This window comes from Sander vitreus, chromosome 12, assembly GCF_031162955.1.
Source record: "Sander vitreus isolate 19-12246 chromosome 12, sanVit1, whole genome shotgun sequence".
NCBI lineage: Eukaryota > Metazoa > Chordata > Actinopteri > Perciformes > Percidae > Sander > Sander vitreus.
The window spans coordinates 11,041,390-11,328,779 of record NC_135866.1 but is presented as its reverse complement, the minus strand read 5'-3'; the positions used below and the strand labels follow the sequence as shown (position 1 = coordinate 11,328,779).

Here is a 287,390-nt window from a genome sequence, read left to right as displayed (position 1 = left end):
AGGTTAACCATAGTCCTCATAAATCGACCAGAGTTTAAAATGCCAACACAAAGAAAGCCCAAGGCAATGGATATCCAGCCTAAATGAGTAAAATCTGGCGGATTTTCTGGTGGGAACAAAGCAATCCCAGAAGTGTAACGTCAAGGATATAGACTAGGCTTCAACTAATGCATTTGTGTCTGATCTACCAGCTCCCTGAACCAATCAGTGTCTGGTGAGGAGCTATCAGCCACAGCGGGCGTGGTTTAGGTGTGTGTGACTTGATAGACAAATGGTTCATCCAATCACTTGCCAGTTATATTGCTCCATATAGTGTCAGCTAATCCTTTGTAAATCACAAGTCTTTACTGATACAGTATGACACACACACACACACACACACACACACACACACACACACACACACACACACACACACACACACACACACACACACTGTCTGCTTTTGCAACAGCTGTGCCTGAGAACAAGACAGAGATCACATTGACAAACACATATTGCACAGTGCAAACATCAGTGCACAAGCATTGGATGCACAATCTTGCAACAAACAAACACACACACACACACACACACACACACACACACACACACACACACACACACACACACACACACACACACACACACACACACACAGCTGTGAAAAATATTTGTAAGTCAGATACAAAAACTTTTAAAGTGACATATTTCTTTGACCAATGTGAAATGTTAACGGCTCGTGGCATCCACGTTTTTCATTACTGAACATAAACACAGGGTGAAACAAAATGGAAGTCCAGTGTGACTGTAACCCCAGAGCTGCACGTTTGCATGTCTACATATTTATGCCCATATTCAAATATGAATACATGTTTTCACCAGAAAACTTTGACAGTCAGTATCAACTAACAAAACTAGTAACACACTGTAGCCCACATGTACTTTATTCTTTCCAATGAACCTCTCACATTGCAGCCCCCGTGTCACATTGAAAATATCTGTGCTGTTTGACTCTGCAATTAATGGCAAGTGTGGCATAACTGTCACCTTCCACCCACTAACACACAAACAGACATACACACACACTCACAGAAATGAGGCATTACTGGATGTGTTGCCATGGTAGTGCGACAACCCATAATCACACTGTGTGTCTTGGTGAGTCACCCAGTCTTAATCCATATTCATGTCCTCTGAGTGCTTATTTGCCTTACATGTGCCTATATGTGTGCAGTCCTGTGGATTTGTGTGTTAACATATATTGTCAATGATCATATTTGTATTGAAGCATTTTCTGAATTGAATCATTGAAGTTTATTTGTCAGTATTTGGACAACAGATGACTGCGTTTCTTCCATTTAGCTCATGGATTAATGTGTCAGTGATTTATGTGTGTGTGTGTGTGTGTGTGTGTGTGTGTGTGTGTGTGTGTGTGTGTGTGTGTGTGTGTGTGTGTGTGTGTGTGTGTGTGTGTGCGTTTGTGTGTGTGAGAAAGAGAGAGACAGGATGGAATATGGGATAGTTACTTTGCTGAGAAGTGTATCTAATGTTTTTTTTCTCCAGTGAGCACCTGCTCCTCTCTCTCTCTTCATCATTCTTGTTATAACTCTCTCTCTCTCTCTCTCTCTCTCTCTCTCTCTGTTGTATTTTCCAGAAACAAGGTCCTCAATTTTTCATCCAGGATCCTCCCCCTTGCTGAGTCTTGTATAGTCCCAGGTGCAAAGCTAAACAGTTTTTGGTTCAACAGTGCAATCAAACCCCCCTGCCCCCCCTTCAAACATGCACTTTGTTACGTAAATATGTTGGTAATTTTACATAACTGTCTCACATTTGAATGGTAAGGCAATATAACTGTGCGGACCTTTAACATTTTTGTAGTACTTTAACCACAGCTCAACTCTGAATAGAATGCTGTCTAATTAATGTACAGGTTACTACAGCACACGGTTGTACTGTATAAACAGAGAGATAAAAAATGTGTGTCTTGTTTCACCTTTTAAGAGTTATAGAAAACATGGTACCACAATGTAACACAATGTATTTAGACAATTTAAGTATTTAAAATTAAAACATCTAAATCTTTAGAAGTAAATTTGTGCTGAAAGCATAATATGGCAAACTCAAGCCCATCACGCAACAGGTTGGCATATTGACCTGAATGTAACATAATTAAGCAGCTCGACACAAAAACAATGGAGCTCGTGCATTACAGCAACAGACACATTATACAAGTACACTGGTCAACTAAACGTAACAATGTAATGTAACAATGTAATTGTTTTAGCCTTTAAAATAAAGGCTCACAGTCTAGAAAACAATTCATTTTGTTGTTGCATTGTATTGTTGCAATTTAGCATTCAATTATTTAAATAGCACAATAGCAGTGCAATACTCAAAGACCAGACCCCTGCAGCACATCACACGTCACAGTTCACTGTACCCCATACTGTTTTATTATTGAAGGAGGGGGATATGTGTGTGTGTGTGTGTGTGTTGCTGGGATTTGTGTTATCTGTGTGTTTGTGTTTAACACTTCCTGGGTGAATCATGGGCCTCATGCAAGGCTGGTGATCTATGATGGGCTGGTGTGAACTCTTCCCAGCGACTCTCTCAGGCAACTCTAAACATGTGATGCTGGGGGGTCTGTGGCGGAAATTACATTTACATGTTAAAGTTATGTCTATAAATGACATTTCTGGCTCAGCTCCACATTTCAGATAATGTCAAAGGCCATTCAGCACAGTGGGGAAAACGGTCGGCAAACGGTTACATTGAATTCCTCAGTCAGGTTTGGGAGTGGGGATTTTGGACTCCAGCTGTGACAGCTGCTGCAGTTGTCTTGTGACTAACTGTCTCTGGAAAATGTCGCTGCAAGTGCCTGTTTTTCTATGGCGCAGTGAATGGGCTTTCCCACTAAAGAAACAAAGTGGTGAATGACTGACATGTAATTTATGTAGTGTCCACCAACATTAGAAATTAGAAATTAGAAAATGATCTTGTTGGCTAATTTGAGCAAAGCCCCTTACTAAACTATGAAAACTTCTTTTTAACTACCAATGGAATGGTACAAGTATTATTTAACTTAATGTTACCCATGCTTGCGCAGGTTTGATGTTGTTTTGATAAGCTGCTAGTTCAGTCTCTCTTGGCAAACACAGCTTACACTGCATAATAAAGCTGTTGCCTTTCTTGCACTTGAAGCTGAAGTGGTCGCTCAAATATGGCCAGGGGTTCACTTCATTTCCTTTGAGTTCAACTTTAGCAGAATTTAACAGGGTTTCACTTTTAGCTTGGTCTGCCCCACTGGTGTTTGACTTGGCCGTCTTTATCCTTCTTGTTATTTTAGCTGGCCATCCTGCATTTAAATCACAAGACATGTGCGTATCATGTGACTGGCAAAGACAAACATAAAGTAACTGAATTTATGAAATTTCATTGACAAATTGAGTCCTCCGCACTACAATATCACACTAGCTGTGGTGGATGTCCGTGTAAATAACACCACTCCTGTATCTCTTGTATCTCAAAACTTAACCATAAATGAGGAAAAGAGGCTGAACGACAGAACTGATTAAAGTACATTACTTAATTTTAAGTAGACAGAAACCCTTGTATGAAAACAGGAAGACATGCCAAACAAAATACTGAATGTACTGTAGAAACTCAATGGAAGGCAGATGTGAAAGTTAGGAAAATGTATCTGAACAATTGCTGCTTTAGTTCTTAGAACCCACCGCTCATTCATAGAAAAAGTCAACAAGAAAAAGAGGATTATGATACCGTTGCCATAGCAGCTGTAACTTGGTCAATAGGATGCGAGTGTGTGTGCAGCATGACTCTACATAATGCATCCAGACCCAACTTACGTATAGGCACTGTATGTAAACGTTGCCATGCACTGTTAATCATCACATATATACTGTATATAGCTTGGACATCAGTATAGGCCAGTGAACTGAAGTGCATTACCTTTGTGCCTTGAGGTACTTTGTAGATGAAACCTGACTCACATTGATCAATCATTTAGTTATTTTAGCATCAAATGAAAAGAGAGGGAAAACACTTCTGAAGTATGTGATGCAGGATGCAATGATTAACATATTGGTCATATGTTTGCATGTTCATCAGTGACATATTTTCATCATCATCATGTTCCTTAAATAAAAACTGACATGAACAGAGCACAGGAGAGTGAGTCAGCATGCACATATTTTAGATTTAGAGAACAAAAGAGGTAGCCACTGAACAATCAAGTTCAGCTGATTTCATTGCATTTAAGGAATGTTTAATTAATCTCCAACCTGGCGTGCCATTTAGGTTAATTTGTTATGAATCACCAATTGTTTTATAGTCTATACCTCTGTTAGCTTTGCTTGAGTGATCAAACCATTCCTCACATTTTGACCCCAATGAAGCACAGAGCTACATTTTTAATCCTTAATCTTACTTCACACGTCGTGACTGTATTTAGAAATCCACTGCAAGAAATTAATTTTAGCTTCAATTCAGAAAGCACAGAAGAATTCCAGACTTCTACCATTTACTTTGTGTCTTACATTTGACAATGTATGGTAGTTTGTCATCGATAATGTCTTAGGCTACTATATATATTTTATTTTATATATATTTTATATTATTTTATATATATATATATATATAATAAACCCGGCCACAAGCTACTATATTGTTTGCAATAATCCCTGTATTGTCATTACCCTCTTTATTGTTGTGTTAAACCTGCAGTAACTGATTTGTCGGATGATAATTCTCTGTGATTTCCTAACTCCTTAAAATAATGTAATCCATTGTCATGATTTTTTTTTATTATAGTTGCTTTAAGTAACTTGCATTCCAAATGTTAATCGAATAAAACATTTTGAGTTTAATTACCAAAAATACATGTTAATTTAGCGAGGCCATGAGGTTCCCCACCCAGATCAATAGTCTGGGAGACCAGTGTCATCAATACATGCTCCAGAGGGAGTACGTCATGCATCTGTTATCAGAGCGAATCTACGCAGGAGGGAAATTAGGTAGGAATGAATCATGACTGCCAATATGCATTCATTCACTGAAAACAGCACAGCAGTGTTTCTCTCCACTCTGAAAGGAAAAGGTATAATAGTGTCTTTGCATTTCTGAACGAACACATATTTAGGCAGAGTGGCCTCTCATTGCTGAATGAATAGATATTGCCACAGATTATCCTTGCTTTTGTGAATGCATGCACATTTCCTTGCCCTGGGTTTGCAATCAAACAAATATGCTATGCATTTTGTGCCTTGAAGTGAACTGAGATCGGCATTTTTTCACTCTGAGGTCAATTAAATCTAATTGAATAGTGGAGGGGCTTTTGCGAGCCTGCGTTTGGTCTACAGGGCTGAAACAGACTGGTTTAGAAGGGGAGAGACCAAAAAGGAGTGCATCAATGATGGAGTAGGACAGTATGACAGTGTGCATCATGCCTCTCTCAGCACATAGGATCTGCCTTGCCAACGAGTGAGAGCAAGAGAGAGGAAGACACCAGTATAATAGCTTCCTCTACACAGAGCCAGCCGACAATCCATGCATTTAGACAGACAGGTGGTTCCCAGAGGTACTCCTTTGGTGAATAAAAATGGGAGGCCAGGATGCACAATTTTCTGTCTCTCATCCTCAGCCCTCCCTTGTCTCGCTCATCTCCTCTTTTTCTGTCTTTGCATTCCCTTGTCCACCTCTCTCTGCCTGTCTCCTTCCTTCATCTTCATCATTTATCTACTTCTTTTCTCCCTCTTTAATTTCTTGCTTTGACCTTTATTCCACCCCCAAATTCTTTATTTATGCACTTCCACTCTTTGTCTCTCTCTTTCTTCATCCCCTCCCTTGCTTGTACTTCCAACCAAGCTGCAGCAGAATACCAAATAGAGAGCAAGACATGGAGACAGAAAAAGAGAGTAAGAGAGAGAGAGAGAGAGAGAGAGAGAGAGAGAGAGAGAGAGAGAGAGAGAGAGAGAGAGAGCACAGAGCGCAATGATGTCACGGCTCAGACATGATCTGCCTACACAACCGGGTTACCACCTCACCTGTCATCCTTACTCATCCTCTGGTTAATGAATCAGTGCATTTTTAACGTGTTCAATTCATTTATGCTTTAGATAAAGTAATACCTTGTAGAAAATAATCATGAATGGGAACATAATCATTATATTATAGCTTTCTGCCTAAATATTTTGTGCATGCTTTTGTATATACGAGGATGACTGACAGCCACAGAAGTAGCTTTCCCTGCTATCCATATTAACGCATTGCATCGTCATCTTTGTCTTCTTCTCTTTGTGTAAGCCAAGCTCTGACACGATAACACAGGGAGTCTAAATATTTCATATCTATAAAATAAACTCTACTACGTGAGACCTCTGCTGACGTGTTTCATCCCTTTCGTCACTTCCTGCAACAACAGTGACTCATCCAAGTCTGTGTGAGATGCTGTGAATTCTTGTGCTCAAATTAGGTTTAGAAATGTGATTTAGTTAGTTGGCCTGGAGCATAACTGGTGATTAGATGGCCTTATGTATGTGTGAATGTGTATGTGTGATACATCAAACTATATCAGCTAACATTCCCCAAAGTCTCACCTTTAGATTAGGTCTTTCTCTCATTACACATCTCTCTGGTATTGCAATAAGATGCTAACTCATTATAAAACTAAATGCATGGGGCATTTTAACATTAGGAAATGCTCATCATTAGACGGCAAGTCAAGTAAAGTCTTTTTTTTTTTTATATACCCCCAATCTCAAATCACAAATTTGCCTGAATGCTTTACATCTGCACAGAATATGACACCCTTAGACCCTCTGTTCAGGTAAAGTAAAAACTAGAAATAGAAAAATAGAAAATGAATACACTTCAAGAAGAACAGGAGGAGGGATCCCTCTCCAGGATGAACTGACATGCAGTAGATGACATGTTTACAGAGTAGACAGACATATAGTGAAATTACAATATGGAGAAACAGAGACTATCAAAGAAGCTGGCATGGGTCGAAAACCGGTTTGCAGTCGGGAGGGGTGATTGCAGACTTGGCCACTCAACCAGTTTCTTGCTCATCTGCCGAAGAAGCTATGCTAGGGCTTCTGCTAACAGCCCTGCCATCAAGCCTTGGGTTAAAGTTTGCTTGAGCGCAAGCTAGTAGTACAATAGATAGTCTTGCATTGCCAGACCTTCCTCTACAGCGCTGCGAAGGAGGGTCTGGCTAGTCCACACAGCATTCCGGGATGGGAGAAAAACGTGCTCTGGTTTATTGACATTTCTTTGAACTAATCACAATTGTCTTGGGTGGCGCTTAGCGCCGGACAGAGTAATGGTGCCTCTGCAAAATAGCCTTGGGAAGGAAATTGTTTTGGTGGAACGTGTACGTTCAAAGGTTGTTTTAGTCGTGCAACAAAGAACTCTGATTAAACAGATAGTCTAGCTAGCTGTCTGGATTTACCCTGCAGACATCTGAGGAGCAGTTAACCATAGTCCTCATAAATTGACCAGAGTTTAAAATGTCAACACAAAGAAAGCGGAAGGTGAGGAACATCCGGCTGAAAATTAGGGACATCTGGCGGAATTTCCGGTGGTACCTGAATAATCCCAGAAATGAAACGTCGTTGATATAGACTAGATAAAAGATCCAACAAAACTGTTCCAACGTATGGCCATGTCTCTCAGGGGGTTTTGTGGAACAAAACCCAGTTATTTACCACATTCCGCTAAGACCCGCCCTACTCTACCTCTTCTTGGCTAGTACTCATTTACTTCTTCACAGAATGGGGTGCGAAGAAAAATAAATAACACTGCCTGAGCGGGCTACGTAGATAATGGCAGGCTTACTGTAAAGCTGATATGGCACACTGATTAACAAGAACATTGTAAAATGGCACTTCATATTAAAAAGGTTGCTGACCCCTGCGTTAAACTAACAAAGGCTACCTTCTAACACTAGCATTGTTTCTAGGTAACTAATTTAATAGTAGGTAATGCTAGACTAAGCACAGAAAGAATAGCAGAGTAAAAAAAAGAGATGAGTGAAGATTTAAAAACAATATTGATTGCAATGTGCGTCACAGGGACACGCGTGCTAGATTAGAGAGGACATGTGAGATTAGGCCAGCATAAGAGACATTTTATAGGTTGTCAATATATGATAAAAATGTCTAGCTGGCATTGTATGCATGCGTAGCGACATTAGCTCATTTAACATTCTCTTAGAAAGCACTGGCGACTACAAGGGCTGTTGTGATTTCAATAGTCTGACCTTTTAACTAGATAGGTGGCTGTGCTTCAAGCTGTAAAGGATTTGGAAAACCAGACTAAGCTTTGTAAAGGGGGATGCATTGGAGCAGCTCAAGCTGCAGCAGTTGCGTGTGCCATGCATTAATATTCATATGACCCCTGGCAGACTGGATGTAGAGATCCTTTTAGAGAAGTGTTTATCATGGTCGCAGCAGATAGACTGAAAGAAAAAAAGATCCTTGGAGAGCAGGCGGCAAGGCAGCAGCAGGGGCAGCAGCAGCAGGGGCATTGTGGCAAGTCGACACTGCAAAGCTTTGTATGGACCTCAGCAGGTGGGATCAGCCAGAGCCACCCAACTACCCCCACCCCCACCCCTGCCCTGCACAAAAACAGACACTGGTACACATATACATTTGCATGGATGCCAGCAAAAAAACTTATTTTAAACAGGCTCACAGTATGTACATGGGAACAGTAAAGATGTACAGTATTAACAGTACAGTGGGTGCACAGCAGAAACAGATAATAAATAGAAAAAAACGGAGGCACCCAAAAACTCCATCTGCTATGACGAAAGCAGCGAACACTGAGTTGACACATGACCTTAAGGCTCGACGGCTGCCACTATTTCAGCCCTACGAAACCGTAACCGCCACTGCTCCTTCTCTTTTCCCTCCTCCTCCTGCTCCTCCTGTCTTCACTAAGTGACTACAGACTCCGTTGATTGCCATTGCTAAAACCCCCATAAACCCACCAACCGTTTCCTCCTCCACCTCCTCCTTTCTGCTGAGTGATCCGGGGCCCCTCGGCTCAGCACAAAGACACGGCTGCTCGTCTGTCAACCAGAGGCGCAGGACAGAGCGGGGCCCCTACTGACTCCTATTCAGCTCCAGTGAATGACATTATTGAAATCCCAATCCCAGCTGCATGCATGTGTGCAGGCAATAGGCTCACACCTGTTCTCTTATGTCTGCCCGAGAAGACAAGATAGGGGGGGTCAGAGGAATGCGTTGGTGCACTACCAAACCAGCTGTTTTCGCTGAGCAGTTTACAAAATACCTCTTGTGCCAAGTGCGGTGCTTATTCTATTTATAATGTTTAATGAATAAAAAACACACACATACCAAATTTTGTTCTAATATAGTTGCGGTAAAAATGGATGTTAATCTAAAACGAGTCTAAATGTACAGCCAATCTCAATATTCTTGCTCAGTTTGCTCACATCCCGGGGAAAAAAAAACAAAACACTTTCACCCAGGAAACGCGTGTTCATTCCTTGGGAGTGTTTTAATCCAAAACTAGTTGTTTTGGTGCCTAAACGTAGCTGTCGTTGTCGCATGACGCTCACTTTTTCTCGGCTAAACTCATCTACCATGGCCGTCTGAACAGACCGTCATCTGGCAGTGCCTGTGGACGGCTCATGGTCACCTATTGGCGGCTAAACACATCTACCAACAGCTGCTGAATCGACGGAGCTCTGTAGCGGCGAAACACATCTACCAACTGCCGCTGATAGGACGGAGCTCTGACTGAGCTCTGTAAACACAACTACCAACTGCCACTCAGATTTTATCGTTCTATCGCACTACAGACTGTTCACGCTCTACTTAGTTTAAAATACTGCTATTTTAGGTATGTAACATATGGTCTATTGGTGAAGTAGCATTGATCACTTTGATGAGTTGATACATTTTTTCTCCACCAGGGATAAAATAATTCAGCAGAGGCATGGATATGTAGACCAGAAAAGGGGAAATCCCATGCACCCCCCCGCCCGGCAAATCGCACCCTGAATGTACAGATAAAAAAAAAATGGAGTGTTCTGCAGAACTGCTGGATCACGGATCTAGGCAATAGCATATGTTGCCTGTGCAGACTAAAGCAGTGTTTGTTGTGGCTCTGTGTGTATATACATTGTCACTTTCATCTGTGCCTTTAGAGAAAGGTCTTTAGCTTCCCATCTGTTGCTCTGCTCTTCCATGCCCAGAGATTCATGTGTGATTATTGTCTCTCTATGTTGTGTGCTTATGTGAATCCCCGTGGAACCTACCAGACTCTCGAAGAGTGAATTTGCTCAACACTGTGGAAAACCATACTGTTAAAATAAAAAATAAAAAAATCCAGAGGGAAGCTTTTCTTTTTTTGTTTTCAATATTAACAGATTCTTCAAAGGGCACACTAATCACGACACACATCCCATTATCTCTGTGTGCTCCACTGTTGGTACACTGGGATTGATATTGATTAACAGGTTGGGACAAGCCTCAAGGGGTTCACACAGGATCAAGGCCAATCAATACATAGTGCTTGTCTGATAAATCGGTGACACGCATCAGACAAAGGAATTGACAAAAACAAGTCGGCTTGCCAAACTTATGTGAAGTGAAAGTAACATGTTACCTTTACAATGTGACCTTTAAGTTGTCATCGTCTCTCTCCCGAGGCGTTATCAATTTTACCTTGTCAGTGTTCCAGTATCAACCTTGTGTTAAAATAATTTCAAGTCCAAACTTGTTTGACCTTCTCTGTCAGTTCTGTCTCTGGCATATTTTTTATTATTATGTGCCCTTGATTAAAAATCCAGATCTGTGGGAAACCGTCACACTTTCACTCACACCCACAAAACACACACACACACACACACACACACACACACACACACACACACACACACACACACACACACACACACACACACACACACACACACACACACACACACACACACACACACACCTAAAATACACATACTGTACAGGCAAATACATGATAAACATTTGTATTATTAAGTCCAAAACTTACATGAGACACTACTCAAACCACCTCAGGTGTTTTCATGTGAAACTCCTGTTCCTAATTGTTGAGTAGTACACAAAGTGTGTCTATTAAAAAATAAATACAGTACATATTTGATTTAAATGTGTTTTATTTTAATACCTAAGAAGCAGTGTTGAAAACACTGCTGTATATCGAGCATCTGGGTCACCAAAGGCACCATATCGACAACGTGTCATCTACGGGATAGTTCCGGTGCCGTCTGCTTTCTTTGTGTTGGCATCCTAAACTCCGGATGATTCAGGAAACATCAAAAAAAATTGTTGGTGGTTTTAATGCCAATAAACCAGAGCACTTTATTCTCCTATTCAGGAATGTTGTGTGGACTAGCCAGACCTTCCTCCGCAGCGCTGAGGAGATAGGTCTGGCAATGCGAGACTAGCTAGTGGCACACACTATGGACTCCACAAATAACTTCTTCAAAATAACTTGATAAAAAAGTGTACAGAAATACTTAAAATTCTGTTTTGGGGAGGGTGTAAGAAGATTGAGTTCAGCTATATTCAGGTCCAACCACTAATCTAACTATAAAACAAGGAATCTGTGTGTGTGTGTTTGTCCTTGGCATATCTCGAGAACTCGAGAACAACTAAGGCCATTTTTTATTTTTACGTCACTGTCTGTGTCTAACCTCCTTAAAATGCAAGGTCAGTGTGCCGCCCCTGTAGCTGTAAGGATAGAGTGCGTACCATTAAGGCAGAGTCCTTGTCACAGTGGCCCAGGTTTGAGTCCGGCCCTGGTTACCCTTTGCTTAAGGTCTTCTCTATCTCCACTTTCCTCCACTTTCCTCCCTATCAACAAAATGCCTAAAAAAATCTTTTAAAAGAAAATGCTAAGTCGGCTGAACAGAAGATGCCTACTACTCAGTAGCTCATTCAAAAGACTTACAAATCCACAGAAGAAAGTGTGAAAACTGCTGCTGACAGCAAAGCACTGAATGGTCCGAAAGCAACTTAACTATAATAACTAAAGTTTGGCTGCGGTCTGATGCCAAAAAAGGCTTACATTCCTCCCTCTTTGATCTTTTTCTCCCTCTCTCCCTCTCTATCGCTTTCAAACATGCACAGACATGTCCAGTCTGGAGAAGGGAAACCCCTGCACATGGTGGGGAAGTGCTGTGCATCCTGAATTACAAGACTGACCTATATGTTGAAGAAACACAATACATTGGATTTGTGTATTGGAGTTGCAAGGTTTAAATGTGATCATCAGCACAGCTTTTTCTGATTTGATGGGGGGAAGGCCAGACTAATCAGGTCAAAACAATAGGCTGATCAGACACAGACAAAGAAATGATTGGTCAGAAGCAGGCAGATGGACAGACAAACAGAGAGCAGCATTTATGAATATGGATTTATCTACTTGAATGCGAGATTAGGCCTGCCTGCACGTGTGTGCTTTGTGCACGTCCATATAAATTAGCTTATGTTTCAACTCTTTCTTTCAGTGAATGTTTGACCTTTGACCGTTTCCCTGCACCCCCAACAACACACACACACACACACACACACACACACACACACACACACACACACACACACACACACACACACACACACACCTCCCTATGTCCTGGACAGCTGTCAGCAGGGACCTGGCCAAAGAAAAAGACCCATCTGTCGCCTTCCTTCAAAGGTCAGGGCTCAGGGTGTTTGTGTGTGTGTGTGTGTGTGTGTGTGTGTGTGTGTGTGTGTGTGTGTGTGTGAGGGAGGAGGGAGGCTTCTTTTCACTCGATTAATCTCTGCTATTGTTCTTTCTTGCGCTCTCTGGCACACTTCTGAGAAATAGGGCTGCTTTAAATGCAGATGCCCCTCGTGTCCATGGCTGGTGTGTTTAGTGTGTGTATGTATATCCTCGCCACTTGTTTGAAGGTGAGAGTTCCCTTGTTTGTGTTTCTGTCAAGAGCCCTACATGTTTGTTGTGCATCTTTGATCAAACTAATCAGATGCATCCCAGTTAAAAGCGTCACTGTTTTTGTTTTATTTGAGGTTAAATCAATAATTCATTATGACAATAACTCTAAATATATGATGTAAGAAGAGATCTATTAAAAACGTATAGGTTTCATGCCATTTAAGTCAATTTTAGGTTACCCCAGTTAATGTAAACAATGTAACATATTGAAAAAATACTGACAGCTTTGAATCTTTATGTTTATTTTTAGGCAGCAACGTAAAATACTTTTTTGTTTTTTCTTGTTTTTTTCAAAAGCTCTACTACACAGTTGCCAGAGTAAGAAAGGTGCTCGTACTCAGTTTCCCTGCTTAAAATCAACAGAGGCCTCACCGGAACACTGAGCTTCAGTTTTTGATTTGCTCCCCCTGTTGGTCCATATTGAAACGGCAATCAAAACCACTTTATATCATTCAGTCAATAATATTGTTTTTATTTATACTCTTTATTGATCTCCAATGGGGAAATTACAATTTACAATTTACACTATGTTGTCATTACACACTACACATAGGCCTGAAATACACACACACACACACACACACACACACACACACCCACACCCATCCATGCTCAGGTCATTTTACATGCACTAATGGAGATATGTCAGAGTGAGTGGGCTGTGACTGCTGAACAGGTGCCCTGAGCAGCTTGGGGGGGTTCGGTGACTTGCTTGGCAGTGCCCAGGAGGTGAACTGGCACCTCTCCAGCTACCAGTCCACCTCTGTATTTAGGTCCTTACGGGGACTTGAAACAGCAACCCTCCGGTTCCCAACCCAACTCCCTACTGCCAAACACAACTGGGCTCTTTTGAATGAACAAAGTCAGGTAATTTCACATTCCATTATGTTAGCATAATATTTGATTTTCAAGAATGTCTTAAGATGAAAGCTATGATTGTGTGCCACAATGGCTAATAAATTAGTTTAATTGAAGGGTTGTGTTCATAGCCCATCTCACAAGGGATTATAGGGGCTGTATTTCTTGTCCTTACAACCTAAAGTCTGCAGTTCATAATCAGAATAATCTTGAGATGTTGTCATACACAAGATAAACACACTCTCTGCAGAAGAGGAGCTCCTAGTTTAAATCAGCATGAAAACCCTCACGCATCATTGATCTCCAGAAAAGCTGAACAGAATCATGTCATGAATTCCCTTTTTTATATCCTAATCTCTGTTCCTTTTAAGAGAGGATATTAAATTGGAAACCCCCTCCTTGATCAGGCTATTATACAGCATAAATGTCCAAACATCCACTGGCAGGCTGCCTCTGGAATTGCAATATGTGCAACAATATAGCGGCTGATTTGTAGGCTTCAGATCTTATCAAGGAAGCAGATTACACTTTGAATTACTTCCAAGTAGTGCAGTACACAGCAGTCGGCAGGCCAATAAGACATTTCTACAGGAAGGAACTAGTTTACAGTGTGATTAAAGAAAGGAGTGTGTGTGAGAGATAGATAGAGAGAGAGAGAGAGAGAGAGAGAGAGAGAGAGAGAGAGAGAGATTTAGACCAATGCATTCATGTTATATAAAGGGATTTAGAGAGAAAACAAAGGCATTCTCTGTGTGATTACTGAGAATCATACGCAAAGACATAATCTACTGTGTCTAGCCTGTTAGAATGCACTGTTGGAAATAAAGACAAGATATTAGAGGCATGGGGGCAACAGGTAAGCAGTAGGTCAGCACACACCAATCATTATTATTTAATCGTAAGTGCTGCGTCCAGGGCTTAGCATCGCCCAGGACGGTTGTGATTGGTTGAAAGAAATACAAACAAGCCAGAGAGTTTTTCCCCCTATCCCAGAATAGATAAGCGTTGTAGCCAGACCATATTCCAGCACTGACACAGCGCTGTGGAGAAAGGTCTGGCAATGTGAGAGTACCATGTTACTCAAATTCCATACTTAGGTCATGTAATGACAACTGGGCTATCTCCATGACAACTGAGTTTACTCAAATGAAGCTAACTGTATGCTAGCTAAAGCAGCTTTGGTGTATCTATGCTATCCCTTTAACTCTGTTTTCAATTGTTTCCTTCTGATTAGGTGTCATTACACACAGTTTTGAACAGTGCTTTGTATGCAGTATGCACTTACTGTGTGTGTGTGTGTGTGTGTGTGTGTGTGTGTGTGTGTGTGTGTGTGATGTTTACTGAAGGTCACTGTAATCACAAACCCCGAATGGACTATTCGACGATTCAATCTAAAGAGTCTGATTCAACTTCCAATCTCACAGTTGAATCATCGCAGTGTCTGAAAATGTGGTTATGAGACAAAGGATCATTCCATTCAGCCTATATGGAGGTGCTGAATGTCTGATTTTACATAAAAATGCTTTGTTTTTCCCAAAAAAATGATCACATATAGCCTATTTTGGTATAAATATCAGCCTATTAATAATACTGTTAATGACAATTAGAAGTAAGGGTAGTCTTGTGGACAAAATTCAGAAGTGCCGGTACTCAGTACTGGTGCGTACTGGCCCATTTCAATGACTGTAATGGAAACCTCATATTTGTATTGCACACTCAAAGAAGGGCTTTATAATTAAGAGAATTGTACCATAGTATGTCATCTTGGCGTGATCGCCTCATCTTATCAGCTGGGTAACAGTAAATGTCATGAGCAAGAATATGAGGCATACCACAAAAACGATTCATCACTGACACACCCAAAACAGCAACAGGGAACGCAGTGTGTGTTAGTCTATGTACACAGTCTATGTTGCAACATTACTAACATACTGAAGAGATCTTAAAAAGCATCTTTGCCATTACACAACCACAGCCTACACTGTTATCCCGAATTAGTTGACTTTACTATGTAATTTGCGTGGAAACCCGTTGCCTTACAGGTTTTGCCGATTGCTTACACACTGAAATCAAAAGTATTACAAAATTATCAAAACTCAAGGAGCAAAACACTGGCCCAGATGTGTACCACTATAGGCACAATGTCAGCCTCACACTTTTTGCAAAACAATACACACAGTGATTTGCAAAACACTAAACACACTTGTATACATTAGACACAGAAGTATATCATGATGTCACTTCCTTGCATTTCCAAAGCACTGACTGTCAAATTACCACTACGAGCCAATCTGTGAAACACAGCCATCAAGTGTGCATGAACATATGATTGCTTACAGTAAACCAAAGTTTTTTCACAAGGTGAAACTTAACAGGTCAAGTTGTATTACAGTAACACAGAGCGGTACGTTGATGCAGTAGACAAATAAAGTTTACATTAGTAGTCATTACTAAAAATCATTAGTAAACATAAATTATTTTTTTTCTAGAGTCGTGTTGTCTAAAATAAGCATTATAAGCACACTGCTGTCAAAACTGTTAACCACCCATTCAAAACAGTACAGATTTCAGCCTGGTGCATTTCAAACACTGCTGATTGCAATGCTTTCTTGTTTTAGACTTGTTAGTGAACACATACTGTTTACGGTATATAGGGAAAGCTCATAACGCCTTTGTTGGAAATAAAGAAACACCAAGTAAGAATGAAACAGTTACTGTATACATTGTACCATTTGAGAGAAACAGTGAACAGGTAAAAGAGCAAAGATACCAATATGTTTGAAAAACACTATCTTTACTATAGTAAAACTGCGCACTTAATGTTTTTCACAAAGTAATGGAGGTGGAAGCAATGAGAAGATATCCAATTTGTTGATAAAAAACTTATATGTATATATATATATATACACATACTGTAGGTAAGAAAACTTCTTTAAGAAATCTTGTTTACCTTAAAACTGGTTTAAAATAAAAAAGAAAAGAAAATAATGTCACTCTTTTCTTATAGCAAATATTGATTAGTGTAAAGTCACTTAATCTATACAAACTGTAAAGATGAAAACTTATGAAAACTTAAGTATGTTCTGTATTGGTGTTTGATGCTAGTGTTTTTACTCAGTGTGTTCTGAGTGACAGTGTGTGTTATCTAGATGAGGATTGTTCATAGTGTTTGGCTGCACTGAGCCTGTTTTGAGTGTGTTAAGAGTTGTGTTGCTTGGAATGAGTTTTATAGGTAATGTGAACTGTTTTGCTCAGGTGACTGTTGGTAGTGCAGACTGTAGTTAGAGTTTTGCACATGTGGCTTCAGTTGTGACCAGTGTCGTTTAGCGATAAAAAAAAAACTGTAAGACTATCAGGTCCACACAACTCTCTCTGTATTTATCAGTATGGCTATGTTCAGAAACTGGTGTCGTCTGGCGACTTTCGCACACAGAAAATCGAGTGAAGAAAATGAGCTCTTCTAAAGAGTCCATCATGTTTTTTTTTAACCCTCTGTGTCATCCTTGGCTACTAGCAACTGCGTGGAGGAGGGGTGGTGTCTGTGTGTGATCACGGAAGGCTTGTATTATGTGGATGCACCGTTATTACTTACAATTCCTCATTGGGGAGACAGACTATAGCTTTAAACATGCAAGGAAACATAACAAATATAAAACATTAATTAATTAATTCATTCATATTAATCATGTTTATTTTCCTTTATTACAGTATGACTTTAAGAACAACACATTAAATACATTTGTTCCATAACAACAGGAAGATAATACACATAAAACATTTTAAATTTCCAACTTATTGTACTGGATAGAAGGTTTCAGCCAGAAATAGTTTCCAATCAGCATATAAGCAACTACATGCTTTCCTGCTGCCCAGATGCCATCAGTCCCCACCCGGGTCTTAGTCATGGTACAACAATAAATGTAGATGTACCACAGACTGCTAATATTTGCAGTCAATGAGATGTACATGAACACTAAATCAACCATACAAAACTAGATAACATAAATGCACACCCAAATCATTAACAGATCATATTAAAACACACTTTAACAAGGACAGAAACCGTTCAAAACATATATTTTCTCCCATGAGCCTTTGCATTGCTTCAGCGTAAAACAGTTCAAATGACCCCGCCCCTCCCATACAGAAACTTAACATCTTTAGTTATCTCTGCTTAATATGATCTGTGCACTTCATACTTTAGCCGATTATTACAAACAACTAATGTAATTTAGTAATGAATATGGTTTTTAACAAAACATGAAAGAATAAGTGGTGACCACTAAAAAGTTCAATTACAACTAAATCTGGGTTTACAGTGTAATAAATATTGTATGGGAGAAGACATCTAGCCCACATGACCTGTCTGCCACCTCAAAATGTCCCACCTTTGGAAACCAGACGCTGTTTGGTTTCCATGTGTCATTCAAACCAATCAAACAATCTTACACCATCTCCCAAAACACAGATAGGCATGCAAATCAGTTCAAACCCTGTATGTCAACAAAGTCAAAGCCCGTCTACGGAAAGCCGTTCCACTCCCTATTCAGCCCCATTGTACCGAATTTGGTTGCAGTTCCACCAGAGTTCCACTGGGAGTTATCGCGGTCCAGTACTAAATGAATGGGACTCTATGGAGCTAGACGGCTAAATTTGTCTCTTTCGCCTGATTGAAATCTCAGTGTGTGTGAGGCTGAAATCTCAGATTTGATTGTAGTTTTTGCAAATTCAACATAGATTATAGGTCGAAAGTTTAATGAACGAGTACTTGTGTCCTTTCAATTTCTTACAGGTTGAGTCGTTGTTGCCCATAACACGCTAGCATTCTGCTAATGAATGCTGAAATCTACTGAAATGGCCACCACACCATAACAGAGGAGTGTGATCGTATCGTATGTCATAGCTGTAAAAAACAAACAAACAATGGAAATCTGTATATATTTGCCAAATGCAAACCAGTACAGAATGTATTTATAAATCGTTGGGGGAGGGTCATGCCTTTTTTTTCCAAATCGTTTTGGAGGGTCATAGACATTTTTTTACTGGCGAGGGGAGGGCCATGTCTTTTTTGGCTGAAGGTCCCAAAACTTCTCCGGTGGCCCCTTAAATAAACAACGAACAGTCCCTAAATCCAGACAGCTATTTTTATTTTATTTATTTAAACTGTCTGTCCAATCTGAGTTTTCTGTTGCATGACTAAAACAACTTTTAAACGTGGACATGTTCCACCCAAACAAGTTCCTTCCGAGCCTATTTTTCTTCGGTGCTTAGCACCGCCCAACACAATTGTGATTGGTTTAAAGAAATGCCAATAAACCAGAGCATGTTTTCCTCCAATCCCCGAATGCTATGTGGAGTAGCCAAACTCTCCTCCAGCGTGCTTTGGAGGAGGCTCTGGCAAAGCAAGACTAGTCAACATACAACCACAAATACCTGCTCAGCTAAATAAGTACATGTGTTTACATGGACAGAGGATGAATTATTAATATCTGCTCAATGTAAATCCTTTCATCACCCAGGATGTCAAACAAAGAAAAAAAATGTATCCATTAAATGGTGTTTTGTTTTTACAATAGCCTCTGCTAATTAAGCTAATGTCAGTGGCGCAAAAAGTGGGTATGCGCTATATTCGGCGCATAGGGGCGCAGCACCATGGGGGGTGCCAAAGCGATGGTTAAAAAAAACACCGTGAGCGCTGAGTGAGCAGGTACGAGCGTACGAGTAGTAAGTTGCCGTCTATGGAAAAAGAGCAAAGCAAAACAGCTGTTGGGGCTAAAAATAGAAAAAGAAAGAGGGAAAAGGAGATAACATGTCCAGGGATGCGACAGCAGTTAAATAAGTGGATGGTGAGAGGCAACAGGTAGGATTTAAAGTGTGACGTCTGTGCTTAGAGGCTTGCAAATATTAATGTTAACAGACTAGCTAACGTTTGCTAACACTGGGAATAAAGCAGCCAAATGAGGGTTTACCATGGAATCATGCATAGATTTGCTACCAAACTTGGAGGCTTGCAAATATTCATGTTAACAGACTGTTGACTAGCTAGTGTTTGCTAACACTAGCAGCTAAAGTGGGGTTTACAACTAGCTTACAATATGCAAAACCAAGGTTGCTGAGCTGAAAACTGATAAATATAAGGTAGCATGTACAATAAATGACAAGAATCTGGAATACATAACTAATGCTATAACTCTGGTTTATCATTGAATCATGCATAGATTTGCCAAACTTGGAGGCTTGCAAATATTCATGTTAACAGACTGTTCTCAGACTAGCTAGTGTTTGCTAACACTAGCAGCTAAAGTGGGGTTTACGGCTAGCTTAATGCAAACCAATGTTGCTGATAGCTACATTTAGATTTTGGTTAAACCCTATGGTACCAATCCCATGCATGACATATCTTAATTTTATTAAGGTAAAATAACAACTGGTAAATATAAGGTAGCATGCACAATAAATGACAAGAAGAAAATTTAAAATACAAAATGTGAATGTAATTTCAACAGCAGCACAACCTTACTACATAATAGTTGTCTTATCTGATGCCATCAATAGGCTGATTTAAGAATTGAATTTGCTGCTATATTGGCTGCTATATTTAACAGTGAGTTCATTTCATTCAGGTGTGAGGATGGTGGATCAGGAAAGACATGGGAAGGCAGCAGGTAGGTCTAACATTAGGTAAAAGTGTAGGTGGAGCCACTTGATACCAACAGATTCATTTCTTAATATTATTGATATGGAAAAACTAATGAAATATCTAATACATAATGTTTGTTTGACATTATGTCTTAGTGGAGAAGAACACAGGCAAGGAGTGAATGAGACAGACATGAGGTCGGCGATAGCATCAGGTAGAGATGAGCTGCATACCCCTCTGACACTGGGTTGTTGCGCCCATGGCTAACGTTACCTCCATTAGTTGGTTGAAAGTTTGTCTACTGCTGACTTTTTAAAGTTGTAAAGTAGAAACTAGGGAACAATGTTCCTGTTAGTGCCTTGAGGTCAAGATGTAGTGAAGGATGGTTGAGGTGTACAGGTCTGCAAATATGGCATGTTGGCACACACATGCTTTCAAGAATTGTAGATGATTCATCTGCAATGAATATCTTTCATCTCAGAACAAAAGGAATTTATAAGGATTAAGTAAGTAAACACACACACACACACACGCACGCACGCATGCACACACACACACAATCCATTTACCGGAAGTGGTTTTATAAAGGGCTGAGCTCATAAAAAATAAATGAATGCAGTAATGGAGGAGAAGAGAAGGAAGGAATAAAAGAGGCGGCAGATTGGGAGAAAGAGGTAGAGAGAACAAAAGAAAAAAAAGAGAAAGAATGAGACCCAGACATATGTGAGGGAACTTGCCCTGAGAGAAGGAGAAAGCAGGGGAGAGAGTGATGCAGCCGAGCAGCCGTGGGCGGTTTGCGAAATGCTGTGTGACCGTTTGGGGCAATTGCATTGCATTGCTGTGTGTGTGTGTGTGTGTGTGTGTGTGTGTGTGTGTGTGTGTGTGTGTGTGTGTGTGTGTGTGTGTGTGTGTGAGAGAGAGAGAGAGAGTGGTTGTGTACTGTATGCATATGTGTGTAGTATTATCTCCTGTGCCTGCGTCATTACCTTGATTAGATTGCAGAAAGGAGAGGCAAGGAAACCCCAGCCCTTTCTTTCCCCTCCCTCTCTTCCTCTCCCTCCTTCGCTTTATCTTTTTGTCTGTCTCTTTTTTCTCTTTCTGTCTTCCTCTCAGTCTGACTCTCTCCGTCTCACACTCACATTTCACATCATTGTAAGTGATTCTTGTAAATAGGTGCAAATATGTTTTTGCCTTGAGTGTCTGCTCGCCCTCTTTTTCTGTCATTCTTCTTCCTCTATCCTTCTCACTTTCTCTTTAAAAAAATGTCATGTTAGCAAAAAATAAATAAAATAAAGTGCAAAAACATGAACACCTTGTTCGACTGCAGGGAGTTTGCAGTCTGTTGTAAACAGCACAAAGGATGTCACTAACTATGTCCCATGTGACGCTCCTGTGGTCGGATTTAGTAACTGTGAGACGGTGCATGTGTGTGTGTGTGTGTGTGTGTGTGTGTGTGTGTGTGTGTGTGTGTGTGTGTGTGTGTGTGTGTGTGTGTGTGTGTGTGTATTTGTGTAAGTCGGTGTGTCTGTTGTCTTGAACCTGTCACTATAAAACATGTTATTCAAATATTGCCCTGTAAAAACTACCCTGAAGATTGACCTTTGAAAGCATTTCTAGCAATTATTGCCAGATAAAATAGTCAGTCTACTTGTCATTTAGATGCCTCAGATAAGCCAATCTATTACAGTGTGTAAATGGATGTTTACTAAAACTTTAGCAAATTACTGAATGATGCTTTTGTCATTGTCACTCATTAGAACACTAAAATTAGGGTCCAATATTAGGTAGTTTTGATACAGTAGGCTACATGTCTTTTAAAATGGTTAAATATTTAATATAAAATACAGAACTTCAATTTATTTTGATTTCTTGGTTACGTGGTAGTAGTTCAATAGCTGTAAACACAACATTTACGTTATTATCACCTCATAAAGTTTTTATGGCAAACACATTCACCTTGCCAAACTATTTAAACATTCAGTAGTCAATGAGCAACATTAGCATTCATTGAAAATCCTAGTTCTGGTAGTAACTCCTTAGAGAAATATCTATAACTAAATGTTCCACTATCTTCATTAGCTAGTTGCCAACTTTGTCTGTCTGCTGTTTGGTGCCGAGCATGTGGTGTCTATCGGTTCAAAGAGACATTTCTCTAAAAACAACTGCCTGCTATGGTTGGAATTTAAAAATAGGTTGATGAGAGTGAGAGGCAACCAGAAGATTAAAGTTGTGGGCTAGAACGCTCCGCAGATCTGAGGTGAACTGAGTTTGGTAGTTACTCCTGTATTCACTATAATCCAACTTTTTCACATTGCACATAGTCATTTGATGATTTGTTGATGTAAAAACATTGATTAGTGCAGCTTTAAAGGGCAGCCTTGCTCCAGATCTCTGCCCACATTTCACAATTTCAGCATTTCAGAATGTACTGTACATGATAATGTTGAAAAGAAACAAAATGGTTTTCAGTCTGATTATCACGCTATTTTTAAAATCCTCTTCATGAGCTGGCTCAGGTGGTCATAACAAAGAGGGAGACAACACCATGTTAAATGTTTAAACAATACTTTATCAAACCAAATTGAAGCAAACCAAATTAACTATAAACAGAATAAGATGTTGAAATCAGTGGAGGAAGTGGTGTAGGGTGTGCATGAGTGAGTGTACTGTTGGTGTTAGAAAGTGTAAACTCAGCAAAAGGCAAACTAGGATAACATAACCAAACATAACCTAACCAAACCGTATGCTACATTTACACGTGGTCGGTTATTTTCATAAACGGACATTTCAACCTCTCCGTTTTCAAAAATAACATTGTGCACAGCTGTCAGTTTTCAGAAAAGTGTTTGTTTACAGGTACCCATGTATATATGCAGTCAATGTCGTCAAGAGCATGCCAAACCTGTAGGTGGCAGTGTAACGAGAAGCTCAAGCCCACGTTAGCCAATCACAATCTCGAAAATAGCAACAACAGCAACGAATCACTTCCTCTCTCTTCTCTTCCTCACTTCCTCGGCTGCCTAAACCTCCGTTTGTCTCAGTTTACATGCAAACGTGCAAACAAAGTTTTCCAAAATCTCCACTCTGGCTGGAGTTTTTAGAAAGAATTGTTTTCAGAGGCAAATTCACCGTTTCCGTGTAAACGAAGGGCACAAACCGTTTTTCAAAATAACCATGTACGTGTAAACAGGGTATCAGAGGATACTGCAGCTTAAGAGGCCTCAGCACACCAGACCCAGATGAGCTGAGTTACTCTAATTAGTAACCTGCAAACAGGAGGCACAAGTTAAGACACACCTCCCCAATGTATACAGCAAAAACACTCAAATGACACCGAAGGGGCATCGCAGTCCCATTGTAGCTTTCTTGTTTATATTTATTTATATCAAAATGAACTCTCCTCAAAAAACTGATGTGCTGTTCTCTGACCTGGAAAAAAAAAAGTGAAAAGAAATGAAAGAAAGTGAGAGAAAACATAATAGCAAACATGGGGAGAGATTGTGAAAGTGATAGAACCACTGTATGACCTTTCTAACATCCTGCCTTTTAAACCACAGCATTGCATTCCACTTTTAACAAACCAGAGAGGAAACAAACATAACCTTTCTCAATGGAAAATGTCTGACGTTACAGCTGCGTTTCATTGCTCATCACTCCTTTTTGTAATGTTCATTTGTGTAGTGGTGACCCATGAAAAGTAATATTCAACTATTGCGTTGCCCCCTTCAGCATCGAAACACCCCCCTCCCCTCCCTGACACACACACACTTTCAGATTGATATGGTGTTAAGGAAAACAATGATGTCTGTGGCAGTGAAACAGGTGGTTCAAAACAGGCAAAATAAATCTCCAGTTTGACATGTCATCGTGCCATCCGCACGATTGTTCATCACTATCTGTGGTTCTCACAGCACGTAATGGAATGTGTTGATGAAACTGTCTTTTTTGTTAAAGCTATCATACTGGGAGTGGGTTTCAACAATAACTTTCTTTCTTTCTTTCATTTCTTTCTTTATTTTTCTTTCTGACTGAGGAGAGACAGACAGCCAGAGAAATAAAAGCTGAGGTTGCAAGCAGTCTGTTTAGTTTAGTGCTGCTGGGGTGCTGCCAGGCAAATGAGAGACCAGCAGATGGCTGGAATGTTGAAAATGCCAAAGATCAGAGGCCAGCAGAGACACAATGAGATTAGAAGGGAAACAGAGAGCAACCGCCCAAAACTAAGCTATAAACATCCTTGTGAGCTTTGAGGTGTGTTTGTTAGAAAAGGAGATTTTAAGAGATGTTGCGTGCAGAGATACTTTGTTTTGTTGATTTGTTGCTTTGATTGTCCCAACACAATCATTTAGTTGAGGAGGCAAACATTTTTTGTTGAGGGGGTTTTCATAGTAAGTCAAAGTGGGATTAGAATTTACTGTATGGTTGATATAGTCAACATTTATTAGATGAGTGTCAGATAAGTATTTTAATTGTTTCAAAACAGTCTAGGACCATAGACTTTATTAAATGCACCATTGAAAATTATGATTATTTGAACTATTGTTAAATGTATTTGATTATTTAAGGAATAACGTAAAACATTTATTGACAAAAAGGGTCAACTCACCAATTGTCAGAATGTGCTTAAGGGTAATATTTATATCAAAGGTGTTGCAAAGACAGACGTGGTACCAACATCTTAGACATTTAAAGGGGAAATGCTCTGATTTTGCACATCAAAGTGTGTTTACAGGCATCGGGGAGTACTGCTGCATATGTAAAAAAAAACCTTAACGATGGCTCAATTGCATTAAGTGTCCCAGTAAGCTATTTCAGTGAGTCAGTATGCACAATACCAGGGCCTCTCCTAAGTGGAATGTAGCCATCATTAATGGTTTTGAATACACCTGCGCTTTTCCTACTATGACATGCCAACATGTCTGCCGTGATAAAGGTCTGTTGCCTCAAGTGATGTCATGTGGGTCAGCAGCGATTGGGACTACAAATTTGAAAATGAAAAAAATCTGGGGGTTTGGAGTTAGGCCCCGATAACACTGAGAGACATCGCTAAGAACGCATTACCAGCAAAACTGTTGTTTTCTACCATTTATCAGACGACAATTAAAGTTAAAATATTCTCAGCTCAAGGCACAGAGTCGCACCGCTACCGCCTACAAGTAACCTATTGTTGGCTAAACTCAACTACCAACTGCTGATACAGCTCACAGAGCTCTGTAGCCGGCGTAACATAACCAACCGGGTGGTCGCCTTATTTCTTAGGATATCATACAAATTGCATACAATTTCGTACGAACCCATTCATGAGAATGCGGGGTCCCTGTCTCTTGTTATTACACAATCTCAATAGACTGGAGAAGTTTTCAAGAGAGCAAAACAATTGCCCTCTCAGTCTCTCCTTTATGGTCTTCTGTGTCTCAGAAATCTTTTTCAAATGGCACTGGACACACTCAAAAATACCTGGTGGCTGCTGATCAAAATAAAAACTCTGTCTTACAAGTATTTCATCTGCCAGTAACATACACACATAATTACACACCCTCGAAGACTTCATCCAAAACAAGAGTTCTGCACAGCCTATAAATCCACTTCAAGTTTATTTCAGTGAATTGGTACAATTACACTCACGGATGCACTGAATAATTACTGTAACTTAAGGGCTGAATCTGTAATCAAGAAAGAGCAGAAAGAGTTTGTTTCCCTGCGCTTTTGAAGAAATGATATGCAAGGCACATGATACCCCAAATAGATGTCAGTACAAGTGTGTGTGTGTGTGTGTGTGTGTGTGTGTGTGTGTGTGTGTGTGTGTGTGTGTGTGTGTGTGTGTGTGTGTGTGTGTGTGTGTGTGTACAAAGGCCAGTAACACAGGTGCATTTTTGAGTTCGTACATCAAATGTCACTCTTTCTCTTTGCTCAAAGTATGGTCACTTTTCTTTTATTGTTGAGACAATGGCAGCAGAAAGAGAAGGAAGGATAATGGAGTTTTACTGTGAATAGGACAACAACTTATCCATTATGTGGCAACAGAGGCTCAAACATCTGAAAATGAGTATTACTTTGCTTGCTGAAAGCAGATTTTACAATAGTTTGCTGAGTATGTTTGAACACCAGATGCATGTCTGCATATTGGTGGATACATGCACTGTATCGGCACACTGTGTTTGTGCACTTGGTGTAGCTGTGTGTTTGAGATAAATAGGGAGGGTAGCGTTAGAGCTGCTGTGTGAGTGTGCACTAAAGTGACAACACTGTGCTTTCATTACAGAACTGATGGTGAGGCTTTTACTGTGCCCATTATTTCACCTTGCATTACCTATCAGCAGAGCACAAAAGACACATGTCTTACATAACAGTCACAAAAAAAGTGGATTTGTATATCGTCATAATGCAGTATTTTCTATTCATAATGCTTTATTATAGAGGTCTGGGATTTGAAAACCACCCTGGATTTTTTTTTTTTATGATTATTTTTTTGGGGCATTTAAGGCCTTTATTTTTTTAGGACAGCTGAAGACATGAAAGGGGAGAGAGGGGGAATGACATACAGCAAAGGGCTGCAGGTCGTGCAAAGGGGTGCATCGAGGAGAGAACCTCTATATGTGGGTGCGCACTCTATCAACTGAGCAACCCAGGCGCCCAACCACCCCAGATATTTGACCATGCAGCTTACACAATACACAAAAGGAAAGTGTTGGCTGTAATGCATAATCTTTTGTGTAGAATCTTCAAAATAAAATGATCATTTTAGGCAGACATATAATACGTTTCTTTACAACAAAGTTTCAAACACATCTTACGAACTTGGAGATCACACTTATCAGTCATCTTGTTATGATATTATTCTTAGCAGCGGCCCACAGGGAGGCCAGTCCTCTCCTGATGAAGCTCAAGAAGAGATGGAAGATTGAAGAGAGTGAAAAATAAACTGAGAAGTGGAATGTTTCTGTGTGGCTCATTGGTTCAGGCTATGTGCTAGCGCTGTAAGGATTCATTTACCTATACAGTAACACCATTTTCAGTGCATAGAATTACAGTAACATGACCAAGATAAGGTCCGTGCCACGTTGAAGTAGCCATAGTAAAGATTTCAATATCCAACATATCTGTGATGTGTGCCAAACAATGGTTTCTCCATTGTGACATTATTTTCTGGTTATATCTTCAGTTTTGTTGGGACCATGAGTCAATCATAACAAGTGAACTTGGGGTGGCACCTGTCACATCTCACAGTCACCTCCGTCCACCCATTATGTGCTACACTGAATTAAATAGTTAAAAAATGTAAATGTTTAAAATATGAACTAAGTGGATATAACCAAAAACAGACAAACAGATGATGCATTGTGAAAGCAGTACTTAGTTGTAACACAATTCTGGCACATTGGCAGACTAAATCATCCCCAGAGCATTGTAAAAAGGCCTTTAATACAATTATATAATGGCATACAACAAAATTACTGCATGCTGTATTATATAATCACAGTTTAGAGAAAAAAATGAGTCAACATCAAGTGGATGTAGGCTAAGATAAGCATGAGAGCACTGTAGCCTCTTTTTTACTTCCTCTACTACAAACCCTATTGTCACCGTTTGGCGGGGATGTATTCAAGCACTATATTTGAGATGTCGTAATCTCACAATAAGTGATTAACAAGCAACAACTCTTATGTAGTGGGACCAAATCTGCAGCTTTTGTAAAGCACCCTGTATGGTGGCACTTTACAATGGGAGTGAAGGGGGACATCACAACATTACACTGTTCACAATATAAACAGTTTCTATCCCTATCACACTGCTGCAGTCACGGGATAATAGAAAAGAGAGTGTGTTGGAGGTCAGCCAGCTGAGTGATCAATCTATCACAACTGCGGCTATATTGCAGTGTTTGTGTCCGGTGTGTGTGTGTGTGTGTGTGTGTGTGTGTGTGTGTGTGTGTGTGTGTGTGTGTGTGTGTGTGTGTGTGTGTGTGTGTGTGTGTGTGTGCGTGTGTGTGTTTTACAGAGAGAGTGAGATAGAGAGTGTATGTGTGCGAAGATGTTTAATGTGGCAAGCATCACTACAGGTATGTTATGCTGTGTTGTGTTGTATAAAAGAGATCAATCAATCGATCTAACATGTCCAAAACAGTAATAATAGCCAATAACCAATATGAAGAAAGGGAAACTAATTACTAATCAGTGAGAATAAATCGGGGAAAGTTAAAAGAAATTAGGAATGCATGAATGCAAATGAGGATTCTACTACTGTAACTGACAAATGACAGCAGAAGACTCTGTGGTGAATACCAGTGAAATTCTCTGAAATTTCCAGACAGCACAGCACAGCACAGCACTGACTTCCTGTTTGCTTTTGTGCCCTTTACTGCAGCAGCATCCCCTGCATCCTGTTGATACAGACTAAACAGAGATTGATATTGCTTTAATGGTATTTCTTAAATTAGTATTCATCAATATGTACACAGTATAGCGGTTATTCATTTGTGCTTGTTTCTTGGTTGTCCTACAATATGTTGTAGAACAGTGAGACCATAGGGTAAAAAAAGGAAAGGTAAGGGAAAAAAAAGAATTAAGATACCTTTGTACAGAAGTTAGCTAACCAAGCTAACTGTAATCTAGAAGAATAAAGCTTTTATTGTTGTCAAGCACAACTCTTCCTGCTAATATCACACACATGCATCTGTCTGGACCAACTGAATGAGCAGTGATCCACTCACACTGTAAAGAAGCAACTCTACATGTTTGAACGGTGGAAATAATCTTTATTTGTCTAACATAAATGTAAACTGGATTTGCTTAAATGTTTGTCATTTTGCCATTATGGCATTGATCTACATTGTTACTTTGAATTGTTTGACTTTGGTCTGGATTCTTTTCTGAAGATTTCATGTATCGTGGTCAACATTGTTTCTCTGCAGTAGATAAAAGAAGATATTAGAAGATTTATTTGAGCTATTAGTTGTTATGAGTGACTCACTGTATGTCACTGTCTTTTTATAGGCACATCCAGTCTTAGGCAGTTACTCACTCTGCCTGTTCACCTTCTGTACCCACATATGTTCTTTAATCTGTCTTTCTTTCCTCCTCTCTAACAAAAACATGGTCCTCTATCCTTCTGTCACTTATATTTCACTTATATGTCCTCACTTCATGAGTTCACCTCTCTCAGGCTATCTGTGTACTGCACTCAACTCTGCAAATGGGAAAAAAAAACATTGCAGGCCAGTTTTGATGCAAGCCTACTGTACACACAAGTAAACTGTACAGTTCTGTGAGCACCTGTAAAGAAAAAAAAATCAAATGTGTTCCTTTCTCCCACTTACTATGTATGCCTGCAACATTTGCAGCACTTATAGTCTCTGCAAGTATTGAGACACTCTCTGTGATTGTCTATTATAGCTTGCCTCTGTGTGGATCCCTCACCTGCTGTGTATCTTACTAGAATAGAACAATGCATAACTAAAAGTAGGACGTTGACGTTGGATATGAAAAGATTAAAGGCAGAGGAAAAAGTGAATTTGACATACAAAAGTCCACATTTAAAGGGTAACAGAGTAACGCATCACGATTGCATCACCACAAGGCACAGTAAGTCTGCAGATTAAACTGCAGGCGTGAACGCATCTGGATTTACCAAACTGCTAATTTACCATAAATAGAACTGCTGCCATTTCTAACTTCAGTCACTTTCAATCTGCCAACACAACAAAATCCAGTTTTTGATATAATAGTATGTTGATGCTTAGATGGATATGTTTAAAGAGTGAGACAGATGATTCATTCTGCATACAATATATTGCTGAGAAAGAGAGTGTTAGTGTGTCCCTGTTCACTCCACGTCTGCCTTGTCCTGCATGGCAACAGTCAGATAATCTCCGGAGTGGGTGACTGGAAGCTGCTATTTTAGCTTCCCACTGTCTGCGTCTGTGAATCCCTCTACAAGGTCAGAGCAGAGGAAGGAGAGGGGTTATTACAGTGACACAAGTGCACAAGGACAAAAGTTAAATGGCTCCGCTTTTGCTCTTTTTGAGTCCAAATAGGCTAATACACTAGTGTGTAACTCTTCAAAGCGGAATAGGGAGAGAACATGCAGTTGACTTAAGAGAAGCAAGAGGAGACCCTGATATTAACTGTGATAATCTTTTCTCACACAACCATGAGCATTATGGACATATGCAGTAAATTCTGCACTTAGTATTTGTACTGTATATCCCTCTCCACCATTGCATTTATTATTGTTTGTCTGGTCAGCCAGTGAAAACAGTGAACTGGAATTTGGAGAGTGATTAAGTATGCAAACTGTGTACGTAGGCCAGTTACAACAGCAACGTTTATGAGACTCTCATTACAGTAAAACACATGAAGAGAACGAACAGAATAAATAATGATATAGTAGCCTACCTGGTGATGTGATGATATATCTTTCAGTGCTGGTTGTTTCAGGCGGATCAACAACATCTTACAGTAGATGGTCACAGCTGGTCACAGCTGTCACTGTTTGGCCCTTTCGGGTTCTGGATCACTGGAGCGAATAAAACATTTTTGGAACAAGAGCTGCAGAGGAGCAGAGGATGTAAACCAGCCAAAAGAGTCCGGTTTTGCACACAGGAGTATTGTTGGTCACAAATCCAACACTGTATGTGTGTATGTATTGTCTTCACATCAGATCACCTCACTTTCACTTCACTATTCTCATTTGGAAAGCTAATAAACAGATCAATTTATAGTTCAATAGAGGAGGTAGTGAGACAGAGAGAAGGGGATGTATGCACTCACAAAATACTCTTGGGCAGACAGGTATTGCTTGCACAATGCTTCCCCCTGATGGATAAAAACAACATGTTATTCTAAAGACCATAGGAAGTCAACATTACATGATGAATAGAAAAAAAAAGCCTGAAGCAGTTCCTTTGAAAATAAATCAAACACAACTTGTATGTATGTGTGTGTGTATATGTGTGTGTCTGTGTGTGTATATATATGTATATATGTGTGTGTGTGTGTGTGTGTGTGTGTGTGTGTGTGTGTGTGTGTGTGTGTGCGCGCGCGTGTGTTAGTTTCCTCTGTGCCTTCGTGCTGTGCAGCATTTTGCAGCTGGTCCATAATAACCACTATAAAGTCATGGCCAGAATACAAAACACTATGTGTAGCTCAGATTTTAATGATATGTCCCATTAGTTATCATTAAATTAATATTTGGAAGAGAACCGCAGCTTGAGCTGAAACAAGCTGCTGTTGTCTGAGACAATACAGCTATGACTTGATTCTTGTCGATAAACTGGAACGGACGTGTGAAAACTTATTTACACTAATAATATTTCAAGACAAGTGCTTTTTAAAGACAATCTTACACCACATTCACCACGGTTTTGGGATATAATAATGTGGCAGTAAGATTCCAGTTAGAGGTGAAACACATTAGGCTTACAGTTTGCAGGTGTAGACTGAGATTCACTGTTGGAGACTTCACACTGCAGAAAATGTCTTTATCAAGCTTGAACAGGAACTAGTATAAAGCTTTTAAATGATGTTCATGAAAATACCACCATTTTGTAATATAACAACCCACTGTAACTGTGACAATAAGTAATACATTATCATTAATCCCAGTCAATAGTCAATCATGTTCAGCATCTGCTGTGGGGCACATGGCTTCCTCTCTGATGTGAGACATTTCTTTAGTGGTGTTTTGCTGACATCTACTGGACATAATTGAAATATTATGTATAAAATAATTCAAGGTCCAAAAGGTCATTTGTAAATAATAAGGCATGTGCTGTAATGGCAACCCTCCCACATATTAACTTATAAAGGGAAGTGCTCAATAGATTTATGATGCATGACTATTTGCACTATTATGAAATGACTCAACCCTGCCAAACAAACCAACCTCCTGGCAACCGGATACAAAATGATTCACAGAAATCATGAAGGGGTGACCGGTCCTTTTTAGTCCATGACCCTCTGCGTGCCTGAGGATTTCAGGTTAACCAATTCAGTATCATCTCACTTTTATTAACTTTTATCTGAAGAATTTCTTCTGATTGACCAAGATGTAAACTTCATGGCACCCTGCTCAAACGTCACATTTGGAAGTTCATCAATCTTATAGTATTACTAATAATAAAAGGAGGTATCAAACCTGAATTCTATCTGAAAACAGTATATATCTGAACAAAACCCTGAGAAAAAACGTTTCTATACAGAATGACACTAGGAGGAAATAATGACTGCAGACGTGGAAGTCTTTTTACAGTAATGCTAAGATAGTAAAGCCACTGTGTAGGTTTGAAAGTTTGGTGCCCCTGAGTGATAGTTTCAATATAAGGCACTGTGGCAGACAGCAAGGCACACTTTGACATGTAAACTAACAAAGAAAGAGTTACAGTTAGTCACCAAAATTGTATTCTATGTCATGCATTAATCATCTTAATATGTAATAAACAGAAAACCGATTGTTATCAGTTCCACAAATGTAGATGAACCCAATTTAGTTTCAGGAAGTAAATAATAGAAAATACAGCCAAAACGTCATCTCATTTCAGTTACAGAGATATGTTCTACGGACATTTATTCATTTTAAATAAATAAATGAATAAATAAATAAATAACCTTAAATAATAATTTATGAAAGTTGCATGTTTCAATGTTGACATGAGAAACAAGTAACAATGTATTTGCACTCCATTACAAAAAAACTATTTCAGGGAAGTAAACCATAATGATTAACCCTTCCTTTAAATGATCTTTCATACAGCAACTTTAGTTCGATAAATTGAATTTCAGATATCAGATTCATTTTCAGATTCAAATGTAATTCATACTTGTCAATTTAAGATTTGATCAATCCATTAATCCATCCATTAAGCTTCTACTGTATATTTTGTCATAAATCTATTACAGCAACACCTTGGAAATGTCACCTATTTATCAATCACAGGTCCTCAAAGCTTGATGTGTGCCTACACACACACACACACACACACACACACACACACACACACACACACACACACACACACACACACACACACACACACACACACACACACACACACACACGGCCAATAAAACAGCCGTTGGGGTCTTTTGCAGCTGAATGGCATGTCCTTTACAGAAGGCAAGTGCTTCACATGCTGCCTCAAAGAGTATTGTGCCACCAACAAAACGTTTGTATGGTCTATTCAAACAAGAGCTCCCACACACGCATGCACAAACTCACACAACTTCATAAGCAGACACACAGACACACATGCACAGACAGACACACATAATACACCTCCCTCAAACTTAGTCCATGGCTTCTCTCCTTAGAGGGGCAGTAAATACTTTGTAGTTGTGCCAACAGACAGCCCTTCTTTCAGAGGGTCAGCCAGGCTCTGAAAGAAACCAGTAAACAATGACTTAAATATAAGAAAACATCATCTTATCAAGTGGAGATGTAAAACAAAATGTACATATTTTATTTACAGCACTGAATATTAACTTAGATGTTAGCCTTGCTTGCCTCAGTGATATTAAAGATTAATATCAATGAGGCAACAAGTGAACAATTGTCAAGAACAGTTTGATATAAAAACAAATGTAGTTCATGTTATGGTACAGTAACACACTCAAAACTAGACGTCAAAAGTTGTACAATAGCATACCGTGTATGATTTGCAATATGGATTGGCAGTTCCTTCATATGATTAGCAGTAAGGGGTATCAGTTGGAAAAATGTATTGTTATGGCCATTTATTGTTATGGTCAAACACATACTTGGTGTTCTTTTTACTGCTCATCTTATTTGTCACTAAACATTACAATGCGCGTACACACACACACACACACACACACACACACACACACACACACACATACAAAGAGGGAAGTGAACGCTTGCTGAAAGCTAAATTGAAACATCTTGCAGTCATGATGCCATGACTCACCATTGTTTCCGGGCCCAAAGACTTGTAGCAGGAGAATAGGAGAATAGAGAGGAGATGAAGAAACAAGGGAAGAAAGGAGGAGGACCTTGCCACCCATTGGCAGGAGAAAGCGAGAGGAGACTGATATTAGGCGGTCTGTTTTGAAAACTGGTGGACACCCTTTTGCATACACACTCTCTCTCTCTTTCTCTGCCTCATTCTCTCTTGCTCGCTCACCCTCTTTCCACCCCCAGCCTCTCTCTCCCCACTCCTCCTTCCTCCTGCATCCCCCCTCCCTGGGAAAACAGGGACAACAAATTAGCCTTCTTTTCTCGGCAAGGCCTGGGGAGGAGGACACTTGGACAACCCTCAGAGTGTCCGCCTGGAGTTCCCATGGACCCCTCTTGCCCCTTCCCCTTTCAGCCGGCGAGGAAGCAGTCATTGTGCCAGCACCTGTCTCTGAGGAAATTGGTAAAAGTGATGGCTTTGTTAGCCATCTCCATGACAACCAGGAGAAAAGAGCGGGGCCAGCTAGCAGGCATTGGGGTAGAGATTCGGGGGAGTGAGGACAGAAAGAGGGGGAGAGGGAGGGAGTTAAGGGGTCCGACAATGGAGAAGCAGTTGCATCGCTTTGGCTTTGCCAAAGATCTATACGTGAGGATGCTGCGATTTGCTGTGCGTGTGTGTGTGTGTGTGTGTGTGTGTGTGTGTGTGTGTGTGTGTGTGTGTGTGTGTGTGTGTGTGTGTGTGTGTTTTTTTGGGGGGGTATTGTGTGTGTGTAAATGCAGAAGTTGTAAGTAGCAACCAGTGTAGGAATGTGTACCAACCACCTCTCTCTTTCTCCCTCTCCCTCATCCGTGTGGGTGACACTGTGACATCCACCAGTGAAGCAAGGCGGGAGTGTGAATGGGTTGAAAGCAACAAGGTCAGTCACATCATGTCCAGAGAATATCTCCCCCTCGGAGCAGACAGCACACACTTTTAATAATTAAGCAGCAAGTTTCCTCGCTGCAGCCCAGCTCAAACATTTACGTCAGAAGTAAATGGGACATATGGAGGGACTTTGTCTGATTCATGACATTTCTGGGCAGTCCAATTGGAGCTAAGGAATTATGGTAACATTTTGTGTTCTGCAGAATGATTCCTACAACGTCAACAGAAAGATTTTTGTTCTATATTCAAAAAGCAAAGCGCCTGTCTCTGTGCACTATGCATGCTGGAAATGTAAAAGAGAGATTGATGCAGCCATCATCATTTTCAAATCATCTTATGGTGGAGCTGCATCATTGCTTCAACTAAGGAAAAGTTCTTTGAAACGTGTATATTACAGCATTAAAAAAATACTGTACTGTAATGCTTGCAAGATGGCTGAAATGCCCTGATTGAAAGTATTTGATATAAAAGGTCTGGTGAGAACAGAAACATTATTATTTTTTAGTTATTTTGGCCATTCAAACACGAAAGTTGTGTAAGGATGGAGTTTAACATCACTTTGCCGGAGACTCGCATGTCCATCTGTTTTTAGTCACACATCTCCAAGTCAAAGGCAATACTTCCACCAGACCAGCAGATGGTGCTCATTCACTGGCTCTTGCACAAGCAGAGTGTCTTCAGAGGCCAACAGCAGAGTTTTATATCCAAATTTTTTGGACTTACCTATTACCTAATTATTTATGAATTGTGTTGCACAAAAAGATTTATATGATTAAAGGCCTCCTAAACAAATGGTGGGTGGAATGAGAAAGAAAGAAAGCTCAGCCTTCAGTCTAAGTCAAATGCACACAAAATGTATACGCAGATCTGTGGAGACCAGAACACACATCAGACCGGCAGAGACCAGAACACACATCAGACCGGCGGAGACCAGAACACACATCAGACCGGCGGAGACCAGAACACATATCAAACCTGTGGAAACCAGAACACACATCAGACCTGTGGAGACCAGAACACACATCAAACCTGTGGAGTCCAGAACACACATCAGACCGGCGGAGACCAGAACACACACCAGACCTGTGGAAACCAGAACACACATCAGACCTGTGGAGACCAGAACACACATCAGACCTGTGGAGACCAGAACACACATCTTACCTGTGGAGACCAGAACACACATTTTACCTGTGGAGACCAGAACACACATCAGACCTGTGGAGACCATATAATGTAATACTCTAATTGATAATTGATATGTTGAGTTTCTTAATAGTGGATGACCCTTCCATCTTTATTAAACACTTTAATCAGACGTACTATACAGAGTGCTTACTATACAGAGTCTTACTTATTCTTATTATTCTAAAGTATAGCTTATTTCTTTAAAACACACTGAAATGGCCATATACATTTCTTTAATTGTTTCATTTCATTTCACTTTTTAGACCACATAGAAGATTTTTGCATATGTGTGTGTGTGTGTGTGTGTGTGTGTGTGTGTGTGTGTGTGTGTGTGTGTGTGTGTGTGTGTGTGTGTGTGTGTGTGTGTGTGTGTGTGAGAGTGACCACATTTGAAGACATGATTGATGACACCTCTCTGTTCAAAAAGGCTCCATATCAAGATGAGAGGAGAAACAACTACATTAGTGGTCAAGGCCAGGAAAGTGCTGCCATTCACATAACCACAAATGGTGATTTTGAATCCCCCACATGAATAAAGGTTTCATACAGGCTAATATCCAATAGAGGCGGTAATATTTTTGGATCTCCATGATGTTGGCCAGAAGAGAAGAACAAGAACACAGTCAGACGAGTGCCAATTTCTTTTGATCATGTCAGTGATAAAATTCTACTTCGTGGCCATGAATGACCCAGTGTGATTTTATGGAGATAAGTAAATTTGTGTCTGGCTTGTTGATCTTTACTATCCTTTGATATGACTTCACAGTTTGTTTGTTTTTTTACATTTTTTTTGTTATTCTCTATCCCTCCAAACGCCCCTGTCATTTTGTAAAATAACAATATCAATATCAATGTAAAATAACTTACTATGATCATAATTATTGTAAGGCACCTAATTGAAAACAGCCCTACAGTACGATCAAGTTTTGTCTTAATAAATGACGTCATCATTTACTGTAGAATACTACTGAATTTCCTGCTGGTTAAGTTGGAGAACTGCAGGTTTGCAAACCTGCATACATGTGTGGAAATGCATGGGGTTGAGTGCCAGGTATTTTATAAAAACCTTAACTGTCATATACAGTATTATCAAGTAGAGCCCAATGTTAAACGTCCACACTGAAACCATATATCTTTTCATTTATATGGGATGTTGTGAGGGGTAACAAGAGAATAACAAGGATAAGAAAAACATATTCTACACATAATAATCATTATCTTCTTGGGAAGTATTAGATACATTCACCTCACAGGCCCTCTAAAAAACCTTGAGTTACTAATAAAACAGGCCATAACCTGGGATAGGGGTCACAGTTAGAAGTTACTTCATCTTTTGATAAAAAGATAAGGTAGGATAAGATAAGAATAAGGTTGGGGACCACTGTAGGCTATACAGTGTTGTGTGGAATTTTAAAAACAGTAACTCAGTTGAGCCCTTGCATAAGTGGAAAATGTAGAGGGTGACAAGCAAACCCAACATCACCCTACTGTACCTGTAAAGTGTCCTGAGATAACTTCTGTTATGAGTTGACACTATAAATACAACTGAATTGAATTGAATTCAACTTTTAGAGGCAGCACAAGCATCTCGTCTTTTAAGTGGTACAACATTTCCATTTAATTTTCTCCAGAGCAGAAAATGAAATTTGATGAGTAGCATTGGAAATAAGTGGCCCTGTCTACTACCTGTCCTTCTGCTCTCTGTATATGAGTCATTCCAAACAGCATCTGTGAATATTTCCATATGTGAACAAAGTGAACGCGGTGGGTGAACAAATGCCTCTAAAAGTGTCTTCACTTCTGTCCAGGGGCTGTGATTTATCCCCTCTCCGATGTGAGGCTGCACTACCTTCACTGAAACAAAATACTCTCAACATCTGGAGCAGATGCATCTGTCTGTGTCTGTGTGTGTGTGTGTGTGTGTGTGTGTGTGTGTGTGTGTGTGTGTGTGTGTGTGTGTGTGTGTGTGTGTGTGTGTATAGGGGGGTATAGTGTGAACAGTTCTTCATTTAATATTGTATGTGGCGTTTTCTTTTTCGGGGTGCAAATGTTCCACCAAAACAAGTTCCTTCCCAAGACCATTGCGGCTACTGAGACTACTGCTTAGCGCCACCCAAGATGATTGTGATTGGTTTAAAGAAATGCAAACAACCCAGAGCGTTTTTTTTTCCTATCCTAGAATGTATGTGTGGTGTAGCCAGACCTTACTCCACAGCACTGTGGAGATAGGTCGGGTCTACTTTGGCACAGTGGTGCTTGAAGTTAAATGTTAATGTTAGCATGCTAACATGCTCACAGTGATAATGCTTATATGTTGATGTAGAGCAGGTCTAATGTTTACCATGTTCACTGTCTTAGTTTAGGGTGTTAGTATTCTAACATTTGCTATTTGCATATATAAATATAATTAGTTATAAAAGGTCATTGGTTATTACAAAGTTTGGACCCGATGACAGTGGATCATTTGGGGACCATGAATGTCTGTACAAAGTTTCATGGCAAACCACCCAATAGTAATAAATTCGAGGTGAAAAAGGCATTCACAGTTCTGTATTGGCGTCGACAGTGAATGATGCTGAAAAACAACAAAAAACTCTTATGTAAGCCAAAGCATAGCATAAAACATAACACACATACAAATGTATCATAATTTTAGTGTCCTCAGCATTTGTGTGTGTGGTCATGTGTATGTGTGAATATGCCCGCATACTTTACTTTACATACTAGATTCTGTCCTCCTATTGTGTCTGTGGCCTTGGAGGATCTCTTGTGGCATATGTGTGTGTGTGTGTGTGTGTGTGTGTGTGTGTGTGTGTGTGTGTGTGTGTGTGTGTGTGTGTGTGTGTGTGTGTGTGTTTGTGTGTGTGTGTTGTTCTATTTACTTGTGTAATGGTCTCTAAATGCATGCATTTTATAGTCCCTGGCATAACAGTTCTTTGGGGAAACAACACAGAGATTTGTAAAATGCTGGAAAGTCATTGTGTGCTATTTGTTACTGAATGGCTTTACTGTTATTAAGGCTGGGTGTTGTTTTTACAGCATGAGTCTGCTTTATGTGCCAAAAAAAAGATGGCCAGTGTCTAATTCTTTTGGATTATACATGGTGTAGACATATTTAACACATGTATTTCTTTAGTATATTTCAGCATGTTAGATAATAATTGATGTGGAGAGCATCATCCAGCCATTGTGCTACACTGCAAAATCAGCAGTGTTTGTTATTGTAAGTTCTGACACTTTCAGATATTTAGCTCTGAACATCTACAGTTCCATGACAACCAAGCAACCTTCACCTGCTGATGAAGACATTTGATGAGGTCAAAGGCTGCATAGCAAGCGAGTAAGAGTTTTTAAATGTTCAAGGTTAAAAATTACCGGTCAAATTCTAATTTCACTATAGTAATTGCATTTGTTCTAAGTGTCACTGCAATATTAACAATGGCAACTGGCTGGGTAGGCGTGTAATAAATATTATGTGTGTGTGTGTGTGTGTGTGTGTGTGTGTGTGTGTGTGTGTGTGTGTGTGTGTGTGTGTGTGTGTGTGTGTGTGTGTGTGTGTGTCCATTAGTGGCCCCAATGGGGCCTTCGTCATTGCTGCAGCTGTACTGTATGTTTTAATGTTGTTAGAGTTGACGTGCTCTAGCATATAATTGTCCAAATCTCATCACACTCATTTCATGACAAATGTGAATAAGGGGAACTTATAATGGCCAACCAGTCAGACATTTGATCCAATCTTCTACTAATTTGGCACACCATCTTTGGACTCCCATAAGAGACAACTAAATAAAGCTGCCGAAGGCCAACCAGTTTTTGGGCATGGCACATATGTAACAAAATACTAAAATGCTTATTGCTACTGTAAACATTTAACCTGTTGCAATTTGTTATGTTTTATCCTAAGAGCAAAGATTACACCACAAATAAAAATAAAATGTTCCTTTAATATTGTTTTGCATACAACTAATGTTAGTCCTTTTGGAAATTGGCACTTACAATATGTGCCAGCACTTCAAATATTTGTAATACTTGCTCTCTTCTCTTTTTATGCAGAATTAAAGCAATCCATTTCACATATAGTGAACAGTAGCTTTTCAACCGCTTAATTTATAATACAAATATCTTCTTTTTATAATTCATGGAAGCACATCACAGTAGCAAGTCTTTTTTGTTGTAGTTTTGTGTGTGTTTCCTACACATTTTCTTCTTTGCTGAATCTTCTTTTTTACTCTCAAAATATTCATCACAAATTATTTTACTGTATTCTTTAAACACTGCTCCATGAAACTTCATCAACCTACTGCATTACCTATGTCACACTGTTACCAAACAACTTGGATCCAATATTATATATAATATCTATATATCTATATAATATCTAATCTCTTCTAACTCTTTTATCTTAAAAGTCAACATGGGTGTGGCAGTTGTTGTGGCAGTTGGTAGAGCAGGCGCACATATATAGAGGTTTATTCCTTGACGCAGTGGCCGCGGGTTCGACTCCGACCTGCGGCCCTTTGCTGCATGTCATTCCCCCTCTCTCTCCCCTTTCATGTCTTCATCCTATGGAAATAAAGGCCTAAAATGCCCGAAAAAAAACAAAAAAAAAACTTTAAAAGTCAGCATGGGTGTTCGCCTCTGTCTCTCTCTCTCTCTCACTCACTCACTCACTCACACCTACACGAACATGCACACCGTGCACACACACACACACACACACTCACGCCAGCAGACAAACACCTTAACCTCAAACCTCATGCTAGGTGCAGACAGGACCACACATACTGTTTCACATACAAAATGTTTGGAATGCCATAAACATTTATTTCGGTTGAAAAAAAGATTTTTTTTTCGGTGTGTGTGTGTGTGTGTGTGTGTGTGTGTGTGTGTGTGTGTGTGTGTGTGTGTGTGCACTCTCTCTGTTATTGCTGAAAGTTTAACTACACATGTAGGCCACCAGCTAGAAAGAGATCAAACATGACCAAATATTTTGGGTGTGTTGTCCATAAAACGGGACAGGTTTATACATAAAAAGAGCTAAATCCATTGCTGAGTCATTGCTTACCCATGAATCATTTCAGAAGGAGAGAGAAGTGATTTTAAAAATCCTCCTGAACTGGTGCATTTAGTCCCTTTAGGACTTTGTGATTACAGAAGAGAAGTTGGGATTCTTTCTGAACGTACTAAGATGTTTAAATGCTGATCCTAACAGCCCTTAATTTGTTGTGTTTTTTAATTATTACGTATTACGATGATGTCCTAATTGTTATTTAAATGTATCGTGTTTTTGCACAAAATATCCTTGTGATCAAGTTGCAAGAAAATGTTTACCCATTCCAAATACATTTTTGTTGTTTTGTTCATTCATACTTTCATTTAAACTAATCAAACTACTACCACTTCCTGTGTGCAGTAAGATTGATCTGATAAATCCACTGAACTAAAACGCTAATTACAGTAACACAGAATAATATGAACTACTATTGTGTCACATCATATTGTGAAAGACAGTAAACCAGACTTGATATCCCAAGTCATTCTTGTAAGGTAATTCATTTGGAGGTCCTGAACAGTGCTGAACTGTTCAGGGCCTTTTTAATTCAATTTTTAATTTGAACATAACGCAAAGACATGTTTAATATAACATAACTGTATCTATGTGTGTGTCTGTCTGGGGCCACATTCTGTCTTACGCACTGTCCACTGACTGGGAGGTCCCTCAACCACACAGGGCAAACATGTAGACACACACACACACACACACACACACACACACACACACACTGAAGACAGGGAAGCTGTTTGAAAAAGTGTGGTCAAACCACGATGGGATTCCTTTCTCTGACTTAAATATTTTCTTCCTTTCTTCCTTCTATCCATCATCTTATATTGTTCCTTATGTTCCTTATTCATTATATTTGTCTTGCTCTCGGGCACCCAGATAGCTCAGTTGGTAGAGCGGGCGCCCATATATAGAGGTTTCCGACCTGCGGTCCTTTGCTGCATGTCATTCCCCCTCTCTCTCCCCTTTCATTTCTTCAGCTGTCCTGTCAATAAAGGCCTAAAAATGCCCAAAAAATAATCTTTAAAAAACAAAAACAAAAACATTTGTCTCACTCTACTATTAACTTTTCACATGCAACATCTATATTTGGAGAAAGAAAAAGCACAGATATACTATTTAATTACTCGCTCCATTCAAAACACCTGTCCTCGAATAGAAGATCAGCCAGACAAAAAGCATCAGATCATATTTGGGCCAATACGAAATAGACAGGTAACAGAAATAAATCTCAGTGAGACAGACAAGACTGGCACCTAATGCAATTAACAGAGAGGAATTAAAAGACACCACACTTAGTTAGAAAGTCAGTTGGACACACAGTTAGACAGTTAAACAGCATACAGAGAAAAGTGCCAGTGCCTTAGGGCAGGGAGTTGCCCAACTTTTCCCACTCTGGCTAGTCAAAACCCAGCCCAGATATTTCCTGGTTCTGACACCAGCTTGGCTCTCAGATCCCTCCTGCATGCGGTGAGAAACAAGAGAAGAATTACTCTAACTGTGTTCAAGTGAAAAAGAATGAATTTCAAGGTCTGGTGACACAGACTGGTGAACTTTTGGAAGAAAAAGAATGTATTTATTTGGAAAACATGCTTCATATCACAGTTGTTTGGGTCGATGACACTTAACAATTTGCAGCTGGTTTCAAGAGGTGACGGTGACCAAATCTATTCGGTTTTGGGTTATTTGCTCCAAAAAGACCCATATGACCCGTATCTTGTTGAAAACTTGCATAACAAAAGGCTGAGTCTTTGTAAACAATGAAGGAAAAGACATTCACTGTAATTAAAAGCATGTACATGTACCAGCCAATCAGCTGACTACTTATGGTAATCGGTGAAAGAAAAAAAAAAAAATGAATCAATGTCTGAATCTCTTTTTACAGAACAAAAATATCTGCAGCATTGTTAAGCAGCAGTGCAGTGAGACATCTTTATCTGTGGCTTGTGTGTGTTTGTGTTAATCTCTGACATTGGGTGAACGAGCCTGTTTTTGTTTCCACGGCAGCGGTCAGGGTCCCACAGTGCACTGGCCCTGGAAGTGGCGCAAACACAAACCACAGTATATCTGTGTGTGTGTGTGTGTGTGTGTGTGTGTGCTCGCATGTGAGACCACATTTGAATGTGTATGTGCTGCATTGCCCATCTCTAAACTTGGAGGGAGGCTTCACACACACACACACACACACACACACACACACACACACACACACACACACACACACACACACACACACACACACACACACACACACACACACACACACACACACACACACACTCGTCTTGGCTGTGCTCTCTCCCTGGGTGGTCTGTGCTGCAAATGTTTATGATCTAAACCAAGCTAATCCAACTGGCTTGTTTCAGTGATTTGAGAATGATTTACAAGACGCAGCAACAGGGCCAAGGAGGGAGGAAGAAATCAGAGGAAATCTTCGGGCCCCATTTCAAGTCACTCTGTGACTATTCCTGCACACGTGTCTCTGTGTCTGCTCTCATGCCTATCTCCATCTGTTTCTATCCCAGAGCTGGGGTGTGTTGGCTTTTTTCATTTGTCCCCCCCACTCATCGCTTATTTGACAAATTAGCAGAGCTTTGACGATATGCAAAATACAAGGGATCAGTGAATTTTCAATTGCCTGTGAAGGCTCTCACCCTCATTCTCAGCTTTTTATTCTCCTTTTCTAATTTCCCACAGAAAAGGGAGAAAAGAAAAATCCTGATAACAATCTGTCCCTGTGCTTCACACGCACTTCTCTTTTTATGATGAACATGCCATATGCAGAACAAGATGACGCAATAGCATTGTCTTTCCAAGGAAAAAAGGATATGCCTATACTGTAGCAGCATTTGCCGGGCACGGCCTCTTCTTTTCTTGTGAAGAGACAAAAGACACTATCATCCACCTTTTGTATCATTCATGTTTGCCTCTTGTCATGTGAGCTTTCAGTGACACCAGTAAACTGCAGCCCAGTTCTCCAGTTTAGTTATGTGGAATGTCTTGTGCCCATCAGTGCTCTGTGGTAAACCAGTCAAGCAGTAACCTCTGTGAGTCTCAGTGGTTTGGGTTGACTTTTATTGGAGCTCTGCTTTTTTTTTTTAATGAGAAGGAGGCACCTGCCCACTGACAACACCTTATAAACTGAGGAGAAACAGGAAAACATAAAGGACCTTTTGTAGCTTGCAATATTTGTCAGACAAATGATTTCATCTGGTTTTTGGTTATAAGTGTACATTTTTCACAAATTCTGTCTAAAATGCTATCAGTAGTACCTTTTTACAGTGCTGTTGCATTGGGAGTTGACTTTTCCTCAGTATCTCCTAATATGGTAAACAGCTTCATAATTTTTCATTAGATGACTTGATTTACATTTTACTGTAATTTAGCGTGTTTAGTAATCCTACCTGAGTCAAGTTTATGTCTATTAGCTTGTGACAAAAGGCTCCACGGTCACTACAAATCACACATGAATAAACAAGTTAATAAATAATTTTTTTGGAAAGGATATCAATCCAAAGTACCCAAACAATGTCACTGAGTGTGCAAATGATGAGTTTTTAGAGATGTTTGATGTTTCAAACAAAAAGCAGGAAATCGAATCTACTGATTCAACAAATAAAGGTCAATTTACTAGACAGCCATTTGTATATGTCTTCAGTAGACATGAAAGCGCTTCAAGTGTAAGAAAGTAATGAGGTTATTTCAGCTTGGGCTCAGCTTTTCTGTTGTTTTTTTTTAACAGAAAACCTTCATTACAACCTGGAAATGTGGGTTTTGAAAAATTGAAAGAATTGGGTATTTACCAGGCAGGAAGCATTTAATGAAAACTGAAACACTGTTATTGGTCACATTGTGGGAGTTTGACCCAGGATATCTTGGCCTCCGCTGCTTTGATTTTGACCATTCTTTTAATCCCCCCCAAAACTTATAATTATTTGTTATGGAAAATGCAACACTAAACTGCTGGACTACCTATTTAAATGTAACACCAGCACTTTTAATTGAAGATTGCTTAATCATGCAACCATTAATGCTTGGTGTGGTATTTGCAAACTGGTTTCACTATCTGTCTGGTCCTCCCCTCCTCCTTTGGTGTATGTTGTTGTATAGATGACAGTCTATGATTTGCTGCTGAAAAGTGGATGTATCACTAACTCGGTGCTAATGGCGCTGACTTTACACCCCCGTTTTGACATAATGAGCTATACGCTCCCTTAATGTTTAACTCCTGAAGGAACTCAAGCTGAGCATGCGGCTATTCAATGTATGACTGCACTCTTACTACAAGATAACATCATCAGCTGTTCACACCGAAATGTGAAGGAAATGTGAAGCCTCCCCACTGTGTGTGACATCTTAGAAAACCACTCTCTCTTTGTCTGTATCTCTGTGTACATGTCTGTTTTTTTCCCCCTTCTTTCTTTTCTCTACCCTTCGTTCACTCCTCTCCCAGCTGTTTCCTTTCTCCAACTCCTTTCTCCTCATTACTTAAAGACCCCTTTTCAAGGAACCTGTCTTTTGAACCGATTTTTACTTCCTCTCTCTTCTTCCTCCAACATTTCAAGCGGCCAGGCTTGCTTCTTTAAATTATTATCTTATTTCATTATTCTGGCATTCAGGCAACAACAGACAGACAACCTTGTTTGTCTCCTCCTCTTTTTTTCTGTCTCCTTCTTGAGTCGTTTCTCTCACTCTTCTGGTTGCGCGCAAGCAGCAATGAGCAGTCAAGCTCATCTCCTGGCCAGAGCAAACAAAACCAAAGCCACATTCCCCGAGCTCAATTTGCTGTTACGTCTCAGCTCTGTGAATTGGGAGTTTTCAAGCTTGAAGTCTGGAGGAGTAGCTGGGTGGCTTCTGGCTGCTAATCGGCTCACACCATTTTGTGTGTGTGTGTGTGTGTGTGTGTGTGTGTGTGTGTGTGTGTGTGTGTGTGTGTGTGTGTGTGTGTGTGTGTGTAAACCCAAGAAATTACTTCTACTATGGTCAAGAGGGAAAAAAAGTCTGTGCATTTCTCTATATTTGTTCCATAGTAGTCATAGCAACTGAAAAAGAATTGACATATAAAATGAATGTGAAAATGTAAAAACATCATCAATAACAACAACAACAACCCATTGAACTCTTTCATAACTCCATTCAGAGTCTGATATCACATTGTCTATTATTACTAGGGTTACTTTGGTTGGCTGGTAGTGATACTGATGATGAGTCTTCCACATAACTGGTGTTGGGTGATGGTGATGATGTTTTTAATTTTAATATTTAATTAGTGATGGCTGGTTGTCGATAAACCGTATTGTACCAGATGTGATGCTACATTGTATTTTATGTAAGATTATGGTTTTTAGCATTTCTAGCATCAAGAAACAGTTTTGTATCTTTATTATGATTTTGTGTCCTTTGTTCATGTCTGCTGTTTGAAACATCAACTAATGATAATAATAACCATCATCCCCAAAATCTTCTTGGTCATTAGCGTTACATTTATGAGATTCCTTTAACGTGTTAGTGATTCTTGAGTCAATATAAGACAAATATTAACACTATTTCATCAGCATTTTTCTGGCTTATATATATATATATATATATATATATGGTAACCTATAACCTCATGTCAGTGATTATTAAAACTCTGAGGTGTTATGGCAAGAAACAATTTTTACTATTCATTTATTTTTGCTCTGATAGAATAAACAGATATTAGAGAACACTCCATGATCTACAAATAACACTTGTTGCACTGTTTCTGTGTTATAGCTGCATTGTAGGCAATAGTGGAAAGTGACTATGCACATTTACTTTTACAATTTTGAGGTAGGCATACTGAGTATTTCTTTTAGGGTGTTTTATACTTCTACTCCACTACATTTCAGGGGCAAATATTGCTCTTTTTACTCTACTACATGTATTTAACAGTTATAGTTATAGTTTCAGATTAAGCTTTTACCTACAAAACGTACATTGACTTGTTGTAGCCTACCAGTTTATAAAATATGATACATTGGATTAAACTAAGAATACGCTCCATCTCGACCAACTACAAAATTGAAGTAGTGCTTATTTACACATGATTAATAATGATCCAATAATATAACACTGACCGAGGCTATTCTGCCTAATGAGTACTTTTACTTTTGTTACTTTACATTGTGTTGCAACTACTTTTACTTAGGTAAAATGTTGAATGCAGGAATTTTACTTGTAATGGATTTTAAAAGTGTGGTATTGCTACTTTTAGTTAAATAGCCTACATGATTTGAAAACGTCTTCCACTACTGGGTAAAAGACACATGTTCAATCAATAAAGTTGTAGCCTATTGTATTGTAAACATAATCTGTAAAGTCAAGCGTGTCCTACACTCCACCCTTCGCTCGTCTCCTCTCCGTAGGAACCACTTTACGGAGTAGTTTCCTACACGGACGCATTTCACTGAAAGCACCCAGGTGTCATCATACTATGCTAGCCGTTAGCTTCTAAAACGTAACCTTTTGTCAAAATATTAAACGAGTAATTATTTTTTTTCCACAGACACTTATCCGAGTGGGTGTTTGTTTTTCAAAAAACGTGCCCAGCTGCTCGTGAGCTGTCTTTGAAGCAGCGGTGTCGTTTGTTGCTCTGTGCTTATCGTTAGCTAGCTAAGTGCTAACAACAGTGACAGCAACTAACTTTGCATGTGTCTACCGTTGCTGTCATTTCAAGTGGCAGCGGATCAACAGGGATCACTGACAGGTACATTTAGACTAATTTTTCAAACATTGAGCGAGTCAGCATGACAATTTCACCTCCTTGTTAATGCCATGTTGTAGATTCCATTGGCAGTGCACTGCTTACGTTGGCTAGCTAGCTAGCTAGTTGTATCAGATAAGTGTCATCCCTGGTTGCTCAGTGCTGTGTTGCTAACCTGTCTAATTTGGACATAATGTAGAAAGAAATGCTGGTTGCCTCGTGATTTGTGTGCCATATTATGCAAAAATGACTATGCCTGCACACATTACATTTGGTGTCACTTTGTTAGTGCAGTACTGTGTTACAGTGTGGTGTAATGACCACATGCTGTGTTTAAAACTGACACGTGCTTGTTTCACTACACACACACACACACACACACACACACACACACACACAAACAAACAAACAAACAGAGTGTATCTTGTTAGTATTTGGATCCTCCATGTGGTAGAGAAGAAAGAAAACATGTCACCTTCTTGAGTGTGCAATAGTCATTTAGCTTTAGTGTTGAGTCACCACAAATGAGTTATTCAATTCATTACCAACAGGTGTATCAAGTGTTTCTACCTTTGGTAAGATAGACGTTAACCTAAGTATACACACATTCACAAACTATACACAAATTATGCAACCTTATGTTTCTATACAACACCTGTCCACATAGAAGCGTCTACATACACATAAAAAAAAGATTTGAATCTGTGTTGTGGTAAATTTTTAGTTTATATGAATCTGTTAATCTATGTTTGTCCCTCCCTCTTAGCCATCCCCAGCAGACATCATGGAGCTCCAGGCGGTGTTGATGGCGGCTGGTGGGGGTTCTCGTATGACTGATCTGACATACAACACCCCCAAACCAATGCTGCCTGTCGGCAACAAGCCCCTCATGTGGTACCCGCTTAACTTGCTGGAGAGGGTGGGCTTTGAAGGTGAGAGCTCAAAGTACTTCTCACTACTACTACTACTACTACTACTACTACAACAACAACTAGGCCTACATCTAAAACCCATATTACTGCTACACCTGCATCAATTACTGCTACCACTACTACTGAATACTATTATTATTCATGTTTTCAGCATATCTAAGGACGCAGTCTTAAAAATGTCACTAGGCAAAAAGTGCTACTTCAGAAATTCTGCTGCCTAATTAGTCCTCTTCTCAGGACTGTGTGGGCGTGTAGAGTCTATGCTTGATTGACACCCCCCTCACTCTCCTTTTAAAAACATTAACGTTCTCTAAGATGTGAACATAGCACAGCTGCTGTCAGACAGACAGCTTCATTTGTAAGTGCGTCCAGAGAGACGCTCGAGAAACAGCCGCTTAACTTCATCGTTATTATTAGTTCAGAAGCTAAAGGTGAGTTCTGTTTCCTCTGTCAAGTTTATAACTACAGTGTTTAGTTTAGCTGCTTAAATATCCCACGATATTAGCTGCAATGACATTACTGCATGTATGGAAACATTTACAAAGCAGCCTCTCTAATCATTAAAGTAAATGGTTAAAACAAAAACTCATACATTAATACAATAAATAATTTAGAAAGCAACTGAGCCTACAGAGATAGAGAGGTAGTAAAGCGTTCACTCGGGTCCACTCGCGGGTCTCTAAATTGGATAAAATAATTCATTCAGGTGGGTGGAGCGTGGATGATTTTAAGACTACACACGGATTTGGAGGAACAGCTGATCCATGCATCACTAATAGTGTGATTATGATATACTCTATATATTTGTTTAGTTCTTTTACACTAAAATAGCCTATAAAGGCTATGCCTATTGCCTCGACTCCTTTCTCCTCGTGTCTCTTCCGCGACTCCTCGGTTTGAATCTCCTGTGGGCGGGACTAAGACTGGGAATTGGGGAAGGCCCAACGAGTATAACTGTCTTTCTTTTCAAACATTGTATTCTATAGGTACAAATACTGGTTTTTAAAAGCCAAGTAAAAATTGATCTTTCTTTATTTATTTACGTTTTTTTAGAGAGCAAATGTTACTGAGATACTTAAAACGGATATTGTTGTACTTTATCATTTCCCTATGCGATAACACGAGCAAGTTGACAGACAAGATCATACAAACTGTTGTGTTTTTATCATAATTACCAAGAAATTCAAATCAACTGTGATTGAAAAATAAATATAAATCGCAGTTGACATTTATTGTGGCTAAAGTCAGAGAGTAATCGAGGAACTACAAACTGTAGTTCTACATTATCTAATCTATTGTGATGGTTAGATGGTTAAATTGCAAAATTCAATGTTGCAGGTAGATAACATCTCCTCTATTTGCCTGTGCAAGTTTAAAACACAAGCAGTTGTATGTCAGCTGAGAGAGAAACAAAATATTGACTCTAATAGTTGGGAATTAAAATGAGTTAAGTTTATCACTGGTAGTTGAAATGTACTGAAATAGAAAAAGAAACAGTTACTTTAAAAATGTGGTACACCTTCTTTGAAGCTGTTACATTTTTAATAACAAGACCAAATTGTAATTCTTTATTCCATTCCTGGTCAGTGGTAGCTATGCTGTTTGGTTACTTTTTCACATTGCCCCCAGCAACGTTGCTCCTTTCACCTAAAACAAGTTTACAACTGTGCTGCTTTTTCTAGTCATACTTTCACCAGCTTGTCATCACATTATCAGCCATTATCAGGTCAGGTGTGCATTTCCTGTCTAGATTTACAGTCCAGGTTTTTGCCTCTTGTGCTGCAGCATGCATTAGGTCCAGAAACTATGGACTTATAAAGGGTTTTGTTGCAGTATGCTGTTCTTGCCAGTAAACAGGGCCATTTTTTATAAAAGCCTGTGGGTCCTCACTAGCCTAAATAAAACTAGCTTTCTATACATAATCATCCTGTGTGGCCAATGGTTTACTGTGTGCAGCCAGCTAGCCAAAGCCCTATAATTTGGTTTTACTAGGCTGACATAGAACAAATGCCCGGTAGAAAACATTTTATGCAGACAAGGCTAATTAAGTCACACAGACTCTGCACTGCACTAGATTCATAAAGTGGTCTGTTAATGTTATTACCAACTTTCTAAAAAAAAAAAAGGGGAGCAGTGATCCTAGTCTGATTTAAAGTTCAAGATGTATCATAGTCAAATAGACATCTTATGTGGTTTTCCTGGTCATCTTGGTAATGATCAAGGTATTGTTCTTAGCGCTATGTGAGCAATATTTCACATTTAGGTAAACGTAATTCAGTCAAGGATCAGAGAGAAAGAAAACCTTTACTTTTACAATTCTTTTTTTCCTGTGAAAATGCAGGTCTAGGGAGGTTTTTAAGAAATGTCATACCATCATAAAAAGTTTTAGGAGGTCTTTGTTTTAGGAGCTAAATGTAGTTTACATAAGGCTTTCGTGAGCTACCTGATGTGTTTTATTGCTTTCTGAAGATGTAGACATTTTGTATGTATTTCATTGAAAAAATTATGATTTTAGAAGAAATGATGCATAGCTTATTGGCAAGAAAGGAACACTTAACTTAAAAGAAACACATGGAGCACTGCAGCTATGAGTTATCCTGACATTTTGCAGCGGTCTGCTGCATATGATGCCTGGCACTTATTTGCTGTGAACTGTCTTTCCAGAGGTGATAGTGATCACCACCAAAGAGGTCCAGAAGATGATGGTAACAGACCCTAAAATGAAGATAGATGTGAAGATGAAACTGGATGTGGTTTGCATCCAGGAAGACGGAGACATGGGCACTGCAGACGCTCTCAGACACATCCAGCAGAAGATCAAGGTGTGTGTGTCCAGATTTGCAGTGTACATTTTGAATATTACATTTTACTTATTACATCTACAGTTAGCAATAATTTGAGCAAATTACAAAAGCTAAGTTATGCAAACTATGGTATGTTGTTTTCACTTTAAATGGCAAAAAGCAGCATTCAAAAATGAGTTCAATTTCTCATTGGCCCACTGATACACAAGATATTCTTTCTCTCCTTATTGCTTCACTATAAATAGAGTAATGTTTTATCAATCTGTATTATTTGATGAACTAAATTGGACAGGGATATACTACAGTGAACAGAAAACGATCTGTTATGAGTTAATGAAAAGAAGGCCAGTTCCTCAAAAGGTTGAAGTGTTCCAGTGTTGTTAATTGATTATTGTTGACTCATTACAGCCTTAGTTTGAGCAAGATAACTTGGTTAGGTTGTTTATAATGAACAAAAACTGAACATGTTATATTATGTGGTGGAAGGGGAGAGTCCAACAATCATTATACACTCGCCAATACCAAATGTTCTGTGAGCCAGTGTTTTGTAATGAAAGAGATTTTTTCTTGTGTAATGTGAACCCTTAGAAAAATTGAGAGAGAGGTCAGAGGTAGAGAAGCAAAATGACAAAGACTGAGGGGGAGGTTTAGGTGGGCGTTGTGTGTACTGCTGGGTGACCACTGATCCGTGCCTTTCCCTCCCCCAAATGGTCAAGGCTGCTGAAGTGCCTCATTTCACCTTTTTTTTAAAAAAACACACAAACATGCACAGGCACGCGCATTTACACATGCCGACATGGCATCCATGACCCCCAACCCCAATTTCCAGACACCCCTCTGTATGCTGCCTGATGATCCCTCCATCCGATTCTCTCTAAACAGATGAGGTCATGGTTAAGACTCAAACTCCCTGTGCTGCCAGTTTACCCAGTGCACCATTTATTTTCATCCTGTAGTCATGCACATCTGTGCAACATTTGTGTTTGGGTATGTTTGGCTATATATCCTTCAGTATATGCCATGGTTCTGACTGACCTCCTGAGACCATGCAGACATGTTTGTATGAGGTTTTGTGTAGTTTAAAAATGTTGATGTATTTCAAAAGCAGTTGCTCTTGTTTATTGTTTGACCATCACTTCGCTTAGGGTTAGGCAACATGGCTTAGTAATGTTGAGTTTATAGACATCTGTACTTTATAGTATAAGTACTGCTTCCTGTTTGGTTTCTCTACACTATCCAGGGTTGGGGGGGGGGATATTGATTTACCTAAGGATCATAGTTATTATCCTCTATCTCTAATACCCCCAAACAATAGTGTACGTTAAAAATGCCATATTACATAACGCACAATGTGTACTAGTGATGCTATGGAGATTATTATTATTCAACCTGTCCAATCTTTAATGAAGTCAAGCTTTTGGATGTTTAAAAAATGAGGGGGGAATGAGCTTGACATGACTCATTCAATATGCAAGCTTTTAGGGATATTTTCTTACTTAGTGCAGTGCAATGTGCACTAAAATAGTAGGCATAAGACATAAGCTAAATAATGTTGATCAATGTCTGAAACATTGAAAATAAAGCAGAGAATAGCATGCGGTGAAATGTAAACACCACATTTCACCACATGCTATTCTCTGCTTTCTTGTCAATTTTTTAATTAAGTTAAGGTAACTGCAGGCATTTGCCATTTTACTGGCAGTTCTCTCTAGTAACATTACCAAAAAACATTTAGAATTTTGGCTTAAAGATTGATTATGAATATTATTGTGATCCCAAAAATAAAAAAATAAATGATTCATAACAATCCCAAGAATTCCCACTCCCAACAGTCTTAGTTGAAAAAAGCTGAAATGTGCTTCTGGATACCTTTTTCTATTTAAAGCGTACCACATCAAACATACATTTGAAGACACAAGTGTCCTGCCACAGCAGCTCATTACATTCTTCACAGCAAAATCAGTCGGCTTTGCTTTTGAGAACGGATTTATCAGCGACTTAAATTGCTGAATTTGTTGTGACAAGTGGGTTTAATGTTTTTCCTTTGGCATTTGAATAAGTCTGTACTGTACAGATTCTTATTTTTGTCTTTGCTCAAGAGTTTTTTGATAGATGTATAGTACACACACGCACGCACACACGCACACGCACGCACACACACACACACACACACACACACACACACACACACACACACACACACCCCACACAGGACTAGCTCCAGCATGCTCCCATTGAGAATAGTCGAGTCCCTAATCCTTTGAGCAGCCAGCTAGATTAGAGGCATTGAGTTACACACACTCACACACTGGAGGGTGATGAGTGAAGAACTGTAACCATTGCCTGCCAAATCCTAGCACAGAGATCACTCAAACTGTCAAACTGATGCATGAGTACAGTATAGACACACACTCACTCATCTCTTTACACAAACACCCTCCCATGAGGGGATTTTGTGTAACCTATCAAACAAAATACTTACAGGAATCAGTGTACACTGTGGGTGAGCAGAGTAGGTCATTCCTCTTGATTATTGAAAAGAGAGATTAAAAGCAGCATATTTTATTTTGTTCACTCTTCAAACAGCGAAATTACACAAAAGTGGAGGGATGTTCCTGATTATTACTTGGGTCTTTCACAATAAGCCAAACTAGTGAAAGGAGTAATTTACAGGCACTTTTTGCTTTGTATGCTTAAAGCCTCTTTGACATTTGTATTATCATTCAGGCTTAATCATCTAGCAGAATACGTGTATGCAGGCTAAAAGAACAATATATACATTGCTGTTGCTGATTCAAAGCTTCACCTTTGGTCTCCATCTGTTAGTCAGCTTGTAAGGCTCAATACAAAAGGTGAAGAGAGAAGGAGCTGAGGCTTTTCATTTGAGCGGGTCACCTTGCTCTTCACCTCTAACCCTATACACCCTTTTCGTACTTCCTGTAGCACACAATAGTTCAAATAATCGAAAGAACGTTATTTTCAGCCAAGTTTTGGGCACAGTTCATGTTAAAAGATGGTGTTGGAAATGCACTAGTTTGGTATTTGCTACGGACATGAAAAATAGAGAAATATGAGAAGATTGTATAAATTGTATGGGTGCCGTCTTGGAACACGGTATTCAGTTATCATGATACATCCATGAGTACATCCTGGAAAGACACATTCACTCTCAATACAAAAAGAGAATTGAGAGTTGTTTTGTCCACACTTCAAAACCTTTTAGTGACAAAGGAGTGACCGTGTAGACATTATTTGATGATGTCTTCTTAATGCAAACTCAAAAACAACAGGACACAATCACCATACATACAAAGTTTCCAAGTACTGATAAAGTGGGTCGAGATTGTGTAACCAGTAGTTTTGGACCACTGGGACAAGTGTGTGTCCATGTGTTTGTGTGCATCAGTGTGTGTGGTCCTGACCTGTCCAGTGATCCTGGCTGTTGAAAGGCCAAAGTGTCTCTGTCTCTCCAGCTGACTCCACTCTGCTGTCGCGTGTGTGTGTGCCTGTGTGTGTGTGCCTGTGTGTGTGTGTGTGTGTGTGTGTGTGTGTGTGTGCGTGTGTGCCTGTGTGCCTGTGTGTGTGTGGGGATTTTGCAGGCGCATGTTTTTGTGCGTGCATACTTTAGTGCTCTGTTTCTGAACATGTGTGCTAGCTTGCCTGTGTGTGTTAGAGGGAGGAGAGCGTTGAAAGGTCTGTGAGTTTCAGTGTCAGTAGATTTCATGCAGACACCTCCAGCTTTGCCGTGGCAGCTTCCTGTCGCCAGGTCCAGACCAGGTTATGCTGGGAGTTACCTCTAGGTCAACTACACAACCCGTGACCCCACTGATACTGGCCCTCTACACGCACGGACGCACACACACGCAGGCACGCACGCAGGCACGCACGCAGGCAGGCAGGCGCGCACACACACACACACACACACACACACACACACACACACACACACACACACACACACAGAACTCTACTCAGCTTGTCAACATTCAACCTCAGTGCTCATTACTTACAAAATCAAGTGAATTTCTTAATCCTTTTTAGTTTCCACAACCCTTAATCCTCATTTTCAAGTGTTTCAAATCAACTGGCAATTGCAATGTGAAAGGTTGAAGTGTGCTACAGGTTAACTTCTGCTTCCTCTCCACTTTCATTGTGAGCAATTAAGAATGTAGAAGACAGAAAAAGATGTGTACTGCTGCAGTTTCTTTGTTTTTTTTTCATTTATTGTTCATCAGGCTAAACGCTTAAAGCGTAACTCTCGCCAAAATGCAACCTAGGGTCTTTTTGTGAATGTACCCGAGTCAAACCTTCGTTTAAAAGCATATTTAGGACGGAATCGCCACTTTTAAGATTTACCCTATTTTCGTTTTTTGGTCAAATGGCCTTTTGAATGGGAGTGCTAGGGGCACTTTTATGCTAGCCTCAAAATAGCTATTTTTAAAACACTAAGAAGGCTCGACACAACATGAAACTTTGCTCGAAGTATCACCAGGGGCTCTACATCTTAACGAAAGCATTGACAACATTGTTTGTGTACCCAGAGTTTACTAAAAAAGGTTTTGAACAACTCACTGTAGGTCTTGTTGTTTCCGGCCGCAGCCATTTTGTCGGTCAAAAACAGTAGATTTCCGAATGCAACATAACAGGGAGGAGCGTAAAGATGAAAAGCTCCTAAAGCTTAGTTCCATATAAATGCACAGATTATTTCTTGTTTTGTTGTTATTGAAAACAATATTGACCTCGTAGTTGAAAAAGGAGCCACATATGGAGTCCGTTCATTCGGATATCGACTCGTTTTGACTGCCGACATATAGGTGTAGTGCACTACACCTATATGTTGATGTGTTTCAGTGAATGCACTACATATCGTTTTGCCAGTATTTTGTTGTTGTATACTTCTAATGTTCCTATCTTTTTCTTTCTTTGTTGAGTGGTTGTTGTTTTTGCCCCCCTCCTCTCTCACTCTTTCTTTTCGTCCTTCTTTCCGTCACAGACAGAGTAAAGATGTCTCTGTCATTAAGGCGGCTGGTGCTAATGGTGGGATTAGTTCTTATGCTGACAGCCTTCATCACTGGACAGACAGATGGATACCGCACACAGACACACAAATGTGGTTGCACCCACATGCAAACACAAATGCAGACATGTTGCGTCCATGGAGGCCAGTTGATGTCTGTTTTGTGCTCACTGTTTGTGGTAGAGCAAGTGATATGTCTATGGAATTCACAAGCTGTGTATTGATATACAGTTTTAAAACCTAGATTGGTTTACATATTATTACATAGCTGGAATGCTGAAAATAGTTTGAGTTTATGATGGAAAATTAATCTCTGGAGAGTCAAACACATGTTATTTCTCTTTCAATGATGGAGGGTTTCCAAAACTCAAATGATTTTGTCATTTCAGTTTTGGAAATCAAGATCCTTGTTTCCTTTGTGTCATAGAGCAGTGCTGTTTTTGGATCAGTTCATAGGAAGGTGCTTAAAGCCAGCCAGCCTGGTTAGTTGTACTGGGTGAAAGAGGGAGGTAGGAAGTTATTTATGTAATATTTTGTCAGTCTCTGCCAGGAGAATGATAGAAAAATGAGTCAGACCTGGATACAAACATATTTTGATATTTGCTCAGTTAGAGGTGGCCTTGATTTATTTTACCCACTTATTTTTGCCAGAGATATGAGCGCTGACACAGGCTGAAAAGTAAACGCGTCATATATGTCATCTGTCAAGCACTTAAACGGTCCTTAAAACAAAAAATGGAAAAATACAACTAGTACAAAATTTCAAATGCATTTAGCAAACAGCAGAAAGGCTAGCTAGTGTTTGTTCTTCATAGTATCCTATAAGGCGTTTTTCTGTTGTTGGGAACTTAATATATTAATTATATTAATATATGTATTCAAACCTTTTATAATAGTCTAACATTTAGGCTATTATAAAAGGTTTTGAATATGAGTATGAAAGTGTCATTTTGGCCATAAAATGCAACACACAAAAGAATTGGATCAGCTGAGGAGAAAACGGACACATTCTTAAACATGAAACAAAGCAGGATTTATTACTTACTGTCTTCAGAGTTTAAGTCACTTTAGCTCAGGCCCTACACGTGTGTTTGTGGCGTTTGCCTGTATACAAACAATGCTAAACTTGGAAGAGCTCACTTTTGACCAAACAGTTATTTAAAACCTCCCTTTATAAACATCACTCGCCCTTCAAACTATATTTCATACATTTCTGTGTTTTTATGGGGTTTTGTGTGCGTGGGCGTGCGCAGGGGTGACATAGGAAATGTTTTTAAAATCACAACAGGTGGAAAACAAGATAGAAACCTCTATTTGAAAGCCTGAATGATCCGATATATGGTAATTTTCAGACGGACGTCCTGGTGGTGAGCTGTGACCTGATAACAGATGTGGCGCTTCACGAGGTGGTTGACCTTTTCAGAGCCCACAATGCAACACTGGCCATGCTAATGAGCAATGCCCATGAATTCACAGAGACAGTCCCAGGCCAGAAGGGCAAGAAAAAGACAGGTAACAGGACAAACTAATCACAGGAAATGAGACATTACATGTATGACATGATTCTGATACAATGTATGATTGGTCTAGATATATGCATTTTCAATGAATTAATTTCATTTAAGCTTTAAATGCGTATTATTGTGTAATGCAATGTTTACTGCCTAAATATTAAAGAAAGGAAATGGGCTTCCTCGCAAATTTAAACAAAGCAAAAGTGTTGTGGAATTGCTAAATGTGTCACTTACTGTTACCCTTCATTGTTTTGTGTTAATATTAAATATTGTCTATTTTTTCCCCCAGCTGAACAGAGAGACTTTGTTGGAGTGGATCAATCAGGGAAGAGGCTGCTGTTTATGGCCAATGAGGCAGATCTGGAAGACGGGCTATCAATTAGGAAGTCTATCATGAGGAAGTAAGTCATTTTAAAAACCTGGAGAGTGGGTTCACCCAAATTATAAAAACACACACACACATACGTATATATATATATATATATATATATATATATATATATATATATATATATATATATATATATATATATTCAGCAAAAAAAGAAACGTCCTCCTCACTTTCAACTGCTTTTATATTTTAAGCAAACTTAACATATGCAAATATTTGCATGAACATTAAAATATTTAACAACTAAGACATAAACTGAACAATTTTCACAGACATGTGATAACACAAATGGAATAATGTGTCCCTGAACAAAGGGGGGGGGGGGGTCAAAATCAATAGTAGCTCTCAGTATCTGGTGTGGCCACCAGCTGCATTAAGTACTGCAGTGCATCTCCTCCTCATGTACTGCACCAGACTGGCCAGTTCTTGCAGTTGTTTTTGCCATCCTGTATCTGTCTATTGACACATAGTGTCATATTCGGATGTACTGATCCTATGCAGGTGTTGTTACACGTGGTCTGCCACTGCGAGGACGATCAGCTGTGCTTCCTGTCTCCCTGTAGCGCTGTCTTAGGCGTCTCACAGTAGGGACATTGCAATGTATTGCCCTGGCCACATCTGCTGTCCTCATGCCTCCTTGCACCATGTCTAAGGCACGTTCACGCAGATTAGCATTGACCCTGGTAGGGCTGAACGATTTTTGAAAATAATCTAATTGCGATTTTTTTTCAAAAATATTGCGATTGCGATTCAATATGTGATTGTTTTTTAAGCTCTTTGTCTTCTGTATTATTCAACAAAGACAAGCAATAAATCATTGTATAGTATGAACAACACAATATTATTTAGATTAAACAAACTGTTCTTTCCTGGAGGCCAGGCCTGTATGTGATAATGAAATTAGGTGATGCATGAATTTATATGAATGACATCTTTTATTTAACTACTTCAGTCACAGTAGTATATTGAGCACTGACCACCTGGTGTAAACATTCATATGAAAGTCAGAAACAAATCACACTGAAGTGCAGATTGCAGAAATATAAAAACAAATATGTGGCTTTACCACACTTAGTAGTATTTAGATTATTTAGTTGATTGCACATTTTAAATACTGTCTTTGAACTAGACAGTTAAATAAGTAAAAAATATATATGAAACAGTGTATTTTTTTACAGCGCACACAGAGGAGCTGCCTCCAGCCCGTTCCTCCCCTCATGAAGTTGCGTGCCGTGTGCATGACAGCGTCACAACGTTGCACTTGCTCAGAGTGGCTATCGTTACGTTAGTCGTAAGTTAGTAGACTTGAGCCCGAATAAAACCCTTAATTTTATTAAAATGGCTGTAAAAGTTTTAAACTACAACTAAAAGTTGTTTGAATGACAAATCTGCTCAAGGTACGGCGTAGCGTTAGCGTGCTAAGTTGATGCTTTCTTTGCGGAGTGCAGATTCAGACTGATTTGCTCTCGCGAGTCACGTGACCAAATCCTTTGCGATTAGGAAATCGTATTTTAACATATCGCGATATAATTGCAAATGCAATTAATCGTTCAGCCCTAGACCCTGGGCGTCTTTCTTTTGGTGTTTTTCAGAGTCAGTAGAAGTGTCTCTTTACTTCCTGATTTTCTTTTAAGTGTGACCTTAATTGCCTACCGCCTGCAAGCTGTTATTGTCTTTTCGACCGTTCAACCAGTGCATGTTCATTCATTGTTTATGGTTCATTGAACAAACGTGGAAAACATTGTTTAAATCCTTTACAATGAAGATCTCTAAAGTTATTTAGATTTTTACAAAAGTATCTTAAAATACAGTGTCCTGAAAAAGGGGTTTTTCTTTTTTTGCTGAGTTTTTTATATATATATATATATTCATATAAATATATGAATGTATGTATATTACAGTTTTTATAGGGAATTTTCTCTTTAGTAGAAAGTGGTACAAGTAAAAACCGCATAACAATAACCTCTAGTGCAACATTGTGTTATATTCTGGATAAATAGTATACATATTTAATTAGAAATAATATAGGGATGTCAAAATGTACGCGGTAATAACGAGTTAACACAAATTCCTTTTAATGCCACTAATTTCTTGACAAGTGATTAACGCACACGCGGTCTGTGATTTGGGCCTTGTGCCACTTCGTAGTTTGGGAAGCGATTCAGCACCGCTGCACTCAACGGAGACTAATCAAAGTTACCTCGGGGTCACAGCACATTATTTTGACCCACAGTAGTAACTTCTGTTGCAAACTTTGACTGTTATGATGGAGAGGAGCTGCTGTCAAGTATAGTGTTAACTAGCGTCACGTGCAGCGATGTTTCTGTTGTGTGTAATGTCTGTTTTCAGACCATCAGAGAGCAGCGCAGACATATCAGTGGCGCCGAAATGAGGAGCCGAAATTTGCGTTGCTATTCGGTCCGGTAGATACTGGTCGTTAAGGCACCGGTGCCGTATTAGCACTGGATTTCGGTACCCAACCCTATTAAGGAAGAAGATTTTTTATAAGTAAATGTTCCAATTAATGATCCAGGCAGTGCTTTCTTGTCTCCCTCCTTCATTTTACAGTCGAATGGTGGCTAGAACGGCTCCGGGTCAAAGTTCAATATGGAATGGATTAATCTGCGTTATTTTTTTCTTACACGTTATTTTTTTCTCAGATTAATTCATCGAAATTAACGCGTTATTTTGACAGCGCTAGTTAAAATGTAGAAATAGTGTATCTTTGTATTTTGTCTCAGTTGTAAATCTTTGTCATTTTTCCTCTTAATTTTTTCAGCAATCTCTCCCTTATTCTGTGCATACCTTCAATACCATACGTCCATTCATTCATTCTTTCATCCTTGTTCAACCTCTATATCTCTACGGTTTCCACATGGTTGAAGTGTGTTAGCTCAAAACATTCTGCACATGTTTTGAGAATGTTTGACCTGGCCATCACTTAAATGGTGTGAAAGGAATCCAGCAGAGCTTCCCCTCGTACATTACTGCTCCACCTGTCAGGGTCTCTTGGACGCAGGCCTGGAGGAATGGTTGACTGCGTGTCAATTGATCATTTAGCCAAGACCATTACCAATATTACAGTAAGCCTGCATCCTGTTCTCTTGAGATCTTTCCCACCTGCTTCCTTAAAGAAGTCCTGCAGCTAATTTGTCCTTGTATTTTAATCATAATCAATTCCTCTCTCATATCTGGCACTGTCCCCTTTGGCTGCACAATATATCATTTTTTTAATCGTTATTGCAATATCAACTTGCACAATAAACACATCACGAAAAACTGTGACATATCGCCAAAGACACTGTTAGTTGAAAGAAGATATCAGTAGAAAACTGCACTTTATGATGTAATTTTTTTAATGGTGCCTTTTTATGTTCAATTCAGTGTTCAATAAAATTATGGAATTTTTTTTTCTTAATTTTTTTAAATTCAACAATTTGTTGTATTTTAGCAGAATACTGAAAGTAGCAGAGTACCCTTTAATATCTGTTTATTTATCGCAAGTTATATCGTTATTGCGATATTCAACCACATTATTGTATATCGCATATTTTACTCATATCGTGCAGCCCTACTGTCCCCTGATCATTTTTAGTCTGCAATATATCAATAGTCCAACTGCTTCTCAAAAATCCTCACTAGACCCCACTATCCTGAACAGCTTTATTCACATCTCCAAATGTCCATTCCTGACCAAGGTTCTAAAAATAAATAGTCGCAGAACAGGTCATTTTGTTCATGACCGGAAATGGTATCTTTGAAAAATTTCAGTCAGGGTTAAGGGTGGGGCCATAGCACAGACTGCACTCCTCAAAGTACTCAATGATCTTCCTTTAGCAGATAACTCTGGCCACTCATCTATTTTAATCCTTTTAGGTCTCACTGCTGCCTTTGATACTTTAGGTCATTCAGTTTTAATTGAGCATCTTAACAATGGGTTGGCATCTCTTTTAATGCAGATGACACAGCTTTATTAATCTTACGACCCCACCAGTAACAAACTAACATGGTAGCGTAGTTGCTCGTGATTTTTTTGTTTGTTTTGACGTTCAAATTATTATAAAAACAACCAAGCAGGCAAGCTAAAAAAGGTTGCATCACATGTTTGAAAGGCATATCTTAATTGCACTGACCTTTTAAGCTATTGGACCAGTTTGTTTGCATCTGTTAGCAATGATGGCACAAGACAGAGGGGCTAAAACCCACCCAATCAACACAAATACCACATGCTGTACCTTCCAAAAAATAAATAACTTCCATTGCAGTTCAACAAAAGAGCAGGATTACATTAATTCAATTACACATTTAAGAACTATGATTGTGCAGTACTAAATGTAACAAGGACCATCAATATGCTACTAATGTCTATATAGACTGGAAACCATAAAGGGATAGTATTATTATTATTATTATTATTATTTTTTATTTATACACTCATATATGAGTTATTTTGTGCATCTCTTTTATTTGTTTTATGGATATTTGTTTACTTGCTGGCTCGTTATAGTATTTTGGAAAATGTCAGAACCTCTGAATCATTTGACAGGCTTAAAAGCTAAAATCAAAAAAAAAAAAAAAAGTGCTGGCAATATATGTCACTCTGGTTTTAATTTTCTTCTTTCTTTAGCTTGTCTTCAACATTTTTGATATTTCAAAACATTACCCTAATGCCCGAAACGATTACACAATTAGTCAGTTGGCAGAAAATAAATGAAACCATTTTGATGATTGATTAATTGTCATTTATCAAACAAAAATGGCAAACATATGCGTGTTACTGCTTCTAAAATGTGAGGATTTGCTACTTTTCTCTGTTTTATATTATATTAAATTGAATATCTTTGTGCTTCTGATTGTTTGTTCGACCAAAATGCAATTTTAAGACCTGACCTTGTGCTCTGAAAAAATATTTTCTGACATTTTATAGACTAAATAAGATGTGTCTATGATCTCACAGTTTAGGCTTATAACACAGGTTCAGATATGTGAGTCAGCTCAATTAAGGAAGTGTCTATTAGACTAGCATTGTATTAAGTAAATCATATACATTTTATTTTGGAAGCAACAGTTGCATGCCCTGAATATGTCGTAAGCCCTTCAGCTCTGTTGGCTCTGTACTGGAAACCTGACTAATGAGGGTATTAACAGTCATTCTGCTGTGTTTGAGTCATCGTCCGCTGTGGGGTTTTAGTTGTAACTAAATAAGACATTATGCTGTGTGTGTTTGAGAGTGTGAGATATGTGACTCCTCTCTCCCACTGAGGACTTTAGTGGTCCTTTAGTAGTCCATGATTAATCCAAGGGTTGAGTCATCCTTGCCTACAGAGGCACTAAATTCCTGCTCCTCTAGACATTGAGCTCTACAGCACTCGCAGCAACCAGAAATCACATGATGCTGCTGGAAAAATAAGATGCAAGATTTGAAGGGGATACAAATAATACACAATTATACTTGTAGAGGATATGTGTACACAGAGGAAAGCCTTAATACTATAATTAGTGTAGCATGGAGACTGTACAATTATCCTTCTTTTCAGTGTTTCTCTTGATTCAATGAAAGAGATGACTAAATTGACCAAAATATTCTTCTGTAAAACCATTTATTTATTTTTAAGTTTACATCAAGCCACAAAAATACCTTAAAACATAATGACTTATTTTAAAAAGTGTCCCCATATAAAAGAAATACAATGCTTTGGTACACTTGTTAAATTAGCTGATCATAATGTAAATTAGTGAGCCACTGGTAAAGCTCATCTGCTAACTCTGACAGCCACACACCTCCAAAAATATGAACTAAGCTCAACACACTTACCTGAGACTCTCCACCTGACTGTCCCTGGTCTCCCTGTTCCTCAGTTCTTTCTGTCTACTTTGCCTGTAAAATAGTGGCATTAGTATTTCCAGGCACCCATTCTTATAAAAATGTTACCAAATTGTCTTGCTATGAGGACTTATTGTACTTACTTGGCATTTTGGTGTACTGAAAAAGGATCTTATGTCTTTTTTCTTTTCTCTGTCATTTTCTCTGGGCAACAACAACACAAATCTTTAACGTCAGATGTCTATGAGTTAGGTTCATAGGTTCACCACGCGGTCATATTATAATTATAAAATGATCTTGCATCCTCCACATAAATATTAGGTTTCGTCTGGGACAGAGGATATATTTAACTGCAACAAACCTACTGATCTGCCACTTAACATCATATTGAGCAAAACACAACTGTAGATCTTCAATATTAACCCTAATGTGAGTTCACACATAACGTTAGGCTTATCGCTGTGTTAACGTTAGTTGTAGTGGGTGCATTTCTATCCAACAAGTTATTAAACAAGCTAGGTAACGTTACATTATATTACACAAACATAGCAAACTTTTTTGTCATGACTAATTTATTAATTACTCAGCATCATTTCTATTTGAGAAAAGAACAACTTCATCTGATGTTAATGTGAATAAAATAGCCTTGAACTGCCTACTTACTACATTCCACAACTAACGTTACTACCAGTATGTTCTCTCATTCTCTCCCGTGGTCCGCCGGACTTGTTGTTTGTCAAAAAGCAGGCAGTGGACCAAACCACTGTGAGGCAAGGGAGGGGGGACTAAAAATGTTTCTAAACTTAAAAAGCATTTTTTGGGGGTTTGTATTGTTTTACTACTTACACAGATATTTTAGGTATACATCATTATGTTATAGGGGTCATTAGGTACAGACAATTTAGTTTAGATTGAAGATGAGAAGGGTCTGGATTTTGGTGGTTTAAAGACAATCAATATCTTATAGGGATGTAACGGTAAGAAAATGTAACCTTGCGGTTATAGTGACCAAAATTATCACGGTTTTCGGTATTATCGCGGTATTTTAAAAAGTGTCTTCAATATGTTCAGAAAGCACTGATAGGCCTACACAAGCTGAAATAGTTTCAAATAGTGTAACAGCGTTTATTATATTACAAGAATATAGGCAAAAACGTAACTTTTAACATCAAATGTCCTGAGCGCTGTCATCTCCTCCTTCCGCCATGATTCCAACTTCAAGAAACACACGTAGGCTAAGCAGTGCGCCTGCGTGGCAACTTCAGGAGACTTGGATGAAGCTGGAAGGATTAAACACACGGTTTCTACACTGTGGTAATCCACCGTGGTAATAATGATATTTTAAATGAAAACGGTAATTGTTATCAACATTTTTATCGTGGTTTACCGTTACACCGGTAATCGTTACATCCCTAATATGTTAATATCAATAAATACAAAGATTTTAGAAAAAGTGACTCTGCATTTTAGGTTGTGTTCCATTTCTAATGTTTTAGCCTAATACAACAATTCAGATTTGTGTGCTGTTTTTTTCTGATTTCACTTATGAAGACGTATGTGCTAATATGATATTTCAGTGAAATAAAAGGTCATAGATTAACTAAAGATTAGATTAAATTAACCTTTAATGCTCAAATTTTGTGTGTTTTTTTTAGGACTTGTGCAAGTAAGGCCAGTGTTGGCGTTTTCCTGACCTTGAATTGTGTGTTTCGATGTGGAGTTCATAGTATTTTGATTAAAAAAATTGGCTTTTTTAGGCACATCTGTTATATTTAACTATTGAATGAGTAATTTTACTGACACCCTCTAAGGTGCCTTCCACTTTACCCAAACCATTTCCTACGTAGGGTGCAGCACCTATACTTTGAGACTCCCTCATTGTCCCCATGCATGTGACCCAGCAATTTTCACTCTGCTATAATGGAGTCCTTTGACATCATAAAAACAGCCTGTGGCATAGTGTCAGATCAAATTTTTACTATTGGTTTGGATTTTGTTTTCTGTCTAAAAAAAAAAAAAACTTTCTCGCATGAAATAAAGTGTACTTCTGCTGACATCAAAATTAATTAATACAATGGCTGGATTAATACAATCAATGGCTGTCGTCAGACGGGCTCCAGTGGGCAGAACTTGATTGCGAGACCCGCTCTGCTGTGAAATGTGTTTTTGTGATAAAAGAAAAAGCCTGCACATCAGTTATACCTGTTCTTCACCCTGCTGCCCTAAACTTTTAAGGGCACCTGTTCCTACTTTTGCTCTCTCTCTCGCTCTCTCTCTCCCCCCCCCCTGCACTCTCTCCTGCCCACCCGCAGGTGGCAAACCGTGATGTCACATGCTGGGTGTTCCCATAAATTCCATTTTAAGCCCACAATACACAGACACAGGCACACACCTGGAAAATGTATGAATAAATACATTTGACAAACACCCACAGAGCGTGTCTGTGTGTGCATGCACATGTGTTTTTATGCTTTTTAATAAAATGGCTTAACGCAGACGGACACACACAGTTTAATTTATGGCTTTCAGCATCTGGTTGTAAAATATGTGTGACCAAGCAATCCTCCTGAGTCACTCTAGTTATATTACAAGCCTGGTGAAGAGCGGGACAGAGAGTTGAGAAAGCTGGACAATTGTAGCAAGGAGTTTTTGATGAAAGAGACGGGAAGGAAACAAGCGGAGGAGAGGTAGAGAAAGAGAAATGTTGGTGTGCCATAATTAGGGTTGGGCATCGAGAACCGATTCCTACTTGGAATCGTTTCAAAAATTACGATTCCATCGGAATCGTTTCTTTATTGGAATCGTTTAGAGGATTTGGTTTCAAATCCGATCATCACTTCCCAATTTAACATGCGTAAGTTTTGGTTTACGTAGCGGCCAGGCGCTTGTTGTGTTGCAGCCATGGATCATAGTAAGCAGCGCTCTAGTGTGGCTTTATTTTACGTTGAAAAAGCTGTAAAACTGGAAACCACCATTGACTCAAAATTAGAGATGCACCGATTACAATTTTCTAGGCCGATTCAGATTTTCTTTGAGTTAGGCCAGCCAATACCGATTTTAGCCGATTCCGATTTCATTTTTTCTAACCTCTTTACAGCACACACAAATATTTATTTTCTATCTTTTCTTTAATAGAACATTTTGCACAGAACACAGAACATTTTTTGAACAGATAATGGATCACTATAAAATAGAACTGTATAACGTACTCCTGGTGTGGGAAATTCACACACATCTAAAGTGCAATGTTAGAACCATTTCCTTCTTTTCACATCCAATATCCAACTAAAAAAATGTGATTTTGGTTTTTGGTGTCGTCCCTCCACGCCCTACTTTTTCCTTGCAGGTGTTGCATATTGCAAACTCGTTATCTTCTGCACACACGCTGAAGAATTTCCAAACAGCTGACATGTTGCAGGTTAATTCACGAGGTTCCCTACATGTGCGAGAATAGCGCGGACACGCGCTTCACACCGCGAGTGGGTACGCACGACACACGGAGGAAAAGTTGAGAGAAAGGAAAAAGAGACTGTTCTGTCGCGTCCTTGTGTGCGTGCGTCCTTGAGAACTGTAACTTATATAACTTATGTTGTCAGTTAATTGTAGCGTCGACCGGCATAAAATCGGCATATGTCAGACTGACCTGCCGGTCGCCGGTCATGGCCGAGCACGTGAAAACCGGCCAATTCTGGTCACCGGCCGGTCTATCAGTGCATCTCTACTCAAAATAAAACTTTCCTCTTATTTGTGAAAATAGGCATGTGACCCGTTTCATCTCCACCCCTCAAAGAATCGGAATCGAGAACCGGAATCGAAAGGAAGAATCGGAATTGGTATCAGAATTGTTAAAATCTAAACGATGCCCAACCCTAGCCATAATTCTCTTTTCAGCCATATCCTATCCTGTATCATTGAAGATATTTTATTTGACATTTATTTATTATTACGAATTTCTATGTACATGTTAAAGACTAAAGAGGAATTTTAAGCCTTAATTGTGTAAAATCAATCTTTTTGTGTTTTAAGAAATGTTCCACTACTTTTATGGTGGATTTTTTAAATCGTTTTAAAAATCGTTTGTACAGAAGCCGAATATCATTTAAATATACCAAATGTTGTCACTTAATCCTGTTTATGTAAGCATTTTCTATATGCTTTTGGCACGACAGCTACTGTATTGATGACTAGCTTCTTAGGGAAACCAACGCTGGTGGCTCTGGCTAAAAGCAAAAGAAAGAAACACCAACAACAAGAGGAATATTAGAGGAACCAATCAGTCACCAGATATATACCCAGTTAAAGACCTAAGAGATTTTGACCAACACTTTAGACAATGCTCTATACCATCATCAAAAACACAAAATAAGGGAATGTCGTTGGGAAAAACTACGTTAATTTCTCCTATTGAGTTCCACACACTAGAGGATGGATACCCGAACCGAGCCTCGGCGTTGGGCCAAGTTTGGACAGATATTTAGAAATTATGTTTGGGTTTGGGTCGGGCTCGGTCACATCAGCGCGATAAGGCATTGAACAATTTAAATTAAAAAAAACGTATTATGTAGCTGCGCGCCTGTGTTAACGTGGCCCCGTGTGCGCTGATGCGCTCATCTGTTGACATTTCCGAATGCCTTCCTACAGTTGCTTAATAAAAGCTTTCCACACAAACAAACGTATGTTTCATTAGTGAGAAAAAAAACTGATTTTAACTGTGTCGGGCTCCGGTCGGGCTTGGACATAAATATCTTAATGCCTGTCGGGCTCGGGCCGGGTTCGGTTACTGCTCTGTCGGACGCGGGCCAGGCTCGGACAGAAAAATGCGGCCCGATCCGCACTCTACCACACACGTGTACAATAAACACCAAGAAGCACTGAAGCCATTCTGCCTGCTTGCAGTGGTTCACCACTTACAAAGACATGTTTTGTAGATGTTTCTATTAATTCATCAGACATTTGTATTTTATTCTGTGTTTGTCAGGCAAATGCACAACTTTGACTCGCACCTTACCATGCTAAGGTATTAACCACGGTTGTTGTATTACTTCTTTGTGGGCACAAATACTTTGGTGACACCCGCAATGGCCACCCGCTGTTTGTTTTTGGCTACCACCCATATTATCTGTAACATAACGTAGAATCGAAGATTTAGTTTCTATTGATTTCAGAATTAAATTATAAATTGGCATGCTCAAACCTGAACATCATGGTAAACCATAAACACCATGTCTGCTTTTAATTTTGTCAAAGTTATGTTATTGTTTGTGTGTGGTAATGAGACACCGACTTTTCAAATCAATCTGCTTGTACAACTTTAAAAATCGAAATCACTGCAGCATACTTTGAAAGATGGTTAGCAGTAATGGAAGGAACAGTATATGTGATTTATAGTAAATGGACTAAAACATGTAAAAGCCCTGGTATGATCCTTTAACGATCAATGCACCCTGCAGTTTTTATTATGTAATGATTGGAAGGGCAGAGGAAGAGGAGGACAGGGATAGGTAGTCAGAGAGGATAAAGGGGTAAGTGTGGATTTGTTTATTGAAACCTGGAGGATGAAATGGTTTTCTTTGGCTACCGCTTCATAAATGTCACATGTTCAAACTGGGTGTCCGTGTGTGAATGAGTGAATGCATGAGTGGGTGATGGTGTGTCTCTGTGCATGTGGCCCCCCAGTCAACATAAACCTGTCTCACTGGTAGCTGTCTCATGACAGCAGCTCTGTTGCGCGACATCTACGGTAGCTGACGGAGGACAATAGACAGATGTCACTATTCTCTGACTTTTATGTGAGCCCATGGCTGTGTCTGGTTTTCATCAAATGTTCCTGTCCTATGTGCAAAGCGGAGGTAAATTAAAAGGGTTTTCAGTAAATGAGAAGCAAACGTAAAACATAAAAACAGCAGGCGATGAGAAGAATCAAAGCAAATTGTCCTCAAAGTAGCAGTCAGGGTTACACGGTTTGTCATGAAATTGGTGCATATATGCAGTGTGGTGGGACTCCACAAATCCATATAAAAAGTCAAATTTGATATTATTTTCCTCTCCTGACTCTGTCTGTCTATCTTTTACCTGCAGACATCCCAGGATGCACATCAAAACAGGCCTCGTGGACGCTCACCTCTACTGTCTGAAAAAAGCAGTGGTGGACTTTCTCGCTGACAACAAGTGAGTTCCTCATTTATTTCTGATTATGAATATAGCAATGAACATATAATAAGACAATTGGCTATCCAACCTTGAATTTTAACCATCATTTCAAAATAGTTTGAAAATGACCAGTTTATATCTGGATGCATACACTTGGACATGAATCCACACAGAGACATTCACATTCGCTGCTTAATCTGTAGCAAGTGTTAAACATGGTTACATGGTGTGTAAGGCTTTGAAAGGTCCTGTTAGCAGGGTATTTCAGCGAGGTGTTAATTTGTTTTACTATGTGCCACTGAGGCAGGCTGTTAGGCCTTTAGCCTCTGAGGTAAGGCAGTGTCACAGGGAGCCTTCTGTAGCCGCCCTGGCATACATGCATGCATTATTAGAAAAATCAAAGGATCTATGCATGAGCTGTTTTTGCACTTAAAAACGTTAGGCCAACTGATAAGATTTAACTGATATTGCAAAACATATTTAAGGACCACACTGTGTATTGATACATTTGTGTATCGCAAAATATTGTGCCACCCACAACCAGGCAGACCAGGTCTTCCCTGCTAAGGAACAGCGTGACCCCAAGCTTCTCAAAGCAGGGTGGTAATGAGATTTTGCCACTGTGTGTATTTTGATAATTTTTTGGAAACGGTCCCATTGAAAAGTGGGAACTTGGCTAAAGACTGTGGAAATCTGTCATTGTCCAGTTTTAAATTTAAACAATTGTAAACGGAGTGTCTAGTTTTAGTTGACACATAAATAAATCCAAGGCCAAGCCAACACACACAAATTCCCTAACTGCACTCCATCTCTGCACCCCTGCTGAATATTTTGGATTAAGGCGAGAGGTGCACTTGAACATTATAGTAATTTGCCAGATATAAATCTTACGTCATTACATTACAAATGCATCCTCTGACGCTGCCATACATCATCTTTCTTGTTAGATAACTAATTTTTTTCTTCAGCTTGTTTCTTGGACTTTCTTCTAACAGCTTCTCTCTCTCTCTCTCTCTCTCTCTCTCTCTCTCTCTCTCTCTCTCTCTCTCCTCTCTTCTCTCTCTCTCTCTCTCTCTCTCCTCCATGCTCTTTCTCTGTCTCTTGCTCTGGGAGAGAAATGGACAGAGTAACTGTTGTTTTTCTCCTGTCATTCAGATGGTAATTCTAATCCTTCTTTAAAAGAAAGTAAGAGAGGACAAGTGAAGGGGTGGGGGGCACTGAACACAGCACAGTTCAAAAAGGGGGAAAAAGAAATTAGGACGGGGAAGTTACCTCCTGGTTTACACAAAGAGAGACATGAAGTCATCATAAGGAGCTGAGGTGGTCATTGTCATTATCTGCTTTTTATAAAATGTATGTTAAGCAATAATAACTGCATTATACATCATTCACTGCTTTTTTTTGTTTTCTTTTGCTTGTATTACAGTAATGACACAAGCATTTGACTTCCTTTTTGCAATTACTAAGTCATATATATATATATATATTCTAATGTAGTTACAGTATGTCACCCTCTTAATTATTACCTCACCAAGACATAGTGTCCTGTGGATTTCACATGTAGTGCGTGAACTTGAACTGCAGTAGCTAAAGGGGAGATTTATTTGTTTTAGGATTTCTGTTTTTTTTCAAAGTAGTGTCAGTTTCTGACACAACCTTGGCCTTTTCCTCTATGTTCATACAAAATCAGATGGGGAGCACAAAAGGCAGCAAAGCAAGAGGAAGTGAATACGGGAAAAAACGAGAGTCAAATAATTGCAAAGTCACGGCAAATATGTTAACCATCTTTTCTATGTTTTTGATGCACAGCAGCAACAGTTACGCTTTCTTTACCAAGTGACGATTAGGAAGCGTACCATTATCCAACGACAGCACAATAAACCAGGATCACTGGCTTTCCGCTTATGTGTGATACGGATGACTTTGCGGGATGCTTAGCATATGCAGTATATTGAAATCTTGTTTTATCTTACCTCTTGTATCGTAGGTCTATCTCTTCAATCCGTGGTGAGTTGGTACCGTATTTGGTGCGGAAGCAGTTTTCCAAAACAACCAACAGTCCGAAAATCAAAGACGATGCAGAGAATCAGAACCAGAAAACAAATGACGGCTCTACAAACCACGGTCAGTGTTTGCAGTGACACATCATAGACTTCACATATTCCAATCAGAGGGACAACACCATTTTACAGCCACAGCAGTGTAACCTATTTGGAATAGCTCTGGGTCTTATTCATGAGCCATCAGCATAGAGAATATCTATGTTTGCCTTTTGCTTTAAATGAACACTGACAGAACTCATAACAAGTTGACTACAAAGGACAACTTTGCCTAAACCCAAGGCACGCTAAATCCCCCAAAACAGTGTGTATGTGTCATTATTCTAACTCCGTACTCTGCTCTTTCTGCCATTCTTCCTGTCTGTTTTTATTGTCCAGAGCTCCTCATCTCATCACGAGACGAGCCTCTCCTCCAGCTGGCCCAGGAGCGCTCGTGTTGGAACGACCATCGCGGTGACATGAGCGAGGCTTACCATGGAGGAAAGCTGCGCTGCTATGTTCACATTATTGACCAGGGCCTTTGCTGTCGCGTCAACACTTTAGCTGCATACATAGAAGCAAACCGACTGGTGAGTCAGATATAAGCCTGCTCCTTCGAGGGGTTTTGTGAAAGATGCATTTTCGAATGTGCATGTTCTGTACATACTACGTATGCATGTGTAATTGAGTATGATTGGATGGAATTCAGTTTTTTTTGTATAGCTATATACATGTGTACATAGCTATAATTTTACTACATGCAGTATTAGAACTGTAAAGCTTAGTCGATTACTCTATTTTGATAATCAATGAATCATTTCAAGCAAAAATACAACAACAAAAAAAAACATTTTCTGGTTCCAGCCTCATAATTTTCTGTGTCATGTATCATTAAGTATCTTCAAGTTTTGGACTGTTAGTCGTGTAAAAATAAGCAAATTGCAGACATCACCCTGGGCTCTGCAAAATTGTGAATGCCATTTCCCCCCTAGACTAAACCATTTTAATTGAGAAAATAATCTGCAGATAATTCGATCGTGGAAATAATATTCTCTCTTCTGCATTTCTTATCCCTCTCATTCTTGTGAATGTCACTGTTGTCCATATTGCAGCTAATGTTGCTTCTATTTTGCCACTTTTAATACAGAATTGCTTATTTGAATCCTTTGTACTTAGCCTAATAACCCAATTCCTCTATATGGATCATTACAGTTATTAAATCATCTTTCAATTATTTTAATCTCATGTCTCACTGTCTTCTGTCTTCTCCCTGTTAGGCCCCGAAGCTGTTTGAGGAGCCAGCAGTTCACCCATCAGCTGTCATTTCTGAGAGATGTCAGGTATGTATAATGTAGTTGAAGTACTATTAGTCAGTGTACAAGTCAGAATCATATTTGTTCGTATTGCTGTTATCTTACAATTTCCCTTTCAATTAGCTTTTTTACTCCTATATCACAGCTCACCTGCTATTATCTCTCCCAGAGTCTAATTTGCGCTTGATCGTCATTGGAGTAGCCCGTGTATTTATTTATGTCTGAGTAATGTTACCATTTGTGTGTGTTGGCTCTGCCCTCAGATGGGATCAGACAGTATCATCGGAGCACTGTGCCAGGTAGCAGATAAGACTTCCATAAAGAGGTCCACCCTCGGAAACTCCACCACTGTAAAAGAGAAGGTCAAAGTCACCAACTCTATCATCATGCATGGTGTTACCATCGAGGAGGGGTGAGAACACACACATCTGTGCACACACACACATGCACATACTCGTTGATAACATGTACTTTGAAGTGCTTTTGCGAACACATTAATTTAGGCTGAAAGAGAATTTCACCTTCGAGGCATGTTTATGTTTAAAAGTTTTAATCCTCACGTCAGCTTTTGTTAGGTGTTCAGTTAGTACATGCATACATACAGTGTGTGACAAAGCAGTGGAATTTTGTAAACAAACATTTCAAAGCAAGTTGAGTGACCTGATGTTTCCAGAAAAAAAACTGTCTTTACACTCTCTTCTGAAACTACTAACCCGTTTTCCCTTCATCTGTAAACGCTGTTTGGCTTTCACATGTAGAAGCAGTGGTATGACTAGTTATTCATTCACTACATATCTTTTCATTTAGTTTTCTAGGTGCTCATATGTGCAAATGTGTGTGTGTGTGTGTGTGTGTGTGTGTGTGTGTGTGTGTGTGTGTTTTTTAGGACAGATGCATGTGAATGTCCGTTGATGGGAGGTGTAACAGGTTTTGTTTTCTGTGCTCTGTGGGGTCAAACAGGCAGCGCTGAGTTAACAATGCATCTATTGGTGTGCAACCAGCCAGAGACCAGTTCCAAACAAACACAAAGCTGTTGAACTGAAACGCACAACATCTATATATTTCATTTAGCCGCTAATTTACTTGCTTATACCAAAGTTCCTACCGGTTACAGAATTTGTGAAACACGCTGGGGGTTTGAAAGGTGTATTCCAACAGTCTGGGCTATTTGATAATTGTCATGGAAAGTATCATTGAAATGATTAATTGATCAGTTTTATCAATACAAGTTGATCCAATGCCAGAAATGTGTCAATCATTTCGATGATTTATAAAGTAATTTATTAGGTTAACATACAGTTTAGTTTTTTTCCCCTTTTTCATTAGCTTTAAGGTTGGCAATATGATATTTACAGCGACATATTCAAACCCAATGTTTTTTATGGCTGCACCAATCCATCAATCATCATCTTTTCTTAAGGTCTTGTAGATCATTTTGTACACATTTCTCCAGAAGTAAGCCCAGCATTTTTGGTATGCTACGAAACTTGAAACTTGGAAATAAGGTTTTGTGCATTTGAAGAAATGTTGGCTGTGCAGCATGAGTTTGTAAAGATTGGCTCACCAGTGGGTTGGTGCGCTTTGAAGGGATATCTAGCATTTTCTGATTTAATAATTTTTTTATTGGCTATTTGTTATGGTGGCTAGACACAAGCACCTTTCACACATGCACTGCAAACCGGAAATCATCTATACATTACTAGGCGGAGCTGTATGTAATACGGCAAATGTCCAAATCAGTTCGATTGGACTTCAAACGGTCTTTACCCTGCCAGCTCCCTAGTCTTGTAATCCAAAGTGTTAGAATTCACAGCAAGTGAGTGGGCGTGTTGATGACGTTTCTATCAGCTTTCGCCAAACCGGAAGAAATCAAACATCCGAGGGTAAAGAAGAAGGGGGATTTACACAAAGACGGCAACGAAAATGTCTAACTGGAGAGACTGCAAGATTCGGGAACTTCTGTCGATAAGGGCCAACGCTGAAATCATTAGACAATATCAAGGAACGGCCGTGACGCGGTTTAATCCGCATCTAAACCAAACCAAACAAAGTTTTTCCAGTAAGTGAGAACAGTGAGAGTGACAATCTCTTGTTGTGTGTGGCATGTGTGAACTCCTGACAATGTCAGGACTTGATTTGTCAGACATTTTCCGGCTATAATTTCCAACAACAACAAAAAAAAACTGCCAAAAGATGTGCTAAAAATCCTACCAATGTGCTGCTTCTCTTCTTAGAAATTCTAGAAAATTCTGGGGGAACATGCAGGACATGGCAGATATTGTATTTGCCACATTATGATTTCACTTAGGGAGGGCAAAAAGCCCCAAACTGAATAGTGATGCATCATGATCAGCCACGTTATTGCTCATCACAATTGTCAAATGTAGCAAGTAGTTAAAGTGGTCAAAATTAACTGCTTTGTTGCAACAAAAGAGGACTTGTACCAAGAGTGCCAGTAGCCACTGTAGAATTAGCATGTAGATTGATCTGCTTAGTCTCTTAGCCAGAAACTCTGGTGGAAAGAGACTCATCTTGGCCTCAAGTCCGGATTTTAATGCACTCATTCACAGTCTCCTTTTCTTTTATGTCAATTTATTACTCCTCCCTCTCTTTTCTCTCCATCAAGGCCTCGGCGCCATCTCTCTCCTCTCTCTCTTTCTGTCTCCATCTCATCTTAAGCCTTTCAGGGACCCCAGCCAGCCCGCATGGGGACCCTCATCATGCCCATGTAGGTGCACGCACAAAGGCATGAAAGAACGAGAGAGACAGGAGAAGGGAAGAAAGAAGCGAGGGGAAAGCAAGCTAGCACGCAAGAGAAATTGCAATTCTTTCTTTTCTTTTTTTGAGGACATAAGAAGGAAGGAGAAAGAAGGAAAGAAAGAGCCAGTGTGAGAGGATTAGCAGACCCCGGCCATGTCGCAAAAACCCCTCACATTTCTGCTTTCTTTGTTTGGAGCTGACCAGAACTTGTTGACAAAGCGCTGCGTGTTTGGGAAGGGGGATAGTAAGGGTCAACTTTACAGGGGGGGTTGGCACAGGAGGTGGGGGTTGACGTGTGTGTGTGTGTCTGTGTGTGTGTGTGTGTGTGTGTGTGTGTGTGTGTGTGTGTGTGTGGGAGGGGGGGGGGTCATGGCAAGGAGGAGCCCTGGTGTTAGTAATTAGTGGTGTTTCAGCTCTGAAGCTTCTTTGGTGGTCTCTCTCACCCTCTCTCTCTCTAATGTTACAAAACTCTGAGTCTTGTAATCTCCCATCACCAACTACCACCACTACCTCCTAGGTAGTCACTTACACACACATACACATCCACACACTCCTTTCTCCCTCTCCCTCCAGGCCTAACCACCTGAATAGAATCGGCCAATACAAACCTGTCTGTGTGTGAGGTGCAGAGGGCCAAGTGTGTGTGCGTCACTGCCTGGGCAAGACCAACATGTGTTCTCCACCGGGCTCCCCAAGCTACTGAAGCACACATTCTCTAACCCACGCATTTACACATACACACCCTCCACGGTTAGCAGAAACAGGACACACAAGACTGTCTGTGTCTCCCCTCCAAGAATTTTATGGTGATGATTTGGCTGAATGTGAGCGTGCACGGTGGGTTGGCACTGCCAGCTCAGGTGGGACTGAAGCACAGGGCCAACAATTTCTTAACACACACAGACACATGCACAAATCATGGACTGCTGTTCTTCTTTAATAAAGATGCTAATTTAATGTTTAATTAAGTTTAGTTGATTGGAAGTGTTTGAGTGTTGGGAGCAGGTGGGAGGATCCCTAATGAGGAAACGAGCTGAATGTTCCTACTGTTACTTTGACCACCAGTATGGCACTCCCTCCACAACTGTGCAAGTGGAGAACAGTGGTAGGCTGTGGCTCTACTGGGCAGCTCCCAGTATGGATGTTCTTAGTCTCGCTTAGCCAGACCATCCACATGCTGCGGAGTAGAGGAGGGTCTGGCTAGTCCACGTAGCATGAAGCAAGAAAGCGGAAGGAAACGGAAAATACATGCATCCGGCGGAATTTCCTGCAGCACCGGAGCAATCCCGGAAGGGGAACGTCAAGGATATAGACTAGGATGTTCTTAACTATGTGTACGTGCCCGTGTGTGTGTGTACATACAGTACATTACAGAATTACTGGGGTAATTCTGTAAAGTGTCCTTGGGTTTCGTGAAAGGCGCTATATAAATAAAAGTTTAAAACGGAAGAAAACAGAATGTGACCCATAAACATGATTGAATCTCCAGCGGACCCAAAGAGTCGGACAATCATGTTTTAGCACTACCAAACGTACCCCAGCAAAATATGAATCTTTAATTACTCAAGAGTAGCTCACCACTTTCAGGCCTGTTTGTAATAATTCAAGGTTTGGAGATATTGTTGAGTGGCTGTGTTTCATTATTGATTCACCTGATTGAATATTGATTTTCTTTTTTTTTTTTTTGCCATAAAGTGAAACAAATACTAAACATTAAACCTTTATGAAGGACAGGTTTATTGCAGATCTGTTGTATTAGATTAAATAATTCTTTTTCTTTCTATTCCCTTTTATTATTTTGTGTAATAAAATGGAAACGAGCTTCCATGGGGAGTCCCAACATCCAGTTAGGTACCAGTGCTATAGAAAATATAAGAATAATATGATTAATGTATATTGTGTGTGTGGTTTCCAGGTGTAATATCCAGGGCAGTGTGATCTGCAGTAATGCTGTCATATGCCGAGGAGCAGACCTCAAATACTGCCTGGTCGGAAACGGACAACGGATCGAACCAGAGGGTGAGGTCCACTCGCATGAACACACAAAATAACGGCCCCCCAAAAACAAATCTCACAGTAATTGTCACCACATGATGCCTTGCTCAACAACCTCTCTTATCTCATTACCCAGGGACGCTCAAAGTGCATTTTAGCATTTTAAGCATTTCAATGTAGTAAAACAAACAGTAGTTGACCATTTTGCATCCCCAAATGAAATCAACTGTACACTGAAAGAAGATGCACATTAAAACACCATTCAGTACAACGACTTAACAAATACACGCTATCTCTAAAGCCCCTTGCACTTCTCCTCGGTTGACTCAGATAGGGTGTTAATGTATGTGTGTGGTATCTGTTTGTAAGTGTTCAAGCCAACTAGGAACGTTTCTTAATTCTGAAGTCTGTGTGATAGAGAGATTTGTCAGGAAAACATTTTTATTTCCGTAATCCTCTTGTCCTCAAAGGTGTGTGTGTGTGTGTGTGTGTGTGTGTGTGTGTGTGTGTGTGTGTGTGTGTGTGTGTGTGTGTGTGTGTGTGTGTGTGTGTGTGTGTGTGTGTGTGTGTGTGTGCGCCACATTGATGAAGAGGTTAGAGAGCAGGGCCAGAACAGGACCACCCGGAATTCAACAGCAGCAGCCTCCAGCCACATCCAACACACACGCGCACGCACATATAGAGAAAGAGAGAGCAAGCTCAGCTACCATACTGAGCAGCCTAATTGAGTGAACAACAGGGTGCTCTACGTAACAACAGTGTGAATTTGAGCTAAACTCAAAATGTTTGTGCCGTTTTGGAGCATCCAGTCAGCGGTCACTGGATGCTGGAGGGTGAACTGCTAACTTTATGTTATTGAACCCTGAAAACTTGGACCCCTAATTGCATAATTGTTTTGCATACGCTGTATAGACAAAGTTCCAACCTCTTTGTCCCTGATGGACAGAAAGTCTCTTTTTGTCTCACATAAAAATGTCCTCCTCACACATGCAGACACATTGTTGTTCATATTGTATTGTTTTCTCTCTTTTATTATTATTTTATAAAATAAATTTTTTGTCTCTTCAATAGGCATTTTATAAGGGATCTGCTGTATATAGTCAAGTGAAGATGATTTAAATAGCCCACAACGCAAGAGGGCTTTACAGTATGTCCAACATACAGCAGTCACTTATTCCTATTCTCAATCTGGATATAGGAAGCTATTAGCTAGCTAGTTATTTTGTATATATTTGTCTCTGTTTCTGTCTTTGTTGTTCATTCTTATTAATGTTTAATGTTTGTTTGTATGTATGCACAAATCACCAAGGCAAATTCCACGTAGGGTAACCACTGTGGCAATAAACTCATTCTGATTCTGAAATAAAAGAGGAGAAATGTCAGAGAGCAATAGATGACCCTTCATCCATGCCTGAAGATGGGATATAACCATATAGGTTCTTGAAGCACTAAGTTGTTCATAATTATAGACATTTGAAGCATTAACTTTCTGGCACACAGACAAGTGGTGGATACCAAAATCAATTTCACCCTGAGCAGAGAAGGAAGGAAGGAAGTAAAAACAAACCTGAAATGTAAGAATTTGAATCTTTTATTATAATCTTGGATCATAGACACACCTGTATGGCTAGTGACATCTGTCTGTAGAATACACTAATACTCAACTAGTTGTCCTCAGCAAATAAGTAACGAGGGTAGTAATGCATTCCACTGCAGTCCACTGTAATCCATTTGAAAACATGCCTCAACAGTTTTTGGTAGAATCATCTGCCAGTTTATCGATCAGGTAACCGACATCTGGTCAGATTAGATCTAAACCTGCTCTCCAGTTTACTTTATATTGAATTGTAAGAAAGTACAGGATTGTCTCTCGCCACTTATCTAGCTGACTGACCGTAGGCTGCGAAAGACATTACAAACCCACTCTACTGCTGAAGCTGTTAGCAGTGAAGGACCACCCTGCTAGTTAGCCGCACACACACGTGCACACACACAGATACATGTCTGTCAGGTGTTGATATTTAAAAGATACATACCTCTCCTCTGGGTGCTTTGATAAATACACACATATGCATGCATTAAAACAGTGGCCATATGTTGTAGATAAATACGCACGGTCTCTCCTCTTCTTCCCAGTGTCTTTTGGAGATGACACAATGTTCTTATCTAATGCTGCATCCTGATTACATTTAACTGTTTACCTGACAATCAACTATACTTAGAGTATGGACTTGCAACATATGGCTTGTTTCTCTTATTTATTTGTTGATTTGGGGCAGAGTTGGAGCTGTGTACTATCATTGACCCAGCAGCAGAAATATGTAAATATATAGGCTCAATACATTTACAACACTGTATAAGTTACTGATGAATCAACAGAGCCAAATTGAGTAACCCTTCCTCCCTTTCTCTCCAGTCGCTCCCTCTCCTTTCCTCTCCTGCTGTCCTATGCTCCATTTGTCCTCCCCTCCACACAGCAGAGGATAAACTCGCTCTGAGAAGCAGATTCCTTCACACTAAAACCTGTCTGTGTGGATGGAACATTATTCTCTGCCACCGTTTGCTTTGGATCAGTACCGATGCTCGAAGATGGAGAGAGGAGTAGCGGCTGCTCTCCTCATGCTGAAATGGCTTTGGGTTGAGAGAGATAGTGAGAAAATGCTGGCAGACTCAGTTTCAAGCATCATCTATTTCTTTTTGTAAGGTTCAGGTAGCAGTCAGGGTGACCTAACCCCACTGAAGCTTCTGGGACTGATTTCAAATAAATTATAGCACCATCCAGTGGGTTTGCATGCTGTAGCCCGTTAATTACAAATTGCATTTATGTTTATTTCCTATCGACAGACAACTATTGGTTTCCATTCATTTCGGTATGGTATAAAAATGATTATGCAGGAATTAATTAATTAACCACTTTAGTGCTTTTAAATCTTTCGTAAAAGTTAGGTTATCTGCATCATGTAATAGAGTTGTGAGCAAAGGACTTTTTAGAAAAAGTCTTGATGAAACTCTGACATCCAAGAGTTGACAGTCACCTGCCAAACAACATTTTTTTAAATTCCTTAACCACATTTTTCAAGATAAAAGTTCAAAACGATACCAAATACCTGCCTTATTATAATATTTTGTGTGTAAATGTATACATTTCTCTCTCATTTCAGCTGAGAGGACTAACGAGGTCATTGTTGGAACGGACCAGCTGATGGAGATCTAGCACCCACAGGGGATAGAGTGGCATCATTAACCAATCAGGAGCAGCAAAACACAGAGGACAGCTTAGTCATTGGCTGACTGACCAAGCCGAAGCCTGGATGCTGCTTGACTGTTCTACACTCTCTTCTCAAAGGCTCTTTTGTACATTGTGTCCAAATAAAGACAAGTGCTTAAACCCATGCATCAGTATGTTGGTGGTTTTATTTGTTTTTATTTGTTTGTTCATCTTTTAGGAATTTTTGGGATGTGTCTTCATCGCTTTGAGAAAATAACGGTATGTTGAGTCACACACTGAAAGAAATCAATGATGTCAACTGTTTGACAGAGACAACTTGATTGTCAGTTCGAGGTAGATCTTTGTAATTGTTTTGCCACACTAGTTATTATGAGACTGTTGCTGTCTCCTATAATGGCAGGGCTCAATTACTCAATCTACCCTATTTGAGAGGGAGGAGAGTCGTACACGTTTGAGTGTGCATGGGTGTTACCGTGCACGCTGCAGCTGTGAAGACCAGAGATGGAGGGGAAAAAAAGATGTGGGAGGGATGACCACAATGGCGTGGGGGGTTAAGTTTATTTGTACACAAAAATGGTGTATGTGTAGGACCCGGACCACCCAGCTTGATCCTGTATCAGTTAACACAGACACTCCACCCTCACACACACAAACACAGCAGAGGAGGAAGCTGATTCGCGCCTGACACTTTTTTCTTTTTTCTTCTCTTCTTTCCCTCTCTTCTCCTTTGCTGTCACAAGATTTATTGCATTCCTTCGGCAGAGCATTTCTTAAATTACAGGTTTGAAGTTCCTTAGTCACGAAGAAGGAAGATGAGGACAGGGATGTCTGTAGGGGTGCTTGTGTGTGATTCTGTCCTGTTTCCTATTGTGTCTGTGGCCTTGGAGGAGTCATTTAGACTGTCTCTTGTGGCCTGTGTGTGTGTGTGTGTGTGTGTGTGTGTGTGTGTGTGTGTGTGTGTGTGTGTGTGTGAGAGAGAGAGAGAGAGAGATTATGATGTCTCGTCTTCCATCTCTACTGTCTATTAGAAGAGCTTGTTAGCCTGTCGGATGGGCAGGTTTTCATGATTATTCCTTTAGAATGACAATTACTAATGTGGCTTTCATCTGTACCATATACCATGTATATTCATGCACAGTATACTGCATTAAAATTGTGATAATGCCAGGTATAGGATAAAGAATAGACATAAACTCGTGAAATAGTTTTTGTTACAAAGTACAACTTTGTGAATGATTCTTGAAGTACACTGGATTTGCTAAACACCTTTTACTTTTTGTTTATAAAGTTAATTCACACTATTTTCCTTCTTTCAAGGGACATTTGATTGATTTTACACATCAGGATCAGTTTACTCATGTAGGGTACTACTCAGTCCTTAAAACACTTGTATAAGGTCTTCTGCTGCTGATAGGGTGCATCTAGATTTCTAGGCTAGTCTTCTGTGGCTCGGGAGGAGCTTTCTGAAGTCAGAGAATATAACCCTGATGATAATGTCATCAGGGTTGACTTGGGATCCCAGACTGAAATGCTTTTATTGAAAATTCTTTGTTAAAGTTATATTATTGGAAATGTAGGATGCAACATTTTTCAACCCGTCGTCTACAAAGTAAATTCATCAATCGATTTTTGTGTAGTCTGCACGATGGAATGCAAAACAAGGAGTCACACTTTAATTTGATTATTTTTCGTGCAAGAATACGTTCCATAAATGTGGGTCTAAGACTAAAAATATGAACTGCTAAATAAACAAGATAGTCTTAATGTGTCCCCACCACTGAATTGTCTTCTCGCTGTGTTTACATGTGGCTTCAGCTCACAGACTGAAATACTTCATTGTTCAGTACTTTTCCATGCCCCTTGTCTTACCTGTGTTCATCCTCCTTTTCCATTGTTCCCTTTTTTATTCACATTGTGCACTTCTACATTTTGAGTTTTCATGCTTGCATTGTCAATTATTTCCTTCTACATTGTAAATTTGGATCACGAAACGCTAGTGATTTTCCTCACACGACAAGATAGAGTAGATGAGAAGGTGAAAGACTACATTTGTCACCCGAGTTTTGAGCTACAAATCGTGAAAACTACAGTTAAGGTTCACTTTGTCCGTGCTTTTTGTCTTGGCTGTGTTAACCTTTTTAGCGGTCTCACACTCTGAACTCTCTCTTCAACCACATGATGAGATCTGGCAGCCGGGTGTGTTTGGGTAGAGGTTTGTATATTTACTCAAAGACCCCGGAGCCCCCTCAATGCAACGCCACCAAGGCTGAGCCCACATACATATGTTTGCTGGTGTATGTGCACACATGTGTGCAGGCTTACCTGTGTGTGACCATTGTTAATCCTCTGTCACACAAACCAATCAATGCTGTCTCACACCCCTTTGAGTGAATGCACACATACGTACACAAATGTGCATGTTTGCTTTGCAGATCTAGCGATCAGATGTCGAGCAGCAGATCATGTATCAGGCTGTCTGTCGGTCTTTGGTTTTGTAGCCTTGTGGAATTCTCTGACATCTCTACAGAAGATTTTCTTCTAATTATGCATCCCAAACAAATCCGTCTCAAAACTGGAGAGAAGACAAGTGAATTGTAAAATAAAACATTTTTATGCACAGATTATCATCAGTTAACCAATTTTCTGGCAACACATTTGCCCACAAGATTCTCTTGATATCTCTAAAGGATGAAATAACATATTAATAAATGAAGATGCTCTTGCACATCTGCAGTGACATTTAAAAGTTGGCTTCTTTAATTTTCTGTCAAAGAATTTGAGCTTTAAGATCTGTTTTTGTTGCATCTAGTGTCTAAGCGCAATGTGTAGTTGTCTTGCGTCTGTGTGCAGAGTGAATCATGAAGACCACTTTTTTTAGGACATTAATGTGATAGAAGTTGACAGAAGTCTGGAGATTGAAAGGCTTGTTCACAGCAGAGTTTTAAAGTCTGGGAAGGGACCCAAAGCGGGTTGGGGAAAATTACAATGGGTGTTAACATTTGGTGCTTATAGTGAAGATAAATGTGTTATATGACACTTGTGGACATGTTATCCTGATGCTGTCTCAGGTCTCACATGCACCTCTAAAAACACAGTTTTCTAAATAAAATCCAGCTGGTTGGTTCGTAGTTTAAAGGGTCAGTTTTCCCAAATCACATTAAGCATTAGCATAAGCATTTCTCCACTTATCACAAGTGGTTTCTGGCCATGACGTATTTCGTTATACGGGCCACCGTTCTGAGATATTGGCCTCTAGGCCCAACCTCAATACAATGGAGGTGAATGGAATTTTGTTTGTGGTGCACAATGTGTTGAAAAATGATGTGCAAAAATGGGTTTTTCAAAAGTTCAAGTTTATCGTGTAAATATTTTGTGAAAGCACCAATAGTCAACACTACAATATCGTTGCGGTATCGATATCGAGGTATTTGGTCAAACATATCGTGATATTTGATTTTCTCCATATCGCCCAGCCCTAATTCTTGATAATCCAAAGATCCAAATGTCTGGCAATAGTTTTTATTGGAACTACTTTCTACTGAGGAAGAAGCTACTATGAAGACTGTCCAAAGTAAAGTCTGTGAAAGTTAGATAAAGAAAGTTGATAAAGTTGGGGAGTTGATTTATGAAGTGAGATGTGAACTAAGAAACGACCAAATAACACCATTTAGGAACAGAAAATGTGCAACCAAATAGTTTGGTTTCTTTTACTTTTTCCAGTTGAAGATAATCCCCCTAAAGCAACTGGTCATTACAAACTCAAACCTTTGCATCCAAACATTTTAATGGGGATCCCATAAATGTCAAAGATACCAGATGTTTCATGTTGGAATTTAGGGGACTTGTATATGAATATGAGATAGTCATCTGCGTGGAATTAGATGGTTTTAACATTCAAAGATAAATAAGGGGAAACAAAAGGGGAAAAACGTGTGTTCAGGGCTAAAATGTGAACATGTTGAGCGCCTTCACACATGCTGGTCTCTGAGACATCCTCTGCGAACACATGATGTCTTGCTTTTGCTTCCGTGGAACCCTAAGGGTGGGAAATAGAAATAGATCTATACCCCTAGACGGATTGGATGGATTGTGGAGAAAAAATGTGCGATACATAGTCATACCCAGATGCACAGAGAGGTGGGGTGGAGTCTGAGCTCCGGGTTGGGGGGTTGGCTGAGTAGCTGGGTGGCTTCATGGCTTGAGGGCTGATCGTGGGTGAGCGAGAGACAGACAGAGAGAGACAGAGAGAGTGAGAGAGAGAGACAGAGAGAGAAAGAGAGAGAGAGAGAGAGGAGCGAGAGCAGGCCACCCAAGTGGCAGTCAGTCAGAAACCTGTGTGTGTTTGCTGCTGACCCCTACACATTAGCACAACACTTCCTCAATTTGTCTTCTGTGTTCTCCGGCCACAAATGAATTTCCTCCCTCCTTTTTTTTTCTCCGCACATTACCTTTCAAGATGCTACCCCCCCCCACCCCCCACCCCCCATCACACACACATGCAGACAGAACCAACAACACCCCATCTCTAACTTAAACATCTGAATACTTGCACACAAACACTCTTTTTACAAGCTTTTGAGATACAACAGTTGCTGTTATTGCTCAGCCAACAAAGAGTGTGTGTGTGGAGACACAGAACCCATGTATGGGAAAACAACCTCAGTGACATGCCTTACACACACACACATATGCACGTACACACACACACACAAGCACACACGCACACTAAGCCAGATATCCCTGTCTGTCACTGTGGAGGCCCCCAGCTAATTAACTAAACATTGACTGGGTGGTTGATTGCGATCATATCTTAAATTGCTTTTGCCATAGAATCACAGGACAAAGCAAAAGACTGACCTGTTTTACACCCTCAGGTGACCATTTTCTTTTAATCTCATTAGTTAGAATGTTTATAACATCTACAGCTGTAACTGCAAACAGATTGGCTTTTCCAAATCATTAAAAATAAACTTTTTTTTTCTATCTCAAACATCCAATTATGGTTTTTGCACTTTAAACTGCTCAATTTCACACCAAGGCTACTAGTCATGAGCTAAATGGATACAAGAGATGTTTAGAATTGAGTGATTCCTGAATTGCAAGCTATTAGATATGTCATATTATTAATGTAAGAGATATGAAGAAAAAAAATGGTTAAAGAAAGTTCCTGTGTTATAAAAACAAAAGGCAAATTTTCCTAGTTTCCTACTGCAGTTCTTCAAAAATGTATTTCTGTGCATAAAAAGACAGCCGTATTTTGTCTCAAAGCATTTGGGTTGGAGCTTTTCCGATAGGCCTGCTCATCGTTTGTAACTAATCACAATATTGCAAGGCTTTTTTGAAAAGCTATATTGTTTCATCGTTTGCTCACATATACTTACGTATACACACACACACACACGCACACACACATACAATAGCGAGGTTCTGTGCTTTCTTTTAAAACTACAGGTCTGAGTTTGCATTACCACCTGCTAGCTGCGTCTGACAATACCTCTGTTACAACCGCACCAACAAAGACTTAAAGAAAAGTGTGTTTCTCTGTCTCTCTCTGTGTTTTGTGTGTTTTTCCCCCAGAAAGGCAACCATTCATTACGATGACAAAGGGGTAAAGAAATGCATTATCATAATTAATCTTGTGTGAGACTGTGGGTGGCAGCTCCGACTCTGCTCTGAGACTGACAGAAGTGCTCAATGCAGAAAGTGTCTTTCTGCTACCGGACAACTTTTTGCCTTTTCATTGATATCTGAGGAACATATAATATATATATATATATATATATATATATATATATATATATATATATATATATATATATATATATATATACAGTCATGTGAACAAATTAGGACACCCATGCTAAAGTTGACTAAAAAGAGGAATAAAAAAATCATCTTTAGGAAATTGATCATAATGCCTTAATTAAAGAAATGAGGAAAAATCCAATCTTTAAGGACACCAATTTTCTTTGTGAATGAATAATGTATCGTAAATAAATAAATGTTCTTCCTTAAAATACAGGGGGCATAAGTAAGTACACCCCTATGTTAAATTCCCATAGAGGCAGGCAGCTTTTTATTTTTAAAGGCCAGTTATTTCATGGATCCAGGATACTATGAATCCTGATAAAGTTCCCTTGGCCTTTGCAATTAAAACAGGTCCACATCATCACATACCCTTCACCATACCTAGAGATTGGCATGGTTTCATTTCAGTTAGCCTAATAGCTGGTTTGATTTGCATTGAGAGATGATTTTATGGAAAGTACCCCATGCCAATCTCTAGGTATGGTGAAGGGGATGTGATGATGTGGGCCTGTTTTAATTCCAAAGGCCAAGGGAACTTTATCAGGATGCATAGTGGGGCATAAATCTTTCCAAAAGATGATTTTTTTTATTCCTCTTTTTAGTCAACTTTAGCATGGGTGTCCTAATTTTTTCACATTACTGTGTATATATATATATATATATATATATAATAGACTAGTAAAGTCGTAAAAACCTCTTATGGGATTTCCCAACAATATGCAAGATGACTTTGTGAACTTTAAATCAAACAACCAAAATGAAAATGTTTTATGACTTTGAGGTTCATCGGAAACATGGCGTGTATTTTTTTCCCATCATCAAATCACAGAAACTCTTTGTGTGTTTTTTGAACAGCTTTGTTTGTCTAGTCTGCCGGCCCATAGTCAAATATTTTGTTTGGTTATCATGAAAATGATTTGTTGATTTGGATTAGCCTTGACCCGAAATGTGTTTGGGATTTGTTCCCTTTTTGTTATATTTCAGTCTTTTTTTAAGAGCTAGATGTGATGCTCTTTAGTTATATGCTTTAAAGATGTTTACAGCATAATGAAATTGCTGTAAATTGCCCTCACACATAGATAAGTATACACAGGGTGTAATGAGAGGGTAGAAAAATTATTATTATATGCCTTCAATTGCCTTCAGAATGCTCAGTGATTGTATAATGTTAATAGGGTCTTTATCTTTGATCCAGACCTGCATCAAACATCTTTTCTTTCTTTTTTTGATTTTTGGGGCCAGATTAGTTTTCTATATATTGTAAGTCTAGATCAGCCTTATATTTAGGATGTAAAAGCTTTATAACCGTGTGTAGATCTCATTCCTCCTGTCTGACTTTCTTGTATGTGTAGACACATACAAGAAAGCACAAAAAGTCATTTTTTTTTGTCATTTAGACAATTAATGGGCGAGTGTATAAAGGTTCTTTTAAAATATCTTTGACTATGTGTTCTCAACATGTTTCTATAATTATGTACGATAGCTGTTTGTGCCAGGGACTATCTATGAGGACACAATGATATCACACTACAGCTCATTAAGACAGAAAGGACTAACATTAAAAGGGTGCTTTCCCCTTTAGGCTTTAAAAGATAATACTTCCGATATAACGTTTTAAAGTAAAAGTTGGATTTTCACCACTCTACTTTTTTATGCCACCAGGAACATGGAACAATAGTACAAATATATATAACATACAACAAACAGTTGCCACGTGGGTACTCAGACATGTATTATATACAATATATTTCCAATTTTTCCATATTTAATCAGTTAAGTTACTTGTTTGGCATCTTGTTTCAAATTTCTGTCAAAGATAATTCCTTTCTTGGAAATATCTGCCTCCTCCTTGTAGAACCTCCTCAATGTTCCCCAGATACACAGCACTGTTGTTTGAAATGTCATATCCCATAATATCTTTTATGGTTGCATTTTTAATCTCACTTCTACTGTGACTATCACTGTTGCTCCAGTAAAAAACAACAGTATTCATATATTTGATCCCTCTTTTATTCTACTCACTCATCCATCTTTACTTACTTCTCATGAGAAAAAAAAGAAGAAATGCAGTCATGAGCACTCACTGCCTCTCTCTTCGATAAATAAACACTCTCTGGGCCTGAACCCTGGGCGTCTCGGCTGTTGTGAGACGGCTGAGTGCCAGAGCGGTTCCGTAGCTCTGCCTATAGCACATACAGAACCCCGGACGGACAGCCAGCCATGCATGCATGGATGAACGGATGGATGGATGGAGTCACTGGGGAGACATGAAAAAGAGGAATGGAGATAGGGGGGGAGGAAGGAGGAAGAGCAGGAGTAGAGAAGCAGATGAAACAGAGGGGAAAGATGAAGGTGTTAAGAATAAATCAGAAATAAAAGGCAGAGGTAGCTGAGCGGTTATATTGCATGCCATAGCCACAACGTCCTGGGTTCGATTCCAGCCTCTGGGCCTTCATTGCATGTCTTACCCTTCTCTCTCCCCCATTTCATCTGTCAAATAAAGGCAAAAATGCCCTAAAAAACTAATCTTAAAAAATGGACAAGTAGAGGAGATAAAAATGGAGAGGATAAAGAGAGGGAAGGAGGGAGGGAGGGATGGAGGGAGAGGGACCATGTGGGACACAGGACATGGAGAAGGGAATGAGGGAGAGAAGGCTTGGGCGGTTTGTGTTTGGAGGCCGGGGCAGTGTGATGGCAGATATCTGCACAGCGCATGGTCATCTCAGATGGTTTATTTATCCAAGGCCTCCAGACCAGGCCTCGGACCTCCCTGAGTTTGTTAGGCTTGAAGGGGCCCCCTACTACACAACCCAATTCCTCACATTCCACATTAGCTCCCATTTCCAGCTGCCTGTTTCCCTCTACCACTCAACCCGACCCAACCCAGTCCAGGCAAACTATACCCAGTTCCAGCAAAGCAGAAACAGTGGCCTAACCAGTGCCACTACAGAAACGTGAGCGGGTTACAAGAATGTATGGTCGCCTTCATTTGGACAGATGGGTGAGGAGGTACGTTTGTATAGATATTTAGACCTGTGTATCATTTAACTGCCACAGAGAGCTGTGGTGTGGTGGTAAATGACAAGTTTACAACAGTATCTGTGATATACGTTCCAAGTCAATAGATAGACTGATGCAGTCAGTGGATACATCCTGTTTATCCAAGATAAACCAAGAGATTTGAGGAGACCAGTAGAAAAGCTTGACTCCACTATTATTTCTTTTAGACATGTATGGCTTTAAAATTGCATCTTTAGCTGCATCTGTGTTGCTTTTTTTCTAACTAAAGACTTAGTGTTAAAATGTAATATTGCCTATTTCTGCCCACATTTATTTATTTGGAGTATAGGAACGCCGAATAAAATGAAGATCTGAAATAAAAAGTTAAAAGAGGTAGTGATAGATAATGAGATAATGAATGAGTTGATGATAATGATAGTGAATGAGTTGCACAGCCTTTTAATCTATTTAATAGCCCAATTTCTAAGAAATGTTTGATTATTTAGCCAGACTGGTGACTTGTGGTCTTTACTCTGACATATTTCAGTGAACAAAATCCCACTTTTGAAGTAAACGCAAACAAAACAATTTAGAGCTTTATCATAATTTATTTTATAATGATTGTTAACAGTGGTTGAAGAAGTATTCGGACCCCTCACTTATATAAAAGTACCAATACAACAAAAGAAAAAAAATCATTAGCCTACAAGTAAAAGTCCTGCATTCACAACCTTATTTAAAGGTCCAATGTGTAGGAATTTCTCTCATCTAGCATTGAGATCATATATCGCAATCAACTCTTTCGCGCCACGCAGTTCAAAGTACGTATTACAGCTACGGTAGCCTTCACACTTCAAAAAGCCGGTCTCTTGCTCTTTTCAATTTCCGTTTTCTTTTTCTGGGTGAAGAAGAAGACTCCTGTTCCTGAAATTTGGATTTTGAATATGTGTGGTCCTCCATGTTTCCTTCTTCAAACTTGCCAGGGCCGGGAAGCTACGACACCCATTAGCAGCATTAGCAGCAGCTGTGAGTTTATCATGTGACAGCAAAAACACGAAAGGTGGCGCAGCATGTCCTGTATGTCCCTTACCGGCTAACGTATTTCAAGATGGCGCATGAATATGGAGCATCTACCCCTGTTGTTTAACTCTTTATGGATGTCAATTTAAAAATGTACAATATGTTCAGTTCATGAACATCATCATTTTCATCCTGACAGTCACTTTCATACAACTTTCACAACATGTTGGATATACAGTAGCTTGGTATGTAATACTTTAAGTATTCAAGTACTAGACAAACATGTCAAATAAAGTAGATATGGTGTACTATACAACAATATAAAAAACATGTTATGTAAGTATAACATTGTATAAAATCTGTGAAGGTAAGACAAAATACAAACATATAAAGCTTGTGCATTTTATTTTTAACCAATAGACTTTCTGTTTCTTGTTTTGTCATTGTAAATTGCATATCTTTGGATTTTGGAGGCGTTATAGATATTTTCCACTTTGCTCTGATATTTTATAGAGTAAATGTTATTAATTAAATCAATCGGAAAAAAAAATATTGACAGATTATTCACTAATAAAAAATAATCATTATGTGCAGACCCAGATATGATCTCAAAATCATTTCAATTCATCTTAGACACTGAGTGTAAAAAAACAAACAATTTTGGGTGAATGGGAGCTGACTTCATTTGTTATTTCACGACTACAGTATTTATAAATATTTAATTATTATCTACTTCCTTACTTCTTTTCCTGATGAAGCACTACATTAAATAGACACAATGCTGATCCCCAGTACTTATAACAGTAACATTAGCGCACATCCACAATCTGTTTCCCGTGTCCTTTGTCTCCATGCATGTAAACAGTCATGATGGACATAATGGATTCGAGTGAACATACACCTACTGTAGCTGTCACAAACAGAATGAGCTTAGAGCACCGACACCTACATTCAAATTGCTTTACTTCAGCTTCGAATTGTTTTACAATCGCCCAAAGGTCCTCAAATTAGCACCGGCTACCTGACACATGTTCTACACAGCAGCACAGGTTGGTGTTTAGGCAGAGAATGTAAGTTGGTTAAGTGTTTCTTCTTCACCCCCATACTGTCATGAGTGGGGCCAATGGGTGCTTACATTAGCAAACCACCAAGACACTTCTTAACCTATTTTCTTTTCCTCCGAGAGATTAGAAACAATCAGGTCTGTCTAGTTCTTTCATTTTCAAATGTTGTTCTTAGGTGAACTGCTCTCAGAACTCATGAAATCATGCATTGCAATACATGGAAACTTTCCAGAAGTCTCCATAGAGATAAGGGTGTCACACTGAACCAGGCAGCTCCAAGGTGTGGTTCTATTTTCTAGGGTGTAAGAAGGCCTATCAACCTGCTTTTAGAAGCTTTAGGCCATAAGAGTTGAGGTTACAGCTGTTCGTGCTAAAAACCTACATGCACACTTCTTCTCACAGCTGCCTATAACACACTCCACTGGCAGCAAAGACGAGAGGGTAAAACAAATCTTTTGGGGTGTTCTGTAACAAATGTGAGGCTCCAAAAGATGGCCTTAAGTGATATGAAAAGTGCTGAAAGACGTGTAATTCTCCCATACAAAAATAAGTGAATCACATGTTTACATTCTTGTCTAAAAAGCTGAATTAAATTCTTTTTTTCTTTTTCTTTCACTGATTGTCCTTTGCTGATGAAACAGAAACACCGTGTGCGTGCGTGCGTGCGTGCGTGGCTGTGATATCAATAGATGGCATGTGCGATTGCTTCTTACAAACTGGAGGGCCCGGCCACTGGAAATAATGTTCACAGAGCAAGTGAGGCGGGCAGGCAGCAAGCTGTGTGCGTGAGTGCGCGCACGCGCGCGTGTGCGTACGTGCGTAGGTGCGTGCGCGGCTGTGCAGAGTTTATTGAAAGAGTTCCTCTCTCCCTCCCCCGTCCTCCTCCCCCGTCCTCCTCCCCTCCCTCCAGCCCAGGCAGCAGCAGCCTGGGTGGTCCCCCTCTCTCTCCACTTTGGTGAGCTGTTGCTTAGCAGCTAATAATAGGCGATGTTTGCAAAGTAATTTGCCTCTTCCTTGGCCAATGGGAGCCGGAGCACTTTTCCATCAAACCTCCCTTTTCAGGATTTGCCGAGAGGCGAACTTCTCCAAATGTTACCGCTACGGGATCGGAGTTAGACTTGACACGGACGGCTCAGACATAGGCTACTACTACTACTACTACTACTCCTAGCTACTACAACTACTACTCCTCTCTGAGACGTCGTTTCATAAACTACCGGGACGAATGAAGACTGAAGGATTTATACGGATTTCGGCGCATAATGTTGGGATGGAGTTTCGAGACTTGTTTGGCTCCAAGGAAGACTAGAAAACGTCTCTCTAATTTGTCGCCGGCGGTGCTGGATGCGCTCCTCTTCTATGTTGGATTATTGTCGTTTTTTCTGAACTCGCACCGATTCTCTGTCGCTTCGCTCTGCGCCCTGTTCACCCTCTTTGGACTATGGCCTCGGATCGCGGGGTCCCAGGGGCCGGCGTCTATGGAGATTTACCCCCGAGTTATACGCGCTCCCAGCAGCCTGCGAATCCAGACGTACTCCGGAGACCCAGCTACTGCCACGCTGCTTTCGCACTTAAACAGATCTCAAAGGTGATACAATGCTCGCAGTATAGTGTGGATTTACTATGAAGGCAGCTTTCATTCAGTCGGCAAATATGAATGAAAAGTCTTCAAAGGCAGCTTTTGATTTAGCCCTGATCTAATCGTGAGTTGAGGGCGCATGTGGGAATGTAGGGTAGGCTGAAGCAGCAGCTCCCAAACCGGGGTCCGGAGGACCAGCAGAGCTCCTCCGAGGGAGACGACAGTGCAATCAGGAGTCTTTCACTTTAACTGTTTATCATTTAGCGAAAGAAAAAAAGTATAGAAATTGTCATCAGAGGGTAAAATATAGGCTAGACAACAGAAATGTTATGCTTAATGCAACAAAACCTGTTTGAAGTCCGAGCTCGCATGACACATTGGGAACCCTCTTGAATAAATTTGTGTTTTATATTTGGCAGCTTGTTAACTTTGCTGTTTGTTTGAATGGACACCAGGCTCCCATTCATTTATGTTGCTAAAGCCAACGGGAGGGAGTGAGTGAGGGTTTGTTCCCATATCCCAGTCGTGTTGTGCGTGTTTTTGGCTTTGTGCAGGCAGCGGAGAGCGCACTGGCCCGGGGTCTGTTTGGAAATGTGGTGGGTCCTGTAAAGGAATTCACTGATTGAGTTTGATCTGACAAAGCATCTTTGGACCGCCCGGATGCTTGGACGTGTTTCAGCACTGCTGAGAGAAACCACAACACCAGTGCAATGTCGTCTGCAGCAGTGACATTTGTAGCACAGGAACTGAATGGTTCGCCCTAAAGTCGAGATTCTAACAGATATTTTACAAATTAGAGGGAAAAAACTGTAGCTTACGGGGAAATAGATGTCAGCTGAAACTTTATTTATCACCAGCTCATTTTGTTAGTATTAGTTTAGACTCATGCAACAAGTGATTGAACAAGGCTTCCACTTACCCAAATAGTTGGAGAATAAAAACAGTTAACCACCAATATGCTGTTCAACAGCAGTACACATACTGTATGGTGATAGCTTTAAGTATTGCATTCTCACTAAAGACCAGATTCATATAAGGTGTCTCATATAGAGTGACACCTTTTCGATAAGGTTGATAAGGCTTCGACTGCAACTATATTCTGAGTTTTTACAATTACAGTAGCTTCCATTAAGTCCTGGGTTTGTTCTGTATTGATGAAAATTGTGTTTTTTTAAGCTCTTTTTCAACGCTGTTTCTCTTGAATCTGTACATTTAAACTGTTAGAAACTAGTTTCCCCCGAAGACTTAACATTAGTACAAATCATTGCCACAGCTGTGCAGATTAAATCATCTCAGATGTGGGGTGTCATGGGAGATCCTGTCCCGGGTATGAGGTTTTAGCAGCTCACACACTGTTGGTAGGACAGCACTGGCATCAAATCTGTGGTTAGCTAGTTAGCACCTTGACACCATGTTATACAAAGTGTCACCTTAAATTCCACAGAAAGACTCTCTGAATACAGATGCATGTGTTATCCAGTGTCTTGGATGTAAGTTGTCATTATGCTTCAGACATTCTTCACACTTGATACACATATAGAGATACAAACTACGAAACCTGCCTTTGTGGAGAGTTGTGCAATGATGCATTATTTATGTGTGGTAACATAGTGATATTAACTCTGTCCTTTTCTCGCCCTCCCTCCTGCTTCGAACTAGGGGAAGGCGGTAGGTCAGAAAGCTCCTCTGTGGATCCGGGCGAGGTTCCAGGCCCTCCTGTTCTCTCTGGGCTGCCACATCCAGAGGCACTGTGGGAAGGTCCTCTTTATTGGACTCTTAGTATTCGGGGCTCTGTCTGTGGGACTCAGAGTCGCAGCCATCGAAACGGACATCGAACAGCTATGGGTGGAAGGTGAGTTTGAGAGATTTCCATTGATCCTTTAAGCGATGTTCTTATGAAGCAGCAGACTCTGGTGTTGTTACTGTTTCGCACACAAATACTACATCACATATCCTTCAGGTGGCATCATTCTGTGAGTTTCGGTCTTAGGTCCATGGTTGGATATATATTGGATACTTTTTGTTCAGAAGAGTCAGCTGAGGGTAGGTTGTACATTTTGACAAGCTTGTTTTTCCCACTGGATTTAAGTGGAGGTTGAATGACAACAGTGGCTGGTGGGAAGATGCAGGGTGGCCATGATTAGTCATCTCGCTGTCATGGGAGGGCACTAGTTGTTCAGTGACTGATAGACTTACTGCTTTACTGGCCAAAATCAAGGAATAAGATAAGGAGGAGCTGGTTTCAAGTTGTTTTTATGTTTGTCTGTTAGAATTAGAATTGTCAACACCGCCATCACTGTATAGAAGGAATACTTGAACCAAATAGCTTGTAGATGAAGTATTAACTTCCTTTTGCATAGTAGTTCATGTCTCTGTTTCCTGTGTGTTGTGGATGGGGAATATAGTGTATGTTGTATTCTACAGTGTTCTCAGTGTTGTTCGCTTATGTCTGTTCATGTCTTAAAAAGTCACACTGTAACTAAGAAACCCAAACACACGACTGCATTACAATAGTCTATCTCCCTCTTCTGTCATACAGACGCTGACTATCTGTCGCTTGTCCTTTAGACATAACTGTGTTTGTGATTCTATGCTGACTCACAAAACTTTAGATTGGACAGTGCTCTCTTCTCCAATCTTTCTGTGCATTTTTAGATTCAGGTTATCTGTACATTTACAGGGGTAGATGCAGCTTTATTTGGTTTTTCACACTGGCCAAATTCCTTTTAAACCCCCAGGCTTTCAGTGCCGGGGCTGATCCCCGCAGCAGATGGACTGTGTGAATGGTTAGCCATCTTTGAGGGCTCTGACCCCTCCCCCCTCGGCTCCCTGTGTGGTCTCTAACTATTCTTGGATTCCATTCAACAAGAGGCAAGCAGGCAGGCAGGCAAGCAGGCACCACCTCCCTAAAACCCCCTCCCTCCTCCTCGCAAGAAGAAAAAATATAAGTGAATGCAGCTGAAGTTTACCCACCTGTTTTGCACACTCTAAAAGTGCTACAGCAGTTGGTGAATATAAACAGACTCTATGGGGTTTTTTAAGCCCACCATGTCACTAGGGGACGGGGACAGGCAGCTCCCATGGGAGCTGTGTGGAGGTGTTTGAGAAATCACACGCTGCTGGTGTCAGGAGAAGTGTTTTGAGGCTGTGCGCTTCACTTACACAGGAATTTAAATAAGTTCCTGTATCAGGCACAATTAAAAAAAAAAAATCTTGTGTAAATGTAGTCACTGAAATGATTAGCTTGATGCTACAAAAGCCTTCATTTTCAACAAAAGCAAGAGTTTGCATTTCCACAGTCTCTTTTTTCTTTGGTTTCATTTTGGTTAGTGTAAAGCTTCAGGATTACCTCTTGAGCTAATTGGCAGATCCATCTCTTAAAGGAGATGTTTAGATGTTTGTGTGCCAGTTGTTTTGCTGTGGGATTGAGAGAGTTGAACAGGGGGGTGCTGAAAAGGAATGCTGTGCCTTTAAGAGGCCGTGGCCATGTTTCTAAAGTTTCTGCCTGCCTTGTTTCCACCAATAGCCCATTGACAAAGCTGCTAGGGCCTCAATGGAGAGTAAAGTGGTTTGGTAACAAGGAGAGGTTAGTTCTCTCTCTCTCTCTCTCTCTCTCTCTCTCTCTCTCTCTCTCTCTCTCTAATAAGACAGCTGATTTCATATTAAGGGTATTTTCTTTCTACATTAGTTTTTAAGTTTTATTGTACTGTTTCTGTGCATATGTCTTAACTTAGAAGAAATTACATTTCTAATGCAATGTAATGGGTCTTCCAGATTGCAGCACAAACAAAGCTTTCCCACTTGTATCCTCATTTGTTCAGAATAAACTAGCTGTGAATTGACACCGTATGTGTTAACACTGCCAACATGGTGTGAGCTGTATATGTGTGTGTGTGTGTGTGTGTGTGTGTGTGTGTGTGTGTGTGTGTGTGTGTGTGTGTGTGTGTGTGTGTATGTGTAAGGGGCATACTAGAGGCCGCCCGCGCACTACTCACGCATAGGACACAAACACACACACTTGTCATCTTGGCCACCTTTAGTGTGTACACCCTGCCTAGCCGTCTGTCTGCCTGCCAGAATTTCCTGACTGCGTGCCCGTCTGTCTGCCTATGCTTTGTGTATGGCTGTTTACATGTCTACCTGTCTGTCTGCCTGCTCTGTGAAGTCAGGCCACCAGGGCTTTTTTAATTGCTTCCTCCCCTCCTACTCCAAAACAGTGTGAAGCAGAGCACAGCAGTGGAGTCTGTCTAGAGAGAGTAGACAGGGAGGTCGGTAAAGTTAGTGTCTCTGCTATGCGTACCTTCATTCATTCATTTCATTTATTACACAAGAAAATTTAAAAGCAACAATTAAGTTACAATAAATGGGCCTGACACAGTTTAAAAACTGGTTTACAGCAGGTTCCTGTTCTGCAGCAACATAGAACAATGAACACAACCTCGGCACATCCACACAGGACATCACCATTGACTAGACAGATACAAACAAACAAAACATTAAATATGGAAAAAAACAAACAATACATGAACAATCAGTGTGTGCAAGTATGAATCAAGAAGAAACAGTTTGCGATGCAAAGCAAATATACCTCCACTGTATGCAGCCTTTATTTCTATATTTCCTATCATTTCTGTTTGCCTTAAGGATACTTGTGCATTTGCGGGGGGGGGGGGGGGGGGGGGGGGGCAACAAAAGAGTACAAGGGTTAATCATGCCTTCAGTCCTCACACCTGTATAGGTAAGAATAAAAACCACAGTATCAGGGTGTTTAGTCTGACAGGGGGATTAAGGACTATTTCTGGTTTACTGCTCAGTGAGAATTTGAGACAGACATCACCCATCAAAATACCTTCATGTATTAACACAGGTCTTGTTTAACAAGCTGTGTTTTAACACAGAGTACCATATTTGTTTGGAAAGTGTCTGTAGACCTGAGGACAATATGACATTGATGGACACTATGTGAAGATGTTTTCATTATTTCTTCAGCATCATATATGATTTAAAAGTGCCTGGATTACATTATATTTATATAATTTCACCATTTCTGTTATTTCTCTGTAAATGAAGCTTTGCATACTGTAAACATACATTATCCTATATGATTTATGTTTATTATACAGCCTTCCCACCTTTGAGAGTGGGAAAGTTGGTGTGAGCTGAGCAACGTGTGACCCAGTCTGGGTGTTGTGTTGTCCACAAGCAGAAAAGAGAGCGAGAGATCGTAAAAAGAGGTGCAGGAAGAAGAGAAGGATGAGAGCAGACATTGGGGGGTTGGGGCAGAAACAGGGAGGAAGGTTTACAGCTAGGTGACACCTTTTTTCGCCGTTTTTATTTTGCCTTCCCTTGTCTTACTTGAACAAACATGAAGTGTGAGACTGTCTGAGGCATGTTGTGCTTCCACCATAAAGGACTGTGAGAGTTTGGATTTGTATGAGAGACAAGTTGCTTGCATAAGCTGGAATTTTTTACTCAAATCTGATTTCATTTTGCAATGTGTATAATTGTTTTAAGTCTTGTATGGTAAGACCTTTCAGCTCCGATTATTCCCCTTTTACAAAGGCCCATTTGAAAAGCTTGTTTGGGAAAAGAGAGGAAAGAAATGGCCTCCATGTAAAAGTGGTGGTGTTTACTCTTACATTAACTAAACTCATTCTTCTTGGCAAAGTTTGGGTGATGCATGACAGACATGTACACTCAAGCTGTCCAAATATGAGTGCAGTGAGACAGGGCCTATCTGGATAGCAGGCACACCACATGTCCCATAAAGAGACCATGTAGAAAGAGGATAGGAAAAGGGGAGGTAAAGACCATATACAGTCCACATTGCATGAATGCATAGAGACTGAAGCGCTAGCTTCGCCAGCTATCAATGAATCAGACCAAGAAACAGATTGATTAAAAGAGAGCCTGGATGAGGGAAAAGACGTCTGAGTTTGCGTAAACGAGCGAATGCACACGTGGGCATTTCGGCGTTTGGAGCAGTTTTTCTAAACAAACCTCAGAGCAGCACAGCAGGTAAATGCTATAATTCATCGGAGCGCACACAGCGCCCCAGTTCAGACAGAGAAAGGGAGCTCTATGAGGCATTATTGGAGGTGAATAGCACACGGTGGTGCCCCAGCTAGATAAATAAACTCCCAGCGCTCAGGGCCCAGGACCTCACTGGTAGAGAGAACAAACAAGACCAGAGTCAACCTGGGTCACTTCTAAATGTTTATTTCACCCCCCTTCCCGCCATCCTTCAATCCAGGTCTCCCTCATTCCATCCCCTTTTTCAGCACCCCCCCCAACACACACACACACACACACACACACACACACACACACACACACACACACACACACACACACACACTCTTTAACAGTCAGACCAAGACCACCCTCCAACAAATAAACACACATTGAGCAGCTATAGATACATATCATAGACACATGGTCTTCATGATATAGGAAACACACAGACTGCTCCCTACCTGTCTTTTTGAAGCAGCAATTTTAAAACATCATTTGGCCACATTTACCGTGGTAATTTCAAACAAATCTTTATACTGTTATTTTGGTGCCAATGCTTTTATAAAAAAGTCTTTGCAACATTGAATGCAAAGTACTGAGAAAGGGTGCAATGCAATTGAAAATGGGATAATGAAAACTCAATCAATATAATGTGGCACCCTTTCTTTCCTAGCTGAAGAGCAACCTTTGTCTTTGGTCTGCGCGAAATAAGGTGGCACCAGTCACCTTCGAGTTTGCACCATTTTGCCTCTGTCTTTACACCATGAACGTATAAAAAGTAAAGGGAGAGGGAGAAAGGCTGAACATTTTCTTGGTACTTGGGAGGGAAAAAAGAAATGGTTCTTGGGCTCAATAAATTCATTTCTCATCTGAATGAGACCAGCAACGTGGAAAAATTTTGCCTTTCAGGCAGGGATGAATGTATGTTTCAACCACACATTAAGCAGTATTAGCGGTCAGTGGAGTGTCTAATGTGACTATTTTTCACAGTGGCCAACTCTGCCCATGATTAGCATAATTAGCAGAGGCAAGCCTATACATATGGAAATAGAAAGTGCCTAAATGCCAACCCTGGTGGAAATTTATGTGTGGTGGCTAACACCACTGGCACATCTGAATAGAATGTAAGTGAAACTGATTTTTCCTGTTGTTTTCGCTGTTTTATACTGTTTTTAAGGTGTGATCTCAGGGTGGTTTTTTTTTCATAATGGTGGAAGCTGCAGGATTTAAACACATTGAAACTGATCAATTTCTCGTGTTCACACATTAATTAGGATTTTGTCCCACTCAAAAAACCCAACTGTCTCTGACGATTAATGAACAGATAGGCTAGAGCGTGCATGTGAAGACAAAAACACACACACTGTATTTCTATAGGTAAGATACCAAAGTGCCAGCTTCTCTTTTTTGCCCCCAGCCTCACCCTCCCACCGCCAGCTCTGGCATTGTTTTACAGGCTGGGAAAGTTTTGGTCCATTTGCTTTATTTTATTCTGCTGTTTGTTGGGAAACATCTGAAAGAAATTGAAGGGTTGAATGACAAAAGGGTCTGCATTCAGTCTGGAGCTGCTGCACTGAAGGACTGTATGGAGGAACGGCCCATCTGCTGGGGGCAGCCTGCTTTAGGCGGTGCCCTGGCTAGGGAATGCCATAGGGCAGGGTTGGGCTGAGGACCCAAAGTTCTGGTAAGTTCACATGTGACAAAAGGAGGTTTTTCTTGTGATGCTGGATTCCAGGCCAGGAGAATAAGTTTCTCATTTGGCTCCTTTGCTGAAAATCAAAAGAAATAAAGGACCTCTATTGGAGGACATTGTGAGAGAAAGAAACGGCTAAGAGAAAAAGTCAGTGATGGATAGAAGATGGCAACCAAGGGATAGCTTTATGTCTTTTTTATATTGTTGCTACTCTGTGGAGGCCATTCTTTTTCTTTCCCTTAAATCTTTTATTAAAGGAGGTTCTGTGTAGAAAGTGGCTGTTCATTACTCATTACTTCATATGTGGCCATGCCGTGTATTATCCGGAAAGGGTAACTTCCAATGCACTTTGTAGCAGGTAAATGCATACATGTCACTTTCAGCCCTCTTCGTCTTGGGTCTTCCTCCATAGCAGCGTGGGGCCTTTCAGAGGCCCCCTAATCCAGCTAATCTACCACACTGAACTTTGAAGGTGGCCTGGTCTGACCTATCATGGCCTGGAACTGGGACTAGGCCTGTAAGCCATGAAGACAACATAGAATAGAATAGAATACATTTGAAGCACAGCACTTTAATGGCCCTGCCTCTGCCCTAGAAGCCAGATGTGAGAAGCCACACATATTTCACCAAGTTAGGGGATTCTGTGTGTTCGCCTTTTGGAGGGTCAGGTGGAGAGGAAATGACAGAGTCCAGTGTTTCAACCAGTGTGTACACACACACACACACACACACACACACACACACACACACACACACACACACACACACACACACAGAGGCACATGTACACACATTCATATACATATTACATTTGTACACAGCCATGAAACCATGTCAAGGCTTGTTGTGACATTTTTCAATTGCTTTTCACTTTCCCGAAGGCGTAGCTGTTGTGAAATTGCTTTTAGTGGTAAAGCTAGTAAATGAAATCAGATGTTGCACACAGCAAAGTTGAATTTTTGCTAAAATTTGTAAGATGGTGGTCGAGTTTCTCAAAAACATCCAATGACAGAACTATGGAAGTGATTTAGAAGGAGTTGTGATCATTTTATGATTCCTTTTTTTTTTATTATATACTTTTTCATTTTTTATCATGTTGTCAAACATGTTATGTTACAAAATTGCTAATGTACTAAAATTACCAGCAACTGGGGTGTTAAAACCCTGGGTTTCCACAGTCAAAGGCGCTTTCTTCCCAGGGTGGGAAATGTTTCAGGAACTGTCTCTTTAAGGCTGTGTGGAGCGCAGGCTGAGTGCAGGGAGAGGGTAGGGGGGATTGAAAAAGAGTGAGAATGAAGTAGAAAACGAGAAAGAGGGAGTAAAGGAGAAGAGAACCCAGGATATAGAAAGAAAGACAGCTAAGAAAAGAAAGGACAAGGTTTCCTCTTGAGTGAGCGGTGAGCTGAGCAGAGCTGAACTGAGCGGAGTAGTTGCAAAGCTGAGAGTTGGGTGGTTGGGGCCGGACCAGGGGTTGAGGAGAGAAGGCGAGAAAGAGAGAGAGAGAAGAGAGAGGACTGACTGGCTGCCTGGGTGGTCCAGATGGGAGGAACGAGACACAAATAGCTATAATTTACTTCAGGAGGCCTGTAATTACAGAGCCAGAGTATCTCCGAGCCACCCAGTTCCTGTTGGGATCAAAACCCCACACTGCAGAGGTTAACATACGAAATGTCAAAAAAGGTTTAACAGATGTCAAAGAGGTCCACGAACGGAAAGGGTTCCATTTTGTAGTAGCCTTTTTTGATTGGAAATCTGTGTGGCAAGGAAACTGGGTGGAGTCGGGCAGAACTGTACCTCTAAGCACCGTTTTTACACCAAGTCAGATTCTTTGTACATGCACTTGACAGTGTGAAAATGGTTAAATAAAAGTCAAACAAACATCTTTATCTTCTCAACTACAAATGTCTTGAGATTATTCTTTTTGTTGTTGTGGCTCCCTTGGAATAAAGGCTTTTTTTTAAATGTCTCAACTTAAAAAAAAATTGTACAACCAGATGTGCAAAGGATCCATCCAGCGAGAACATTTTGAGGTTTTTTTTTTCTTTTTGGGATGCACTGAGCCAGACACTCAAAAATAAGAGACTTATGACTGCAAAATAACGAGGTGTCCTTATATTCTGAAGCCCCTGTGTAGGTAATTAAAACCTTGAAAGCAAATAAATATTGGACTGTGTCTCTAAGGCCCAGAGTTCTAACCTGATCTCACACTTTTGCGGCGTAGGCTGAATAGTTTGTTTTTTCTTTTCTCCCCATCAATTATAGGAGCCTGCTCCAGGCTAGGGGGAGGTGCAGAGAGCATGAGGGGAAGAGAGAAAGAAAGAAAGAAAGAAAGAAAGAAAGAAAGAAAGAGAAATAAAGATGGAGACAGACACAGAGAAAGATGGAGGCAGGAGCTATATAGAGTATAAAGAGTATGAGAGGAATAGATGCAGTCAGGATTGAGTGCAGCGTAGGGAAAGCGAGTAAAAGAGTGACGAGAGTTAGAATTAAGAAGGAGGTAGCCCTTGTTTCCAAACTCCCCCCTTCCCTCCCTCTCTTTCTCTCTCTGGGGTTGTCATGTAGTGGGACAGCGAGAGGGGCAGACGGGCACTCTGTGATCCAGCGCGGCATGTTTCATGTCCACTTGGCACAGGCACAGATCCCCCCGGCTGGCAAACTCTTTTCAGGGCAACCTCCTGTAATTAGGGGGCTGGAGTCTACCGCACAGCACAACATAGCTCTCTCTCTCTCTCTCTGTTATTTTGTCATGCCCTTTCTATCTGTTTTTTGTTCATCACCACCTCTGACATCTAATAGCTCTCTCTCTCTATGAATCTATTTCATATTCTCCTTGTATCTCCAAGTTCTTTGATGTCTTTTACTCCCAACTTTTGTGTGCCATATCAACACCACCACTTGCTGATCCCCCTTAACCAACTTTTCTCTTCTCATTATGATCTTTTCTCATGTACTCAACATGTCTAAATCAATATCTGCTGTCCTGAGCAGAGTAGCAGAGGGTTTTGGGGCATCAGAGCGTTGGTTTTCCAAATGAATAGGGCACATCTGTTTCGCAGAAGGAGCCAATGAGAAGCTGTATTACTCATTTCTCTTGGCCAGACGCTGGCTTGTGTGAAGTGCCTTCAAAACCAACACTGGCAAGGGCCAAGGGCGTTGGTCGATATATGTGTGTGTTCTTGTGTTAGTGTGATACACACTTTGTTATAGGATCCAAATGTGTGTGTGGGTATGTGTGTCTTTTGCATGAAGTATGTACATCAGAAATTCTGTGCTAATGTATGACTAATATACAGTGTCTATCTATCTATCTATCTATCTATCTATCTATCTATCTATCTATCTATCTATCTATCTATCTATCTATCTATCTCAGTATTCATTTGTCCTTTATTCTTTGTTTTCTAGCTGGTAGTCGAGTGAGCACGGAGCTTCGCTACACCAAGGAGAAGCAGGGAGAGGAGTCAGTATTTACCTCACAGATGCTTATCCAGACCCCCAAAGAAGAGGGCACCAATATTCTTACCCAGGAGGCTTTGCTGGTTCACATGGAAGCCGCCCTGTCTGCCAGCAAGGTCCAGGTGTCACTGTTTGGAAAGTAAGTGGACCACAGACATGGTATGTGAAAAAGTTTCAAGTCGACAATAAAGTAGTTGTAAATTAAACATTGTTTTCTCTCTTGTAGGTCGTGGGATCTTAACAAAATATGCTATAAATCAGGAGTTCCTATTATAGAAAATGTCATGATTGAAAGGGTAAGTTCACAGCAAATTGATCTGTTATTCCTATATTTACATATTTTCCATTATTTGAGATCTTTAATCATGCTTCCTTTCTATTTCCTGATCCCAGATGATTGACAAGCTATTCCCCTGTATGATAATCACCCCATTGGACTGTTTTTGGGAAGGGGCCAAACTACAGGGAGGCTCCGCCTATTTACCGTAAGTCTTGGAATATTTGACTCAACTTACATTTTCTTTTTGCATATTAAAACATTTCATTGAAAGTCTTGGCTCTCCCTTTGCTGTCATTGCTTCCATCTGACTTGCGTTGCAGACTAGAGCTTTTGGAGGGGTCCGTAACTTTTAACACATGCTCGATGGAGACATACAGTTGGGCTTTCAGTATTCTGTCAGTGGGTACTGTGACTGACAGCGGCGGTCAGTAATAGAGTTCTTTTAGGGCCTAGAGAGGGACTGGAGGGGGGTGTCCTGACAGAGAAATTCAAAGAGAGAAAGTGAGGGAGAGATGCAGCAAGGGAGGGATGGAGAGAGAGAGAGGAGGATGGCTGCAGCAGCAACTGGGTGGTGGGTTGGTAGAAGGGAGGCGGCGGCGGTGGTGGCAGGGGAGCCCTTTGGGTCAGACAATGGTAAGCATTCTTTCAGTTTACGAGTGAGTGTCCATCAGTGCAGAGGCCCCGGAGGATGGAGGGGGGCCGGCTTTGTCAGCTCACGGCTAACACTCGGCATTCTCATGGTAATGCCCCGGGCTCCCAGCTCACAAGTTGTCCAACAAATAAAATGGGCAGTATTCATGCCTCAAGTCCCTCGAGAAAGACAGAGAGAGGCTACAAGACGGTTAACAGTGGAGTCTGGGCGTATTTGGCCATTTTCGGATTCAGGTTTTTTTTCTTCTTCTTTTTTCAGGACGAAGTTCTCTTGAGAAATTGAGTCACTGAAAGAGAGCTTTTTTTGGTCGTCAGGATTGATATTTCAATTGAGTCCTTAGTTTATAAAAGATAGTTTAGATCATAGCAGATGTTCCTTTGCAAACAAATTATTTGTTTATATTTCTGTCTCAAGCTGACAGCGGTATGTTGCATGACAAGCCAGCACATACAGAAACAAACACAAGTTTCCCATCCTTAGCATCTCCCGGTTGGCTTGTGTGAGCCACAGAGAGGGAGAAAGGGGTCTTGGATGATTCACACGTCTTCCAAGGATTGCTGTAAATCACACAGTGTTCAGCATCTGTTGTTATTTATTAATCATTTTCTTTACTCGTTTTTCAAGTGGAGCTGAAGGGAACTTGTGGTGGTCACTGAGGCCCGTGTCCCCCTCAGCTTCTGCTTCACTTCAGCTCTGGTTTTAAATGCAAAAAAAGAAGGGTGAGATGGAGAGAGAGAAAGGGGTAAAGGGAGAGAGGCAGTTTGGGAAAGAGAGTGAGGAATAGTGAGTGTGAGAGAGAGAGAGGGAGAGAGAGAGATGGAAAACTTGAGAGAACAAAGAGCAGCAATCTATGAAAAAACAAAAGGGCCCAAGCCCGGTTCACTCAAGCAAAAACTAGCTGATAAAGGAGTGTGTCTTTGCGAACAGCAGCAAAAGGGACCCTGGTATGTGGGAACAGGAGAGGAGCTCTCTTCATGAGCCATTGGAGGGAGCTTGGCCCCAGAGTTGAGATACTTTAGGATTCTTTTATTTCCATCTCTTTATGTCTGTCTTCTTTCTCACTTTGTCTCACTGCAGAAAATGTCCATCTTAAGTGTTTTCTTGCACTGAATCACAAAATCTTGCCAATAATGTAGCAGTATTATTTACTTTTTTGCTTATGCAATTTTAAGTACCAGGAGTCAATACTATTAAAGTGGATTGATTCATTTTCTGAAGGATAAATAAAACGTAAAAAAAAATTATTTTTCGATGCACCAGTAGGATATCTAGCTTTAAATTGATACTAATTTATTGGTCAAGACTTTAGGTAGACATTAGTGCCTTCAGCAAGTAGACTATAAATGTCAAAACTATGAGAAAGCCATTCATTTTAATAGATTAGAGTAGATTTATAGAAGTTATTATAGAGCAAATTATGAATATATCTCAAAGAGGAGGATGGTGGTACAGGTGAGGCTGAGCATTGAGTTTATTTGTCCGTGAACATCACACAACAAACAGTGTAAGAGTTCCCCCTTTGTTTCTCCTCTTATTCCCCACCTATATCCCTCCTATCCATCCTCCCAACCTTACCCCTTCCCTCCCTCCTTATCAAGACGTTTGGGAGGCAAAGGTAATCGTTATGACTCAGTGCAGGACATTGAGGAATGGAAGTGAGCAGGCAGCCACTGTGCCTTTTCCGCGGGCATTGTGGCAGCGTGAAACAGGATAATAAACGCCATTTTATCCTGTATCTGCAGCTAGCCTCCTGCGTAGCCCGGCACAACCAGGGAAAGAGAATTAAAGAATCATAGTTTTTTTCTGCTCACAGTAAAGAATAGCAGGAATGCAGAGCCATGCAGACTTGCTGGCACACAGTGAAAAAAGTTATTTTTACAGTTACTTCTTCAAGTTATTGTCATCAGATGCTCATCATATGTGTGTCTTTGTTCTCCAGAGGTATGCCAGATATCCAGTGGATGAATCTAGATCCAGTCAAGCTGATGGAGGAGCTGAGTCAGTTCACCTCCCTGGAAGGATTTAAGGAGATGTTGGACAAAGCCCAGGTGGGACACACATATACAGACTTACTGAATGGACTACTCTTGTGAAAAATTGCTCGCTTTTTTTCCATGTACGGAAACGTTTTATAACGTTGTTTGATTCCTTAGGTGGGACATGCCTACATGAACAGGCCATGTCTAGACCCCTCACACCCTGACTGCCCTCTCAGTGCACCCAACAAGGAGCAAGGAGAGGTAATAACTCACACATAAGAAGTGAATCATTATATACAATAATTTGTACGTAGATGAAAGTAGCACTCATAACTACAAAAGCACCTAACATATTTCTCTATGTTTTTCTGTCTTTTCCTCTGCTGCTCGTCCATTCAGAGTCCTGACATTGCTGGGCGTCTCCAGGGTGGTTGCCATGGTTTCAGTCGGAAGTTCATGCACTGGCAGGAGGAGCTGATCCTGGGAGGGCGGGTCAAGAGCAGCCAGGATATTCTGCTGAGGTGTGTATTTATTATGACATGTAAAGAAAGATGAGACACTGCAGTTTGAGGGGATTTTACAGAGTATGTCTTAGGTTTGCTCTTGTCTTATTGGAGGATGTGATTGTAAAGGGGGTTGTGTGATCACCACCAGCTGAGCAGGCAGCCAGTCAGCTTGTGAGCCACTGTGATTGTGGAATCTGTGTAACCCTTAATAACCTAACAGACACATGCTAGGAATGCCTGGTACTGAGAGGGATCGGTTTCCTGAATGACCCCTGTCCAAGATAGGCCAATTAAAGATGATTGACAGACACATAAAGCCCCCCTACCCTGTTACACATTTGTTGTGTAAGGAACCAAAAAAGAAGGGGGAAAAAACACTCCAAATTTTTCTGAAGCTGACCTGTCAGTTTTTTCCTATTGATTTCAACTGGATTTAAAAGCATGGCCAATACAAATGGAGTGACAGCGTTGGGTCAGAGCCCAGATCATGATCCACAGAGGCCCAACAGAGCCTTGAATGAAAGAGGATTCCAGTCCCATCTGCAAGAGCCACACTTACTTATACTCTTGGATGTGATTTATGATCATTTCTTTCCCATTTTGAGCAGTGCTGCTGCTCGCTGTGTTGTGCCAAGAAAACCTAAGGACATCTGGGATCGCAGCCGGGAGACCGGCAGAAAGGCAGACTAGATAACACCTGCTTTTAGCTGCTTACATTGGCAGACAGACAAGCAGGCAGGCAGGCAGGCTGACAAATCCTCGAAGAAAAGGCACCTGCCTTTAGTCATTTACAGAAAAGGCATGTTCCTGTGTATGTTAAGGGATACCCAGATCTAAAACAGTCTGACTGGATGATTTCTAATGTGCTAGTCATGAGATGGAGGTTGGAGTTGAGGTTTTAACTCAGCTCAACACACAATAAACCATGTTTGCGGGAGGAGCCAGACATCTCTAAGGTGTCCTTAGAGATGTCCTTAGAGCTTACATCTGTTTGTTTTTCAGTGCGGAGGCTCTCCAAACCATGTTCCTGTTGATGAGTCCTAAGCAGCTGTACGAGCACTTTAAAGACGACTACGAGATCCACGACATAAACTGGAATGTAGAAAAGGCTACCGCCATCCTCGAGTCCTGGCAGAGGAAGTTTGTGGAGGTGCGAACATACAGCACACATTTCATGTATATTCAAAATTCTCACATACGTACACAAATAAAACAAATGCACACATAAAGATGGTCAGAAGTATAGATTTTTATTGTAGCCAGCAAGAAGAAGAAGTAGGAGGATGATAAAAAAAGGAGGGATTTTTTTGTCCCTGTGCAGTCTTGTTTTGCTTTGGTACACACACACACACACACACACACACACACACACACACAGTGGGACTTATTCCGCAGTGTCTGAATTCCATCAGTCTTCAGCTCCCTTGTAAAGAGAATCATGGGGCAGACCAGGGCAATAGGTGTGTGTGTGTGTGTGTGTGTGTGTGTGTGTGTGTGTGTGTGTGTGTGTGTGTGTGTGTGTGTGTGTGTGTGTGGTAGGCCAGCCATATCTCTCTGTCAGAGCCCTAGTTATAGGAACAAGCTGTTGCTGGGATAGCTGACACCCACCACGGTGAGGGTAAGGAGAGAGGGGGGAGGGAGGAGAGTGAGGGACATATGCAAGGGAGGAGGGGTAACAAATTCAAACGTAAACTGACAGAGACATGACACCTCGTCCCGAAACATTAAAGAACAAGAAGAGATCTATTTGAGATTGCGAGCGATGACTAAATGCGGACAGGTTAATAGCCTTGGGGGAGCTTTGGTCCATTCGTGGCACAGAGTGGAGAGAGCAGCCTCCCAAGCCACGTGATCCCATCCCTTTCACCTTTGACCTCACAACCTCTGGCATCTGTGCTCATTACTCCTCAGTTGTCATACATACACACACACACACGCACATTTCAAAGCGACAGGATGCTTTTTCTGTTAGAGGGCCCTGAAATATGGTGCTGTAGGAAAAGCTTAAGGTAGCATTGGTCAGAGGGAGGAAATGTGTTTTAATGTGCAAAAAAGTTACTCAGCATGTTGTAGTACATGTTACTATCACTCCAGCGCTTTCAGTATCTTCTTTTTGTCAATCTAATTGATAATTATTTAGGTAATCTGATAAAGAATGTATAATTTGGTGCATTTTTTTTAGCTGGACCCATTTAGATAATTGATCTTTATCTTTTAGGTGGTCCACCAGAGTATCCCATCTAACTCCAGCCAGTCCCTCCACGCTTTCTCCACCACCACCCTTAACGACATCATGAAATCTTTCTCTGATGTCAGCGTCATCAGGGTAGCTGGAGGATACCTGCTTATGGTGAGCATAATAATTGATTTAAGTCAATCGATTATGGCTAGTAAGTTCATGAAAAATGTTTAACTTTACTGTGAAATAACTAATATTTAATATGGACGTCTCCTCTCTAGCTGGCCTATGCCTGTGTGACCATGCTAAGGTGGGACTGTGCCAAGTCCCAGGGGGCCGTGGGGCTGGCCGGGGTGCTGTTAGTGGCTCTGTCAGTGGCTGCAGGACTGGGTCTCTGCTCCCTGCTTGGCCTCTCTTTCAATGCTGCCACCACACAGGTACGACACAAAGCAATCTGCATACATTTTCTGTGTTACATTACTGTAAGGCTTATATTTAAAGGGGGTCTTTCTGTGATTTTATGTGTAATGTTAATTTTGACCCTTTCCCATCCCAGGTTCTTCCCTTCTTGGCACTAGGGATTGGTGTGGATGACATGTTTCTGTTGGCTCATTCCTTCACAGAGGCTGGAAGTAACATCCCCTTTAAGGTACTTTTAAGAACCTCCTCTCCTCTCCTCTCCTCTCCTCTCCTCTCCTCTCTCTCCTCTCCTCTCTAAACGTTGTCTGTTTTTGTTTTGAAGGACCGGACAGGAGACTGTTTGCGTCGCACCGGCACCAGTGTGGCTCTGACTTCCATCAACAACATGATTGCATTCTTTATGGCTGCTCTGGTACCCATTCCAGCCTTGCGAGCTTTCTCTTTGCAGGTATGTTTTGCACACACCCTCACGCGCATGCGCACAGACATAAACATGTGTACACAATCGCACACTGAGAGGCCGGAGGCCCTTTTGAAAATGAAAGAGATAAGTTAAGAGAGGTGACATTCATTCAGAGCAAGGAAAGCCTTTGTTCCCAGTTTTATTGCCGCTGCACCTACAGGGCCATTTTTTGTCTTTGCGTATCTCTGCGTGTGTGTGTGTGTGTGTGTGTGTGTGTGTGTGTGTGTGTGCATGTGTATAATGTGGAATAATCAGAGTAAAGAGAGTGATAAACAGACAGAGAGAGAACGAGAAGGAGAGGGAGGGAGGAGTGGATCAGTATATCACTGGCCCGTCAAGGCGGTTTGCTCTGATCTGTGACTAACTGTGGGTGGTCTGAAACACACAAGCAAACACACACATAGATGCACACATCACACATACTTGAAACCACAGCCAGTTAGAATGTCAGCTTCAGGGGCTGGGGTGAGTGGGGAGGCAGCGGCGGTGGTGGTGAAGGGTGATGGTTTTGCTCAGACTCGCAACATATATATATTCCCTTCCTGCTCCTTTCTCTCAGTCTTTCTAGTAGTTCTTTCATTCTGGCACTCTTTTCTTCTTCCTTCTGGCTCGCTTAGTATTCCTGGCTGGTGATTTAGAGTATAAGGCCTTTCTTTACTTTCTGGGCTGTGGTCTGAGATACTAAAAAAGAATAAAAAAAAAAAAAAGGAGCCCTGACTCTCTCCAGCTGGGTTAGGGTGTCTGTAATTTCACATACTGTTCTCTGTCTTTTCTCACTTTGTTTTTCTCATTTGGTCTCTCTGTGTTTCTTTCCCTAGGCGGCCATTGTGGTCGTGTTTAACTTCGCCATGGTGCTGCTCATCTTCCCTGCCATCCTCAGTTTGGACCTCCACAGGCGTGAGGATAAGCGTTTGGATGTCCTCTGCTGCCTGTACAGCCCCTGCTCCGACCGCGTCATCCACCTCTCTCCGCACGAGCTGTCAGACGCTGGGGAGCAGCCGCACACGCCTACGACGGCAACGTCACACACGCACCAGTATTCGGCGGGATCGACAATCACCACCAGCACCCAAATCACCACCACAGTGCAGGCATTCACGCAGTGTGACGCAGCCGGCCAGCATATCGTCACAATCCTACCACCTACCTCACAGATCTCCACCAGCCCGCCATCCATCATCCTCTGCCCCACTTCACAGCCACAAGGTAAATATTGCTATATTAAGATCCCGACAATTATGTTATTTTGTACACAGCGTTCTCTAAAGTCAGTTTGAATAAATCACCATACCAAAATCACTAATTTCCTGCTTGTATTTCCTATCCCCAGCCATCACACCTTCCCCCACCACCACCTCTGTGCAGGACCCCTACGGCTCCCAGCTCTTCACCCCTACCTCCAGCTCAACACGGGACCTCCTAGCTCAGGTGGAGGATTCCAAATCGGGAAAGAAGTGCGTCCCACTCCCTTTCCTGCACTGGAACCTGTCCAGCTTCGCCAGGGAGAAATACGCCCCTCTACTCCTCAAACCCAAAAGCAAAGCCATTGTGGTGGTTCTCTTTCTGGGCCTCCTGGGCCTCAGCCTGTATGGGACCACCATGGTGCACGACGGCCTCTACCTAACCGACATCGTGCCACGTGACACCAAGGAGTATGATTTCATCGACGCCCAGTTCAAGTATTTCTCCTTCTACAACATGTATCTGGTGACCATGGATGGATTTGATTACGCCCGGTCACAGAGGCTGCTGATCCAGCTGCACAACGCCTTCAACTCTGTTAAATACGTGGTCAGAGACAGCGACAGCAAACTGCCCCGAATGTGGCTGCACTACTTCCAGGACTGGCTAAGAGGTAAGAATCCGGGCTCAGAAATGTTTTTTTGTTTTTTTTGAGTGAGTCAGGTAATAAATTACTCTCTGTCCCCCTGGGAGTTTTTGATAATTATGTCAGAATCCGGTAGAGGGTGCAACAGGTTTTTTCAGGTGTGCTTCTTTTATTAAGGACAGAAGTGTGTGTGCGTGTGCGTGTGTGTGTGTGCGTGTGCGTGTGCGTGTGTGTGTGTGTGTGTGTGTGTGTGTGTGTGTGCAGAGGTGAGAATGTGTGAAGGGTGAATAAAAGTTCAGTTACGCTGTTTACCCCCATCCACCTGGGCTCAGGGGTGGTGCAGTAGACGGGTTGGGGTCATAGGTTATCTTTGCATGTGTGTGTGTGTATGTGTGGGTGTGTGTGTCCTCAGGCCAGAACTTGTCAGAGGCCCAGTCAGGAGGAAGTGATAACCAACAGGTCAATTAGAGCCAGCTGAAAATAACAAAAAAACAAGAAATGGAAAAGGAAACTTGATATTTCACATTTTTAACTTCACTGCTCACATACATAGACACACAGGAAAGCTCCTATAATTTTTATGATAATATAAATCATAATATATAAATGACAACCACATTAATCGTTTCTCTTCTTTTCTGTGTGTCTTACCTGACACGCAGGTCTTCAGGCTGCTTTTGATGCTGACTGGCAGGCAGGCAGGATTACCTCTGACAGCTATCGTAACGGCACAGAAGACGGAGCGCTAGCGTACAAGCTCCTCATCCAGACCGGCTCCAAGAAAGAGCCTTTTAACTACAGCCAGGTATGTCTACAAAGAACTACACAAAATACTTTAAAACAGAATCATCATTCATTCACACAACTCTGTGTGGCATTGTGGAGAACTACCTTATCAGCCATCTTTTTTACCATTTGTTCTGACAAAAACTCATGACACATGAATGGCCATTCAATTTTAGAATTTTTTTAATCTCTCTAGCTGACTTCTCGTCGGCTGGTGGATGCAGAGGGTTTGATCCCGGCAGAGGTGTTTTACATTTACCTGACAGTCTGGGTCAGTAATGATCCTCTGGGCTATGCTGCCTCCCAGGCCAATTTCTACCCCCATCCTAGAGAGTGGATTCACGACAAGTATGACACTACAGGGGAGAATCTGCGCAGTAAGTATCTTATGGTAACGCATTATTTAGGCGAGAGTGGATACACCTGAAAATACCATGCAGTACAAACAGCAAATGATCTCAAATCTCACCTTTTATCTTTTCTTTTCTTGCAGTCCCAGCTGCAGAGCCCCTGGAGTTTGCCCAGTTCCCCTTCTACCTGAACGGCCTTCGCCAGGCCAGCGACTTTGTGGAGGCCATCGAGAGTGTGCGCTCCATCTGCGATGAGTTTAGTCGCAAGGGCGTGTTAAACTACCCTAACGGATACCCGTTCCTGTTCTGGGAGCAGTACATTGGCCTCAGACACTGGTTCCTGCTGGCAATCAGCGTGGTGCTGGCCTGTACCTTCCTGGTCTGTGCGATTCTCCTGCTCAACCCCTGGACTGCCGGCATCATTGTAAGCAAGCAATCAGTAATCAACTCTTCATCATACCTCTTCCTCATCCTCATCCGTCCTATTGCTCCTACATTCTCTACCTCATGCTACCTCAACAACATCATTAGCCCCTTCCTGCTCTCACTTTCTTCTCACCCTTCTCAGCACAGCTCAATAACACTGTCTAGGGGGCCCCTTTTTCTCTGTGGAGGGCCAATACGCACGCACGTACGCACGCACACACACACACACACACACACACACACACACACACACACACACGGGGACCTTTGTCATTCTAATGTAGGCTGGGCCGGCCTTAGAAAAGGAAATGCAAAGGAGCAAGAAAGGCTTTGCCCTCCTGAAGCCTCTACCTCCAACTCCCTCACTGCTTTTGTCAGAGGGAGAGGGAGAGACTTTGGGACAGGACAGATCTGCTCAGTTGCGACCTTGGCCTGCTCAACCCATCCATCAGGGGTGTGTGTGTGTGTGTGTGTGTGTGTGTGTGTGTGTGTGTGTGTGTGTGTGTGTGTGAGAGAGAGAGAGAGAGAGAGAGAGAGAGAGAGAGAGAGAGAGACAGTCTGAGTGCTCAGCGATTGGAAAACATTTCACACACAAGCTGGTGGGACCGGTGGTCCTTAAGGGCCCCCCAAACGGACACACATACACGAATCCACATATCCCTGACCACTGGGGGGGCTGCAGTGTAGCACAACAACAGTGCCAGTTTCAGTTGGAATGTGTTTAATTTAAGTAGGGGTCCGTAGCAGCACTGATTGAGACAGCGACATAACACAGACTCTTCAGACAGAGAGAGAGGCACAGCTACATGCATGTACGGTTTCAGCCTGCCTGTGAAGGTTTCACCGTATGTGGTCGAGCAGTAAAACAGCTTTTATCATTTCCAATTTAACCGTGCCCCAGCTCGGAGTGCCTGCTGGGATCAAAAGCTCCTGTTGGCCAGGAACCGTTTTCTCCTCCTTCTTTTCTAAGACTGGTTGTTGTTGTTGTTTGCATTGCGGTTTACAGTAATATCGCACTTTTACTATTAAGACATTAGTAAACCGAAACACTGAATTACACTGCAAGATGTTGCATTAAAATATCGGAAACAATAAAATAAACAAACAGGCTGCTATCTCGTGAAAAACAAGATCATTTGTTTTCCACAAATCCAAACAGATGTTTATGGTGTTCTGATAGTGACCGAGTGCCCTCACTCTGTTGTCTCAGGCGCTGTCAATCATTTCCACAACCTCTGAGAAGGAAGAGGAGAAAGAGAATGAGGGAGGGAGGAGGGGAAGGTATTAGCCTCAGGGTGGGTAATTTGATGCCATGTGGTTGAGACCCTGAGCACAGGGTCAAACATTGTGTGGGGTGAAGAGGCAAAAGGGCTCAACTCAGTCACTAAGGAAGGCATTTTTATTGTTAACATGCTTTTATTTTTGTTTGCTAATCATCCCACTGTTTCTCAAATACTGGCAGTTAGAAATGATTCACTTTGTAACGCTTTCTTTCCATGGCTTTATTTCAGGTGTTTATCTTGGCCATGATGACGGTGGAGTTGTTTGGCATCATGGGTCTGATTGGCATCAAGCTGAGCGCCATCCCTGTAGTCATTCTGATCGCCTCTGTGGGCATTGGAGTGGAGTTCACCGTTCACATCGCACTGGTAAGTCAAGACTGAGCACAAAGCAAGAGAACACACATGGATTAACTGTTAGGGGGCCTAAGCTCCTACACTTAAACACCTACTTTACTCGAAACCTGATGCTTTGGTCTAAATGTTAAATACCTACTACAGATTTTGACATATGACCATACTATTTGCCTACCTCAGGGAAAAATTACATTTAACCAGTAATATTTTGTATTTTTTTATTATTGATTAAATGTATTTGTCTCGATACAAGGATTTGTAATTGACATTTTTAAAAAAGCAATAAGCTGCATTGCAAACATTTGTTTTAAAATCAGTGCAAAGCATAGACTCCTGGCTCAATGCCTGAATTGCAAAGTGGAACAGGTAAAATAGGTGTCATTAAAGATTTACAAGGAAACTTTTGGCTGCCTAGTTTATGCTGGCAGCTTTTTAGCATAGTGTACTGTCTTGTAGTGTAGCGTTGTGATTCCCAACAAAAACCAAATGCAGGAATGCCAAGCCTCGCCGCAAGCACAAGTTTTGTGTGATAGGTAAGATTTTCAACTCATTTCTCCTCCCCTCCGCCACAGGGCTTCCTGACAGCGATTGGCAACAGAAACATGCGCTCGGCAGTGGCTCTGGAGCACATGTTTGCCCCGGTGGTCGACGGAGCGATCTCCACGCTGCTGGGCGTTCTCATGCTGGCAGGGTCAGAGTTTGACTTCATCATGAGGTGAGACGCTGTGTGTGCTGCATCTGTGTGTATGTGTGTGTGGTGATGTATGTGCTAACTTTGTGCTTCTGTGTGAGAGAGTGACAGTATTCACTCACACAGCGATGGTGTCTGCACCCTCCACAGTCCATTTGTTACCTTCAGAAGTAGCAGTGTTTTGGTTGTACGCCATTGGTGTGTGTGTGTGTGTGTGTGTGTGTGTGTGTGTGTGTGTGTGTGTGTGTGTGTGTGTGTGTGTGTGTGGAGCCAGTTGTCTAGCCTCACTTGGGGACAGGAGGAAGCCTTGTGGGGGGTCACGGTTGCGTGCAGGTGGAAATGTTATACCCCTATTTATGCACACACACACACAGTGAAAATATGCACCTGGTTCTGTCACTCTGGGTACGCACACACCCATCTCCCTAACGTCAGAGCACAACAAATGGGGAAAACATCAAGGGTGTGTAGCAGCTGCTCGTAAACATGGAAGTCTTCTGCTACCCACTGGGTGATGTCTCCCTCTCTCTCTCTCTCTCTCTCTCTCTCTCTCTCTCTCTCTCTCTCTCTCTCTTTCACACACACATACAAGAGGCAATCTGTAAAAATTCTTATCATCCGTTTGGCATTCTGTCCCTCCTAGTTGGGTGCTAAAGTGGAGCTAAATTTGAACTGGTCAGCCAGTCAGATGGTCTGAAGCCCACCAAGAGACATCACTTCCCTCTGTGTGTGTGTGTGTGTGTGTGTGTGTGTGTGTGTGTGTGTGTGTGTGTGTGTGTGTGTGTATGTGCGTGCGCGTGCGTGCGTGCTTGCATGCATGTAAATTATGTGTACGCTTTATGTGTGCATGTGTTTTCTACCACTGTTTTATGGTCAGAGTGGAAAAAAGGCGAATAGCTCGATGTTTTTCAGCCAAATGTGGTCTAGGCCCAAACCCCAAACCACAACCTTGAGCTCACAGACTGCAACAGGCCTCCATGACATAAAAAGCACAGTTTTTCTGCAGAAACAGTGACAGAAGCGGAGAGAGAGGAGGAGAAATAGTCTGAGGGTGGCTTCCTTGCAAGGATATGAAGTCCTGGTGGGTGGGTAGATTAACGGATCCTCTACAATGTCGGATTGGAAAGATAAAGAGGTGGAAATAGGAAAGAGAAATTGAGAGGAAATGGGAAGTAGGACTGGAAAGAAGGAAGTCAGAGAGAGCATTTTCAGCATGTTGTTTTTTTTCTTTTCTCCCATGGTTCTGTGCTAGATAATTTTCAGGGGGAGAGGGACAGAAAGGTTTAGTATCTCTGTTGGAGGTCTTGTTTAGCTGTAGCTGTAGCTGTCGTCGGGTGAATGGGGCAAGCCAGAGCTGGCTAGCTGGGGAGTAGCATAAATATACTGCTGTAAACATCTCCTGGCCTTGTAATGCACTGAATAAACAGCAGGCCTAATTCAGCTCGGCTCAGAGTCCTCTCTCTCATGCACACACATGCGCGGCACATATGAGTGCACACATACACACACAAGGAGAAATGCACATATGTACAGGCATGTAAACACTTACGCTCTCTTTCTCTCACACACACATACACATACACATGGCTCCTCAGGCCCTGACAAAGAATGGAAAAGATTACAGTTTATATAAACAACAGAATTCCTAACAGTGAGACACTGTTGGAGGTCCCACCAACGTCTCACTCTCTTTCTTTCTGTCTCACTTTTCTCTTTTTTTCACCATGTAAAGAAGTTATTTTGTAGTGAAATAAGCAAGTGAGCTAAAGAGTGGAGGCCAATGCTGTGCCGGAAAGGATGACAACCTATTTGTGATGTTAGCGTCCATGCTTTAATTCAATAAAGCGTACAGATTAAATATCTGCATGTGGTGTCGTTGGCTTGAGCACACAGCAAGAAATTGAAAATATCTCACTCAAGTGTTTTGTCAAAAGTGGTTAGGATGACATGCTTTATGGACAGGTTAAAGAAGAAAATATGTCAGCGAGAGTGGGGGGGCTGACATTGGTGTGGATAACACCCAATATGCAAACCAGGAACTTTTTTCCTGAAGAGTGATCTTTGTCAATTAAAGTAGTAGTAATAATCATTGCAGTAGTCCATTCCGAGGAGAGAAGCATATTTCCCGAACACCATGCAGCTATTATCCCTGTCCTTGTTGGCTTTTCTTTTTTTCATTCCAACAATCATTTTTTTCCTCCCCCTTTATTTTACCTCTTTAAGTCTGGCTAGTGGTTAGCATCTCACTGTCTCTCTCTCGCTCTGCTTTCTGTTAGTGTTTAAGTGGAGTCCTCTCTAATTTTCTTGGGAAGCTCTTTCTTGTGGCCTGCCTCCACCCTTGGCCTCCTCAGAGCTCCACTGAGAAGCACGCGCGCACACACACACACACACACACACACACACACACACACACACACAAATGCACACAGTGTGAGTGAAAAACAGAGCGAGAGAAAGTCTTGTAGCAGCAGCAGTAGAGGCATCAAAGCATGTTTTAGTTGGACTGAGCTGGGAATCAGATTTGCCCTCCCTGCCTTTGATACACAAACACTGGGCTTTCCCTGACTTCTTCCCCTGAGCTACTTCCCTTCCTCATGTGCCAACTACAGTATGTTTATGTGTGTTTGGGGTTGTGCACGGGCATGTGTGTGTTTGTGTGTTCTTGTCCATACAAAACATCAGACCACTGTGGTCTTGTCCATTTGTGTGTGTGTGTGTGTGTGTGTGTGTGTGTGTGTGTGTGTGTGTGTGTGTGTGTGTGTGTGTGTGTGTGTGTGTGTGTGTGTGTGTGTGTGTGTGTGTGTGTGTGTGTGTGTGATCTAGCTGATGCAGGCAATAGGCCAGAAGAGAAGTGTCAGGCAGACCTGTTCATTCTAAACACAGAGGTGCTTTGGTATAGCCAAACCTAACTAGCCTAGCCTAACTAAAGTCCAACTTAGTTAACAATTAGCAGTCGCTACCAGCTAACAAGAAAGTTCTTATTTCTTCAAACAGGAAAAGAGATACCACTAACTAGTTTGAATTAGAAACTGGTTCTTCCTCGCACTAACTGTATCTTCTTTAGGTTCCTGTTCAAACTAACGTATACCTCATCTCTCCATTGTTCAGGTATTTCTTTGCTGTGTTGGCTATCCTCACTGTATTGGGGATGCTGAATGGCTTGGTTCTCCTGCCAGTCCTCCTGTCCATGATGGGCCCTCCAGCTGAGGTCACCCCGGTTGACAATGCCAGCCGCCTGCCGACGCCTTCCCCTGAACCCCCACTGCCTCCACCCATGACTCACCATGGGTACTACACAGGCCACCACAACCCACGGTCGTCTCGTCAACAGGCTTTTTCGGAGTCGTCGGACTCTGAGTATTACTCGGAGATGACCACCACGTCAGGGATCGGGGAGGAGGATTATAAGTACTGTGACCAGGGCGCGTACATAGCATCGCAGACCAGCATTCCACCTGCAACATCTCACATACTGCTGGAAGCCAGCAAGAATCCCAGCTTCCCCAAGCTTACGGTACGCAGCATGACCACACTGATAAGATTGAAACCCTTCCTGTATGTTCAAATGTTCTTCAAATTTGTGTTTTTCAATGAAAACAATGAAACGTTATTTGTTATAGGTGGTGAAGCCATTCAGAGAAAATGCAACAGGCACTGGTGGAAGGATAGAACCATTAAATGAATCCTCCCATAACGCACAGTCACCTCTCGGCTCCCAGGTTACATGTTGGGATGGAAACAAGCAGCAGCCGGGCCTCCAGAGGCTCCAGGCACAACACTTACCCAGCGACAGAGCTAACTTCCCTGGGAGGACTTATCAAAGTGGCCCCAGGCTGCAGAATGCCAGAGGGCCTCAGCCAAACAGGACTAAAGGGCCGAGCTATAGCAATAGCAACTCTGCCCTGCCGACGGGCTGCACAGGGGGACCTGTTACCATGGTAACGGCTACAGCCTCTGTGACGGTCGCTGTGCATCCAACCTTGCCTGGGGCGGCATACCAAGGCTACATGCATGAAAGTTTTGACACGGACAGTGAGTCGGACTGTTTTGAGGCTGCTAAGAGGACTGGTGACAAAACAAACTTTTCTTCATGTAAGAGAGACTCTTTAGAGCTCCAGGACTTGGAAGCAACACAGAGCCAGACAGAGCATCAACTCGGCAAGACACAAGGTGAGTTCGTAACCAGTCAATCTCAGATTGACCTTCCTTTTAATCTTCTAAAAATTCATATTGAGAGCTGACATTTAACCTAAGAACAAATCAAGGAATACATGTAGTTTTCTAATCAGATTTCCATTCTTTCTAGCCTTCATTTCTCTTTCTTTAAATGCCCGTTTAGCAATGTCTGACCCTTTTCTCTTGTCTCTGTTTTTCTGCTGTAGGTGGGTTGAGGATCCAGGCAGCCAAAGATTGCTAGACTGTCTGACACACCCTGCCTTCTCTCTTCGAGTCTCTGGCTGCTTCTCCAGAGCACCTTGGCGCCTCACATGGCGTCACATCACGTATTGAACTCTCAACTGTACATAGACTTCACACAAAAAGGAGAGGATTTATTTCAAGGACATATTAAGAGAAAATGACGTTTTAAGAATTATATAAATCTATGAGTATATATTTTAATACTAAACAAGAAGGAAGCTATTTAAAAGAGTACTGTATAACTTGGGTATACTCTTGTGTAAAAGTTCAGATGTAAAAGATTATTTTTGTTGTGGGGCGGTTGATTGTTTTTCCCCCCACAGTGTATAGAATAAGAAATGTGCTATATGTAAAAAGTGTCCAGAAAAAGTGAGATGTTATTAAGATATTAGGCTATTGAACATACATGGTCAGTGTTTTTATTTCTATTTGTATTATGTTCTCCTTTTTTGCTGCTACACACTACAACATTTTAAGTGATTTACCTTAAAAAATGCAGTACCCCCTCTTCCCCCTCTGGTTAACACAGTGTTTTACTGTGAGATATTCTGCATCTGAAACACTCTCTGTTGTAGTTTAATTATAGATACTCCCTGTCACAGTGTGCACTGTAGAGAAGAAGAAAAAAAAGAAAGATAAAAAAGCAGAGAATTACACAGCAGATACTGTTTTCTTAACAGTAGAAACCGTCGTGCCTTCAATTTGTCTCCTTATCCTTGTCATCACAGCATTCAGCGCTCAGTATTATGTCCTTGCTTTGGTGTATATATGTTTTGTCTCGTCCAGACACAGAATGTTTGTCAAGAAGCAGTAGTAGACTGACGTTTGTCAGTTAGCACCATTATCTGTCCATCTATCTGAATATTGTTGAATGGTTGACTGCCGGCATGCTGACAGAGTCACACCTAACTCATTTTTCATGTTAAATCTTTGTCTGAGTGTCCCAACGTCTTCTGCAGTTTTAAACTACTTGAAGGAGCTGTGATAAGATTTGTTTTCTTCTGCAGTTATTGTAAGCTCTACAGTGGGTGAATTAACATTTGTCACTTAGTGTTTGACAGTTGTTCACCTTCTTGTATTATTTTGAAAGGGAATTATAAAATCCAATGCAAAGGGAGTGATTTTATTATATTATTTTTATTTTGCTGGCTGCTTTAGAGTTGTAACACGCTCTGTTTCGACCCTGTGCAAATATTACATTGTGTAAACTGGTTCAGTCTTTATAATGCTCCAACCTGCTCTGACTCACTTTCTAATGTCTCACTCTTCTTACTAATATAAACCTCATATATGCCACATTACATTTTCTTTCATTCTTAGGATGTTCATGTAATTTGCTTTACAAAGTTTCCATTGTTGTTGTTGTTCAGTATTGGTCTCATCACTGCCGGGTTAAATTGCAGGGAAAAACTTGCGGATCTATTTTTTCATTTCATTTTTTTAAGTGGCAGCTCTGGTTTCTTTTGTCCATATGAAAGAAAAGTTGAGTAGCTACTGTGCAGTTGTGAATACTAAAGCAGAATGAGCAAAGCACCATTTACAGTTTGATCAGACCGTAGACCGCCAGCAGGTGTTGTCAGACAGTGGTGAGAAGTTTAAAAGGGAGGGGGGGGGGGAGCTCCTGCATTGGTTTGTAGTTTATTTCAAAAAAGAAAACGTTAATGTCATGCCATATAAATTATTTATATTAAAATTTTATTTTTGTAGTTTGTACAGATGTTAGTATCTAGACTGAAGTTCTATTTTTAAAGAGTGAATATATATATTATATATAAATATATCTATTTGTTGCCGAGTTTGTTTTTGTTTGTTTGCATTTTGGGATGGGGGAGGGGGGGGGGGGGGGGGGTCGTGGGAGTGAGGGATTGACAACACTTTAGAGCAGAGGCCTTTTTTTTTTTGGTGGAGAAAAAGGGGGCAGTTGAAGGACGATGAAGGGAGAAGGTGTGTAGGACTGTGTCACTGTAACACCTTGTTTTTACATTTCCTCTTGACCCTTCCTTCTTCATTGTCTTTTTTTTATGTTCTTGTCCATGTCTAAAACACTGTGACTTCTGAAAACTATGCTCAAGAAAACCCTTGTGTGACCGTTATGTTCCCTCACCTGCTATAGAAATTTAACTAACAAAATAAATTGAATTGAAAAAGTGTTTCTGTGGTCTTTGCCAGTTTCTTTTTTGAGCTGTGGGTTTGTTTGTGTTTACCTGTGACCCTGCAAAGATAGAGGGTCAGGACTGTCACAAATGCAGACAAGCTAAATTACAAACTGACGTTGTGTTTACTGGTTAAACATAGTGGTTAAATAGGCCTACTCTATTATGCATTGTTAAGGTGTCAAACAAAAGGTTGGATTTCAGTATGTTGATATTTTAAACCCAGAAGTATCCCTGTATCAAATACGAATTTATTTGTAGGCCTTCATCTCATTGAAACAATGAAATTGGCTAGATACTCAAGACTCTTATTAGGATCTTTCAGCCTCATTAATCATGGAAAAACACAATTATTTCTAGTCAAGAGAAGTTATACAGGACAAATCACATATGCACATGTGACAATCAGTAGGCCGTCATTATAAAGGTATTACTGCACAAGATTGAAAGGATATCCTTGATAGACATTGGGTCATTGATACATGCTATTATACATTAAACACACAATGGAGAATGAGTTTTAGATTAAAAACTGTTTTACCCACTTCACAAAGGTTACCAAAAATCAACTTTCAGAATTTCTGAAATCAGCATTGATTATGAATCCCCTAATGTATCAAAACCGTTTAAGAATATGAAACTGTAACTTAGTCATATGTAACCTATTACATTCGGTGTACAATGCCTGGTTCATTTTTTGTACATCAGCCATAATTTAAACTGAACTCATGAGATGCTAATTATATCCAAGAAGATTTCATCTAAAATTCAGCTCTCATGCAGGCCGTTTGAGCAAGTCTCTGCCTGAATTTGATCCACAAATATTCAAAAATGGTTTAATTAACAGACATGATCAGTAGCTCAGTCAGTAGGGCGTTGGGTTGGGAACCGAGGGCTGGTGGTCCCCATACGGAACCAAAGTAAGGTGGTGGACTGGTAGCTGGAGAGGTGCATGTTCACCTCCTGGCCACTGCCAAGGTGCTCTTGAGCGAGGAACCAGAGGGTTGCTGGTTCAAGTCCCCATACGGACCAAAGTATGGTGGTGGACTTGTAGCTGGAGAGGTGCAAGTTCACCTCCTGGGCACTGCCAAGGTGCTCTTGAGCCAGGCACCGAACCCCCAACATTGTAATTGTAATTGCGGGGTTACTAAAGTATAAAATATTATTATTTAATTATTAATTAATTATATGTCTATATGTCCCCCAACTAGCACCCAGACACCCAAGATGACAATGTCAGTTAGTCCATTCATCTGTATCTTTCCTACAGAACATTCTATCTTTGACAACTGATATGGAGGTTTTGCATGGTCCCCAGAGGATGATCCTGGTAACATCTTTGACCTTTTGTCAAGTGCTACTATCAATCAAATGTTTTCCCGCAACTAACACTTTGACCCATACCAAGTTGTCTCCAAATGTAAAGTTGGATTTCTCTAAAAGTTTGCCGCTGGCATTCATAGTCACCAGAGAATTAACCATTTCACTCTGTTAACTTGACTCTAGCGCCACTCTCAGGCATAAAATGCCAACCTCCTCTAACTCCACCATCAGGATACATTTCATATTTATATTTTCAGCCCCCCCCACTGTTCTTATAGCTACATAAATACCAGATTTGACATGTTTGTCTATTGGCATATTGTGGGTTGTGATGAACACCAAATTATTGCTAGCAGGGCTTTGTTAAGTGCAGTCAGAAGACTCGATAGCATGACACAGTCAGGATTATTGTAAAAACCTAAGAAGCCATTTGCTGACTCTTTTGTATAACATGATGGGTATTGCCTAAGCCCTATCATTATTATAATGTAGATAGATCATAATTAAATTGATAATTCATTGCAGGATAGAATTAGATTGCTTTTAGTTTGTGTTTTATTGTTATTCCATCATGCCTGAGGTGAGTGTTTCTATATTGTGCAACACTGCTTCCTGTCAGTCACCTGACACCCACTGAAAGACCCACAAGGTTTAGGAAATAATCCCTCAAAATGTGTTACCTTACACACTGTCACATTCCTGCTTGTTTGATAAGATTTCTTATTACTTTGTTGGATGCAAACATTTGGCAATATGTGTTTTTTTACTGCAGAGTTTAAAATGTCCCCACTTCATGAACAATGAATTTACACTGAATCCACTGAACTGGAGCGTTGAACCACCTGGAAAGTGTCTGGGATCAATGGCTTCCTGGATCATTGTTGTGACTTGTCTGTCTAAATCTCCGCCATTGTGAATGCAGAAACACACACACACACACACACACACACACACACACACACACACACACACACACACACAAGCATACCCACTTACATTGGCACAAATATCACTACTAGTCTCAAACACAAAACAAACTACATACTCACACGCATACACTTATATACACCCCCTTGCCTCCTGATACACAAATATGCACACATGTACACGCACACACACACACACACACACACACACACACACACACACACACACACACACACACACACCGGCCCACCTGTGTAGATGAAAGGTAGATGCTGTAAATTCCTTTGCTTCTCACACAACAGCTCCTCGTTTGTCAGCCCAAGCAAAGCAGCCCATGTCTGAATCTGATACCTCAGTCTTTTGAAGTTACTGTCATGCACGTCCACCTCTAAACCAAACCGCAGACACACACACACACACACACACACACACACACACACACACACACACACACACACACACACACACACACACACACACACACACACACACACACACACACACACACACACACACACACACACACACACACACACACACAAAAGCTCACAGTACACAATGTTAGTGCCTAGCTAAACATTGATTCTATTTATTTAGTATGCAATCTCACACACACCCCAAAGTAGTACTGTCCAAATTAATTTTATTTTAAAGTTGTAGGTTAATGAGAACATATTTGCCCCCTAAGTGATGTCATCCTGGGAGCACATGTTGTATTTAATGTTACAGCTCTGTGACAAGAAAATGAAAACATGCTGTCCAGCTATGGGTCGCAGCAGGGCTGGAGCCTATCCCAGCATGCATTTGGTGGAAATCAGCTAAACAACTGTTCAGAATAATATTCACAGCTATGAACAAAGGAGCAAGAAGGAGAACACAGGGAGTAAAATGCAACCTTCACCCAAAAAAGGCAACCTTAGTTCAGTGCGCCTTGCTAATCACTAAGCCACTGTACCACATCTTTATAATCAAAATACTTATTGCATTTTATGTGGTTGTAATATTAAAACATTATAATTTAAGAATACACCGAGGCAAGACATACACATTTTAAAAGCACCCATACATTTTCTTCTTAATGCCCCAGAAAGAAAATGAAATAATCAAAAACAAATGTGGTGACACAGGCTGGTTTCAATAGACACACACACACACACACACACACACACACACACACACACACACACACACACACACACACACACACACACACACAAAACTCTTTGGTGTATTTGTTTCCCACAGGCATTAGGCAATGTACAGAGGTGTATCAGATAAGAAAAGAGAGCTTACTTTACTTTTTTAACTGAATTTTTCTTTATGTTTGGGTTAGGAGGAGGCTGTTCAGGGTTTTGATAGGTATGTGACAACAGGATGGTATAATGAGTACGGAAAGACCATAATTTAACCAAAAAAACTGACGTCAACGTTACCCATTCCAGGGGTGTTGTTCTTTATGTCTGATTCTGACCTCTGACCTTCGTGTAAAGGGATTGAATTAAAAAAACAAACAATATAGAAACAATTTTATGTTTAACATTAATTAAAAAAAGAAATTAAAAGATTTGTGTGAGGATATTGAACTTCTAGTCCCCTTGTTTGAATACTGTCTGATAGAAAATAAATGAAAGACCTTAAAAAAAAATTCTGCCATCACATGAATGTGGTGTCAAGATGTTTCTAATATACGCCATCTGCATTCTCACGATTAATTACTGTGTGTGTGTGTGTGTGTGTGTGTGTGTGTGTGTGTGTGTGTGTGTGTGTGTGTATATGAAGCAGTGTTGATCACATGATTGTATAAATCTATGGAATTAATTCACTTGCTGTGACTGAGCAGTACAAAAACAATTCAATATCATTTTCTATCTTGGTATCTTTTTCCGTCTCTGTCCCTCTTATCTGTCTCCTCTATCACTGGCACAATTAATGCTAAAACACTTCAGCCAAGAAACAGTATTAAGTGATGTAGGTTAATAATTGCACTTTCTGGGGCTTCCTTCAACCATTCCAAGGCATATTATTGGACATATTTCTTAGAAGTGAAATTAGGGTAACAGAGAAAAGTGAAATAAGATAAGATAACAACAATGGAACATTACAGTCTACAGTATACAGCATAATAGAATCACAGGCAGCATGAACATACAACCTTACGGTAAATCTACATGAGTGAGAGAGAGAAGTGGATGTAGCTGTGATTTATAGAGCTAGCTCCCTCTTTTCTGTCTGTGAGTGCAGTGTGTGGGCCCAGATAGCAGCTGATAGTCCAGATAACACAATCTCTCCCACTGCCAACTCCTGACCTGTGTGTGAAGGTGAGATCAATGAAGGAAAATAAAACACAATGAAGGAACAAAAGACTGAACTCGTGATCTGGTGATGCTGGTGTTTGTGTGTATGCATGTGTGTGTGAGTGTGTGCACTGCTTGGGTGGCCCAAGGATGAGCGCCCATTGTTGCTGGAATTCAATAGGGCTGATTAGTGGAAGAAAAGTGAAGAAAAGTGTGAGTGTGTGTGTGTGTGTGTGTGTGTGTGTGTGTGTGTGTGTGTGTGTGTGTGTGTGTGTGTTTGTGTGTGTGTGTGTGTGTGTGTGTGTGTGTGTGTGTTTGTGTAAAAACATGCACTGGCATGCGTGTCTGTGTGAAGCAGGGGGTGGTGTATGTGTTTGTGCTTTTGCACTAAGCGCAGCAGAGAAGAATGGGGGAATTAGCTGTAAAGCCAGTGAGAAAGCAGACTTCAGGGTGACATACCACACAAATCCGGGTAATGGGGATTGTTTCTCTCCACATCCACAGCAATGCTTTGTTTCAATACAAAAACTCTCTTGCGGGCCTCCATACAGTGATACATTATATAAAAAAAACTAATAAAAAGCAATATGAATGTTTTTTGAAAGCTGTCAGTCAGCTAATGATGTATATGATTGCAGTGACCAATAGCTTAAGGCATTAGTCACTTTAAGTTACTGTTATCAAGCCATTTGTAGCCTTTTTTAATGTTGCATTCTAAACAATCTACTGTCAGATCTTTTTACCAAAAGCATGCACATGTTAATTTCACTGCAATCATTTGCTCTCTCGCCATTTTGTGCCTATCCTCTAAAATGAAAAAAAATCACCTTTGAGAGTTTAGTTTCTCTACTGCTGCCTGTGTATATATATATATATATATGTGTTCCAGCTGTGATTGCACACTGCACCTGATTGTTGCCCTGAGTTCTTCTAATCATCTCTCACAGAAACAGAGGAAGAACAAGATCAATATTTGTTGAAAACGCTCTTCAACATAACAAATGTGTTTGTAATCTATACTGTGTGTGTGTGTGTGTGTGTGTGTGTGTGTGTGTGTGTGTGTGTGTGTGTGTGTGTGTGTGTGATCACTTGATGATATACCTTGGCCGTGACCGGGCCTATTGAGGGGTGGCAGGAGGAGGAGGAGGAGGAATACGAAGTTCCAGGCAATCATGCAGACAGGCGGGAGGGCCCGAATAGTGTAAACATGTTTTAAATAAACAGGAACCAGCGTAATGCCCTTTTAATTGATTCATTCTGTGCTTTGCTGTTTACAGAAGGGCCTAAATATGAGCCTCGTAAGGCAGAGGCCTTGTGTTTATAAGTGGTTTGTTTAGTTCAAACAATAACAGTTTGAACACCAGACGTAGTTGTGGATCAGTCAAGATGCTATGTGCTGTAGTGCTCTGCGGCATTGCATTTTTTGTTGTGTTTTTCATGTTGGCCCTCTTTCTCCTCATCACTCTCTTTGTGTGTGTTTCCATTTGAGAACTCCATTTTAGGGGAGAAGAAAGGAGCTAAAGCAGCTCTCTAGAGTACCCCACTGTCTCCTCTTTACAATTTGCAGGCCAGCCAGGGTATGTTGGTGTGTGTGTGTGTGTGTGTGTGTGTGTGTGTGTGTGTGTGTGTGTGTGTGTGTGTGTGACTGAAGTTTAAATTGTAGCCACAGTGTAATGATATGGTGGCATGGCATTGAGGGGTACTCCAAAGGGAGGGCGGGGGTTGGTAATTAAACATATGCAGACACAGACACATACAGAGGGTGACACACACACACACACACACACACACACACACACACACACACACACACACACACACACACACACACACACACACACACACACACACACACACACACACACACACACACACACAGTCAGACACAGAGAGGCAAAGAAAGAGAGAAAAGCTAAACACATCCAAGTGGGGTAGTAAAAGCTAATGAAGGCTCAGCGCTAGGCTGGCACAACAGCCATTTCATGTGGTGAAGAGGAGAGAAGGAAGAGGAGGAGGAGGAGGATGACTGGGGTAGGCTGGGGAGTAATAAGGCAGAGCCTTACTCTAAAACAAGTTAGGCAAACCAGAGGATAAACTGTAATTGACACCATGCATAAGCATGTTTTTTTTTTAATATTGCTTGCAGGGTCTGCCAAATGATTGTCTATGCAATGGAAAAGTCAAACAATGGCATTATCACATTTGTGGAGCACTAATGATAAAACTAACAGTGTAGGTATCGTATTAAAGTACTGTAAGGGTGAAGTAGCTAACAAGCACAGGTCCACTTAAGAAAGTTGAGTACCCAGTAACGATCACAAACAAGAGTATTTGACAGCGGCAGTGCTAATGTTTGAAAACTTAGTAAATTTGGAAATAATAAAGAAAGAAAAAAATAAAGCATTTCACTTTGCATAAATACATCAATATATGTACGCTGCCTTGATGCATAACACTAAAATGATTGTGTCACTGTGAGGTGTAAGTGGTAATGTGCAAGATTACTATTTCCAATCTTTTGTTTTTAATGATGGTCACAGCTTTGATGATAAACCAAAGTTTGCTGTGGTGTTTTTTAACCACACTTCAGAACTCACAGTGTGGCCAGTGCTGTGGTTTCTTTATTTCTGTATTTTTTTATTCATAAAGTTTGACTTTCTAAGTCTTTTCCCCCTATGTTAGTTCAGCTTTCTTAATCATGGTAAGTATAGTCTTCCATTTGTCTCAAACCAAAGGCTTGCTGATTTTCTTAACAAACAGCACATTACTTATGATGAACCAATGTAGTTTTGCCAAAAAAATATGCAGCTAATTATAAATGCAGACAACTTTTATCCAAGCTAAATGAATCATTTTTGGAAAGGTGACCCTTAGCTTTAATTCCACAACATGAAAATATTATCCAGGTGTGTATAAGATCATTTTTGCATTTATCTCACCACACTGGCAGATTTATTCTCTTAATGTAGGAAAATAAGGCTTTTAGGAATTAGTGATAGACACAAATGACTTGATAAGATGGTAATGTTTGCATCCCATCGTCATGGTTTCAGGGAAGGCTATAAAACTGGGTACGTGAGTAGTTTGTTTTTTTAATAACTTGGGGTCTACATGTTGTACCCTGCACTATGCAAGCAAACATATGACTTCTCTGGTGAGTCCCGTAAAAAAAGAAACAAACACTGGTGGTTTTTAAGGATTAATTTCAAAAGCACACTGACACATTTCTGCGCTATTCATGGTTTGTGGTTATGACTGGTGTTCCCTTAAAGAGGTTGTGTGCAGGCCTGCAGCATCTCAACCTTTATCGTTCACATGAAGAAACTGATTGAATTCAAGAATAGCATTTATGGGCTAATGTCATAGTCAAGGATACAACTTTGTTTCAGATACATTTTATTTTGTCACTAAAGTTTCAATGGAAAGGTTTTTGTAGTCTAATTTTTCTTTCGTATTTTTTAGCAGTGAAGTAGCCTTCTCTGTGCTCAGTGGTTTGAAATGGAAAACTGATGAAGACCAACAGGGAAATTGTGAGTGACAGAGTGGCCCTGTGGACTAGTTACTGACCAAATGGAGAAACAGAGAAACCAAGAGCTGCACTCTGTGACTGAACATGTGTGTGTGGCTGTGGGTGTAAAGCAATAACACTAATGGCATTCAATACTGTAGCATACAAGACCTTAATGTCCTAAAAGTGTCCTAAAAGAGCCCTAAAAGTGTCCTACGTGTCTTATTATTTACTAAATATGTCAGATTATACCACTTTAAATATCAAAACTGGTGTTGCCAATTCTGTAATTGGATATAAAAGTTCTTCTTACTAGTGCAAATATTGTTTTTTAGACATATATTTTCATATATTTTATGGTTTTATTGGGAATTAGTCTTACATTTCCAGACCTTCCTCCACAGCGCTGCAGAGGAGGGTCTGGCTAGTCGACACAACATTCCGGGATGGGAGGAAAACGTGCTCTGGTTTATTGGCATTTCTTTAGACCAATCACAATCGTCTTGGGTGGTGCTGAGCGCCGAGCGGAGCAATGGTGCCGCTGCAAAATAACCTCAGGAAGGAACTTGTTTTGGTGGAACGTGTACGTTCAATGGTTGTTTTAGTCGTGCAACAGAAAACTCAGATTGGATTTACCCTGCAGAGATCTGAGGAGCAGTTATGGACATAGACTAATTGGGAATAGGCTACACAATTCTGCAATGAGTGTGTCCTCCAACATCTGCAACGTGCTGTGACCAACAGGGGGCATAGTTACAGCTAAACAAATATTGGAAGTGATTACGGTCTGGAATAAAAGAACATTTTGAATTACAAAAAAATATTATATATTTATTGAAATTAAAGGTGGTCAGTTAATCACTCAAAAATGCATTTAATGCTGCTTGTATTAAATGAACATGGAGACCAGAGAGGAGGATTGGTCATTGAGGATTAGCAGGTTTTGAAATGGGTCGTAGGCATTGACTAACAAAAACATTAAATAGCACAGTGTGGGGGTCTCTAATGTGCAGATGAGGTGGGTAGATGTGAGGTTCAGAAGTTTGTCTGCATTTAGCCTTACTTTTGTTTAATGAAGCATTTCATTCACTCAGTCCACAGACTATTTCGCTGCTTGATACTGTCATATAAGGCTATATGTGTTAAGTGAAATGTATTACTAGCAAATCATTAACACAAAGACTGTTCTCTGCATCAACTAAAATGATTCTTATTAGTCTCATAAATCAACTTTGGTATGACACAGTTTCAAATGATTGCTATCAGTAATGTGTGGTACTGTAGAAGTAACCAACCTGTAGACAGACAATCCATTGCCATACTGTAACTGCTGTGCTGTGTGCACTACCTAGACCGATCTTTACTGCAGACCAAATAAATAAAAAGCATTATAAAAATAACAAATCAAATTTGCCAGCTGGGCTAACTGGGGCCTGGTCTGTGTAACAGAGCTTACTGAACTACTTCACTGCTTTAAACGATGTGTTTGAAGAGTAAGCTTAGTCTATATGGCAGCTTTTCTTAAATGATGGGCCGGGAACCAAAATGGGTCACTGGCATGTTTCAGTGGATCCCCACATGCCAAGAATACTAACATGCTTTAATGAGTGAAAGGTCCCGACTCACTCAGTATTTGCTCAGTTTGGCTCCTTGGCCGTCGAAGTTTTAAATCCCTGCTGTAGCTATGTTGGACGCACACTAAGTTCAGTTATGAAACATTAATCACACCAGACCATTAACTGGTTGACACTACAGAAAGGTACGGTCAGTAGTATACAAGTTCTTATATTGGCCCAGTTTATGCTTTTATTTCCAAGTCCAGAGTTTGCTGTCACTGCCTGCATGTTACTCTTTGTGTTTGTAGCTATATTGCTCTCTGCTGGCCATTTTGGATAATGCAACATAGACATCCTATTATCCTAATATTACAGAGATGTGAGACAGGGTTTCCTTTAAATAAGATACAAACTATTTGATAGAAAACTAACTTTTTACTTTCACCATTTATTTTCAAGCTAAACAACATATACGTTCTTTCTTTAATCTTCCCTTAACCATCCTATTGGTCTGTATAATAGTGGCTGTCAAAAATCAACATGGTGCATTTAAGAGTTTCTCCATGAGCCATGATGACTAATGCTGGCCCGGAACTACCCCTTTTTGAAACCCCAAATATTAAAGCCATTCTAGAGACGTAAATTATGGCTATGAAATGCTATGTTTGTCAAAAAATTACATAATTTAAAAAGAAAGTGACAAGAGAGTATAAGAATCAGTACTCTTCTTCAATCATTTTTTCTTCTTTGTTCCTCTCACGACTCCTCTCAGAGTCTGTCAGCCGTCCTGGGTGGTTCGTAAGTGTGCTCAGCTCACGTACTGTATGCACACGTGTGTGTGTGTGTGTGTGTGTGTTTGTTTAGTCTGTATAGGGGAACAGAGCCATGGCCTCTGCCAATTTTCTATACACTGAGAAAATATGCTTTTGGACAGATGGAAAAAGGAGAGCAGTTAAACAGACTCAGGGCCAACAGATACAAGGCCCCTCCTTCCTCAAAATCAACCACGAAGACCTTCCAGACTGAGAAACAAGCACCTCAAAATTGTGCTGCTGCTTTTCCATGACTGCAATATCCACACAGCATGCTGGTGCAGGGACTAAAGAGACTACCATTTAGGAAGAACTTCCCAGTGAAATATTGAATCCTTATCAGCATGAGCAAAGCATTGTGTCACAGAGTGTGTCTGAGGTAAATTCATTTCCATCCAGTGTATAGATGGAATTAAATGGATAATTTGAATTCATGACATGCTGAGCAAGATTTCAAACTCTTCTGAATTCCCAATGAATGCACACAAAAACTAACAAAACCAAAAGCAACTGCTGTTGTGGTTGCTATGACATCTAGCTGTAGCACAAATATATACATGCACATTTTCTTATACAGCTGAGAAGAATAACTTAAACATTCATCATCACCATAATGGCTGCCACTTCACATTGTGTGTCCCTATGACCTGGCCTTCATGTAAAAAGCTGTCAATAGGCCTGACCACCAGAATACTCAGATGTGATATAGACTCATCAGAGACAGACATACACATGGAGACACTTTAAATGACTAACTTGAAACCAATAAAGATATCATGAGTAATTCAAGTTCAAAGTGTCATAACAACGTTTAAGGATGCACACACAGCCACTGCTGTTTAATCTCCCTCTTTGTAAACTATAATTTAAAACAGGAAGTTTCAGGTTTACTACTAGACTTCATTGGGTTTCAAAGAGACATATAAAAGAGAAAAATAGTGTGGCTCAAGTGCCCACGTGGCATCATTTTAAACAATGTCATCGCAATTAATGTCATTATAGAGATGACACGTGTACAAAAACACACAGACAGAAGTAAAAAAAAAAAAAAAAAAACTTGTTTAGCGTACTCCATCCACTCGGAGGACTCCATCCACTCGGAGGAAGTGTTTAGCCTCAGACTGAAGCTGTAATGGATGGACTGACTGACTGGAGGGGAAGAAAAGGGGGGAGGAGCACTTGGAGTAAAAAAGGGGAGAGGAGGGTTTAACGGAGAGAGGAGAGGAGGGTGTATGGGTTTGGGGGATGTGAGGAAAAGAAGGAGGAGGGGAATACCACCCACTAAGCAAGTTGTGGAGAGGTTCTGGGGGTTGGGCCGCTCACAGGAAACAGTTGTGGCTCCATCCCAGGCCTCACACCAAGCAGCCCTGGGCCACCCAGTCATCGACAGACAGACCTACCAAATGGCCTGGCTGGGCCAAACCGACAGGGATTTGTTTATTTTTCATCCTTTGGTGGTGGGGGGAAAATTGTTCAGCACAAGCTGTTTATTAGACCTTTGATTTGTCATGTGTCAGCGTTCGCTTGCGGGGAATGTGTATACATAAGTCCAGCTTGTGTATAGTTAGGAGGTTTGGAGGCTTAGAGGGTGTGGGCATGGAGGACTGGAGGAGGCTGGGGGGCAAAAAGAAAAGAGGAAAAATGGAAAGCCTCCCACGTTGAAGGCAAGTCTGAACTGCATTATGGGTCATTCTCCAGCTGTCCCTGATTGTTGATGTCATGGGGGACTGAACTGTTGTGCCTGATTTGCAGTGGGTGTGGGAGAGAGGGAGCATGTGGACAAACACAGGATTCCTGTGGTCACATGGATGAAATTCAATAGGCTAAATAGATTAGATTTTAGCAGAATTTGGGCACAACTGTGGCCTGATCAGGAAGCAGTTAAAAGTTACTGTGTAAGTAAGAGTCATGGATTCACAGCAGTGAAAAGCAGTTCACAGCTGATTTGTAACCTTGCCCTCAGTGACTTACAATGACAAAAAAGGGATGGATACAGTACCTTTGTATGCACGGCATAAGCCGCTTTCCGACCAGAGGGATTTTTGCAGTTCCTAGAACATAATGTTCCTAGAACCCTTTTTTTTTCTCGTGTTCCGACTGGACCAATTTGGGGATTATTAAGTTCCTCTGGCCACAGTTCCTGTAACTCTTTCAGCTCCTACTTCAGGGCAGGGTCTTTTCCCTTTTCCGCATAGTGGTGGTTAGATGGCTGTGTTATAATAACAGAAGGTCAGTTCCTATGGCCACTTGGCCAGTGTGAATGCAAATGGTAAACCGGTTTTGGGGGAGAGTAGTTAGTAGAACTGTTTAGAAGTGGACTGTTCCTATAACTACGTTCCTGTAACTACTTGGTCGGAAAGAGGCTATAGTAAACCCACTGACACTTGACACATTTCTATTGTCTCACAGTACATATCACCCAACCATAAATATCAGTCAGCAAAGGATTTATATACAAAATACCTTCTTTTTTTTATTGTTATGAAAACTTATTTATGCTACTACAGAGTAAGTGCTTTTTTGTTTGCAAATGCCAATGGCCAATGTGCAGTAACAAACTCAATATGAGAAATTATATTAGGCAATGATGTAATAAATGAGAGAAAGTCCTTGTGATGCAAGATAAAGTTAATACCAAGAATATTTTATTTGATAAATTTCAGGACACTGGTCTATATCATTTTGACTGAGGCTGGAGGCATGTGTTTACAGAAGGGAAGGGGATGTGTTGGTGACAGCAACACTGTCATGAACTGTAACATTTTGAAGTAAATGTACTACAGGGGAAATTGCCACTAAACTTATCTATATTAACGTTTTGTAAGGTTGTTCTTACAGTTTTAAATGTGTTGTTTTAGTTGCATAAGTATGTCATGTTCACCTGATCTGAAAACTGTAATATTTCATAAAGTCAGATTGCAATTTAGGACAAGCTGCATTCAGTAAACAAGCATTATTTTCAGAAAAGTATTTTCCACAAAACCGATTTAAATTAGGTTAAGCTCTATCTATCATCTATCAAACTCTTATATGTAAACATATTATATTCTGTCATTGGCATCACATTACTGTTACTCCTGGGTTTTAAATATGAGAAGTTTACAATAGGTTAATCAAACATATCAGCTGTAAGAAGTAGTTTAATGTTGTGAGAAGTCTAATCACTAGGCTACACATGGTGGCAAGTATAGCCAATACATTATTAAGAGTGCATTAAAGTGGTGACATCAAAGTGTAGTAAAGTAAATAGTAGGCTATGCTTCTCTCTGAAGTGTACCCTTGCGGTGCAAAAGTATGTCACAAAAAGTAGAATAGCTTTCTCAAAATGATTTCTAATGGCCAACACATAGACCCACAGAGCCTACTAGTTATACGCAAGTTATATGCAATAAAGAATACTATCACAAAACCTACTGTTTACGGAAGCGTATTACATTCACCATAGAAAAACAGGTTTTGACACATTGTCGTAATTACGAGAAAATAACTCATAATTTTGAGAAAAGATCTCGTAATTTTTGAAAAAAGATCTCGTAATTACGAGATGAATGCATTTTGATTTTCACAACAGAAAACAGCTCTCTTGTGTGAAGCTTTCAGGCTAGCTGATGCCATGGAAGCAAATAGGCCTACGTCATGTGTTGTTTCTGTCTTAAAGATGATTTAATCCACAATGAGCTTGTGCTCAAACTTTAATGTACGAACCATAGACTGTTAATATTAAAGTATATGGTACGAACCAACCATGGATGTATTAAGAGAACCAACATCATCACCAAAACCTAGCTTGTAGCTACTCTTCTTCGTCTCCCTTAATATCAACATACACCATGGTCATATACCTAGACACCCTCCGCTGGTCACACTAGGTATTACAGTTGATTCATTACAACACACGTCTCACCTGTTTAGTTTAATCCGTTTTTATTTTGGTTTGGGTTTGAGACATTGGGAGATGCTAATGTCTTTAAGTACTATAGATGGGATTGTTATCAGTTTGTCGACTTTGCACAGGCACCTCAGGACTTCCGGTGGAAAGCCCATTCTGATCTGTTGAACAGATATGTCCATTAACTAATACTATCTATAAAGTTACATAACAAGTATTACGCTAACTTAACCCAGCTGAATTTAATGTTACCTCTCGGTGGTAGCCTACAGTTGATCACTGAGCCGTGGCCTACTGACATCTAGCTAGCTTATTTTATTTATTTTATCTTATTTTATTTATTTAGATACGCCGCCTTCCAGGTGTTTAAAATGATCTCATAATAACAAATCCATAAATAATAATAATAACAACAATAGTAATAATAATAATAATAATAATAATAATAATAATAATAATAATAAATAAATAAATAAGATAAAATAAATAAAATAATATTTCCAGGTGTTTAAAATTATGTCATAATTACGAGATCTTTTCTCAAAATTACGAGATCAGGATCTCGTAATTACGAGATAAGGTGTCTAAAATGTTTTTCTATGGTGAATGTTGATTTTCATTGCAGATGTCATTCCTTACTGATCCAGGTAGTGGCAGCATAACGACAAATGGATTTTATATATTTTTTAAAAGCTATAAAAGAAGTTGCCGCCGAGGACCAATCATATCCTCCCGTACCCGGAACACCAGTTTCAAACTTTGGCGGCGTTGAAATTGTGAACACGTATTTTAGGTAAGTGAGCTTTACTGGTTTTGACGTTAGTTTATTAGTTGATTTGTCGACGAAAAGATGATATAGTTTTAAAGCGACCACGACAAACTTGCTAGGTAGCGCGAGTTAACCAAAACGTTAGCTCGTTTTCGAAAGTTTAGCTAGCTAACTAACGTAACCGGGATTTCTCCGTTAACGTTACAGCACAAAAAAAGAAGCTATAATGGAGACCAGTCTTTCCAGGCTTCTTGTTGGACTCTCTGTGAAAATCAGTCGCAGTGATGGTGAGCTGGTGTTGTTTTCTATTGCAACTTTTACCCTAAATAATAACGCTGTATTTCGTTAACAAATTTGACGGTGACTTGCCGTTTGTTTGTCTGTAAACCAGGTCGAGTACATATGGCAACGGTGAAGTCCACGGATACCGTCAAGTCCACAGTTATGGTTGAATGGAGTGAAAGAAAGATCTGCCGAGGAAAGGAGGTAAGTAAGTCCAAAATACACAGAAAAGACATTTGTTAACCTTACATTGGTTGTGATAATGTGAAACCAGCCAGGGACGCTGGAAGTAAATTAACGTTAGTTGGGGGCGCTGAGAGAAAATCAGTCTATAACATTATAAATGTAAATCATCAGTTTTCAAATTATACAGAGCAGTGAGGAGGACACAGCCAGTCCATACAGGACAACCAACATTCAACCCGTTCATGTGAAACAGCCATCACTCTGTTTGTCATGTATTAAGCAAGTTGACATCTAATCTAAGTTTGTTTGTTTGATTTTAGGTTGATTTGAGTGAGTTATGTACACTCAATCCAGAGCTTTTGGACCATATAAAGACAGTCACAAACCCCACTTCTGACCCAGCCCCGCCTGCTCCAGACAAGGTAAGTTAGAGCAGCTTGTTGTCAATGCCAACAGGCTGGACCATATTTCTAAGAATTGAAACTTCACAGTTGTAATCAAACAATCCTATCTGAGCTGCTTTCTTGGTTTGTCTCTCCTACAACAATTCTACTCTCAATGAATGACAAAGAAATGTAAAAGTTGAATGGTCATTTTTGTGAAATATGGGGTTCAACATTAGTCCTGGATGGAAAGGGGTCTTCATTGTAAAGCGTCTAAATAAATGATGCAGTGAGCAATTTCTCCCTCTCTCTCTTTGTCTTTCTATAGAAGTATGAGGGTCGACTGCGCTCATCCAGAATTCCTGCCCCTCCCTCCTGTGAGTAAATATATTGTACTATTTGCTTGTTTTAGATTGCCATATTGTGTAATTTGGCTTCTAACAGCTTGTTTCCTTCCAAAAGCCTCTGCTCAAACAGTCACCAAAGCTGAAGAGTCAGGTCGGCATGGCAATTACTCTTAATTTCTAATCACTCTTTTGTCACTGGGAACAGGGTGTAAGTGCTAAACATTCCACAATCCTTGGAGAGCACAACTCAGGCCTGGCCACTGATTATTCATAAAGAATCATCTGCTTCGGTTTATAGATTGGGGCACAGGGTTGCAAATTGATAACATTGGCTGTTGGGTCATTTTGAGCATGCACTACTATATTTTTGACTATTAATCGGCTCTAAATTCTGGCTAGTAATAAAGAGGGGGGGAAAGGAGTGCTCAGTATCATCACTGATAACAAAGGTACAATGTTTGTGCAAGCTTGTTTATCCATTTGGGATAGAGTGGACTGTTATAATACAATGCACTGCCCTTTCCCCACAATTGACTTAAATTCAGTCTAATATTTACATACCTGGTGCACTTTAGTTTCTGTTTTTCTGTACCTGTGTTGATCTTTCATGGCTCACTTCTCTGTCACTCTGGGTCTCTGAAGGATCTTTTCTCAGACTGGCAAATTTGTTTCTGTGGTCACTCTTCCTTTGGCAGACTACAGCCATGTACAGTGTATCCTAATTTAAGACACTGACACTCATACTGCAGCTGTTTGACTTGGATTTGTCTTACTTTCAGTTGCCAATCGGTCTCAGACTAGGCAGACGTGTTCGTTCCAGGCCCCGGCACCTGTTCCAGCATCAGTCCCAACCTCCGAGTCGTCTCAGGCAAACCTGGAGACGGTCCACCCTAATCTCCCCTCTTCATCATCACTCCTCACAAACTCTGGTTGGTATTGGTCTGCTGAAAGGAAATTCAAAAATTAGATCATTGTCCCAAAAACGCGAGACAAAATGAGGCAAGATGCATACTTGTTTCAACATTTGGGTACTGTTGTTCTCAGTGACAGGTCATTGCAAGATCTGCCCATACAGTATATTTTGCACATCCACACGACACTTGAGCAGTAGTATCACAACATGTGGAACATGTTGCATGCACTAGAGTAGATTTTCAGGTATTTTCTATGTGCAAACCTAACCCTTTAATGCTTTCTTTGTTCAGTAATTTCACAATATTTGTACTTTATGATTTTATACCTTTTTTTTTTTTTTTTAAACTTTATAAACTCAAGTGCACTCTTTCGCCTTATCTAGGACTTCATAATCAGCACCATAGAAAGAATGAGCCCAAACCAGCGCAGTCGCTTCCTTTTGTCCGTGAGGCAATAAAGGAAAATGAACCTGAGATAATTCCTCCTCCATCTGCAGTCAAAGGTCAGTTACACATTTTACATCAACATGATATCCTATTTATCCACTGGATCACTTGGATCTATCGCATATCCCATACACAAAGGTAGAAAGCTTTACACATTAATGTTGTGTATATAACACATAGATTGTATAAACGGGTAGTTCCTAATCTGGTACATACAAGGATTTCTGTAACTAGATTTGTTGGATATTGTGGTGATGAGAATGAGATTTGTATTCATTGTTTATTTTTGATCTAACAACAAAAAAGGAAAGTATACATCATCTCTATGCACTTCAGGCAAAAGAAAATCTGTGGTTTCTAAAGAGCTAAACAAAGGCGGCAAAAGGCTGTCTTGTTTTGTAAAGCCCCCCGACATGCAGACCAAGAGAGGAAAGGTGAGCTTTTTTAAAAAAAAACAAACAAAAAAAACAAACTTATTCTGCCATTTATATCTTGTTTTTAATTGGTAGGACCTTTTTATACACAGAAGTTCCATCTCACATTGTATTTACATTCCCTTTTTTGTTTCTTTTAGTTTGCAGAGGCTCCCCGACCAAACCAGAAGTTCTATGAGATGATCAAAGACTTCAGAGAGACCTTGGAAATAAACCCCTTATCAACAAATGAGCATGTACGTTTGCACTCAAGAATGATCTGCCTTGTATGAAGTTGTATCGCCATACTTATAGCACATTATTTTTATTTATTTTTTACAGCTTGAACCTCACAGGATTTGTGTGTGCGTTCGCAAGCGCCCCCTTAACAAACAAGGTATATTGGGAGTGATGTCTAACATCCTGTATACAGTATCATGTGCAAAAATATTTTCCCTAAAGGTTTGTTTTGTTTTTAATTGCTGAATTTGACATTTGTGTGTATTCCAGAGAATAATAGAAAGGAGATAGATGTGGTGTCTGTACCTGGAAACGGTACTCTGCTTGTCCATGAGCCAAAACAGAAGGTGGACCTCACCAAGTACTTGGAGAACCAAACATTCCACTTTGACTACTCCTTCAATGAGACCGCCACCAATGACCTGGTCTACAAGTAATGTCCTCATTTGTCCTTTTTATTTAGCAACAATGTAGCCTCGCATTGCCAAACCTTCCTCCACAGTGCTGCGGAGGAAGGTCTTGCTAGTCCACACAACATTCCTAGAAAAACGTGCTCTGGTTTATTGGCATTTCTTTAAACCAATAACAATCGTCTTGGGCGGCGCTAGGCGCCGGACACAGATACGGTGCCTCTGCAAAATAGCCTCGGGAAGGAACTTGTTTCGGTGGAACATTTGCACGTAGGGAGGCGAGCTCTGAAATTAAAATGGCTGTCGAGTATGTGATGAGAACTTGACTCAAAAAAAAAAAAAGGGATAAATATAATTGGGTTGTCGGTTCTAGCTCGGAGAATGTTTCCCGAGTCAACCGGAGTTTACGGCACGGGAACTATCCTGTAAATGAAACGCTGTTTATATAGACTAACAACAAGGTGGATCTGCTTGCAGGCTTCCTAAAATAATATGGGAGTGTGTTTACAAGCTTTCACAGAAATTCTTCTTGGTGGCTATGATTTAAGGAATTTGTCATCTTTCGGGGGATTTGTTTCTTATTTCCTAGAGCTGTAAATAACGTGGGAAAGGAATGTGTAGATAGCGGTGTTTACTGTAGTGTGCATCTGTTCAGTAAAGCGTCAGGAGTGTTGATCAGGAGTAAAAAGGTTGGCAACTCAAGGTGTAATATCTCGAGGTGTAATATCTAACCATGCCATTGCTGTCTTTTTCTGGGTTTTACAAAGTGTTACATTTATGACAAATGCTATTTCTTTCTTCAGGTTCACAGCCAAACCGTTGGTGCATTCCATTTTCGAAGGTGGAATGGCAACATGTTTCGCCTACGGCCAGACTGGAAGTGGGAAGACTCATGTAAGCCTCTGCTTGCTGTTTGGTGTTGACGTGTCTTGAAGCAGCATTTGTAAAATGTATTTATTATTTTTTTTGTTTTTTTATTTTTCACATCATCTCCCTAGACTATGGGAGGTGATTTCACAGGGAGGCAGCAAAACAGCGCTAAAGGAATCTACGCCTTGGCAGGTAGGGCCGCAACCATCCACCCAATGGCTCTACGTGCACTTTGTGTAGAAGGAAATACTAAATCTTGGGTTTACACATTAAGATAATTAACGGGAATCAATCAAATCGGCATGATTCTGTATTTGTTCCAGTTAACTCAGAATAGGAGTCTCATTGCATTTCCATTGCTTTTCTCTTTAAACTACACTCAGGATTGTCTAAAACTGGCCTTTTACATGGTAACTTTATTTTGAATAATTTGAGTCTTTCCCTACTAGCCCAGGATGTTTTCACCTATCTGAACCACCGGAGATATGCTAACCTGGACCTCTCTGCTTATGTCAGCTTCTTTGAGATTTACAATGGAAAAGTAAGGAGGGGAAAAACCTACCTCCATGAACACATTTATTAAGAATATTGTACATTAAAATCGGCTTATTAAAGTTATCTGAAAAGTGAAATATACTTTTTGACTCAGGTGTATGACCTCCTGAATAAGAAGACCAAGCTCCGTGTTCTGGAGGACGACCGACAGCAGGTACAGGTGGTTGGCCTGGAGGAGGTCTATGTGTCCAGTGCAGAAGAGGTCATCAAGATGATCCAGCAGGGCAGTGCATGCAGGTACTTATGTCTTAAGAATGTGTATGTTGCCATGTCAAGGTACGTATTTCTTCAAACTTATGTTTCATTCCTCTCTAAACTCTTGGTAAATGTTTTGTCTAGCTGTTACAAAGACAAAGCATTCAGGGCTGTTGGGTTAATGCTTTTTGCACAAAGCACTGGTGCTGCAGAGGTTGTAAGTTGTGTAGCACAGGCAAGAAGCATCAAATAAGTACAATGTAGTTTGAGACTTTTCAAATTCTGTGTGGGGGGGCGTTTCAAAAGTTATTTCCATGATCTTTCAAATGAACATAGTACATTGTTTTTATAATCACAGCTGTTGCTCGCATCCATGCGCCGTCCCACTACAACCAAGTAGAATAGCGATGCACTATTGATTCACCTCACTCACAAACAAGTGGCTCTTTGTCACACACACAGCGCAAAAAGCTGTATCGCACAGGTGCTACTGCGATGAGTTCACTTAAGAATCGGACATGAATTTTCTTACATTTGTCTTTCTTCAGCTTGAAAAATGTATACAACATTAACTTGGCTGCTTTCCCTTCTGTCCCGATGTCTCTCCAGAACATCAGGCCAGACCTCCGCCAACGCCAACTCATCCCGCTCTCATGCCATCCTTCAGATTTCCTTGCGGCGCAGTGACCGTGCCACCACGCTGCATGGCAAATTCTCACTGATTGACTTGGCTGGCAATGAGCGCGGCACTGACGTCAGTAGCAATGACCGCAGCACTTTAGTGGAGACTGCCGAGATCAACCGCAGCCTGCTGGCTCTCAAGGTAGACTACGGCTGCTGTGGCGTGCACACGCCAGATACATATTTAGAGGTGGATGAAAAGTGAGAAGAGCCTGTTTACTCTCTTGCACCTCAGCTAGATGCCATGTAACCATGGCTCTCTCAAATAGAGACCGTAAAGAGGAGTAAAATGCTTAACTCCTGGCATTCTCAGAGCTCTGTCCAAATATTAAATATGCATGCAAAGCACCTAAAAAGACATTGGAAAATTACACCTAACATGTCTGTGTGTCCTGTAGGAGTGTATTCGCTCACTGGGGATGAACAGCGATCACATTCCTTTCCGAATGAGCACTTTGACCAAAGTCCTCAGGGACTCCTTCGTTGGAGAAAAGTCCAAGACCTGCATGGTACGTTAAAACACCATATTTGACTTACTTTAAGTTTGCCATACAGCGTATTATGGTCTGTATACATTGTAATGGTTGATGCAGATTCACACCAAACAAGCACAAACGCTGTTGTGAATAAGTATGTGTGGGTTTAAGTACAGAACTTGTGTACACATATGTTCTCTTCTCTTATTTCATAGATTGCTATGGTGTCTCCAGGCATGACTTCATGTGAATACACGATGAACACACTACGTTATGCTGACAGGTACATATTTATCCTATGGAGTTTGACTTAATTCCAGTTATGTGTTTTGTGTGAAATAAACTTACATTTTAATATGAAAAGAGAGAATATCATGCCTGGGAAGATAAAACTCAAAGAATTTTACGATCTTTGGCAGAGTGAAGGAACTGAATGGCAAATCCAAGGTCACCAGAGAAGTTAAGGCACAAGAGCCTATAAATAGCTCCACGGAGGAGGTCAGCTTGCACAAGATCAGTCCTAAATCATAATTAATATTGATCATATTGTATGTATAATTTGCTGAAGTTTTTGCTGTTTGCTTTTGTGTGTTGTAGGAATCTGTTGTGGATACCAGTGTGTATGATGCCATATCGCAAGTGGCAGAGTTGGAGGAGAAGGTTTTTGTACAGATTAAGGTAGTTTTCTTAAGTCGGCTCTTCTTTACATAATATTCTAGTGAAAATCCTTTTTTTTTATCAGGTTTTTAAGTCCTCAAACTTTTGTTTCTCAGAGGGCCAATGAACTCTTCCATACAATGAGCCAAACTTCTTACAATGTTGTGGAAGGACTCCCTGACCTGTTGGAGTATGCAAAGAAATTAATGGGTTTGTGCAAACCACAGCTTGATCTTGTTTTTGTCTGTTTAGCAATTTACTACAAAATAATCAAACCTTATTGGACTGCTATTGAATATAACACCGCAAAGTGTAGCATAATTCTCACTGCATACCGGATGAGAGTGCTTTTGTGGGAAATAACTAAGTAAAATAAATAAAGATGTTTGGGTATGAGCGTTTCCTGGATTCAAATGGAGGCTATGTAGTAGTTTGGGGACAATGATAGTCTGTATGGCCTTTTTTCAAGTAGTTCATCTAGCAAACCTGTGATTACTGCATGCTGACCAGGGGAGACACATGAGAAACCTTGTGCTGACTAGATCAAATGTCATGAGATCAAGTGCCAGGACACAACTGCATTAGTAAAGGACCAAAATCTGGCTAGATGCATGTTTTACACCTTTTTTTTTTTTATTTATTTATTTTTTTTTTTTTTAATTCTGTTTTATCTGTCATCCACAGACACCGTACAGACTTTGCAGAATGCTGTGGAACTGGAGAGCATGGCAAGGCAAAGCTACTGAGAAGAACCCACCGACTTGCTCACAGTGTGTTTTATTAAAAATGTCGTTTTTTAAGCGGCTTGATTTAAATGTTTTTAACAACTGTATTAAATAAATGTATTGAGACACTATCTCATTGAATGTTTCAAGTCTTCTAAGAAACTACTTTGGGAACTACTTGTGTTGTTAGATACAGCACTTTTCACTGTGGAGGTTTTCATGTCTTTCCAGGACTATTCAGGCACCCAAAACAATGACCATATTTTTTACGCTAATGTGAAATTCAGATAACTAAGAGCATTACTCAAGTACTGTACTTAAAAATACAATTTAGAGGTACTTTGCTTTATTTTGATTTCCTGCTACTTTACATGTTTACATACAAATAAATGATGTGTGTAAAAAATATAGATTAAGATTAAATGTATCTGGTCCCTGGGGGAAATGTTCAAGCTACCCAGCAGATAGTAGTTAAAATAATCCTTACCTTTACCAGCTTGAACATTAAAGTGATGTATACATTGTTATAATCCAATAATATAGAACATCTTAATGAGTGTGTGTGTGTGTGTGTGTGTGTGTGTGTGTGTGTGTATATATATATAAAAAATAAACAGTTTGGTCTGAGTATATGCCAAGGGCTTAACATTAACATTTCAGATACAGAGTAACCATTACAGAAATTTGTATTATGTGGAGTTGGAGTAAGGCCATGTCCTTCAGTGGCACAATGGGTGATCTCTCGAAAGATAAGTTGTGTTTGAACTAAAAATAAAATGTTGATTTGTCATGTGATATAGTTTATAGTTAGTTATAGTACTTCATAGGCTTTGTAAATAATACACTGGAAAGTATACTCGGGTTTCTGTCTCTGTTGAGTTCAATGTCACTAGGCCACTAGCTAGTTGTTTTGGTTGTACTTTACCATTCAATATTGGTTGTGGGGGTGCTTGATATGTATTTATAATAACTATTTCAGGTTTGTTTGAGAGGAAATAACTTCATGCTAAACTAAGCACTGTTTTGTATTCATTCATTATTTATTTAAATCCCTTCAGTGTTGACTACATTTCCAAAACACAATTCTACACAAAACAAACTACAATCTGTAACAACATGAGACGGTTATGCTGAACAGCCAGAGCAGTAGCTAGGTGGTGCTAAATATGGTGGCCAGTTGTGTTTTAAAATCCAAGATTAGAGCAAGAGGAAAAGGAGGGCGGGACCAACCAGTATGTATGTAGCTAGCTAGCTACAGATTAACTGCGGCCTGCCTCTCTATCTAGTGAGGAAACAAACCACGGAACGGTTGGCGATGAAGTTGTTGCGTTTTTCGCTCCTCGTTTTGGGGGTTTTCTCGCTGTGCTGCGCCACGTCTGGTGACAGCAACGGCGTGAAGAAGATGAAGATGCAGTTTGCTACGGGACCCCTTCTAAAATTTCAAATTTGGTAAGCAAATAAGCAAAAACCTGGCGAGTCATTGTAAGCTAGCTAATGTTAAACTCTCCGGATAACGGAGTAGGCCGAAAATCGAAGCTAACTAACAGGAGGGTAAGGTTAACGTTATAGGAGCTGGAGCGTTAATGTTAAACTCATTATTTAGCTAGTAACGAAATTACTCAACCATATTCAAACACTGGAAGAATAAATGTGTAAATTCCGGATTTTTGACTCTTCTCATGGACGTTTCGTCGAAAACATGAACCCCGTTTACAACGCTTGAATTGGCTTCCGATTCGCATCCTCCAATTCCGCATTTAAGGGGAAATTTAACGCTGAAAGCTTCCGATTCTTAGCGAACATAGTCTGTATAGCTAGCTAGCTATATTATACAGTCTGTGTTAGCGACTGATCCTACGTTTTTTGCAACTCTGTTATGAAAGCGTACTAGTAACGTTAGACGTTTTAGCTAGGTAACGTTAAAGCATTAAAGCTGTCCACTTTGAACCCACTTTAAGAAGTGTGTTTTTTTTTTTTATATATATATATATATCTAGACCTGATCTAATGTGGTCTACACGTGAAAAATACAGTGAAATCTCCCGTTATTGCATTTTCACAAATCTGTGTTTTATAAGAATATTTAACCTCTCTGGGATAATGTAACGTTAGTCCTGATTTGACAAGTCTAGGTATAGCTAGTTGTTTTTGGGTTAAATGTTGTGGAAGTTACTTTGTGACACTTTTCATGAATATGCCACAAACGGGCATGTAGCAGTGGCAACGTGCTACTATGGTATGTCACACTAGCACTACACCTTTTTTGCCAAAAAAGAAAAACAATCACGATCTACAGATGACAGTGGGATTCACGTGTGCCAGATCTCAAGGCTATATTCGCAACGTCCCCTAGAGACCATTGTAATGTTGTGACTGTTTCTGGTCCATGTTTGATGTTGCATCTGTACACTGTGTACGTTTTTCTAACAGGGTGTTTGTCTTTGCACAGCATTTCCTGAGGGTACAAGCGGGTGTTTGAGGAGTACACGCAGGCCTTGTACCAGCGCTACCCAGACATCCGTATTGAAGGGGAGAATTATCTTCCTGTGCCCCTTTATAGGTAAGAGAGAGTGTGTCTGCCTAGTTACAAGTGGATTATATGCAGCTTTATTAAAGCAGCCTGAAAGCTGCGTGGAATTAGCTGGGATTTGACTGAAGAAATGGAATTCTTATGCATATCTGGCCATGGATTTGTATTTGGTAGTTTTATAGACATAAGCCCAGTTCAGACCAAAGATTCACGACAAGATGAGTTGAAACTTGGCCGGTCTGCAACGTTCTGAGACCTGCCAGTTCACACCAATGCAAATTATCATCTCAAATCTTTGGTCGGGCAAGTATATATTATAACAACCCATGCCTGACGTGGCGTTTCACTTTCCCCGGGCCATCGGGCAACCCTGATTGTTGAACCCTGCATAAACTGTAACAAGTTAATTATGAATATGAATTGTATAGTATGTATTTTTATTTTTTTCATTTTCTGTGAAATAAGTATGTGACCAGCGCTTCAAAGATTCGAAACCGAGAACAATTGAGAACCTGAATAGATAAGCAGAATCAGAATCATTAAAATCCAAACACTACCCAACCCTAGAACTACTGGCTAAAAATTAAAAATGTAGGTCATGGGTACATCATGTTATTAATATCGATTAATAATTGGTTAAACAATCTAATAAAATAACACCACAACATTCAGAAACTCAGTACTTGAACTATAGATTACATTACATGTCATTCAGCTGATGCTTTTATCCAAAGAGACTTACAATTGCTATATATGTCAGAGGTCGCACGCCTCTGGAGCCACTAGGGGTTAAGTGTCTTGCTCAGGGACACATTGGTTGATGTATCGCTGTGGGAATTGAACCCAGACCTCCCACGCCAAAGGCGTGTGTCGTCATCCACTGCACCATCACAACCCATCATTATACATGATTAAGGGGAATTATTTCAGCCTTATAACAACTATATAAATCTTCTGTGATTTATTTAAAATGAACACAAACTACTTACCAACACTGGAGGGGTGTAGACAATAACGAAAAGATGATCGGCAAACTACATTAATTACATTTTTTAATTGATACTTTTTCTTGATCCCCAGTGGGGAAATTACAATTACAAAACAGTTCTTTTTTTTTTTTTAAAGTTTGGATTATTTACAATTTAAAGGAATACTTTTGACCAGCTCTGTGTCCTCTTGTGGGCAGTGTTTCTAGATGAACAGTGTATGTCTCTCCATGGAGGAGTGGAGCAGCGGAGGTCTGCCGAGGCGCATTTCCCGTCTTCTGGCGAATCTCGGCAGATCTGCTCTGCGGGGAGCTCCGTGCACTAGCGTCACAGAAGGAAGCCAAACACTGTTCATCTTAAAGCACTGCCATGACACAGACCTGGATATAAACATTGCTTTAACTGTGGGATATCATTTATTTTATTTTTTTTATTTTTTATATACTTCTTTTTTACTTAGGTAAAAGAGTATTATAAGGAACATACTGTAGGCCTATAATCTAGCTGCTGAGTCTCTTATGTGCGACTGTTTTGTGCACTTGTCCCAGGTGTTGTAGTTAAAGGCGTGGTGTCACTAAGACTCTCAGGTCCTCATCAGTTGCACTTCTAATAAACTCACCAGAGATTAGCTCCATTTAAAGAAAAGACCGTATCACAACAAAGTTTAAAGGTAGTAAAACCGGAGTAAACAGGATTCACGCTCTGTGTTATAGGTTAAGTGTTGTCTCGCATTGCCAGATCTATCTATCCACATCGCTGTAGAGGAAGGTCTGGCTACTCCACACATCTATTCTGGGTTGTTTGCATTTCCTTAAACCACTAAGCTCTGGGCTAGAGGGTGACAATTTTTCGGGACTCCTGCGGGTCACGGTATTCCCGCGGTACGGGAGTCAATTTCACTGTTGGTAACGTGATAGGGACGGAATAGAGCATAGAAATCAACGGGAGCGGGACGGAGAAATGTGTGTTTTGAGTGTGAGAAGATCTACGTTAGGAATTAGGTAATGAAATGGTCTAGGCCTGCAGGTAATGCATGTATAGTGTAGCCTAAATTTCGAGGCAACCTCAGTGATTTGACCGCGATTAACCAAACGCGCGCACACGCAATATCAACTGGCTAGTTATCCTCCAGACAGCGACGGACAACGTCTCTTTTTCTTTCTCTCTCGCGGTGTGAGTCCGCAGCAGAGTCTGTTAACTTTAGACAACATAGGGAACAAAACGGGAGCGGGATGGGATTCGGGAGTCTTTCTCTCTAGATTTTGCAGGACAGGATGCAAAAGAAAACGCCACAGACGATATTAAACAAGGTTTAAGCCAGCGCTACACAGTTGACTCCATTTCCTTGTTTATGCAACACAATGGAGCTTAATTTGTATAAATCACGGTCACTCCCTTCTCCCTCGGCACAGCGTACAACTAACGTTACAATTGTCTCAGAAGTGAAACCATATTTTTAGTCATTTACTACATGTAAAGAGGATTTATTAGATATACTTCTTTGTCCAAAAAAATTAGGACAATGTTAGATATACCTGATTTTGAACGACCAATAGATATGCTTACTTTGATACCTGAAGTGTGTGTTTATTGAACATGACTAACTTTCGCTAAGACAAACTACTGACTCGCATCTCTCTGGATAACTGTAATCTATCTCTAAAAATCTTTTATGTTGTCTAGGAGTTGTATTAAAAGCCAGTTTCTTGTTGTTTTTCTTTTCTCAGACACGTTGCTTCCTTCCTGTCTGTGTTCAAACTGTTGGTGATTGGACTGATTATTATCGGCAGGGACCCATTCGCCCTTTTTGGTATGCAAGCCCCAGGCATCTGGGAGTGGGGCCAGGGAAATAAGGTATGGTTTACTGGAGTTATAGGATTCATTAAAGGTCTGATCCTATTGGTGAATTTGCACTGATGCAGCTGAGCATTTGTTTTGCAGGTCATCACCAAAGATATTGCACAGAAGCATAACATTCTTATAAATGGAGGAAAGTGGGCTTTAGTTTGGCTGTGTTTCTAATTCAGTTGTACATACACACTGACAAGCACAACTCAAACCCCTGGGGTTTAATTAGCTCAGGTTGTGTTTTTAGGTATCTTTTTGCTTGGATCTGTTATCCCCAGAGTTAGACAACCCAACGGCTTAGAGGGAGAATGGCTAATACCTGCTAACATCAGATATTTTCCAATAAAACAAAAAGAACAGAAAGCTGAGGCTGATAAAATGTAATGGGGTTTTGGTAGCCAAATGGATGACTATCAGAAAAAAAACTTACAATTGCATACAGAATAGAGACTTAATAAGCATTTGGCTTGAACTTATTTAGCTAATCCTGACAAACGAATATCATTTTTACAAGTGACTTGAACTACCAGATTTGTGTTTTGCCAAAAATGCATTAAATAGGCCCGAACCTCACCTGGAGTTGTTGCCCATCACTCCAAAGTGTCCTAAAGTAGCTTCATGTTAACCTTTCAATAGAGCACTACATTCATCCTGTGGGTCTTAATACTTAAACAGTATCTTTTCAGTGCACCACTCTCGTGATTCATTGAGTGAGCACAATGCAAGAAACACAAACATAACCAGTTTAAAAAGAAATTTCGTTAAATAGTTTCTGTGCGGAACTTTTTAACTCAAGTTTCTTTCAGATATATGCCTGCATGATGGTGTTCTTCCTCAGCAATATGATTGAAAACCAGTGTATGTCTACAGGAGCTTTTGAAATCACATTAAATGGTGAGTCTGTGATTCACAGCATGGGCTTATTGACTGAACCCAATGCTTTTGGTTTCAGATTGATTGATTGAGTCTTTAACAATATAATATGAATAAAGTTGCGTGGCGATGGAACAAAATGCAGTGAATTACAGTGGAGTAATTATCTTTCTATAGATGTTCCAGTGTGGTCAAAACTAGAGTCGGGTCACCTTCCCTCCATGCAGCAGCTTGTGCAAATTCTGGACAACGAGATGAAGATGAATGTTCACATGAACACAGGATCACACCACCACTCCTAACCCTACTCGTCACATCCTGGCTCCAGCTGAAAGCCCCTCCATGTAAGTACAGTAGTGTTCATAGCACTGTTTTGTTTATAATCAGTCTTTTGCTTATAATCCTGTTTTTCCTTACTTGTGAGACATATTGGCCTGTGGAAATGTTTTTCTTTTCTTTTTTTATTTGATCTGCCTTCCCTGTCGTCCTGTCTAGGTTTGAGGTGGGTTTCTCATTGGGCTGTGAAGTGATGTTTATGAAGGTCTGCGCTGAAGGCAGGAAGACTGCTAGCACAGACTGGATGCCCCCATCAATCTTCACCATGCCCCTTGGAGACGTCCCGCCCCTGACACCAGAGTGGGATCCATGGCAACAGTGCCGGCCATTAGTTTGTCGTTTTATTGTACTATTCATACTACTGCAGATTTCATCCAGGTGACTTCAGTGGTCCCTTAAGGGGAGATTTAACATTGATTCTTACAACTTGCTGCGTATGATTTATCTATGTGGATTTAAAAAGTGTCATTTGTACTACTGAGCCACATGTAGAATTTTAAGTTTATTGTTCTAAACATAGCTTAGCCATGTAGAAAATGCAACACTTACAATCACTGTTGTGAAAATAACATTGGGAAATTGTGTATTGATTTGATTTCTGAATAATTTTTATATTTGCATAACCTTAAGGAAGCTAAGAAGATTAATAAAACGTATTGTAACTATTCAACTGCAGGGCTGTGGTCTGGTGTCGAGGTTTACGGATTGACGTGGTGGAATCGGGTGTTATATAAATGAAATCCTAAGTGAGTTTTGGTCATTTAAATTACCTGAGAGGAAAAGTAGGAAATCTGAATATCGTGGAGATATTGCTGTTTCTTCCGTAAAGCAGGCGGCCTGCTTGATTCATGAGTGCACATCTCTTAGCCATCTGCTCAACCTTAGGAAGACTCAACGGTTTACACTGATTTGATTAGGAGACACAAATCAGATTAAGTGCTAATACAACGTAAGACTAAAAGTTTGACGTCACAGTGCCATACACACTTTGAATTTGGGATATTCCCGAGAGTAAAGTCACATCACTTCGTTATGAGTTCTAGTAGTAAGTGAAGAAAATGTAAGGGACGAAATTACACCTTTATTTGATACTTTTATGTGTTGGCAATTTAATCCAGTATGCACAAAAAACAGATTACCTTTTGAGATCATTCTGTGTTTTTAAGATTGATTTTTTGTGGTCTCAAAATAGCATCCAGGAGTGAAAACGGTGCAGTATTGTGATGTAAATGCCATCATACCTGCTGAAGAGCCATTAAGTTATGTAGAAAAAAAATTAGCTTTAATGTTTGATATTATTTTGTCCCTCTGATTGCCTTTTAGTTACTGTGGTATCAAAGTCAAAAATGATGAAAACAAACAAGGAAATTTAAAATATTTGAACTGATATTTTGAGTGTGACTGTCTTTATGCCAAAGCATAGTTGCTGTTATCACGTCACTGTGTACTTTATTAATGGTACATCAAAGACTGAAGGCACCTATGGATGAAGGCTCTTTCTTCATCCATACGATAAACATTTAAGCTAAGTCTCGTCTCATTAGACTGAAAAGCTTGGAGGTGAGGGGCTTGTCTTCGGCAGCTGGGGATGTGAGGGTGTCATCAAGTACTGGTTGAGATGCCGAAGGGCCGTGTTGATCCTAATCCTGGCTGCCAACACAAACAGCTCCTCCTTTAATACTGATGGCCCTGAATTAGACCCATCTGTTTTACATTCACCCTGGAGGAAAGAAAAAAAAAAAAAAAAAAAAGTTTTTTCACAAGTGACTGGAACAGTGCTGGAAATGCTGTCAACTGCTAGATGAACATAGACAGGAAACATGAAGTTGGTTAGAAATAGAAAACAATGCTTCACCTGAACGCAGCAGGTACCCACACTGAATTTTGCCTGTTGGCCTTTTGCCAGAAAAGAGACAAACACTTGTTCCTTCTCGAGGACTCGGACCCCAACAGTTTTGTTAAGGGACAGGAAGACGGGATGCAGGGGAGTGGGAGTCAGGCTCAGACTGCTCCAGCTCCACCGACGAACCCTGGCACCCGCCTCATCCAAACACTGACCGCCTGAACTGTTTAAGGTCAGCCTGCAACATGAACACACATGCATACATCACACATTATAGCTTATTCTTAAACCATACATTAAATACACCCATTAGTATAGAAACAGGATATTCATTTGCTGATTTGATGGACTAAATCAGTAATTTATGACTCAAGCCAACCTGTAGATGGAGTGTAACCGTGTGATTCTGATGTTTTCTCCTCCGCAAGGATGGAAGTTATGTGCTTCCTATGCGTTGGCAGGGAAGTCCAGTCTCACTCTGGTGTCCCAAACCTCCAGCCCCTCTTCCTTCCTACCCACCGCAAGGTCTACCATATTTCTTTCCTCCATATCCTTTCATTCCCCAATATCCAACTCCTGAGCCAGAGACGACCCCACCAACAGATCTCCCTGACCAACCCCATGTCCACTTTCCTCTATATCCTTTCGATCCCCAATATCTAACTCCAGAGACGACGCCACCGAAGGATCTCCCTGAACGACCCCATGTCCACTTTCCTCTATATCCTTTCGATCCCCAATATCTAACTCCAGAGACGACGCCACCAAAGGATCTCCCTGAACGACCCCATGTCCACTTTCCTCTATATCCTTTCGATCCCCAATATCCAACTCCAGAGACGACGCCACAAAAGGATCTCCCTAAACGACCCCATGTCCACTTTCCTCGATATCCTTTCGATCCCCAATATCTAACTCCGGAGCCAGAGACGACGCCACCGAAGGATCTCCCTGAACGACCCCATGTCCACTTTCCTCTATATCCTTTCGATCCCCAATATCCAACTCCAGAGACGACGCCACCAAAGGATCTCCCTGAACGACCCCATGTCCACTTTCCTCTATATCCTTTCGATCCCCAATATCTAACTCCAGAGCCAGAGACGACGCCACCGAAGGATCTCCCTGAACGACCCCATGTCCACTTTCCTCTATATCCTTTCGATCCCCAATATCCAACTCCAGAGACGACGCCACCAAAGGATCTCCCTGAACGACCCCATGTCCACTTTCCTCTATATCCTTTCGATCCCCAATATCCAACTCCAGAGACGACGCCACCAAAGGATCTCCCTAAACGACCCCATGTCCACTTTCCTCTATATCCTTTCGATCCCCAATATCTAACTCCAGAGACGACGCCACCAAAGGATCTCCCTGAACGACCCCATGTCCACTTTCCTCTATATCCTTTCGATCCCCAATATCTAACTCCAGAGACGACGCCACCAAAGGATCTCCCTGAACGACCCCATGTCCACTTTCCTCTATATCCTTTCAATCCCCAATATCCAACTCCTGAGCCAGAGACGACGCCACCAATGGCTCTCCCTGAACGACCCCATGTCCACTTTCCTCTATATCCTTTCAATCCACAATATCTAACTCCAGAGACGACGCCACCAATGGCTCTCCCTGAACGACCCCATGGCCACTTTCCTCTACATCCTTACGATCCCCGATATCCAATTCCTAAGCCAGAAACGACACCAACTACAACAAAGACAACGGATCAACAAGTTCACCTTAAATTTCCTCATCTGCCTCCTTTCTATCACCCTTACTCAGGCTACCCTGCTAAAAAACGGTTCTAATAAATGGTTTAACTAAATGACCCTGTCAGTTCTTTATACTTGTTAACCCTCAACTACCCCAGAAATTGTGTGGCACTGCATGTCTACATGAGGAACAGATTTTAAAAGGCTTTACTCTTGACCAACTGAGCTTTTCCTTTTTATACAAAATTGTGCTGACCTACAATGTACCATTTCACTCACCCATTTCAATATGCAATTGATCATTGTTGGCATCTGAACAGCCTCTAGTTTTGTCGACTGGGCCTCTTATTGGCATTAAAGCAGCAATAACTTTTCCCACTTTGGTTTCCCTACAAGTTGGAAGCGAAATTGTCCATTACCACTCTCGTAATGTCTCATTCAAACTACAGATTTGCAACCAGATCTGGCATACTTGCATAATGTAATGGACAATTCTGATTCCAACCTGTAGGGGGACTGAAGTGGGGAAAAGTGCTTTAGTGCTGCTTTAACTTTTGGTTAGGATAATGTTGTGCTTGTGTACAAGCTTTACTGAAAGACTTGGTTGTAATTTTATTTTCAGTTAGATTTCTCAAATAACTCAGTTTAGCAGATTGGCTGTTTATAAACTTTACATTAAAACTGGGCCACTTCTATGAAATAAAGGGCAACACTGAATTTCCAGCACACTACCTACTGTATTGTTTTTGTGCGTTGTCCCATTTTTGCTTAGGCCACCAGATCCAGAAGAGTAACTGACAGAATATTCAAACAGCATTAAGCTGATGGAATTGTTTGATACATGTAGAAGTAGCTATAATTAAAACTACTGGACATAAGTGATCTCCTGAATCCTTAAAGGAAAATGTCTGCAGTACAAGCAATACAATTAATATCCAACAGGAAAGTCAAGTGTAAGAGTCCAAAAAACGGTGCAGTATTGTGATGTAAATGCCATCATACCTCCTGAAAAGAGACATTAAGTTATGTAGAAAAAAAACATAGCTTTTATGCTAATGTTTGATATGTTGTCCCTCTGATTGCCTTTTAGTTACTGTGGTATCCAAATTCAAAAATTATAAAAAAAAAAACTATTTTGAGTGTGTCTTTATGCCATAGCATCGTTGCTGTTTTCGTGTCACTGTGTACTTTATTAATGGTACATCAAAGACTGAAGGCACCTATGGATGAAGGCTCTTTCTTCATCCATACGATAAACATTTAAGCTAAGTCTCATTAGACTGAAAAGCTTGGAGGTGAGAGGCTTGTCTTCGGCAGCTGGGGATGTGAGGGTGTCATCAGGCACTGGTTGAGATGCCAAAGGGCCGTGTTGATCCTAATCCTGGCTGCCAACACAAACAGCTCCTCGACAGTTTTTTTCGATTGCTAAACGGCACTGGGCACAACTGAAGCCACATGTGCAAAACTCCAACTACAGTCTGCACTACCAACAGTCACCTGAGCAAAACGGTTCACATCACCTGCAAAACTCATTCCAAGCAACACAACTCTTAACACACTCAAAACAGGCTCAGTGCAGCCAAACACTATGAACAATCCTCATCTAGATAACACACACTGTCACTCAGAACACACTGAGTAAAAACACTAGCATCAAACACCTGTAGGCCTATAGGAGTACACATGACAACCCTGAACAAGCAGCGTCGTTCTGCTCCGTCTGCTCCGTCTTTCTGTTGTGCCCCATTCATGTAGTAGTTTTACATGTAGGTTAAACTCTGCAATTAATCCGCGGTTCACATGTATGCATGAATTCTGGTGGTCCGTTACACTGTAGTCTCAACATCCCTGATCATTTTTGATCAATAGAATATAGAAAACATTACACTTCATAACGTTTTGTATCCATAACATGATTGTTTTACAATTTAGCAGTAAAAGCCTATGTAAGTCAATCCTACATTTTTCAACTTGGGAGCAAAACATGCTCCTTGAGGAAAAAAAGTGACCATAAAGCCCTGTTCATGCTTTGGGGTCAAGTGTTGTTGTATCCGGCCCATGTCCCGGATGTGAAAGCCCCCTTACTGGACTACTGAATATAATAATATTCCATTATATTTTGTATTTTAAATTGTTACCTGCCACCAGAATTTTGTGATTTCCTTGCCATAAATATAGATGTTTTTACCATAAATTGGTGCCCAAAAATGTATCAGAATGCAGGAACTGAAGTCTTTTACCCTCAAAATTTCCTGGGGGAGACCAGACCCCCCTGCTTTATGTGTTCCCACAAAAGCCAATTCTGAGCAAGGAAAAACCCTGAAGTATAATCACAGACAGCCATAATAACATATCTAAATTGCAGAGTTAGAGAGTTAAAACAGATGAGAAAATGGAGAACCAGATGGACAATATGTACAGTATCAACAGAGAGAAACACGGACAATCGAACAGACAGTGACAACAAAGAACAACATACTGTAGAGAATGACAGTATACAAACGGGATAAACTGACAGACAGTATGTGTACATTTGTTATAAACGTGTGCTCTTTAAAAAGTAGTAAGCATTGTTTGCCAGTTACTTACATTAAATGTTTAAAAATCTATTACATAAGGTACTGCTTATATTATTTCACCATCTGTACACAAATGTAATTAGTGAATGCACGTGTCCGTGGGTGGGGCTGCATGGTAATGTGGGCTGGTGTGACTACAGTGCCAGGGCTGAATTTTTGTCCCAGTCCGCCCCTGTTTACTAGTCTAAAACAAGACACCTGCTTAGGCTTTCAGCTAAAATTGCAATCAGCAGTGTTTGATAGGCACCAGACTGAAATCTATTCTGTTTTGACTGTGTGGTTAACAGTTTTGACAGCAGTGTGTTAGCATTTGAACAAAATGCTGTAAATCCACGGTGTTGTGCACATTGTGGTTAAAGTCATGGGATAAGTCTGTAGAGTTTTGAAAACTGTGTTCAAGCAATGAAAAACAAACAGAGAGTCTAACAAAAGAAGCTACTGCATCATGGGAAATGTAAGATCAAGTTTTTTTGGAGCCTGAGTTTAGGGACCCAAAATCAGGAGGATATCTCGGCCTCTGCTACTCCGATTCTGTCTGTCTTAACTTACGAAACACAAATTGCCATACATGGTTATAATCATAAATATTTTGCCTATGCACAATGACAAAAAGCTTACAATGTTAAGAACAGCTATTGTGTGGTTGGGGTTTTATGCATTGATCAGACACAGTGTGGCCACATGGGGGCAGTGTTTATATTCATGTGCAAAGATAATTAATATACTGTACATATTCAATTAAGGCAAGGTATAATGGCTTTAATAAAGGAAAACTAATTTGCTGGTATACCTGATAATGACATATGCCAAACTGAAGTGGCTTGTGGTCACAAAAAGGGACTAACACCTGCTCCTCTTGCTCTTTTATTTTCAAGTGCTTCTCAGTTGCGCTACAAGGATACACTGTCCAGCATCCTTGTCCTGGAGCACAAGAGAGCCGGAAGCTGAGGACCTTTGATGTTGGGGCAACTAAACAATGGCACAGAACAAACTATCAGTCTCACAGAGCTATGTAAAGTCATAATCTAAAGTCACATAGATACATTTTGCACATGCCAGTTCATTTCTGTTTGTCATGACCAGATTTAAAGCTGTCAACTTGTATGTTGCTTACTGAGCCGTTACTCACAGGTTTCTGCTACAGGTAACTGGATTGAGTAATCCTCGTAGATCCTCAATTCTGATTGTTCTCTAAAATAAGCATACAGACCACATTGCTCTTGACTTTAATGCTGTAAAGTTTTATGTATTAACATTATAATTTCACTATATTTGTGTTTCTGTGTGTTGGATTAGAAAAAACGAAGACATTTTAAGATACAAATTTGTACCCAAGTCCACTCGGTAAGTCCAGGATAAACTTGTTGTAGTCCTCCATCTTTTTGCCTTGGAAGAGAAGCTCCTTCATCTCTGTGGCTGGCTGGTCTCCTGATGATGATGTTGGAGTACTAGCCCTCAGGTCACATCTCCTCTCAACCAAACGCCTCCACTTCCCCAGCATCTTACACAGCTGCTGTCGCTGGACACAGCAGAACAGTGGCACGGTCTAAGATGGACACAAAAGAGGATGCAAGGAGGTCAGCAGTGCATCAGGTACATTTGGGAAATTTGTTTATTGACTTTCTTTCTCACCTCTGGCCCCTGTGCCCATGGAAGATCCAGTGAAGGTTGGGCCTTTTGTCCACAGTATTCACATCTCACTGGGTATTCTGTCAGAGGCTGGGACTGGACAACAGAGTGTTAAATTGGTCTAATCAGTAACATAAAGCCATGTTTCTGTAGATAATAGAAATGTGATCTTTGTACCTCTGGAAGAATGGTTATTAAGTTTATCCTGTGGTTGTCAGACTCCCGATTGTACCTCAGAACTCCTGCTGCTCTGATACAATAGGTGGGTAGGTCACTGACAGACTGTGGACATCCCTCTGGTATCCTCTTACCAAACCCAGAGAAAAACACAAATCAAATGAAGTAAAACTATAATAAATTACGCATGTATTGATTAAAAAACAGAGCTGAAAAGGAAAGAGCGATTGTGTATTGTCTACTACTTGATCTGTCTTACGTGGTCATCCAGGACCGATAGTGGCACATTGAGATCATGCTCTAATGTAGCAGCAGCATCTAATGGTAAACAAAAGTTACTGTTGCATCGTTGGATCAAGTCCTACTACCAAGAGTAAACAGTGGCGTGAAAAAGGTAGGAACCTAAAGATTTTCCTTTGCAGTAAGTTTTATTTTATAATAATCCATTCATTTATTTTAATTGTGACGGAGCAGACTCACAGGAAGAGCCGGACCACATCTTTTTGTTTGTCCTTCTGACTGGAATAAAGTTACTGTGTTCTTTCCTGCTGAAGGTGAATATACAGTATAGGCTACAGTAAAATAGATTAGGAAGCAAACACATGAAAAATATCTCAAAGATTCTAAACCACATTATATCTCTATTACACACACATAAATATGTAATCAATTATCATGTATAAGGAGCCAGGCAAAGGTCAGATTGACATAAAAAAAAACAAATATGAGGTAAAGCAATACACCTATTAAATGTATTTACTATATTGGATTTAGATCTTAATTTGAGTGGGATATATTACAATAAAAAAAATAGCACACCTACAAAAACACAAAGTAAACACATTGTACAGTAATGCACTCACCTCAATGAGTCCCACTTGCTGTGTTGTCAGTAACCTTGGAGATGAAAGAGCAATGTGTAAATGTACTAGCATTTGGCCACTGGCTGACTGGTTTAAAGACCCACGAATATTATGAAACACAATTACAATATACTATATAATACTGTCACAGTGCTGACTGTAGTCTCCATCAATGTGGACTGCAGAAAAGAAGTTCACTTTATGTCAAGGCTTTAGTTTAAAAAAAATAAAAAAAAAGATACAATTTCAAATCTTGTTAGACTGAATCTGGATTTATTAGATCTTTCAATATGTAAATGTAGTCATCCAGTGCTATTTATTTGAGTTTGAATGTGTGACTGGTATTTCTAAATTTAAATGAATAAAAACAGGTTCTGATGCCAAAATCAGATCAGTAATGTTTCAGTTGATATGGAGACAAAGGACAAAACAACCTCACCTCAAGGTCCATTTGGTAGCTGTTCTAGAGCTTCCTCTGCAGATGAAGTTTGCCCAGTTGTCATGGAGCTGTACATGTTCAAATTCCCATTGCTTTCCTGACTAAGCCTAGGCAACTGATGGCTCAAAAGTTGAGCTTCAGAGTTCATTATTGGTTTACAAAACAATATAATCTCAAGGTCCATTTCATGGTCGTATTACATTATCTTCATTTTAGGTAAAGAATGATCTTTTAAGCTCTACCAAGTAATCCTTATGTAAATGGTAAAGGAGAACACAGCCATCTTGAAAGTTTATAAGGTTTATATTTGATGTGTTGTTTGTTGTAGTTTTTACTACTTGGGATGACTATAAAATTAAAGGGCAGCAAATAAGCACAGAAGCCACAATACTGTACTACACACATTCCTGTATGTTAAAGTAGACATAAAATATAAATGAAGAATACTGTGAAAAGATACAAATGAAGCCAACAAACTCCTTCAAACAATTCAGTAAAGACACTTGAGAAGTTTAGCTTTGCCAGACGTCTTGCCAGAAGGAGAGTCTTCTTATTTTGCTTCTTATTTTATGTGAATCCCTCTTGCGCCTATATAGAGCATGCGCACACACCCCATTCTGTCTGTTCCTATATATTTCAACATGGTACTCTCTCCTCTGGGCACCTTGTGACGATGGACACACACACAAATCTACACACCACTGAAACTAAGCCACGACAGAAACGTCCAATGCTGGTCTTTGAAAGCAAGGACGCACGTCTGTATTTTTTTTCCTATTCGTTTTCTTTTGCATTAGTCGGCTGGAATTATGGAGCACTGAGCTAGGGATAACACCTTTTATGTAGAGGAGCAAGAAATCCTAAAATCCATCCTATGGTGGTCATCGTCTGTCCATCATGTGATAATCTATTGTCCTTTTATGCAACACTGTGCTTATCTCTGTTTTGTTATGATTGAATTGAATTTTTATTTCAAGTATCTTGAGAACTCTGCACTTTACAGTGAAGGTAAGTCCTATGTACAGCATGCGCTAAATATAATTAGACTTTTTATTTTACCAGTATTTAGAATTTAGGATGGAAGACCATGCTATGTATTTGTGGTTCAGTATGTTTAACAGAATATGTTTTGTGACTTGTGTTCATACAGACTAAATAAAAAAGAATAAAAAAAAAAAAATAATAATTCAGATTAGGAACATAGCATCTACATGGGAAAAATGATGACAAAGAATATTGCTATAATGTTATGTTTAAGCCAATGCTGCAATAATATTGATCTATTTATTTTTGTTTGTATGATCACAGGACACATAAAGATACCATGGGAATTAATAAGATTGACACAGCCAGCATTCAAGCGGTTGATTCCAGTCAGTGATCTGTGTCCCATTTCTGAATATCTTTAGTCCATCTGTGGCTATATTCCAAGTCAGGGTACTTAGTCCCTCCCCCAACCCTGACATTTGCTCCACCCTCTCCATACAGTTTGTCTTTATGGGGGATTATGATGTGGACATGGATGAGGAAGAGGAGGGACAGGTGGTTATGAGAAAGGCCACAACAGACCATTGGTGGGAGGACTGTGGAGATGATGGCAACTGTGACACACAACACCAGAGAGGAGGAAGAGGCTGCATGGTAAACAGTCGCAGTTGGGCCGAGGAGCTCCAGGATATCTTTGCACCACAGGCAGAAGTCTGTTACAGTGGAGGGCGAACCAGACTGTCCAGCATCTCTGTGAGTGATTGTCTTTCTCTCTTTCTGTCTGAGCCACACAAGCACTGAATTATTCCCTCAGAGTCCATTTGTTATGATGAAATTCCACTGCATCTTTCACAGATTCAGCAAAAGTCCAGGTTTCTACAGAAATAACATAGTTCTCAAACAAATATTAAAAACCCAAACATTCTCAAGTAGCAAGAAGCAAAGCTGATTACATAAAAGAAAATGTGCATGACAGCATTTGCAATATGAGGTTATGCACATCTGGTTACTATACATATATGATTATAATGGTGTATACTGTACATTGCCCTCAGAGAAATGCATGGAATAGAAAGGCTGAGGATAGTCTGCCTCTGATCCTGATGAAAGATGACTCAAAATGTTACGCTTTTTTTAATCAGCCCGCTGCTGCATTGTGACAGCACTGTGGGAACTAACTGTGTGTATGTGTACGTGCTTTTGTGTGTGTGTATTTGTGTTTCTCTTTCGCACGTGTGGGCATATACACCCTTCCTGGTTTCTCTCACGGCTCATCACGTTTGAATCTGGGATGTGGAATGGGGCTGGATGAGACTCCTTTAGGAGACAAAATGTCAGTGCTGCTAAAAAAAGTGCTGATGTTCATTAGAGGAGCTATTATTGATCAACCTTTTTAATGGTTTTGTTTTCCAGTGTTGCAGTCTCATTCATCAGGCTATGTTTAGCCTGGCCTTTTAGCCCACCACACCACCAATCGTGTGCCCTTATATCTGTAAATCTATCTAAGGTCCGTCTGCTCTCGTCAGGACACAGATTTCTAGCAGTTGCAATTTGTTCCTTTCCTTTGATTAAAAGAAAGATGAAGAGGTGAGGAGAAAGAAAGAAGGCAAGTGAGGAAGATGGAGCCGATAACAGATCAGGAGAGCAGTGGCAGCACTGAGCAGGTCTGTCTCTCCCCACCCTCTTCCATCTCCCTCTCCTCCTGCGCTTCCGTCTCTTCCCACTCTTTCCTCTCTTTCCTCTCCTGCTCCCACATCCCCCCCTCCTCTTTCTGCTGCCTCCCCTCCTTCCCCTAACAGCTCTCTTCTCCCTCCCTCCCTCGCTCTACTCCACGGAGCTGCAGTATATGAAAGGGTCTCCTGGGTCTAGCTTCACTGCAGTGTAGAGAAGGGCAGGGCGGCTGTTTCAGTACGATGCGCTGAAGGATGGTGCACCAGGAGAAACGCGTTTACCAGGTGTGTGGTTTTGTGTTTGTATGCATTAGTGATTCTGTGGGTGTAGAATATGTAGCATAATATCTACAGGAAAACATGATAGGTATCCATCATGGGTGAGCTGCTGTAGATGAGTCAGCCATAATGGATGAGCGGCTGTGTAATTGTGAGGTGGCATAGGGATGTTCATATGTAGTCGTTAACTGTTAATCTCTGTTTTTTCATCTCCTCAGTGAAGCCATTTCATCTCTCATATAACGGATGTGTATGTAATCATATCACCTGCTTTGTTCTGTTCCATGAATGAAGATGATTTGACATCATTTACAGTTTTGCTTTACTACATACTTTCTTCTAGGAGGGTAAAATAGGTTGTGGGTGTGACGTAGACAGTCTGCTGATAAGGAGGGCATTTGAAGTGGATGAGCAGGAGGCAGAGCGTTGGTTGCAAGAGTAAAGACGATTGACTGTGATTTCTGTTCTTACATCCCAGCCTCATCTAATGATACTTGACAAAAAAAAAGGTTTTGAGGTTTTTTAGAGAGAGAGAACATGTTGACGCATAACAGAAACATCTCTAATTTTAGAGGTGTTTTTCAACACACACAGAGTAGCAGGCATCCTTAGGAGATGTGGGCATTTGGCACAATCCAATAATATAAAAATACTGCCAGGATTGAAAATCATGTCACACAAACTTTTCGTTCTATATTTCAAGAAAAAACTGAGACTATAAGATATTGGATTTGTGTACAGAAACTCATGTAGCTCAAATGACTAAATTAAACAAAAAATATTATATTATATAGAAAAATATAAATATATATAGGCCTAGTTGGATCTAATGGCAGCCACACAGTAAAAATGATAAATGAGTAAGGGCAGGACATAAAAGGAAAGGAAGAAAAAGAAGAGAGGAAAAAGGACAACGCTAATTCAGGACAGTGAAACTAGATGATGAGTAACTAAGTAAATCATCATTTCTGGTCCAGAAGAAAAAATAGGAGAGGAGAGAAAATGTCTATCATATTAGATACATGAAGTTGCCAAACAGAAAGCTGAATGACGTTGCATTTTGAACCATCAGCACGAAGTGCATGGTTTCAACTATTTTACTGTAGATATGTTTATATACTGTGTGTGTGTGTGTGTGTATACATACATATATATATATATATATATATATCAGCTGCTGTCTTGATGGTGGCCTGTAGCAAAGGAAAAACATTATTAAAGACTTACAACAATTATAGTCCTGTGGTTGCAGGTGATTACCAAAGACCTTAAAGATTTGTTGATTGCTGTTATTTGGTTAGAATTATTTTCATGGCATTTACACAAATTGGACAAATACTTAAAAACAGTATAGATATTTCTTTTCTTTTGTTAGGTCTGGTGTGGGGACCTGGAAAGAAAACAAAAACCCTACAGTATACTTCAGTCCTCCATGTTAAAACAGGATGTTGTCTGAGCATTGTTAATGAGTATAGAAGCAGCGAGATTCATTCATTCGTTTATCCCTATGAGGGCTGTAGTCTATCCCAGGATGCATCTGGTGGCAGGGTACATCCTGGACAGGTTGTCAGTCTATAACAGGGCTACCGCATAGACAGACAATTCATACCAATATATTCATAGCTGGGAGCAGATTTTAGAGTTTCCATTTTACCTGATCTGTATGTCTCTGAACTGTGAGAGAAAACCAGACCAGCCGGAATCTGCCAGACGTGCCTTTTTAATCAGGTTGCAAATGCAATCCAGTATTTATTGAAGAACCTGTGTAACAGGAGGAACAGAAAAGTCTTTTTTTCTGCAGATGGTGGGCTGTAAAATTCTACACTGACGATTTTAACCGGATGTTTTTAGGGATAACCGTTCATTTAGAGACAGAATAGGAAAAAAAGGGGAGTGTTAACAGACATCGCTGTACCTATTATCTAAGGTTTTCGTAGAGTAGGAGAGAATAAAGAATTATCTTAATGTGTGAAAGACAGGGAATTGGATCGATTTGCTACATTCTTTCAATCTACCTTACCTACATAATCCATATTTGCCCTTGCTCCTTTGATTCTCTTTATTTATAGCTTATTCATAGCTTTAGTTTAAATTGCAAACTACACTTAATGTTTCTTCTCACAAATATGTCCCACTTGGTCAATCAAGCAGAGATGGAACTAAAGAAGCAGCATCAGCACTCTTAATTTTTTATATTCATGTATTTTTCTCTTTTCTCTGGCAGGCCCAGAGGAATGAGAGAGAGTGCATCAGGCAGAAACTTGCCCTTGGCAGTTTCTATGACGACGAGCCAGTCATCTATACCAGCTGCAGCAAGAACGGCCTATCCTCCCGGTGGGTTTGGATTGCGTGCATACATGCGTGTGTGTGTGTGTGTGTGTGTGTGTGTGTGTGTGTGTGTATGTGTCTTGAGGTTTGATCAATGAAGCATTTTGAAGGCCTGCACCAATATTTTTGTGTTTTAGCTTCTGACAGCTGACACTTCAGATCTTTAGATGTTCTCCCAGAATTTATTCTTAGATGGATGCCAGGGAAACAATGAGAGACGCCCTAGATTGAATTAATTATTGATCCACAGAAAGCATAATCTCTTTTAAAGCCTGAATATAAAACTTAATTGTAGGTTTTGTAGACCTATTTGTGCTGCCTATATAAAGAACATCCTCATATAGACCACAAGCCATTAATTATTACATAGCCCACCTATTGGCAAACCAATATATTTATATCAGTCTAACCCTCTTGTGTATATTCATGCATGTATAACGCACGCGCACTCACTCACTCACTCACTCACGTGGTCTGTTCTTTAGCATCTGTAACAGCTTGCGCTATCTTGTATGGCAAATACAAACAGTTATTCAACAGCCAGGAGATGGAGCTATTCAGCAGCTCACTTTATCCATTAACTAACAACTAAAAGCCCAAAACACAAAAATCAGAAAGATAAAGCTGATTGGATTGGCTTGTTGGCTCGTAGGCGCAAAACGGTAAATGACAGCGGGTCCTTTGTGGGAGTCCATTTAGAAACAATGAGTCACGTAGTAGACAGTGCAATAACAGTGGGTTGAGAAAATAAGTTGATTTATCCTGTGTCTGTATTTGTAGACTTAGCAACAAATAGAGGAAGAGAACAAGTGATTAACATAACAGACAGACCGTCAGAAGGAGATGAAAGGTTTCCCAGAAACCCACAGGGCTGTTTAGTCAGTCTGAAGGGAATTGACATTGGACTACACAATTTACAGCAGCAGAACAAAGAAACTCAAGTTTGGAAAGAGTAGGTGCAGAGGAGGTTGCACAGTGATTAACCTCTGTTGTGTGACAGCTGAGACAGAAAGTTAGGGATGCCCTAGCTTCACTAGTAGGACCGATTTTGAAGAAATTCTCACGGTGGGACATAAATGCTTTCCCTTAAAAATTATACTACCAACTGCTACAAAAAGCATTAAATGTCAACAGATCATTACATTTTTATATTATATCTAGGGCTGTCAATCGATTAAAAAATGTAATCTAATTAATTACATACTCTGTGATTAATTAATCGAAATTAATCGCATACATAATTAACGGTGCCTGAACCGATACTTTTTAAGAAAGAAAAAAAAGGGTACTAAACAACAGTTGGTGACATTGTTTATTGCTAAGGCCATATGGTCAAAATTAAATGATTTAATAATAATGTATAACAATAACAATAACTTATTTCACTAATAAATTGCTGTTGAACGACAAAAACAACAACCAGATAGGAAAAGGACATTTACAATAACTTCAAATGCACCACGAGGCTGTAGTTTACCAGTTTCATTGAACGCACCGGCTGTGTTGTTTCTCCGACGGCAGCTGCAGATTGTTACATCCCGGTGTTGAATCCTCTACAGTAAAACACAGTCAAACTTTACACCGTTTAGCGTTAGCTGTCAGCATTGTAACCGTGCTACTAGCTAGCGGTAGGCTAACGTTAGCTGCTGTTGAGTATAGTGTTAACTAGCGTCACATGCAGCGGTGTTTGTGTTTCCTGTAACATCTGTTTCAGAGCAGCAGAGAGAAGCGCAGACATATCAGTGGCACCAGATTTCCGTCTGTATGCAAACGTCAATATGGAATGGATTAATCTGCGTTAATTTAACGCGTTATTTTTTCTCAGATTAATTAATCGAAATGAACGCGTTATTTTGATATCTATTATATATGTATTATTATTTATACTATTTTTTATATTTTGTGTTTTACACAATAATACTGCAAATGTATGTGCATTAGTCTTCCATTGTTTTACTGTTTATATTTTACTGCCCTATTAGTTTGCTGGTGCATAGTGACGTGCCCTGACCTATATAAAAGTGCAAAAAATCAGCATTTTAACAAATAGATTAGATAGATAGATAGATAGATAAATAGATAGATTTTTAGGAATATTTTGTATCCGAAATTTCATTGCAAAAATGATTAAAAATATAGATTGAATTAGATGTACATTAATAATAATAATAATAATAATAATAATTTGTAGTTGAATAAAGGGATATGTACATGAATCAACATTCAACCAAGTGTAAATGTACCAGAGTTAGCTGAAAGTGTGGAGGTTTTCGCCGGCAGTCCCTTTGCCTGATATGACATGTGAAATTACTAAGTAAATGACAGCAATGAAAATCAAACTAAAGGAAAGCACTGTCCGAAAACGACGAAATTGATATTTCACATTTGTATATTGAGGTTTTGGACGAATATGCACACACACACACACACACACACACACACACACACACACACACACACACTGGAAAGAGTTGCATTACATCAGACACAAGTTGGTTAACCAAAGCCACTGCACCTACAAAACACTACTTTCTTTTCAGGACAGCTTTGACCTGCAGTAACTCTCTGGCACTTTGACTTGTTCTTTAGAGGGGGTGTTTACATTGACAACGGGGCCCTATGCTACTGGCTGCTGTTTGAGGAAGTGCAGTTGTGTCTGTGGCCTAAATGCTCTAAAAGAAGAAGTGATGCCTAATTTAAGACCATGTCTGTGATTGGTGGAATTGGAGTCATGTGACCTCCACTGGAGGTGAAGGTGCACCCTCTGGACTTTAGTTTGGGGTGGAAATTCCAACACCACCCTGTCCAGTTTGTGATGTTGTATAAGTTATTGTTCTCATCCCAGTGTAGGGGGGTGAGGTTGCTTTGGGTTGTTAGGTTATTTCAGTCAGAGTCTCATAATCTGGAACTGAGTGAATGGTGTTTTTAGCTCCTGGAAAGGCTGAGGTTGAGGTGCAACTGCTGTGAAGAGCCTTGTGTTATGTTTTTGGCTTCAGTCGTTTCATTTAAGCTCTCTATTCCTTTTGTTTCTCCTATATGAGGTCACAGACTGTGACATTACTGACGTCAATGCACGTTTTGGCCAAAAGTATGTGGACACCGAAACATTACCCAAGTGTTATTGTATAACATATCCGTCCAAAACCATGGGCATTGATATGTTGCTATAACAGCCTCCAGTCTTTTTCTGGGAACGCTTTCTACAGGATTTTGGAAGCATGCTGCAGGGATTTGCTCCTAATCAGCTACTAGAGCATTATAGGTCATGTTGGGCACTGATGTTGGCCAATAAAGCACAGAATTGCAGTTGATTCTCCAATTCATCCCCAAGATACCCGATGAGGTTGGGAGCAAGGTTCGTTGCAGGCCAGTCGAGCTTTTCCACATCAACCTCGGAAAAACATTCTTTATAGACCTCATTTATGTTGAAACGTGACATGATCTCACTTTAAACTGTTGCCACAATGTTGGAAGCACACCATTGTATCATAACATTTCATTATATGCTGTAGCATTAGGATTTCTGAACCCAAATCATGAAACTCACATACCAAAAGGATGTGTTTTACTGAACAGCAATAATAATATTGACATTATTCCACATCAACTTATTATTATTGCTGTCTCTTTATGACACTAAATTGTTTTTGCTATTGGGCACCCAGCCCTGCATTATTCCCACGAGCATTTGTTGAGCTGTTTGGACTGTGTTGGTTGGCCGGGTTGAGAACCTGGTAGACTGATTGGATGAGAAACTTGATGTGCAATGGTTCGGCTCTCCAGAGCCCTGTCCAGGTGATTTTGTGAGGTAAATGTGTCACGTGATTTTTTTCATCTGGGTTTGTTTGTAAACAAAATCAGTACAATCAACCAGGAATTTCCCGCTATAAGTTTCATTCTGACTAGGAGACATTTTCTATATTTCTAAAGATAAACATTTCCTCTCTATATAATATAAAACTGTAAAAACATATAATAACGTGACTGGATATGAAAGCACTACAATAAAGTATAAAAAAACAAAATTTTCTCTCTCACGTTCTCTCCCTCTTTGTGTTTTTCCTCTCAGACTGCAGAGTGGGGTGAACCTGCAGGTGTGTTTTGTTAATGACAGCAGCAGTGACAAAGACAGCGATGCTGAGGACAGTAGGACAGAGACCAGTCTGGACACACCGCTGTCACCTATGGTATGCACGGCTTAGACAGACAGTCTCTGTATTGTTGTGTACGTGTTCCATGTTTGTTTCTGTCTCGTTTCACTACTATCATTGCTCTTTGGAATAACCACGCGTGAGAACAATCGGCTGTTACATCATGATGTCATTGACACTACTTCCTCTCCAGAGCAAGCAGAGCTCATCGTTATCAGACCGGGACACAGCGGAGGAGGACTCAGACCCGTTAGATGACTGCGGCGGGTTCTGGCGGGTGCAGCGCAGGCTTCAGGAGGAGGCCCGGGTGGCGCTAGCTCTGGCTCGACCCATGGCCCGTATGCAGGTGGAGGTGGAGAGGCAAATCCAGCTGCACAGACGTTCACCTGTGGCTGACTTGGTTAGTCATTGAGAGAGAGAGAGAGAGAGAGAGAGAGAGACGAGAGAGAGAAATACAGATCAGCTCTTCACTTCTATGAAACATGCTTTTAGGAGAAAATCCAGGAATGAAAAATCCTTACGGTATGTTAAGGGGAAAAACTGTGAAAATAGAATGAAAAATAGACATTTACTATAACTGCTGTTACAGTAAACACAACAAAATGAAAATCAAATAAGGAACTTGCATTGGCTGAATAGAAGGTCAGTCAGGGTTTATAAGGATGTGTGTGTGCATGTGAGTGTGTGACCAAGAGAAAACCCCATTTGCAAAAAAGCGACACATTGATCCAGTTGACTTTGACTAATATTGAATAAAACCATTTTAGTCTTTATTCACATTATGAGCTGTTTTGCACATTTTTTTTTTTTTAACACGCAGCAATTTCCTGTCGATGTGTGTTTAAATACCCAGCTTCCCCATCTGCCCCACATCAGCGAGTGCTTGATGAAGAGGAATCTGAGGCGAGGGGACATGAGGGACATGAGTCTGGGACAGCTGCAAGTCATCACAAATGACTTACACTCACAGATTCAGAGTGAGTAAATCAAACAAACACACAGAAGTAGAAAGACAGACACACACACGCATGACACAAAGCATCACTGTTGGCAACATTTATCTTAACTAGGTCAAATTTTAAGAACTAAGAAAAACAGCAATGGTTTGGAAGTGTTTGACAAACCTTTAGGATCACATGCTTTCACAATATGTAATATTCAAAGTACATGAGTTTTGAGTACAAAACAAGGCATTTCATTAACAATGCTGATAATGCTACTCAAGACTTGTGTGTGTGGCCTGGTGGGTTAGTGGTCAAAGAAGTATACCATTGAGAAATGATGTGAGTTTGACTCCAGTTATCCTCTTATAGTAACTCTCTGCTGAGTTTCAAACTGTTTTATAGTATACAGTGACGATCAAAATATCAAAAGACAACCAATCAACCTTAAAAAAGGTATACTTAAAATATGGGCATTTTCTAATATTTATTTACAGATCCGGCTCCTAAATTCTCCTCCTCTCTTCTAAATCTTTCTGTTGACCACCACAGCGACACCTTCAACAATGCATTAGACTTACTAGAGTTAATGTGATGCATAATCTAACACAGGTCTAAATGAGGAGCTGGTGCAGTTGCTGTTAATGAGGGATGAGCTGCACGTGGAGCAGGACGCCATGCTGGTGGACATAGAGGACCTCACCAGGTGAAACACCCTGTTCTCTCACCTCTCTCTGTCTTTGTTTCTGCAATATCTGTCAAATTCTCCATTTCTACCCCAAATGTTGCACATGTACTGTACGTCCTGGGCTGGTTCTAATGTACTTCCTCTCTATGTTGCGACAGGCATGCTCACAGCCATCAGCGGCACCAAGCAGAGAAAGCCATCTCGAAATAAACACCCCGACTACACGTGTGTCCGTCTGCACGCCATCTTACCTCCTGCTCCATGGACTGTCACCAGTGTTACTAATGAAACTCCATCTGTGCTGACTGTTTTGGGAGAAATGAAAATACCATGTAGTGTAATATTAACACACAGACACACCACATAATGTATTGCACCACAGGATGTTGTCGAAGGACAGAGGACATCTAAAAGAAGTTGAGCTGCTTTCAGTGTGGACACAGTTGAGTTTGTGCAGGCTTTTCACTTCCACTCAGCATGATTAATCATGCTATATTTTATAGAATTAGGGGAATCCTCTCACTGTAATTGCATCCCCTAACCCTGATTTACCTCTTCATGATTTTGCACGGTACACTCATGTATGTTAATGCTGGGTTGAAGAGAGGGCCTGCACGCCTTGTTTCTCCATTATCTGTAAAAGGACGAGGACTTCTAGGGGACCAGCCTGACTGAACTTTTGTCTTAATAATAATCAAGAGGATTAGTCAGTTCATATGTAGACATGCTCTGTTCCCCTGTTTATCATCACTTTCACTAGGAGCATTGCGTTATTTCTGTTTCACAATGGGATTCACTATAAATATATAAACTAATATTATTATTATTATTAATAAATAATAATAATGATAATAATAATAACACATTCAATATAAAACTATGTGAGCTGTTGCAATAGAAAATGATGAACAATCTGTGCTGATTTGCAGCTTAGCTTCACAGTGGTGTTTAAATGCTGCAGCAGCTTCACAGAGGTCTTGTAATTTGATAGCTGCTACAGTTTCCACCTGCTTTTAAAGATGCATATAGAGCTTTACTGGACAACATTTTGAGCTTTATTAGACAAATTTGTATTTGTCAAATGCTTTAATTTACTCCGTACAATAGACAAAATGACAAGATGTGGGTTAAATAATTATATCGGTTAATACACAGGGATAGAAAAAGCTAAAGTGGAGGCATGACAGCCCCGAAATAGAAATATGCAGTCATTTTTGGTATGCTCAATTTACTAATGCTAAAAAAGGGTAAACGTAAAACAAATATATGAATAAATCACAGCCTAAACACATATCTATTTTATCTGTTCAGAGGGTTTATGGACATAGTGTATGTAAATGTTAAAAGACACTTTATTAAAAGTATGAAGAACATGCCTTGTTGTCTGGCTGTGTTTTCACTCTCAGCTTTTGAAGAATGTTATTTAACACAAAGTCAAACTTTCTTTTTCTAATATATGCTTCATTGATACATGTACTATATAATGATTGTAAAAACAAAACTCCAGTAATAAATGTGTGTGGGCTGTGTTGGTTGGTTTTCATGAGAGTCATTTTTCATTTTGTATTCCGCTTAAATCTGCAGGGGTTTACGTTATTCACTTTAAAACCAGAAATATTGTTTCATTAAGTGAGTAATGCTTGGGAAGGTGATGTTGCTCTTATTTACATATTCAGCCACAGAGTTGCATCAGAGTTGACACTTATGTAACTGTATGACTGTGGGGACAAAAATAAAACTAAGTTACACTCATTTGTTTATTCAAATGAACTTCTATTAGATAATAATAATAATAATAATAGCTCAACTTATTATTATTTAAAAGTATTAGTTTATGTTTTAGTATAACAGACTTGAACTACAAGAATCAATATATTATTTCCACCTCAGATGGCTGCTCAGACTTTTTTTAATCGTTTGAAAATTATAAATGATAAATGTAACATTGATGTCAAATAAACCTGTTGAAATAAAGTACATCTGTCAAGTATATTTTTCAGTCAAAGCCAAAATGTTATACATATATGGATAACATGACATGACATTCTGGTTTGAGTTATTGAGTTAACACTATTTTAAATTTATTTGACTGTGCAGGACTTCACATAGTAATGCTTTCACTCTGCACTCTTTGGAAATGTCAACAGTATGATGCTTCATTACTCATCAGTGTTTGTGTTAATTCCAGTTTCACCAAAGCATTTGGCGATATATGGGAAAAATTACAAAACCGTGCACTTTCAATTTACAGTTTGGTGTGAACACATTGCTAAACGGTGAGGGAAATTCCTGTATCAGTGTGTATAAAACACTTAAGAATGTCCGAGTTCAATCAGTTACACCAAATAATCTGAAGTCTTTTACAAGATGCCCCTCATCAAGCTCTGTGAGTATAATGTACCCTAACTGAACACTATTTTCTTTTTGCAACAAAGTAGTTGAAACGGAAGATTTACTACGAGATCTATATTTTTTCTCTTTCTTTTCAGACTTCACTCCTGCACTGCTGCTCCTGGTGCTAACCTGTGCTCAGGTCAGCCAGTCTGTGCCAGTGATGAGTAAAGAGCCGCTGACAGACTCCTGTGTTATACACGCACAGACGCTTCTAAAGAACGTCACTCATGCACTCACACAGGTATAGGCCTACAAAATGGAATGAAGATGGATTTATACACCATTATATTTAATGTGTCTTTCATTTATAGTTCAAAACATTATCTTTCCGTGTGCTAGATAACCCTGTTCAGTGCAATTGACTGTCCAGAGCAGAGTGTGGAGCTAAACATGAAGACTAACACCCCATCTGCGTGTGCACCAAAGGTAAATGATGGAAATTCAATTTTTTTTTTTGTTAATTGGATTTTTATGTATGTATTTGAAATTTGGCAAAATATTCTGAAATAAAAAGAAGGAATTATTGTTCAAAGCAAAATAACAACTATACCTGCGCATATTTTTACCTCTAATAAATAAGTACTTTTAATATCAGAACATTACTTTTGATACTAAAGTACAGTAAATATCAGATGCTTTAAGACTTTTACTCAGGCAATATTCTAAAAGAGGACTTTAACTTCTACCAAAGTCATTTTCTGGTTCGATACCTGCACTTTTACTCGAGTATTGCAAATTCAATTACTTTATAATACTGCTTACAGCTCATACAACTGCATTCTATTGAACTTTTGATAGTTCTTAGCTATGCCTCTGTATTACTGAAAATTGAACTGTTGTCCCACAGGGATCAATATGTTCAGGAATCACCAAGTCAGAATTTGATCAGGTAAGTTGTGCTCTGTCTTTGTGACAAATATATTACAGTAGGAATACTTTTTTTACGCTTTTATTTTTCTACTTTATGTAGCTTTAAAGAGAAATATATTTTAGTCAGACTCTTAAATGTACACGTTAAATACTGTATAAGTAGGGAGAAACAACATTTGACACGTCTGTCAAATCTACAGCGAGTTTATTTACTCAGTGTCCATTTTATAAGGTACACCTCTACAATGTAATGTATTTCATTTACTTATATGATGCCTATAATTAGGGGTGTGTAAAAAAATCTAATCGCGATTCAAGCTCTACCGATTCAAAATCGATTCATATTTTTTAATAAAAATAAATAAATAAATTATATGTCTACTGCAATCACATGGGAAAAGTAACTACATTTACATACTGTGAATCGTTTTTTTTAACCGAGAATCATTTTTGAATCGAAAATCGATTTGGAATCCAATCTTGAGCCTGAACATCGCTATCGAATCGAACCGTGACATTTTCTGAATCGTGCACCCCTACCTTTAATGTTCAGTTTTTGTTGACACTGTCAGAGAGGTGTTAATCAAAGTATATTTTAGCATTGAGGTCATAGTTAGTGATGGTGTTGTACAGGACTGCAAGATATTATCATCGTTATCCTTTTTGTTATATTTAGAGGTGTTTCTAATATCCTGTATGCAAATAAAAAAACAAAAACAAAGTAGAAACACGTCTCAATATAATGTACAATGACATCGACAATACATATTTAATTGACATATTTCTAAAACCTGAACATTATGAGCTTTGAAAAGATCGATGTTACGTCAGGGCTGTTCTATAAAACTGCAGTAGATTGTAGAATGAATGAGTGTATATACGCTATGTATCTTATTGTCTTGACGAGTGTTTTTGCGGCTTTTCCATCCAGGACTCGTGCCTGACAAACATTGGGGAGGATCTGCATCACTACTACACATTTCTAGCTGCTCAGCCGGACCCTGACGGTTTGCTTGCTCCAACTGTACTGTCGCTCAGAGAGCTCATGGAGGTAACTCATTTTACACAACACCGACAGTTATTCAGCACCATAGAACAGGCACCAATACAATAACTTAAAAAAAAACAATCCGACCACAATAGTTTTGTGGTTCGTATCCTATCATCTACATCAACAATTTATGATACCAATGACGACAGATGAGAAAGGATTTGTTCAGAGTTTTTACAGAATGAAATGTAACAATTACCATTAACACTGACTGTCTCATTAGGGGCTGTTGGGCCAAATCACCTACTACAGGCCCTGTCATCTTTTTTACATTCAATACGTTTATATAATTCATGTAAAAATGTTTTAAGGAGGGTAAAAAAGGAGGTTTCTGCTAAGAGATAATCAGCTGCCACACATGCAACACTGAATTGGTCAATTGTTCGTGTCAACAATATTAAAAATGAATCATTTGCTCCCAACAGAAGTGCTTTACATGGTCTCTGCCGACAGACTTGGCCTCAGCAGAGGTAAGAGATCTCTTAATGCACGCCATAACCATGATTTAAGATAAAGTTGTGTCTTATTTCTTCTAACTGACTCAGGTACCTCTGCACACAGCACTAAAAAAGTATCCCTTGTCATGTTATTTAAAAAGAAATATATATTGTTCTTATTACAAGGAATCAAAGAGTGTTACTAAACTTCTTTTGGAAGAACAGTCATATTCTAATTGTAATAAACCATTTCATAATTGCTCTGTGTTTCTTTAAGGCTGCTGCAGACCGTCTTAGCACCTACGATGAAAGACTGAGGCTCTGCAAAGTGCTGAAGGGCTTCCAGCTCCGCAGCATAACAATCAACAGAGGCATTGAATACATGAACTCTGGTGAACACGCTAACTGAGCCATCGAGCTCTAACAGATCAGTAGTTTCGGAAAGCTATGCAGAACCACTTTACATATTAATGACATAAACTACAGTAACAGTACGCGTTACATTCACATTCTCTACAAAACACTTGAGTCTACTTTATGGCTTTTTAACAGTACATATTTATACTTTTACATAGTCTTGTAACTTATATTTGACATCAAGATGGTGTGTTAAAGTACTTTTTTAAGAGTACATGTTTATACTTTTACGTAGTCATGTAACTTATATTTGACATCAAGATGGTGTGTTAAAGTACTTTTTTTATAAAGTGTATTTACAGACTATATGCTATTTATTTATTAATGATATTTGGACTATTTATTTTCAACTATTTATTGTTTATGTGTCTCTCACTTGATTCCAAGAATCACCAAATAAATATTCTTCCTGCATAAATCCTGCTGATTCATCATTCATGTATTTACTGTTGTTGACTTTTTCACTTTAATTCCAGAAAATGTATTACTGTGAGATGATTTTAGTAATATTCTCCTTGATAAAGACAATGGCCACGTCACAGTCATAGCTAGAATTAATCACATTATCAGTAGGCTTTCCTTCTTTCAGCTACAGCTACAGTTGGTTGATCCAAATGCAGCTACAAAACAAACAATATACTGTATGTGATTTACAGGAAGATTTGAGTTTGCTTTATGATGGACTATATTTTCCTGTAACCACCTCAGTCCCAGCAGCTGAGCTTTGTGAGAATTAACGTAACAAAATGCAGCGTTTGGTCACACTTCATTTGGAAAGTCCAGTGTTAATAATCAACTTACTATCAGGTGACCGTAATGTTAGACAAACATATTTTTATTCAGAAGGATGTGAAAGTCAGTCAAAACATAGCCATTGTCTGGCTTAGGTTGTTTTTTTAATATATAATAACAAACTAATATTTGAAATGGAGTCAGAGTTAGGTCAAGATTAGATCTGGACTCTATACACAGCAGATAGCAGTCTGTATCACTCTGTTGAACACACAGTATCAACAGTGGAATGTCCACATATAGCTTTCTTATTCAGCTGAAGACTCTGTGATCTTTTCATCATTCCACTAAGTAAACTGATTTGTGTGTTTCAGTTGGCACTGTTGGGCATTTTACTTTGGGATATGATGTTTTGAAAGGGCAGGTATACACCATGCCTGTTATTCATCAAAACCTCACTGAAAGTGAAATATCATTTTTCTTTTTTATTCCAATTCAATCCGCTGGAAGTGGCACACCTGAGGTTTGTGGCTGCTGGTGTTGAGAGAGACCTATGACGTTCTTGCCACAGAAAACATGTGAGACAGAGACAATTTACTGAAAAGGGGATCAGAGTATGACACAGGAGAGACAGGAAGAGCAGGATATGTGAATAGGCCCATATGTGATGATAATAATACAACATACTGTACATGGCACTGTACAGGGCTAACACTTATTATATTTCTCCAATTTCACAAAGCCCACCACACAAGCAGAAAGATGTGTTGAAAGTATTGATACTACATTCATAAGAATACAAATTATGTATAAAAATACTGAATGGCCAGAAAGGAACCCATATAGGCTACCTATCTCTGTACAGTACACACAAATAAAGCTGCAAGGATTAATTGACAACTATTTTCGATTAATCAGTTAAAGTAATTTAATGAAATAAAAGTCCAAATTCTCTGATTCCAGCTTCTTAAATGTGAATATTTGTTGGTTTCTTCACTCCTCTATGACAGTAAACTGAATATATTTGAGTTGTGGACAAAACAAGACATTTGAGGACGTCATATTGGGCTTTGGGAAACACTGATTGACATTTTTTACCATTTTCTGACATTTGATAGATCAAACAATTAATTGATTATTGGAGAAAATAATCGACAGATTAAACGACTATGAAAATACTGGTTAGTTGCAGCCCTACACACAAAGGTGTAGGTCTGGTTTCAGAAGTGGGGGGACACAAAAGGGAAAAGTGCTATTTCGAGGGGGATACTATTCGCTGCATTTACAAAACAACAAAAAGGTGGTATAACAAAAACACTAAAATGTTGTGCACACTGCTGTATTATTAATGCACTAACCTTCTTAAAAGCATGTACATTAACAGAAACCTGATATGCTACTTATGTTATATTGGCATGGTTTCTACAAAGATCTCTGTAATTTGATGTCTTATCTCTGACTAATACTTAATTCAGCATCTTTGTAGGAGAATATTAACCAATGGTCTTTTTTTTTTCTCCAAAGAAACGTGCTTAATGTCATGTCTTTAAACGTTCAGGCTGTTAACATTACATGCAATAGGACAAACCTCAAAGCAAAAACAGACACACTTCTAAACTGGAAACATGTTCTTAAAGAGAAAACATTACACAGCTGAAATGATTTACTTCATTTAATTCAGTAGGCTACTATTTATTCAAACCGTGTCGATGGAACTAATGATACATGTGTAGTTGTAGTACCTCCTAGTGGAATATTAGCTTACAGCATAGCCTATATGCCTATTGCTTTGCCTAGCCAAAGGACCATGCTACCTTAGTGCGTAGCCTACATATAAGTTGTCATCTAATAGTTTTAATTAATTACAGACTAATAAACAATACTGAAGACTTTCATCAACTAAATGACAAACAGACATGCGCAGTGAAACGGGTATAATCAGTGCAACCCTACTCCAAGGTGTGTATGGGGAGTTTAAATTACCAAAAATGGCTTACAGCTGTGGTGATATTTTCACAAGTCCGAGGACACGTCCGCAGCTTCCAAAACTGTCCATAGCCAAGAATGGAAAGCAACCTTAAAAGAACCAATTATTGGTGGATTATCGTCCTTATCTTGGTTTCCACACTTCCACACTTTTTGTACAGCCAACCCTCCAGCCGCGCCGAACAAACCGACTTCTCCATGCCGGGCAGGACTCACGGTAACATGAACCCTCAGCTGACCGCGGTCCAACAGCAGCAACGCATGGGGCTCAGTTTGCGGCCTCGGTCTGTCGTGGTGATCTGCCACCCGGACTCGATGCGGGTTGTGGTGCAGGCTGACATGTTTGATACGGGCCTCCAGGTGGAAGGCAGACATCTGCGCCTGGGCTCAGGCTCACTGAGTGAAGGGAGTGCTTGCGGAGCAGTCCCATCAGGTGAGGCGGAATTCACCATCCAGGCCCACCGGAGGGACTGTGGAACTAAACTCTCCGTAAGCATTATGTTTTTTTTATATGGGATGCAGCTCAGGTGAGCTTGTGGAAAGTCTGTGTTCAGTCAGTGACTGTGTTTAGGATTAAGTGTAGCCAGTCTTGTTATATTGCTGTGTAGATTCATACATTCTGAAATACTATGAAATACTAGCCTACATTGTTCTTTGCAGTCGACAAAAGAGAAGATTGTCTATTCTAACGTCCTGGTCTACTCACCTGAACCTTCATCTGGTGGTTTGCTTAGACTGGATGGAGCAACTATTCCGGTTGCATGTCATTATGAAAAGTAAGTCCTGTTTATTTTGACAGTTTGTACTGTTGGGAACCAGCTACTTTAATGCGTTTTTATATGATTTTATTGTTTCATTCGGACTTCTTGGACATTTAAACAGTGCTAATAATAATTTTTGAAATGTTTCAGGAGGAATGATGTAGATGGCATTTCCCTGCATCCCACCTGGGTTCCTTCTGTCTCCAGGGTCTCTGCAGAGGATCACATAGACTTCAATCTGCTAATCATGACTGGTATAAAAAGGATATCATTGATGGGGCTTTTTTTTTTTTTTTCTATTCTCATGCATCTTCTGAATTGTGTTATACTACAGTTTTCATGATTAATGCTTCTCTTAAAAGATGCTTGTAGTACAACCACATTTTAGAATTAGTTCTTGAATGTTTGGATTTGTTTTTTGTATCTTCACAGAAGATTGGCAGTTTGCGATGGGATCTTATTCATTCTTTCTTGGAGATCCCATTTATTTTCAAGTTTCTGCCATCACTGGCAACCACATGCCCCTGCGAGTTTATGTTGACCACTGTGTTGCCACAGCAACTCCCGATGCAGAGACTACATTAAGATATGACTTTATTAAAAATCACGGGTGAGCTGCACAACCAAATCTTAAAACGCACCACCAAGATTTGTTTGTATAGTTAATAATTCAGTCTACTTTTTGTGATTTTCTTTTTAAGTTAATGCAACTGCATTCCTAACATTTGTCGTCATTTGCTGTCCTAACAGATGTCTTGCCGATGCTTACCTTACAAACTCCAGCTCCCATTTCCTACCACGAATTGAAGAGCACAAGCTGAGGTTTCAGTTGGAGGCCTTCAGGTTCTACCAGGAGCCCAGCAATCAGGTTGGTTAATTTACTTTTCATTGGCATGCACTGTGGAATATTAACCTGTTTTTTAAATGGAAAAACCGTGCAAGACTTGCATTAGTTAATTATTCTGTTCGATATACATGAGACCAGAGGAGCTTGGTCGTTTTTTCACACCTGTCTCTGTCTCTCAGCAGGTCTACATAACCTGCTACGTGGAGGTTGTTCCAGCCACGTTAACGGTCAGCTCTCAAAACAGGGCCTGCTCTTTGATTGAGAACAGGTATTGCACTAATGATGCATGGTCAGTTCTCCCTACAGTTAGTTTTATCAGAAAATAAGGAGTGAAGTTGTACCTCTTACCGTAAATGCCATTTCACCTGAAAATGTTCTCCCATGTATAAAACATGCTATGAGTTGCAATGACTGATCTCACTTATTTCACAGAAGCGAGTTCCCCTAATTTTTGAAAATGTCCTCCTTATCCAGATGGCAGTCAGTTGACGGGAACGACCAGGCATGTAGAAGCTGCGACGTCTCCCATCAGGTTGCTCAGCCTCTGCCCACAGAACGCCCTAAAACTACCATCGGCACCAAAGCATGGCCCTCCAAGACTTCACAGCAGAGTTCAGTCCAGAACAGACCTGAACAACACCCAGCCAATTACCGTTTTCATCCAGGTATGCACCAGAGCCAACACAGCAAACCTCGGCAATCCTCTGCTGGAGCGATGAAGAGGGGGGTGGAGTACAAAGCAGGTGAATAGAAGAAATTATACATTTACTTAATTTTTTTTTTTGTTTTATGTGTGTAACATAAGATTTAAACTGTGCAGTTTAGACTTCATGGACATGTCTTACTTTTTTTTTTTTTTGTTTACTGACATGTCCTCCATCTAAATGAGTTTCACTGATTTTAAAAGGGTTGTATACAGTCTGTATTGATAACACAATAGAAATTTTGTTTTAATTTTCTTTTTTTTTTTTAATCGAAGGTTGAATTCTTGAATTATTTTAGATAATGTGGTCCAATTCATTTAACTTTTAGTGCAGCTAAAAGACACCATTTGACATTTTTGAATGATTTGTTTTACAGAGCGAACTATCCAGCTGGGACCCATTACTGTCCTGCCACCCAGCAAAATTGACACAAGACCATCAGATTCTAAAACCGTACTTTTACCAAAGACCAGGACCACAAGAGACTCAGGATAGCACAGTTGAGGATGGGGGGGAAAAAAAAAAAAACATTATTGCTGCCTTGTACAGGACAAACATTGTTGGCACAACCCCTGTGCATGCAGAGGTTAATCTTGATTCATAATACCATCTCACCTGAAAAAAGGTTTTACCTGTGTGAACTTCACTCTCAACCCTCTGCAAAGTAACGACTTTGTTACTGTTTTGTATTTTCTGTACAAACTTCTCCAATAAATATTGGATGAAAAATAGTTTGGCTTATTTTCGTTTCACCTGCTATACACAACACATAAGCACTACAATTGTCTCTATTTGACATCTGATCTTTACAAACCCAGCATCCTGTAGTTATTTCCCAAGAACTAGATGTGCCTTCAGCAAACAATTTAATTAGCATTGGGTTTTAAGCTCTCAGTCATTGGACCCAAGCAGCAGAAGTGGATGTAAAAAAGATTCATTGTTTGTGTGTATTTTAACACAAATGCACACAATACACAATGCTTCCTTTTGCCATCCACTGTAAAATTCATCTAACATAATTACGGCTGTTTTGCAAAGCAGACATGCTATTAGGGAGCACTTCCCTCCATTACAACCCACAGCCTACTCATCATGTTGTCACTTTATTGATTATTCATTGTCAGGGGATATGCTGCAATATAAAATGTTGGCTTAGCCTGCCACATCCAGTAAATTGTATGATTTCTTTTTTTTAAAAACACGTTTGGTCAATTAACATTTGTAAGTTATTTCGTACAAGAATAATTTTCTGATAAATGCTTATTACTGGCTAGTGTGACTGCTGTGCTTGTAGCAGTAGCAAACATCCTTGTTGCCAGGGGCATCGCTTTGTACTTCGAGCTTTGTGCATCATATCTTCTAATCAGCCTAAATGGACGTCTACCAAACCATTGCACCCTTTTAAGGAAAGACCTGACTTGACACCTTAATGTACACAAGTATTAATATTGCAAATGGAAATTCTTCGTGCTCTTTGCCATCTAGAACATTTATATTTGGGTTTAGTTGTGTCAGCCCCTCGAACAGCGCCCCTCATTGTTTCCCTCAGTGGGCTTGTTGAGCGCTGTCCCTGGTCCTGAAACATCAACATTGGCTTCTGCACGCCGCTTGTTTACAAGTCCCCTCCCACCTTAACAAATCATCTTTAGGGTCTTTTCTTGGTGCTCTCGACACGACTGATCGATGTCCTGGGCGCCTGTTTACCTTAATATCCAATGAATAAGTCATTGCATGGAAGACTGTGTTTGCGATTTGCTGGACGGCATCAATATACCCGCTAAGTGCATCATAAATCAATGGCACACTGAAGTACACTTAGGAGTTAATGTCAAGCTTATTAGCATATTCAGATGTTGCAGAGAGGCATTCAGCTGTCTGCAGCCCAAATTGTACTTTGGTGAATACTGAGTGTTGACTATTCAATGAGTGAACATTTGGACATATTGTCTTAGATTATTTGTGTCCCTTCTTTCCTTTTCAGTATTTGTCGTTAATGATGGCTCTGCGTCAGCGCTTCAGGCATAGCATCTTTCAGCGTATTTAGTGAATCGTCTCGCCTGCACCCTGTTTCCCAAGCTTTACCATCGAGGCTCACTGGATCATTTCTCACTTTTGAACACAACGATGCTTTTCTACAAATGCCAAGCACTGGCGGTGTTCACAGTTTGCTTTCTTGTTCGCACAGTAGTTTATTCCATCCGAAAATGTGGACAGGACCTTTGTCGGGATGACCAGGTCTGCTGCGCACAGGGAAACAACAACACTGCTGTCACCTGTTGCAAGCAGTTCGTGGACAAGACATACTACAACATCGCCATGGTCACCCGGAAACTTTCTGGGGTGCTTATTATGCTGCTTCTCTTCGCTGTGGGATACTTTGTCCAGCGAATGTTGTGTTCCAGATCCAGGCAGCTCACCCCACCAAACAACGGACACCCAACCGTTACCACGTCACAGGAGCCGCTTATGGAGAGCAGCACACCGGACAGCTTAATGGATCCAGCTCCTGCTGCTCAACTGCCCTCATACGACGAATGCAAACGCCTGCCGACATATGAAGAAACAGTGCGGGATGGGAGCAGAGGGCGGCCGCAGTTCAACATGGGACAAGCTAGAAGGACGTCCGTCGGATGAATTAGGGTTTTACTATATGGCACTATAGTTTCGACATTTGAGATTGTGTTTCATATAGCCTAATTATAATGGACATTTCAGAAACACAAAACCAAACTGCCCAGGACGTTGTCTGCTATTTCCCCTGCAGCAGCCTCAATATTGTGCCTCTGTGCAAGAAACGTATGACATACTAGCCATTTTATCGCTTATTACTCCACTTGTTCCCAGGAATGTATCAGCGAGTGCTCAAGGTTAGTTATATTTTTGAATAAGGCACGCTTTATTAATAGATTTCGAAATATGAATAACTAATCTATAGCTATGGTTTATAAATCAGTAATAACCTTTAATTAGAAAAAGTTTGGGGTTGCCATGTCGTGAAAGAAAATCCCTTTTGGACACTTGCTTTTTCTTTATGGCTCTTTAATTCCTCACGAATTATCTTGAAATTAACATGTATTAACAACTTAACATACCAACTAGATTGATAATTGTAAAAAAAAAAAAAAGCTTTATCAACATTTATTACATCATTAGAAGGTCAGCCAAATGGTTTTTTCATAACTGCAGCAGCCTCTATATCACCAAACTCTACATGCACTTGTCTTTGTTACTTATCTTGCTGATCCTGCGTCAGTGAGATGCCTCCCTCCATGCATCCAAGAGTTTAATGTAATAATGTAAATGCCCATGGCTTAGTGAGACAATTGAATTCTGTTTAATAATTGAAAGAAGATGCAGCACACCGCTAACATCATACATTACCGAGTGTGTCTGTGGTTTTAATGCACAGCAATAGACGTCATGGTATCTTGTGTTTCCTGTGGTAGGCTATCCATAATAGTGTCACAAGACGTAGCCTAATATCTTCACTCACTCTAACGTAAGTAGCTTGCAAGATTCTGTAGTCCCTGTACACCGTGCGCCTCCATGTGCATTAAAGATATGTAGGCCTATAGACTTAACCAAAAGGTCTGATCTCTTTAATTGATTGTTGATATAAAGCGATTTAGATCTACGAACTAATTTTAAAAAGCAATTCGTCATATTGTCAGTGGTTTGAAAAGAATACATTTCACATACAGTAGGCTACATGTTTTATGTGTTATTTGACCATCTGGACCACTCGTCTGAAGGCTTCTTCAACTCCAAATCCTGTCGATGCGGAACAAGGCTGCACGAACCAATCCCGATCGGAGCAAATCTTTCTCAGGTTAAACGTGTCCTTGATTTCAGTGACAGTCAGAGCGCCGTTCACGTCCTGTTTGTTGGCGAGAAGAACCAGCGGACGGCCCCGCAGCTGCTCACTCCTCAGTGTGTTCTCCAGCTCCCGCCGCGCTTCCTCCAGGCGCCCCCTGCTCGAGCTGTCCACAACAAACACCACAGCTGCCGCGTCCTGGTAGAAACTCGTCCAGTGCTCGCGCATCTTTCCCTGGCCACCGACATCCCACACGGTTAAGAAGATGTTCTTCCTGTTCTTTCTCGCCTCAAACATTTCCACGTTGAAGCCGATGGTAGGCACGGTGCTGACGCACGCGTTGTGTTTCAGTTTGTAGAGGAGAGTCGATTTCCCAGCGTTGTCCAGGCCCAGGAGGAGAACGTGGGCTTCTGGTTGTTTAGATCCTCGCTGTCCCATGGCGACGTGCACATATAAAGACATGGGATAGACACACATTTCACTTACAGTATCTTTTGACGTAGTGTTTGCTCAGTGCGTTACCCGGAGTTTAATAGATTAGCCATTAGCTCCAAGCTGACTGTAACTCACGTCCAAGCTGACTGTAACTCACGGCTCACCGATAAGGTGCCACACCAGGGAGCAAAGTTTGTACCAACCAGAGGATATCCCTTGTTTATATACGCTGTAAAGTTATGCAAACGTATAGCATCTGTAAAAACAATATTGTTCAGCATGTTATGCAGTTACAATGTGCTAATAGATTACACCACCTTACCAAATTATTTTACTGAAATACATTCTGCTACCTAAGTTCACAGTCCAAAATCACATTAAAAAGGATAAGCATACATCCATTGCTATACCTGTTGTAAATATTTCTGTCAATAAAACCCACTCTAGTATGCTTCTGAATCAGAAAGAATAAAGGTAGGGGAGACATTTTTTCATTTTATGTTTTATGTAAGCCCATGTTGCACAGTGCATTTGATACATTGCATACAGTAATTTGCCTGAATTTACATTCTGACACAGTTCAGGCATTTTAATCATATACAACACAAGTTGCGTCAGTGCAAGTGACAATCAATGGGTAAACATGGAACACTATCTAGACTTCACCTGCCAAAGAAAGAAATGCAGTTTCTAACTGAACCAGCGCTGCCCTTCTCTTAAATAAATAAAATAATATGGCAGTTAAAGTCTTTAAATCCTTTATTTCAACATACAAAACAATTTCAAACAGTCCATCCATCTTGACAGAAAAGTGAAATGTCAAGTGGATGTTGTATTCCTCAGACGAACCACTTTCACCAAACAACCTCAAAGTTTCCAGAGCTCCTCAAAAACAAAAGGAGGACATAAACCCCTTTGGACATTGTGTTGCTGTGACACCCTTCAGTTACTGAGGGACACATTGTCCTAAATCTAAAGGTTGGTCGGCATTGACCTCCAGTCCACATTCAAACTAAACCATCAATCATGTACACATGTATTTTAAAAGATGTCTGTATGATATTAAATACAGTAATATATTGAATTCTAAAAAGATGATACAGTCAAATAAAAAAGGAAGGAAAACAAATGAGGGTTGGTCAGCCATTGGAAGGATGCACTTGTTTCCGTTAACACAGTTGGCCAAAGTGCACTGTGATTACAAACCCCTCTATATAGCAGAGTGGTTGACGTTAGCTGCCATCACAATGCGTTTACACAAAAAAAGTAGGGCAACTCTACGTACTTACTTAACCCAAACTCCCTTCTTTCATTTGATCTACTCCTCATTCTTCTGAAAATTCAACAACAAAAAGGACTTAGGTGTATTCATTCTTTTTAACTTAAACAAACATAGCTCACAGTTATGTTGGAAACAAACAATTTCCCAAAGAAAACACGTTATCTCGGTGCGCGTAACACATGGCACTCTTCGCATCCTCTCATCATCTTCCTCAGTCTGACACTGAATACGTGAATGTCTCATATAGACTAAATCAATAAATTATAGTGATCAGTCCAGCCAACTCTTCCATGTTTCGAAGACGATTTACATACACCTTGATTCCGCGCGCCGCAGTTTGAATGCGCCATGATGGCGCACCTCGAACCCAAATCAGCATCAGCGGCATCCTGCTGCTCGGAAAACGCCAGAGCTTAAAAATGACGCACAGTGTCCAAGTAGCCTACGGGGCGCTTCCCTTAATTCCATCGAATAATATCACCTGGAGATTTAGGTTTTGTATCAAGATCTGAGCCAGTTCTCTCCCGGCTTCACCCACACGCCACCGGTTGGATTGTCCATCACGTACACCAGTCCCCCGGCTTCACAGCGGCTTTGGGTCCAAGAATGGAGTGTTGACTTCTCCATTGCCCGGGGGGAAGAGTGAAGACAAGCCGGCTGACTGGTCACCTTCTTCTGAATGTGGACAACGGAGGGTGGAGTACAACAAGCGTCGATCCGCTGATACATGTCCACTGTGCCAACGCTGTGGAAAATCACCCGCGCTTCTATGGAGGATTTGGAGCCTTGCTGTCCCATATTGAAACCTAAATTCAAAGTGAATCAAAAGCAGAAATGATTAATTCGTGCTTACGTCTGAGGGTTGGCTGAATGTCAACTTTCTTCCTCTGGTGGCTGCCCGCACTTGTCTCACTTATTAAGTGCCAAATCTAGCCTAAATATTATAGGACAACGAGTTCCCGTAAGGTTGTAGTGTGACACACTTAATGGAAAGACACAGTCGGCTGTATGGTTATCAGACGCCTGAATGTTGCAACACGGCTCTTAGGCATTTGGATGAGTCTATGTCCGAGCTATTCTGAGTCTCTCCACCTGGTAAAGAGCGTCAGTAAACTTGATATGACCGAGTGCTTCCGAGCTGCCTGCGCCCCTGGGGGCTGCAGCGGGGTTGAGTTACCATGCACACTGAATGGCAGAGTCATGGCATGGAAAGCTATTTGTGGTCCGAAAGAGGCATCCCGGAAACACTCAGAAGACGTCACTTGTTTCCCCCAACCTTACTCTCTCTCTCTCTCCTCATTCTTTTGTGATTGTGCATCACCAAAATAATTTACAATAAACAGGTTCTTGAGACAGGTGGTTGGTGGCAAGAGAGCACAGCTGATTCAAGTCCTGGAGAGGTGATACAACTTAGAAGAGGGGAAGCAAGGCACTTATTACTCAACTGCTTCAGTGCATTAATGTGGTAAAATGCACTGACGTGTGGTGTATATACATATACATATATATATACATATATATATATATATATATATACACATATACTTATATATATATATATATATAAGTATAGTATATGAATGAATAAGTGGTGGAAATAAATACATTTTGAAAAGCTTAGATACCTTATTTTAAAAGGACCTTTGAAAATAAAGAGTTGGTGTGTTTTGGTGAGCGTGCTGCACAGTTAATGCAGCCCAGCTGGCTCTGAGATAATAAAGACTGAAGGGGGGAAACACATTCCAGATGAAAGAGTTTGTTTAATACGGATAGTTTACATACAGAATTGTTTTACACTGCTTTTTCTTTTTACACTGCGCATCCGCTCACCATGTGTGAGTCACTGATGGCTTCTCAAATTAAAGGGATGGGTCATTTTTTGTAAACTTTTGCTCATGTACAGAAGGACACACAATTAATATACAGTATATTGATTTGGCAATCCGCCAGACACCAAAAAAAAATAAAAAAAAATCAACAAATAAGGCATTAGGTAAACTCTTAAATAAAAAAAAAAACTTCTCTCAATTAATGCGAAGGTCATGAAACAGTTGTAAAACATAGTTCAGAACATAAAACGTATAAGTCTGGTTTACTGTAACCTTCCTTGACAGGTTGTTGCTGATGATGACACCAGTTGTATTGCTTCAGGAGCATATCATGTTACTAGCTACAAGCATTCCGGCTGTACAGTTCACCATGCGTCGGTTTCTCATGGCAGCAGAGGTGTGGAAGTCTGTTGCACCTCCTGTTTCGTGCTTTCAGGTCAAAAGGCAGCCAACATTGTGTCAATGAATACATACTGTATGTACGTACTTTGTTCATGAACATGGATCAGCCAAAGCACATGCCCTGATACAGATGGTGTAAAACAACTTTGATTGAACAGCTTACATTAGTTCCACCAAGAGGTTAAGGTCAGGAAGTAAATCAAGTTGTACATACATAAAAACCCTCTTGTATTACTGAGGACATACAGTGTATATGTAACAATTCACCATTCCAAAAAATAAACATCTGAAAAGTGCAACTTTTGACATAACTGTTTGTGTGTCTGTGTGCATGTGTTGTATGTTAGAAACAAATAGTAAGTAAGAAATACTACAACCCAAAATCTATCTTCTGAGTATCACTAACCTTCGGTTTACTCAAAAAGCTGAAGTCAAATTTTGCAGTTTCAGCCTTCAAGAACAAAAGTGGCCTGAGGAGCACATTGATTGGTTCATTCATTATTTTGCTGGTTGGCTGCTGCAAACAGTTACATCCATAAATTGATCAACTTAAAAAAACTGTTTTCTTATTCCACCTTTGAATGATACATGACTTATTACATTTTAAAATGGAATCACATTAAACATTTAAATGTCATTTTTTTTGTAATTCAAATTACTCATGTGTCCTATCTTCATATTCCATCTCACAATTCTTTAGTTTCCTGCATAAGCATTTACAATTTCGATTTTGTGTCTGCTTTTTATTATTATTTTTTTTTTTTAAGATTATTTCTTTGGGCTTTTCCGCCTTTAATGGACAGGAGAGGTGAGAAAGGGGAGCGAGAGGGGGAAGACATGCAGGAAATCGTCACAGGTCGGAGTCAAACCCTGGACCTCTGCGTCGAGGCGTAAACCTCTAAATATATGTGCGCCTGCTCTACCCACTGATCCAACCCGTCCACAGATTTTGTATCTGCTTTAACTTAAAGACAGTTCTCCTTCATTTTTAGATGTGTAAGCACCTAAATGTTGAATGAAATCCAACCCACAGAGCAGCAGCAGTATTGTGAGTGAGTATTGTGACACTGTTCAAAGCTGACTGCAGCCAGAGGGTGAAACTACAGATGGTTAACAGCTACCATTTAAGTCTACAGGCAGCCAGTAGTTGATACTCAAAAGTTAGATTTTAGGTGCAGCATCACTTCAAGTTAAACAAAGGTATGGATCCACTGGAGTCTTTTTATGTTTGACATTTTCCACATCAAAAATGTAACAGTATGTATACATTACATTACTTGAGAGCATCAACAAAATGCAGCAAGCAGGGTGGTGTTTTAGCAAATACATTTTCAATAGCTTCCTGTGGTTACACAGTAGTTTTTGAATAGGCACTAGTTGAAGCCTCCTGTGAAGAAGCCTCCAGTGGAGCTGTACCATTCATGTGCATTAACGGTATACAGTAGTAAATAAATCACAGTCTAAAGTGTGCTGGTTAAGAGAAAGAATCCCCTGCCTGGTGTCTGTCTGTGTTTATGCATCTCCACTGTTGGATAACTTCAATATTGTTTCATGTTTTCATTATGAAGTTTGCAGATGGTTATGATATATGTATTGTGTTTAAATGCCCTTATCTCAATCAGAAACCTACAAACAAAACAAAACCTAATTTGAACGTGTTTTCACATGTGTGTATGTGTGTGCGTGCACTTGTACAGTTCTCAGTAACCTTTAACTTCCTCCAGTCCTACTGGGATATCGCACTCGCTGCTCCATCCAGAAGATGTGGAAAATCATTGAAAACATTGATCACAATGTGAGCCCTAAACTTGAGCCTGACCTACTCCCCTGCCTTGCTGCTCCCCCCAGCTCCACTTTTGAACTTCACCACCATGACAGTGATGTTGTCGGGGCAGCCTCGGTAGAAAGACTGGAGGACGATGCTCTTGGCGCCGAAGTGAGGCTCGTCCAGACGCTCGCGGACGAACCGAATGGCCTCCTCGTTGCTGAAAGCGTCCCACAGGCCATCTGATGCCAGGATCATGAACTCTGGCTGCAGCTTGTCCATGTCAAAGGTCATGACATCGGGGTCGGGGATGACTACATTGAGGTTCTTCAGCGGGTAGTCCCCTAGAGAGCGGGACATAGCCAGGATTCCCTGGACTCTCCAGGATCCATTAAAACTGATGAAACCTCCTGGAAGTGAAGAAATAAGAATAAAAAGGTTAGGCACAGTTTATGATCTGTTAATGTGGACATACTGGATATGACGGACCCAGGGGTAGAAGAATTCAGATCCTTTACGGGTCCTTTAAAGTCCTTTAAGTAAACGTACTAATACCACACTGTAAAAATACTCTATTAAGTCCTGCATTGAAAATGTTACTTAAAGGTCCAATACGTAATATATTTAGTGTAATAAATCCAAAAATGGCCCCAATGCGTCATCAGATATTAAGGAAACATGCTAAGTTGAAATACTCTGACAACAATGCTAATGCCAGTATTTTCTCCTTTTGAAATTTCCATTCCGTGACGGAATTTCTGTTTGTGTTTTGGTATCAACTGCCCAGTTTGACAGCCAGGCCGGGTTGCCAGATATACCTGTAAAAACGTAAACCCAGTGCGCTACAGCTGCAATGTTAGTACAGCCATGAAAGCAGCAAACAAATGAACAGGATCAACAGAGATAGATTCTACCTGAGCTAAAAAAAATTGCCGTGTTTCTAACAGTTGCGTGACCAGAGACGTAACAAACCCCGGGTAAATATTAGAGATGTATTTGAAAGATGGAGACAGCTTAGAGCCCAAAAGGACGCTGAGTTGGCTAATTTCCTTCTGAACAGGTAGCTAAGCATTAGCTTTAGGCTAATTTATCACGGCTACAAGGGACGGGCATTTTATGTAATTTCAACATTTGTGTACTCACATTGAATTATATAGAGTACCCGAGTTGGTTACTCACAAAAACAATTGAGACACAGCCAGTAAAGTGATCCCAACTGGTCCTGGCTAACACCACCATGCTAACCCTGCTAACTGCTAACATTACCGGAGGACCAGGCAAGCGGGCCACGGCTGTTTACAACGTGTAGCCTGTTCAGCGGCTGTAGCCGACAGCAGTGAGTTATTTTAAGCCAAGAGAGGGGGGCTGTAAATCCTGAGGGCCGTGAGTTTGCAGTGTGTTTAGCGATTGTTGCTGTAATTCTAAGACAATAAATTGTGTCTGGTAGAGAAGACGGCAAGGTAGTGTTATTTTTAGTGGTTCTCACCGTAATTCTAAGCCGAGGATGTGTGCCTGTCCGTCGGGTGGAGGGGACGGCGAGGTTGTTGTGTTTTTAGCGGTTCCTACTGTAATTCTAAGCCGAAAAAGTGTGTCTTTCAGTTGGGTACAGAGCTCCACATAAGCACGGGCTTTTATGACTGTCAATATAGTCACCATCTAACGTTAGCTACTCCGCTGTGCTGTGAAGTAATGTCTGGCTATGTGAGACAAGCATCTAGCAACATTGTTGTGGATGCTGCGGTCAGCCTGGCAACCTCCGTGAACTTCGAGTCTGAGGAGGAGGGGGTGACGACTCTCTCCAGTATTTTTAATTTGTACTGCAGTAACTATTTTAATCACTAGCTGTCAGTATTACATATTGCACCTTTAAGTAAAAGTATCATCAGGGAAATGTACTTAAAATATTAAAAGTACTCAATGCACTGTTTAATCGGCGCTTTAATCGCTAAATTGTTGGGTAGTTTCATTTATAATAAAACATCATACAGTATTTTGTAGACTGCATGTGTTTTGTGTGCAAAAATCTTAATTTGTAAAGTATCTCAAGTAACTAAAGCTGAATTAATTAATGTAGTGGAGTAAAAAAAACAATATGTCTCTCTGAAATGTAGTGGAGTAGAAGTAGAGAGTGGCACAAAAGAAAAGAGTCAAGTAAAGCACCTTAAATGTGTACTTATGTACAGTACTTGAGTAAATGTACTGTACATTCCACCACTGGACGGAAGTGACAGAAAACTAAACTGAGCTGGAAAAAGCTGTCGTAAATACTGGAGTGATTTGCGATAACTTGATAGGCAGAGTTCGCCTTTGAAAATCCTTTAAATCACACAGCTTAGGTATCTATTTCATCTAAATCTGACCCTGTGCTTTGTTTAACACAATGCTGTTCCTAAACAGACCAACAGATGGCATCCAAGGAGCCTAAATGCATCCACATAAGAGTGCAGTACAGGTGCATTCAGTATGTGATTTATACTGCAGGGTTGTTTCTCTCATCATATACCTGCCCTCTTGATCCTCTTGCGCTCTTTGAGCTGGTACGGCTTGTGGTCATGTGATAGTGCAACAGCGTTCCCATCTTTGTCACACAACACACCACGAGAGTCTCCAACGTTAGCCACTGTGAGTTCTCTGTCTGACAGCAGCGCTACTAGGCATGTCGTTCCTGCACGGGAGAATAGAAGAGAAAGACAAAAAATGTAAGGAAACAGCCGAGAAATCTGTTTTTAGTAAATATTACAACAATTCTGAATCAAATCTGGTTGCGTGTTTATTTTAAACAGTAACAGGGTTGACCACATTTTTTTCCTATCCTACTGCCCTATGTTGCAAGTGAAAATAATCCATACCAGGTATTTGCAAATATTTGTGCCAGATTACATTTATCAAACAAAACAAAACAAAACAAGAGCAAATGAGAGACAGAAAGTCAATGTTTGGTTAAGGTTTGGAATATTATACAGAGGCAGTAAAAGGCAAAGATAACAATGAGTCTTACAACATTCTTGGACAGAGTACAAAATGTCAGTATAATATATCTCCAGGAGTGAAATGGTCAAGAGATCTCTGGTATGATAATATCTGTCACTATTATATTTCCTTTGATGTTCCACACTATAATAAATACAGTGATTTATAAGGATGAGAGAGAGAGAGAGAGAGAGAGAGAGAGACATAAGTGTGAGGTAGATGTATCAAATGCCACCAACGGATCAATGTGGACCGTAGCTCTGAATTTAACAGAGCAAAGAGTATCAACTACAGCATAATATAAATGCAGCATAATGTTACAACTCAGCGGTTTCACTCAGTCAGTATTACAAGTGTATAGAGAGGGAACCTGTGCTAAGAGGATATTGTACAGGAAATTGTGAGATTTAGTGTGATCGCTGAGGTGTTGTGACACGTCGTGTCCTGTAAGAGGCAGAGAGAGTGAATGCTAAAAGAAACGAGAGCTTGAAGACGTAATTTCAACTTCTCTACTTTAACCAATGCCAGGGTGCACAACATTTTATGCGAATGTTTTGGATTAAAATGTATTACAATACATGTAAAGTGCACCAAAAGGACACGCCTGCTAAAACACTTTGTAACATATTTGTTTGTGTACTTCATTTGTGTGTGTGGGAGTTTGGGGTGTATTTTCACTAAACCCTTCAGCTGATTATTTTCATTTCCCAAAACCCTCATCCAGCTTTCTGATTTTCCAACTATTCCTATCCCCACACACACACACACACACGACCTGCTTCATCGTGGTTTGCAGAGAGCTTGTCCAGCATCTCACGATCCACGGTCAGGATGCGCTGCTCCAGGATGCTGCCGTAAGAGAGAGCACCATCTCTCTTCTCTCTCTCAAAGGCCTGCAGCTGCTGCTTCAGGGAGTCTGGCAGGTGGGCCTTCACATAGTCAGCTGCAGCCTGGGGGGGGGGGGGGGGGGTTGGGGGGGGGGGTGGAGAGACACAGGGAGGAAGACAGGTGGATGAGTAAAAGCAAAAGCAGTTACCCTCAGCCCTACAGAAAGTTATGCCTTTCAGCTCCGACTTCAAATACAAATCAGTCTGGATGTGTAAATAGGCAACTCTTCACTAACTTGTTCGACATTACAACTTTATTAGGTTTATATGTATGTATATGTAAAAACGTATTTAAAGCTTGTTCTGGTGCCCCCAAAGAGCCAAAATACTGCTTTAAAGAAACAGTTATTGTTGGTGCTTCCATTTTCTACTAATCAAGCTAAGAAAAGCCTGTTCTTCTTATTCATATACAGTAAGTGGCTGTTTCCCCCTGTGGTTGGCAGGTAATATGGTCTACAACTCATTTAGAGAAGTGGGTTTTTTTTTCATTTCATACAACAGGTGCTCTGTGCTAAATTATTGAACAACCTCCTCTTTCTCCATCCCACCTGCCCTTAGTTATCTGCTTCCTTCCTCATTTTCTCTGCCAAGATTTCCATTATGCTAATGCTGTCGAATCAAATCTGAAATGGAAAAATGATGTACAATCTTAATGTCCCGGTTGATATGGAGTACGTATTTCATATGCATTTCATATTTCTGATGATGTACTACAGCACACATTAATTCAGTCTTATTTCAGTGTTGACCCTTCAGTCCGAAAGCTTTATATGAATATGACCATGCATTTTAGTTTTGATTAATAGTTACCAAAATACAGCCAAATAACCTGAGCTAATATAAACATGTGGTGCAAGAGTTTGTCTTTAAAAGTCTCTGCAGCATTTTATTCATACGCATACTAAAACTGACAACCAGTATAATTCTACCGTAAATGTGTATCATTACTTAAATGGTATTGGGAGTAAAATACAACGAAGTAACGAGACCTGGATGTGATTTAATATTCCTAAATGATCACTAGAGTGTGACCATCTCTTCCAGCTGCCCCCCCCCTTCTCCCTCTATCTCTCTTTTACTGACAAGTGTACTCATTCATTTATTAATTGGAGAGAAGCACTCAGTGAGCCTTGATCAGGAAAAGTGCTTCAAGTGTAAATTTCCATTTGTCGTAAACAGCTGAAAAGGCCAAGGCCAGTGCAGTTTTAGACTTCATAAATGACTCAAATTCCTCACTGTCTGAGGATTTAAGGTTTAAGTGAAGGTAAGATGTTGGACCAACGTTATATTACAGGTTGAGTAATCTTTCATTGACATCGCTGCTTTATTTAAATCCTATTTGCCCCTCAAGTCAGCGTATAACTATAAATTCAATTTTATGCAGCAAAGTAGTGTGAAAGCCTGTTACCTAGTCAAAAGTTCTTGCTTCAACAGCAAATAGTCTCAGTAAATCATGGCAAAAGGGGAGCAGCAGCTTGTGCTGACTTTTATAATTCTGGGCCATAACTTAATGTCTCGATAAAAATACAAAAAAAAAAAAAGGAAAACAGAGAAGCGTTTGAGAAATGTCCTGCATATTTTCAGAGCCAGAACACACTGAAACTGCCAGAGACAGCCTGTTCTATCGGGCCATATTTGGTTTGGCGGCAAGACTTAATTTAGTATTGGGGAGGTTTGTGTGAGTTTGTATTTACAGTTGTGCCAAACTGCATGAAAATGCACAGCAAGTAAATGCCCATGGAGATCCACGCATGCAGTAATATTTACCGACAACATCATTAGCATTAAGAGTCCCAGAAGGTAAACACAGCTTTCCCATCAACATTAGACCCATGTCTGCATTTACTGTTAGTGCTTAGGTTTTAGACTGGGAACACTGTGTGTGTGTGTGTGTGTGTGTGTGTGTGTGTGTGTGTGTGTGTGTGTGTGTGTGTGTGTGTGTGTGTGTATATCTGGTCTGTCATAGCTGAATCCGATGTCAGAGTGACCCATTCTCATTTAGTACAAACCTCATATGACTGTGACTACTGAGGAGGGGGCAACAAAGCACACTCATATGAACGCATAGATACAACAGGAAAAAAAACGGAAAGAAAAAGTGAAAAGAAGGGAGAAAGGGTGAGAGATGTCAGGACAGACGGGAAAAATAAATATTTGTATATGGGACAGGAATAGAAGTAGCAATCCAGATAGGTAAACACACTCTGCTCTCCGTTTGTTGTTTTCCTCTCTGTGGTTAACACAACCCAACGTCAACTCTTGCAACTAATCTTTTCAAAAAGAGAACAGGTAGTTCCCTTACTATGTGTTCTGTAATCAAATGAGAGAAAATGCAGATGTACAGCATGGCAGACACAGGGGTGAATGTTCTGGTGTGACTTGACGTTAAACCAGCAGGAGAACATTTGGATTAAGAGAATGTGAGAGATATGATAAAAGTACTAGTATGCCAGTCATGCCATTCATCTTTAAGTTACATAATACCACTTTGTACACAGAGCTTGAAAAGGTGCTTTTTCAAAAGATATATGAAATTACTAGATTAATATGCATTGATGAATGTGTGTTGAAATAATTTTTTCAAACTAGAACTGAACTCAAATTAGAAAACACCTTAGAGAATAGAGGAAGTAATTTCTTAAGCAAAAATGCCAAAACTGTCACTGCGTCACCAGCCTCTCAAATGTGAATATGTACTGGTTTTCCCCTGACAAAACAAGCATCTGAAGATGTTACTGTGGGCTCTGGGAAATTGTGATGGACTAGTCATTGTTCGACTCGCTATACTGTAGATTTGCTTGCAGTCTAAATATCTGTTCTTATGTTTTATTAATGAAGCAATAACAATAACCGATGTGAAACAAGAAGACTGGGCTCTAAATTATAACCTTAAGCAGTATCATTAAGTGAAATATGTCTACACTGGAACCTCTGGGGGACTAGGGGCGGGGGTGACAGATGGCGTCCAGGACACATGGTTCATAGGCAGCCATGAGAAACCAGTGACCCTCGACAACACAGGGGAGTGGAGGAAAGAAAGACAAAACCTTAACACACATCACACACAGTCTTTGTGATGAATCCAAAGTCAACTCCGTGATTTGGCAGTGGGATGGAGGAGATGTTTACACAAAAGAATACAACGATGGAGGGGAGGGGAATTGTTGAAAATTGGTTGAGTATGAAGTGAGGAACTCAAGTGGCATATCTGTGCCCCAAAATAACTGCGTTCCTATAAAAACCTGAAATGGTGCTAAACAGAGAGTTGGCCTTGTCCTATTGTTATTTTCTATCTCATTATATGATACATTTATCTAAATTAATTATGGGGTTAGAATAGGTTTTTATTGAGTAGGCCTACGCCTAAAAAGCAGCAAATGTTAATCTACCGTTTGCTTTCTCCAAAGATCTTCCAGCCTGTCTCTATCTGCTCTGAATCCAAATGATGCAAACTCCACTGCAGCAGCAGATCTTTGGGTCTGAGTCCAAACAAGCATATAGTCACATATATCACATCGGCCTGCGTACCCTCTCCCTCCCAGCCTACCTCTCCACCGTGACCGTCAAATATCCCGAATATGGACGGGTGGCTCTTGTTGGTGATGTCGGTGAGCACCTCGAAGCGGTCCTCCATGTGATCTCGCCTCCCCTGTATGGAGTACACGGCTACGTTGTTACTCTTGAACTCCCAGGTTTTGGAGAACTCTGCGTCCAGGACACTGAGGCCTCCCAGCCGGTCATTCTGCATCATCTCCGCCACTTTCCCTTTCACCATTTTCACGGCGTCCCGGCTGGACTTGACGATGGTTTTCACCTCGTCCGTGTGAAAGAAATAACTCCACAGCGCCAGACTGATGCACAACAGAAACAATGTCTCAGGCCTGAGGAGAAAATAACGCATAATCCGACCCAGAAGAGACAAGAGCGTCATTGTGTCTCCTATCATCACACGCAACAGAACTGCAGTCAGTCTGTCTGTCTGTCTGTCTGTCTCTCTCTCTCTCTCTCTCTCTCTCTCTCTCTCTCTCTCTTTTGGCTCAATTCACTCCATCGGCTCAGCGGAACTATGAAGAAATCGATTCACTAGCCTACTACGCTGACTGACAAAGACTGGATTTCAACATTGAAAGTGCTCCTCGGAGGCCTGTCTTCTCTACGACGACCGCATTTGCGCAAAGCACGGCAGACTGCCGGGACGCCGGGCCGAGAGGCGCGGAACAAAAGCAGACAGGCCACGGTCATCGACTCGGTCCGTCTTGGTCCTATCTTCTGCTATACAGCTGCGAGAGGATTCTCCGAGTTGAGTCGATCTCTCACAGCCCATTGTAGGATGACGAATATTTTGGGTTAGATCCACCCCGACGAGAGACATGGGAGTCACCGGGGGGGCGAGAGCCGACAGTGTCCTCCTTTTCCGCCGCTGACCCCGTTTCTTCTCTCGGATAGCCTGTGTCTGGTCAGTCTCCGCATTTTTCACACACACACCTCCATTTTTGGAGCTGTGTTAAACCTCCAAAGGAGAGTGAGAATAAGACAGGTGTCCCGGAAGTCATATGTGGTTTTGTTAACAAAGCAAAACACGAGAAGGCGCTGCTCTCTGGTGAACAATGGATGTTTTTAAAGCCAGGGCTTTATTTTGAAAGTATTTAGCAGAATTAAATTTTTTTATAGTGACCAGCTTGACACTGGCTCATTCTTCTGACGTAATTGGCGCTGACAAGAGTGCGCAGCTGCAAGCTTATAGGATGGACGAGCAAAACATTGGATCCAATGACGCGGTCTGCGGAATGAAATGATGATGTCATAACATATCATACTGATATCAAAACTAGATATTTTTTTGCGGCCTGGTTGGCTCATTTGGTAGAGCAGGCGCGCATAAAGGTTTATGCCTCGACGCAGAGGTCCAGGGTTCGAGTCCGACCCGTGAAGATTTCACTGTGAAGAATTCCCCCCTCTCCCTCCCCTTTCTCACCGATCTGTCCTGTCCGTTAAAAGCGGAAATGCTTAAAAAATAAATAAATAGCTAGATACATTTTCACTCCATATTATCTTCCATTCATCAGGGAACATTATTGCCCTGCTGACTTGTTATGACCAACTGGAATGTAAAACTAGGACTAGAATAGAATATAGTTCAGAATAGAATCCATGTGTAGACACACGCACATCAAGTAAATAGCCTACATGCAACAACATGTGAATTCAAATAAAAATGTAATGGCACAATAATAACTAATTATAGATTATAATATAGGCTATTATTGCCCAGTTATTAATGGGCCTTTGTTCAGATGTTGTTACAGCAGTCATTGCTTTGACCAACCACCGCCCCCTGGTGGCTCTCTGGAGTAATACATCTCTGACAGTCCCATCAACGTCACAAGGCAATTCAGTCTCACACACACACACACACACACACACACACACACACACACACACACACACACACACACAAAAACATTCTTTCCTATGTAAACTATACTTTCACTTTCTTTGACATATGACTTTTTTCGACATACAGTACTATACCATGACTTTTTTAACATACTATGCTCTGTTTTATTAATTCTTTTAACATACTATACTATGACTTTTTAATGCCTTTTTACAACATACTATACTGTGACTGTTTTTAACATACTTTATTTGGTAGCACAGTGGCTCAGTGGTTTGCCACACTCCAAAAAGCACCAGCAAGTAGTCACTGTTCAAATCCTAGCCCTTTTTTGTGGTTTGAATGTTCTTCCAGACTTTCTTTGACATACTATCACTTTGATCAACATACTGACTATTTTTGACATACTATATCATGACTTTTTTTTAAATTTGATATGTTGAAATCATCACTGGAAATTCCTCAGTTGAAATCATTGTTGTACATTCGCAAGTTGAGATTGTCTTACACAAATTAAACCACATACATTCTTCACAAACACTTCTGCGTGATATACCTGAGGCAGGTTTTGAACCTGTGTCTCCTGGCTGTCGGTCGGCGTCCATCCCCCACTGGACCATCTCCGACACTGATAACCATAAAGATCCAAAGAGAAAGAAGAAACTTTACCTTCATCAACATTGTTCTCTTCCCTTAAAAACTCTCAAACATGGAGATAATGCATTAAAACATCTGAAATGTGCAGATAATCCTTAAGAAAAACCTTTATACTTGCCAAGACATAACTGATAACTAATCAAACCCTTTAATATAGTGTAATGCATTTATCTATCCATAAAATAACCTAAAACCTGTTTCACAGAAGTGAAGCGACTCTGTGAAGTTGAACCTTAGTTGAAATATTGAGGTAACTTTCCAGAGTCCTGAGAACTGGTTAAGAACCTGCTTCTGCTCTGTAGTCTGAAAGTTGAGAGTTCAACTCCAAACTTTGCCTTTTTTTTCTGTTTCATAAAGGAGTCACTTTAAGCCTGTTCCTGAACTCAATAAAACGCCTCAGAGGAAGAAGTCAGTCCCATCATGTTTCTGTCTTCTTTTAGGACGCAGAGTATAAACATTTTATCAACTGTTTAAACCTGCTGATAGAGGCCACACTAATAACTTTTCGACATGCTATACTATGACTTCTTTATAACTTTTTTCGACATATTATACTATGACTTTTTTCGACATGCTATACTATGAATTTCTTTTTGACATGCTATACTATTACTTTTTTTCACTTTTCTGTGACAGGAGGTTGAGTGGTTGAATCTAATATAAGTTTTGAGGAGCAATAAACTAAGTGAAAGAAAATAATATGCCAAAAACAAAACTTTTTGTTTTGTTTTTGTCTAATAGCTTAGAGTGATAAGAGAATGACTGGAAGACAGAAGGTGCAGTGTACCAAATCTTATATGTTTCAGTAAGTTTTGAGGTCCAATATGCTATGTAAAAGAGTCAAAACGTAGACTTTTCTGTCAGGTCACATAGCAGTGAGTGATAAGAGAATGATCAGAGGGTTGAGTGTTCCAATCTTATATGTTTCAGAAAGTTTTGAGATCCAACATAGTTAGTGAAGAGTCAAATATGCCTAAAACATCATTTTTGTGGCAGGTCAAATAGCTTGGGTTGATTAGAGAATAATGGGAAGACAGGAGGTTGATGTTGACATTCTATACTTTGACTTTTGTCACTTTTTTGAGAAACTATATATACCATGATTTCTTTTTAATCACTTTTTTCGACATACTATGCTATGACTGTCACATGAGTTATTTGGTGGGATAGTGGCTAGCACCAGAAATTAGGCACTGCAGACTCTCACCAAAGTTTGATTCCCAGTCTGGGCTGGCCCTTTTTTTTGTGGAATTTGCATGTTCTTCCAGACTTTCTCTAGCATACTATTTGACTTTTTTTTTTTTCAATACACTATATATTCATTTTTTCACTTTTTTCGCCATACTATACTATGACTATTTTCAACATGCTATAAAATGACTTCTTTATCACTTTTTTCGCCATACTATACTATGACTTTTTTATCATTTTTTTCAACATGCTATACTATGACTTTTTTATCACTTTTTTCGACATGCTATACTATGACTTTTTTCGACATGCTATACTATGACTTTTTTCGACATGCTATACTTTGACTTTTTTCGACATGCTATACTTTGACTTTTTTCGACATGCTATACTTTGACTTTTTTCGACATACTATACTATGACTTTTTTCGACATACTATATTATGACTTTTTTCGACATGTTATACTAAGACTTTTTCACTTTCCTGTCTAATTGGAAGACAGAAGCTTGATTGTTTTGAGGTCCAATAAACTAAGTGAAAAAAGACAAATATGAAAATATAAATATTTTTGTCAGGTCAGATAGCTAAGAGTGATAAAAGAATGAATGGAATACATTATCTTATCATATTCCATACTCATATGTTTCAGTAAGTTTTGAGGTCCAATATATTATGTAAAAGAGTCAAATATGCCAAAAACATAAACCTTTCTGTCAGGTCAGATAGCTTAGGGTAATAAGAGAATGTTTGGAAGACAGAAGGTTGAGTGTTTAAATCTTATATTTTTGCATCAAGTTTTGAGGTGTAATATACTAAATTTAAGAGACAAATGTGCCAAAAACATAACTTTTGTGTCAGGTCAGATAGCTTAGCTTAGCTTAAGGGAAAGACTGAAAGACAGAAGATTGAGTGCTTGAATCTTACAGGGTGCAATTAGTAATGTGATGTTCAAATAGATGAAGAGAAAAGTAATGTACTTTAGTAGAACTTTGTTATGACTTTTTCCAACATACTTTACTAGGACTTTTTCAACATACTATACTATGACTTTTTTCACTTTTTTGACATACTATACCATGACATTTTTATCACTTTTTTCAACATACCATGCTATAATTATTTTCGATAAACTATGCTATGACTGTTACATGAGTTATTTGGTGGGATAGTGGCTAGCACCAGAAATTATGCACTGCAGACTCTCACCCAGGATCGATTCTTAGTCCGGGCTGGCCCTTTCTTTGTTAAGTTAGCATGTTCTTCCAGAATTTCTCTGGCATACTATTTGGCTTTTTCCATCACTTTTTCAACATACTTTATTGTGACTTTTTTTTAATTACTTTTTTCTACATAGTTTACCATGACTTTTTCATCACTTTTGCGACATACTACACTATATCTTTTTTATAGTGTAAACATAAAATATGTTACATTTACAATATGTCTACGTTCAAACATTTGGTAGCAAAACTGCAGTTAATCATTTGAATGATGTGATTTTTGTTTGACAATGACAATGGAAATGATGCTTAAACGTGAATGATTTTACTTTTCACTTGTATTTCAAACATTTCTTGTTTAAGCACAGCTTACATAAAACACACCTATAAAATGTAGTGTATTCACTCAATTTGTCAGGAGATATTCACATTCTTAGCTATACAATTATAAAATGTCTGTAGTGACCTTCTCTGCCTTTTTGGTCTTGTGAGTTGTTCATCTGTTTTCTTTGCCACATACAGTATCATATGGCGCCTCATCAGATTGTGTGTGGAACCTTGGCAACCAATGAGGAATCATTCAGAGTTAATGTCAGAGGTTTGAAACTACATCCAACACACATCCTGAGACACGTACCGTAAAGCTTGGTTCAGTTGGGCCAGGTTTCCATGAGGTTTACTGGACTCTTTCGGTTGATCAAGGAGGTGAACTGTTAGATTAATGTTGCCACGCCGTCTGTTGTGGGACATTGATCCCTCTCCCACTGGGTGTGTGGTGATCCATTTTCTGCTTTGAGGTTCTGCCAAATGGCATAATCACTACAAGGTGTTACACCCAGTAACTCTCATATGATATGCTATTCACTACCAACAATGTGTGAGTCTGTGTGTGAATACTGTATTTGTATGTACACATGTTCTGCGAATGTGTATCTTCGTGTGTAACCTTATATTTCCGCCGTTTGTGTACAAAGCAAGCATGTGTGTGAATAACACTTAAGCAGTGTGTGCACTCATGGGCCTTGGAATCTTATCCCATATCACAAAGAATAAAGTCTTGCCTTGTATACAATCTGCTTTATTTCATATCCCTCAGGAGTCATATAATCTGTTCTTTCCAGCCCACCTACCTCTTAATAACCCCCAGTGTTCTGTCCCTTGTTCTCTATTCGGCTACCGGGCCAATATAAGGAAGCAGGCAGCCTACATCAATCAGTAGTTGGAGCGGATGGAGTGAAGAGTCAACGCCATTTCCATCAGCAGATAAACGAACTTGTCGCTTTATTACGCATTGTAAAAACGCCCTGTGGTGCAATAGAAAAAAGCAGTGCACCTGTATCTATATTCTTCAAACTTCCACTCTTTTCCCTTAGAGCTTATTGTAGCCCTCAGTATGCCTTTCGTTCGCGTAGTTTTCCTGACCACTGTCCTTGCGGTACTGATGGCCGCGCTGGCCTCCAGCGCCCGAACCACACGCTGGCCCAAACCTCAGACCACCAAGAAGCCCCCTCGAGCTGGGAGCAGCGGTGGACGGACCACCACCACGACCCCATCCCCTTCCAGCAGCCTGCACACAGATGAGACAACTGAGGTTACGACGGGCGCTTACTCCCTGTCCCCTACAGACAGCACCACCTACTCCAGTGACACTTTCTCCACTGAGTTCCACACCGATGCCGTAGTGCCCCCCGGGAACACCCTTGGAAACTATACCCTTGACTACAATGAATGCTTCTTCAACTTCTGTGAGTGCTGTCCGCCAGAGAAAGGCCCCGTTGGGCCCACGGGAGAGAGAGGGCCACCGGGACCACAAGGAGAGAGGGGCCCGCTAGGTGAGATGGATTATCATTTGCAGGAAAAATTACCTTTTGAAAGTCAAAATTGGTCCTCTATCATACTCCAGGGTTTTCCCTGCCATTATAAGGCTAAGGTGCAGCAGCCAATCCATTTTGGGCACCACCTAAGCTGAATATACTGTATGTAACTGAATGACTTTTCTCAGATCTAATGATTGTAGTTGATCCCCAGTTTTTAAGCATTTTGAATGTTATTTATTTATTATCTCCTCTCATTTTTTCCAACGTTTTAGACACAGACATGGTAATAATAATGGTCAAAAAGTATGTGAAATTGCATTTTTTCTTTAGTTTAAAAACTTTTTTTTAAAGATTTTCTTGAGGGAGGACCCCTAAACCCCTCACCAAATTCGTGCACCCAAGTCTTCCACAAATGTAGGGAAACGCTGTACTCTGTTTTCCAGGGTTACCAGGAGAGAAGGGAGACACAGGACTTAGAGGACTTCCAGGACCAGCAGGACTACCTGGAGCCAACGGACTCAATGGCGACATAGGTACAGCGGGGCTTAACAGCAGGAGAGTTTTTGATTGCATCTCCGTTTCTGTCTATCTATCCCTCTCTCCTTTTTTGCACAACGCTGTCCTGTATAAGTACGTTGTGGATATCATTTTCTACGCTTTATTTATCAAAACTACCACAGGTGACAAAGGTGATCAAGGACCCATGGGTCTTCCTGGTGCACCTGGGATCCCAGGAAAACCAGGAGAGAAAGGTGTGTGGTCTCAGTAGAAATTGTATAGATATTACTTTAGGTCATCTCTTTTAAGCTTACTGAATTAGATTAGATTAAAATATGTATAAGTACACACTTTAAACATGTATAAATGTATATTACTATTTAAAAAATGAAAGCATTCTAATTAAAACTTATAAAATGTAACCTCTCTACCTACTATAGGTGATCCGGGCCCCAGAGGAGAGAAAGGCGAACGTGGCTTCAGTCTGAAAGGGGACCCGGGAGAAAGAGGAGAGCCTGGCCTGAATGGGACTAAGGGCAGCACCGGGCGAGAGGGGCCTATGGGTCCCCCTGGGTTAGCTGGGACAAAGGGTCCGAAAGGTGAACAGGGACCTATAGGCGACTGTTTACCAGGCGAGAAAGGGGATGTGGGTGAGCGTGGGCCCCCTGGTCTGAGAGGTGAGATGGGTCCCCCAGGAGTAAATGGAACTGATGGTGCAAAGGGAGAGAGAGGGGAGCCAGGGCCTCCGGGAGGGAAGGGGGATAATGGTGCCAGAGGGCCCCCAGGACCTCCAGGAGGGAGGGGCATAGCAGGGCTGAGAGGAGAAAGGGGAGCTAAAGGTGGGCGTGGGCCCCGGGGCCCTAAAGGCCCACCAGGTGAGAGCGTGGAGCAGATTCGCTCTGCCTTCAGTGTGGGCTTGTTCCCCAGCAGGTCCTTCCCTCCGCCCGGCCTGCCTGTGAAGTTTGATAAGGTGTTTTACAACGGGGAGGGGCACTGGGACCCAACAATCAACAAGTTCAATGCCACATACCCGGGGGTCTACTTATTCAGTTACCACATCACCGTGCGCAACCGGCCCGTGCGTGCTGCCCTAGTGGTTAACGGGGTACGGAAGCTGCGGACTCGGGATTCTCTGTACGGCCAGGACATCGATCAGGCGTCCAACCTTGTGCTGATGCATCTGACTGAAGGCGACCAGGTGTGGCTGGAGACGCTGAGAGACTGGAACGGAGTTTACTCCAGCAGTGAGGATGACAGCACTTTCTCTGGCTTCTTGCTTTACCCAGACCCAAAGAACAAACCTACTGACGTGGAAAACATGTGACTGCAACCTTTGACCTTTAAACAGCCATGAGTGTAATTTCTTGTAGACCCTGCACAACCTTCAGCCTATTGCACTGCCCTGTCAAATTATCTTGTGATTCAGCTACATGCTGCTGCTTCGGTATGTACTCGCTGCTGTCGTGCTAATCAAACCAAATGCTTTGCCTGCCTTGCTGTATTTGGAGATGGATGAGGCTTGATTATACTGCTGTAACACTTCAGTTCTTTGTAACAATGCATTAAAAATGTCTATGCCTGAAATGGATGACCCTTGAGTTTTATTTATTTAGAACCAGAACTAAACGCTAATTCATAAGCCATTAGTCATTGCAATTAGAATAGATAAGCTCTGTGGCAGTGAGGCCAATACAAATTTGGAAACAACTGAAGTAAATAATGCATAATTGCATTTGGTTCCCACTAGAGGGTGTAAGGTGTCCAAGTTATGTAAAGAGGTATTGGTAAATGCAGCGATCAGTGCAAAGAAAGTAATAAAAAGGTTGCAGACAATGAATTAGAATGGGATGTTCCAAAAGAAAACAATTTAAGTTCACAAAAAAAACTAATTAAGACTCAACATGTGGGGATAGGAGATAAATACTTGAGCCTTTAATTTAATGCAGATGCCACTCACACAGCAGGACGGTAAAGATAATTATTGCGGACTCTCGTACACAATTTCTCACTGCCACTTAATCACGAGAGCTCTGTTTCAGTTCATTTAGTGAATTTGGTCCATGGGGATTCACTGGGCCTGTAAGGCAACCCAGCACAGAAAGAAATCCTGGTTATCAGGAAAGATTCAAGGCAGTGGTGAAGGTGATTCAGACCCACAGGTACACATTAGACTGATATGGGCTTTAAAAAGCATCACACAGAAGCGGATACAACTAAAAAAAGAATACCCACATTAACATTACATACCCATAATAACAGATTAGATGCCTCAGCACCAAACACAGACGATAACCCCCTGCAGCAGAGAGAGAGAGAAAGAGAGAGAGAGAGAGAGAGAGAGAGAGAGAGAGAGAGAGAGAGAGATGAGTGCACTATAAATTATACTCTGGTGTACTCACACTGTACAATGAAAAATAGCCTTGACTTTTACAAATGCATTATCTCATTAGACTCTAAACAGTCAAGACCTCTCTCCAGATTAAAATGATGATGACTCCTTTTCCTGTACACAACACCAATCCATCTGGAAGATAAATTTGCATTTGGTAGTTTTTTTCTCTGAGAGGTTACTGAGACATGTTAATGCTGTGATGTATTTGTTAAAAAGACAGCAGGGAGACTGCGTCTCTAGTTTAGTGTTATATATAGTTATTACATTTTCACAGAAACACAGGAACATTTGTCTAACGTTGCCAAAACTCTCCAACAATTGTAATAGAATATGTTTTATCACTGGAAATCTATATCTCAATCTTACATGTAAAATAACTAAACCTTATAAGAGAGATATTGTTAATATTGAATAATATAAATATTGTTATGTTTTGAGCAGATTGAAGTACCTGCCATTTTGATGCAATAATGTGGCTTCATATTTCAGGTTTCATTTACAGGAAAGGTATGTACTAGGCTGCTTTTTCAACAAAAAGGTGCACAAGACAAGATTAAAGTTCCTATGAAATGGATGATTAAAATAAATTAGAGTGACTAAATCTACATTGCTAGTTTATATCTACATTCATGACCAGAATGTTTTGGTGTTTTTTGTTTTTGAGATGTCAATAGGATAAGTGATAGACTTGGTCATAATATTCTGTTATCATGTTTGATGTTGTGTATTTAAGGAAAAATCAATTATGAATTCACTGTATTTCTTCTTCATTATTATCCAAGTCTATCTCACACACTGATTGTTAAATTACAATAAAGAAATACATTGGCCATACATCTGGGAGTGTTTATTTCATTTCCCTTCATTTTACAATGCACTTCAGAGTTGTTAGCATGTATGCATGTCTCATTCATTTCTATACAAATCTGCACAAGACTTGCAGTTTTTCTTTGTATTCATGAAGGGAGAATTCAACATTCAACTTCAACATGGGGGAATTATATTTTTAATTATGTCCAAACAAACATAATCGAACACAGCCTGTTTGTTCGTTTGTGTGTTTTATGAAGGAATAATTAAAAAGCAGGAGCTTTTTTCTTCCAAATCCAACGTGTAAGATCTGGATTTGAGTATGGATTAAAGTCAAAAGAAAGATAAATTAACTCAGATTGATACTAGTACTACTAATACTACTCTGATGTGATCTGTGAATTTTGCATACTAGTTAAAAAAGTGCCTCTCTGGAATGAGTTAGATAGTAACTAAAGGTTGGAATGATTTTATTTTTTAGCTGAGTTTGGGTCTTTTATAAGCCAACAAATGTCTCTCAAATGTAGAAACGTTATTGATTGGGGGAAAAAGAACATTCTGGGGGCTTTGAAAAGTGAACTTTAATTAAGTCCATATGTAATATTTTATGAAGAATAGTGAACAGAAACATTACACTGAAACCTGTCAAAGAGAAAGCCTAGAATTGCATCTCCATCTACTGATGAAGGACATACATTTACCTCAAATTTCCACTATATTTACGTTTGCTGTTAGTGGTGAGATGATGATGGTGGTGTATGTGTATGTGTGTGTGTGTGTGTGTGTGTGTGTGTGTGTGTGTGTGTGTGTGTGTGTGTGTGTGTTAAAATGTTGTTTTGCTTGTTTGTTTATAGGCCTATCTCTGTGTGTGTGTGTGTGTGTGTGTGTGTGTGTGTGTGTGTGTGTGTGTGTGTGTGTGTGTGTGTGTGTGTGTGCATTTATGTATTTTCTACAACTCTGTGTGAAAATATAAATAACTACCTTGGCAGTGTGTGCCGTGTAATCTGCTCCCAGCAGGCTGGATTCCCACTGTGAGAAAGACAGTATATTGTTCCTGCAGCACCACAGATAACAACTCATTAGCATACTGAATCATTTGGCTGCAAGAGCCACTCTGCCACCCATCTGCACTGAGCTGATAAACACACACACACACACACACACACACACACACACACACACACACACACACACACACACACACACACACACACACACACACACACACACACACACATACATACACACAGATCTATGCAGAGCAAGCACACACTCACACAAGCCTTCTCTCACAAACATGTATACACATTTACACGCACACACAAGCCTCCTCTCATCCCCTCCCTTTCAATTCCTCATACACACTCCCTGTATCCCTCTCTTTCTGTGAGTCTGTGTGTGTTTGGAGAGCCAGGAACACTGAAGCAGGTAAATGTTTGACAGGTATTAACCCAGAGGGCCCCTCAGTGGAGTCCCAGCACAGCCGGAGCAGAGCACAAGAGAGGTCCCCAAACACCTGGATGCCTCTGATGCTCTCTGGAAGCAATTTCAGTTTTCAGAAATGTCTAAAGAGCCGATGCTGTTGTGGTGGTGACAAAGTCGGCTGTGTGGAGTTAAGGAATATAGGGAAGTAGACTTCAGAAAAGAAGCATTTATGTGGCAAAGCAACAACCCCTCTGCTAATTTCTTTTTAATGGCCGCAGGTTGGTGAACATAACTTTTCCATTGCGTAACTGAATAACTTTCAGGCGGTGGGAGTCTCAACCAGTGTGGCTGTTTCACAATGTGTACAGACACAACAGCGTGCAAATGAGTGCAGCGGAGGCTGTCAAAACCACTTTCACAATGGAAGGATATCCTGCAGGTCACGGAGCCACGTTAACCTCTACAGGAAGTTGTCACTTGTTGGGAGGAAGTGAGGATACCAGCGTCCATTGGGGGAGTTTCATGAGAGGGTTGTGGTTTCAACTCTGTATAGATAAGGTGTGGAACAGTTGCATGGAATGTTATGCCATTGCCTGCCTATAGGAATTTGTCAATTAGGTTATGCAATTTTAAATAAGTGTGAAAAGGTAGTCATATATGATGAAATGTGGCAAAAATGTATCATATTTTGACTGAATTGAATTATAATAAGACCCACAACATGCTTGAGTGAGATCAAATACAAGGCTTTTCCTCTGTGTGTTTTATTCAGGAGTTTTGTATAAAATTCATTGATTTAACATTGGATATATTTATAGATACAGCTATCATACAACAAATATGTCATTACCAAACGTACAATGTCCCTTTACTGCAATTCATAAAATACCATAGTTACCAAAGGTACCAATATAGGCTACTAGGTCCTGCTGAAAAAGCAGAATAACCAACCACAAGTGAGCAATACGTAACTGTATTAATCAGAAAACTGCTGGTGTTGTTATGATATTAACACTGTGTGTGTGTGTGTGTGTGTGTGTGTGTGTGTGTGTGTGTGTGTGTGTGTGTGTGTGTGTGTGTGTGTGTGTGTGTGTGCGTGCGTGTGTGTGTGCGTGTGAAATGCGGCAATGAAGGGATTTATTTGTGTACCTTACTAAACTACAACTGCATTACAGTTTTAAAAAAAAACACTGAAACATTCATATCAAAAGGACTGCATGAGTCATTTCATGATATGACTCATATATTTTGTACACTTTAAGAAACACTGCATGTCTTGTACCTCCACAGCAAATTTCAAATAGATATATTCATTCCCAGCAGTGAAATTGTTTAACTGTCTGTTGCCGTATTTGGTGTCGTTTTCTCACCACCAAAGTGTAACAGAAGTAAATGGTACCACATTTGATGTACTACGTTCAGTTGCTCGCTTTACATTTTGAGTCCATCTCGTCTCTTCATTCCTCTTTCCTCATGTCATGTCTCCCAAAAGATAATTTTGCTAGTAAACCCATTGACAAACACACTACAGTACATCTTAAACCACATGACTTGAACTCGAGTCACTGTTGTTACATTGTGCAGTGGAATTATAATGCTATTTACAATACATACGTTACTGCATGGGTACAATGGAGTCCAGTCGGGTTAATTTAAGGCCTCCAAATGAGGCAAACTTACTTTTGTGTCATTCTTCTAACACATTAAATTTTATGGGCATAAATCTCCAGGGTTTATTCATTGATGTTTTAGTGCCATTTACTTGCAGCACTCTGCAAGCACATTGGACCTATGCACCATATTGAAATCGCTAGTGAAGCATTGGTCCAAATTTCAATATTACACATCTTTGTTAAGTTTCTCTTGATTGATATTTTGTTTGGTTTTGTCTTGTTTTGTTTGCTTGATCTTTCTTTCTTTTTTGTGTGTGTGTTTTTTAAATTATTTTAGAGTATCCAGTCTTTGGACTTTTAAACCACGGAAAGTTATAATCCGCAGGTCAGTCAAAAAGACATGAGATATGCAGAATTTACAAGTCTTTTGTTGCATCAAATTCAACCGCTCACCAATCAAACCAAGCTATTCATCAGTGCTGCCTCAGGTGTAGTGTGGAGACAGGAATTTACTCCTCTATCTCACTACGTGGAGATTGATTCTCATTCCTACACTGACGACTCAAAGGTAACGGGTCCTGAGCATATCCATCTCTATCTTAGTCCCTCTCATTGTTCTCTTTCAGTCTCAGGGGTTGTGTCCGTGGTCTATTGGCATCAGCATCATCGGCGACTGGAGCCATCTCTAGGGCGGCCATTGCGCCTCAGATCTCTAGCAGCTAGATGCAGCGGGGGGCCCCGTGAAGCTGTTAGAGTCCTTGGAGCTGGAGGCGAGTCCTGGTCCTCCATAAAGCTCTCTGGACTGCCCTCGGCATCGCCATCAGGCAGGCTTCCACAACTGGAGCCTGGCGACATTGTCTCCAGAAGATCGTCCCTGGCCAAGCTTACCACTGTGTCCTGATGTGGTCCACCCTGAGGGCCCCCCTCGTGGGCCCCGACCCCAACCAGCAGCCCTGTTTCCCCATCAGTTGTGCTGCCAACATTCCTCCCTCCGTCCTGGTCGTCCAGGAGGTTGGAGAGGAAGCTGATGTACTTCATAGCAAGCCGCAGGATCTCATTCTTGCTCAGCTTCTTGTCTGGGGGGTGAGTGGGGATGAGTTTGCGAAGCTCCGCAAATGCCCCGTTTACGTTCTGCTGCCGCCAACGCTCACGACTGTTAGTGAAGATGCGACGTACAATCTTTGGCTGGCCAGCTAGCAGAGGAACAGGGAGGAAAAGAGACATAGAGAGTAAGAAGAAGAGGCATTGATAGGATAACACAAATAATATGAAGTGCAGAACTGAAACCGCTCTTTAAAAGGGTAAAGCAATAAGCAATACAAGTGCAATAATAAAAAAGGAAAAAGTAGCCGCAGGAGAACAGAAGCACACAGGTTTTGAGAGACATTTGTTCGTAGGAAAAACTAACAAATTTTATTGATAATCCTAAAAAATTAAGATGCAAAATTGTCCATCCTACAGCCATGGATTTTTAGATGATGGAGCTATAGAGGTTTGCAAAATATAGCCTAGTACAAATGCAAATGCGGTACAAGAAATGCTTGGTTGGAGGAAAGGGAAAGGGTCTTGAGGAGACTGTGTGCTCCCAATTCCATTTGCTATGTACTTTTCTATTTATTTAGGTATGATAAAATACCCCACTGCAGGTAGTCATCCTCCCACCCTCAACAATAGTGTCTTCTAAGCTATTGTCGCCCTTGGAACACACCCAGTCTATCTTAATCCTTCAGCCCACTCTGCAGTAAAACCTTGGCATGGAGGCAGCAGCACCCCCATTCTCCACCCCTGAATATGGCAGTGAGTGGGCAGCAATGAAAAGGATGTTTAAAATTAAATAAACCCAAAATCCACCTGAAAAGAGCTTACTTTAATGGCGTGCAGGTACATGTATTTGACATTTAGATTAGCAGCATTCATTTGAATTATGATGTATTTATTCCTCTGGGTTAAAAACACTTTTTATTTTATTTGAGGTATCTTCTGCAACACTTAGATTTGGTAAGCTATAGATCCATGTCAGTGGGTGAATGGCAATGGAGATGAGGAAGGGACGTTTAGGAGACTATATTGGCAGAAGGAGGACACAGCAGAAGTGCATCTTACCATACTTATAAAGATCTAAAATGCGCCTACCCTCGTCGAGTTCAACCTCATAAGGCGCCGGGCGGCGCTTTACCCTGTTGCTGGGGTACATGCTGTACTGCTCCGACTCCCCTCCGAGACTACAGCCACAGAAAGCAGACAAAAGGTGCACAGGTATATGAGAAAAAAAGAATTTCAGCATTCATAATTACCTTCATTGCATATAACCCTCATCACTCCCCACTCCATGCAGCAGGAGGACACACACACACACACACACACACACACACACACACACACACACACACACACACACACACATGTATAGGCTAATTCTCATCGTCATTGAGGCACATGTGCTAAATAATGTCAACATAATGGGCTAATTCACAAGCATCTTTTCACACTTCAGTAGCCTATTCCTGCAGGGCATAATGGGGCAACATCTAACAGCCATCAAACTTATAGTGAACACTCACAATGATCAATGAAAACGTGCATTCGAGAAATGATATGATTTTTTTCCTTTTTCTGTCTCAACCTTTACCTGTTGATGGCGGCGAGAGGCTGCGCCAGGTTGTAGAGCATCGCCCGGGCCGGGACAGGAAACGCGTTTGGGCTCAGTTGGACCATTCGAGCGTCGTCTCGTTGCGGCGGTGGCAGCGGCAGCGGTGGAGGTCTGCGAAGTTCCGTGATCGGCACCAAATGGCTTTCAGTCCTCTGCTCCAGCGCTTTTATAGCGTCCCTCCTGGAGAGCTCGATCACCGGCACTTCCCTTTTCAGGTCAAGGGCGTTGTGAGAGGCAGTTTCCTTGGCAACGCCGTTGATGATGATGCTGATGCTGGTCCCGTTGCCTGAGTTCTGCAGAGGAGCGTCATCCGTCTCCTCAACCCCCTTGAAGCTCCCTCCCCTCTCCCTCTCCCCCTCCTCTCTCCTCGGCTCCTCTTCCTCCTTGCATCCATTCAGTCTGGAGATGATGGAGGAGTCCTCCCGCTTTCCAGGACCGGACTCTAAATCGGGACTTCCAGGACGAAGCTCCGGCTGCCGTTTTTCCATCATTTTTAAACCGTCACCACTCGTTCGAGTCCGCTGCGTCCTAAATAAGATATTCCTCGATTAATTTATTGATCAGAACAATATGCGACAGTTTTAATATAGGCTAGTCTACTAGATAAATAACCAAGCTGTTGCTTCGCATGGAAGGTTATAGAAATGTAACAAACTATTATTAGCCTATAAGCCTATTGGCATTACAATTCTGGTTCAATGTTTTTTATCATTATTATAGGCTATTATTACTATTTTCAATTGCAGATTTAATATCTCTAACATAACAAATAGTGTACGAAAGACTAGACTATGTTAATTCCTTTTCTTAATTACTAGTCCTACATTTTGTGGCAAGATTAAAAATAAATAAATGAATCAATAGGCTAAATAAAGCTCGAATGCAGACATTTTTCCACAAGGGATGATAACACTGATGCTATATGACAACTCAATTTAAAAATGTTTTAATTCTCGAGGATTCTTATCATTTTGTGAGGTGTTGACGGTTTCTTAACGTTAAACCGGCTGGGATGTGATACATTCCTTTTCAATTATTACAGTTATTTCTCAGTTAAACGTTTTTAAACTTGGACGCAGTGATATTTTTCAAATATTAACTTGTTATTAACAATGATCTTTATCTTTGTTTCTTTCTATGAATCTCCTATCCAAAGCTTGCTTGGCCTTCAGCACAGTCCATAACGTCCAGCTAATATCTTAATGTATTCAAACCGACGTTTGAGCTCTGAATAAAGTCACATTCAAATGCCTATTAAAAAGCTAATTCGGCTGCTATTAAGAGGTGAAATGCTCGTCTTATAGAAAGAGGGTGCGTGCCAGGACCACGAAGAGAGCTTGATATCCATTCTTCGTCGAAATAAAATCCCTCCTTTTTTCTGTCTTCAGCAAATCCAGAGATAACCTTAGAAAAACTTGGACCTGATCATTTTCATAGATGTCAGAGTAGGTGGTGCAGCCCAATCCTTGTTTTATTGCGGTGTAGGCCATAGTGCTGTTGTTGTTAAAGCCGAACATCAAAGCCTTCTCATATTGAATATACACTGTTAGGTGTTTCCATAGCTAATGTAACTCGACAAATGTCCCAGGAATTAATACAGATTTTATTATGAACGAAAAACAGACCGCCAATTAAAAAAAGCGCACTTTTATTTCTGGGAATTCTCCAATAGGCCTCGCATCCGTTATTAGCCTGTAGACATCCCGTACAGTCTCAACCATCCGATCGGACAATAGCATAAAATATAGGCGAAATATTTCGCACATAACACCAAAAAAATGCAGACGGTGGCAATCAAATTACAGCCTTTAGGAACAAGGAATACGCTGGTTTGAATAAAGAGGTGTATTTTTTGCACTTACCGTTCCAGCCGTGTTGTTGATGTTACTGTGTAAGTGGAGCCATTTTGTGAGTGGGTCATCCATGTCTGAGGTTTTTCTTTTTTTCTGCCAGTTGTGGAGCAGTGTGTGTATGTGTGTGTGTGTGTGTGTGTGTGTGTGTGTGTGTGTGTGTGTGTGTGTGTGTGTGTGTGTGTGTGTGTGTGTGTGTGTGTAGCTGAGTTATTCCTCGCCGCATCCAGTGCGCTCCCTCAGTATGGGGAGCGGAACACAGGCCGCAATGTGGCCGAGTGAGATAAGCGCACGGCAGCGGCCTCTTCATTCCCGATAAGCTCCTAAACCCATTATTTATGAAATGATTCATTATTATTTGGCTGTCGTGGGCTATATAGGCTTGTGGAGGGCAAAGCTTAAAAAAAAAAAAAAAGCAAACAGGCACAGCGCAACGGCCTGTAACAACGTATACTGTAGCCTGAGCTATTATTGGAGGTGTTTTAATTTTTTTGATGAAAGAAACAAAAGCTCAGGTTAAGATGTTGAACTATTTCTATTTTCAACAAAGGGGGGGGGCTTTATAAGCCAATTTATCATGCAATAAGATAACTGATGATAGCAGAGTGTCGTCTCTTTTTTTTTTTATTTTGTCCTAAAAAAGAGTATATACATTAATCCATATCCATTTCTGCGCCTTGAGGCTGGATGTGCTACTGATACAACAGATTGCTAAATTGACAAGGGCGGTAATTATGATAACGATGCCTTAATCAAATGGAACACAATTCTTTATCAATCAATAAAAGTAAATAAATAAATGTGCTGTTGCATGTCATGGTTTGTGTTGGGGGCCTTGGACGGCGGTTCCCCCAGGCCCATGGGGACTCATGGCTGGGGGAGATAAAGCGTATCGGCTCCTGAACGCATCAGATAAAAGAGCAGCACGCTATCAGAGTACATTCAGGACAGCCTAAATGGTAGCAGGTACATCCTAATAACGGATTTTCCACACAGCCTTTTTCTTCTGCTTTAAGTCAAATACATTTATGAATTTAAATAATCGCATAAATTGTGTCAAATAAACTCGTGACATGACAAAATACGGAGCGCAGGCTGCGTCATTATGGATATAAATGTGGATGATCTTGCACGTGTTTTAGGCCTAATGTTTAAAGAAAATAGCGAGCCCCGTAATTAGTCACGACCTTTAAACAGACCTGTTGAAGCAGTAGTCACGACCATCATCCCACATCCTGTGCTCAACTACACAGTCAGACATAATCCCTTTAAAGTTTTTTTATACATTTCTTTTAAGGAAACCTACATTGTGCCAAGATTTTTGTTGTTGGGGAGCACAGCTCTAGGCTACTTTAAGTCCTAATTAAAGATCCAAAATGTGCACATCAATAGACCTAATTGAGGCTGATTTACGTTTTTGTAGTTGAAGGCATAATTAATGAATGTTACAAAAGTTTGACAAAATAAAACACTTTTTATTAAAAAGAAAAAAGTATCAATTTCCTAAAGCAATAGGTGACAGTGTAAGTAAAATGAAGGGACCCTGCAGAGTCCCAGGGGAATATGATCCATTGAAAAAAATATAGGAAATAGCAGAGTCTCATGGGCCAAGATTGTATTTATGGCACATGCTTCCTCAAGTCAATCATCTGAAATAATCAATAGGATTACATTTAAAACATGTGACAAACTATAGTTTTAATCACAAAGCATTTACAGTGTCAAAATAAATCACAATTTGAACATTAGAAAAGTGGAGTTGTTACATTTTTTTGATTGTCACAAATACTTAGGTCAAAATAAAGGCAGTCAACCCATTTATTTTTTATTTTGGAGAGTTTGTAAAATAGTTTTTAGATAGGGTTTAAATTCACATAGCCTACTTTGTGAATAAAAATATCCCTATTTAACCATAAATAAGAAACATGCGCAGAAACGAGGTGTGCTGGATTTTAATCAATATTTCTAGTCTTAAGTTTTTTATTACTATGACAATATATATATATATACTCTGAAATCCAGTTTCTAGCTATAGTGTAGTCCTCTACTGGATCTATTTGGTTTTAGATTTTTATTGATTTTTATTGATTTGTCGTTGTAATCCAAGTCCCTTGCAGTGTCATATTGTTGAACAATAGCTTGTACTTATAGCAGATGAACCTCTAACCCTGTTATCTCATGTAGCCATTTTGATATGTTAAACTGCACTAAAATACACACTGGCTATCCACCATGGGTTACAGTCCATCAGCAGTGTTTACAGGGGTGAATTATGATCCATGGCTGCAGGAGAAATGGCTCTGTGCCATGCCTAACTTCCCAGTCAGCGCTGGTTACGTCGGGCCGGTACGATCCGGAGAGAAGCAGTGCTTTCCCGGGTCATGAGCCGCGTCACATGGTCCAGACTGAGTCCAGCCACTGCCTCTCCGTTCACCTGCAGAATTTCATCACCGATGCTAAGGAGACCTATGTAGGGGCCTTCGCCACCACCGTCACCCACTTTCTCTACATACACACCTGGGAGGGAAACAATAAGAGGGGAAGAGGAAGAAGGAAGACAGGTGAAATAAAGGCAACGGAATGGTTGCATAGTGTAAGAACGAAGGGGCAAGTAGAATTTTAATAGAGAAAAAAAAAGGAAAAGGAAGATAGAGGTTCCCTTCGTGTTTAGTGAATCATACCTAACTGTAATAATTAACAAATCAGCTTTACCACGAGTAAAAGCATTAACAATTTTACATTTTAACAGTAAAGCCAAAGGCCAGTATTATCTGAAAAATGACATTTCAATTTAATTCTCTTCTATTCTCTTTTTTTCTATTCCATTTTCAAGATACACAACATATCATTGAAGAAGGGCCTGGCAGTTAGCTAGGGAAATAAAGTAACCACTGAAATGCAATAACTGCAAAACCTGAGTCTACATTTAAAGATTCCCATATTGTGAAAAGTGAGATTTCCATGTCTTTTTTATTATAAAGCAGGTTTAGGTGCTATATAAACACTGTGAAAGTATCAAAATGCTCAATCCAGAGAAATGCACACAGCCCGTATTCAGAAACAGTGCCTTTAAATCAGCCGTCAGGACTTCTGTAAGGTTGTTATGTCACAACTATACAATATATAGGTAGAAAGTGTTGCTACAGTGCCAGTACAGTCATTCCCCGGCTGCAATGACGGTGCAAAGATGCAGACAGCGCAGATATGGAAGATGCGGAAACGCTTAAAGAGACAGGACGCTAAAACGGGGCGATTCAGACGGAAGGTGAATAAAGGTATATTCAGACAGACATAAGAAAAATAATGTTTTGTTTTTTTAACCTTAAAACATGTGAACATGTTCTAGTAGAAACCCCAAATACAAGATTGTCCCCTTTAGAGACAATGTGGATTCAAAAAGTTACCTGTGTCTGGTCGACCTTTGCCCCTTGAGATGACGAAACCAAAGGGACCATTTGGGGGTCTGACGAGCTCGAGGAGGAGGGTCCCATCAGGGAAAGCATGGGTGACCCGGCCCACGGGACGTGCGATTCTGGAGGCAAGTATATCTTCAACACTCAGGGCCTCGAGCTGAGGGCTATCAGGGCTGTAACAGGAGAGATTTAGCTCTCGTTATTCAAAAATGAATGAAGTAAAACAATGTAGGATGTGGTTTAATAGCATATGTGTTTTTTTTTCTTTCTCTCTGTCTTTCTCTCTACTTTATATTTCTATGCCACTTACCTGGGCGCCAGACCATACGGTATCTGCACCTCTCCCAGTATTGTCGAACGTTCTGTTCTTCTCTCTAAACTCTGCACAGAGGAGGCTTTGCGCAGTTGGGCCAGTGGCAGCACCTAGTGGCAAATAAATGGCACTGTAACAAATTGTGTTTTTTCATACTGGAAAGATTCACCAGTTTGGCTTTTGGAAGCATAACTTTTTGGTTCTAACACCCCTCTTAAACTAGCAAGTGTGTGTTTGGCACCACACATACACATTATGCAAATAGACGCTGTGATTGGCTGAAACAGAAAGTTGTTTACATCTGTTTAGTGTACTCTTACAGCTGCCAAGAGGACAACAAGAATGGCTACCACAAAAAGTGCAAGAAAACAACCTGAAATGCATTATCTGTGCTCCCATTGTCAGGCACAAATGTTGGTAATACTTCAAAGCCTTGGTTGGTCCAATGTGGCAAATACGTAGTGAAAGGTACTTCAAAGCGGAACTGGAAGTTTAAGGACGTTTTCTGCCTACGGCCTTCCCTTTTTGAGGTAAAAATAACATCTATTTGATGTGGTGATATAAAACCATAGATGATACAAAGCAGCACAGCAGTCCTGAACAAACGTGGCCTGAACAATGTTTGCTACTCTTGCTCACCGTGTGCAGCGTTTGCAATGAGGGTGTCCTCTGCATGCGATGGTCTGCGATGCTCTGCAGTGGTCTGCGCGTGGGGCTTGGGGAAGCAGAGCAGACCCGGGGGGCAGCGGGTATACTGAGCTGTTCCATGCTGCTGGAGCGGCCTCCTTTCACCAGTCTACCCATACTGTTCAGACCAATGGAGGAAAAGAAGCGTCGCAGGAAGAGCTTTGGCCGTCCATCCAGCTTTCTGTACAAATAAAGTTAGACATATATTTGACAGTGATAGAGACTCAAAATGTATTATTATAGACATAATTACATCCCCAACTTAACAAGGGATAGAGATTGTTTATGAAGAACTGTAAAATTATTATTTATAACAAGTAAGGGTCTTCATTACCAGAAGAGAGCAGGATTGTCTTGATATTCACAGAATATTTTTTAATAACGACATCCTGTGGACTGTAGTAGGTCAGGGTTTTAATCCCCTAACTGCTACCAGTCTGGCACGCTCAAGCCGTTTTGGGAACAGCATGGTGGGGGCAAAGGATTTATTGCCTAAGCTACGACAAGAGCGTTGTTATCTTGGCTTACCTGGACCCGTCAGAGTTTTCCTCCCATATGGCCTCAGCTTTCAGATGTTCTGCTCTCAACAGCTCCGCTCTGAGGTCCTCAGCACGCGCCATACCCAGGCCGCGCAGAGCAGGACGACACTCAGGACCAGAACCAAGATCACTCAGACCTGCTGGTAGAAAAGGATGTACTGAGTGGTTGTCAAAGAATCATTCTCACATATTATTTTCTATTCTATTCTATCGCATTCAACTCTGGTCTGTTCTGTTCTATCATATTGTATTGTATTTATTTTTCCTATTCTATTCTGTTATGCAAAGGTTGAAATGAGATTATGTGAATTCCTTAAACTAATTTCAGTTTGTGATATTTGAACTTCTGCAGAAAGTAAAGTTCTAGGTCGAAACAAGTCCTGCATTTAAGTACAATTTTAAGATCTTGTTCTTTACTTGACGAGTAGTTAAATGTTACTTTCTACCACTTTCTACATATACATGTATATAATTCATCGGGAATAATAATCCAATAACATAATATTCTATTCTACGTAATGATTACTTTTATATTTAAAGTGACTATATGTAACTTTTAAATGTTTCTGAAACTGTGTAATGTTCCATCAGATGATCATAAATGACCTGTAACAGCAAACTAGACTAACAGTGAAAAGAACACTATTTTTATATAGTTTTTATCAATGCCTCTGCCCGGGTCGCAAATTTTTTTTGCAGGATGGTAGGGGAAGAACCCACCCCACTCTCCCTCTGAATGACTAGTACTCGTTGCCTGCTCTGGTGGGATTGGTTATGTTTAGGCAAGAGGAGTGGGATTGGTTATGGTTAGGGTAAGAATGTCAGGGTTAGCCAATCAGGGATGAGGTCCCTAATGAATATTCATGAGTCTTCCCCTACTATCCAGCAAAAACAAAACTCGCGCCCTGGTCCGATTTTTCCCGCAAAGTCACAGAATGATTTACGGCAGGTAGACGGCACTACAGTAACACATTCAACACAAAAAAAGCCTGTGTTATTGTATCCAGCCAGGTAAAAGGTAGCAGGAGATGACTTAATGTAGGCCTAATTGTATTTAAATTTAAATAAAGTTATCTGCTGTAGTTATGGATGTTACTGGGGCAAAGAAGAAAATTAAACAAAGAACAACTAAAAGCTAAAAGGGAAAGTGAAAGACAACGGACGAAACAGAGTCAATCTCGGTCGGGCTTTCAACAGATGGAGACAATTACAGGTTGTACGTAAGTAGCCGACATTAAATTATGCCCCCCCCTTCCATTTAACGCAGACGTTTTATTCCTTTTAGTCCGTGTTTGTGTTGGCCGACTATTTTCACTTGTCCCCCTGTACTTGTGTAAAGCGTCCTTGGGTTTCATGAAATGCGCTATATTAATCTAAGTTATTATTACGTTGGCTGCTACAACAAACTCTTATTGCTTTGGCTCGTGACACAGTGACAGTGATACCCGGTTTAGCTCACAAGACATCCAAAGTAGGCTAAGTTACCATATGCAACACTTGAAATGCAACAATGCATCTGCAACGTTTTCTCTTATTGTAAATGAATGATTATTTGTCTGAGAAAAACATTCATCGCAACTACATGACCTCCCCGTATCGCTATTTCCTAGACCTTCACGACAGCAGCTGTGTTAAAACCACTACTGCTTTTGTCCAAAGGGGCCACTGAAATCAACACAAACTGAAAGTTACATATAGCCACTTTATACGTTTTGCTGATAATACTTAATTAAATACACTTTTTACTATAGGCTACTATTAGCATACAGCATTTTTATGTTGGCATTGGTAGTCAAGAATAGAGTACTTCTTTCCAGAATAGTAAATCCTCTCATATGAATGAACAGTATTATTTTATGATGTAAATTACAGAAACTACAGGTACTGAAATCTCTATGTGACCTTCCAGGGGAAATTAAATCTATCTATGGCTCTACTCATCCTCAATGACTACTCACCTGTGCCATCTGGAGTGGCATCCCAGACTTCAGCCGCTGGTAGGTCCGTGGTCCGGGGTGGGGAGTACCTCAAGGTGGAGGGCCTGATATAGGGCACTGGGTTGCTTGTTGCAGGGGTCCCTTGGGCTACAGCCACTGCACACTCCCTTCTTGCCTCTGGAGAGTCCAGGAGTGCAGAATGCTGGGGTCCTCCCTCACCTCCCTGATTTGAGGTAACCTGGAACTGTACTGTGGACTGACCTGCAGCAGAGCGGTTTCTTGAACTTGACTTCAGAGCTGACTTTATAGGCAGCGATGGGGGAGGTGATTCCCTCAATCCATCAGATGCCTCCAGCAAACGGGGCTCCAGAGCGACGGGGCTATCTGGGGCAAAGGACACAGCTCTGCTCAAGTTGAGCCTGTTCCTGGGATTTGAGTTACGCCGCTGAGCCCAAGACGGACCGTAAGGGCCATGGCCAGACTCCAGCCGACTTTCTCCTTTCCTGCTCCTTCTCCTAAGTTTCCCAAACCCTGATGATTTCCACCCTGTGCTGCTCTCTTTATTTTCCCCTAGCACGAAAGCGCCGGCAAAAGTGACAGTTAGAGGAGCTTTAGGACGAGTACTTGCCTCTGGCTTGCTATGAGGCACCCAGCGAGGAGCCACCTTCACCCGTGGGTCCTCAGGCTGCTGTGGCTCAGTGTTTTTTTGCTCTGACGGTGATGAGACAGGCTGAGGCTCCCTGACTACAGAGCCACATGCCTCACATTTCTTCACCAGCACTATTATCTCTTTAATCACTGTTGTGGGTTCACCACTGACACCCACAACTTCTTTCTTCTGTGAAGGAGGCATGGAGACACTTCGATGGCTTCTGCTCCTCTCTGAACCACTACTGCTAGAATCTGTATTACTTTCTTTACTCTTGGACTTGGGCAAGCCAGGCCTGCTACGCTGTCTCACTCTATCCAAGTACCGAAACTCTGCTTCTTTCTCCGATTCGTCCTCGAAGCGCACCCGTGTGGGTGAACAACCATACCGTCTGGATCGACAACCTTGGTCACCGGGGGAAGTGTCTCCTTGGTTGGGGACAAGGAAGGGACCAGATACAGTTTGAGCTGCGTGATCTTCTTTGGTTTGAACAGCTTTCTGCACTGGCGTTGAATTGGTAGACTCAACTTGCTGTTTCTTTCTGCAAGAAATAACATGGAAGTGCATATTACAGACATTTTAAAGCAACATATTTTGTCTATAAGAGAGTTACACTTGTGCTGAACTGACTTGTAAGCTAGTATCTTATGAAAGTGAAGCAAAATTGAAAATGAAACTGAATGTCAGCCCTCTCTCAGCAACAGACCAGGTAGATAAAAGACCTCTTCAAAATAACATATATATAATACTTTTTGGTGATTAAATAAACAACATACAGTACATGTAGTGGCTACAGGTAGGTTTGCTGCACAGTCAATGTAGGATCCAATGCAAATGCTCCTAATTCAATATTAAGGGAATGCATCCTGCTGATATACTGTAAGGTAGCCTGGCATTGCCAGACTAATTCGCAAATGCGTATGCATCAATTTCCAAGGAGCGTTATCAACTGTGCAGACCAAAATGCCATAGACTGTATAAAATAGCGCAGGACGCAATTAGATAGACCTACAACCAATCACAGCAACGAAACGACGTAGCACTGAGTGACACATGCAGGTTGAGGAGGTGCTTATGGTCTGTTTTGAAGCAGGAAAAAATAATCGCGGATGAGTCACAAACTTGATCAAATTACAACTACACAATAGCCTACACTAAAATGTGTGTCTGAAAACATTTTAGGCAAGGAATAGGCAATACAGTAACAGAATTTTTATTCATATTTTATCAGTGCTGACTAGTTTGAATTTAGTCTATATCGACGACGTTTCATTTCCGGGATTGTTCCGGTGCCTGCTGTAAATTCCGACAGATGTCCCTCATTTTGGCCAGATGTCTGTCACCTTCCGCTTTCTTTGTGTTGGAATTTTATACTCTAGTGGATTTATGAGGACTATGGTTAACTATGGTTCACTATCTGTCCAATCTGCGTTTTCTGATGCACGACTAAAACAACCTTTGAACGTACACATGTTCCACCAAAACAAGTTCCTTCCCGAGGCTATTTTGCAGAGGCGCCATTACTCCGTCTGGTGATAAGTTCCACCCAAGCTGATTGTGATTGGTTTAAAGAAATGCCAATAAACTCCTCCGCAGTGCTGTGGAGGAAGGTCTGGCAATGTGAGACTAGTTTGAAATTGATCAAAGTTTTGTAAGCCTGGTAAGTTGCAGTAGAAGAAGAATGCCAGTTATGTTCAGTAACTACATTCAAGCATGATGCTCCTCTATCAGTCATCATCTTAAACCGGCCCCACATGAGGTAAATAGTTGTGATTGGTCCGCCCAGAGCCTGGTCGGCTGTATTTCTGTCTGAACAGGGAGGAGCCAGACGTATCTGCCAGAGCAAATGAAACATGAGCAGGGCAGATTTGTCTGCTTCCCAGGCTAGATATAAGGGGATTTCAGCAAACAAAACTGTGTGACGTATACACTATTACATGAACAGAATGACACCAAACATTTTCTCAACATTGTAATTACAAAGCAGGTCAGGTTCCAAAGCTTCAACTTATTTTCAGTTATGCAACATTAGCTTTGCTAAAACATGCCACGTGCAAGTGAAGACATGCAGAGAGGAAGATGAGGATGGAAAGCTGAGGGATAAACAGATAAAGGAAACTAAAAGACAGAGACAGTGATAGCATCAAAGCATCTTGCATAAAAGTTATTAACTTGTGATAAATGGAACTTGTTATCACACCACTGATTCTGTGGATGCAAAACTGCACAAACACAAGTGGGACATTCACAGTCTCTAACATCTAACTTGTGAATATGCCAAAGAGGTCATAGCCCATGTAAGTAGATACTTACACGGTGTATCGCTGATCAGAATGGGAGCGCCTGCAGGGGCGATCGCCTTTAATGTGATTGGAGCGAGCCTTGAGTCGTGCTCGCTCCAGAAGAAGCTTGGCTTGCTCATGTCTTGGGCTCAGAGGATGTTCATCACTGATTACAAGAAGTGACCTAATGATCGAGAGAAAGATGAAATTAGAAAAAAGACAAAATAATTTAGACGGTGAAAACAGCAAGGGAATGTATGGAGTTGAATGTGATGGTTATAGCGCCATCTGTTCAAGTGCAATTTTATATCTGATGAAGTCTTTACATGTGCAAAGCTTATGATGTGTTGTGACATATCCAGCAACATCATATTCCCTGCGGATTGATTTAACATTGAGTAAATCAAGCTGCGTGTCCTAAGCTGTTTTATGTAATATAGACTGGGGCGTGGCATCGGTGGTGAGCAGCAGAGAGAAACGTCATCCTTCCATCTATCTCTAAGCTCTGCATTGTGCTTCATCGTCTGTAGTCGTCTTTATCCCCTGGCCCAGTGATAAAGATAGCATGATACACCAGCCATGTGGATTATCCTTGTAATGGACTGAGTGTGATTCATTCTCTCCTGGGTGTCAGGAGAAGAACATAAAGTGTTTCCATAGATTATAGTTTGTCATGTAATTTTTTGTATCCCAACAAACATGGTATAATTAGCAGTTTTGGTACCTCATGCAGCTGTTTCATTCTGCAGTTAATAATGATGATGACCATAATGCACTCTATAATAATAATAATAATAATAATAATAATAATAATAATAATAATAATAATATGGCCTCTAAAATATTGCCACCATTGCAAAAGATAAACTGAAAACTTGATCAAGTAATGAGCCAAACTTTATGTTTAACAAATTGATTTATCTATCTATTCATTTTGTTTCACTTACGTAAAATCAAATTATGGCTGGAAGAAATAGTCAAACTTTCTCACCTGGAGAGAATACGGTTCTCGCTATCAAACAAACTGAAACAGTTCAACAGGATTTGGCATCCCCTTCTCCGATACACTGATAACTCAGACTGAATAGTTGTATAATATTGATGACCCCGTTTGGAGTTACATGATGTAAAGTCCAGAGGGAAAGGTTGGTGAGATAAGGGGGTAGCTGTGTATATGTCATTTTTTTGTTTAGTTTTTGTTTCTAACTCTCTGTGAGGACAAATTTGTAACACTAAATTCTTTTTATGACAACCCTTAAAGTATGACGTTTTTGTCTGGGGACTCATCCACAATGATTACAAGGTTTTGTAGGACTTCATCTCTACTCACAAAGTATCATAAATACACAAAAGTGAATATCAGCTTCATCAATATACTGTATTTGATATTTATATTTCTTCCTGAATATATTCTATTTGTATGAGTTGTTTATGATATTGTTGATACTGTTTATATATTTGTTTGAAACTCCAGCAGCTTCAATCCAGGAAAATACAATAGACTCTAAATTCCCACAAGTGTAGCTGTAGAGTGTAATTTATAAGGAGAGGCTATAAATTGTGCATATAGGACTTATATGTCACCACCCCTGCCAAGTACGTAAAGAAGCTTTGAATTGCTCACCTCAAATATGGTTCAAGTTCTTGAGCAAGAATGGCTGAGTCTGAGCTGTCTGAAACCCCATGGGCACCTGGGACTGGCATAACACAGAGAGGAAAAGTACATATCACAGCAGATCTGATATGAATACAATGTGGATGTAAAAGCTTTAAAAGTGATCCAAAGGTTTTATGCCCACAAAACATGGATTTACTGTCATTGTTTCCCTCTACATTTAGCTAACCTAGTGTATTATTCTAATTTAGGGTTCTGTTCCTATTAAGTGTCTCATGTAGTGCTTGCTTGGGGGAAACACTACTGCCACGAAAGCCATCAGCTATAATGTAGTCTTGCATTGCCAGACTTATCTCAACAGCGCTGTGTCAGCGATGGAGTATGGTCCGGCTACATGGCCTATCTATTCTGGGATAAGAGAAAAAAAGGCTCTGGCTTGTTTGTATTTCTTTAAACCAATCACAACTGTCTTGGGTGACGCTAAGCCCCTATAGTGGAGATAGCGAAAGGGGAGGGGCATCCGGCATCGGCTTTATCCCAGCAATGTACATCCGTTATGCCAGCAGGGACATGTTGGTATTAAAATAATTGGGTCTTAGTAAGATCACAAGGATTTTCATAAACCTTCATACCATTGCATCCAGTGACAGTCTCATAGGTTATCCCTGACTGATCCTTAATGTCAGTCACAAAAACAACACAGGTTACGCAACCGCTGAAAGACAGATAAACGCAGATTTCCCAGAGACAAGAGGGAAACATCACCTGATCATCATGGATTTACCCATCTGGATTGCACTGACTGTATTGTTATTGACACACTCAGACACGCACACACGGGACACATATACAGTATCACAAATACATAGTATGGGAAAATACAAAGTCTGTCATCTAACATGACTACAAAGACATCCATTAGCACACAGATAGAGCTACAAAAGCAGGGACACTTCCCCCACCGCTTTGTCTGCTAATAATAGCAACATCCTCATGCACATCTGCACATCTGACATCTGTTCAACACTGAGAATCAGCCAGGTTACATACAGCATTTCTATAACATCATCGGTAGACAGACAAAGGCTTTCATAAGGAACTTTGAGAGTTTGCGAAAGCTGTCAAGTATTCTAAACAGACAAATATGTTAAAAAATTTTTGGGAGGGATGAATTTCCTATCTCCACTCTGTAACAGCAACAGACCACCTGACCAGCGAACAACATTTACTACATTGCCCAACTTAGTGAAAAAACTATGACTGTTTAAAAAGAATAAACCGAATCTTTCATTTAACATGTGGGGACTGTTGTCTAACGTCTATAAACATAGAGGTATGCCTCTTTCTGCTGGGTTTTTGGTTGTTTTATTTTAACTTACACAGCAGAATGTAATAGATTGTTATGGCTCAGAGTCAGACACTTTAATGTCACAGTCAGAGGCTTTACAACACTTTGTCAGCAATCTTTTATGTAATGCAATCCTTTTATCAACAAACTAAAAACAAAACACCTCAAGATGAGGAGGGGGATCTTATCTGTGACTCGGCCCCAAATTGGTCTCTGAAACCCTTAAGTCAAGCTTTTTTTCAAGCCTTTTTTATTATACTTATTTATTTGCAAAGTTTTCAGATTTAATACATACCATTTTCCTTAACCGACTTACCTTTACAATCCACTCTGCATGTCGTGTCTCCATAATAGCCGGGACTTTCTCCCTCACTCTGCTCTTTCTCCTCTCTGCAGTTTTGTTGTCTTTCCCTTAACTTTGCATAAGCTCTCTGCTTCACCTTCAATTTCTCATCAGCAGAGAGCAAATCACTTTGTGAAGACATGCTCTCCCAGCTGTCTGAACTGCACAGTCCTTTGGCTAGGTCAGCATCTAACTCCTTCTGCTCACACCTGTCCAGGTAGCACTCCACGCTGTCCGAGTGTTTGAATTCTGAGGATGCTTCACTATCATCCACCACAATTCCCACATCGCTCCTGGTGCCTCTTTCGGCTGGTTTAGACTTCCTTTGAGGCTCTGCCAGTGCTTCTGTCTGAGTATGGTCCTTCAAAGGTAAGGTGGTGGGTGTGTTGTTAGGACCAACACCATTTAGAAGCAATGTTTCAGGGCGTGCCACTCTCCAGAAGCCCTTGGGTGGTGCCCAGTGTCTGGTTGACGTGGAAGACGAGGAGGAAGAAATGGAAGATGTTGTAAAAGCAGTGGAAGCAGGAATGGAAGAGAGCACAGGTAGAGGAGGAGGAGGGGATAGGTCATCCTTACTGCTGCTCGAGTTATCAGACAGAAGACTCTCCAGACTGGTGCCCTCCCCGAGCCCACAAAGCTGGCCTGTCAGAAAACTGACCTGGTCCTCATTTCTCTCTGACCTCTCGTCCTCAGCTTCCTTTCCTTCCTCGAACACCTTCTCTCCTCGTGCTTCAGCTGGAGGGCTGTGGATCTGGAAGCTGACTTGCACCTCTACCTCCTCCTCTTCATCACTACTGCTCAAGTTCTTTGCAGCACCTGATCGCCACGAGAGGGCAGGCAGAGATACCGGACCCTTTCCTCTGGGCCTCTGTCTGAGAAGGACTTCGGATGAAATCTGCCCAGTTGGACTGCTCACTAAGACCTCTGTTTCCAACCTTTCTCTTTCTTTCTCTAGATCTCTCCCTCTTGTCCTTCTCTGTGTGAGTGACTTCACCTTGGTCTGTAGTGCGTGCACAGCAGAACTCTGAGGAGGAGGAAGTTGGGTGCTCAGAGAGGGTGCTGGGAACACAGGTTCAGGGACAGGGCCAGTGATGAGTCCCCAATTAATGGGAATCCCAGTAGGTAAAGGGGAACTGGATTTTTCTTGGATCTTATCAACCACCTTCTCTTCTTCCATTGGCCAGTCATGCACAGAGTAGCCCAGACAGATCCTATAGATAAAAAAGGGAGGTTTTGTATATGCATGAGGACAAAACCATGTCTCTTACATCTGTTCTACATCTCTGTTACCAGCTACTTTCTATCTGATCTGCCTGGTGAGGAGATATGTAATGTGGATTCAGTCATGTTGACTTATCCACTGATTACTTCGCAGTGCACAGGATAATCCTCTAGAATGAAAATAAGCAACTGCTGCCTGCAACTGAGCCCCTGCACAAAAAAACAAGTTTGTTGTCAAGCAAAATCAACAATATGCATGAAACAAAACTGTCTCTATAAATGAGTTATACATATTCAATTAAAAAGCAGAGAAAAAAAGAATTATTCAGCCTTAAGAAATTTACATATTCAAAGATGTTGTGTATATAGGCCTACTGTAGATCATAACACCTTGCAATAGGCCAATACAACATGTCATAAACATTATGAACAAAGTAACCTTCAAAAGACATTCACTTAAGCCATATTTAGTTACATAAATGGGCTAACATACACAGTGAATAGTGTAGGCCACCTGAATATTTAGTGAAGATGGTGTCCTTTAAAACAGAGTTCCAGCGTTGACCATGGTAAGAAGGTTATCATATAGATTCTGGTGGAACTGCACAACTGTAAGTTAGCCCACCATCCATTCTAAAACCTGCGCCAACCGTACAGATATGCAGCGCGCATCCTCAGGTCGGTCGCCAACATACTCGAGAAGACGGAGAAACTTTCATCTTCCGATAAAAAGGGAAACCAAATGCATGCACCATCTCTCACTGTTTCTCCAGATCCTTGTGTTGTGCTTCCGCTCACTGTCTACACTGCTCCTGGTCCAGGCAGTGTCAGGCGAGCCAGCGGCATCTCAATCATGATTGGTCCGGTAAATCCCTTCAGAAATCAGTGGGATTAGACAAAAATGGAATACAAAAAATGCCTGCTTTAATTTCGTCCATTTCTAAAGAACCCGTTGCATAGTGAGCTTGTTGCGTAAGTAGGCATCCAGACACACACACACACACACACACACACACACACACACACACACACACACCCCGACCCTGCACACATGCAGTAGGCTAAGCCAATGACAAAACACAAAAATGAGCTTCAGCGAGATAGCCTACCCACAACTGTGATTCCTGAGATAGTTGGATGGTTCTAAAGATAGGCTACGTGTTTTTGAGAATATAGCCTTATTTTAAATCGTAAAAACATCTGTCGGCTGATTCTTATTTGTCAATACCTCATCCCTCCCTCTAGCTCAGTTCATCCAAATATGTCTCTCTCTCCCTCTATTTCTATCTCTCTCTGGTTTCATACACACACACATGTGCTCGTGCACAGTCCGCCTAATTGGGACAATGTTCTACTTGCCAGTTGTCACAATCCCCTCAGATGTGAACCAACCGGATCCGACTCTGGCACATGCTGCTCAGTTTTGGTGTTGTGGCTGTGCATGCGGCCCAATGCCCGTAGAGGGCGCCATTAGGTTGCACACATAGTTTACACACTACACTTTATATTAATAAACATCACGGACTAGCCTAAGACTACCATTACATGTCCTGAACCTAATATTCCCTCAACATTTTTACACAGCCTGCATAAACCATGCAGCCTTTTCTTATTGCTAAACAGTTTGTACATATTTATTTAAATTATCATATGTTTTATTGTAATATTTCTATTTTCTATAAAGTTCTTAACGGTGACAGTGGGCTACTTTGCTTTATTGTGTATTTCCTTTTAATACGTTTATGTATGCACCAACCACCAAGGCAAATTACTAAGTGTTAACGTTAGTTACTTGGCAATAAATCCTATTCTGATTATGATAAGCACATACGGCCAGACCACGCACAAGCAAACACACACGCACATACACACATCTTTCCCAGCTAGCTGTAACCGGCTAGCGAGTCTGTTGACGACTCGAGTTGACACCCTCCCCAAACCTCGGCAGCAGCTAAGCTGCACAGTCGACATGGCAAGAAAATATCGCAACAATTTCCTAAAGAAAGATGAAAATCTTCCAAGTCTTTTGGAATGAGTGAGTAGAATCGAGACTAATCATGTATTTGCCCTGATATAAACTAACGGTAGATGCTGAATATTTTGTTTTAGTCACATTTATGACGCATTGCTATGGTTAGTTGTAGCTAACACGAATGGTAGCTAACCTTAGGCTAACAAGCTAACCGCTACTAGAGGGAGGAGTATGGTTTCTGTGCTCAGTCAGAGAAGAGTATTTGAGTTAGCTGCTTCTCAAAATGTGATGGAAACACAATCTTAGTGGGATTCTGAAAACTCTGAACTCAAGTAAATAAGTGTGCCTGGTGAAATTACATGCATTTGCAAGGCATTTGGGTTGCTGGGTAGTTTCGAATGCTAGCGTTACATAATCTCGCTGTTGCAAGTCAAATGGTGTCACTGCTTCTGCTCTTTCTCTAACGTTAGCTAGCTAGCTAACGTTATCGTTTCCTTGACCAATACACGAGATACTAACTAATGTTCTTGGCAGTGTACTGGATTCATAACCACAGCTACATTCCGAATAATGACTATCATGACCTACCAATAATAACTTTTAGATTATTAAGTTGTTGTTTTGTTATTTTTAAATCAGACGACGTTTGCTCGCTAGCCACCCATAGCTTAGCTTGCTAATAGTGAGCTAACGTTACCTACAATTAGCTAGCTAACGCATCGCCTCATATTAACGTTAGATACAACATTATTGGGTGCATAACCAACCATTCAAATGATTACAGCCAAGATAGCAAACTCTTTGACCAAAAATAAAATTGTTTGTAGCCTAATGTTTTCTAACTCTATTCGCAAACATTAGCCTCATAATAAGTTAGATTGCGCAGAAGAACTCGGTTGTTAGCCTCTTCAGGACCCTTTGTCCATAGTCATAGTGGTTAGCAGCTTCTAAGTAGGCCACAAAGCAGTTGTTTTGATCCTTCTCAGACGCTTGTTTCCGCTGTATCTTACAAATATGTGCTTTATTTATTTATTTTTAGTTTTGTGTTACGGCTGAACACCGTATACCAGCGAGTAATCAAAGCCAAATAACACTTTCGATTATAGATTTATAATGTAGTAATGTATCAGTAACGTTAGTCCCACGAGAAACCTACTTTGTCATCCCACTGCCTTTAATGCATTTCTCAACTACAGATGCACTCATACACAACACAACCATGTTTTGTTAATGCACTTAGATAATGTTGAAATTATATGTGATATGATAAAAAAGGATTACATTTAGACTTGTATGCAAAATAATTTAATTCCTATTGGTGATTGGCACAATTTTAATTCTCATTGTCTTTCTCTTTTACAGTATTCATCACGCGATGTGATACAAAATCCACAATGTGTGAGGACATTTAAGAACAATTGAGTTCGGAAGAAAAATTCTTGATTCCAGTGGAATCTTTCATATATATTATTATTAGTTTTTTTCTCTGTGTTAAAGCTTAAATACATTTACACCCACTCGTCCCATCAACATATAACCATGCCAGTGCAAGCACCACAATGGACAGAGTTCCTGCTGTGCCCCATCTGCACACAGACATTTGAGGAGACTGTTCGCCGGCCCATCAGCTTGGGCTGTGGACATACTGTCTGCAAGATGTGCCTGAACAAGTTGCACCGTAAGGCCTGTCCCTTTGACCAGACAGCCATCAGCACAGACATCGAGCAGCTACCTGTCAACACAGCCCTGTTGCAGCTGGTGGGAGGCCAGGTAAGACTCCTGTTTGTGTTTATACACTTGCATGGCAATTTATGACAAAGATCCTGTGTTAATGATTTATGCAGAACCTTTGCTGATGCTAGCTTGTGATGAAGAATAACAGCTCATGGATGTGTTTGAGTAGTGGAACAGTTTGATACCATTCCTATCTTGACAGTATGATGTTTTCTTTAATAAGTGTTTATAGACTGTATTTGACTGTTACGTACTAGCTATTACATGATGCCCATAGCTTGGAGATTACTTTTATGAGTCATACAACAGTCTTTGAGCACTGACTTTAATTTTGTTGGTTTACTGAGTGCTGGCACAATCAGTGGACCTATATTTCTCTGAGGTGGTGATTGACCAACAGGGTGAGGCATAGCTAATGGTGATTTGGCTTTGTTGGCTAAGTTTCCAGGTATACACTGTATAATGTCAGTGTATCGACAATGAGCCTGTTGTGTGTCTGATATAGTCATGACTGTGATGTCTTGTCTCTTAGCTGAGTGCCTTGCATGTCTGTGCTCCTACAGATTAGTAGTATACAATGTTCAATAAAATGAATATTCCCTAATAGAAATGGAAGTTGTTGTGATAGTACTGTACCGATGTCGATATTGCGACAGTATTGTAGGGTTGACAATTGGTGCTTTCACAAAATATTTTTTACAATGAGATTTTAGATAAATAATCATCAATACTGTTGATTTAATGACTAAGTGGGTAAAAGCAAATAATAGAACAGCTAGAACAGTCTGGTAAGTTCAGAAAATTACATCACTTTACTGTAATACAGCCATTGAAACCAGGAAAAGACAACACTTACCATATTACAATATCCAAAATCTAAGACAATATCTAGTCTCATATCACAATGTCAATATAATATCGATATATTGCCCAGCCCTAATTGTCGTTCATTAAAATAATCTAATTTATCATTTGAAATGCCCAAGAGCTGCAGATTGTTTTGGTCAGTATCAAAGAAAATGGTCCAAAGTGAAGATGGTTATTTCGATTTTTTTATTTTGTTGATAGTTTCATTGGATTCCCGATGGTTATTTAAATCGGTCCATTGCAAAGTTTGGAAAGTGAGGCAGCTACAAAGCGCACAGCACAACTTAAGCATCAACATAGAAACATGATAAGAAATGATTCACTCCAGTGACTTGGCTCTATTTTAAATAGTGATTATTAGCATTGTCTGCTGGTATAAGGGCATTTCAACAAGCCACGACATGCAGAAAATGGAGTACAATGCAGTTATTCTTAAAATGTTAAATCTAAATTTTCCTGTTGATTATATGTCCTTGCTTTTACCATAGTGTAAGTAGGTCCAGGGAAAACTGCATAAGTGGAGCATACTCTAGTCGTTACTTCTCACCACACCTCTAATAGGACAATAAGGGAGTTCTTTAAAAAGAGCTTTTTAGGACAGAGGGCAGTATACATTAATATTGCCTTTATTCTAAATCTCTGGTTTTGTTTCAGTAGTATGTGCTGTTGAGTTTGTAGATGTTTGCAGCTTTAACACATTTTATACATTTTACCATTTAACTAGGTCACTTTTCTGCCAGAACATACTTGCACACTTGTACACACAAAGATGTATTTCAATATTAATTGCCACACTCAGTTGTGTTTAGCTTATTTAGCCAATACATTAGACAATTAAATGAAAATAGTGACTGTGTGGCTTGTGCTATTGCTATGGGTTGTCTTAATTATTTGCCTCTCTGTCCTGCTGCAGGTTCCTAAGGCTCAGCCAGTTGCCTTGATTACCAGTCCAGAGGACTCGCAGCATTATGAGGAGGCCCGGCAGTGTGTGGAGGAGCTGGCCCTCTACCTCAAACCTCTCAGCAACACCAGAGGTACTTAACACAAACGCATGCTTTTTACCTTTTATAGTTTGCTCTACCTTTATTATGATCTGTTGACACTCTTGCTGCCTTTAAAAGAAATGCTGGAGGTTGTTTTCAATGTGGGAAGTCCAGTACTCAATATTCTTGACATTCAAGTGGTTTAAGATGTGACAATACTGCTGCTAGGTAACTGACAATGGACATGGCCTTGTTCCCTTTTCAAAAATGGTGCGTGCGTTTTGTTTGCATGTCAGTGACAAGGAAGGAACAAGAAAAGGGTAGAAAACAAAAGTGTAATCAGTGATTTCCAAAGTGTAACATATGCTTATGTTTCAAAACATAAGCATATGTTACAAAGCATGAACTTGGAGCTGTCTGAAAATGCCCCCTTACAAAGTTGTGAATATGACATCATTAGGTTGTTTGATTAGGCTTTTTTTTGATGAAGTTTTTCCAGTTATCTGTTAATAATGGAACGTCAATAAAAATAGAAAAGCAGAACTAGTTTTTATGTAAAAATAGTATAAATACATATCTCATGCAAGTTTTCGTTAAAGTTTGTAATCGTGATTATAATTACATGGTGGAGCTAGTTTGGACAATAAAGCATGCATGTTTCATTAACAAAAATAATACTTAAAACCTAAATCTAGTTTGTTTAATTACAGAATTACAAAACTGCAGTAAATGTATTATGTACATTAGACGTACAAATTTTGAGCAATTTCCTCAATCAATCATTGGTCAAGGTAATAATTGAATATGATTGGAAGAATGAATGATTAATTGGTAGAAAACAAAAATTATTGATCCATTATTGATTAACCTTCAACGTATGTAACAAACGTATTTCTCGTTAAACATTTTTTTTTATATAATAATAATATTTTATTACATAGTTTATTAAAACAAGGAAATTGATGGTTAAGTTACTTAGAATTGCTTACAATTGCTGCAGATTCTCCCACTCCGTCTGACATAATTCAAAACATTTAGCATAGTAATTCTGTTGAACCTACAGGCTTTATTGGAGGGCAAACATTAGGGAGACATGCAGGGTGCTTAAAACAAAGCCTGGCTCATTCTTGTATCAACAAAGAAGGTTGTAGCCTACATAAATTATAGAGTGATATGTGCGTTTTGTTTAATGCAATTACCTGTTGCTAAAAGTTGTAAAAGGGGAAGTAGCCATGGTCAACTTTTTTGATGTGAGGTGCAACTACATCCTCCAAAGTGATCTCAAAGTTGATTCAGCAGCTCTCTAAAATAGTTTCAACAAAAACTAATTAAAACTAGCATTATTTATAGCTTATAAACTGGCAACTGAGTGTGTATTCCCTTGGTTTACCAGTTGTCCTGTCTAATCTCTTTCCAGGTGTGGGCCTGAGCAGCACGGCCCAGAGCATGCTGAGTCGACCCATGCAGAGGAAATTGGTAACTCTGGTCCACTGCCAGCTGGTTGAGGAGGAGGGTCGCGTTAGAGCCATGAGAGCTGCCCGCTCTCTGGGTGAGCGAACCGTCACCGAACTCATCTTGCAGCACCAGAATCCACAGCAGCTCTCCTCCAATCTGTGGGCCGCTGTGCGTGCACGAGGATGTCAGTTTCTTGGCCCAGGTAGGTTGTTTTCCATCACCTGTGAAGTGAGTCAAGCACATACCAATTTTCAGAAGAAGCAGTACGTATATCCTCTGTAAATGTTGGCATTTGGCAATCCGCTGTTACTCATTGTTTTTATGTTTTTCCTTCCCCAGCCATGCAGGAGGAAGCTCTAAAGTTGGTTCTTCTTGCTCTAGAGGATGGCTCTGCTCTGTCCAGGAAGGTGTTGGTTCTCTTTGTGGTCCAGAGACTTGAGCCACGCTTCCCTCAGGCTTCTAAGACTAGCATAGGCCATGTGGTGCAGCTCCTCTACAGGGCCTCCTGCTTCAAGGTATGTCACTGACAGAACTAGAAGAAAATTTCAAACAAGTTTTGTGGCAAATAGTGTAAGTCAAGTGGTGCCCGTTTTCTCAATTTTAGAGCAACCCTGGCTGGGCAGATACCTGAGATGTTTTTTGTTTTTTTTAATCATTGCTTATCAAACACTGTGTTTGGTGGTCATGAAGATGTTCTCTGCAAAAGAAGCCAAACAGAGTAAAAAAAACGGAAAAAAAAAAAATTCAACTCACTCTTTCCTTCTTCCTCTGTGGCTACCTAGGTGACCAAACGTGATGAAGATTCATCCCTGATGCAGCTGAAAGAGGAGTTCCGTACTTACGAGGCTCTGCGGCGCGAGCATGACTCTCAGATAGTTCAGATTGCCATGGAGGGTGGGCTGCGCATCGCACCTGACCAGTGGTCTTCTCTGTTATATGGAGATCAGTCTCACAAGTCACACATGCAGTCTATCATAGATAAGGTGTGTGAGAGAAGTAAATGTTTGCTTTTGTCTGTATCTCGTGTGTTTGTTTCAACATCATGGTACATAAAGGTATATTTCATCAGTGTTGCTAACGTGGTGACTTTCTCACTAGATTTAGCGACTTTTCAGACCCTCTTAGCGACTTCATTTCTAAAAAAGTGACTAGTAACAATTTCAGACCAATGTCAGCCAACACAACCACTAATCTTTGTGAAAATGCGATGATGTCACCAATATGCATCATATGCGTCATCTGGCAACTTTTTGTGACTTTTGGAGCTAGTGCCAGCTACTTTTATTGGAAAAGAGTTGGCAACACTGCATTGGTTATTTGTCTGTTATGCTATTCATTGTTGTTTCTTAGCTCCTATATCCTAGATAGAGAAATCCCGTCTGCCATAAACCTGGCAAAGCATTTACTCTCTTTTTTTTTTTTTTTTCTGCTTCCGGCATAGCTGCAGACCCCGGCGTCTTTTGCTCAGAGTGTCCAGGAGCTGACGATTGCCCTGCAGAGGACCGGAGACCCAGCCAACCTCAACAGGCTGCGGCCCCACCTGGAACTACTGGCCAACATTGATCCCAGTCCTGGTAAGAAACAAGCACACTTCAAGAATCTTGGTTTTGCAGTGATGTAAGGAGTAAGTCAATTACATGCAGTTTCTGGAATCCAAACTGTAACCTTTGCATCTTCTCAGCCCTCTCTCTCACACATCGTGTATTGTTCCAATATATCTTGTCTAAAAAATTGGGTTACAACGAGCAGCTGGGATGCCAGAATATGTCGGGATATGTCTTGGCCAGAGCCTAGCTGTTGCATTACAGTTTAACTGTCCATCAAAACATTGTTTTCCATGTTAGATTTCTTTGGGGGGGCTCACCAAACCTATTTTGTGTATCTGTATTTATGTTTTATGAGACAAATAACTGCCGTCAATTAAAGTATTTAGATTAAAGTCTGTTTTTCTCATCTTCTGTTTCCCCAGATGCTCCCCCTCCCACATGGGAGCAGCTTGAGAAAGGGTTGGTAGCAGTGAAAACAGTGGTGCATGGCCTGGTGGACTTCATCCAGAACCACAGCAAGAAAGGAGCTGACCCTCAACAGGTTAGTCTATCCATTGGACCACCATCTCTTGTATGTTGTTTTAATTAATCCAGGCTACACCCATGGGAAATTATAGTCCAACCACCACCATAATTTAAACAACAAATGAGGGAATATATTTTTAAAGAATGTTGTTCATCACTTGTAGAAATACACATGACAATGTTAAGGCTTGTGGTGCTGTGATGTTGTTTTGTTTTTTTGTTATTTGTTACACATCCTTATATCAACTCTGAGGTATTTGATTAAAAAATGTTGTGACAATGGATTTTGTCAGTATCACCCAGACCTAACCGTAATGTTTAATATCACCACTATTGAGTGTTAAAGGTGCTCTAAGCGATGTCACGTGATTTTTAGGCTACAGCATTTTTTGTCGCATACAGCAAACATCTCCTCACTTTTCACTAGCTGCCTGTCCCCTGAACACACTGTAAAAAAATCACGGTCTCTGTAGTCAGCCCAGGCTCCACAAATGGCAACAAAAACAAACTGCCCGCGGTGGCTGGGCTGGCTCAGTGGGTAGAGCAGGCGCACATATATTCAGAGGTTTATGCCTCGACGCAGAGGTCCAGGGTTCGAATCCGACCTGTGACGATTTCCTGCATGTCTTACCCCTCTCTCTCCCCTTTCTCACCTAGCTGTCCTGTCAAAAATTAAAGGCGGAAAAAGCCAAAAAAAAAATTCTCTTTTTTGCCAGAAAAAGTTTTACCATAATTGCACAAAAAGTTGTGTTCTCTACTTCAACAATACTTGATGTCTCTCTTTAGCCTCCTCAGCACAGCAAGTATAAGACATACATGTGTCGTGACATGAAGCAGAAGGGAGGCTGTCCTCGAGGAGCCAGCTGCACCTTTGCTCATTCTCAGGAAGAACTGGAGAAGTGAGTCTGACAAATATCAACATGTGGCGTTTAGATTAGATATTGCAGTTGAAATGAAACCATCTTCACACCACCTAGCGTTTCTTATACATTTTATACTGCATTTTATGTTTGTCAGGTATCGTAAAATGAATAAGCGTCTGGCAGCGCGCCTTCCTGGCTCAGGAGGGCTCATGCCAGATGAGGGCCTTCCTCTCGATGTAGCAGTGACCCGGAAGCCTTCACCCCTCACCAACGGTAGTGGTGGACACTCTTTGCCCCAACTCATTGCCCGTGGCACCGACACAGTCTCATATGAACTGTTGCGTAAACCCATGAAGATGGACGGAGGGAGTCCCAGTGCCCCAGGATCACCACCTGATGGGTCAGTATAACATTTTTATTAAAATAGTCAGCAGCCAAAGAACAGGGAACCTGTGCCATGAAGTCTGCAGATTTCTTTCTAATGGGCACTAGCTGATTGCACTGTGCAGGGTTAGATACATCCTGAAATTTAGTTTGGACCTGAAAATATTTTAAAATTAGAACTTGGACTCTTGAGAAATGTTGCATTCCTATAAATTAAGTTAAATTGAAATACTTGAAATTAAATTTGCAGTATTCATCGAAGAGAAGAAAATTGTATTTAAAAATATGGCCTGTTTATAAATGAAACGTTACACCCTTCACCCTTTTTTGTTAATGTATTAACCGTGAGTTGTGGTATCTCCTCGTAATACTGCATTTATGAAGACTGGAATATGCATACACATTCCAGTCAATTAGCCTTTCTTTCAGTCAACTTCCACTCAAAAACACATTTTCCATATTGTCTGTTGCTGTCCACACCTCTACCAAGTGCAAACAATAGTCAGTATTCAGTTGGTATGGGTCAGTAGTTGCTCATGGCGTGTCTGCAGAGGAGAGGGTACATATGATTGTTCAAACTATAGAATAATGTTTGAATAATGGGTTAAGGACAAAAAAAACTGTCTGCAGGTTGACAATTATTCATTGGCACATAGTTGTTGTTAACTGGCATACTTGTTTGTGACCTATTGACTATGAGCCTGTTATGTTTTCTTTAATCTGACATTTATTCCTGTAGTATGGACCCTGGGCTACCCAAACCTGGTATGCCTCTGCCACCTCATGCCATGGCCCACCAAAGGATGCCAGTGGACCACCTCTCTGGGGTGAAGCACATGCCTGTGGTAGCCAGGGGTTCACCAGTGTATACCCAGCCACCGCACCCTGAGATGTGCTATGACACCCGCCCACCACCTTCTGCTTCTCAGTATGATCCCCCACAATACCCCACAGGTAGGGCTCTTCTTTGTTTGTGACTAATGAAAATGTTTTTTACTTACATACATAATTTAGGAAAGTGATATTAATAATTGTCTATTTTTTTCTCAGGGTACCCCTACCAACAGCAACCACAGTATGTCCCCCGGGATTACATGCGTAACCCTCCTCCCCCCAGTGAGTCAGGACCCCCTTACCAGGACCCCTACCCTGGCTACGGCCCTCCAGAGCGCCCCTACCAGGCCCCTCACTCTGGTCCACCTTTCTCTTACCCTCATCCTCCACACCATGACCGAGGTCGCCACGGGACCTACACTGGCCCACCACCTCCCCCACAGCCTTACCCATCTCAGAGGGATGGCCTGGTCAGAATGAGTCCCGCACCTCTGGATATGCCCCCACCATCATCAGGACAGGCTAACTCCCTTTATCACCAGGAGCCCAGTGCCCGTGATAGATACCCTCCAGATGGCTACTATACACAGAATGCTCAGCCTCCACCCATGAGGGCTTATGGCAGGGTGAGTTTGTTTGGATTGTGCTTTAATTCTTTGTGATGCCAGCCTAGTTTCAAAACACTAAAATAAATGCTAGCAGTTCAGCAGCAATATTTCTGTGTGTGTTTCGCAGAGACCATCATATAGTGGTTCACAGCCCAGCCTGGACTACCTGCACCGACGTCGGCAGGAGCTGTTATCCCAGCTGGAGGAAAGGAAGGTCATCTCCCCTCCACCATTCGCTGCCTCCCCCGTTTCTCATCCCTTCCCCAGCGACTACCCTCCAGAGGTTAGCACTATGTGAATTTCATACATCTCTGAGACTATATCAAATCATATACATGCATTAAACTGTAAAAGTTGATACAGTTCTTGAATCTTTAAATGTAAGTACATGTAAGTATTAGTGACAGCACTCTCTCTGTTTGTTCTGTGTCTGCAGTATGGTGAGGAGAGCTCCAAAAACATGGTGAAATGCAGAGAGCCTGACTATGCAGGGCAGTACTCTCCCTGGTCTTGTGAAACCATTGGCTCCTACATTGGCACAAAGGATGCCAAACCCAAAGACGTTATGGTTCCTGGTACCATGGACATGATGGTGAGTTCAGATGGATAACTCTGTTTTTAACCATATCAGTATTTGGGTTGGAAATATGATGCATTGTGGTTCTTTCTTTAATCAATCAGCATTGATGCACAAAACCTGAAGGGGACTATAAACTTAATGACTAAGCGATTGAGGTGATGTTAATAATTGCAAGCTAACTTATTTGATTAGGTTTGTTTGACCAAGGGTAATTCACCAAAAAGAAACACAAGAAAGTGTTTGTGAAGTAAAGAAAGAAACATGTTGCCCCCTTAGCCTCTTCCTCAGATCTCTCCATATCCTAACCCATACTCACTGTACCCTGTGACTGACAGAATGCCGAGGCTAAGGGTCTGAGGGAACCGTCGCTGGAGGCTCCTCGGAGGGGTGCGGAAGTCAAAGACGATGACCCTATTATCCCATTTGGCCCCCAGCCTACTGTGTCGCGCTTCGGTGCCATCTCCCGCACCTCAAAGATGGGCTACCAGACCGCAGGCCCTGTGCAGGCTATGGCCTCCACGCCCCAGAACCCAAGCTCTAAACATATGGCCATGTCGGGTAAGAAACAACATATTAATGTATAAACCTATTAATATCGAGAGTTTGATCTTCGTCTTCTCGTGTCAAAAAGCATGATAAGTCAAATTTGAAATGTGAAAAGTGTTAGTTACTGCAGTACAAATTCAAAATACTGGAGAGAGTCGTCTCCCCATACTCCAGGCTAAAACCGCAGCATCCACAACAATGTTGCTAGACGCTTGTCTCTCATAACCAGACATACTTCACAGCACAGCGGAGTAGCTAACGTTAGATGCTGGCTATCAGGGCATGGCATTAACACCCGCCAAATGCGGGTGAATTTTGCAATTGGCGGGTAACACTGTCAATCTACCTGCCACATTGGCAGGTGGCCAATGAGAATTGAGTGATTCAGAAGCATAACTAAACAAAATCGGTAGGCAGGGTACACGGTTGCTTACGGGCCTAGTCCAATCAGGGGCCCGCATCACTGGAAGACATTGATTGACAGCCGGGGCCCCCTATCGCATTTTCATTACTCACACAATCCCAGCAGTCCCACGTGCAGCCACTGACCAAGCGGGAGTGAGAACGGGTCAAATTAATTTCCTTGTTTCTGTTATGAAGGCGAGATGTGTGTGACTTGAACATCTCACATTTACCAAAAAAACGAACAGCGAAAGACCGTGCAAAACATTTCAGACCGTCCTGCCAACATGTATACATTGTAACATCAATGTACGCTGTAACGATTTTTCACTCTTAAGTCAGCGGCTGCTGTTTCAATACTGTCGGCTGTCTGCAGCGGGCGGGGCTGTTGCTCCGTTCCCCCCGCGACTGACGCGCACACACAATCACACACGGTGGATGCAGGAAAAAACGCAGATGAGATGTACAGTTTGACCTAAATTGAGAACAGCTACGCTCGTTATTGTAAGTGCAATGATAAGTTAAAGTCCAATAAGTACTTAATTAAACTGTATGAATGTGTGTCCCAGGCCAGAATAAGAAATTAACTAACAATGTCAAGATCAACAAGCCACTGACAATGACACATATGTTCATATTTGATTCATTCAATAAATTATTATTTTGTCTTAAATCCACCAGCCGTTTTCATATTATACCAACATTTGCAGTATCTTGAGCCTTTTTGGTAAGGTTCCTAGGAAATCTCAGCCCAGAGTAATTAATTAATAGTAATAATTATTATTCCACCCAAAACAAGTTTCCTTTTTATTTATTTTTAAGAACTATACAAAAAAACAAAACTTTTTTGCAACAACTCATGTGTTATGTTGCGCATTCACCAGTGTTTTTTTGTTGTTGTTGTGGTGCGCGTAGGCTACTCCTGATTTTGTCAGTCATCTCATCTCTTATATGCAGTGGCGTAACGAGCCAACACCGGGCCCCTATGCAGGATTATCAAGGCGGGCCCCCCTACTACAGCACGTGATGACAGCGCAATATCCACGAGTAGGCTACCATGAATAGGACAGGATAGGATCATAGAGACACAGCAATTCCTGTTTTTCACCTTTTATGAGGCAAAAAAAACAAACTGGCTGGTAAAAAGTCACTGTGGCAGGAGGATTTAAAAATCCACCTGCCACACTGGCTGGTGGTCAAAAAAGTTAACTTCATGCCTTGCTGGCTATATTGTCAGTCATCAAAGCCTGTGCTCACGCAGAGCTCTGTACCCAGCTGACAGGCACACTTTTTCGGCTTAGAATTATGGTAGGAACCGTTAAAAACACAACAACCTCGCCGTCCTCTCCACTCGATGGACAGACACACTTACTAGACTTAGAATTACAGTGAGAACTGCTAAACACACTGCAAACTCACTGTCCTCTCTTCCCAATGTACAGCCCCCCTCTCTTGGCTTAAGATAACTCACCGTTGTCGGTTACAGCCGCTGAACAGGCTACACGTTGTAAATAGCCGTGGCCCGTTTGCCTGGTCCTCCGGTAATGTTAGCAGTTAGCAGGGTTAGCATGGCGGCGTTAGCCAGGACCAGTCGGGATCACTTTGCTGTCAAATACATCTGTAATATTTACCCAGGTTTTGTTACGTCTCTGGTCACGCAACTGTTTGACAAACGGAAATTTCAAAAGGAGAAAATACTGCCCATTTTTGGATTTATTACAGTAAATATATTACATATTGGACCTTTAACCTATTCATATAAAACTGTACTCATTTTGTCCACACTGACCACTCCTACCTCTTAAACCAAACTTTTGTAACATGTCTATTTCACATAACTGTGGTTTTTAATCATTACAGTTTGCTATGAAAACATCTCTGACAACCATTTTACTACCTCAGCAGAATACACATATGGGAGCCATGGAGGATGGGGTGGAGCTTCATACCCCTCCCACCAGACTGCCTCCTCCTCTCAGGGACATTTCAGTGAACGGTGAGGCCTGCGCTTGTTTTCCTGTCATCTTTTTAATATTCATATGATGATCATAGTTATCACGCTTCAAGGAAAATATCAGAAATGCATGTATGAAAGCTCTTGACTTATAGAGATAATTGCAAAGCAGTTGTGTTCATGTCTTACTGTATTTCACCCTTACAGCCTACCTATGGCAGCCCCAGACAGAGAACAGTTAAAGATTGAGCTGCAACAGGTCAACCAGCAGATCAACCAACAGACCCAAATGCGAAGCATGGAGGTGTGTATGCTCTCTAAATAACAAGTGGACCTAGGGAGGTCTGGAAAGTACAGGAATTGATTTGATAAATTCTACAAGATTTTGAAATGTGAAATTGAAAGTGTAGAAATTGTTTTTAAATTCCAGAGGAGATGACTTCATGTTTTAAGTATTTATATCTGCTATCACTTTACATAATTGATGTGTTGACGACATGGGTGCAAGAGCTCCGTCTACAGGTGGCACTTTGTCGCGCAACCTGGACACCAGTAAAAAAAAAAAAAAAAAAGTCCAGTCAAAATAAAAGCGGTTGCCAATCATGCTGCCTAGTCACTGTCAGAATATTAGCAACACTGAATTATCAAAAACAGGTTTTCCATTTCACACTGCACTTCTTCTGAGTATTGCCAGAAATTTCCAAATTGCACAATCATCCTCTTCACTTCCTGCCTCGCCATTACAGGCTGCCAGTAACTCTTTGCTGCTGCAGAGGGAGGCCAGTGCATTGGCAGGCCAGCCTGGGCAGCCCAGCCAGAGCCAGGTGTCAGTAGCTCAGCAGCAGGCCAAGTGGCCAGCAGGGGGAGCAAGTACAACAGCAGTCTCCAGTGAACAGCTAAGCATGGAGCTCCACCAGGTGGAGAGAGAGATTGGCAAGAGGACCCGTGAGATGGCTTTGGTAAGGGGGGTGGGCTGTTGAGCAACAAAAATGGATGCAACAGTCTAACCATGTATGCTGAGAGAAGTTGGGATATGGGGGGGGAATTATTGATTTAAAAAAAAAATGTCCTGTGATGATTGGAGGAGGGGATACTTCAGAACATCCCACTGGGGCCCCAACAAAATTGATACTCCATGTATTACATCACAATCTCTGGACAATGCACAGGGTCATTTAATTTTCTTTTTAAGAATCCCTTTAGCTTCTCCGGTGGCGGCTGTGGCAGCACCATTAGTCTAAACCCTTGATGTTCAACTTCCGGGATTGCTCTCGTGCAGCAGCAAATTCCGCCGGATGCATGTATTTTCCGTTTCCTTCCGCTTTCTTTGTGTTGGAATTTTAATTTCGGTGGATTAATGAGGACTATTATTGACTGCTTCTTAGATTGCTGCATGGTAACTTGAGACAGCTAGCTAGACTATCTGTCCAATCTGAGTTTTCTCTCGCACGACTATTTTGCAGCGGCTCTGTGCAGAGCTTAGCACCGCCCATGACGATTCTGATTGGTTTAAAGAAATGCCAATAAACCAGAGCACGTTTTCCTCCCATCCCCGAATGCTATGTAGAGTAGCCAGACCCTCCTTCAGCGTGCTTTGGAGGAGGGTCTGGCAAAGTGAGATTATACCACCATACACCTTGTTATGCCACTAGGACAAGTGCTATATAATAGTTGTCGTTATCTGGGCCATGGCTCAAGTCTTAAAAGATAGTGACTGATTAGAATTCAGTTGGATCAAATAAGCACGATGTTTTGTCAAAAACAGTAACTTGGTGTCTTTTCAGCAACTAAGTATGTTTTGTCCATCTCCAAACCAGGAAAACCAAGTAGCCCATGATGTACAGCAGTACAAGATGAAGACAGCAGAGAATGGACAACCAGAGCACAAAACTCAGCTGGAAGAAATCTCCCTGGCTCTTGGGTGGGTAAACGCGTACTTGAACATAAATATGTGTATATTCCCTTTCATCATAAGCCTGACCACTTCCCAGTATTACTTGTTCTCACTTGTTTGTTTGTTTTCTCTGTCCTTAATTCAGCGAGGTGTCAAATGGCTCCAGCAGTCTGCAAGAAAGTGCAGTGGGCGGGTCCATGCTGTCACTGACCAATAAGACGTCTGCGATGAGCCTGTGCTCTGATCCAGGTGCCACTGGGTCAGAAATGCAGAAGAATGGCGTCGTCCATTCCTGCTCTTAGGCAGTACACACACACACACACACACACAGACACATGCATACACACATGCACACACTCAAGATGCTCAATTGAAAAGCATGCACAGGCACACATACATCCATTCTATTTAGAAGATGAGCAGTATCTGCCGTGATATGAATTTTCTTTCTTTTTGTTCTGTGAATGAGCTTTTTTTAATGACTTTCCTTGCCTGGAAACCAGAGCATATGATAACATTTCTTGTGTGTGTTTAATTATTTTCTTTTCTTTTTTGTACTGGGATTATAAATTAACAAGGCTCACAATAGATATATCAGGAAGAGAAAATGGTGGTGATGTTGACAGTTGTACTGGTAATTTCGTTCAAAAAGGATAGGCCTATTTCATCCTTAATAAACACAAAAAAAACAGTCAAGTGTTTGATCGATCCTCTCCAGATAAGATTTTTGATTTAGTTGTACCAGCATACATGGAGATGAACGGTTAGATACAGAGGAGCAGATTAACAAGCACTTTCACATGCACTCTGAGGAACTTTTCTTGCAATCTGGCGCTCTATGAAGGTATTGTAGGAAGCGGCAGAAGTGTGTCACTTGGTTCTCAACCCCAGAATCGTAAAAAAAAAGTGGTTGCCCAGATGTAGATGGTCTGAGGAGGGAAAACCAGTACAATATTTCACCAGTATTCAGCTGAAATGGAGATGCAAGGTGTTTCAGAAATCACTTTGCACCACATGCACGTCCTCACCTGCCACAAGAAGTATGATTTTATTAGTGCATTTTATGAACACATCATATGTCTGTTTCATACTTGAAAGCAGTATATTATATATTTAATTGAAGCATTCTGTTTTAAAGATTGCAACAAGTGTTTTTGATAATAAGCTTTCCACGTTTTCTATAAGGGAATCTACTATGTGCTTCTCTTGGTTGTGATGTGACCTAATGTGGTTTGGTTACAATGCCTTTCGCCTGTGCTCCTTTAGGCTGCATTCAGTCCGATTGCGTTGTGAGATTTTTCACAGCATGCTCAAAAATGTAGATTTTTTTGGGGTGAATGCACGTGATCAGGCTGAGAGAAAGTACATCTTTCTGCCTCAGGAGTCAGGCAAGTATCTTTATAACATAGGGTAAATAAGGATTTCCCTCCTCAGAGCTTCTCGTCTCGCCACACAAAAGGCCTCCCCATTGGGATTATCTTGTCATTTGTTCTCCTAACTTCTATGAAGTTGCCTTCCCTTGTGTTTTTTTTTTGTTCAGTTTTATCTTTTCATGCTTTACGTTGTTACGATTTGGGGTGTGTGGCTTACCTAGTGAAGGCTTTATAGAGCTTAGCTGAAAGCGTGTCCTCAGTCATGAAATGGTTGAATTTCAAGTAAAACTCAGACTTAAGGGTAACTGTGGTAGCATTTTTAGCTACACAGTACATTTGAAATCATGTTTACAGCTGAGGACATTAGTGTTGGTCACTGAGGGGTGAACAAAACAAACGCAAATAGCAGATTTGGTGAGTTTGTTTATATCGCATTGAGTATATTTAAGCATCTATATTGGCGAGTATTACAATATTCTGTTTAGTATCACATTTTCCTTTTCACACCTTGATGTCATCATCACCACCATTACCACTGTTATTGCTCTTCCTCCATCATGTAAATTGTTTACTGCTAATGCTCAACATGGAGCTCTTTGCCTTTTGTAAACAATTGGCATGATTGGCTCCAGTTTTACAGCTCTGCTGAGGACGAGCGAGTCCTTGTGTTTGAACGGTTGGATAGAGGAGACGCTCTGGGTCAAGTCATTTACGTTTAACGTCGAGCCTTCGTTTTGGTCAGACGAGGGGTACTGAGAAACTGACAGTTTGACAAATCCCTGATAAACGATGAGTTATAAATAAAGACACAAATGTTTTGTGTCTCTCATCTGGGTTGTTTGATGGGCATCTCTTTCAATTTGTCAGCGCCGTGATAGTGGATGTTTGGGTTTTTCTCTTCTTTTTTTTAATTTTTCCTACCACACTTCAAGCCTCTGGCTGCTCCTTGCTACATTTATTGTTTAGGTACACAGCTCACTTATACATATGAGTATGTATACATACATTAATATACTAAAGCACTATTAATGTGCCACCTTTTATTTTACTCGCTCAGCATTTATATTAAATGATCTCTACTTAGAATCAGCAAAATGTTTTTGTTTCTTTTCGTTTGACTTGTTTTCTGTCCACTGGTTGCCAACACAGACTTTATCCTTTCCCAGACGAAGGACTTCTGTGCGCATTGATGTGTGTTCACTTAATCTTTTGTGTTCAAACAAAGATGTTCTTTATAGACTATGCTTCCGAAGACAAATTTATGGAGACGTTTGTGTGTGATAGATTGTATTGTAGAAAATGTACCCTACGTTCCCCCCCCCCCCCGCCCCTCTCAGAGTGTGCTGTACTGGGTGATAGTTCTGAGGTATTAGAAAAGTGTTGGGTTTTTTTCCCACCCCTGCCCCCAAGAGGATATTCAGGAAGTCTCTGATGATAGGTTGGCCTTAAATCCTCTGGCAATGCTCCTTTACATTGTCCGCTATGGGAGCACGAGGTGATCTCAAAAATACTAATTGGCATGATACAGAGTCATACAGATGGACTCTACTGTAGTAGATCTCCCCCCCCCCCTTCCCTTTTGAAAATGTCATGTAAAACAGCAACATGCAATAATGCAAATCTGTCCAGATTTGAAGCAAAATGTGTTTTATTAATTTTTTTTTCTAAGGAAATGTTGACGTAGCTTGGTTTGTAGTTCTTTTCTCTATCTCTTGTTTTCTGTTTCTGCAATAGTTGAGTGAATTTACTGACCTGCAAGTCTTACAGTCTTTAATGCATCATCTGACCTGATGTGTAGTCAACAGCTAAGAGTATGACAGTTACACACTAGTTTGGTTCTTCTTTGTCAAGTATTCACAAGAAATCGGCCCACCAGCTTAATTCTGCTGTAATGTCATGAATTGGCAACACATGGTGTTAATTTAATATCACTCTCTCTTAAGTGCAAGTCAACCAAAACTATCAATGCTGATTCTACCTGATAGGTCCCTGCAGGTCAGAATGAGCCGAAAATGGCTTTAGCTTAGCAGAACTGACATACAAGGTTGCATGGGGTGGTTTACTATGTAGTAAATAGCAAAGATGTTCATTTCAATCTCCTGTGTGTTTTTGTTTCTGAGTGGAACTGCTGCCTCTGCCCCTCATTTACATAACCAGTTAACCCCTCCACTCCCACCCTTGACCACTGAACTCTGTTACTGCTGTTTGAGGCTCACATTTTATTCCCTGACTTTCTGGGGAAATTCGCAAATGGCTATTTTATATGATTACTCCCTTGTAAAATATCTCTTAAATTAAGGTACAGGTTTGATTTCAGCAAGAAAAAAGAAGTTTTTATATGTATATTATACTCCATTAAGGAATGTCTAGAATTATCTTCCTCCAATGTGGATGTAGCCATTATTACGCCATTTTATGACTTTGTAAGAGAATTCACTGTGTGAAAATTGGTTTGCATTTTTGTATAATACAATCTGCTTTTTTTTTCGTTTGATACGAGAGGGAGGTCAAACTGGAAGTTTGAAGAGAGGAAAAAAAAAAAAATGAACCTGTGAAATTGAGAAAACAAAGTGTAACTTATGTACAACAGTGATTCTAAGCTGAGGGGAAAGGATTAAATGATATTGCTAACTCGGGATGTTTGTGTCATTGTTTAAATTTTTAACAGAGATCAAGAAACTTAAGCTCTAGTTGAACATGTCTTTTTATTCCCCCTGACCTCCAGCCACTTTTTGTATTAGAGTAAAGTATGTTTTGGGTCAGTGCACCTTGATAACATTGGCGTGGTGAAGTTGCAACACATTTAACTTATTTAACCAGAAGAAGTTTCTGCTGCTGATATTAAGTGACTTATCAATGAGTAATGTTTGTGTACATTGTTACCACATCATGGACTGAAAAAACATCACACGCATACATCATATAAATTTGGCAAAACGAATTCAATCAACCAATTATTTTCTTCTGTCAATAGGAACAATCTCAAATCATACCGAGCATTGACAAACTGCAACATCTAACCAGGTACCAGGATCCGAATGTACCCACCTCGTGGAGCTTTTGCGTCTGATGATTGCTCTGCATAATGTGCCCGCCACTAAACCGAATCAAAACTGGTTTAGGAACACCAGGATGATGCCAAATGTCTTTTATTGACTTTCCCATTCTAAACATTACTAAAATATATGGAAATATCTGTGCAGAAAGAACAGCAGAATATCACCCACTATAGGGTTCAGAACTGAAGTGACAGGATTTCAAGAAGCATTGAAGCAGTTCGGGAAAGGGTGTCATTACTCCTCCTAAGGGCCTTAATATTTATACACTGATCGGCGTGTGTTATTTTAACCACCACTAGTAAGTCGAACTATTTTTTTTTAAATAGTGTGAAAGACTTAATAAATGTGAAATGTGTCTGAAACACTACTGTGACACTGGTGTAACAGGATCTTCACCCTAAGGGTTTTGAGGGGGACTGTTTGTTCTCTCTGTCTTCAGCTTACATGCACCTGTGAGCATGTTTAAGTGAAGATCTTCCATTAAATTACAAATGTACAGTATTGACATAAAATCACCTATACATACACTGACTGCCTGGTTTAAATATCTCTCTCTCCCTCTCCTATATATATTTTAGAGGATATACAAAAACAAAAAGATGTATTTTGTTTACACCTGATGAGAACAGAATTGTGGGTCACCTTTAGTCTAATGTAAAGCCCGCACTGCCCAACTCCCCTTAAATAGTTAGCAAATAAGCCTTGGCTTAAGCATATTCCGTTTCCGGTTAAGCTACTGTGGCAAATTGTGGAAATTAATTGTTTCTTTCATGTATGTTAACCAAAATAAAATGATTCATCATCAAATCATCTGTTACCACTGGTTGAGTTTAGGTGCAGCCATTGCTGTACAAAGGAGGGAGAACATCAGAGAAATGCAACTGTTGAATTGACAGGAGGCACTTTGCTGAGCAGAGCTTTTTCATGCCTCTCCTAAACCTGTTGATCCGTGTTTATTTAGGTTAGTGTTTGTTGAGACCTGCCTTACCTTCTCCCATATAATACTGTACTAGACAACCCTCTCTAACTTTGGTGCTGGAAACTCATGCACTATATTTAAGTACAAATTAAGCTTTTTACTCAAGCACTTCCCATTGTAATGGAGTATATGACATTGTATTTTCACACTGTGGTATATTATTACTTCTACTTAAAGGAATAGTTCAGTATTTGAGAAAACAGGCTTATTTGCTTTTTTTTCTGAGAGTAAGATTATAAGATCTGTCCCACTCTCATGTTTGCACTGTAACAGCCAGGCTAAGCTGTTTCCCTGTTTCTTAGCCAGGCTAAGCAGCTGCTGCAACTTCATATTTACCATACAGACATGAGAGCGGTATCAATTTCCTCATCCAACTCTCAGCAAAGAATGCAAAAAAAAAAGTGTAATTTCCAAAATGTGGAACTAATACTACTTTAAGTAAATCCTCTGAATACGTCTTCCACCACTGACGCTCAGTAATAATCGTCATCTCATTATTATGAATGGCCCAGCACCAGCCCTGCCCAGAAACACAAACATCATTTGAGTCAAAACTTTCTCTCAAAGTAAAAGTGTGCACCTGCCAAAGGTGATACCAAATTTGAATTTGGGAAGTTTGTGCAATTTCATAACATCCATAACCAATGAAAATTAGCAGGCATTAGTGAATTATTTCTGCAGTAACTACTGTATGCCTTGTGTTACTCCACATTTGTTGGATCCCAGGACACACGTCTTCCATCGTGCAAGTTCTTTATAGTCTCCTGTCGTCCTCCAGCTGGAATCCAAACACCTAAAAGATTGTGAAGAGAAGGAAGAAAGGGTAAATTGTAAAAATGATCAGTACGATATTAATTATAATAAATACAAGTTGGAAAGGAAATTAAGATAATTACAATTTCAGACATAATTTTCTTTCTTTGTTTTTTACAACTCACCTGACAGTTTTCTACTACACGCTCCTTTTTGGTTGACTTTGGTAATGGCTCCATTCTAAGAGGAATACAAGAATAATACTGTGGTGACAGAAATTTGACCAACAAGTTTATTTTTTATGTGGATACTGAAAGTTTTGACTGAGGCTGTGCATGTATTTTGTACATACATATATTTAATTGACTTCCATTAAATTATATTTATAATAATAGAGTGGAAACACTGCAACAGCATCTAAACCTGACTAGATATGGCAAACTAAAATTCCCATTAATTGTCATTGATAATACCTGGATACTCCAGCGGATGCAGATCTGAGCAGGTGTGCGTCCATACTTCTGTGCCAGCTGGATAATAGTGGGGTCGCTTAGTGCCTGACCCTTGGCCAGAGGGCAGTACCCCTGAAACGTGATACCCTGCTGACGGCGGTACTCCATCAGCTTATTGGGCTGCTGGTACGGATGGTACTCCACCTGATGGTGTATGCTATTAGTTGATATAACAATGCTTATCCTAACAAGCCGGTACGTTCTGGTTGAGACTTGTGTGACCCAAATGATCTCATAACCAAGTCTGTCCTCTTTTGGACACGGATCATGTCTATCTCTGGGCTTTTTTCAGAGAAAGAAAACATTTGTGCTTTGTGAAATTACTTGATTAATATGTGGCACCACAGTACAGTCCTGCTTTAACTGTTCCAGGTGGTGAATCATACAGTTGCTAACCCCAACAGAACGACACAACCCTAAAATAAAAGAGTCAAATGTGTCACACATAGGCCTACATTATGTTGATTTGTTTCTAATTTCACAGGTCGAGATTACCAATACAATTAAAACAGACATTTGCACCAACCCTGGTAAATCAATGACCTATTAATGTATACAAAATTAAGTTGAATTTCATTGGGGCGCCCTCGTAGCTCACCTGAAAGAGCGTGCGCCCCATGTTACTGCACCGGCCACGGGTTTGATTCCAACCCATGGCCCTTAGCTGCATGTCATGCCCCGCTCTCTCCCACTTTCCTGCCTTAATCTGTCCTATCAACATAAAAAAAGGCAATAAAAGCCCAATTTCATTTTGTTTTTACGCTGTTCAATAAGTTCTTCCAAAGCTCTCCAGGACTCAGCTCTCAGTTCTCTGTTGGAGCAACCTGGCTGCATTGAGTCGGGCCAGTGCAACATGTAGACATCTGAAATGGACAGACAATGACTTAAACACAGATGAGGCAAGTATGAGAGAAGTTTGAAAATCAACAGACAATAAATAGGAACAAAACAAAACATGTCCTTATAATAAAACTTGATTTTTTTTCAGTATAAAAAGGAGATGTATCCTTTCACTTCTTACCGAGATATTCCACTCCCATCTGGGAGGAGGGTTTCTGAAAGGCCTTTTTGGCAGTTTCATATCCATAGTCCTCTGGCCAGAGTTTATTGCCACACGCCACACTCACGGACAGCATACAGAACAGTCTCTTGAGAGAATCCTCCGACTTGGGACGTGCCTTAGAGAGAGAGGGAACAGACACAATTTGGACCATGTTATGCATTGACGCTGCGGTATCCTGCATAGTCGACAGTGAGAGGCTGACATGTATGTTGCATAATCCACAATTATTTTAATGGAACACACATCTGGCTGGTTGCTTTTCTATTTACAGGTGTGTACTGTACTGATAATGTTTCAAATACACTTTTAAAAAACATCAAAATATACGTATTCCAAGTATTGGCATTTGCACCCCATTTGAAAGTTTCACTGTGGGAAAAGTCCCCTCTTGTGCAGAAGACATGGTTTCTTGGAAGACTGAGAAGAAAAATAAATAAACACCTCAAAACCTGCACAATCAGTTCTCCCAAAAGTGACTGCCAGGAGCTTCTTTTGTCAGTCCCTCTTATATCTTAGGTTCCACCCACCTATTTATGCATGCATAGGCAACAACTGACTGAGTGCTTTACTTATGCACACCCAGCATATAGTCTCTGAGCAGGTGTGCTATCTGGAGAACAGTCGGGTTGCTGAGGACTTGACCCTTGGCCAGAGGACTTTACCCTTCAAACACAATTCCCTCCTGACAACAGTACTCCATCAGGTGATTGGGCTGCTGGAAAGGATGGTACTCCACCTGGTGGATCATATTTTTTTTCTTTTTAAAGATTATTTTGTTGGGCTTTTCCGCCTTTAATGGATAGGACAGCTAGGTGAGAAAGGGGAGAGAGGGGGAAGACATGCAGGAAATCGTCACAGGTCAGACATGAACCCTGGACCTCTGCGTCGAGGCATAAACCGCTAAGCATAAACCTTTAAGTATATGTGCGCCTGCTCTACCCACTGACCCAACCCGGCCACAATCATATCATTTTTAAGATGCATCATAGGCATGTTATTGCATGTAGGCATTACACCATGTCTTGTGCAAAAGCCATGGTTTCTTGAAAGACTGAACCAGCCTGACTGAAGCAAAAAAAAAAAAAAAGTGTTCAGAGTGTTCTGTTGCTCGTGAAGCAACGCTGCCAAGGGTTTCTTTCTCACTGTCCCTCTTATATCTTAGCATAATTAGGTGGGTGGGTGGGCCCCCCCACTCAGTTCCAGAATACCTAGCGGGTGCAGGGGAGTATGGTTAGGCATTGGGCTCATTCCACTGAACAATGTTTCTGGGTCTGGATTTGACTCCTTGTTGAGAGTGGTATCTATCTTGGCATCTTACCACCAATACATACTTGTCTACTGTGAGCTTTACATGTTTCCTTCCAATAACATCATTCTGACTTCTTTCACAAGACCAGATCATGGTGCACAGTTGTTTTTATTTTATATTTATTTGACATAAACATTTATCAGTTGGTCCCATACCATCCTACTTTACCTACCAGCCCTATCCAAAACAGAAGACATACTATTATCTAACATAAAATACATGCATGCATATTCTCCCAACACATAGTTATCTGCAAATGAAGCTTTTAAAGTTAATGAATGGTTATGTTTAAAGTGCCCTGCCCATCTAGGAAATCCTGAAAATGAAAAAAAGATGAATGACCTCACATCCTCAGTTTGACAGGCAAATCAGTATTTAGAAAGGATTTATTTTGCTAACATCATCTTTTTTCTTTGTTACCTATGATCAGCAGTCATTTTTCTATTGTACCAAAAAAAAAGTTAATATGTACATTTATTTTTATCAGTTTATTTATCAGGGACAATACATATAGGCATTGTTACATCTAAAGTGCAACCGATGCAATGTGTGAGGGACTTCTAGCCGTAGGCTAATTTGCAGTCAAAGTACGGCACTTAAAAACGTTTTGGTCCGGTGAGTTCACCTGCCCATTTGTTTATCCACTCCAGTAGTGCTAGCTGAGATGAATGAACTTCACATTAGGCAGTCTCTTTCCAAGCAAGATGTGAGCCACTAATGAACGAAGCAGGATTCAAAATCCAAATACAATCTCAAGGTTAGATCTTCAGACAACTGTTACCCTGCAGAGATCTGAGGAGCAGTTAACCATAGTCCTCAGAAATCAACCGGAGTTAAGAATGCCAACACAAAGAAAGCGGAAGGTGACGGACATCCGGCGGAACCTCCGGCTGCACCGGAACTATCCAGTAAATGAAACGTTGTCGATATAGACTACTGACAAAACTAGTTCAAAGACAAGCACACTCTGGGGTTTCTCGCATAATGTTACTCCACATTTGTTGGATCCCAAGACACATGTCTTCCATCATGTAATCCTCCCAAAGCGGCCATGTCCAACTCCTCCAGCTGAAACCCAAACACCTATGAGTGTGTGTGAGAGGAGAGGAGAGGTAGAGGAGGAGGAAGAAGAGGTAAACGGGTGAAATGAGAAAATGTATGACTGAGTGATTACAGATTGTAGTATGAGTTGGCTGCCTGCTCTCCTGAGAGAGACCTAGAATTAGTCATTGTCACCAAAAAAAAAAAACTATTTTCATCAGTCTATACTTTAATACAGCTTCTTTTTTTCTCTCTTAATTTTGTGTGTTAGCCTTTTGTTGCGTTTCTTTTTTTTCTTTCAAATGTTGTCATACCTGCTTGATCGGTGGCTCACAATAATGAATCATCCTTAACCTTTCTCAGTTCATAAAACATGTTTTACAATCAAGCAAAACAGCGTGTAAAAGTTTTTTTTTTTTTTTTTTTTTAACTCACTTGACAGTTTTCTTGAATCCTCTTCTTTTTCGTAGATTTGGGGATTGTAACAACTCCATTCTAAGGAAAAAGCAGAGAAACCATAGCAATGTGGATACAATGTGTCAGGCCAATTCAACTTAGGACAGGCAATATCTGAACAATGTGACCACCTGAATACTCCAGCGGATGCAGATCTGAGCAGGTGTGCGGTTGTATTTTTCTGCTATCTGGCGAACAGTCGGGCTGCTGAGGACTTGACCCTTGGCCAGAGGACTGTACCCTTCAAACACAATTCCCTCCTGACGACAGTACTCCATCAGGTGATTGGGCTGCTGGAAAGGATGGTACTCCACCTGGTGGATCATATCATTTTTAAGATGCATCAAAGGCATGTTACTGCATGTAGGCAGTTCTGTTTAACATTTACTCGAATACTCCAACACTGGGATGAACAGCACACCAAAGAGTCTTGTTTTGAAGCATCTGTGAAAACTTCAAAGGAGAAGGAAAGAACAATTATTGTTGGAGAAAGTTTGTACATCTACCATAATGATAACACAGAAAACACACAACCCATACCAAAATATTCCACCCCCATCTGCGAGCAGGAGTCAAGGCACGCCTTCTGTGCAGCTTTGTATCCATAGTCCCCATGCCACAGTTTATTGGTGACCCACAGATCACTTCGTGGTATCCCACTTTCTGTGATAGCGTCACCCAGTTTCTTCTCGCAGCCGTAGCGCTTTGCTGTGTCAATGTGGCGCACGCCACACTCAGTGAGTGCATACACAATGGCTTCATGGGAGTATCCGCCATTATGTGATGTGCCTGGTATAGAGAGAGTCAAGTCAGCTCAGTTCCATTCCTTATTTTGCACCGTATGAACATACATTTGCAATACTGTATATTTAGAACATTGTTAGCAATAATAGGCTAGATCTTTTTAATATTCAACTAATCAGAAAGAAAAGTGTGAAAGTACCTTTTAAAAGTAATAGTAGGTATTACATATAGTACAGTTTGAGCAAATATGACACAAAGTTTATTGTTTTATGAAAGTTACCAACTGTAGCTTGTTTATCTATAGGCTTCTTTTTTCAGCAAAAAAAATAAATCTAATTGAGGGTTTTCTGGAAAGAACTACCTGGTTGACATGTGGCACGACAGTACAGTCTTCCTTTAACTCTTCCAGGTGATGGACCAGGAAGTTGCTCACTCCAATGGCACAGCACAGCCCTATAGTGACAAACAGGGATACATACGGATACACAGGATTATGCTCTATGAAATATCCACTCTGACAGTACTCTATCATAAAGATGCTTGCTGTAGTCAATTATTGCATACTTTCCAACTGTTTTCTGAGATGATCTTTCATGTCCTGTACCTTCTTTATACAGTTCCTCCAAAGCTCTCCAAGTCTCAGCTCTCATCTCCCTGTTGGAGCAACCAGGTCGCGATGACTCTGGCCAGTGCATCAGGTACAGATCTGAAAAGGGGGCAGGTGATGATTTCATGAAAGACTACAAAAGACAGAGGGACCACAAACTGCATACAACATTGGGGAATGACGACTGCCATGATATCAAAAAGAAGGAAAGAACAATTATTGTTGGAGAAAGTTTGTACATCTACCATAATGATAACACAGAAAACACACAACCCATACCAAAATATTCCACCCCCATCTGCGAGCAGGAGTCAAGGCACGCCTTCTGTGCAGCTTTGTATCCATAGTCCCCATGCCACAGTTTATTGGTGACCCACAGATCACTTCGTGGTATCCCACTTTCTGTGATAGCGTCACCCAGTTTCTTCTCGCAGCCGTAGCGCTTTGCTGTGTCAATGTGGCGCACGCCACACTCAGTGAGTGCATACACAATGGCTTCATGGGAGTATCCGCCATTATGTGATGTGCCTGGTATAGAGAGAGTCAAGTCAGCTCAGTTCCATTCCTTATTTTGCACCGTATGAACATACATTTGCAATACTGTATATTTAGAACATTGTTAGCAATAATAGGCTAGATCTTTTTAATATTCAACTAATCAGAAAGAAAAGTGTGAAAGTACCTTTTAAAAGTAATAGTAGGTATTACATATAGTACAGTTTGAGCAAATATGACACAAAGTTTATTGTTTTATGAAAGTTACCAACTGTAGCTTGTTTATCATATTAGGGTTTCTTCCCCAGAATGGCATATTTAAAAAAAAAAAAAAAAATCTAAATATCAAAAGCTACCATAGAAGGCTAAAACTAACTGTAAAACATCATATTGCATTTATTGTGTTTTATGCATTAGGGTTATCAAGAACGTGGATTTACACAGTAAAGCTCACCTAATCCAAATAACGGAATCTGCAGACCATTGGAAAGTGGGATTGTAGTACAACTCAGCTCTGGTGCGAAGGTCATGTTCCCTGGGCAGAGCTGAGCAACTTAAATTACAAGCAAGTGTTATTCTCTTCTCTATCTGCAAATATCCTCTATATTAAAATCGTCTCTATCTGTGCCGCAAATCTGCTGTAGGGATACTTTAAGAATACCCACAACTGTCCTAAGTAATAACCCACAAACCATACAAGTACTTCACCATTAACAATACGTAGGCTACTTGAAATGTGATGTAAGCAGTAGTTCCAGGTTTTGTGAAGTTATTAGGAAGTGTTTTCCTCGTTTCCAGTCGTTTTCAAACCAGTGCAAACCATAGCATCTCTGGAGTGGGTGGAGATGTGCCTCCAATGGAAAATCAAATTACATGACATTCAAGCCAATGAGTAATCCGTAAATTTAGCACAACAAAAATGGCGTCGGTCTCCAATAAAGGGTACGAAATATGCTCAAGTGAGTGAAAACTGATGTACAAGAGTGATATGGCTCTGACCGCTATAATTTTATTTTTTTTAAGTAATTGGCTATTCGCAGGTTTTCCCAACAACACAGCCGTGCATTTGTTTAGTGTGTGACGTCCACTCATACCACGTTGACGCTAATGGTAGAATGGCAGAGCTCTTTCCCTTCAGGCTCTTTAGTTAGAGTTAGCCAACATGGCGACCATGTAACGTTAAAGCAAACGGACTATGAGTGCCAACAAAATGAGGTGAGTTTTTAGTTATGGAAATAAATAAAACATAATTTCTACTGTGCTTAATGCAACTAAATAGCTCTATTATGTGGCAGTACGGTAAACCTACGGTATGGCGTTATGTATAAGTTATTTACAGAAATATTACTGGTTTAAGATTAACGGTGTTAAACTTACTGAACAAATTCAGTAGGCTATGCGTAGGAAGGGATTCTGACCCCGTACGAAAAACTATCCTGAGACTCACTTAAAGAAAATAAACCTAACGTTGCTGATTTTAGTGGGTCGTCTCCAGCTGTTGACTTATTTAATCAACAGTTTTCACCTTACTGGCAGCAACAGGCAGTTTATATATATATATATATATATATATATATATATATATATATATATATATATATATATATATATATATATATTTTAATACTTCGTTAACCAGTGTGTGTGTTCTGAAAGCTTCACGTGGACATGCAAAAAGTGATTCCAGCTGAGTGTAAAGCCTTACCTCTCCCCTCATAGCATGCGTTCAATGTAGCCTAAGTGAACTCTATTTAAAATGCTTGGAGGGACATGGAGTACATTTTAATGGGATGTTCTGCCCATCTTTGTGCCTTCTATGATGCAGGGTCCCCCGATGCTGCATGGGGCTCCGGCGAGCATATTTGGTTTGGCCAATCCTGCTGCTACTCCTGGTTGGTGCAGCCTTGACTGCTCTGCTGCCCCCTGCTGAGGACCAAGGAGGTGTTGGTGGCCTAGGAGTGCTACGCGAGCATACAGTCTATGTACGCGAGGTAACATCACAAAAAAAGAATCCTACACAGGGCCACCATAGTGACGGCATAGAGGAGGAGAAGAGGTTCACCATCATCATCCAAACTTACAACCGCACAGACATTTTGCTCAAACTCCTAAACCATTACCAGGCAGCGCCTCATCTTCAGCAGATTATCATAGTCTGGAACAACATTGGGGAGCAGACACCCCTAAAGTTATGGAACTCTTTGGGGCCTCATCCGGTCCCTCTGGTCTTCAAGGAGCAGACTATCAATAACATGCGCAACAGACTACAACCATTCCCTGAGATTGATACTGATGGTCAGTATATTGTCTGCATATTGTTTATGTTCTGAGATGGGGCTATGCTTTTACAGAACTATATGTTTTACCTGTTTCAATATGTTTCAGTTGTGATTGTTAGATTTTTGCTTTGATCCTTAGCTGTTCTGATGCTGGATGACGACACCCTGGTCAGTGTTCCTGACATCAGTTTTGCTTTCTCTGTCTGGAAGGTAATAAGCTTTAGGCACAATGTAGATGACAGTGATTAACATTCTGCATCTGCACTGGATTTGGGTTTAACATGATAATTGATTATATAAATAAAAATGCAGGAGAATCATGTGGTACTGCACCATCAGCAGGTACAGCATAAGTTGTTTTGTCTTTGGTTATGCAGCAATTTCCAGACCAGATTGTTGGGTTCGTCCCACGCAAACATGTCTCAACACCAGGAGGAGTATACAGTTACGGCAGTTTTGAACTGCAGGATCCAGAAACAGCTGGAGGTGACAAGTAAGTTGTGCTTTTCTTTTGTTATTTTTTTTTTTCAAGCTACACATAAAATGCATCTTATTGGCTCCTTGTTTAGTTTGGTCTTACACAGAGATGGGTGCAAATACATCAAAAAGTATCTTGTTACGAAATATATATACTTACTCATCAGGGGTCTGACCTTTACACCCCTACATTGAAAGGAGGAGCTCTGCTAATTTCTAGTGATGTTAGATTTGTTAACAAATAGTTATTTTTAACTGACTCTTAAAGTGGAATGAGTTTACTCAATTCACAAGCAGGATCAAATCGCAAATCCTGCTTCTATATGGTGCATGCGCAGTTGTGCGTCAGAGCCAGGTTAACTTCCAAGAGCTGCTGCTCCAGACTCTGGTTGAGTGTGCACCCCCTGAGCCTATTTATTAGACCTAAAAAGCTAAGAGAGCTTGTGCAATGTGGCAAACTCATTGTGCGAACACATCTCCCAGCTGAAGCTGGGCAATTTGAAGTGGCAAATCAGGATATTTTGGAGGTGGGAGGCTGCAAATTCAGGGATGCATGCTGGGTGGTTTCTGTCAGTCAAAGCGACCATTGACTGACTGAACAGCCAACTGAAATGCTACTGGGGTAACTGAACAGTTAGGCCACAATGACGCACTAGTTCTTTCTTTCTTTCTTTCTTTCTTTCTTTCTTTTTTTCCTACTGTTTAAACATTGGGATAAAAATGTGTCTTATTTGAAAATAAAGCATTACATAATGTATTTTAAGTATTTCAAATATACAAATACAAGCTATTAAAGTATTTTGTTACAAAAATCTTATTTTTTTCCTGTCCAGCTAAATGCAAATTACAAAATACTCAAAATGTAAATAAATTCGTATTTTAAATAAACTGAATTGAAATGCTGCCCATCCCTGGTCTGACTTTGATGTGAAAGCTCGTTTTTTTTTTTTTTTTTAAATACTTGTATTTTTTCTTGATCCGCTCACTGCAGGTACTCCATGGTGTTAGTTGGTGCTGCCTTCTTCCACCGCCGCTACCTGCAGCTCTTCCAGGACCAACCTCAAGCAGTGCACGCGCTGGTGGATGAAACACAGAATTGTGACGACATTGCCATGAACTTTGCTGTAGCGCTGTATTTGAGGAAACACTCTATAGGCAAGGTTAACAAACCCTCTGGGGTCTTTGTCAAACCTGTAGACCTCCGCAACCTGGAAAAGGACGCCAGGAGCGGGTACCAGGGTATGTGGCATCGTCCTGAACACCTTCTTCAGAGATCCTACTGTATGAACAGGCTAACGCAGATCTATGGCTTCATGCCACTCTGCTTCTCCAACCTGATGGTCTCCCAGTTTGGCTTCCCCAGCTACGCCAACCATAAGAGTAGAGGCTGAGCTGCCACACAGCTGACTGTTTTGGATTGAAAGAAGACAGACTCAAGTAAGTCTGGTAAGTCTGCATTGGATTAATAACATCTGTCTAGGCCCAGGATTAGGTGGACATTGTTTAGACCCCTTTAGATCCCTGCATGTGTAGGAAGCCTAATTTCAAATTTCACAGACAAAATATTTTCAAGTTTTAATGACAGTATTGAAAAAAAGAAATGCAAAATAAAATGTTTTTTAATAAGAATATTTAGCCTGTTTGCTTACAGTTTACCTGCTCAGTGTTGTGCTCTTTTTGTATCTTGTGATACTGAGCCGTTTCATCATTGCATCCGCAGGACTATCATGGATTTCTGACAATCAGAATTTTCTACGCATGGCCCAGTCTGAGGAAACCTCTATATTTGATAAGGTAATCTCTATATCATTATCAAAGCTGACTTTCTTTCAGTATGAACAACTCTCCCAGTGGATTGTAGTGGTTGTTTTACGACCAGCAGGTGTTAGTCTTAGATCTTCTTTGACACTTTGCCTCGTTTGTAACCATGATTTGCAGCTCTCTGATGCTGTCGCGTTCACTACATTTATACTTGTTTATGGAATGTCACTTTTCTGGTGAGCTTGTATAAACTTGTAATTACTGTGTCCCCACCAAAGTGTGAATTTATGAATAAAATACAGGTATTTTGTACATTCTAGGTAATTCCTACTATGCATGCATGGACAATCTTTTTTTCTTTTCTTTTTTTAAATGTGTGGCCATTATAAAGACTGTATCATGTTAATTAGGTAAATAAAGCCAAAACCTTTTCTGTGAACAGAATTTGTGGATGAATTCATCATTATTGGTAAATAGATAAAGGGTAACTACCGTTTTTTTTTTTCAATCTGGACCCTATTTTCCTATGTTTTTGTGTCTAAGTGACTGATGGGAACAACAATCTTTGGCACTGGTCCAGTATTAAGCAAGAACGAAACAGGCTACAATGTAAGTTATGGGGCAATTGTCCAGCTTGTATTTACCTTCACAAAAGTGCTTGTTTTGCCACCGACAGGCTCAGATTAATATTCTAAGTGTCTGGCAACATTATGGAAAGGATCCCTTCAGAGAGAGACCTTTAAAACCTCTTTGATACCTTTTTTGTTTAACCAGAAACAGTTCTGAAGTTCTACAGCTGTAAACCCACCAGACTCTATTTAAAAAAAGCTATACTTTTAACGTGTATATAGCCAACGTATTTTCACATGTAAATCGGTACACTGTATTTATTTCAACCAAATCTAGAGTTGTGATGGTTGGAAAAGTGGAAAAACCACCCAAAATGGCTTTTCATAGTTTTATTTTCTTTCTGTTGACTTTGAGCGAAGTGTATTTTACGATGCTAAAATGACATGGAGTCTGATGGGTTTAGCGGACGCGATTTTCGTTTTCATTTGTTTTTATGTTTAAAAAAAGGATCTTATTCAACAGAAAGGTCGACCTCCTTGGAAATCTTTTCCATAATGTTGTCAGACACTTAGAATATTAATCTGAGCCTGTCAGTGTCAAAACGAGCACTTTTGTGAAGGTAAATACAAGCTGGACAATTGCCCTATTAACTTAGCTTGTTTCGACGCTGCTAAATCCAGCGATCTTGCTTATTACTGGACCTATTTCAAAGATTATTGTTCCCATCAGTTACTTAGACACAAAAACATAGGAAAATAGGGTTGAAAAAAGCGGTAGTTACCCTTTAAGTCTGTGAACAGAGGTCAAGATCCTGAGATATACTGAATGACTGAAGATTTTTCAAGTGACAAAGTAGCCAAATTAGGAGTGGGTGGTGTCCTTTCTCCAATTTATTTTGTTTTCAGGGCTTCCAAGCTGAATTACTGACATATCGATGCATCTTGTTTCTGACACAAACAGTATCACGCCACAGCTTTTTCACCAGTGTGTAAGTATGAGTTCCCACTTGTTCCTAACTATGTGGTAAATTCTTGTTTTAATGAGGACTAGTCCCCTCTTTAATTAAATGAAAATATAAATGAATAATTAACTCAGATTGTTGAAACTCCAGTTTTAATAGCAACATAAGACCAGCCCGCAGGACTGTATATTACATTGAAGTTAGCAAATAATTAAATCACTGAATCGTATCAGCGCACTGTTTTTTTCTGCCCAGCGGCTTATATAATTGCTTTCAATAATATTAACAGGACAAAACTAACTTTAAAACAAAAGTTAAAAACATCTATGCATTATTAAGAGGTAGGAGAGTGATGATATTTTCATTTTGTAGCTTGAAGGGGTTACTTGTAGGGCAGCAGATGTTATCAGTCTACACAGTAAACATCTGGATTGCAACACAAGGTGTGAGGTCTGACCTGTTTTTTCTCTGCATACCATCAAATCAGCTTATGGTCATTACAAACCCTGATTTAAAAAAAACTATATTTATTAATAAACAATTACACCCGACTCCCTCTCCGTGGATAAAAGCGTCCTTGCATATTCTGGGGTAACTGTGGACTCCCAGTTCTTTCAAAAAGGATCCGAGAGACCTTACAGAGTCTCATTGTGGTCCAGCTCCACCACCACCACCACTGACCCCAGGCCCACCTCCTGGCCTGGATCCACCGGCACCTGGAGAACGCATGTCATGCCACAGCTTCACAAGAGGCTCCCTCTTCCTCCAAATCAGTTTGTGACCATACGCCACATACCATCTGTAGGACAAGAAACATGGAGACAGTTGAAATGTACTGACTGCAGGACAGGATACTACCAAACCATATAATAATAATAATAATAATAATAATAATACACATAAGAACATGAACGCCGCTGTAAGTAGCTGAAAAAGCTGAAGTTCCAGTATATTGTGAATAACAATGCATAATTACAGTATATAGTAAACTGAGTGTATTCATCAGCTGTTATCACATGAAAGAAATCCCATACTAATGACAACTGAGCCATATATTGCACATCTGCTGAAGAAGACAGATGTGTTTGAAAGATCCTGAAAAAGCTAGTAAGTGGATTTTGATTTAAAAGGACAATTCCGGCGCAAAACGAACCTAGGGGTTATTAACAGATGTGTACCCACTCTGTCGTTCTCTGGGACATGTTTTCATGCTAATCGAATGAGTTTTTAGCTTGCAAGACACTAGCGCAGACCGCTGATTAGCTTACAACGCTAGTATTCGGGGCACAGGGAACGTAAAAACAAATAGCTATTTATACCACTAAAAAGGCTCAAAATATCACCAAACTTCAACGGTAGCATAATGAGGGTCCCAAAATGTCAACTGAAGCATTGAGAACTTTGTAAGTGTACAGACAGTTTATTGAAAAGAGAGATTATAAAGACACTCGCGTTCATGTTTACATGCCGCCGCCGTCTTGGAAACCAGTCATGACTTACAGCTGGCGATGCAAACTAAAATCAAAAGCAATTTGCTCAATATATCTGAAATAATCGCACTCTGCATAACTTGTCTAGTGTACTTACTCAGTGGATAACTGTCCATCTGGTCCCTCCAGTCTGGGTTGCCAAAAAAGTTTCAAGTACAACCCTGTTTATCAGAAATCTTCAGACTGTACAAAACACTGCGTCTCTGGGGCATCGCGACGCAACAGGTCCCACTCCGTGCAACACAGACACTCCTGTTCGGTGGCCATAGCTTCACAATGTCCGCACGTACACCACCAGTTTCCCGAAGTACGAGGCTGTGTTGCTGCATTGACTACCGGTAGCTCTCTCTCTCTCTCGTAGCCCTTTCACGGAGCTCCCGCAGCTCTTCGTTCAATAAACTGTCTGTACACTTACAAAGTTCTCAGTGCTTCGGTTAACATTTTGGGACCCTCATTATGCTACCGTTGAAGTTTGGTGATATTTTGAGCCTTTTTAGTGGTATAAATAGCTATTTGTTTTTACGTTCCCTGTGCCCCGAATACTAGCGTTGTAAGCTAATCAGCGGTCCGTGCTAGCGTCTTGCAAGCTAAAAACTCATTTGATTAGCATGAAAACATGTCCCAGAGAACGACAGAGTGGGTACACATCTGTTATTAACCCCTAGGTTCGTTTTGCGCCGGAATTGTCCTTTTAAGATGATTTTTTTTTCAAACTATAAAAACACTTTGTGGTGTGATTGCTTTCTCACCTGCTGTTTAAGAATGAACTCTGAACCTCAGCTACAGGAAGACGTTTTACACTTTCACTGTATTTCTTACAATTTGGGCCACAATCCAATTATCTCTTAACTGCATCTGATGTGTTTTGAGGATAAATGTAAGACTTAACCCTTGTGTTGTCTTCCCGTCGACCGTGCAACTTCCTGTTTTTCTGGGTCAAAATTTAAACTTTTTTTCAACGTTTTGGAAGTCTTTTTCGACACTTTTGTTGCTTTTCGACTGATGTTTCTGTCACTTTTTTCTACGTTTTTTTCAGGCACCTCTTGACGTCATTCTTCCCAATATAAAACACATCATTTATGCATTTTCTATTTTCTATTCATTTGCATCTTTGTTTACAAAAGCCATAAATACACTATTCTTCTTTTCAATGAAAAATAACGTTAGACACTCACACTCCAAAGAGGGCTCCTCCAAGGTGAGCTGCGTGGTCAAACAGCCGCCATCCCAGTATGATCCCTGCAGTATCTATGGCGACAAGCACTTTCAGAGCCTAAAGGCAGACCAATGACAGGAACCTGACTTTACACACAATGTGCTGCACCAAATCAAGAACTATTAAGCTACCATGCATTCAGACATGCATACGGTACTTACACATTCACTCACAGGACATTGTCCGTTTTGCTCATGCACAGATTTACATCTCTTATCTGCAGCTAAAACACAACGTGGGAATGTCAACACCCTATTACCAAACTATTTTAAATGACATTACACTTTCAGAGTTGTGTCTCTACATAACAAAACAACCTGGGAGTGCACAAGCACGCACACACACACACACACACACACAGTGCATCACTTACATTTCCTGCTGTGAAAGTGATCATGGGGAGGAAGATTATTCCTAGTTTGGCCTCTGGCACCTTTGCACAGACTGCGGCCAGTACTGCCATGACAGCACCTGACTATAGATCACACAAAAGAAAGGTCAAAACATTAGGACTGCTGTAGTTCCTTTAAATCAAGTTGTATGAAGATTTGAGCAAATATCTTACTGCTCCTAATGATGGATGGAGACGTCCAGTGGCAGTTTTACACATGTAGCTGACCATAGTGGAAATCACACCTGAAAATACACAAAATATGTAAAAATAAAAATACATTATAATTGAGATATCACTCTTTCTTCCACACAAAAAACTTAATTCATCCATTTCATCATAGAGACCATATGTTTTACCAACTGGTTCCAACTGTTAAAATATACAAATGTGTTAAGCTCCAAGACTAATGATTCTAATGAAATTCAGAGCCATTTAGCTAAATAGCAAATATGTAATACGTACAGTATGTCTTTTTAGTTTTCTAAATATCTGTCATTAAATTTGATGACTTAAAGATTAAGTTATTTATAACTTTTATTACTTAAATCGTTGAACCTAAATAGATTATGTGAGAGATTAAAAGGGATTTGGATTTGATAGATTCAATGCTGTTCCAATACTGGATTTATAATCAATTCAATGTTATCAGACCCCAGTTCTATCTTTATTTGATTCACCGGCAGACAGGTAGAGTGCAAGAAACTGCTCCTTCCCTAAGAGAGAGACAATTCCTGATGAGAATGTCCACAGGACATACATGTTGGCCACCATGTGGATAATGGAGTAGTGGCTGAAGCAGGACAGGACCATGGGAAGACACCGTGTTTCTGATGGGGGACAGAAAAATGGACAGAAACAGAGAACTTGATCCAGCTGCACATTTTACACATGCAAGAAAATCCTTCCCCTTACTGTCCTCGTGTAAGCCATTTGTATTATGTACTTGATTTAAAAAGAACATGCATACTCACTGGAGGCTGGGTTGGACGTGAAGTACTTAATCATGCTTCTTTGCATTGAAGGGATGCGCCAGCAACACAGAACTACAGCATTTACTGCAATGATGCCTGGAAAACATATTCAACACATGATAAGGAAAGCTCCTGACTATGAAGAAATGTGGGATTACATTCAACATGTGTAAAGGTTTGGATGCTAGCTATTCAATTTGAAGAAAGACAATGACAAGAGTCCGTCTGCAAAATAAGTTACCGGTTACAGTCTTCTGTCCCTCTGTGAGACTGCTCCAGAAGTCATCTACCATGGACACAAGGAGAAGGAGCTGTCGCTGGAAGCCTGACAGTTTGTTCCACCAGTCATGCCAGTACACCATGTCCTGAGACCCCTGGTGATATAGGAATGGTTCACTGAATCACTGCAAGCAGCCTATTAGTACATTGGTTATATACGTTAACAGCAGTGGAGGAGAGAGCCAGCAGTTTGCATCATTAAACCTCACCTGTAAGAGTTTTTCTGACTCCTCTTCAGCTTTTGCAGTCGTAACTCTTGACTTCAGGGTCTCATATTGCAGAATGGCAGCCGCACCAAAGGAGCAGCCTGTAAACTGACATGGAGTAAGACAAAAACCAACGGCATCATTCTATCCCAAACCAAAGTACTGCATGCATCTTTTTTTTTAATCATTCTAGTACAAGAATGGAAGGACCTACTCCTACTGTGAACATCAGGGGTTTTAAAAGTGTCGGTCGGGGGACTTTGGGAGGAGGTGGGGGACCTGGTGTGCCAGCCTCAGAAGGTGAAGCTTTTGTTTCTTGGGTGACATTTCCTTTCTTTGTATCTGGCCTTTTGGCTTCCCGACGGAAAGTGCACCTCTGTTGGTTGTGGGGGTTCAGTCTGCCAAACAAAACGTGTAGACACACAGTATTAAAACCTAATTTAGAGATAGACAGCTTTGGTAAATACACAAGAACATGAACACCTGTATGATATAAGGCAAAGCAATATAACAGCCACACAGGGGGAAAAGCATGTAGGCTAACGTTCCTATTTTCTCGTTGTATTGTTTGGTCTTCGAAATGTCAATAATAGTGAAAAATGCCAGCCCACACGATGTCTTTAAATTGCCTGTTTTGTCTGATTTGCATTTGCAGTCTAAAACTCATTAAGTTTACCATCGCTTGAGATAAAAAAAAAAAAAAACATCAATCCCTCATAAACTGGAATTAAAGAATGTTTGGCAAGAAAACAAATGACACGATTTACCAATCGGTTATCAATTTAGTCGTTATATTATATTACACAATGTTAGTGTTACTATGACCAACACACTTTTCTTCCTGATAATTTCATTTAAGAACCATCTGTGTAAAATGTATAGGCTAACTGTAGCTATTCTAGATGAGATGACTGTTAATATTTACAGTCTATGTGAGTACCATGTATGCTCAGTTAATTAGGCACCATGACCTAACGTTTTACTATTGGTCATTACCATATTGATTTATTAGGCTATAGATTTAATAGGGTAATGTTAAAGGCAGATGCACAAGGGATTAGTTATGCTGCTTGAACAGAGATAGATATCACGGACAGTGCTAGTCTTGTACATTTGTACTGTAAACAAATGAAATATACCGCTGTCTTCAGTCCCGTGGATCTCTTTTCAATGACACTCGGAATAGTTTACGTGAGGTAACTTAACGTTAATCACGTTTGCCGATAGATGGACAAACACGTACAAAAACACGTCCTGCCCGTGTTATTCTTGTATAGGCAAACCCTGCCACATGAACAGCTTTACATCTGCTCACCTGGAGCTTCGTGAAGTAGTGTTGTTGGACCTGATGAACTCTGTTTTAGCCCATTTCATTACACATCCTCTCCACGCCATGTTTGTGATGACCTCCTGCCTGAAGCCCGTCCCTCTTACACTGGAGCTAATGCTGCTTTCATGGACTCGCGTAAAAGCTCCGACGTCTGACTTCCACTCGCTTCCATTCAGGAGCTCTTGGCGTAACAAAGAGTAGGAAAAAATAAATAAAAAAATGCCAATAAAGAAGATTCTGATTCTGAAATAATAGTGCAGAGAACTTGAATGCAGCAGAAGTTGAAGGCCTTTGTTGTGCCGGTGTCGTGCCGAGGTAGGCTACTTATCCCCGCCAGGATTTGTATCCCATGGCCGCGGGAGCGCGCGTGCACTCAGAGCAGAGTTTAACCATGAGTTTAAATGCTGCACTTCGAATTCACCTCTTGGAACAAATAGCGACGTGGAAGACTCGACAGGGTTTTCCATAGTAACATTTATCTACATAAATACGTTTATTTGTCTGTTACATTAAGGCGACGTGTAAATTGTTTAGTTTATTATTGTGGATTAATCGACAGTGTTTTCCAAAGTTCTATATTGACATGCACCTTAGCTACATAGGCCGACTGATAGGCCTATCTATGTGAGTCATGCAGGTTTATGAACAATATTTTTTCCTCATCTTTGCTAAAATACCTAGGGGATACACTGATATAATATTAGGCTGTTTTTCACCTGATATAATGTGTATTCCCTCCCCTAATATGCAAAGGGTCTGTCATCATGTGTGTTATTTTTTTTAGATAATATGGAGATGTCTGCTGTTTTCTAGCAAAAGTTATAGAGGGGATAGGCCTACACAAAATATCAGGCCGTTTTTCACCTGATATAATGTGTATCCCCTCCCCTAACATGCAAAGGGTCTGTCCTGTCCTCATGTGTTATTTTCTGTCTTTACTAGGTCACAATAAACAACCTGAGATAATATGGAGATGTCTGCTGTTTTCTAGCAAAAAATACATAGGGGATACACTGATATAATATTTCAATTCAATTCAATTTTATTTATAGTATCAAATCATAACAAGAGTTATCTCGAGACACTTTACAGATAGAGTAGGTCTAGACCACACTCTATAGTTTACAAAGCCCCAACAATTCTAAATAATTCCTCTAAGAGCAAGCATTTAGTGCGACAGTGGCGAGGAAAAACTCCCTTTTAGGAAGAAACCTCAACAGACCCAGGCTCTTAGTAGGCGGTGTCTGACAGTGTGTCATCTTTATTGTGACTATCATTGCCACTGTTCATCACATGTCATGACATGTGATGAACAGTGGCAATGATAGTCACAATAAAGATAATGGAACAGTGACTACAAATGGTAGTTGTAGTAGTAGTTCATGTCATAACAGGGAACTGCAGGGCGTTACAGGATGTAGCGTGGCACAGCAGAGCCTAGCAGGACATAGCAGGACGCAGCAGGGTTCAGCAGGATGCAGCAGGACACTGCAGGGCACCGCAGAGCGTAGCAGGGTGTAGCAGGGAGTGCAGCAGGACCACGGCGACAGCTGCAACCAAGATCTTGGTGCCATCCTAATCCAAGGAAATATGCTGGGCGAAAAAAAAAACATAAGGACTCCAGGGAGTAAACTCCCCAGAGCTAGGTTAGTAACAAACATTGCTGCGACAAGGATGCACACAAATGGAAAGAGAGAGGAGAGAGCAGCTCAGTGTGTCAAAGGAAGGAAGGAAGTACCCCGGCAGTCTAGAACTATAACAGCATAACTAAGAGAAACAGGTTAAGGAGAGGAGCCTGGTCGGGCTAGAACTCTCCCCAACCGGATCGGGCTGTACTAGCCTGCCTCTCTCTACTTTGATTATATTAATGATTATATGGTAGATTAATCTGACGACTATGAAGAGAAGCAGGTGGGCCGGGCTAGGCAGACGCTGCAACTCCTCACTCCCTAACTATAAGCTTTATCAAAGAGGAGGGTTTTCAAATTATTCTTAAATATGGTGACGGTGTCTGCCCCCCGAACCCAGACTGGGAGCTGGTTCCACAGGAGAAGAGCCAGGTAGTTGAAGGCTCTGGCTCCCATCCTACTTTTAGAGACTCTAGGAACCACAAGTAGCTCTGAATTCTGGGAGCGTAGTGCTCTAGTGCAGTGGTTCCCAACCTGGGGTCCGGGGACCCCTCAGGGGGGTGGCAAAGATCACAGGGGGGGCGCAAGTCTTTATCTGGTTTGAGGTAAAATGTTAAACAGATTATGATAATACAGTAGAATATATAATGTATACAAAAGTCAGTATAAAAACTATATATTTTTGTTCTCGCTTAAAATTGTAGGCAGGCTACTTAGTAGGCCAAACCTCCGGGACCTCTTAACCTGTGGCCCTTGCTGTCATCAGGTCAGCTGCTAGCTGCTATCATCCTCGTTTTTCCTGCCGCCACGGCATCACTATTTTATGAATGAAACATAGCGGAGAAACGTAAAAGTGCTGATAACTCCTCTGTATCAAAAAAGAAAGTAAGGCTCTATCTCGAGAGTTACCTCAACTTCGGTTTCGGAGGGGGTGCTCAGCTTTTCTTAGACATAAGTAGGAAAAAAGGTTGGGAACCACTGCTCTAGTGGGACAGTAAGGTACTAAGAGCTCTTCTAGATATGATGGTGCTAGACCATTTAGAGCTTTGTAGGTCAGGAGAAGGATTTTAAATTCAATCCTGGATTTTACAGGAAGCCAATGCAGAGAAGCTAATACAGGAGAAATATGATCTCTTTTCTTAGTTCTTGTCAGAACACGTGCTGCAGCATTCTGGATCAGCTGGAGAGTCTTAAGGGACTTATTTGAGCAACCTGATAGTAAGGAATTACAGTTAGTCCAGCCTGGAAGTAATGAATGCATGGACTAGTTTTTCAGCATCGTTTTGAGACAGGATGTTCCTAATTTTAGCAATGTTATGAAGATGAAAAAAGGCTGTTCTTGAGGTTTGTTTTAGATGGGCGTTAAAGGATATATCCTGATCAAAAATAACTCCTAGATTTCTGACAGTAGTGCTGGAGGCCAGGGCAATGCCATCCAGGGTAGCTATATCTTTAGATAATGAAGTTCGGAGGTGTTTGGGGCCCAGCACAATAACTTCAGGATTGTATATCTTTAATGCATGCTTGAAGTTTAGCTAACTGACTGGTTTCGTCTGGCTTGATTGACAAGTATAATTGGGTGTCATCGCATAACAGTGAAAGTTAATTGAGTGTTTCCTAATAATATTGCCTAGAGGAAGCATATATAAGGAGAATAGAATTGGTCCAAGCACTGAGCCTTGTGGAACCCCATGGCTAACTTTAGCGCACTTGATGGACTTATCGTTAACATTAACAAATTGAGATCGATCAGAGAAATAGGACTTAAACCAGCTTAGTGCGATTCCTTTAATGCCAACTAAATGTTCCAATCTCTGTAACAGGATGGTATGGTCAATAATGTTGAATGCAGCACTAAGATCTAATAAGACAAGTATGGCGACAAGTCCTTTGTCAGCAGCAGTTAGAAGGTCGTTAGTAATTTTCACCAGTGCTGTCTCTGTGCTATGATACATTCTAAATCCTGACTGAAAGTCCTCAAATAAACTATTGCTATGTAGAAAATCACATAACTGATTAGCGACTACCTTCTCAAGGATCTTGGAGAGAAAGGGAAGGTTAGATATAGGTCTATAGTTGGCTAAGAGGGTGGGTTTTTTCAGAAGAGGTTTTATCACAGCTACTTTAAATGACTGCGGTACATAACCTGTTAATAAAGACATATTGATCATATCTAGTAATGGAGTGTTAACCATGGGTAACGCTTCTTTAAGTAGCCTCGTTGGGATGGGGTCTAAGAGACAGGGAGATGGCTTAGCTGAAGAGACTTGTAACATTAATTGTTGAAGGTCTATAGGATAAAAGCAGTCTAGGTATATGTCAGGTCTTGTTGTTCTTTCTAGTAGTCCTGTGTTTAAAGGTGAACCGTTAGAAGTTGAGGGAAAAAGGTGATGAATTTTATCTCTAATTGTTTTAATTTTATCATTAAAGAAGCTCATGAAGTCATCACTACTCAGAGCTATAGGAATAGATGGCTCAATAGAGCTGTGACTCTGTCAGCCTGGCTACAGTGCTGAAAAGAAACCTTGGGTTGTTCTTATTTTCTTCTGTTAGTGATGAGTAATAGTCTGATCTGGCATTTCTGAGGGCCTTCCTATAGGTTTTCAGACTGTCTTGCCAATCTAAATGAGATTCTTCCAGTTTGGTGGAATGCCATTTACTTTCAAGTTTTCGTGAGATTTGTTTTAATTTACGAGTTTGGGGAGTTATACCAAGGTGCTAGTTTCCTTTGCTTCATCATCTTCTTTTTGAGGGGAGCAACAGAGTCTAAAGTCGTCCGTATGCAGACCGTAGCACCGTCTACAAAATTATCAATTTATTTATATATTTATAAGGCATGACATTGAGTTAAATGCTGTTGGAATATCTTCCTTAAATTTAGTTATAGCACTGTCAGATAGGCATCTAGTGTAGAAGCTTTTATCTAATTTCATATAGTTGGGTAGTAAGAATTCGAAATTTATTAAAAAATGGTCTGATAATACAGGATTCTGCGGAAATATTATTAAATACTCAATTTCGATGCCATATGCCAGCACAAGGTCGAGGGTGTGGTTAAAGCAGTGCGTGGCCTTATGCACACTCTGACTGAAACCAATTGAATCTAATAATGAGTTGAAAGCAGTACTAAGGCTATTGCTGTCAACGTCCACATGGATATTAAAATCACCTACAATAAGTACTTTGTCTGACTTAAGGACTACACATGATAAAAACTCTGAGAATTCAGATAAAAATTCAGAATACGGACCTGGAGTTCGGTAAATAACAACGAATATAATAGGCTGTAATGTTTTCCGTGTTGGAAAATTCAACACGGCAACAAAATTCAACAAGTCAGGCTGTGTTTCACCTGATATAATGTGCATTCCCTCCCCTAACATGCAAAGGGTCTGTCCTGTCATCATGTGTGTTATTTTCTGGGATAATATGGAGATGTCTGCTGTTTTCTAGCAAAAGTTACATAGGGGATACACATTATATCAGGCTGTTTTTCACCTGATATAATGTGGATCCTCTCCCCTAACATGCAAAGGGTCTGTCCTGTCCTAATGTGTGTTATCTATTGTGTTTACCAGGTCACAATAAACAACCTGAGATAATATGGAGACGTCTGCTGTTTTCTCGCAAAAAAATACATAGGGGATACACTGATATAATATCAGGCTGTTTTTCACCTGCTATGATGTGTATCCCCTCCCCTAACATGCAAAGGGTCTGTCCTGTCCTCAAGTGTGTTATTTTCTGTGTTTACCAGGTCACAGTGAACAACCTGGGATAATATGGAGATGTCTGCTGTTTTCTAGCAAAAGTTACATAGGGGATACACAAAATATCAGGCTGTTTTTCACCTGATATAATGTGTATCCCCTCCCCTAACATGCAATGGGGTCCGTCCTGTCCTCATGTGTGTTATTTATTGTCTTTACTAGGTCACAATAAACAACCTGAGATAATATGGAGATGTCTGCTGTTTTCTAGCAAAAAATACATAGGGGATACACATTATATCAGGCTGTTTTTCACCTGATATAATGTGGATCCCCTCCCCTAACATGCAAAGTGTCTGTGCTGTCATCATGTGTGTTATTTTCTGTCTTTACCAGGTCACAATAAACAACATGAGACAATATGGAGATGTCTGCTGTTTTCTAGCAAAAGTTACAGAGGGGATGCACATTATATCAGGCCATTTTTCACCTGATATAATGTGTATCCCCTCCCCTAACATGCAAAGGGTCTGTCCTGTCATCATGTGTGTTATTTTCTGTGTTTACCAGGTCACAATAAACAACCTGAGATAATATGGAGATGTCTGCTGTTTTCTAGCAAAAAATACATAGGGGATACACATTATATCAGGCTGTTTTTCACCTGATATAATGTGTATCCCCTCCCCTAACATGCAAAGTGTCTGTGCTGTCATCATGTGTGTTATTTTCTGTCTTTACCAGGTCACAATAAACAACCTGAGATAATATGGAGATGTCTGCTGTTTTCTAGCAAAAAATACATAGGGGATACACAACATATCAGGCTGTTTTTCACCTGATATAATGTGGATCCCCTCCCCTAACATGCAAAGGGTCTGTCCTGTCCTCATGTGTGTTATTTATTGTCTTTACCGGGTCAAAATAAACAACCTGAGATAATATGGAGATGTCTGCTGTGTTCTAGCAATAGTTACAGAGGGGATACACATTATATCAGGCTGTTTTTCACCTGATATAATGTGTATCCCCTCCCCTAACATGCAAAGGGTCTGTACTGTCATCGTGTGTGTTATTTTCTGTCTTTACCAGGTCACAATAAACAACATGAGATAATATGGAGATGACTGCTTTTTCTAGCAAAAGTTACATAGGGGATACACAAAATATCAGGCCGTTTTTCACCTGAGATAATATGGAGATGTAACTTTTGGTAGAAAACAGCAGACATCTCCATATAATCTCAGGTTGTTTATTGTGACCTGGTAAACACAGACAATAACACACACGAGGACAGGACAGACCCTTTGCATGTTAGGGGAGGGGATACACATTATATCAGGTGAAAAACGGCCTGATATTTTGCGTATCCCCTATGTAACTTATATGGTAGACAGGTGAACAAAGCGGTTAATTGAAAAGCCATATTAAACTAAATTAAATTAAAACAGAAATCACGTTAGAGGGCAGGGAGGGACAGATTAGCAAAGACGAGGAAAAAATATTGTTCATAAACCTGCATGACTTACATAGATAGGCCTATTAGTTGGCCTATGTAGCTAAGGTGCATGTCAATATGGAACTTTGGAAAACACTGTCGTTCCTAGAAGATAACGTTCCGAGAACCCTTTTTTTTTCGTGTTCCGACTGGACCAATTTGGGGATTATTAAGTTCCTCTGGCCACAGTTCCTGTAACTCTTTCAGCTCCTACTTCAGGGCAGGATCTTTTCCCTTTTCTGCACAGTGGTGGTTAGATGGCTGTGTTATAATAACAAAAGGTCAGTTCCTATTACCACTTGGCCAGTGTGAATGCAAATGGAAAAACAGTTTTGGGGGAGAGTAGTTAGTAGAACTGTTTAGAAGTGGACTGTTCCTATAACTACATTCCTGTAACTACTTGGTCGGAAAGAGGCTAAAGAGACAACCTGTAGGGGGACCGAAGCTCCGCTCTGAGTGCACGCACGCTCCCGCTGCCAGGGGATACAATCCTGGCAGGGATAAGTACCTTGGCACGACACCGGCACTAAAACATCTTTTTGTTTGTCCAGGTGGCACTTTGCTCCCCTCTAGTGGCACATTAAAGTATAGATTTGTCAGATGTGGGAGGGGAGGTCCAGCCACTAGCCAGTGAAGGCACAGTGATGGAAAGTGCTAATGAAATAATGAACAGTACAGTACAGTTTTGAGGTACTTGTCTTTCAATTTCGTGCTATTTTATACTTCCATTCCACGTTTTATAGGAAAATATTGTTAATTTATATTACACTAAATTTATTTGACACTAGCCTGTAGTCTCGCATTGGCAAACCTATCGCCACAGTGCTGTGTCAGAGTTGGAATATTACAGCCAGTGACAATGCAAAACTAATGATCAGTTTGTCAAATATGATGCATAGGCCTTTTTCACAGTACAACATTTTAACACACAGTAGAAAAAGCACAGCTGTAAATGATAAAATTAAAGATGGCTGAATTGCATTTATCTACTTCAGTCTCAGGGTCCTGGTTATTGTGCATGCTGGCTCCTGTCATGGCTTATTGGGAAAATTGAATTGGATAGAACCATTGTATAGATTAAACTACAAAAGAGTATATAGAGCAGCTAAAATTACACATTAATGCATCAGTAATGCTAATCCAATAATGTAAAACAATATCACACTGTCAGTGATAGTTCTGCATAATGCGTACTTACTTACTTTTGATACTTTAAGTACATTTCCCTTTAAATACTTTTGTACTTTTACTTGAGTACAATTTTTAATGGACTTATACTTAAAGCAGTATTCTTCTATTTCTGTATTGATACCTAAATACTTCTTCCACCACTAAAGATAGATTTCTAAAATGATAAAAAAATAAAAATAAAAAAAGTAAAAGCTTTGAGCATTGAGGACATTAAGAAGACGGAAAGAGTGAGGGCACTCTAAAAATAACCATTATATATATGATGTATTCTTCAGAATGTGAAATATAGAATAAATAAAAAATAAAAAAATAGATATAATAAATTACTCTTCTTTTTTTCTTCTAATTCTTATTAAAACATTTGGTGAGCACACGGACATTTGTTTTCATGAAGACAAGAGTAGAAGCCTTGGCCTAAACAGTATTAATGGCACTAGATGTTTTTATTGGCATCTGGAAAAGTTCCACAAACTTCTCACAAGCTTGCCAGGGACTCCAGAAATAGGTGAAGAAGGTAGAATTTACAGTGAGAAGGCTGCACTGCAGTGTCTGCAGAGTAACTATAGGCTCTCCTCCAATGCAATATCTGCACTCGACTACCTGGGCTACTTTAGCTATAGACAATAATGCACAGAGAAAATACCCAATATAGCTAGAAAAGAATAAAAGAAGTTTAGCAGCAGGTAATTCATCTTAACTGAAGAAGACAATACATCCTATGGGGACATTATAATACAATCTCACTTCTGTGAGACAATTATATAGTTATACAGGAAAGTCTAGAGGTTCCAGGTCAAAGATACAGTGTACAAAGAAAGAAGAGCGATATGCCTTTGCCACTGTATGGACCCAAGGACACACTGCCAAGTTAGATGATATCCCATAGATGCAGGTCTGGGGCAGGGTAGGACAGGGAGATGTAGGAGGGTAGGAAGAGGAGGAATGAAGAGAGCGGAGAAGGGAAGGGAGGGATGACAGCAATAGGAGTAAGCACAGGACGGATTGAGGTGGGGAGGCCGAAAGGAGGAACAGAAAGGGAGAAGAGTGGACGAAATAGAGGGTGAGAATCATAAATATTTAAGCAGCGTAGAAGTTAAAAAATAATGCAGTCCTGCTATACAACAACACAACCCTCAAACAAACACAGTCATCGCTCTCTGAATCTGTAGAGGACTAAAGGTGCCTTTCTGATCAATGCAGTGTGTTTTTTTTTTTTCCTCCCCCAGCAAAGGTGTCCTCTTTCAGGTACCCTCATCGATTTGCTGTGAAACGACGCCAGCCAGGATTCGCCTGTGTCGGCAACAGGGCAGCAAGGCCTCGGTCATGTGACAGGAAGTGTCTGAAACCGGAAACAACTGTCATCCATGTAGGACACTCATTCATCTTACTGCAAATATGTCTAGCTAGAGTAAATAATCAAGCAACTCTGATGTCCGGCAACCGTATTGGTGCTGTGCTTGGATCCACAGGGAGACGCATGATGCTGAACGTCATTTGGCCTTGTGAGGCTTCTATTTCAGCCCAAATGCCAGAAACATCTTATACCAGCAACACAGTCTTTTTATACCATAAGAGGAAACTCTAGCTGTCATCATAGCGTCCCATCAGAATGCTGACGGTGAGCTTTCTAAGATGCTGATCAATGGGCCGGTTAGATAATACCACACTGTGACTTGTTTTCCTGCATAGATTTTAAGATTTGGTGGTCAGTGTGTGATTGTGGTATTCTTTGGGAAGCAGTCCGCAGCTGATTTATACGAGCGAGCAGTGTGAAGTGGACACTGAGTGGGATTTCAGATAACTCCACCCCTGCAAAGTCCTGTTTATTTTACCCAATATACCACAGAGGATAGCACGACAGCATCAACCTCTCATTTTTCTAAGTGCAAAGGTTTGTTGTTTTGTTTTGGAGTTAAAAAAAACAACAAAAAGCATTACAGAGTGAGAGGGGCACTTGATTAAATATGAGAGCAGCACACTCTTATGCACAAACAGTACCTTTGTTTGCAAATCTGCCCTGGCAGTTCACACTGAGTTGATTAGTCACCACTAGCAACTTCCTCAAGAGCTTTTTGGCACAAACCATTACAATTGGAACAGCCAGCTCATTCTGAAAGCACAGTGCAGCCTTTGTATATACTGCACACAATGTCTGTCAGAATTCTTCTGCAGTATCATCAAATAACAGGCACAATAACGTGTCAGATGCTCAGGACAAGACTATTGATCTGTGATTCATTCATTAAATATTGATGTCTCTCAGCAAAATATCTGCCTTTGCAGAACGGTATTAAGCAACATGGTACAGTACGTGCTCAGCAGGAGTGTGAGGACAGAGCTCATCACTGTAGGTTGCACGTGGAAATGGTTTATTGTTAATTCAGCAGAGAATGGTTAACAAATAAGTGAAAAAGTGTACTAACACTTGGTGAATTTAGGATAATACATTTTACTTCAAGCACACTCTCACTGGCGTAACAGGGGCATGTGCAAAAGCATTACATATATTTTCAATGAAATGGCCCTAACACACAGATGATGACAGTTGCAATGGCTGTTCAATTTTGATAGGTTTAAGTTTACCAATTCCCAAAAGCCTTCAAAAGAAGGCAAGTTGAATTATTGAATCATTTCTAAATTTCTCCAGTATTGTAAAAGTACACATTTAATGACCGACTTGTGTTGTTGACGAGCAGGTCTGAAAGTCTAAAATGTATATGCAGCATTCTGGATCTGGCTTGTGTTTTCAAATGTGTTTATTGGGATAAACCCCTTGAGATGTATCATCTTGTTTCCGAGGGGGGGGGTCCCAACATATAACACACACTCATTAAATGTGTGGTGTCTTGTTAGGCCATGCAGGCTGGGCTTAGTATGCATGGTGCAATGATAACAATTGAATCGTTCATTCAATCATATATAGGTGCGAATATTGTCTTAATTATTGTTTTAAATGATGGGGCAACATCCACCTAAAGAGTTGGACCACAATTATATTGAATAAATGTTTAATAGAAAACAGCCTTAATCAGGGTTTATAGAAGGCTTTTGTCAGCATAATCATCAGTACAAATTGGTTTGGAAATTATAATCTGGAATGAACAGAACAGACAAAAACATCTCCTGTACTCCTGCATCGAGACAGAATGCACACCTTGCATCCACACACACACACACACACACACACACACACACACCTCCCTCATGCTTAACCTGAGCCCTCAGTCCACCTTACTCAAAAACTCTTGCAAACATTAAGGGGTAAGCACGAGCTCACTAAAGAGCTCTGCATCCACTGTCGCTCTCGCGCGTTTCAGAGAGGGTCCCAGAAGGAGCTTATTTTGCAATTCTATAACTTGAAACAAGCAACCTGCCTCCCTCTCTTCTCGGCGGTCCCAACTGAAGAAGCGAGTGCGCACCAGCTCAGCCCAGTGCATATTCCTCCAGCCTACGATCGGCAGTATAATCAACCTCAGCACCGCAAGGGGACATGGGTGATAAAAACGCCGGTAAGAAACTTCCACGTGTGTATGAATAAGTTATGAGCTTATTTTGTTGTGGTGTTTAGTTGTTTTTTGGGGTCCGTAGTGTTGCTTATTTGTGTGGAATGTTTTGAGCACATACTGCGGAACACAAAAAGCATTAACTTTGTTATTATATCTGCAGCAGGACATAATAAAGTAGGGATGCACTTTTATATCCTGGGTTACAACTTGAGCCAGGATGCGCATGATACCTAGCCTACTGTATGTGCGTTAACGAGCCACAGATCAGCACATGTTCCAGTGCTGCAGCGCGATGCTGCTGCTGCTGTATCCGGCTCCATAGCTCATTCCCCCGCCTGGACTAGTTTGCCCCCTCTTGCATCTTACACCTTTCGAGCAGGGAGTATAATTCAGCTATATCAGCAATATTAGTCCACAATGTAGCTTATTGAAAAACATCTAAATTGCATAGGAAATTCAACTTGTGCAAATATTAGGCCTGCATTACAGTGTTTCCAGCCCAAGTGATGCGCATGGTAAACGGCTTTAGTCTCCCTG

At 40.5% G+C, this 287,390-nt stretch overlaps 16 protein-coding genes, 1 long non-coding RNA gene and 2 pseudogenes across 25 annotated transcripts; 10 read left to right on the top strand and 9 right to left on the bottom strand.

The window, feature by feature from the left end:
- Positions 1-28,381: 28,381 nt before the first annotated feature.
- LOC144526394 (uncharacterized) lies at positions 28,382-31,165 on the bottom strand. The gene is made up of 2 exons (XR_013502748.1): positions 30,880-31,165; positions 28,382-30,414 (listed from the first exon to the last, which is right to left on the bottom strand). It is a non-coding gene; the product is annotated as an uncharacterized LOC144526394 (long non-coding RNA).
- A 16,821-nt stretch (positions 31,166-47,986) lies between these two features.
- eif2b3 (eukaryotic translation initiation factor 2B, subunit 3 gamma) lies at positions 47,987-82,429 on the top strand. Of its 2 annotated transcripts, XM_078264245.1 has the most exons (13): positions 47,987-48,301; positions 49,065-49,230; positions 51,895-52,052; positions 58,404-58,563; positions 58,855-58,966; positions 70,859-70,948; positions 72,918-73,054; positions 73,369-73,559; positions 74,247-74,309; positions 74,546-74,694; positions 78,958-79,061; positions 80,538-80,611; positions 82,199-82,429. In XM_078264245.1, the coding sequence occupies exons 2-12, from the start codon at positions 49,083-49,085 to the stop codon at positions 80,570-80,572; spliced, it is 1,347 nt and encodes a 448-aa protein (XP_078120371.1). In that variant the 5' UTR covers positions 47,987-48,301; positions 49,065-49,082; the 3' UTR covers positions 80,573-80,611; positions 82,199-82,429. The 2 variants fall into 2 exon arrangements, with proteins under 2 accessions (XP_078120371.1, XP_078120370.1); XM_078264244.1 differs by lacking the exon at positions 80,538-80,611 and having other exon boundaries at positions 47,988-48,301.
- Positions 82,430-94,133: 11,704 nt separating this feature from the next.
- ptch2 (patched 2) lies at positions 94,134-124,337 on the top strand. Its single transcript, XM_078263764.1, has 23 exons — positions 94,134-94,746; positions 96,397-96,589; positions 105,851-106,040; positions 106,128-106,197; positions 106,295-106,386; positions 108,773-108,881; positions 108,987-109,073; positions 109,212-109,333; positions 110,321-110,468; positions 111,537-111,668; positions 111,779-111,934; positions 112,054-112,146; positions 112,240-112,365; positions 113,199-113,586; positions 113,711-114,235; positions 114,871-115,013; positions 115,191-115,371; positions 115,488-115,768; positions 117,282-117,419; positions 117,980-118,122; positions 121,207-121,612; positions 121,719-122,268; positions 122,481-124,337. The coding sequence occupies exons 1-23, from the start codon at positions 94,600-94,602 to the stop codon at positions 122,513-122,515; spliced, it is 4,455 nt and encodes a 1,484-aa protein (XP_078119890.1). The 5' UTR covers positions 94,134-94,599; the 3' UTR covers positions 122,516-124,337.
- Positions 124,338-139,667: 15,330 nt separating this feature from the next.
- On the top strand, positions 139,668-147,660 carry kif2c (kinesin family member 2C). Of its 3 annotated transcripts, none has more exons than XM_078264457.1 (23): positions 139,668-139,772; positions 139,956-140,035; positions 140,140-140,234; positions 140,537-140,638; positions 140,928-140,976; positions 141,062-141,097; positions 141,726-141,875; positions 142,244-142,363; positions 142,644-142,741; positions 142,882-142,977; positions 143,063-143,117; positions 143,231-143,393; positions 144,174-144,264; positions 144,369-144,432; positions 144,690-144,781; positions 144,890-145,032; positions 145,600-145,813; positions 146,070-146,180; positions 146,363-146,430; positions 146,567-146,645; positions 146,745-146,825; positions 146,921-147,014; positions 147,489-147,660. In XM_078264457.1, exons 2-23 carry the CDS (start codon positions 139,975-139,977, stop codon positions 147,548-147,550), a joined length of 2,124 nt encoding a protein of 707 aa, XP_078120583.1. In that variant the 5' UTR covers positions 139,668-139,772; positions 139,956-139,974; the 3' UTR covers positions 147,551-147,660. The 3 variants fall into 3 exon arrangements, with proteins under 3 accessions (XP_078120583.1, XP_078120582.1, XP_078120584.1); XM_078264456.1 differs by having other exon boundaries at positions 142,614-142,741; XM_078264458.1 differs by lacking the exon at positions 141,062-141,097 and having other exon boundaries at positions 142,614-142,741.
- A 1,028-nt stretch (positions 147,661-148,688) lies between these two features.
- selenot1a (selenoprotein T, 1a) lies at positions 148,689-154,564 on the top strand. Its single transcript, XM_078263999.1, has 6 exons — positions 148,689-148,978; positions 149,979-150,089; positions 152,773-152,899; positions 153,700-153,787; positions 153,944-154,110; positions 154,262-154,564. Exons 1-5 carry the CDS (start codon positions 148,845-148,847, stop codon positions 154,066-154,068), a joined length of 585 nt encoding a protein of 194 aa, XP_078120125.1. The 5' UTR covers positions 148,689-148,844; the 3' UTR covers positions 154,069-154,110; positions 154,262-154,564.
- Positions 154,565-155,554: 990 nt separating this feature from the next.
- Positions 155,555-166,093, bottom strand: LOC144526688 (uncharacterized; annotated as a pseudogene).
- Positions 166,094-166,262: 169 nt separating this feature from the next.
- Positions 166,263-175,767, top strand: LOC144526316 (schwannomin-interacting protein 1-like). The gene is made up of 6 exons (XM_078263727.1): positions 166,263-166,292; positions 168,511-168,620; positions 172,684-172,801; positions 173,619-173,742; positions 174,319-174,412; positions 174,553-175,767. The coding sequence occupies exons 1-6, from the start codon at positions 166,263-166,265 to the stop codon at positions 174,602-174,604; spliced, it is 528 nt and encodes a 175-aa protein (XP_078119853.1). The 3' UTR covers positions 174,605-175,767.
- A 994-nt stretch (positions 175,768-176,761) lies between these two features.
- LOC144527060 (interleukin-12 subunit alpha-like) lies at positions 176,762-179,611 on the top strand. The gene is made up of 7 exons (XM_078264924.1): positions 176,762-176,780; positions 176,884-177,029; positions 177,128-177,214; positions 177,636-177,677; positions 178,590-178,709; positions 179,135-179,179; positions 179,424-179,611. Exons 1-7 carry the CDS (start codon positions 176,762-176,764, stop codon positions 179,553-179,555), a joined length of 591 nt encoding a protein of 196 aa, XP_078121050.1. The 3' UTR covers positions 179,556-179,611.
- Positions 179,612-182,128: 2,517 nt separating this feature from the next.
- Positions 182,129-185,283, top strand: LOC144526448 (zona pellucida sperm-binding protein 3-like). Its single transcript, XM_078263932.1, has 8 exons — positions 182,129-182,770; positions 182,942-183,057; positions 183,193-183,296; positions 183,475-183,652; positions 183,793-183,910; positions 184,069-184,157; positions 184,364-184,632; positions 184,970-185,283. Exons 1-8 carry the CDS (start codon positions 182,360-182,362, stop codon positions 185,086-185,088), a joined length of 1,404 nt encoding a protein of 467 aa, XP_078120058.1. The 5' UTR covers positions 182,129-182,359; the 3' UTR covers positions 185,089-185,283.
- A 3,031-nt stretch (positions 185,284-188,314) lies between these two features.
- Positions 188,315-188,845, bottom strand: arl14 (ADP-ribosylation factor-like 14). Its single transcript, XM_078264186.1, has one exon. The coding sequence runs from the start codon at positions 188,843-188,845 to the stop codon at positions 188,315-188,317; it is 531 nt and encodes a 176-aa protein (XP_078120312.1).
- Positions 188,846-191,864: 3,019 nt separating this feature from the next.
- On the bottom strand, positions 191,865-201,983 carry ppm1la (protein phosphatase, Mg2+/Mn2+ dependent, 1La). Its single transcript, XM_078263746.1, has 4 exons — positions 201,525-201,983; positions 197,866-198,040; positions 196,624-196,785; positions 191,865-194,530 (listed from the first exon to the last, which is right to left on the bottom strand). The coding sequence occupies exons 1-4, from the start codon at positions 201,921-201,923 to the stop codon at positions 194,175-194,177; spliced, it is 1,092 nt and encodes a 363-aa protein (XP_078119872.1). The 5' UTR covers positions 201,924-201,983; the 3' UTR covers positions 191,865-194,174.
- A 1,431-nt stretch (positions 201,984-203,414) lies between these two features.
- otol1a (otolin 1a) lies at positions 203,415-210,322 on the top strand. The gene is made up of 4 exons (XM_078263743.1): positions 203,415-208,277; positions 208,706-208,795; positions 208,943-209,014; positions 209,201-210,322. Exons 1-4 carry the CDS (start codon positions 207,839-207,841, stop codon positions 210,082-210,084), a joined length of 1,485 nt encoding a protein of 494 aa, XP_078119869.1. The 5' UTR covers positions 203,415-207,838; the 3' UTR covers positions 210,085-210,322.
- A 3,795-nt stretch (positions 210,323-214,117) lies between these two features.
- Positions 214,118-219,828, bottom strand: tal1 (T-cell acute lymphocytic leukemia 1). Of its 2 annotated transcripts, none has more exons than XM_078263744.1 (4): positions 219,513-219,828; positions 217,630-218,178; positions 217,104-217,222; positions 214,118-216,193 (listed from the first exon to the last, which is right to left on the bottom strand). In XM_078263744.1, the coding sequence occupies exons 1-4, from the start codon at positions 219,569-219,571 to the stop codon at positions 215,664-215,666; spliced, it is 1,257 nt and encodes a 418-aa protein (XP_078119870.1). In that variant the 5' UTR covers positions 219,572-219,828; the 3' UTR covers positions 214,118-215,663. The 2 variants fall into 2 exon arrangements, with proteins under 2 accessions (XP_078119870.1, XP_078119871.1); XM_078263745.1 differs by having other exon boundaries at positions 217,134-217,222; positions 219,513-219,824.
- Positions 219,829-220,954: 1,126 nt separating this feature from the next.
- On the bottom strand, positions 220,955-233,833 carry LOC144526325 (uncharacterized). Its single transcript, XM_078263738.1, has 9 exons — positions 232,600-233,833; positions 230,945-231,017; positions 229,352-229,504; positions 226,411-227,579; positions 224,442-224,589; positions 223,866-224,094; positions 223,224-223,336; positions 222,905-223,086; positions 220,955-222,017 (listed from the first exon to the last, which is right to left on the bottom strand). Exons 1-9 carry the CDS (start codon positions 233,801-233,803, stop codon positions 221,824-221,826), a joined length of 3,465 nt encoding a protein of 1,154 aa, XP_078119864.1. The 5' UTR covers positions 233,804-233,833; the 3' UTR covers positions 220,955-221,823.
- A 1,924-nt stretch (positions 233,834-235,757) lies between these two features.
- On the top strand, positions 235,758-255,004 carry rc3h1b (ring finger and CCCH-type domains 1b). 3 transcript variants are annotated; one of them, XM_078263739.1, is made up of 20 exons: positions 235,758-235,882; positions 237,182-237,589; positions 239,334-239,454; positions 240,821-241,060; positions 241,198-241,373; positions 241,641-241,841; positions 242,300-242,432; positions 242,828-242,946; positions 243,717-243,829; positions 243,948-244,193; positions 244,917-245,131; positions 245,228-245,637; positions 245,747-245,902; positions 246,056-246,211; positions 246,535-246,757; positions 249,050-249,143; positions 249,309-249,405; positions 249,848-250,060; positions 250,919-251,022; positions 251,141-255,004. In XM_078263739.1, exons 2-20 carry the CDS (start codon positions 237,359-237,361, stop codon positions 251,295-251,297), a joined length of 3,405 nt encoding a protein of 1,134 aa, XP_078119865.1. In that variant the 5' UTR covers positions 235,758-235,882; positions 237,182-237,358; the 3' UTR covers positions 251,298-255,004. The 3 variants fall into 3 exon arrangements, with proteins under 3 accessions (XP_078119865.1, XP_078119868.1, XP_078119867.1); XM_078263741.1 differs by having other exon boundaries at positions 235,759-235,882; positions 249,053-249,143; XM_078263742.1 differs by lacking the exon at positions 249,848-250,060.
- A 2,103-nt stretch (positions 255,005-257,107) lies between these two features.
- On the bottom strand, positions 257,108-259,137 carry LOC144526334 (putative oxidoreductase ZK1290.5; annotated as a pseudogene).
- Positions 259,138-260,142: 1,005 nt separating this feature from the next.
- LOC144526333 (glyoxal reductase) lies at positions 260,143-265,216 on the bottom strand. Its single transcript, XM_078263750.1, has 8 exons — positions 265,092-265,216; positions 263,841-263,939; positions 263,171-263,419; positions 262,889-262,990; positions 262,646-262,737; positions 261,672-261,854; positions 261,520-261,579; positions 260,143-261,126 (listed from the first exon to the last, which is right to left on the bottom strand). Exons 2-8 carry the CDS (start codon positions 263,914-263,916, stop codon positions 261,031-261,033), a joined length of 858 nt encoding a protein of 285 aa, XP_078119876.1. The 5' UTR covers positions 263,917-263,939; positions 265,092-265,216; the 3' UTR covers positions 260,143-261,030.
- extl2 (exostosin-like glycosyltransferase 2) lies at positions 264,331-268,347 on the top strand. 2 transcript variants are annotated; one of them, XR_013502747.1, is made up of 6 exons: positions 264,331-264,601; positions 265,212-265,681; positions 265,805-265,875; positions 266,043-266,158; positions 267,134-267,588; positions 267,863-268,347. XR_013502747.1 is itself a non-coding variant. In XM_078263747.1 (6 exons), the coding sequence occupies exons 1-5, from the start codon at positions 264,582-264,584 to the stop codon at positions 267,531-267,533; spliced, it is 1,077 nt and encodes a 358-aa protein (XP_078119873.1). In that variant the 5' UTR covers positions 264,331-264,581; the 3' UTR covers positions 267,534-267,579; positions 267,863-268,347. The 2 variants fall into 2 exon arrangements, 1 of the variants encoding a protein (XP_078119873.1); XM_078263747.1 differs by having other exon boundaries at positions 267,134-267,579.
- Positions 268,348-269,569: 1,222 nt separating this feature from the next.
- Positions 269,570-275,432, bottom strand: parla (presenilin associated, rhomboid-like a). Of its 2 annotated transcripts, none has more exons than XM_078263749.1 (10): positions 275,306-275,432; positions 274,205-274,388; positions 273,994-274,098; positions 273,747-273,879; positions 273,506-273,601; positions 273,212-273,361; positions 272,706-272,776; positions 272,514-272,615; positions 272,100-272,197; positions 269,570-270,233 (listed from the first exon to the last, which is right to left on the bottom strand). In XM_078263749.1, the coding sequence occupies exons 1-10, from the start codon at positions 275,383-275,385 to the stop codon at positions 270,080-270,082; spliced, it is 1,173 nt and encodes a 390-aa protein (XP_078119875.1). In that variant the 5' UTR covers positions 275,386-275,432; the 3' UTR covers positions 269,570-270,079. The 2 variants fall into 2 exon arrangements, with proteins under 2 accessions (XP_078119875.1, XP_078119874.1); XM_078263748.1 differs by having other exon boundaries at positions 270,104-270,233; positions 272,100-272,172; positions 275,306-275,431.
- Positions 275,433-287,390: the final 11,958 nt, after the last annotated feature.

Excerpts from the sequence above, each read along its gene's own strand:
- eif2b3 (XM_078264244.1), top strand. The coding sequence starts at position 49,083 with ATGGAGCTCCAGGCGGTGTTGATGGCGGCTGGTGGGGGTTCTCGTATG. Across the intron at positions 58,564-58,854 it reads GAAGGGCAAGAAAAAGACAG|CTGAACAGAGAGACTTTGTT; the intron begins GTAACAGGACAA and ends TTTTTCCCCCAG. Across the intron at positions 79,062-82,198 it reads ACAACGGATCGAACCAGAGG|CTGAGAGGACTAACGAGGTC; the intron begins GTGAGGTCCACT and ends CTCTCATTTCAG.
- ptch2 (XM_078263764.1), top strand. The coding sequence starts at position 94,600 with ATGGCCTCGGATCGCGGGGTCCCAGGGGCCGGCGTCTATGGAGATTTA. Across the intron at positions 96,590-105,850 it reads CGAACAGCTATGGGTGGAAG|CTGGTAGTCGAGTGAGCACG; the intron begins GTGAGTTTGAGA and ends TTTGTTTTCTAG. Across the intron at positions 112,366-113,198 it reads TGCGAGCTTTCTCTTTGCAG|GCGGCCATTGTGGTCGTGTT; the intron begins GTATGTTTTGCA and ends TTCTTTCCCTAG.
- kif2c (XM_078264456.1), top strand. The coding sequence starts at position 139,975 with ATGGAGACCAGTCTTTCCAGGCTTCTTGTTGGACTCTCTGTGAAAATC. Across the intron at positions 142,742-142,881 it reads TGCAGACCAAGAGAGGAAAG|TTTGCAGAGGCTCCCCGACC; the intron begins GTGAGCTTTTTT and ends TGTTTCTTTTAG. Across the intron at positions 145,033-145,599 it reads CAGCAGGGCAGTGCATGCAG|AACATCAGGCCAGACCTCCG; the intron begins GTACTTATGTCT and ends ATGTCTCTCCAG.
- LOC144526316 (XM_078263727.1), top strand. The coding sequence starts at position 166,263 with ATGGTGCACCAGGAGAAACGCGTTTACCAG. Across the intron at positions 168,621-172,683 it reads AAGAACGGCCTATCCTCCCG|ACTGCAGAGTGGGGTGAACC; the intron begins GTGGGTTTGGAT and ends TTTTCCTCTCAG. Across the intron at positions 174,413-174,552 it reads GACATAGAGGACCTCACCAG|GCATGCTCACAGCCATCAGC; the intron begins GTGAAACACCCT and ends ATGTTGCGACAG.
- LOC144527060 (XM_078264924.1), top strand. Across the intron at positions 177,030-177,127 it reads TCACTCATGCACTCACACAG|ATAACCCTGTTCAGTGCAAT; the intron begins GTATAGGCCTAC and ends TCCGTGTGCTAG. Across the intron at positions 177,215-177,635 it reads CATCTGCGTGTGCACCAAAG|GGATCAATATGTTCAGGAAT; the intron begins GTAAATGATGGA and ends GTTGTCCCACAG.
- LOC144526448 (XM_078263932.1), top strand. The coding sequence starts at position 182,360 with ATGGAAAGCAACCTTAAAAGAACCAATTATTGGTGGATTATCGTCCTT. Across the intron at positions 182,771-182,941 it reads ACTGTGGAACTAAACTCTCC|TCGACAAAAGAGAAGATTGT; the intron begins GTAAGCATTATG and ends TGTTCTTTGCAG. Across the intron at positions 184,633-184,969 it reads GGGGGTGGAGTACAAAGCAG|AGCGAACTATCCAGCTGGGA; the intron begins GTGAATAGAAGA and ends TTTGTTTTACAG.
- arl14 (XM_078264186.1), bottom strand. The coding sequence starts at position 188,845 with ATGGGACAGCGAGGATCTAAACAACCAGAAGCCCACGTTCTCCTCCTG.
- ppm1la (XM_078263746.1), bottom strand. The coding sequence starts at position 201,923 with ATGATAGGAGACACAATGACGCTCTTGTCTCTTCTGGGTCGGATTATG. Across the intron at positions 198,041-201,524 it reads TTGACGGTCACGGTGGAGAG|GCTGCAGCTGACTATGTGAA; the intron begins GTAGGCTGGGAG and ends CCCCCCCCCCAG. Across the intron at positions 194,531-196,623 it reads CAAGAGGATCAAGAGGGCAG|GAGGTTTCATCAGTTTTAAT; the intron begins GTATATGATGAG and ends CTTCACTTCCAG.
- otol1a (XM_078263743.1), top strand. The coding sequence starts at position 207,839 with ATGCCTTTCGTTCGCGTAGTTTTCCTGACCACTGTCCTTGCGGTACTG. Across the intron at positions 208,278-208,705 it reads AGGAGAGAGGGGCCCGCTAG|GGTTACCAGGAGAGAAGGGA; the intron begins GTGAGATGGATT and ends TCTGTTTTCCAG. Across the intron at positions 208,796-208,942 it reads CGGACTCAATGGCGACATAG|GTGACAAAGGTGATCAAGGA; the intron begins GTACAGCGGGGC and ends AAACTACCACAG.
- tal1 (XM_078263744.1), bottom strand. The coding sequence starts at position 219,571 with ATGACCCACTCACAAAATGGCTCCACTTACACAGTAACATCAACAACA. Across the intron at positions 218,179-219,512 it reads TCAACAACACGGCTGGAACG|GACGCAGCGGACTCGAACGA; the intron begins GTAAGTGCAAAA and ends TATCTTATTTAG. Across the intron at positions 217,223-217,629 it reads CCTCTCGCCGCCATCAACAG|TCTCGGAGGGGAGTCGGAGC; the intron begins GTAAAGGTTGAG and ends CTGTGGCTGTAG.
- LOC144526325 (XM_078263738.1), bottom strand. The coding sequence starts at position 233,803 with ATGGAAGAAGAGAAGGTGGTTGATAAGATCCAAGAAAAATCCAGTTCC. Across the intron at positions 229,505-230,944 it reads GAACTTGAACCATATTTGAG|GTCACTTCTTGTAATCAGTG; the intron begins GTGAGCAATTCA and ends CTCGATCATTAG. Across the intron at positions 227,580-229,351 it reads TCTGATCAGCGATACACCGT|AAAGAAACAGCAAGTTGAGT; the intron begins GTAAGTATCTAC and ends TATTTCTTGCAG.
- rc3h1b (XM_078263739.1), top strand. The coding sequence starts at position 237,359 with ATGCCAGTGCAAGCACCACAATGGACAGAGTTCCTGCTGTGCCCCATC. Across the intron at positions 245,132-245,227 it reads TCCCCCACAATACCCCACAG|GGTACCCCTACCAACAGCAA; the intron begins GTAGGGCTCTTC and ends TTTTTTTCTCAG. Across the intron at positions 249,406-249,847 it reads CCCAAATGCGAAGCATGGAG|GCTGCCAGTAACTCTTTGCT; the intron begins GTGTGTATGCTC and ends TCGCCATTACAG.
- LOC144526333 (XM_078263750.1), bottom strand. The coding sequence starts at position 263,916 with ATGACCTTCGCACCAGAGCTGAGTTGTACTACAATCCCACTTTCCAAT. Across the intron at positions 263,420-263,840 it reads GATTCCGTTATTTGGATTAG|GCACATCACATAATGGCGGA; the intron begins GTGAGCTTTACT and ends TCTCTATACCAG. Across the intron at positions 261,855-262,645 it reads TCGTGCCACATGTCAACCAG|GTGGAGTACCATCCTTTCCA; the intron begins GTAGTTCTTTCC and ends ATGATCCACCAG.
- extl2 (XM_078263747.1), top strand. The coding sequence starts at position 264,582 with ATGAGTGCCAACAAAATGAG. Across the intron at positions 264,602-265,211 it reads ATGAGTGCCAACAAAATGAG|GGTCCCCCGATGCTGCATGG; the intron begins GTGAGTTTTTAG and ends TCTATGATGCAG. Across the intron at positions 265,876-266,042 it reads TTGCTTTCTCTGTCTGGAAG|CAATTTCCAGACCAGATTGT; the intron begins GTAATAAGCTTT and ends TTGGTTATGCAG.
- parla (XM_078263749.1), bottom strand. The coding sequence starts at position 275,385 with ATGGCGTGGAGAGGATGTGTAATGAAATGGGCTAAAACAGAGTTCATC. Across the intron at positions 274,099-274,204 it reads CCCTGATGTTCACAGTAGGA|TTTACAGGCTGCTCCTTTGG; the intron begins GTAGGTCCTTCC and ends ACTCCATGTCAG. Across the intron at positions 273,880-273,993 it reads AGTCAGAAAAACTCTTACAG|GGGTCTCAGGACATGGTGTA; the intron begins GTGAGGTTTAAT and ends CTATATCACCAG.